At 30.9% G+C, this 288,358-nt stretch overlaps 6 protein-coding genes, 1 long non-coding RNA gene and 1 pseudogene across 10 annotated transcripts in view; 7 read left to right on the top strand and 1 right to left on the bottom strand.

Moving 5' to 3' along the window:
* LOC121127900 (solute carrier family 52, riboflavin transporter, member 3-B) overlaps positions 1–5,349 on the top strand; it is an 8,244-nt gene extending 2,895 nt beyond the window's left edge. The window contains exons 3-5 of the mRNA XM_040723473.2: positions 3,923–4,480; positions 4,522–4,904; positions 4,961–5,349. Coding sequence (XP_040579407.2) covers positions 3,923–4,480; positions 4,522–4,904; positions 4,961–5,164 — 1,145 coding nt within the window. The 3' untranslated portion in view covers positions 5,165–5,349. The remainder of the gene's footprint in view (positions 1–3,922; positions 4,481–4,521; positions 4,905–4,960) is intronic.
* Positions 5,350–12,941: 7,592 nt separating this feature from the next.
* LOC139906964 (uncharacterized) lies at positions 12,942–15,575 on the top strand. Its single transcript, XR_011783241.1, has 3 exons — positions 12,942–14,083; positions 14,139–14,779; positions 14,881–15,575. It is a non-coding gene; the product is annotated as an uncharacterized lncRNA (long non-coding RNA).
* Positions 15,576–25,236: 9,661 nt separating this feature from the next.
* On the top strand, positions 25,237–26,677 carry LOC121127606 (mediator of RNA polymerase II transcription subunit 29-like; annotated as a pseudogene).
* Positions 26,678–79,036: 52,359 nt separating this feature from the next.
* On the top strand, positions 79,037–214,201 carry Rbp6 (RNA-binding protein 6). Of its 2 annotated transcripts, XM_040723269.2 has the most exons (13): positions 79,037–79,593; positions 102,114–102,236; positions 114,386–114,470; positions 114,808–114,849; positions 134,374–134,466; positions 141,522–141,653; positions 155,633–155,741; positions 183,668–183,769; positions 203,400–203,444; positions 204,789–205,022; positions 205,767–206,005; positions 206,296–206,358; positions 213,446–214,201. In XM_040723269.2, exons 1-12 carry the CDS (start codon positions 79,505–79,507, stop codon positions 206,335–206,337), a joined length of 1,335 nt encoding a protein of 444 aa, XP_040579203.1. In that variant the 5' UTR covers positions 79,037–79,504; the 3' UTR covers positions 206,338–206,358; positions 213,446–214,201. The 2 variants fall into 2 exon arrangements, with proteins under 2 accessions (XP_040579203.1, XP_040579204.1); XM_040723270.2 differs by lacking the exon at positions 203,400–203,444.
* Positions 214,202–255,564: 41,363 nt separating this feature from the next.
* LOC121127655 (uncharacterized) lies at positions 255,565–257,261 on the top strand. Of its 2 annotated transcripts, none has more exons than XM_071892682.1 (4): positions 255,565–255,813; positions 255,967–256,064; positions 256,133–256,852; positions 256,923–257,261. In XM_071892682.1, exons 2-4 carry the CDS (start codon positions 255,993–255,995, stop codon positions 257,034–257,036), a joined length of 906 nt encoding a protein of 301 aa, XP_071748783.1. In that variant the 5' UTR covers positions 255,565–255,813; positions 255,967–255,992; the 3' UTR covers positions 257,037–257,261. The 2 variants fall into 2 exon arrangements, with proteins under 2 accessions (XP_071748783.1, XP_071748784.1); XM_071892683.1 differs by lacking the exon at positions 255,565–255,813 and adding an exon at positions 255,861–255,908.
* A 2,521-nt stretch (positions 257,262–259,782) lies between these two features.
* LOC121127654 (uncharacterized) lies at positions 259,783–262,198 on the top strand. The gene is made up of 2 exons (XM_040723075.2): positions 259,783–261,015; positions 261,626–262,198. Exons 1-2 carry the CDS (start codon positions 259,784–259,786, stop codon positions 262,080–262,082), a joined length of 1,689 nt encoding a protein of 562 aa, XP_040579009.1. The 5' UTR covers position 259,783; the 3' UTR covers positions 262,083–262,198.
* A 10,971-nt stretch (positions 262,199–273,169) lies between these two features.
* On the top strand, positions 273,170–285,308 carry Dnaaf3 (Dynein axonemal assembly factor 3). Of its 2 annotated transcripts, XM_071892848.1 has the most exons (5): positions 273,170–273,269; positions 275,473–275,761; positions 281,087–281,297; positions 283,384–283,729; positions 283,835–285,308. In XM_071892848.1, the coding sequence occupies exons 1-5, from the start codon at positions 273,179–273,181 to the stop codon at positions 284,038–284,040; spliced, it is 1,143 nt and encodes a 380-aa protein (XP_071748949.1). In that variant the 5' UTR covers positions 273,170–273,178; the 3' UTR covers positions 284,041–285,308. The 2 variants fall into 2 exon arrangements, with proteins under 2 accessions (XP_071748949.1, XP_040578960.1); XM_040723026.2 differs by having other exon boundaries at positions 283,384–285,308.
* LOC121128171 (solute carrier family 49 member A3) lies at positions 283,983–286,228 on the bottom strand. Its single transcript, XM_040723731.2, has 6 exons — positions 286,093–286,228; positions 285,611–286,021; positions 285,333–285,541; positions 285,035–285,253; positions 284,376–284,735; positions 283,983–284,311 (listed from the first exon to the last, which is right to left on the bottom strand). The coding sequence occupies exons 2-6, from the start codon at positions 285,928–285,930 to the stop codon at positions 284,061–284,063; spliced, it is 1,359 nt and encodes a 452-aa protein (XP_040579665.1). The 5' UTR covers positions 285,931–286,021; positions 286,093–286,228; the 3' UTR covers positions 283,983–284,060.
* Positions 286,229–288,358: the final 2,130 nt, after the last annotated feature.

Genomic DNA, 288,358 nt, shown 5'->3' with positions numbered 1-288,358 from the left:
AAGACGTTTGTTAGATCAGTTGCAATCAGTTGTGATAAGAGAAGAAAGAAAATAAGGATATAAACGAGTAAATTTTCTGGAATTAATCCAATGTCGATCCCCAATTCTACTCTGAACCCAAGATGGACTTACAATTAAAAGTTCGCAACTAATTCTCAGGGTTACGCTCCGTATTTTACGAGCACACACGAACGTTCAAACAGGTTTTCAATATTATTTAATATTTTTAGAAAATGATGTTCACTACTCAGGAAGTAAATAATAACAACTGCTAAGGGGGAAAAAATCCTTTTTTATACTACCAACTACAAATTAACGGACCAGCTTAAAAAATCACACTGGATTTACATCATTGTATATAATAATTAAATTATATATGTATATTTGAGTTCTGTTCCGCAATAAGAATACAAAATAATCTCTGACTTGTTGATTATGATCAGCTATAACTTTCGGAGCTGTATTCAAAGATACAAATTGAGATTTTAAATAACTATCCAATAGGTTAATAGTTTTTTAAACTATTTATGGAGTCTCAATTGCATTCTGAGATGGCATTTTCCCCGCTTACGTTTACAAGACCTATTAAGCGCTATTCGTTTTTCCTCTTGATCAATTTGTAAATGGAGTTAGAACTTGAAATAGGCTCTTAATTATCTGCTATGGAAACAAAGATTTCATTTATATATTTTTCATGTGAATGATCCACCCATATTTAGAAGTATATAATGAACATACTACAACCCATATGCTATTTAGTCAAGCTTAATAGAAATATAAGTGTAAAGGAGAAAAACGACTTTTCTATTTATAAATATTTTTGTTTTGTCAGATAAGAATAAAACTATTCTTGTAAAACGGAATTTGCCGCTTTCAGATTGAATTTGCAAAAAATGCAAAAAAAAAAAAAAAAAAAAATTATAATTAACAAAAAATAGAAAGTGTAGAAGATTTAGTTGAAGCTGTGGTCAAATTATCTACTAAATTTAATGTTATATCTTCGAAACAAAGTGAATTTTTTGACTAGTATTTTTGTCCTCCAGAATGAATAAAGCACTATCACCTATTCATGTTCAAATCTACTTTTCCAAGAGTTGTACACATAGAAAAATGGTTATGGCCTCTCTCAATTCCTAAAGAGTATATTCTAAAGGAAAAAACTCCGAGTAAAAAATGGAATATCTTAAGAAGAATGTACTTCCTTTATTTTCTTGTAATGAAAATAATCAACTTTTTCTTAAATCTATAAATAAATAAGAAACGAACTTCCCAAACAAATAATTAATCAATTTTCCTTTTCCAACATGACGATTGCTTGCTTACGTTCACTTCTTCTCCTTTATTTTTCAATTTATCCAAAGATTCTTTGTCATTTTTCTCTTCACTAGCTAATTATTTCGGAGAAGATATTCCTTCAACATTAGGTGTAATTTATTACAAGGTATTACGAGATTAAGTTGTTCAATTATATTAATTTGTAATCCACCCTTTTTCTATTATCGGACTATTTTGATTCTACAAGTAACTTATTTTTACCCAGAACAGGACTCTCACATGAACATCAAAATGATGTGTTTAAATCAGATGGGGAAAAAATGTGTTTTTCATGCAACGGGTGTGATTTGCACAGTCAATATTTGAAGAAGGATATTAAAAAATGAGGAATTTGTAAACATTGTAGGAAAATATATATCCAAAAAAATCTGGCTAAAGATTTACATGCACGAAGTACAACTGATCACCTCTAGATGGAATTTCGGTACATTGTAGATATTATGTAAATATGTTATTTTCTTATGGAACAAAATTTTTATTTATTTGCCATTTGAAAACTATTTGTAGGGAATTATTTTTACATTTCATATTTCCCAAAAATGACATTTATCCTTCTATATAAGTGCACTCGTTTTTTATTCTTCTTCTACGTATTCTATGTTGTATCTAACTAAGTTCAAAAATAATAAAATTTTTGTCTTGGTTACTGATATATTTTGATAGACTTTTATTGCTTTATATGAGGCAGTTTAGAATATTGAGATAGGACATAACCTAGTTATATTTAAATTATAAGAACATAGAAAATTACATCTAGATTTTCTTTTCACAACACCATGCAACATCATTTTTGTGCACAGACTTTATTATTTATATTAAAGCCGTAGAACACGAAAAAGACCGTTAAAACTTTCAACAGTTATAGGTTTGGCCTTTAAAGCCTTGAAAAAAAAATCAATTTTTTAACTTATAGCTACAATTCAGAGCCATATTTCTATATAGATGAAAATCAAAGTAAACAACAAAATTGATAAAAATATTCAGCATTTGAAAAATGAATTATTTATTATTTTAGCTTGCTTACAATTAATAAAAAATGTATATAAGCACTAAAAAATTGAGTAAAATGAAAGACCTCACATAGATGTGAATCTCTTTTTTATATGTTTTCCAGCCTTTATATATTAGCTAAAGCTATAGAATTTAAATTTAAATTTAAAAAAATACATCCTTAAAAAAGGGTGATTTTGCTTGTTTTTTGGTCATTTTAGTTTTAATATTTATTGAGGAATTTTCATAAAATAAGCTTGATAGGTTGCATGGAATACAGATAACATTAATATTCCGGGGAAAAATATTTGACCTCTTTATGAGTTTTTTTAAGTAATAATATATACTCATATGAAAAAATAATTTAAATGAAGGGGATTAAAATAGGTTTATAGATGCTTCATATTCCAAATAATTTATAAATAAACGATTTAATTTTTTTCTCGTAATATTTTTTTAATATATATTCATGCAGCCCAACTACCTTATTTAATTACATTTTCAAAAAAATTAAGAACCAAATTGAACAAAAACTAATCAAAATCAAACTTTTTTTAAAAGGAAATTTTATTTTAAATTGAAATATCAAGTCCAAAATTAATTAAATAGATTAATTAAAACTGGATTACAGTATAACATCACTAAAAGTAGATCAGAATATATAATATTATTATTTTTATAATAAACGATAAAATCATTCATTCCAGATATTCTCAAAGTCTCAAATAAAACATGTTCTGATTTCAAATACATGTTTATATAATAATATGACTTTGGTTAGTTAGTAAATTTATATTTAAAAAAGTAAAGCTATTATGAAACGGATACTATTCACGTTCATCTGTATCACATAGGGGCGAGGAAGAATTCACATTCTCCATTAGGCATCATTGAACAATATATGAAAACCAAAACAGAGAATATTCTCTATCCATTTTTTAGTAACGTGTTTGCTATGGAAAACTGCAGTCCTTATATAAATAGAACTGTACCTGATAGTTGTTTTTGTATGCCAAGCATTTCATATTTGGGACAATAGTATTTAAATTGAAATGTAGAATTTCTAGAATCTAGAATCACAATTTATGAAGACTGCTTAATACTTTTCTTGTTTTGGGTGCAAAAGATACAATGGTCAGAAATAGACTTAAAATATTTGCTATAATGCAACATTCTACTTAAATGATAGATTATCCGCGAGAGTTATGAAATCTCATTTTACATGGTCAATCGCTAATTATCTTGTGTAACCGTTCATCTAATCATAGTTGTGCAAATAAATGTTATCATTACTCTTTTACCACATGTTTATATCTAACATGACATTTACAAACACTTTAAGTATACTTCAGGTCATGTAAGGAAACACATCTAAATGTTCCTTGAAAAGTGAAATAAAAAAATTATTTTGAGAACTGTGAAGAGTAGATATAATTGGTGTAAACCTTTAGTAAATAACTTGTAGTAGCCTTGTGAAACAACCTCAAAATGTTGTTCGTACGCAATCGTAATATCCTGGTGGACTTACTTATGATTCTCTTTGGAATAAGTTCATGGATATCAATAAATGGACTATGGGTGGAACTTCCCTTAATAGTCAATGTCTTACCCGAAAATTGGAATTTACCCTCTTATCTCGTAGCTATTGTTCAACTTGCCAATTTGGGTCCAATAATCTACTCTATTCTTCGATGGAAGATAAATGTCAATAATGCCTATTGTATTTACTTTGTATTAGCTGTAGGAGTACTTGCCTCATTTATTATGATTTATATTTGGGACAAAACGGTCGATATTCTTGGAGCCGCTCATAGTTTAGGACTTTTTATCCCTATATTTTTGTTATCATTGGTGGACTGCACATCTTCAGTTTTATATTTTCCATACGTCGGTACTTTTAAATCAACTTACTTAAACTCTTATCTTACGGGAGAAGGATTGAGCGGATTCATTCCAAGTATTGTTGCTTTGTCGCAAGGAATTGGAAAAACTACATGTGAAAAATTTTATAATGAAACTTCGCAAGAATGGGCGACGAATATTGTGTATGAGCCTCCCAACTTTTCAGTCGAAGTATTTTTCTACTTTTTATTTGGAATGATGTTGGTCAGCCTTGCTTCCTTTATGGTGTTGGACTTGTCACCATTTGCTCGAAGTGAAAAAATATCAGAATCTGAATTGACAACTATTATTAAAAAACAGACTCTGATGAGAATCAGGAGACTTTACCAACCAAGTCTCCTACCAAGGAAAAGGGTGACAGGAGTTACAACAATACGGAAATATGGTTCTTACTTGGAGTTCAAGGATTTATCAATTTCTTTTCAAACGGTATACTGCCCTCAATTCAATCATACTCGTGCTTGCCTTATGGGAATCATATTTTCCATTTTGTGGTTACTGCCGGATCTGCATTGGGTCCCACAGTTGCATTTTTAGGGCATTTTTTTTCTTATAAAAGCCTTAAAATCATTGTTGGCTGTGTAACTTTTGGCACAATAATGATGGGACTCATTTTTGCAACTGCGATTAACAGTCCTTCCACCATGTTTGATCCATCTATTTCAGGACCATTAGTTGTAAGTTTGACCTGTTGTTATAAATTACTTATCTAACTCTTCATTACTATGTCTAGGTGATACTTTGGATATTGAATGGTATATTTTTTCATTTCTCTAAGATTGAAATCGCTGGTGTATGTAGAGATGTCAAAAGTTCTAAATATTTATTTTGGTATGGTGTTTTGACACAAGTTGGCTCTGCACTGGGTGCCTTAGTTTCTTTCTTAATAGTCAATGTATTTCAAGTTTTTACACCTGCAGAAGTTTCCGTTTGTTGAATAATTATAATACTTTTTGACTGGATTAAATTTTTACCTCAAACATAAGATTTATTAAAATAATTTATATGTGTGTCTGATGTACTTTCCGCTTAGAAAAACAATGATAAATTGCATTTATTTCAAAAACGGAGACAAATAAAGACTAATAAACATAAAATAAAAGTAGTTTTGAATTATGTGTTGCGTACTTTTTATAAAAAGTGCAGCAATTATTTGTTATTTTTTTACATAATTAATCATTTTAGAGAAAAACTATATGAAGACTTTTGAAAGATAAATTGTTTATCGAAAGTGGTTAATTTCTTTTAGATTGCTCTATTTGGGCTTGTTCTTAACTATTTGTAGGAAATACTTTAGGTAACCTTTAATCATTCATGAATAGGGAAGAAAATTTGTATTTCTTTATTTTTTACTAAAAACAAAAAAAAAATTTAAGAAGCAATCATATTTTATACATATATCTTTAAATAGCCATGTAGGTATGTATATTTTTATATTAATATAATCCATTGACATATATGTTCATAGAATATTTACTTATTTAAAAAAATTGAATTATTTTACATATTTATAAGTAGTGTAGATTCAAGTCATATTTTATAAACTTGGAAATTGATTATGAATACAAATAAGGCTCTACTCTTGTTCAAAAATGTATTAAGATTTGAATTTCCGTGCTCTTCTGTCATATAATAAACCCCAAGATTTATCAGAATCCTTCTTATTCCTTGGAATCTACATTTTATAGTCAATATTATTTTCTGTATGCTGCTGAAACATTAAATTTAATTCCCGGACCAGCAGCTATTATTTACCCATTTTAACACACAAAGTATTGAAGTCCATGGCAGAATCCTGGTTAAATTAGCAAATAAGTCTATTAAATATTAATTGAAACTCGAAGAGCATGTTTCAGTCAAATTATGCGCCCTCACAATTTATGGTAAGCTCCAGAGGATGGCGGAAGCTACTACAGACACTCTGGATGTACTTGGTGCTCCTGAAGGAGTGGGTTTTGTTGACGGTTGAGATCTTCAGGCGCAGATACAGTTATTGCGTATGGTTTATGGAAACTAAATATACCAGTCATTTGGATTTTAGACCGTGGCAATGCTTGTCGCATGGCCCTTGACAATTTATTGTTGATCCCTTTAAAAAAGGGCCAAAAAAACACACATTATTGTTTGTATTCTTTTGACTGTAGCTTTGCAATGGCGTATCCAATAGCATTGATATGGGTATCAAAACAAAGCCAATAAACTGTGCTTAATTTGTACATATGTATATGTTATTAACCCTTTAATTGTACACATGGGAAAATTTTACCCCAGATATTAAACATTCTTATTTTTTATATTTTTTTCCATTTATACGAGAAATACAATAAGTAAGACTAAGAATTTGTTGAAGAGTTATAAGTGTAAGTCCTTGTTAGACTCGAAGTATAATTGGGGATTGAAATTGGAGTAATTCCTGCCTAGAGCATTGCTACATAAGCAGTGGGACATGTGTTGATTTCATGATTCTTATAGCTGCTCAGAGGTAATTTATTGAAATACCATGACCGCTCAGCGACTATCCTCTAAAACATTCCTCAAACTGTCAGGGAGACATGGCTTATTTTCGGTTTCCTGTTTTAGCATACCAATAAATCCTATTCCTTTCAACTATGAGTATGAGGAAATATTGATACCTATAAAGAACAAATTCAACTAATTTGCTACCCCTTAATATTCCTCATTTATAAAGTGTTTTTTTTAATAGAGGCTAAATTTTCATTGGTCACCTTTTTCTACTTAAGTTCATAATTTTCTCAATTTGATGCCCCAAGAATATGCTGCTCTCATAAATATTTGTCACGGAAGAGGGATACGCCCCTTGCCAGACATCTCCTGTAAACATGTGACTGATTAATATAGAATGTTCCAGAGTCAATTGCTTTACATTTTATATATATTTAAAACAATTTCAAAATGGATGCTTTAACAATTTAAAACTCAATTTCCTAAAAAGCTCAATCTATTTTCCTCAATTTGTTGATATGCTGAGGAAATTACACTTTTTAACATTTTTTAATGGTTTTTTTGGTTATTCATCTTCCCTCTTTTTGTTTTCATATGGGTCTTTTATGTTTTAAAATATATTTTATAGTCCAAAAGCCTCATTTTATATAACATAAAAAAACTTCAAAGCAATCATATTTTCACAAAATGTTCATTTAAAAAGACAAACAAGAATGAAGAAAAAACTGTTCATTATATAAATGTGATAAAGTGTCAAGTCTCTTGGTGAAAAGCATTTTATTTGCAATTTATTTACTTATTTATTTTCAAACTTAATTGTTTTTTTTTTTTTTTTTTAAATCCTCACTTGGAAAATTAATACTGAGTGGAAAGTAACTACAATATATATTTTATTAAGTATTTTTATATTGTGATCCAATCCAGCCATAGTGTCCTTTCTCTCGATGGGTAGTAAGAAAATCTATCTTCCTTTAATAATTTTTTTTAACATATTTAATAAAATAGATATATATAACTATTGTTTTTTTTTTTATTATAAAAGTTGACTATGGAGTCACATGAGACGAGTCCTAAAGATCTAATTAAAAACTATTAATATTACGTGTTTGGTTGCTATGTGCGAGAAATTCCGCATCGAGGAGGACAACAGGTGTTGTATTACAAAGGAGATGTGGGAGAAAGAACTTGAAGAGGTAATGAGTGAATTAAAGCTGCTCCAGGACGAAAAAGAGAAGATGAGTGACAGATTTGAAAGATCTTTAGAGAACGGATTCTCGAGTAAAGATTTGGAAAATTATTTGGCAAATTTGAAGAAACAGTGTCGAGTCTCGCCACTTTGAAGACAAAGCTGATCGAGCACAGGGAAAAAGTTGAGATGTTGACTGTAGAAGAGCTAACCAAAGCACAAGAGGGGAACTTACTTGCTGTAAGAGAAGTAGAAGATTTGGAAGAGAGAGAATTATGATGACGAAGGTTAAAAATGTTGATTTGTAGTCTCAGAGAAGTCGTGGTCATAACTTAAAAGAGCTGAAAATTAAGCTTGAAATAGAAAAGATGAAGTTGGCAAGTGAGAAATTTGTGGAAGACAAAGTGAGTCAGCCTAATAACGATAAAGAAACGCCAAGAGAGGATACATGTTTGGAAATGGGGTCTATACTAACAGATGAAGAAACGGCCACTGATAAAAATAATATAGAGCTAATCGAAGAGAGAATGATAACCAAAGATGTACAACTGCTTGAAGAAGGTACTGACGATAATATTAGAGCTAATGATAATGATGGGGTTAGACTCAGAGAAGAAGCATATTAGTTTTTATTCAAATCATTTCCGTTTGGAAGAAGCGTTTGTGAAAAATATAGAACTCCTAAATCATATGGTAAAGGAATTAGTAGAAAAGAAAAGGGAATCAAAGAGTTTGGTACTTAAAATAGCTGGATATAAACCTGAAAAGTGGGATGAAGAAGAATTGTCATTTGTGGAAAACTTCGTTTTTAGAAACCTTAGAGGCAGCAAGTGGTACACATGAAACAACAAAGCGAGCATTATTGATTCAGGAATTGCCTAATTCTGATCACGAAGAGGTAAGAGTAAGCTCGACAATTAAAGAGGCGTTTGATAAATTTGAATGTACAATAACTGAACAGAATGTACTGAGAGAAATAAGGGCAGAGTTTCATATGATAAAAAGAATTGAAGATGGAAATAATGAAAAAATGAAGAGTTTGGCATTACCTATCGAGCGCTCTCGAGATCGGATGAGAAGAATTGGTCAAGCAGAATATGTTGTATTTTCATAGAAGATGTTATAAGTCATAAATTACCTCAGAGATGATCCAAATTATTTATAACAATAAAGAAGGGTTACAATGTAGATGAACTAGTCTTGTTTCTAAGGGAAAATGCGTATCCATGGAGGAAGATAAACGATTTGTGAACTCAACATCACTCACTATCGTCAATGTTCGATAAAAAGCCATGAAGATGGAATATAATTGTGGCTGTGACAATAACTGTTATGATCTAACGAAATGTAAGAAATTTGTTATATTATCTGTAAAAGAACGTCAGAATATCATAACTAAAAGAAGAGTTTGTTTTCAATGTCTGAAAGTTGGACATAAAATGTCTATGTGTCCCAATTTTTTAAAATGTAATCTTTGTAACAGAGACAACCATCACACTCTCCTTCATATACCAATCAAAAGACATAATGAGATGGAGAACACGAATTTTAATACCTTACAGGAAAGTAAAGTACGATTACCCGTTCTTATGATTGAAATTCAAGATCGGGATGGATTATGGATACAAGTTCGAGCTTTGATAGATTCTGGAAGTGATATAAGCTTTATCAGAAAAGATTTAGTGTCTCAATTAGGTTGAAATGGAATACCTAGTAAGAATTGTTTCAAGGCTGCAGGTGAAAGTTACTGAAGAAAAGACGAGGAAATATAATGGCATTGTTCGTCAAATAGAAAAGGCTTACAATCTGCGTTTGTTTTCTATAGGCAATAGATGTGGGAAATCGCCAGAATTAGAAACAAGCCCTTGAAACAGTTGATCTCGACGTTCCCATCTTTCTGGCAATGTCGGCAATGTACCTGTTGGGAGTCCTCTTGAACACTGCCTTTACTTGACTTGTTGAGACAGTGGGCTTCCTGCCAGCCCCAGGGGAATGCTTGAGATCACCCCCAGCCTCCAAGGGCTTGGAAACGTTATAAATTGTCTTCAACGAGGCCCCAACCTGTTCCTTAGTGTTGTTATGGGGCACTTTCGCTTGGAGGAGGGCTGCAATTTCGATCCTCTTTGTTTCCTGATTGGACCTGGTCTCACGTATGGAAGTTGTTACGCTCTCACAGAAGGATTTTTGTTTATTTTAACAGTAACAATACGAAACAATCAGATTAGTTGCCACCAAACCTCTTAAAAAGTATATTTACATCATCGGTAAATAGTTTTGCACGGCCCGGTAGATGAATTAGAGGAGAATGAATTTTTACAAGAAGTTTAACTGAAAGACAACGAAGAAGGTTTCTATTTAAGTATCCGAGGAGTCTTAAAGACAACAAGTGAATCAACTCCTTTCAGAATTGTTTGTAACTGAGCAAAAGAAGTTTGGCCGGGATTCACTGATAATGATTGTTTGGAGAAAGGACCTGATTTGACAAATAGAGTATTTGAAGTTCCCATAAGATTTAGGAGAGACAAAGTGGCTTTCCATGGTGATATTTCAAGAATGTTTCATCGTATTTTTGTTAAAGATGATGATAGAAAATATCAACGCATAGTATGGAGAAATTAAGATGAAAGAGCGAATCCGAAAACATACCAATGGACACGTCTGATATTTGAAGATAGACCTAGACTTATCTCAAAGCGCTGTTATATTTATTGCTGAAAAATATGCAAATGAGTACCCAGAAGCTAGAAGAGTCTTATTTGAAGATACTTATGTTGATGAAATTACTACGTCCGTGGAAAGTGATGAGGCGGCTAGTAAAATAATGATGGAGGTAGATCATGTTCTCTATTGTGGAAGTTTTAAAATAAAAAGATGGTATTCCAGTGCATTAAGCTCAGGAGAATCATGTGGGGAGATTCCTGTTCTCGGACATAATTGGTACTTGGAGTTGGATTATATATGAATAGGAGTAAGAGAATGGCCAAATTTAGACAAAGTAAACCAGAGAACGATTTTGTCAGCTAATGCTCGAATATGGGATCCCCTAGGATTAGTTGTTCCTGTTTTTGAGTATGGGAATAATTTTTCAATCGTTGTGGGCACGATGAATATATTGGGACACAGTTCTATAAGAAAAAGAAGCAGAAGTAGGGAATACAAAATTCAAATCACTGAACCTGTTGAAGGAAGTACAAATACATAATAAGATAATTACGTCCAAAAAATGTATTAGGAAAACCTGAAATTGATGGATCTGCTGATGGAGGAGAATTCACTTAGGGAGCTTGTGTGTTTGTTCGATGGAGACTGGGGGACATAAATTTTGAAGTCAGGCTTATAGCGGTGAAGTCTTACGTAACTCCTATTTGAATCAAAAGCATACCTAGAATTGAACTAAATGGATTAATGATCATGACAAGACTGATGAAGTCTATTATAAACGCGTTACAATGGGAAACAGAAAAGGTTTATATGTGGAATGATTCAAAGAAGGCATTAAACTGGATTCGAAATGATAAAGAATCTTGTAACTAAAGCTGTAGATCTTCTAGAAACCTAGATAAATAATAATATTGTTGATAGACTTTTTATTAGACCAAATTTCTTATTTTCATCAAAAAGCTGTAATGTGTACGAAATAGATTATATCAAAGCAAAAATACATTTTTTTTTCTTAAAAAAGATTGTAGAATTTCAGGGCGTTGAGCTATTTCGTAATCTTTTCAAAATAGTTCAAAATAAGTTAATTATATATATAGACTGAAAAGGAACATTTTAACAACCTAGCACTTGATATCTGCAACATTGTAAAAATAAGCTCCACCATACTAAGGATGCAGTTATATGATTGTATCTACAGTAATAATTTGTGTTGCAAGGCATATGATTCACAAATTTTGAATTTTTTTGTATATATACAGGGTTCGGAAGCAAAACGTGGACTGTTAAAAAATTCTAATAATGTATTTTAAATAAAGAGATTTTGTGATTTTTTCCTTAATATTCCGAATATCCTGTGTTTTCTGCACAAGTAAACAAAAATAAACATTTCTTAAATCGTTCATCACGTTAAGTGAGTAAGAAATAAAAAGGCAGAGGATCTCAGACCTACTGGATGGCAAAATTTAGGTGGCAGAGATTATGGGCATTGTAAAGTGTTCGATATATGAAAAAGGATGGAAAATACCTCTCAAGAAAAGAAAGAAGTGGGGGGCAGAACTTGAAAAGGGATTCTGAGTTTCTGGGGGACCTCAAGAAGAAGATCCAGGAGGACCCAACAAAATCCAAGAATTGACATCCCGACTATGATACAGAATGGGATTGGGTTTATTGCTCCTTCCTGTTATTGCAGCTTGTATTTCAACTACTGAAGCTTTTTTTCTTTTTCTTTTTTTTATTGTTGGTGCTTTTTACCAGGTGAAAGTACTTAGAATTTACAACTCTTGTTAAAAAATTTTAAAAATGTAAGTCGTAACTTGAGTGATTAAGTAAAATTGAAACCTTGTTCACAACTAATTGTTGACTTCTTTTAAGGGATTCTGTACGTAATTAAAGGATTGCCTGTCCAATAATAAGCATATTATTAATGTTAATTCCCATTATTTTCTTCACATATGTGTTTTTATATTTTTTACGTTGCGTCTATTCCCAAATGAATTAATTTCTATTATCACTAACAAACTTATTATTGAAAATAAATGGTATAGCCAATGTGTTTTGTTATTTGTATAATACAGGGTCCACCGAAAATCCTGTGAAATGACTTTAACATAATAAAATTATATGTAAGGCTGCAAGATATTGTGTTTACACTCTAGTTGGGTCGAAACTAGATCAAAATACACAGTTTTGAAGAAAATAACACATTTTGTAAAACACAATTGAACCAAAGATAGAGGCTATAATCAAGAAATACCTGAAGGGTAAATCTCGCCCAGCCATTTTGAGGAACGTGAAGAGCCTGGGGTTGAACCCCATGCACATTAAGAGCACCATTGACCATGATCAGGTAGGACAAGGTTAAAAAGGACGCCTAGAGTCGTCAAGACAATGATAGCAAGAAATCGCAGGAGTAACATCACCAAGATGCAAAGGATTTCATCACGGGTGCAACAAAAATGATAGACTTTATCCAAGATGACTTTGGAATGTATCCCTACAAATTGAACAGGCAGCAGTAACTGTCAAGCAATTTCAATGGTAAAATACTTAACCAATGCTATGAAACAATCTCATTCTTCAAAAGCTGATGACGGGTACGGTTCCCAACATTGTATTCAGTGATGGGAAGATTTTCACTGTGGAACTGGGTTTTTACCCCAAAAGGATCGGATTCTTATCAAAAAAGATGAGTTGTGTGATTATGGAGTCAACAGAGTGGAGAAACCAAAGTATGTCATGTTTTGCGCGGCTGTGACAGAGAAAAGGAAGTCCCCCGTGGTGTTGTCAAAAAAAAATTTCAAACTATGAAGTTAGAACTGTTATTTGTACTTTCATAAACATTTAAAAGAACTTTATGTGGACCAAGTATGTACACAGGGATGACATAATGTTATTAGATGGATTTATATTCTGTGTAAAACTACGACCCAGTGGTCCATTAAAATCTGAACAACTTTAATTCTTAACTTCAACAAGATATAATCAATTAATTAACAATAAAATTTCAACAAAATTAATACTATTAATTTAAGTGTGTCTGAGATATCTTAATCATTATTGTAGCCTCCCTTAGCGGCAATGATGTGTTCCAGGTGGTGGAAGGCCTGGCACTCTCTGCGAATGTAAATTCTATGTAAAGACTCCTGTAAGCAGGGCCTGGCAAGTGCATACATGAATACAAATACGCGTGTAACATGGGTCTATTGAAAAAAAGCAATGCAAAGTGTTTGGTAAGATAATCAGTAATAACTAATAAGTGAAATAACGATTAGTTACTTTGTGGACGCCATCTTTATTGTGTTTTGTAATTCCAATCATGCCCACGCCACAACAGTCTGGTGTTACGATCCATCTGTGGCCAAACTAAAAGAAAAACCCCGTACTTGATACTGCCTGGCTGAGAGTCGTTCCAAGAGAAACAGATTTGAAAAAGATAGGTTAGGCACCATCCAAAAGTACAAAGCTGTGTTCCCTGCATTTCAACGACTCTGACTTTATCTGTGAGTCTAAAAGAAGTCAGACCCTTGGCATGGCTCTAAAAAAGAGGTAAGACAGCAGCTCACTTTTGATGCGTATGGTAATAACTGTCCTTCTTTTACAGGTGCCTCAAACCAGATGTAGTACCATCCCTATCACCAAACTGTCCCAACTACCTTTCAACTTCTAAAGCGTCATCAAGGGCAACTCAAGCTGCAACCCCGTCATGTAGGGCTCAACAGTTCAATGAACTACAACAGCATGCTGTGTTTCAGGAATCTTCAATTGGAGCGCTTAAGTACTACTCCAAAGAAGACAACAGACTAGAGTTTAAAGACACATCCGAATTTTCAGATTTTGTCAGAACTATGTAGAATATCCTAGACGTCAAGACACCTGGAGTTGGCTACGAATAGAGAGATGAGTGTCGGGAACCAATCTCTGAGAAGAACAAACTTGGCTTCTCTTTCTTGAGAGATTGTGTCGACTTTCTCCTCGAGTGGCAAAACAGTAAAGCACCTGGCCTCACAGCAGAAGCCTTCCTAGCAACAAAGCAGACGTGCCTTGCCGCAGCAGATCTGGCAGAGTATCTTCTCCTAGATGAAGACTTCTCCTATGTACTCCTCGGCATGTTCCAGTCTGATCCCATCGAAAGAAGGTTCGGCTGGTACAGACAACTAAGAGGAGGTATCTACTACATCAGCGTGAGACAGATCCTGGAAGCAGAGAAAAAGATTCGTATTTTGAGTCTTGTCAAATTCTCAGGTAAATAAGATATTTGTAAATAGTGAGCTTCTTTATTTAGGTATTACTTATTTTACAATATCATAATATCATTACAATATTTTACTTTTTTAAATTTTCAGGTATGACTATTTCAGAAATTAAAGCTCTGCTGATAAAGACCTGGTAAAAGCTGAGCTTATTTTGACTAACTGGCAACTAGATGCCCTCCAGGAACTAGCTTCCAAGGGAGAGAGTAATGCTTTCTACATTGTTGCCGGGTATATTGGTTTTTTTTGAAGAAGATGATCAGCTGTACATCATGCCAAGAGTTAATGGTCATCAGAGACACACCTCCGGACTCAATAACCTTCGATAGCCCAAGCAATCAGCATATAGTCCTGAAAGAGTTCATCAACATAATGAGCAGAAGGGGGTTGTCCACTCCATCCAACCTTCTCTACCTCTCCTGTCTTTATGCTCACTCCATGTTCTCTTACATCACAGCTACTCCTGAAGAGAAAGACAGTTTATTTGGCAACCCAAATCCTAAAGCTTCATTTGCTGCCACATTCATTGACAGGATGCAAGACAGTTTAAACTCTGACATTATCGCCGTTGTGGAAGTAAAGTGCGAGGAAGTCAGCTTTTCTTCAAAGAATTTCATTCGCTTTATTTAATGTCATGGGTAAAAATTTAAGTGCTAAACTGAATCATGACATCCGATTTTTAATACAAAAGAAAATGGCAGCTAAGAATTCAGAAGCTAATAGAAAAAAGCTAAATTTCAAACAAAATCTTCGGACTTGTAGACTTGGACCAACTTTGTACTTTTTGATATTGCCTTTTCTTTTTTATATGTTTTAATGTTTATTTTGATTAAAGTACTAATAAAATACCACTTCTATTAGAAATATATAGTCTCATTTTTATTATTAGATGATTTTCCCTAGCAAAATACTTTTAAAAACTCTTTATTTTGTAGCTAAACACTTAAAGGGATACATTCCATATATGATATAGCTATAGAATAAGCAAAGACCCATATTGGAAACGCGTGACCGCAATGTCCTGTTCTATGTCATAACGGCCAAGTACTGGCTGACAGTGGTTTTGAGGACCTCAATGTTTCGATGAGGGACACATCAGGCCTTCCCCTCGACATGCACCCAAAAAGAAGTTGACATAAGGGCTGTAAAGGAGAAGGGAAGTGTCAAAAAAAGTTCAAAAGAGTCATGCAATAGAGGAGAAGGTTTCTTTCCTTGCTGGTGTCAAAAATGGCATCTCCATCCGTTTTTTCCTATCTTTTTGAACAAAAAATGGTGTGAACCCCATTGATCTCTTACATGGACCATCATGGACTGAAGGGGATTAGCTTGAGCTGTTTTATTAAACTCTTTCCGGTCCAGTTTAGCCCTATTGACTGAACCCTTCTTCCTCTCCAATTGTTAGACTGATGGCGCCATAGACGGTTGTCCAGAAGATGCTTAACTAATTGGAGTGCGCAAATGTATATTCGTCGAACACTTCCAAGTGTCATTTTCTCCATTTGTACGTAAACTAGAGAGCTCAGGATTGTTTTGTTTTGTAACTAAATGTTTATGCTTTAAAATATCGAAATATGAATTAGTTTCAATTCCTCAACTTTCATTACTTATTGAAGTAATAAGTGTGCAATGGACCACAAAGGTATATGTATACATTGATAAATTATTCCGTCCCTATATAAAATTAGAGCATTAAAATCTGTCGGATATATTTTAAAAGTATATAATTTCTTCATAAAAAAGTATTCAAATATATATTTAGATACAGTGTACCCGAGCCAATTATGTCCCTTTAACTGTACAGAAACGCACTAAAGAATGTTAATACAAAGAAAATTGACGTCAATTTGATTTGTATTCAATGGATATGCTTTTATTAAGACACTATGAAATTGAATAAAGATTTATTGTTTTACTATTTTTCTAAGTATTTTTAGTGTTCCAATATTTTTTTAAGATATTATTTATGAATTCCATAAAAGCAGTGCATTTACGTATCCGTTATTGTTTTATTTTTTTTGATATGATCTGGTTGAGAGTTGGCAACGAGGCATGAGAACCGCTTGAAGCTACAAAATTTGTTATTTCTTATGGTATTTTTTTAAAGGTCAATATTCATATTATACTCAAGGATTTTCCTATCCTTATTATCCAAACCTTCAGCAAATATAATACTTTGACAAATCCATTGACACCTTTGATGCCTATTAACTATATGAAGGCGAAATCTTCATTTTTAACCACCAAGGACTGGGATATTGATATTTTCTTTCAAATCTCATCAGGGTAAAGCAAAATGAGACTTATTATAATAAGGAATCAGAGTTTTGAAGAAGGTAATAAACAGTAACAATATCAAACTGCATTACTTGAATGTCTAAGTCTTAGAGATTTTGATGACCTTTGAAAAAGATCTCTTGAATTAATGCTATCTAATTATATACACACTTGATGTTGAGTTTAACTAAAACATTTAAAGAAAGTGGCGCGTTGAAGACAACCGATTAAAATTTGTTTGATAAAAAGTGAGCCTTGTTGTACATTTTCTCCGCTAGAGTCGTTGATGTCCTTACAAAAGACAAATATTTACAAGTAATTTGTGATGCATCATGAATATTCGATAATAATATTAAAAAGGTACAGACAAATTTGACTCATTCTGAAAATACTCATTTTCCAAAGAAATTATTTTTTTAAACTCGAGTGTTCATAACTTAATTACTACTCAAATCCAAAATTCGACTTTTTAACACATCACTAGTAATAATAATACTGTGAAACTGTTGGGTTTTCTCATCATTAGTTTCAAAGAATCATTTGATCTAAAAACAGTAAAATATCGGAGCACTGAGAAGGACACGTTTAAAAAAAGGGACTTCTAAAGAATTTGACTTCCCTGAATCCCTCTACAACGGTGTGTTTAGAAAACGTGTCAACTTCTATTCAGTGATCCGTTTCATCATATCTTCCTCATCTAATCTGTGTTTCGGGTCATTAGGAATCCATATTTCCGCCGTTAAAGTGACATATATTCGTATCATGGGTTATGCTCTAATCTAACATCTCTATCAATCTTCTTTCATTTCGATGAGTTAGGAGTCCCGAGTTCCTTTCCTCCAGGTCTCTCAAAACAATCTACGAAGAAAACTGTCTCATTTCACACAAATCCATTTGATAAATCAAATTGAAAGATTTTACTGTGTTAAATCTTTAGCCTTGTCATCATCAATTCTATCATTCAATCCAAGACAAAATATAGTCAATGTTTATGTACTGTAATTACTAATTAGTATTGAAAGTTATTTGTTAGGATGCCTATTAATTACCATAAGCATTCTACATCAAATAAAAAAAAGCTAAGAGTACGAATTTCTAGACTATGATGTCGTAGAGATTGTGATCCACAAAATGGGTATTCCATCTTATAGCATATCCCATATCAGCTCAGAAATGGGTCCAGGTAATGTAATCATTGGTTTTAAGGGCCAAATTAACATAGTTAAAAAGTTGAATAACATGGAAATTCCCTTTACTTAATATCAAATGTCTACAGGCAAGGAATTCTTAAACGACATAACAGGATTATAGTTTGCTCTTGGATGGAGCTCTTGGCTCAAGCTGAAGGTCGATGCCTTAAGATATATCATGAAGGCTTTTCAAGTAGAAATAGTTTCAAATCTGGAAATGTTATATTCAAAATACAAAATTTATCACTCCAGTTAGATCCAAAAAGCAAAGAAAAGCAATTATGGCTCATCATGCGTTCAAAGCTGAAGGTAGACATTGGGCTCGTTCAGCGTGCTCATTGAGGTTAAAGGTGATCCAAAAACCATTCTTTCACTTCTTCCCATTAGAGGTAAATAATCAAACTGGAATTTGAGAGGGCAAGGAAACAATGCTCTAAATGCTTCCAATTTGGTCATACCATGTCAAAAATGTGAAAACGAAAAAACATCTATCAATGCATATAAGGTTACTATATTGAATAAAAACGCTTCAAATTATGAGAAAACTATGACCAGATCTCCAACCTTTGACAACTTAAATCCAGACAAGTAGACAGTGCTACAAGATAACTTCCCCTTGATAGAAAATACAGTTGTTTTCAAAAAAGCAATAGAGAGAAAAGAGAGGGGGATAAGACTTCAATCATTGATGTAAAATTAGAAAGAATTGAACACGGTTAATAAGGAACTGAAATATCCCTGGAATAAAAAATTAAAAAAATGGGACACATAGACCTTTTATGTCCAACTTTCAGACATAGAAAACAAACTCTTCCTTTAGTTATGATATTCTGACGTTCTTTTACAGATATTTATATAACAAATTTCTTACATTTCGTTAGATCATAACAGTTATTGTCACAGCCACAATTATAATCCATCTTCACGGCTTCTTTATCGAACATAGATGATAGTGAGTGATGTTGAGTTCACACATCGTTTATCTTCCTCCATGGATACGCATTTTCCCTTAGAAACAAGACTATATCATCTACATTGTAACCCTTCTATATTGTTATAATTAATTCGTATCATCTCTGAGGTAATTTATCACTAACATGTATCCTCTCTTGGCGTTTCTTTATCGTTACAAGGCTGACTCACTTTGTCTTCCACAAATTTCTCACTTGCCAACTTCATCTTTTCTATTTCAAGCTTAATTTTCAGCTCTTTTAAGTTATGACCACGACTTCTCTGAGACTACAAATCAACATTTTTAACCTTCGTCATCATAATTCTCTCTCTTCCAAATCTTCTACTTCTCTTACAGCAAGTAAGTTCCCTCTTGTGCTTTGGTTAGCTCTTCTACAGTCAACATCTCAACTTTTTCCCTGTGCTCGATCAGCTTTGTCTTCAAAGTGGCGAGACTCGACACTGTTTCTTCAAATTTGCCAAATAATTTTCCAAATCTTTACTCGAGAATCCGTTCTCTAAACATCTTTCAAATCTGTCTCTCTGCTTCTCTTTTTCGTCCTGGAGCAGCTTTAATTCACTCATTACCTCTTCAAGTTCTTTCTCCCACATCTCCTTTGTAATACAACACCTGTTGTCCTCCTCGATGCGGAATTTCTCGCACATAGCAACCAAACACGTAATATCAATAGTTTTTAATTAGATCTTTAGGACTCGTCTCATGTGACTCCATAGTCAACTTTTATAATAAAAAAAACAATAGTTATATATATCTATTTTATTAAATTTGTTTAAAAAAAATTATTGAAGGAAGTAATTTTCTTACTACCCATTGAAAGAAAGGACACTATGGCTGGATTGGATCACAATATAAAAATACTTAATAAAATATATATTGTAGTTACTTTCCACTCAGTATTAATTTTCCAAGTGAGGATTTAAAAAAAACAAAAAAAAACAATTAAGTTTGAAAATAAATAAGTAAATAAATTGCAAATAAAATACTTTTCACCAAGAGACTTGACACTTTATCACATTTATATAATGAACAGTTTTTTCTTCATTCTTGTTTGTCTTTTTAAATGAACATTTTGTGAAAATATGATTGCTTTGAAGTTTTTTTATGTTATATAAAATGAGGCTTTTGGACTATAAAATATATTTTAAAACATAAAAGACCCATATGAAAACAAAAAGAGGGAAGATGAATAACCAAAAAAACCATTAAAAAATGTTAAAAAGTGTAATTTCCTCAGCATATCAACAAATTGAGGAAAATAGATTGAGCTTTTTAGGAAATTGAGTTTTAAATTGTTAAAACATCCATTTTGAAATTGTTTTAAATATATATAAAATGTAAAGCAATTGACTCTGGAACATTCTATATTAATCAGTCACATGTTTACAGGAGATGTCTGGCAAGGGGCATATCCCTCTTCCGTGACAAATATTTATGAGAGCAGCATATTCTTGGGGCATCAAATTGAGAAAATTATGAACTTAAGTAGAAAAAGGTGACCAATGAAAATTTAGCCTCTATTAAAAAAAAAACACTTTATAAATGAGGAATATTAAGGGGTAGCAAATTAGTTGAATTTGTTCTTTATAGGTATCAATATTTCCTCATACTCATAGTTGAAAGGAATAGGATTTATTGGTATGCTAAAACAGGAAACCGAAAATAAGCCATGTCTCCCTGACAGTTTGAGGAATGTTTTAGAGGATAGTCGCTGAGCGGTCATGGTATTTCAATAAATTACCTCTGAGCAGCTATAAGAAGCATGAAATCAACACATGTCCCACTGCTTATGTAGCAATGATCTAGGCAGGAATTACTCCAATTTCAATCCCCAATTATACTTCGAGTCTAACAAGGACTTACACTTATAATTCTTCAACAAATTCTTAGTCTTACTTATTGTATTTCACGCAATTGTGATTACTTTATATTGAGATATATTTTCAAGAACAATCATAAAAATGGAAAAAAATAAGAATGTTTAATATCTGGGGTAAAATTTTCCCATGTGCACAATTAAAGGGTTAATAACATATCTATACAAAGCACAGTTTATTGGGTTTGATTTGATATCCATATCAATGCTATTGGATACGCCATTGCAAAGCTATATTCAAAAGAATACAAACCATAACGTGTTTGGTTTTTTTTTGCCCTTTTTTAAAGGGATCAACAATAAATTGTCAAGGGCCATGCGACAAGCATTGCCACGGTCTAAAATCCAAATGACTGGTATATTTAGTTTCTATAAATCATACGCAATAACTGTATCCGCACCTGAAAATCTCAACCATCAACAAAACCCACTCCTTCATGAGCACCAAGTACATCCAGAGTGTCTGTAGTAGCTTCCGCCATCCTCTGGAGCTTACCATAAATTGTGAGGGCGCATAATTTGACTGAAACATGCTCTTCGAGTTTCAATTAATATTTAATAGACTTATTTGCTAATTTAACCAGGATTCTGCCATGGACTTCAATACTTTGTGTGTTAAAATGGGTAAATAATAGCTGCTGGTCCGGGAATTAAATTTAATGTTTCAGCAGCATACAGAAAATAATATTGACTATAAAATGTAGATTCCAAGGAATAAGAAGGATTCTGATAAATCTCGGGGTTTATTATATGACAGAAGAGCACGGAAATTCAAATCTTAATACATTTTTGAACAAGAGTAGAGCCTTATTTGTATTCATAATCAATTTCCAAGTTTATAAAATATGACTTGAATCTACACTACTTATAAATATGTAAAATAATTCAATTTTTTTAAATAAGTAAATATTCTATGAACATATATGTCAATGGATTATATTAATATAAAAATACACATAGCTATTTAAAGATATATACATATATGTATAAAATATGATTATACTATAACAATAAGCCACAATAGGTACATAGGATTGCTTATTATAGTTTTCGTCTAAAATGATTAATTACGTAAAAAAATACCAAATAATTGCTATACTTTTTATAAAAAGTGTTTTCTGAAAAAAAAAAAAAAATCTAACCCGTATTAATTCCTCTTTCAATCAAACCTATAGTAATTTGCTGTAGTAAGTGATATACTGAATATAAGTATAAACTTTTTATTTAAAAAATATTCTCTTTAAAGTAAAAGATTATTTTAACTATAAAGGATAAAAAGTGCTTGTTATACTCGGTAAAGCGTTATTTGGTTATTCATTTTTTGACAAGATACCATCACTTGATGAGAAAACTATTTGAACACTTATGAAAGATATTTCAATTAGCTTAAGTAGTTATTTGATTATATACCACTATATAGTGACTATTTTGAGGTTAAATTGCATTTTATTATATAGATAAACATCTAATATGTGGACCTAATCCTGAATCTTTGAACCATTGACAATTTTTTTGTCTTCTTGATATTTGGTCTTTCTAATTTCCATGACTTCTTTTAAACCAAAAAAAGAGTTTCAGTTGAATGGCTTTCATACTCCCATCTCTTACTCACCCTTACAGGTCTTGTGAGCAAAACTGGGCATTTTAACTGGCAATTTGAAGTAATATAATGTGCAGGAACTGTTAAATAGCTATCAGTTGCTTTGTATACATATTTTGAGTTGGACAAATTATCAGCCAGTGCTTTTTTGGCTAATATCCAACGCAATTGCTACGGTTTATTTACTTATGTACAATATATAAATCAAATTAAGAATGATTCAAAATTAAAAATCCAAGAAATTGTAATATCAAAATATTTAATAAGTGGTAATTTATTTACGTACCGTTTCGTGGTTAAAAAAGTACCCAACCATAAGGGTAGTACCAAACCGAACCGTAGTACAGCCCGTACCATTTCAGCCCTACTACATAGGCTTGTTTATATATACAAATACATAAGATGTTGATGACATTATGTAATACTCAGCAAAAAAAAAAAAGAAATAAAATGTTTATATATTATGTTGTACACAGAAATAAATTATGATTATATATAAAAAAAAATCAAGGGAAACTTTGTCAGCGAAAAATAAATACAATTTAATATATGTTTGTCCAATACATATATCACAATGATATCTTATTTGTATCACGCAACCTTTCCTTCAAAAAGAGAAAGTGATTTAGTGGATATTTCCCAACACTATCCATATTCTTCCTAGCTCAGATCTCATTTTACTTAGTCATCATTCAGAACACTAATAAGGGGGGATTACTATAAAAATTGATCGCTGAATAATAATACTATGTAATGTCTCATATTATATGTTAGGGGGATAGCGAATATCCCTGTGTATTTTGTGGAAGTTTATATTGAGTAAAATATTGATTTAAGAAAGTATGAACAAAGATATGATATTTCATTTCAATGTACACGGCTTTTTTTAGTTTTTGTGGCCTCGCAGGGCCTAACCCCGATCTGGGTATAAATATGAAAAAAAGTCATTTTTTTATAAAATAAAATGAATGGCTTTTTTTTAGTAATTTTTAGGCTATTTTTAAATCAAATTTTTGTCTTATTTGATTTTCCTTAGAAATAATGTTTTTTTGAATGTTTTCTAAAAGGAAAGGTCAAGCCTTCCTCTAACCTTTTTTAAAAAAATGTGAGGGCCAAGTCTTACTTCTTTTCTTGTCGCTTATTGCCTTGTGGAACTTCCGTTCGGACTGGCCGGTTAGCTTCCACTGGTCATAGATCCTGTAAGCCGTCGACCTGGGGTACAATATCGTCTTGGCAATATAGGGAGGTTTGTGTCTGTGCAAAACTTTTCCGCAACGGCAGACCTTTTCCCTTGCTCCATGTTGGTTCGTTTACCTATTTGAACGACACTTTTTGTATTTAAACTGGATACCCAACCTCACTTTTTTTTTTTTTTTTTTTTTTAAATCATGTTATTTCCAAGTTATAGCGCTTTAAAAGATGTCCCAATCTGCTTTTGTACGCCACATAACATTCTAAAGACCAGGCATAATCAAGCAGTATTATTTTCCCACATGAGGGCAGTATAAAAAAGAGTTTGGTTGAAACATAGGAAAAAAGGAGTAAACGTCATTTTTACTCAATTTCTTTAAAGGGAAAGCAAATGCTAAGCTTCATCCGTGATTATTCCATGGCCTCTCTCATCACATCAACTAATAAAGAAGAATCGAAAATTGCAAGTAAAAACAAAGGAATAACAACTCTTATGCAAAACCCAAAATTAAATTCACTAACCCCTGATGAAAAATTCCTTAGAAACGATTAAATTCTACAAGAGGCATTATGAATATATGTAAATTCTGATCTAATATTTGAGAAGCATACTAAAAAGTATTAAAGGTAGACTCAATGAAAAAGAAGTGTTTTTATAAATCTAGGGATGTATAATATCCCAGTTCACTAACGGTGGGTGTAAATTACATTTTTTTAATCAAGTGCAAGGCTTCTTGGAGATTGGGTACCCAATTTATGTTTTACATATATAGGTAATATGGAACCAATTCTCCATTACAGAAAAGGAGAATTTGGCTTTCAAGAACTCTTATCATTTCTAAAATTTTTCACAACAGTTAATTAAAGTAGATCAGATTATTATTTCGTTTTTGTTTCTTTAGAGATATGTAGTGTATGTATGTATGTATTCTAAGATATCAACATATGTAGGGTATGATGTTTCTACTTTTAATATTCTCCTCTTCTTGTTTTCAAGACAGAACAAAAGAGCTTGTGAAATAGGGTGGATCTGAATAAAGAGCACGCGCTATGAAACAACTTTTATTTTAATTAACCATTCAATATGTACCTAACTATTAAAAGGAATGCTTGAATTTTTTTGATAAGATGTTTAATATTCTGTCGACGATCGCATATACATACATACATATATCACTTTTAATAGATATATTTTTAATTAACCATATTTTATACCAGATAGTCCATTGAAATATTAATAGGAACTAATTCAATAATTAATTAAGTTTGTGTGATTGAAATTCAATCATATATTTAAGCTTAAACAATTAGTTGCAAGGATAAAAAAAAACTTATCTCTCTAGCTTACAAGCAAGTCGAGAAAAGGACACTTGAACATTATCTACTTATTTCCATCCGCGTACTCCAAGAAGTTGGTCGTCTCCAGGACCACCGTCTACGCCGTCGGTAAGTCTGAAACGTTGGAGAGGAAGAATTACTCTATCAAAAAGGCCAAATTGAATCCGGAGGAGATAAATAAAACAGCCTCGTCCAATCTCCTCAAGTCCATGAGGGCCCACACAAAAGATCTCGGGGTTTCACACCAGATTGTCCAGAGAGCTATCAAAAGAGTCGTGGAAAGATTCGTGTGAGGGTGGAGAGGCCACTCTGGACACCAACAATGAAAGACACCCATCTACTCCGTTACAAGACTCTTCTATGATACTTTTGACCCCTCTAAATCCATGATACCAACCCACTTGAGTACACCTTTTAGGTACATGTCGAGTGGAAGACCTGCAGTGTCCGTGGTCAAAACACCGAGGCCCTCAAAGCCACTGTCAGCCAGCACTGAGAAGCTAGGACAGAGGACTATAACCGCAGTGTGTGCCAGGTCTTCCGCCTGGAAGCCATCATTGCCTTTAAGGATGACTACATTAATGATCAAGAGAACATTTATTTATAGTATTAGTTTTGTTGAAATTCTATTGGTAATTCACAAATTATTTGTTGTTGTTGAATTTTTAAATTCAAAGTGTTCAGATTTACATTAACCACTCGGTATATAATTCCATTAATGGAAATTTCCCACCTACCCCTTAATTCATTTATTCTTTGTTTTGAAGATAAAAAGAAGACACAATTGAGGAGGGAAGAAGAGCTTGAAAAAAGGGATCAATAATACATGAATGTGTTTGTTTGAATAGACCAAGTAAGTAATACATTTCTCAGAAAAATAAAAGAGGATGAGTCAAATACATCGGGTTATGCCTCACCATATTCATATTGTACAACAAATGAATCTTTAAATGGGAATGCAGCCACAGATCATATAACATTAAATTATGCCTCCCAGTGCTCAAATGAGACAAGGAAGTACAATGTCTCCAAGTACGCAATTGCTTCAGCAAACTCAAATGCAGCAGATACATATTCCTCCTTTGCAGAGGTCACAACCTCAAGAAGATAAGTTGATTTCAAATTCACAAATTAGTTTATGGGCCACTCAAACATAAATGATTGCAATCTCTGCGGGAAGCAGCTCTTAGAATAGAGAACATGAATTAGGACTTCCAGGGACATTGAAAACAATTAGAAGACTTTCATGCTATTTGAGATCAAATCCAACTCGATTTAAAGTGTGCCATTCATTCTATGAATCAAAGCTCTGCTTCAAATCGATATATACCGATATATCCTCCAAATCTAAGTCAAACCGAATTGAGAATCATTATCTCACTTATCCTCAATACGTAAATACCTTTAAACAATAGATAAACTTTGCTGAAGATGTGAATGAGCTTATGTAAATAGGGGTATCTTCTTACCTTCGACTATGTAGTTCAATCTCTGTAGTAATAAATTTTATGTTGACTTAATTCAGTTAGAAATATAAAAGGTAAAAAACAAAACAACTAATGCTTTATAGGCGTTAAATGTATTTTATAGTTGTCAAAAGGTTTAATTTTGTTATTATTCGTCACATTAACCTCTTTTCTTTTGAAAAAAAAAAAAAAAAAAACACATTTTATACACTTAATTGTAACGCAAGTACTTATTAAGTACGTATTAACTATTATTTCCTTTTATATAAGTGGTCTCGCTTTGCAAATGCTTTATTCATGTAACTAAAACTCCACAATATTTACATTATGCAGGTATTTTGAATATCAGGTGTAAGTATATTGCATAAATTGAAGATATCATTCATTCAAGTTTTTATTATCGAAAAAGTATTTAGAATTGGAACTTTGTAGTAATTGTATGTATTTTCTTTAGTTAATTGAACCCTTCTAATAAATTATAAATGTCTAAGAAAAATTTATAGGATTTATAACTACAATTGTGAAAAAAATATGGACAAAAGTACATTAATAATAGGTGGGAGAGTTGAAAAATACTATAATTATACTTTCTCAATAAGATATTCTTTTTTTTTGCTTAAACGACATAGAAACAAAAGAATTTTATAAAATATAAAACAATTTTTTTTGTTTAAATAGATTAGAGTTTTGTTTTCATTACAAGATTCTTCATGACAAAAACCAAAATGTTCTTAATAAATAAATAAAAATATACCAAGTACTGAAAACCAGATATCGGTAAAATAAAGTTGAATCAGAGGAGCAAATTAGAATATAGTTCATTTTTCTGATATTTTCCTTTGTGAATTAAATATAATTATGTTTGTTTCTGACTTTAAAATCGGGATTTCTACACTTGAATAATAGTAATTAGTTATGACGGAGATGCTCATGGACATCAATTTCTGAAGGTCCACCTTGTTAAGACGCATCAAAAAGGCTAATAGTGTCTTCCTACATAATTGGATACACTCCTTTTACCCCCGCAGCTAATTATCGGTCGTCTAACGTAGAAGGTATGCTTATCGAACTTTCATGTGACCAAACCCAAAAAACAGATTTTTATTCTAAAAAACTTGAGGAATTTTGGATTTCTGTGATGAGTACCCACTTGTGGCTAAAGCAGCAATCAATTTACTTATACTATTTGGATCGACATATTTATTACCCTGGCTTAAGGTAAAGTATTATCTGTGCATCCAAAATTAACCCTAGAGTAGACCTGCATTGCTCCATGCACATCCGTCAAATTAAGTCCTTGATTAGTTTATAAACCTATCTGTACATCCACACTCCATAGACTGTCATGTTATTTGTTTGTAAGTCTCCATTTTGTTTGATTTTTATGTAAAAAAATCAAACAAAAAACAGATAAATGATTCCATGTTGAACATTCATTATTGATATTTTTATAAAATATTCGATTATTTCTTATTTTTTTCAATATATGGATAGTTAAAATGGTTATTTTTGATCAATATAGTTAAATAACTTATATTATTTTCCATTGGGTGAAAATTTATATGGGTTATATGGCCTTAAAGTCAACTATTTGCATAAAAGGCACTCTAAATTTTATATTCATCTCCCAGTGAGAGGTCAAAAAAGTTTGGGAACAACTGGATTATAGAATCAGGTGGCAAGTAGAGTCCTAGTCATGGAAAATCCAACACCCAAATGTTGAGGCCTTAAAAGACACTGTTAATGAGCAGTGGGCTGTCTTGTCAGAGGCCTACATAAAAATTCCCCCACCCCTGAAAATCGATATTACTGCCTATTCAAGATGTATTATCCTTAATATTCTTATTATAAATCATTTGAATAAAATTGTTTAGGATATTAAATGTATATAAAATTATTCATCGTTGTTTAATTCTTTTATTAGAATCTCAAAAATGTGAAGAGGTGAAAAACCCATTAGATACTATTCGCCTACGTACATTGTACACGTAGGAGTCTTCAAGAAACATACTGTACAACTACTATAAATTGATTAATAGGAAATGTTGATTGGGATTGGAATTATAAACGTGCTCATTATTATAAAAGTGGATTTTTCTTTAATTTTCTGTCTTACAATCTGGGAACGTGAGAAGTTATTAACAAAGGGAATAAACTAACGTGCCTAATGTCTTTATACGTATATAGGGCAAATCAAGCACAGTTACAACACTTTTGATTTTTGTTCAATTAATCTCGGAGCTAGTTTGACTTAAGCACGGCAAAACTTAATAACATATGCCTACATTTTTTAAGAAAAATAGGATCTTGTATAAAAAATCTGATCTTCTTCTAATTTAATGCACTTTTTAGAATATTTTTTGACTCTCCTAGAATAAGTCCATTTTTGACGTGTGTGTCCCTGGAAAAAATATTAAATCTTTTCCTTTGAAATTGTTTTTTGAAAATAAATTTAAATCAATTTTTTCGAAAAATACTTTCACTTTATTTTTTTCAAAATTATTCTGCATATTTCATTCAATGACCTTTTTCTTTTTCAAAGAAAAGGCTTACGTTTTCTATTATTTTTATGGCCTTTTCTTAAATTTATATCTTCATTTTTCTGGGATTACCTATTTTTTCTAATTAGGCGCCCCTTCAATATTTATTACTTGGGGCATGGCCCCCTTCCTCCTTCCACTCCAGCATTATTTACATATGTCTGCTATTGTTCAAGTTTATTTCCAGATGATACCATTCAATTTTTTTTCTAGTAATTGTAATTGAATGTAACCCGTCATCTGTTCCCATCTTCGGGGACAGTTCCAATAGGTAATAAATCCAATTTGAGCTAGAAATGAAGACTAAAGAATGGAGGGAGAGGGATTTGTTGACTAGCGAACAATAATCGAGTGGGCCAGGAATAAAGAAAAGTATTTGGAATATAAGATATTTAACAAGATAAACAACAAATGATCTATTGTTAATACATTCTTAAGTTTCTGAACATAGTTTATGTACTCGTAACCGAGAAATAACAAAACAAATATCCTCTCTCCACAACATTACTTTTTACTCTGATGACATTAACTATTCAAAAGACTAAGTAATCAACTAGCATGGCTAGTGGCTATCCTCTACCCACAATATTTTCTGTAATTGTGATTGTATGACCATATTTGAAATTTGTCAAGTAAAATTATAAATGAGGTAACTATCAAGGTAAATAAATTAATAGTACTTAAAACCTATAATTTATAACCATTCGGAAGAAAAAACAAAAAAAAAATTACAAACACTCAATGTCAGCCTTAACTTATAATCTGTGTACCCAGTGTCGGAGTCCGTACAAATTTTCAGACTCTGACTTCAACTCCGACGACGAGCCCTTGTTAAATGATTAACTTTTTTTTTTACCCGATACGAATATGATGTAGTATGTCAAATTGTTAAATGTTAACTAAGGTCCTTTTCATGTGCTAGGCTTTGGCGGCGGCAGAGAGAAGGTGAGCCATGTACTGAACATGGGAGGTGAGATCCAAGTTATGGACTTTGCAGGTAAGGTACAAGTATCTAACGGTCCTATTTACTCTAATTGTGCCTACAGAGCTATCCATGTCCAGTTGCGACATATTTTTTTGTTGGATTCGCTTCAATTGATCCCTTTAGCTCACGCATGAATATCTAGGTCCTTTTCTTGTCGCTTCGGAGGTTTTAGAGTTTCCTTGATTGGTAAAGGACTTTTAAAACATATTAGACGGTCGAAACTGGGGTATCTGATGGACTAAATGATAACCCTCGTCTGCAATACCCTCGTCAAGCTTTGTCAAGTATAGCCTATATAAGTTTTAAAGACGCGTCCAAATTGAACGCAAAAATGCCCATAGTATAATCTTTGCTAAATGACGGTATTTTAAATATCCCCCATCAATCAATCTTCACCAATTTGTAAATAAAAAATACTTTAATTTGTAGGCTCATAAAAGATAACCAGAGTTTTAATAAAGTAATTCAACTCTTAAATTGATGTACGTATTTTAAATTAATATTAATCAAAATTATACCTTGTAGTGCGGACTTTAAAAATGATACCAGGATGGGTCCGATTTTAAGTCCTATCTTAAGGACAGATACTACTTTACTTATAACCAATGTCAATAGAAATACAAGGTTAGACCATTATGTAATCGAGCTAGCTTGAAATTTCAATTTGATGTACCATACATATTGCTTGGTAAGACAGACTGATTTGACGTCATAGGGAATAACAACTGTATATTAATACCATAAAATAGTAATAATAGACATTATATGATTAGTAGTAATAGTATATACACTTTGACGTCACTAATGAAAAGCATGGCGGAAGTCAAAAATTGGTGGAAAAAGTATTATGGCATAACTTCATATTTCTATTAACCTTGCTTACAACTATAGATGAAAATTGTGTCTATATTGTGTATTTAAAAAAAAAAAAAACGAAAATGAACCGAGTGACCATAACAATTTGAAGAATATTTTGAAGACAGCAGCTAAAATATATATAAAATATAATATAAAAGGACATTGGCAAAAAAATAAACTCTGCAACAAATCCTCAAAGTTACTCTCTGTCTTTTATGAACACACACAAATGTTCAATTAAAATATACACACGATTTATATCACTGCTTATATCTTTATTTATATGAGCTAATTAAATCAATCATATTCACAAAGCCACCCCCTTACCACTCTAATGGTATGAACTAGACATATAATCTATTGTTTTAAATAATTTGGGTTTTTTAATATATTTATTATACGTGTTACATTGTTTCATATATGTCAAATCGAGTATTGCGTGAGTTTTTATAACATACTTTTTCCTGTTATAAATTTGTATGTGTACATCAAAGTTTGTTTATTTTACTGTAGAAGTTTTGATTTAATGATTTGTTATACACATTAAAAAAAAAAAAATAATACACATTTATATAATATGTATATAACTAAGCCCTATAAAAAGTGAAAAATATTTGGTGGTGTGTGTTGTCATTTAAGCTATCGATATAACTATTAAAAGTTACAAAATAGTATAAATTTATAAACCATTGGTCGAAGAATGCAAAAATTTTATTTCTAAAATATTGTAAAAGAATGGGGCTTCTTTTCAATTATAAGTTGTTAAAACAAACTCTTGTGTTTCTCTACACCAAACAATCCATGGCTCTAATTTGGAGACCCAGCCTCTCTGACATTTAAAAAAAACAAAAAAACTATATATATTTTCAGAGATGATATTTCGAGTAGGTGTATTCTTCAAGAATGAGGGTCTTTTATTTATTTATTTTTTATTTAACAGTGCCAGGCATAATTAAGTGTTGGTTAAAAGACAAATTAGGAGTTCAAATATATAAAAAATAACTCCCAAAGAAATCCTTAGTATTATTTCCATTTCATATGACGTGTTCTCTTCTCAAGAATGAAAGAATAATACCGGGGAAAAAAATGATGTGACTACTGATAAATATTTTAGTACTCTATAATTATTTTTTTTGAAAATATATCCCCTAATCGTTTTAAGTTAGGTATCAATAATTATAACAACCCTACCATCAATGATCTATAATAAAGGTCATTGAAATTTTCATTAACGAAGTATACAGGTCTATAATATGAGATATTTTGTATCAATTACAATCTAAGAATAACTGGGGGATAATCGATTGAGTGATATAAGATATCCATAAACCACTCACAATTCTCACACTTGAATATGTATATACCTATATATAAAGACCAGATCGTTCCGTTTACTGGCAATTATAATCTGAAAATAATCTCATTTTTAAATCAAAATTGGTCATTCTGAAACTTCTGAATATGATGATTACTGGGTGGTTCAGATAAATTGGGAAAATATTTAAAGGCTTATAACAAATGAACTATATGCTGGGTAGAACCATATATATATTTTTTTTCAGGCTGCATTTAATGATATTCAACTATTCATAATGAAATTTGTTTTTGTAGATAACATCGACCACATAACGACGGTAGTTTTGGCAGGTCTGGACAACTTGGTGTAGATCCACAATCCACCTTTGCGATTGTACGTGCTATGGTCTTCTTCATGGTCTCCACAGACGAACGATACTTAGCAAAGGTCTCCTGTTTGATCCTCCCCGGGAGATAGAAATTGAGTGCATTCAAGTCAAGGCTGTTTGCAGTACAAATATCCGTGCTTCAAAATGGAGAACATTTTGTGGCCAAGACATCTAGCACTTTTTGGGCCAAGTGAGCGGGTGTACACTGTCCTGTTGGAAGATGTTATTTCTTCCTTTGGCTACTCCACCCATCAAGGGAATGCAAATTAAAAGAGTAAAACCAGAATCATTACAATGACCAGGCTTGATAATATTTTTGAATGCGTGCGTGGAAAAATACCCTGGGTAAAATTGCCGTGGAAGATTGCCCTGTAGAAAATTTTCAGTTAGGAAAATTATCCAGAAAGAAATTCCATGTAATTGATTCAAACTTCAAGATGAATAATAAAACATTATAAATTCGCTTAATATTATTAATTAATTATCTATATATTTGTAAAAGATTAATAATATAATTGACCTCGATTTAAGGCCCTTAAAAATTATGATAAGAAACTTATTGTATTATTTTATGCAGGAGGAATTTATAAAATATAGATATTTCTTCAAACAAAATTATGATTTATAAATTTTATTCTATTTACCATTTAGTCACAAGATTAGATAAATTATTTCCAAAATAAATTATCCAGATACTTTAACCTTTCCAAAAAGAAGAAAAAAAAATAATTTAAAATTGATTGTAAAACAATTTAAATAGCGTAAAAACACAGAAAAAATGCGGGTTTCAATTTGCACACCGAGGACTTAACTATTTTTTAGTATTAGAGGTGTTCCTTGGATGTATGGGATGCTTTGGAGGTGGTTTTTCAAGGATGCAAGTTTCCCACGCAACGCGAGGGTTGGAAAACTATTTTTGTTATTAAAGGGTTTCCTTGGATGTATTGGATAAATTGGCGTCGATTTCTAGGAATCCCACACTACTCCGGGGCCAATCCGAGGTTGGGTTGGGGGGGGGATATTCAACCATATTTAGGAGGTCTTAAGCTATTTATTCTCTCCCCCCCCTCCTTACCAATCCTTACGATCCATTTCTTAGAAGATTGGATTGAATTTAAAAAAATGCAAGGAAATTGTAGTGTAATAATATATTAGTCCTGCAGTATAATTTCCTTGCAATTACAAGGAATTTTCTTAGGGACAATTTTCCTAACTGGAAATTTTCTCCAGGGCAATCTTCCAAAGGCAATTTTCCCCTGGGCAGTTTTCCTTGTAACTTTTAAAGGATTAACCGAATGCTTGAAAAATAAAAACTACATTTTTTTTACTCATACGGTAATATTTTTTTAATGTTACTTTAATTGGTCAGACGGGGATACATTGATTAACTATAAGAAAACATTATAGTATTACAATTACCCGTCTGACCGAGGAATTTTCTTACAAGTCCATATACATGAAGTATATGTCCTTCTTTATGAGTAACTGGGATTCGACGCCATACATACTAATTCAAGAGAATAATTTCTCTTGGTCGCATTGTCAATTGAGTTATGTCACTCCATTTTTGGGACGATGTAAGGAGCCTAAAAATGGTTTAATATACCTCAAAATTTGACAAATTTAGTTTTCTGATTGTGACCAGCATAAAAAAAGTTCCTGTGCGGACGGAGAAAATGTTTAGCCCAAAAATGGAACAGTAAAATGATACATTGTAAATAGATATCCCTGTAAGGCTGATGTATTTCTTATCAACTCTTAAGAATTGAAAGTGAACACTTTATCACTTTTATTGAATGGATAATACATTTATAAAATACTTTTCCTTCTATGAAATCATAACATTCAAACATTTTGTAATTATCCTAAAAAATAAATGAAGTTAATCTAGGACTACCGATTGGTCCATAAAAATCTGAACACTTTGAACTTTAAACTTCAACAAGAAATAATTTAGTAATTAACAATAGAATTTCGACTAAACTAATAATATAAATAAATGTGTGTCTGAGTTCTCTTAATCATTAATGTAATCACCCTTAGAGCAATTATGGCTTTCAGGAAACGACGTAATGCCTGACACCCGCTGCAGATGTAGTCCTCTGTCATGGCGTCCCAGTGCTGGCAGACAGTGGCTTTCAGGATCTCAGTTTTTGGATGATGTGTTTCCCCTCAGCCTGCACCCAAGAGGTATCGTTGGAGGGATTAAAATCAGGGCTGTAGTGGGGCTTGGTACCCGCTGCAGATGTATTCCTCTGTCATGGCGTACCAGTGGTGGCTGACAGTGGCTTTGAGGACCTCTGTGTTTGGATGACGGACATAGTAGGCCTTCCCCTTGATATGAACTGAAAAGGTATGGTCGAGGGACCACACCTTTTCAGTTCAATTAATCTTTTGAGTTCTTTGGAACACCAAAGAACTCAAAAGATTCATTTATGAGAGTCCTCTAACATGAGGAGATGGGATTTTTTTATTACTGGTATCAAAAGTAGCCTATCCATCATCACAACGTTCTTTCTGCCCACTTTTTTGATCCTTCTCTGGATAGTCTGGTATGAAACCCTGAGATCTATGATATGGGTTCATATATACTTGAAGGAATTTGCCTGGTGGGTTTTCTTGAACAGTTTTTCCTTTTTGGCAGAGCCCTTCTTCCTCTCCGACTTTTCGGACTTGCTGCGAGCGTAGACAGTTTGTTCTGGTAATGCGCAACTGCTTGAAGTGCACAAATGGGAATTCGTCGATCACGTTCAAGTGTTCTCCCCTAATACGTAACCATCGTAGCTCAGGTATGTTTCGTTTTAAATATATATAAATATGAATTAATTTGAATCACTACACCTTCTTTAATTATTAAATTAGGAAGTGTTCAGATTTCAATGAACCGTTTGTTATGATCATGAATAAGGAAGGAAGTCATAAATATGATAAAAAGATATTATCTTCCTAAAAAATAAATTATTTTTTTTTCGCAAATTTATGTTTAAATTGAAACAATATACCCCTTTTTTGTATTGGATAATCGTTTAATAATAAGTATGTTAATATTTCCTTGTTCCCTGATTTCTTGATTCATCGGATATATATTGGTTATTCCATATAATATGTAAGCCTTGTTATGTGTCCTTGAAAGAATATCGTTTTATGTCCTTTATTCTAAGCTCTACATTCAAAACAATTTATGCCTTTTTATCCATTTAGTCTTCCAAAGAATAACACAATATTCTAAATGTCTTCTTATACTAAGAACTAAGAAGTATTGTGGTGGGGGGGGGGCATAGACGTTTAGATTCTATTAGTAGACTAAAAAAGGTGTGAAAAATTTAAACCGATCAACGTGAATCGATTCCTTACAGCATCATATAAGTGTTGGAATGTTGAACTCCTGAATTTGAAATATCGAACGTATTCCTACTATTTAATGGAGAATAGTGTAAAAGTTGGAAAGTATGACGTAATTGGCTAGCTAGTTTTGTAGGTTTTCGAAATCTTAGAAATGGCCTGAGACCAGTAAAATATTAACTAATTTACTTTGGTATTGACCAGTACTTTACTAAAACTTTCTTTTATAAAAATTCAGTATTGATTCGGTCCCGCGAAATTTGAAAATGATAGTTTTTTGTATTACAAAAAAAACATTTAATATGTAATTATGTCGCAGTAACTACAAAAGAAACAAAAAAACAATTTCCTCCACGCTGTTATCAGTGCGGAAGATGCTGTATAGACTTCTTGATTTTGGCAGTACAGATGAATATTGGCATTTACATCCGTACTGCCTAAATAAAAAAGTCCCTACAGTCAAGAAGAACCAAAGCTTCTGTTGCAGCAATGTGGCTGGCTTCTGACCTGACTCCATGAGGCCCTACTCCAGACCAGACCTCAGCTCCCTGGACATTACAGTGTTTGAATGAGAAAAATATACGCACCACTTCTCATTCAAATTTAGATTCGCTCAGGGCTGCCATCATAATACTGTAGTACGCCATGGACATGAACTTCATCGCCAAGAGCTGTTAATCAGTTCACCAACGGTGTCGAGGCTGTTGTTCTTTCTGAAGCAGGACATTTTGAATAACAAATAAAGCTAATTATAGTATTTAAACATAGCACCAATTGGTTAACAGTGTTTATTCTTGATTCCTTAAAAATTTACGTTTTCGTAACTTAGTTATGGAACTGCAAGTTTTAGGTTACCCTCTGTATACTTCAAATCTCGTTTAAATTTCGGTCTACTATTTTAATTTCCGTTCAAAGATTCAATTCAGGGTCCATACCAAACTGAATGAAAAAAATAATCGGTCTAGGATCGAGTCTCAATACTACTAGCAATGATTCAATTTGACATTTTTGTTCTATTTTAGGAAAATATGTCCTTATTTGCTTTAAATAATTGACAATCTTGTTTTATTCTTTAAGGAATACATTCAATGTAAAAGAACATTTGCATCATATTACAGATTATTTAATAGGAAGGAGCGTTGGCAAAAATGTATATATATTTGATTTTGGAGTTTAAAAACTAAAAATAATTGAAAAAAAAAATTAAAAATCCAAAGCTGATCGCAAGAAATTTGAAAAAAAAAAAAATTTGGAATTTTTTTTTTGAAAAGCTAATTTTTTAGGAAAAATATATCAAAAAAGGAATTTTAAATAATAATTCACAAAAAACTCAAAAACCCATAGGTATCATCAAAAAATTCAATTTTTTCGAAAAAGACATTTTTAACTTCAATTTTCTTAGGAAAAATTTCAAAAATGAAATTTGAATTAATAAGTTATTTTTGAAAATTCTTAAAACATCCATATTTATAAACAAAAATTAAGTTTTTTCGAAACAAATTCAGAAATTCAAACCTGTTTCAAAAATTAAATTAAAAATATTAAATTTTTTGGGGGAAAAATCACAAATTCACACTTGTTTCAAAAATTAAATTAAAAAGAATAACTTTTTAGAAAAAAGTTTTAAAGATAGATTAGATATCTTTTTACAGAAAATAAATTTTCTTGTTAATTTTTTTGAAGAATTTAATTTTATAAAATCTTTTTTTTTTTTTTGGGGGAGGGGAGGGCAACAGCTTCTCCACCCACATCCTGCGGATGTCCCTGATAGGAGAACGGTAACCTTTAAACGATTGATCATTCACTCAGAAACTGAAACTATAAGAGGAAATAAAAATAATTTTCGTTTTTTATTTTGAACAAAGACAAATATATATTCTATATATAAACTTGCAACATCTTCTACCATCTGGAAGAAATCAAATTTCTTATTAGTTTAATAGTTTTTTTTTTATTTTCCTTTATTATATTAATGTAAGCACTTGTATTGTACATATATTTGTTATTTAGTATGTTTTTTTTTTGCTAGAGTTTTGCTTTTTGTTAACAAAGGCTCTAATTAGATACATTTATGTATATATGTGCAAGTATGTATATTGATGTTTCGTATGTATGTAGAATTAATTGATTACTAGATTCATTCTTTATTCATCCTCCTCCTCAACCCTCATTAAACCCTCGTTATTTGTCTCAAATTGTCTGTATGGACAGAACTTATTTATTCAAACCTATTTATCTCATTTGCTTGTAAGTCATACCCATAAAGAAAAGAAATAATTAGGTAAATCCGGACCATCTTTAACAGCATTCTGATCAATAAGGGAAGCAAATAGAGGTTTCAATTTTTATTTAAAAGTTCTAATAATAATAATAAAAAAATTAATGTGCCTGCTATCTTCGCTAATCATTCTCTCGATACGGGGCCTAAAGGATTTGCAGGCCTTCATAGCATCTGTAGGGAGACTTTGTTCCAGTGATTTATGATGGAGACCCTCAAGCAGTCGATGCTGTTGTGTTAACTGGCAGGGATCCTCCTAAAAGAAGTAACCCATGGGATTGATATCGGAGGAGTTAGAAGGCCATGGCGGGGTGTTCCAAAATGGTACCTTCTCTACTTTCAAGAAGTTTTGTGTCTTGCAAGCCTTGTGACAGGGGGCGGAGTCTTGTTGAAACAGGAGCTCAAAACCATTAGCCTCAGCTTTCATCCAAGAAATAACTTGGTCAGACTGGAGTTTACAGCACCTGTCCGCACCCACCCTGGGGAGTATGACATTACTTTTGGTCTGAAGGATCCTAAGGGTTTGATGTTGGCGGCAAAATTGGTTTTAAAGACGTGAAGGACATTAGTTGTCTCTGTAGCCAGCCATCTGTCCTTCTGAAGGTTGTGGGATCTTTCAAAAGTCCATTGTTTCTCGTCCGAACAAAAAATGATTTGGTTACCATGGGACTTCAAATTGTGCAGCAATTTTCTGAGTGTAACCTGGGTGGCCTTCATTTTGTCTGTAAGCATACGTCTTTTGTAGAAGTGGTATAACTTCTTCCTGAGGTTAGTGTTTATGCCTCTGTAGACTGCTACATTGCTTACTCGTCTCTTTTTAGCAAGAACGTTAATCAGTGTCTGAGGAGATGCATTTATGTACCGTTTCAGGCATACGAGAAGAGAAATCTGGGAGTGTGTTTTTTTATCTCTCCGGAACTTGTAACCTTTTCTTTTACATATATTCTCCCTCCAACTTCAAGCGATTTTAGGCTTTGTAGACTGTATTGTAGGTATACACGAGCATCTTCTTGATGTACACAGGGCTATGTCCCGTGCAAGTCAATTTGATGATGCTTCTCCTTTAGGTCTCCTACATCATCAATACTTGTATGGAATTAAAAGTTCTGCAATTAACTTAAAGCGAATGCGCAACCTCTCACTTTAAAATTAAATAACTGAGTTAAATGCTTTTCTTATTGTTCAGGATGTAGTTAAAGATGGTCTGGATTAGCCTGAACGACCTTGTACAAAAACAAAAGATTGGGAAATATCTTGAAATTGAAATACATTTCAGCTTTTCAAAAGAAGAAAAAAGGTGAGTAGGATCAGTTGCAAGGAGAGGCTCAGTTGTTGATTCTTACACCCATAAAGATAAAATACATAGAGTGATGATGTGAAGAAGTAGTTGACACTTTCAAAAAAGAAGAAATAGTTGATCAAAAGATTCAAATTGTAATATATATAATTAGGTAGAGGGCGGTTCAAATATTTTATTTATATAAATACTTATTTCAATATAATAATTTATTACCATAATTATATCCATTTAGAGATGTGAATGAGTAATATAGTATTTTAAACAGATTATTTTCTTTAATATTTAAATTTTAATTTAAAAATAATTTCCTTGAGTCTTTCAAAGTATTAATGATGGATCGGATAAATTATCCATACTATAATTTAATTTAAGCATCTATAACTAATTATTTATTCTTAAAAAAAAAAAAAACAGGCCCTTGAAATTCATTCAATTAAAGTTTTTTTAAAATATTTAATAATTTAAGAGTGATCATAGGCCTTCAGAATAGTAAATTTAAAAGCATATCTAAATTTCAATGTGTAATATTTTCTAATTTTATGGTTATAATTTCGTATTGTAATATATGGATTGATGAATAGATTCTGAATGTTACATGTAAACAGCAGTGATGTTGCTAGGCCCTTTTAAATTTGTTATCATAGATGTATTTAATAAACCTATTTATATAATGGTGTTGATAACTACTCATGAAAGCTAGCAACGCCCCTGATACACAGTATTTGTTCTTGAAGATAAGGGTTACTTTTTAGATTTTCAAGGTTATTCAAATATTTATAATCTATGTAAGATCTTTGTTAAATATAAAGGAAACATCAATGACGGCTGACCTAGAAAATAAAGAAAAAAATCGGTCGATAAATTAAGGACGATACAAAATTGGTCCAAGAAGTGAGATAATAAAATATTGGTCCATGTTCTGGACCAAGAAACTTGTCTGGAAAACATTGCTTACGACCAAAGCAAAAAATATAATAAAAAAATAGTGCTAGACCGTGTCTCAACACTTATTATTGTGATGTACCGTAAGATGGCAGCTCCATGCCCATTTGCAATGGTCATAAACTAAACTACGCAGCTTCTATTAAAACTTGTAATAGTTGTGAGAGAATATCCCTTTTCACGCAAATGTAGGACAGGAAGTCGAGAAAAATTCAGGAAGTCAGGATTAATTAAGGTGTATACTTATAATGAATAATGTTTAAATGAAGAATGACCCTTTAAATATAGTTATGAAGGACAATGCAGAACCATTTTGTATGAATGAGTTAGGCCAATAGCTTACGCTTTAAGAGAATGAGTTAAAAAGGAGTTGGATTCATTTGAAAAGAGCAAAATTGTTGAGAAAGTTACCAAACCAACAGAATGGGTTCAAGCCATTACCATTATTGAAAATAAAAGTGATAGAATTCGTTTGTGTGTGGACTTGAGGAATGAAAACGGATTTTTCGCGTATAAAAGAATGACTACATTCACCTTCAAATTTATCAATCTTTGACCTTCAGAAAGAAACTATACATACTTCTAACAGATGCAGCGAGAAATTATGGATTAAGATTTGTCTTACAATAAAAACATGGTAAAGATTGGAAGCTAATCAATGCAACTGATCAATATGCGATGGTCGGATTGGAGCTTCTTGGAGTTGTATTGGCAATGAAAACTCTCTAGCATTATTTCATATGCCAACATTTGATTTTAGATGTTGACCACCAACACCTTGACTCAAACACTTGATATTATAGAAAATCCTAGAATTATAAAACTAAAAGAGAAGACTACTCCTTTTGTATTTAAGACTTTGTTCAATAGAGGATCTACTCACTTTGTATCTGATGCATTTTCAAGATCCCGTATCGAGGCACGTACGGTGGAGTATTCAAACTAAGAAGAAGAGATGATGAAAGCAGCCTAGAGTGGGATGAATATATACATGGGAGTCACCAAGGAATTGTTCAGACCAGTCAAAGAACCCGTAAACCGTATATTGACCTAAAATCGATCAGGACATCGAAGAAAAAGGAAATTGCTGTGGAATACGACAAACACAAAGTAAGAAAGATGTTTTTAAATGAATCTAAAATAACTAATAGGACGTTTAAGGAGGTATCTCTAGACATCTTTCAGTATGAAAATAAATTGTATTTGATTAGGGCGGATCGGTACTCAAGATATCTATGTGTATATCAGTTTGATAGGTGGCCAACAATAAAGCAAGTGTTGCAAGTTATTTTACCAACATTTAGAATGTTTTGCATACCAAATAAATACCGATCAGATGGAGTACCCTAATTTAAATACAGTGAGACAAAGGAAATATTGAAGAATGGGAGCTGAAGGCATTGTTACGAGTCCATATCAACCGGAGAGCAATGGACAAGTAGAGGCTCGCGTAAAAACAATGAAAACACTTATGAAAAAGACTGGTAAATTAAGTGGGGGAAAATATATGAAGGGGATTGCTAGAGTGGAAAAATACTTTAAAAGATCATGTGAATAGTCCAGCTGAAAATATGTTCAACCACCAAATTAGATCTACGCTTTGTACACTATATAAAAATATACATAGTCAACTTTTAACATCATGGGAAGAGAGAAGGGATATGCAAATAGGCAGAAGGAATGAATATCATTATTTTAAAACTAAAAAATTGGAAGAAAAGGAAAAATAATACCAAAAATTCAAAAACAAGACGGGGTTTCGATGCTTTGCGCTCTGAATTCGACTATAACTGGCAGAGTTAATCCAAGAACTTAAAAAATTAAGGTCAGAGAATTGAAAAGTTCTGCTTAGAAACTGGAGATTTATTAAGCCTTGTAAATTAGTTCGGTTTGAATAGCTTGTAGGGTTCTCACAGAATTGGCGATACAATTTAGAAGGGGGGATATGTAGCACCATTACCCTTTGCCATGGTCATAAACTAAATATAAGTCTCTTTTCCTTCTTGATCAATACTACCAAAAGATTACCTGGGGTTGCTCGGGCCAAGGAGGGAGCAGGAAATCAAATTGACAATGTTCATAATAATTTAAAAAAATTATTCAGAAAATACTTTTATATATTTATTACATATATTGCTAAGAATACCATATCAATCCGGTAAAGTAAAGTAATCTTAAATATATTATCATAGCCCCCCCCCCTCAAATACTCTTCCTATTGGCTCTTGTAACCTTAGTACTATTATTATTATTTAAAAAAAAAAATCATTGTGTTATAAATTTCAAATAATATACCAACAAAAATCCATCAAAAAAATTGCTCTGTTAAAAAGTTGATTTTTTGTTTGAGTCAAAAAATTGTCGAATTGAAATTCGCTAAAAAAATGTAAAAAATTTTTGTACTAATATTGAAAAAAAGGGTAGTAAATATAATTTATTGGCATGGTAAAGAGAAATACAAACCTGACAATTTTTTTTCGTACTTGCAAAAATAAAAAAAGTTATGAAGAATAATGTTGTTAACAAAAGTATACTTGATTACCTGTTCCTTTTTGAAAATATTGCAAAAATTATGAAATAAAATGTTTTAGAAATTGAAAATACTTAATTATATTACTAAAGTATAAAATTATATGTCAAAAATGCATCGTTTAATAGAATTTCTTCTTTAAATTTGAAAATTGACGTTTGATAAAATAAAAAAGCGATTTTTTTTTTTTAAATTATTCAGAAAAAGACAAATATTTATGTTAAATATCCGTTTTTATGTGCCATAAATTTCCAGATACATTTCTACAAACTTTAATTTATTTAGAAATCCAATACTACCCTAGTCACTTTTTGACTTATAACTCAAGCACACATTTAGTCTTCTTGAGCTCCAAAAATGTTATTTGTATAAACCCCCTTATATGACCCCCAAAAAAAAAAAAAAAGAAGACAGCCTGACCAGGTTCAAAAGAGGCATCAATCCAAAGTTTCAACGTTCTAGATTCAACAGTTTGGGCATAAACTCTATTATATATATCCGCCCTTGGCATCTCGTGTGTATATGTCTCTGTTAATAAATTAATACGGAAAACATACAATTATATACAATTGTTAGGTAGAATCAGAAATGTAATATTGAAAATATTTTTGACTTTGAAAGTGCTCCAGGATTAAATTCTCTATGATTTATTTACATAAATAAATTGTGAAAAAAATAGATATATTCATCTGCAGTATATACAACAATGCAGTAGGATAAGCCTCAAAATGCAAAAAATAAAACAAATCTAGCTTTAAATAATGAACGATTTATCTTTTTAGGATCATGGCATGATCATTACTCAAATGATGCCTTGTTATACATATAATACGTATACATTTGTCGAAAGAAAAAAAAACACCTTGAAAGAAGAGGTTAATGACTTGTGTACAGTTTATGATTGCATACGACAAATAAAAATTGTAAATTTTTTTTATAGAGTCGAGCATAGGTTGTGTGAATTATTTATCTATAAATTGTTCCGCGATCTATTCCATTCATATTTAAATGGTTAAATATTATGAGGTCTTTTTAAAGAAAAAGAAAATGAATTACACTAATATTTTTATCCTTTAGAGATACCATTTTTCGTAAAAACTTCATTTCCAATAACTTTTAACTATTTAGCACGAAATATTCACAATAGAGCGGTTTGATTCCCAATTTTTTTTTTGAATTTCGATTACAGCTAGTGCGGAAACGTTGTCATATAGGATGAAAATTACCTATGTAAAATTGCAATGTCTTATAAGATCAGCCTTAGGTCGGACATCTCGATCAAATAATTACGAAAAGTTAAAACTATTTACTTAATAAATATAAATGCAAAGAAGATATTTTTAGTAATTTTGCATACAATTATTTGTATAGACATTCTTATAAACACTAAAAAGTGTATATATATATATATTTTTTTAATTGTACTATGGGACAAAAAAAAAAGACAAAAAGTTAGGAAAATTTGATGATCCACGTATAGCGTGCACCTTCTATTTTTTACATATTCATGGAGTAAAGTTCAAAATGTTCTTTTGTTATTCTCTTTTTTTGATTTTTAGGGTATCTTTAGAAAAAAACTTTATAAATATTTTTTATAGGTTAAAATAATATTTATCATTGTTAATAATTGTAAAATAATAATTAATGCTATATTTTAGTCTTTATTGATGAAATAAATAACTTTCGTCTCCTTATAATCTTTAATCGAGATGTGATACCTAAAGATGACGTCATAAAACAACAAAATTTTGCATAAGTTATTTTCTCGAAAAAAGTTGAAAGTAAACCATACTAAACCCCAAGTAAAAACACTAACTTTAAGCAATTTTTTTTCGCAATATAACTCTTTATTGCTCTATTTGAGTATGTATGCACCTCAAAGACTGAAATATCCTTCTAATATCTAAGAATTATCCTTTTGTCCCTCCTTCTATGCAAATTAATAATTTATCATATTTTTCAAAATTAATATTTTTTGTGATAACTTAGTTTCTGAGTTAATATCAGATTCGGTGATTACTATAAAGGTTTCACATGATGGATTTATTTCTTCATATTAGTATATTATATTATTTTTGAAATAATTCATCCTCAACAGTCTACTTAATTTAACATTATTTTCTTTAAATATTATTTTAGATTGTAAATTCAAAAGTACAAAATATAAAGGCAAAAAAGTATTCAATTTGTTCACTGATGCTTACCCTAATGGAACTCTGGCTAACTGGAATAAGGACGGCATTTTATTATACTTTATACAATGATATATCAGAGTAAAATAGAGCCTCAATCTGTTTTGCTTAAAATATCTAAAATGGAAGTATACAAAATTTAGCAAAAAATGTCTTTCTCACATTTAAAAACAAATTTAAAATATCAACAATTTTTTTAACTAAAATTTTTACTTACATATCTCATTAATTACCAGAGATATAGTTAAATATGTTAATCTGTTAATAATTACAAACGAAAAATATATCTAAATATAAATTTAAATACTAAGAACTAAAAGAGTACCATCGTTACCTTTATAATACTACACAACCTTTCTTCCAAAAAGAACATAAAAAAGGGTTGAAAGTATCTGGTAGTTTTGCAAATAAGTCAATCATACCAACTGCTATTTATTTTTTAAGTACTCCCAGACTAGCATTTTCATATTATCTATTCACAATTTTTAATATGTATTAAAATGTGTTAATATTTATTATTAATATATTTCATAATATTAAACTTCTACATAGTTTGTTTTTTTGATACTGTATTATAATATTGCTTATTAGTAATATTTTATTAAAAGCGTAGCTATACATTTTTATTTATATATGATAGCCAAAATTTCTAAATAATAATGATAATATCGTCAATATACATATTCCGAGTGGGCCTTTAAAATCTAAACATATTGAATTATAAACTTTACAAAATATAATTTATTAATTAACAATAGAATTTAATTAATTATTAATGTAGCCACGTTAGTGGCAATATCAGATTCCAGACGGTGAAGGAAGGACTATCCCCCACTGCGGATGTAGTTTTTGTCATGGTGTCCTAGTGTCCATAGTTGGTGTCAAACGTGCCCTCTTTACACTCAATGCTCTTTCCATCTCCTTTTTTGATAACTCTTTGGACAATCTAGTGTGAACCCCCGATATCTCTTTCATGGACCCTCATGGACTTTAGGGGATTGGCCTAGGCTGTTTATTTAACTCCCCCGAGTCCAGTTTGGCCTTTTTGACAGATCCTCTCTTCCGCTCCAACGTTTCAAACTTGATGACGACGGGGAAAGTAGTCCTGGAGACGCCCAACTGCTTGGAGTACGCGAATGGAAATTCGTCGATCACGTTCAAGTGTTCTTGACTTATACGTAACCTCCAGGGCTCAAGTTTGTTTTGTTTCGTGACTAATTGTTTATGCTTTAATATATCAGGATATGAATTAATTCCTATAACTTAATTTTGATTTAATTATTGAACTAGTACTTGTTCAGATTTCAATGGAAAACCCGGTATTAATACAGTTTATTAAAATACCGAAGGATAGTGGCACCATGTTTTTTTTTTTTTAATCTAATTGTTTATAGTTTAAAATATTGAAATATGAATTAATTTCAATCACTCAACCTTTATTAATTATTAAATTAGTTCGTATTCAGATTTAAATCTACCCTGCGATATAAACAGCTTTAAGATATAGGAAATAAACAAACATCCCACCTGTTTCATCCCAGAATATCTCGTAGACATGAATGATTTCCATGTCGATCATCGATTCTGCTCTGAGTCCAACAAAAACTTGCAATTATAACTCTCAAAAATATTCATAAGTGTTTTTCTCTCTCATTTATGGACTAGCACTTTTAGTAATGATAACTTTATCCGTATATATTTCATCTTGAATAATTAAATAATAATGGGAACAGCTTTAGAAAATAAGATTATAACACTCTTCGGATGCCAACTAAAAAATACTCGCACGTAGAAAATACTTAGAATTTACCTCTCTAGTTACAAAATAATCACAGAAAACAACACATTGAGTTAAAAAGGTAAATTAAATTTTTAAAGCCTGAAAGTAACGCCATTTTTTCTTCCTTCAAATTTAAACTACATTCGTACAATCTACATACATACATAAAATTATTGCACGGCTGTAAAAAACTATGTAGAATATATTTTATATTATGTGTGTATATAATTATGAGCAATATGATTAATGTTTGCAAAAAAAAAAAATGTAAAACAATACACTTGCTCCCGAGTGTTCACAAACGTATAAAAAGATTTCAAATTTTATAATTAATAATCCCAATTACAACCTTTAAAGACCATGAAAAATTCTTGATGAGTCAACATTAAATATATTTAGAAATGTACGTAGGTGTAATTATAATTTAGATAAACTTTTTTATGGACAATATTAGCATTATTATCATCATTAGTCTCATACATCCATGTACAATTATATTTAATACTATTTAATTATAAATATAGGTATATGTAATGCCATTCTCAGGAGACAATTCAAGTTCAAAAGGTATCATCTCATCAATTAAAACAATTGATTCCTTCCTACAAATGTCAAAGCAATGTCTACAAAACAAATAATCAAAAAATGCAGTGATGCCTTTTATTACCTACTTTGTCTTAGACGCCACATTAAGATGAAATTACATATATTATGTACCTCATATCCTTATCTTTACAGTATTTCACAACCTTTCCTCCAAAAAGAAACAGAAAAATGGCCGAAAAAAAGTTAATATTTAGTCAATTCTTAGACAAAACTAAAGAATGAGTACTTTCTATTTGTTGATAATTGTTCACAGTCAGAAACATCGCTACCTACATTTTGCAAAACGTGGACTCTCGAGCCTCCTGACCTTCATGACATATTTCAGAAGGTTGTGTGGGGTCTTCCTGTATGAAGACAATTCCATGTCACGCTTCGTAGCCCTCTCGATGGTCCTAGCAGCCACAGAGAAGTCGGTGACGAGCCAATTCATAAATTTGTTGGGGTTCTCCTTCATCTTCCTCTCTAAGCTAGAAATAAACTCCGGATCAATATTTGAATTTTGTCTTCCTCTTTCTGCTTTTGAGGAAAGATCTTCTCCATCATTCTTCATCTTGAGCACTTCAAACATCCATATTCCTAGACATCTCAACTTCAATATCTAGGAGATCTGAGATGCGCTGCCTTTTCGCTTATACTCGCTCATAATGACCATATGGCAAAATATTTATAACGTAGGCTGCTATATATATTTCTGGCCTAGGCTACACTAAGTGTTGCCAGGTGCAATTTGACATTTCCATTGGTAAGTTTGACATTTTTGTAGCAAAATCGTACTCAGAATGTTTTGACGTACCACCATCATTTGTGTTGGTTACAGTGACTTGAGTAAATTAATTTGGCAAAGTCGTGAACATTTTCGTGTGATCATTTTTCACAACTTTCCACGTGGATTATCACGATAAGAGTGTACTGATGAACTTAAATCTTTGTATAGCGATGAAGCACCATCCTTTAGCACTTTGAAAAACTGGTTTAATGAATTTTATCGTGGCCGACACTCCCTCAAAGACGAATTCCGTGAAGGTGGTCCAAAAACGGCCGTTGTGCCAGAGAACATTGATACCGTGCGTGAAGTGATAATGTAAGATCGTCATGTGACATACTGTGAGATAAAGGCATTCTTGAGCAGTTCTTCCACCACAATACATTCGATATTGCATGTACGCCTGGCCGTAAAAAAAGGTTTTTCCTCGTTGGATCAATTTGACAATTGTTCAAAAGATATTAATTGGTGCAAAGAAATATTGAAAAAATACTTTCGCGGTGCTTCAAAAGACGTTTATAAGATCGTCACAGGTGACGAATCATAGATCTATGCGTATGAACCCAAAACAAAACAACAATCGACTGTATGGGTCTTCGAAGGGGAACCAAATCCAACGAAAGTTGTTGTTGGAAAAAGCACTTCGAAGCAAGTGTCCCCTGTTTCTTTGTCAAAACTAGTCATGTGACAACTGTTTCACTTTAGCATCGTAGGACGGTCAATTCTGAGTGATACATGACAATTTGTTTGCCTAAAGTCTTTCCAGAAATTCGAAAAAAGAACAAGATAAAACGAATCATTGTTCAACATGACAATGCGAGCTCTCACGCATCCGCTCAAACCAGCGCCTTTTCGACCAGCCATAACGTCGAATGGATGTGTCATCCACCGTACAGCCCTGACTTGGTACCCAATGACTTCTTTTTATTCCCACACATCAAGAGCAAAATACATGGGCGTTGATTTTCGTCTCCAGAAGATATTTTTGAAGTGTTTGAAAACCATGTTTTGGGGGTGTCTCAATCGGAGTGGAAATAGAGTTTCCATAATTGGTTTGAGCGCATGCAAAAGTGTATAAATCATCTGGAGAATATTTTAAAAAACAATAAAACTATTTTCGATGATAAATGTTCGCATTTTCGTTATTAGGCCAGAAATATATATAGCAAGAATCTCATTAAAAGCTGGTGTTTTTTTTAATAACTCGCTCTTTATTTTCACTTTTCATGACGTATTTACCTGCACTAATAACGTACCTACATACATATATGTATTTATATTTACATGATATATAAAAGTTAATATCGTCATAAAAAATGACTTTAAAGGACAAAAAGTATGTGTCCTTCATTACACCCAAGAGAAGAATAATAGTCTTTCCAATTTTCTTTCTCTCCGTATAAATGTTTGTTTATTCTTTTTAAAATTCTCCAAAGGATATAACTTGCTTATTTACTGTCATTTCAAATATTATTTTTTGATCAGACACGTAAAGACTCAAGCAAGAATTAATAGTATGTGCAAAATACACTTTCAGGAGAGCACAAATTGTGAAGTAATGGTTCATTGTTTTTGTCTCATCTTGAGTCCTTTTACATAAATAAACCTTTATTATTGCTTCGTTGATATAATTACTTTAACTAAAAAACTATTCGAAATCTTCGATTAGTTAATAGATTTTCGGTCTTAGTACTTAATTCGAGTCCCCCCCCATTCAGATTTTGCATTCAACGGGCCTAAGGACCGATAGATTGATCCTTCAGTCCTGCGGTCCTTAGTATCTTTTTATTTTCTTCACACTTTCCTAAAATTGAAAAAGATAAAAACGAAGAAAATAAGAATGATTGCTGGAATGTTAAATACTTGACTCATATACGTTCTACCTGGTCACCTCCTGTGACTTAGTTAGTAAACTTTTAGCTGTTATAATTACCCTAAAATACCCATAAACTCAAGTCCTAGGATCAAAAATTCTTATTAAGGCGGGACTGATAGTATTGCAGTCTATAAGTTATTTTTAAACCAATACAATACTAGTTAATTAATATCTATATTAAGTCCAAATTGTCTTTTAATTAGATAATTTTTATTTAACTATTCTGTAGGTATTTAGTTACATCAAATACCATGCCCTTGATCACGCCCTGAAGATCGATAATGGTCGTTTTAATTCTCCTCGTCTCACTATCCATGTTCCTATATGTACAAGGAACATATATGTACAAACAATTTTTAATAAGGGATATATTTATATATTCAAATATTGTAATTTATGACAACTCCTTAGCATACATATATTTGCATATATGTATTGTATATTAAGGCCCTTAAATAATGCTCCACTCCCACTGAGGAAAGCATTGCCATTGTTAAATGGTTTCTTACTTACATTATCAGGGGCATTCGTAGAATTATATATATTTCTTTTTTGGGTGGGTGGTAGGGCTTGGTTTTTGGATTTTTTTGGACAAAAAAATTACAAAAATCCAAAGCTGGTCACAAAAAAATGAATTTTTACGTAAAAATATTTAATCTATTCAATTTTTTGGAGAAAAATCCAAAGCTGTTCACAAAAATTTAAATAATAGAAACAATTCAAAATCCGTAACTTTCTCAAAAAAAATAATTTTTATGAAATTTCAGAAAAACTATTAAAATTAAAAACAAAATTTTTTTTTTTAAAATTGAATTTGAAATATAAAATTTTGAATTTTTTTTTTCTAATATTAAATTTTTCAAATAAATTTTTTGAAAATTCATAGATATTCACGCACAATTAAATTTTTTTGAAAAAATTTGCAGATTTAATGAAATTTTTTTGAAAAAATTGCAGATTTAATGAAATTTTTGGAAAAAAAATTCAAATGTTATTTTTTTTATGAAGAAAATTCCAAAAATCTAAAACTGCTCACAAAAAATTTCCAATATTAAATTTTTCAAAGAAAAATTTCAAAAGTCCACAGTTATTCAAAAATGCAAAGCTGTTCAGGAAAGACAGTAATTTTTCTTAGAAAAAATTAGTAAAATTAAATTTATAAAATAAAATATTTCAGAAGAAAAAAAAAATTTAGAATTCAAATATTTAATTCTATGAAAAAAAGTTTAAATATTTAGAATGAAAAATTCCTTCATTATTATTAAATATTTAAACATATCACAAGCTTATCCGTGAGATGGCGTTTAAGTTGACTTTGATTCTTCAAAGCTACAAATAAATAAGTTCTATACATTTTTTAAAAGTAATTATTGATTTTAGAAAGGCTTTAAAAGCTTCTATCATATTCTGAAAGACTCCTCTTATTCACTTTTAGAAATGACCTAAGTTCTATCCTAAACAAAATAGATTATAGATTCACTTTATTCTTAGGGGTATATCATGTGCTATTCATTATATTAGCTTACTTTAAATTATATAAATAGTGTTCATATTTTGATAGTTTATAATTTTATGTACCTGCCATTATTGTATGATCTTACATTTGAAAATATAATTTAAAAAAATCGCTATGAACAATGACAAAGACAATTATAAAGTATGAGTACGAAAAAAATAAAGTTTCCGGATCAATATTTTATATAATAAAATAAATTCAATGCAGTTAAGATCATAATTTTTATTTTTGGTTTGGTTTTTAAATTAATAAATTTCTAGAGATGTCAGCCTTGTTATAACAACTATATTTGACACATTTTGCTTATGCTGCAGTTATATAAAAAAATAATGGAATTATAATAATAGATATATTTTACAATCATATTACGTCATATTTTTCCCTTCAATCTTAATATTTTTTATGATTTTCAAAAGGATTTTTAGTTAATCTGTGAACTAGGAATAAGTTTAGGGTAGGAACACTTTTCAAGATCCTAAAAGAACTAATTTTCCTAAATATTAGATCTCAAGAAATTAATTCTCTTAATAATTGATCTAGCTTTGGGTTAATTTTTGTTTCTCCTGTGTTTTACTGTTTCTATAATTTTGGAATAAAATGATAACTTAGGTTATTTGGGTAAGATTATTTACCGTGTCTCAAGTATTTTTGGGATAGGTGTCCCCAAAATAATTACTAATCCATTTTATTTTTTGTAAGCAACTGTGGATTTTCGAAATATTTTTTCAAAAAATTTAATATTTAGTATTAAATTATTGATTTTTTTCTAAAAATTTAATTTTTTGTGAGTAACTGTAGATTTTTGAAATTTAATTATTGAAATTTATATTTGAAATTTTTTTTTGAATTTTATTTCCTAAAAATTTAATTTTTTGTGAATAGCAGTGGATTTTTGCATATATCCATTTTTAGGGTGAAATTTTTTTTCTTTAGACCATTATAACTTAATTATAATACATAGTAATGAGAAATATCATTGCTTATATAATAGATAAATATCCAATGTATAATTTAAAAAAATATTTATTTAAAAAAATATGAATTTCCAAAGATTTTTGATCCATTTTTCATTTTTTAAATGACCCCATTTTTATATTTGACAAAAAAAAATATATATATAACTAAATTGGAAGAAAAAATAAAATCCAGTGTAAATTTTCCACGGAATTACTCACAAATATTTAATATGTGTATGAAAGCCAAAAATTAACTCACACCAAAAGCAGAACTAAAAGTTTTTTCCCTTGTTTTTCTTGATAAATGATTTCTAGCCCTAAGCAGTAAGTACAAACTTGATGTGAATACTTTGACAGATTGTTATTTATCCATCAGAGATGAATTTTATTCTCAAAATTCTTTGTTCTTTTTTATTATTATTTTATTTATCGTCATCCATTTTTTAACCCCTCTAATCCTACATTATCTCTTTGTATATTGACATCCATCAAATTGTAATCTTTTCTTTTCAAGTGATGAAAAAGTAGAAGAAAGACTAGGTCGGTTCAACATTGTCAGAGACTAATGAAATTGGTATTTTCCCTTCAAGGATTTAATTTCTTCAATCCTTACTCAAGCATATCATTCTATAAAATGTCATTTTATGTACCAAAGTGTTGGGTATCAAGTTTTGAGGTTAGGTGAATTGAGTCAATCATAAGTTTTATAAATTCATTTGATAAAAGCTTACTAGGATCTTTATTAATGCTCCAACATTTTAGGAATTCGTCAAAAACAATAAAAACAAAACTAAAAAATAAACTTCTATTCTCATCACGAATTTAACAGTATTTTTGTGCTGATGTCAAATCTGATTTTTTTTATGGACGTAGAATTTTCGAAATACAATGGTTTAAAATTCTGTCAATTTTTTAGATTGTAATATGACATAGATCCAATTTTATGCAAATGGTCTAATTTTGGGCACTCAAAACAATAATATACATATATATTTATATATATTATTAGAAGCGTTGTCTTCCTTTTATTTATTTTGCCTAGATTGTCACTATACACCATCCAAAAATTGTCACCCTTCCTGGTTTTATTACAAAATCGTTGGTACAGATTCCCCATTGTAATAATATATTGGTGAAACAGCTCTTTGTGTTTGTCACTCACGGCATCAAGGTTTTTGGGGGAAGAAATCTAAGTGGGAATGCACAAAGTACATTTCTAACGACATTCCGCCATCCTAGGTCTTGGTAAGCACCAACCAAGCTCTTGACTCCATGTTTATACGCAAGTGACTTTTTGTTTCCAAGGACATTTTAATATATATTCATTTCAAAGCCAACCTACACTTCAATTCTTGTAGAGGTAAGACTTTTAAAATTCAGAGTCATTCCAAAACTAGCTTATTTTTGGTCCAACAAAAATTCCTTCATTCAATTTTGCTCCACTGATCTTCGGAAATGTTATCGAAAGGTATTGGAATCCTTCGGAATTGACTTTACCTATTTCTTTTACAAAATTATTCATCTAACCAAGTTTAATGAGAAGAAATGGTAGACAGATTTTTTGGGACCCTCTAAAGAGAGGGACTAGACACTGTTTGCTCCTGGGACATATGCAGACCGAAGATGTCAGTTACTTTAGATGTAATGTTCGATAGTGGTACGTCTGTTCCACAGACATAAAAACAACTAAAATTTTATTAATCCTGATTACATACCCATGAGTATTCTTATAACTTTGAGATCTCCATAGATGTTCCATTGATGATTATCATATTTCATTGCTTTTTAAAGTATTTTTATATTGTCATATGTCCCTTTTAAATGGACAAAAAGAGAAATTTGAACTAATGGCATTCTATTACTACTAACATTTTTTTAAATATACTTATTTTTTATATTAACTATACTTTAAAAGAATAACAGGAGGATATGTACACATATTTTGAGACCCTTAAACTAATTTTTTATCACAAAAAAAATAAAAAAAATATTGTATTAATATAATAAGGCGTTATCAAATTTATTAATTTACCACCAATTGATCAAACGCCATTCTTCTGAAACACTATACGTTATAGAAGAAAATATAAAAACAGATTTAATATCAACGTAAATTTTTTTTTTAAGATTACTCAAAAATATATTTGATGAAAATTCTATGTGAACCTCTGTAATTAATGAACTAAATTCAACATGAAGACCAATATTTGAAATTAAATATTTTTTTTAATAAGAATAGGTTTATTTTGATATGGATAACTAAACTTTGTTATTTTTGAACTAAAATGTTCAAATACATATTTCTTGAAAACCAGATTTGATACGACAAATTTAATTACAAATTCATGATTAGCTTGTATATTATAATTATAACTAGATATGGAAGTAATAAAATATTTTTGTTGTTGACTTTCCCTATTACGATTTACTTTGCTACTTGCAGAAACATTTTTACACTATAAAATATGTAATATAATCTGAAATATTTAAAAATGAAAATATAGCTTACTGTTAAGTTTTCCACATATTTTTAGCAAATTTTTTGAAATTGGTGTAAAAAAATAATAAGAGGAAGGCCTGGAACCCACTGCGGTTGTAGTCCTCTGTCTTGGCGTCCCAGTTTGGCTGACAGTGGCTTGGAGAACCACAATGTTTGAATGACGGACACTGCATACCCTCCCCTAGACATGCTTCTAAAAGTGGGGCCAAATGTTTCAAAAAAAAGAGTTCATATATATTTTTTTCAATGCTGGTGTCAAAAGTGGCCTCTCCACCCTCACAAGGCTGTTTCTACGCACTTTTTTGATAGCTCTTTGGACAGTCTGGTGGAAAATCCTGAGATCTCTTACATGGGTCCCTTATGGACTTGAGGGGATTGGCCTGGGCTGTTTTCTTTAACTCCTCCGGGTCCAGTTTATCCTTTTTGACAGAGGCCTTCTTCCTCTCCAAAGCTTCGAAATTGAAGACTCCTAACAGCTTGGAGTGTGAGTATGGAAATTCGTTGATCACAATCAAGTATCATTTTTTCAACTTGTAAGTTAGCTAGAGGGCTTAGTTTATTTTGTTTTGTGAATAATTCTGTAAACTTTAATATATCGGAATACGAATTTGTCTCGATCACTTAACCTTCATTTATCATTGAATTAGTAAATGTTCAGATTTCAATGGACCTCGAACAGGAAACAAATTCAATTTTTTCTTTGTTTTTAAATATCAATGATTTAATTTCCTTAAGAATAGCAAAAAATGGTCAAATTATGAATCAGAGGTAGGCAGTAGGATGTATTTTGAATACATATAAGTGGACATTATAGAACTAAAATATAATTTTAGTTTATTTATTATGATTTATAATAAGTTGTTTTTTTAATAAATGAAGCACGGTCGTAAATGCAGAAAATCCAACGTTTGATTAATTTGGTTGGATATTCTTAACATTCTAGATAATAATTCTTGAAAGGGACAAAGTTCAATTTTGCCTAACTATTATTAACTATTACATTCAGAAATTTGTTAAGTAGTTTCTTTTTAAAATTTTTTTGTTTATTTAAATATTTAAAAAGGCAACAAAATTGTTTTTGAAAAAACTATTAGTTTTCAACATGATATTGGAAAAAAACCGTTATTATAATTGTATATTTTGTGGAATATCTAATTTTGGAATAATGTTGTTGAAATAAAATATCCATGAAAATATATTTAATTAGTTTCCAATTTGGTATTTATATTAGTTGTATGAACTAGAAATAGTCGGTAAATTATATCCCTAATAGCATAATGGACCTAGAGATGAATTATTTGATTTTTGTTTGCCTAATGTAGTCTAAATAAGTGGATTGACTATATATATTAAATAACATGACAAATACATTAGAGTTAATTATCTTTAATGCCTATAAGGAAAATATATGAAGAAACAAAATACGGCTATATAATGAGATATTTTGAGATCACCTGTCATTGCCAATGGAATGGATGTATCTAAAATGGACGATGATAACTGCATATCCTCTGATTGGTCCAACATTTTGTTCTAACGAAAGATAGAGTCATATTTTATAGACTGGGAATTTTAGATCTTGAAAAAGTTTGGCCCTCAATATCTTGACTACCTTGATATCTATGCTTAAGAAAGTGTGCTCATCTGATTTAGCTGATAAAATTGTATAAGAAAATAAAAAAAGTATTGAGATGTCATCTGAATACGAACACTTAAGCCTTAATTGTGTTTTTCCATGCCATGTGCACGCGCAAGGATGTCAACAACTCCATAGATAATAATGCTGGAGAGCTTAAGTTGATATGGTAGAATTTTAAATTGTTGAGGTTTGCCCAAATCAGGTAAATGTAACTGGATTTTTTTCGTAGAACCCATCTTTTTTAAGACCTGTATGTTTTGGCTAAGTAGAAGGTGGCCTCCAATCTGGACGGATCTGAACTCCATGGCCTACAATTTGTAATGTTAGAGTCGTGGAGAGTCAAATAAACGTACATATAACGCTATTGACTACTTGTGGGCCTCTGTTCTTAAAGTAATGACCAACAAGGAAAAGAAGTTCCTCTTCAATACTTGTATCAAGTTAAAGGCAGTTAGTTCAAGATGAAAGTGGTTTGTTCGAGTGATTGACTTCATTATGGACTTCTACATGTACGACGAAAAGATTCCTGAGTTGTTTGATTAATTTTGGTAAATATATTGTAATACGAGGGTCGTTTGAAAAGTCTGTGCAAAGTCCAAGAGATTGCACTTCTGGCGCGTATCCAGGTTATATTTAGTTAGTTGTATCTGTTGAAATAGCACATACCAACTTTCAGACAAATCGCTTTAATCTTTCTATTTGGCATTCGTTTGAATTAAGGAATCGGCTGGAAAGATTATAGAGACTGTCTTTTGAGTTTTCAAGGAATAATCCTCATTGAATATCTGGAAAACGGCAATACTACTACAGGTGCATATTATTCATTGTTATTGAACCGTTTAAATTGCGAACTGGAAGAAAAATACCCACGGTTGTCCGAAATATTCCTTTTCCATTACAACAATACACCAGCTCACATCTCATCAGTTGTGGTCGCGAAATTAATCGAAATTGGGTTCCAATTCCAGATGCCCACCTCACTAGCAATATAACACACCTTCACTCTTTCGTCATTCATCACCATATTATGGATTTAATTAATGATTTCCGGAGAATTAACTTAAACAGTGGGTACAGAACGTTCAGCATCACTTGTGCCAAAATGGTCACTCCCAAAATTTTGTAACCACTTATTAACTGTTCTAATCGAAACTGCAGAGTCCTGATAATAATTATCAAGCGTCCTTTTAGTCTCCTGTGCCTTTCATAAAATAATGTTTAATCAACACACGAAATTCTTTTTCGTCCAATTTTTGAAAATCCCTCCACTTCCTCGATTCAAACAAATGCAAAACAGAAAGAAATATACCCATCTGGCTGAATGTTGTTTGTTCTCTTTCAAGAGATGCTACTAACTAAAAATAACTTCGATGCGTACCATTAGTCACATCTCTTTGACTTTGTACGGACTTTTCAAACAATTATAGTATGCTTAATATTAGAGAGTTTGGAGAGAACGCCCATAAACTTGCACATAGCGCTATTGACTCATTGTGGGCTTCTATTCTCGAGGAAGTGGCAACATGGACAACAACTTCTTCCTCAAGAATTGTGCAAGGTTGAAGTCTGTTGTTAAAGCTGGAGATAGTTTGTTTGAGTGATTGATTCATAATGGACCCCTACATGTAATAACAAAATATTTGTGAGTTGTTGTATTCATTTTGGAAAATATATGCTAATATACGTTATCCTTAAATTTTCCAGATTTCAAATCCCCACCCTGTTTGAATATAATTCTACATCTTTCGTATAGATTCTTAGTTTTTTATACATTTTTGAAGCTCTTTAAGTAAAGTAGTACCTTTTTCTTGATGCAATCAGTAACAAATTTCACTATATTTCATCAATTACATACCTTCATCTCAATGCACTCTTTTTTATCTTTATCTATATCATATACATAACATCAAATTGCTAGGAGGAATTGGGTTTTATTAACATAAATAAGCATTTTAGCTTAAAATTAGTATTCCTACCCAACACTTAAAAACAGTTAAATATTACGACAATCAAAAAAATTATAAAAAACAATAACTCACTAAATAATATAACACCAGGAGCTTTGTTGCCCTTAACGTTACTTTTAATGTAGTTCAATTTCATTTCAGATAAAAAACAGGAGCCGTAGACTTCATACAATATTTAGGAAAACGAATGGAGAATTCACCCCATTGTGTCCTGAAAATCATGATCAACTATCCTTTTAGCTTTTGAGGGTTTTTGTGTTTCGTTTCATTTCATTCTTCTATTACATCGACTGACGTCTTATTCTAAACAAAATCAAGAAAATAAACACCCATTATTTATCCGTAGCTCCTCAATTGCTTAATTTATTTCCCAACTGATTGGGAACGAAAACGCTGGTACAAAAATTGCGGTTATCAATATTCATAAGATGCTTTGTTTTTTGTTTTTTTTTGCCATTATCTTTTCATTTGGGTCCTTAGAGCTGCTAATATCAACGTAGATTGCATTAATTCCTACGCAAATATTCGAAACTAAAATGATTTTTTATTACAATTTGTTTCTGTTGGAGTTGTATTTTTTGTAATTGTATCCTCTGTTTGGACAGTATAAGTATTTACTCGGTCATTTTCAGGAATATTTTGTTCATTCGTTGTATTTTTTATCTACCATCTGAATCTATAACATTATCTGTTTTATTCTTAGTCTCGTCAACAATGCTGGAACCATTATCCATATTTTTACTTTTTTTTATTATTATCCACAGCATGGTCTTCGGATAAAACTTCTTTCACTGACTTAAGATAATCTCCCACATTTCATTGATTGACCAATTTTTTGCAAAGTGACCTGTTTCGTAACCCATTGCACATGTTTTGACTGACCTGTATATTAATCCGAGTCTTTAAACAACTAAAACCTATAAGTCCTGGAATGTCACGCTTTGGTATCAATCCAAGAACAAAATTCCCGTTATTGAGGCCTTTTAATCTTCCATCAATTAAAAAAGTATCCTTTGCAGGTTTTACAATTTCGTCGAAATCTTTTAATGCATCATCTATCTCGCAGGGCTTAAGATGCTCATGGGGAGAGTGGATTGTTATTTTCTTTTCAAATACAATAGGATTTCCAGACTCGTCTTTACATTGGGCTCTTAACTCTTTTACAACTCCTTTAATTCCCCCATCCTTGTCATTTGCTCCACTTATTGAAAAGGTATCTTGTACGTGAGAAAAGGCAATACTAATATCCAATTCTTTTTTTCAGTATTTTAACACTATATGGAGAGATCCTAGGCAAATATGAATTCTTTGAAGACGGAGTGGAGTGTGTTTATATTCAGAGTACCAAAAACTAAGTTCTCAACTTCAGGAACAGTTCGCCGTTTAGGAATGCGACCTCCATCAATGCTTGTAATATCAATTATTTTCTTCTTTCTAATTGCTTTTGTAGCCAATTTTTTTTTTTCAGTTTGGCTTTAAAATAGCTATGTGGCCGTAGGATTTCTCCACTAGATGATTTGTTCATTATTTACACGAAAATTTATCGGAACTTTTTCTTATAGGAAGTGATAAACAAATATATGCAACCTCTTACCATCTGATCGATGTCAATAAGAATTTAAAGATGATATGCGAAAATTAGGTATGTATTACCTTTTTTTCTCACAACCATGCCCCACTGTAAGGCATGTATCTCACTTAAAATAGACAAAAGATATCTAGGGTCTCGCTTTTACACAAATTCAATGGAAAACTTCATTATAATTCTATTTTTGAACAATATAAATCAGAGCGTCAAAAAAAATATGACTTGTCACTTTTCTCTTTCTTCTTCAACCCTTTCTTTTTCATATTAATATAAATGGAGGTAAAATGAACTACACTAGATTTTTTACCTATATACATCTCTCAAAAATAAATGTCAATTAATTTAAGTATGTTGCTGAACTTATTTAACTTATTTGATTAATTATAATTTGTTGTTGTTACATGGAAAGTTCTAAGGATACAATTAATTTATAGCTGCAATCTTATATGTATAAGAATTAAATCATTATTTTCCCCCTCCTTACTTTTTCATATCAGATTGTTTTGTAATACCTATTCAACACTTTTAGTTACTAAATGAATATATCTATTTATATTTTTAAATTATATTCTAACATTTTCTCCAAATAAACGTATTTGTTGTTTGAGTTTCACAAAGCATATTTTAAAAAAGAGATGTAAACCTTCAAATATGCTCAAACGAAAATCAAAATGACTTATTATAATCAAGGCCTAGAAATCCTCAGTATTTTCAATAAGTGGCAAGGATTTTTATAATGTTCATGACATTTCATTAGATCAACTGCAATCTACTGTGACAAGGGAGGAAGGCGAAAAGGATATAAACAAGGGCATTTGATAGAATTACTCGGATGTCGATCCCCAATTCTACTCAGAGTCCAACAAAAACCTACAATTATAACTCTATAACAATCTTCAAGGTTCCTCTCCGTCTTTTATGAGTACAATTGAATCTTCCATCAGGTTTTGAATATAATTGAATCTATTTTAGGAAAAGAAGTTCACTACTCAGGAATTAAATAATAATAACAACTGCTTAGGAAAAGAAAATACATTTGTAACATTACCTATTGAAAGAGATGGCCAGCAAAAAAAAACACAGGATTTACATGACCGGATGTGAAGATTGGATAAATGCTTCTGAACATACATTTAAAATAAAGTATAAGTTGATAATCTGCAAGAAATCAGTGGTCTTAATATTAATGATTATTTGAAAATTCAAATGTATTAGCAATCAACTAGCACAATAGTTTTCATAATGATTGCTGTCGACTGTTTTGTCGCATATCAAAATGTATCCTTATCTTTTTGAATTACAGTCACGAGGGTTTAGACAACTTTTACATCCTTACTCGTTGACTCATAACTCATATAACGTTTGTTCGCGTAAATGTTTGTGAAGGTAGTTACTACAACTCAATTGTTACCATATTTCTATATGAATCATAATATGACATCTGAGGTTCAAGATGACGTCAGTTGCTTTAATTTTCTGTAAATAACTATTAATTTTTGTAATTTGTCAATAATAATTTTTTTTTTTGTGAATAATAAACCTGCGGACGTACCTGTTATGCCCATGAATGCGGTATGTTAGGACATAAACTGCCTTATTTATTCCTAATCTCACTAATTAAAAATCATTAATATGTGTGTTTGCTTTATTTTGCCATCTATCTACATTTAACGAATCCTCTCTCTCTCTCTCTTGTCCTTAATAATAAATTATTATTTTTTATTTCTTGAATTTTTTTAATCTTTTTTGGCAGTCTTTTGCAAAGTTGATTTATTGTACAGATAAAAATTATAAAAATTGGATAATATCTATATTTATATATGTATAAACAGAAAGAAAGAGAAACATACGTAAAAGTAAATGTATACAATCGCAAATAATATGTATCCAGTGTGTTTTTCATTTAGTCACCTTTATCGTATATTGCATCCTTTTTTTTTCAAAAAGAAACGATATTAAATTGTTAAATTGACAACTCTTTCAAAAAATTAAATTATAATTAGTGATAGGACGATTATTCGAAATCGGAGAATCGGGTGTTTTTTTCTGGAATCGGAAAAACAATTTTAAATTTGTGATTTTGATTATTATTTATTACTAGGATTTAACAATTTATTACTTTTCTAGGTTATGAAAAAAAAAAAAATAATAATATTAATAATAGCCTCACTCCCAATCAAGGAATTTTGCTACTTAATAGAAAATTTTATATTAGAAATTTAATTTTTGAAATAGCGAATAGCTATGAGTTAGTGAATTTGTTTTCCAAAAATTTTAATTTTTTGAGAATAGCAATAGGTTTTGAATTTTTTTCCAAAAAAAATAATATTTTGTGAATAAATATAAATTTTTGATAAAAATTAAATTTAAAATTGTATATTTCAAATTTATTTTCAAAATATTTTATATTTCAAATTTATTTTCAAAATATTTTATATTTCAAATTTATTTCCAAAATATTTTATATTTCAAATTTATTTTCAAAATATTTTATATTTCAAATTTATTTTCAAAATATTTTATATTTCAAATTTATTTTCAAAATATTTTATATTTCAAATTTATTTTCAAAACTGTTTATATTTGAAATCAGTATCAGCAGCGGGATTTTTTAAAATGAATCTTCACAAAACTAATTATAATTGAAAAGTTGTTAACAAGAAGTAATTCAAACTTAATTATTAATTAATATATTACGTTGCTATTTTTATTGTTTATTACAAATTTTCATCCCAAAAGAAACAAAGAAAAAAAGGGCAAAAATAAGTTGGTAGTTAGACAATTTTTCACAACTGTTGAATTATTAATGAATAATTGCTGAAAATTCAGAAAATTCAAAAGTTTCATTAAAGTTCATTTTCTCAAGTGATAAATAAGAACTAAATCCTTATTTTTGATTTTGAAGAAAAACAAATTTTAGCTCAACAAAATACTTCGGATACTCAAACGATCAGAACTTTTGTACTTTCCTCCGATTAGCAACATCCACAAATGTTTAAAACCAAAAATTAGTACTTAAAATGAAGGAATTTTTTTTTCTGGAATGCTTAAAAGATCCTTTTACATCTGAGAAGTTGGCTTAAGCAACCCCCCCCCATTGTTACCTTTATTGTATCAACCGATTGTAAACAAAAAAAGGACCTAAAATCAGTTGGTAGTTAGACAATTATTTCCAAGTGTCAAACAATGAAGAAATCATTTTTGGAAAATTATTTCAGCTTAACAATTGGTAATTCAAATTCAACCTATCGACGTCAAAAATAATAGTAGAAGAATAATCAATAGATATCATGTAGGTAGCCTTCATTGTATCTCAAAAACTTTTCTCCCAAAAAAATATTAGAAAAAAAGACCCCAAAATCAGTTGGTACGTCTCAACTATGATGTTATCATAAATTAATGGTTTGGAATTGTTCACAGCCTGACAGTAGTTAATTCGAACTCAACCCATCAAATATTGTTACATTTATTATATCAAACAACCTTTCTTCCAAAAAGAAACAAAAAAGGCCCAAAATCATCTGGAAGTTAGCCAAATAAGTAAATCATACCAACTGATCTTTATTTCATAATTATTCCTAGACTATCATTGGTTCTATTAATGTTAAATTAAAATAGAGTACTTTTTTCGAGACTAAATATAATATTGCTTCGTAATATTTTATTAGAAGAGTCGCTATACATTTGTTAATAGCCACAATGTATTCCTAGAAATAATTAAATGGCCAATACATATTTGTATACAACGAGGGATCAACAAGAAATCGTAATCCTGTCCTTTTGGAATCGGAGGATAAGTGTTACATAACTTCGTTATTTATCAGAAATAATAAATTATGAAATAGCCATGACATGTCAAGTCAGAGGAGAGAATCGACAACTAACAACAAAATATGTAGGAGATTTTAGTTTTAGTGGGATAACACCTCATAATACATTCTAAATTGAAGTAGCACCGTGATACTGTCCCTAAATAGAGTTCATTTCAACTACCTTCGAACAAACAAAAAGTACTTCCATTATTTTAAGAGAGAAATCTATTTCACTATTACGAACAGGATAAGAATCAAAGTTGATTAAAAAGCTCTCTCTTCCCCTTTCTATCAAAGAGGAGGGCTCATTTCCTTGAACGACTTTGTAGTACATAGATAAACTTGATTGAATACTCCCTGATCAATAAATAAAAATGTCAATTTTATAAGTATTTTTTTCTCTGTCTCTACAAAATGGTTTCAACGTAATGTCATTATTATCATCCTTTGGTACTAGATATTAGGTTGTTCCGAAATGATAGAGACTGCCCTAGTAAGACAAGAAATTTCACTCAAAATTTCAAAAAAGTACTCAATCATGTCACATAGTCTCCTCCGGATGGGATAACGTCGTGACAATGGTTCTCCAACTCCCACAACTGCCTGGAGAGTTCCTCTTCGTTCACTAACCTCATCATCTACTAAACGCCGTGAGTGAGGCCCTCATGGCTATCAAAATCGTAATCCCAGAGCAGGTGTTTCAGCTTAGAGAAGAATACAAACAGGCGGGACTCCTAAAACTGCTTCTCGTGGTCCTGGAAGAGCTTAATCAGAGCCCTATAGCACTTTACTCACTCTTCTTTATTAGCTTGAAAGAAAATGGGTACACACACGCTGAGGAAGTATTTGAAGCGGATAACATCAGTCACAATTCTAAAAATTCTGTGGGTGGTAAGGAAAGCTCCGCGGAGACCTCTCACACGCTCAATCGGGATTTTGGCTTTACAAAATCCTGGATTTGGGCAATGTTGTTGAGTGTCCTTCTCTCCCGGAAAAAGTGTCATCCCGGATCTCTCCATCCCACCGAAATATGCTTGCAATACCACGGCCGGAACCACAACAATCGATAGTGAGGTCGGCATGGATATCAGACACTGTTTTGCCCAAGTTTTTAGCGTTTCAAAAAGAATGAGCGAAAATTTTGATTCTCCATGTTCACTGACGAATGAAGAAACCATGAGCAGATACGGTATGCAGGCTCTGAATAACCATTGAACATTTTTCCACCATAAAATTCATAAGAAAATGGATGCTGATGGAATTTTGTAGCTAACTCTTCTCCTTTCCATTTTAATGAACCTGTCTCAATCATTTCGGAACACCCTAATACAATATACATTTAGTATCTAGGTATGTAGCTGTACAAAATAATAGTAAGTAATATCCAATAGAAAATACAGATAATATAAATAAATCAACATTGTTTTTATGGGGTTTAAAAAAAAGAAGACATGTCAATTGATTCACTGATTACGGTGGATTAAACTATCGAGTCCCCCATATCTGTTTTAGAATCTTAATATAATAAATGTTATCTAATTCCATTTAGTATATGTAGATGTTTTCAAATAAGTATTCAAAAAGTTCGATTATTTTAATAATTTTAGAATTCAATTAGAAGCTCTTGGGTATATAATATATGTAATTTATATTTAGGAAGACTTGAAGTACCAGGTCAACCTTTTTTATTGACTCTTATCTATTGTGCAAATTTTAATAAGTTCATGATGATTTTTTAACAATGTTCCGCTAAGCAATGTTGTAAAACATATAATTAGATGTCGATTGCTCAGAAAAACATTGTCCTAGTCGCCACAATGAGCATACAGTACGTGCAGAGGATTGAGATAGCAGGGCTCCTCCACACGGAATTGTCCAAGAGCGTTATCTGGGAGCAGACTGGGGCCTCAAGGGAGATAATTTACTATCTTTCCATGCGGTTGAAGTTCGGGGAAGACTTCAGACACTCTTCAGGTGCAGGCAGGAAGCCCTCTGTGTCTGTCAACCTCCTGAAGTCTGCCTTTAAGAAAAAAGCCAAATTCCTCCATTACTGACATGGCCAATAAGATGCAAAAGTCCCCATCAGTGATGCCCAGGCCTAAAGGTTGAAGGAAACAGGGAACCTGTGGACTCATTATGATCTTTTCTGATAAGAAGACCTTAACTATTTTCCTGTTCTCAACAAGAAGAATGATTGAATAATGAAATTAGGCTATGAAGCAGAGGAACATCTATCTATATGTCTTCACCACCAAAAAACCTGCTTCATTGTGGATGTTAGCACCGGTTACATCCAAAAGGAAGGCCATGAATGCTGTGTGGTTCCTTTTAGGATACAGACTGAAGGCTGATGAGTACGTCAAAATTTTGGAACCAATAATCTCCCATGGATAAAGTCCATCGTTAGCAATTATCCTTGGTGTTCCAGCAAGATGGAGACCATAACAAAAAGAAAAACCAAAAGTGGCTCCGGGACAACATGAACTAATGGCAAAACATTTCTTGCCACTGCAGATCCCAGACTTCAATCCCTTAACTATTCCCTCAAGTCGCACGTGGAGTCCAATGCCTACAGAAGACCCCCCTAACAGCAACCTTACATTATACTTCTGTCAACAAGGCTGGGCCTCCATGACTCCAGCGTACATCCAGAGTATCTGCAGCAACTTTCGCCACCCCTGGGAGCTCACTATCAATTCTGAGGGTGGATACATTCACTTAAACATACTCATTGTGGTTCAATTAATAATCAATAGGTAATAAACTTGTTTCCCAATGAATCCAAGATCCTGCCATGGACTTCAGTACTTTGTGTGTCAAAATTGATATATAATTACAGTTGGACTGGTATAGCAAGGCAAAACATTCACTCACTATTAACTTTCAAATATTTCTCAAATTCAAGTGAATGGACTTACGAGTTTCAATATATATAAAACGCACAAGGTTGCTGATTTTTGGGCTGCAGGAATAAATAAATATTCCGCACATAATTTTAGTTTTATACACAAAATGTCATCTCCATAAAAAAAAAGCAAAAAAAAACCCTGAGGGATCTTGGAAGCAAGAGTGCATTTTTGGACTCTGTCCTCACCTGATTGCAATTCCCTGGACTTTGAAATGTGGGGGAAGGTGCAGAAGGAAGATCAATTATGTCTTTAAGAGCAGCTAATGGTTATAATATCTTGGAGGATAAGGTACTTGCGAGTGATATTTAGAGTTTCTGACCGTGGTTTGGGCAAATGTTGGCCAAGTCAAATGGAATTTTAATATGTTTTATTATAAATATTTGTTATATGATTTAAAAAGGTTTCTTACTAAATGATGTGTTTAATTCATTCAGAACAATACTGTAGACTGTACATACACCATGTTCTACTATTCCAAAAGGGATAATAATCTTTTTTTCTTTTACACTTATTCTATTTTTTGTTTAACAAACGTACAATGGAGACATTTCTTGGCTCGAGTGTTGTTTAATTAATAAGATAGTATTAAGGGGAATGAGTGTGCCATGGAGGTTCATTTATCTTTATAAATACGAGTATGTATTTAAATCCTCATTGTTTTCAAATATGTTCCCTTTTCATTGGAAAGAGTCTTATTCTTTTTAGATTTAAAGGGGTAGAGATATCTTCTAGTCACCTCTAATGATTGTATCATCAAATACACTTTTAATCGTTGATTGGAAAGAAAATAGTTCTATGATATGACTGCTTTTCTAATTAATGAACGAAACATTATTTACCTTTTCCTTTTGTTCTGTTAATTCTAAGAAAAAATGAATTCACATAATTTATTATTATTAAATATTTTGAAAGGGAAAGAAAAATAATAATATTTTTAAGATCTAACAAGCAATAATTTTATATATTAGTTGTTAGAAAAATATATAGATATATATATATTTCATTAGAAAAAGTATGATTGATTGCAAGCAAAAAAATTTAGTGAAGGTCTTTTCTTCACTTTTTAATTTATGTTATCTTTTATTTCAATAAAAGAATAAAAAACTGCTGAAGAAATCAATCATGGATCTCGTATTTCCATCACTTTTAAACTTCCCTTTTCAACTTTGTCTCAAACGAATTATATTTTGAAGATAACTACATAAAAACTTTTATCCCCTGAAATATGAAGGATATTTAAGGCTATGAGGCAATATTCCAGAAAATTCTTGAGGCAGCTCTTTTATTGACGATACTCTAGAGTAATGGTTCTCAAATGAGGTATGTGTACCCCTTGGAGTACTTGGAGGCGCACTAAGGGGTACTTTAGATTTTGAAGGAATATTTTACACATGGAACATAACTCAGAGGCGTCCGGAGGGGGTGGAATGGAGGGGATGTAGCCCCCCCCCCAATAGTAGGGATTTTTTTGTTTTTTATTTGAAAATTTAATATTTGAATTTCTTTTTTTTTCCAAAAAAATTAATCTTTGAAGTTTAATTTCATTTTCAGTAAATAGCTATGAATTGTAAATTTTATAATTATAATTTTTTGTCAACAGATGTGGATTGGGAATTTATTTCCCAAAAAAAAAAAAAAAAAAATTCTTGTGAATAATAAAGAATTTTTTTAATTTTTTTTACGAAAAATTTAATTTTTAATGAAAAGTTATTGATTCTTTTTTTTCCAAATTAATTTAATTTTTTTACAATAAATTTGGATTTTTGAAAATTTAATTTTTTTTATTAACTAAGAATTTTTGAATATTTATTTTGTGAATAGCTGTTGATTTTCGAGGTTTTTTTTGAAAAAAAATATAATTTGTGTAATTTTTGTGCAATAAACTTTAATTTTTGGATTTCACTTTAAAAAAATTCCAAAAACCAAGTCCCCTTTCATCGGACATCCCTCTCATTAAAGCTGAAATACTTTGAACAGGTATGGAGTTAGTTTATAAATATGTTAATGTCACTTTGTTTTAAAAATTATTTCAAAACATATTCATAACTTTATTTTCAAATTTAAAAAAACTCATGCAACCTTTCTGGACCATTTATTTGGTATAAACATATTGTTATTTCATATAAATATCTTCCTAAATAACTCTTCAGATAATTTTTCCCCCTTTTGTCTCGTATATAAATCCTAATTAGTTTTTTATCTTAAATGATAATAGCCATAGGATTCTTTCTCCAACTTTTTTTCTACTTATAGTAAGGAAAAAAAAAGACAATACCTTTCTTTCTCTTCTCCTCGTTCAATTTTCCGTTAAATATAACAACTTTTTTATAATACTTTTTAAGGTATAATATATGATTATTTTTTTTCTTCATATTTTTATTTATTAATGGTGCCTATCATTACATCTTTGGCTTACTATTTTGCTGTTTTTATTTTTGATTCATATGGGATATCATAAAATAAATAGTTATAAAGATAATATAATTCCATTTAATGTCTGTGTATGTTTAAAAATATATTTTTTTAAATAACAGAGATAAAAAAGAAGATCAGTAGGTTTGATGTAGTAGGATACTCTTTATCTATATTCAGAATACGCAAGCTATCTATACTACCAGTTTAACGGACTCTCTTGGGCAAAAATGTGTATTTATGCAGATGATTATTTTCTTCCATACTTTGTTCAAATCTGCACCAGTTTGAAAATATAGGGAATCGATTTATGAATTCGTTGTTCCAAATATTTGAAAAAGGTACGGATCCCTCCTCAGAATCTGCCCTGGGAAAGACAACATATCAATTGCTCTAACTCTGGGGTTTAGTTAGATGTTTGTTCGCTAATGGAGGCCTCTAAATTGGATTTCGAGACCAAACGAGGACGAAAGTCCGAGCAGGATTTCACCACTTGGTAACTTGGATCCTGTAACTTTTTTTGTGTGTTAGGTGTGATCGAACAACTAACCAATCGAAGCCCTGCAATACCAAAGATGAACTTATCAGAGAGATCAAGAAGGAATCCCCGGATCTTCCAAGTTACCAAGTGGTGAAGGCCTGCTCAGACTTTCGGGCACCTTATCGAGACTTTAATTGAGGCTGGAGCTGATTTTATTGATTAAAATAAATCAGAATTCATCAAACTTTCAGAATCAGGTTTCATTTTTTTTATCTGATAACTCATGGCTGACATAATTGCGTTTGAGAAAAGAATAATTCGTGGCACAAATAGCTTGCACACCCTGAACAAGGTGGGGATTGTAAATCTGGAAAATTTAAGGATAATGTAATTTACTATTTAATTACCTAAATTAATCCAGCAATTCAAAAATCTTTTGCTTTAACATGTAAGGTTTCTATAATGAAGTCAATCACTCAACCCAACCACCTCCAGCTTTAACAAAAGCCTACAACCTGGCCCAAATCCTGGCAGAGGCCTTGATGAGGAACTCCTTGCCTATATTCCCCACTGCCTCGACCAGAGATATAATCATACAATATATAATCTGTTATTCGTATATTAAAAACATTTTATTATTGATAAATATATCGTTGAAATATTTATTAATTTAAACAAAACATTGGGAATCAAATTAGTACCCATCAGTTTTGATGACATAGTCTGAATTATATAAAATAATAGCTACAATATTATATTTTGGTAGGTACCGTTGTCACATCTTAGTCCTCATATGGGAAAAGAAAAATCCAAGAAATTTAGAGGAAAAAGAAAATCAATACTTTTAAGCAAAATAGTTAAGTAAACTACCTAAGCCTCTATTAAAAATTGTGAAATATACAAAAAATACTAAACAGGGCACTACTTTCGTGTAGCAAGGTTATGTCTAGTTAGTAGCATGTCTTGGAAGAATACACACCAACTTTGAGACAGATCGGTCGATTTCTTTCTGTTTGGTATACGTTTGAATCGAGGAATCGACCGGAAAGATTATGGCAACTGTCTTTTGGATTTACAAGGAATAATCCCGATCGACTATCTGAAAAAGGGCAATACTACTATAGGTGCATATTATTTATCGTTATTGAACTGTTTAAATTCCAAACTGCAAGAAAAACGCTCATGACTACCACCCGAAATATTCATTTCCATCACGACAATACACCAGCTCACACCTCAGCAGTTGTGGTCGCAAAATTAATGGAAATTGGGTTCCAACTCGAGATTTCTGGTATAGTAACCTCCATTGGGTGTCCAAAATGTTCAGCGTCACTTGTGCCCATATGACCCTCTGAAATTTTTGAAATTGTTCCAATCGAAGGTACAAGGTCCTTATAATGTTAATCAAGTTTCTTTTTTGTCTCCTGAGGCGTTTTACCTTTCAAAAAGTAATGTTTAATCAACACACTAAATTCTTTTTCATCCATTTTTGGAAAATCCTCCACTTCCTTGATTCAAACGAATGACAAACATAAATAAACTGACTGATCTTGCTGAAAGTTGGTTTGTGTTACTCAAACAGATATTACTAAATAAACATAACCTGGATACGCGCCAGTATCTCAGACTTTGCAGGTACTTTTCAGACATCCCTTGTAATCGGATTTATATTTTTTCAGGTGTATACTGAAAGTATGGATGATATTCAAATGAATAATTACCATTTTTATTAATCTAGGGGTGTGTAATATCCCAGTTCACTAACAGAGGATTAAAGATTTCAGCTTTCCTTCCAATTCTTTTAATTCAATCATTATTAGTTACAAGAGTTCATAGTCTCAAAGAATTTTTTCAATTCCGTACAAAAATTAATTATCAGTAAATTAATGGCATGCACATCACAAAACAAATTCAAACTAGGGAAAGGAGAGATAAAATAAAATAATTGTTGGAAAATTTTATAAAAAGTGGTAGTAAATCCAAATATTCTCATTTGCATGTCAAGTCTCGAGTCTTAGCATTCAAGTAAAAATCGAGTGAGAAGTCTCGAGTCCAAGCCCCTACCTCTGGAGTGTGATGTCAGTACCTAAATAGCTTGTGTAATTGGTAAATAACCGTTTAAGATTGTCATTACTACTAACTTAAATTCAATTTTGTATGTAAATATAGGACTAAAAGCATTTTCCCTTAAAACCCTTGCTCGACCATTTGGTGGAATACATTTTGAGTGACTTTATCCTTTTTTATTTCGTTCTTACTCTTAAATACCAAAACAGTTACGTAAAATATTATCATGAATAATTAAATTCGGTTTAAAATTTAAGCTTTTGGGTTAGATATCATCGATTTGTTACGAAAATAAACAAAAAATACGAACATAAAACGGATAAAATCAATACTATTGGAGATAAAAATACGTCATTCACAATGAAACTAAGATAATTTATAAAAATACTAAAAATAAGCCTCAAATTTAAATCTTAGATTGTCTTACAATCCTTTTGAAAGTCATTAAATGGTGTCTTGAAGTTGACGCAAGGTACTTAATTTCTTCTGCAGCCAAAGTCCACGAATGATTCTCCAGAGACGGAACTTTAATGGAAAGAGCCGCATATCTTCCTGTTGCAGTTTTAACAATTACTCTCAGCTTCTCAGGATGCAACACATCATTATTTGTTATTCTGTTAGGCATTAAGGTTTTAGCGTTTAGTAAAGTACAATCTAATGCCTTGGTTTCAAATGACACTCCTCTGTTCCTTTTGGAAATCCCGAACAAAACCATATCTTTGGTAATGTAAGCATTACATTTTCAAATCCTTTTATATTTAACTTAACAAGGACTTTAAAATACCCACGTGTCGCTAAAAAGTTTACCACAATCCTTACATGGCATAAAAAACTTTATTTTTCTTCTATTATGGCATTTTCACCAATAGTAGGAAATGCACTATATTTTTGATATATGGATAGAAATATATTTTAGTTAAGTTTAATGCATACGTTCTTCAAAATACACTTTTACCATGAAGCGACATCTGAACCGTTTGGTAGAGGCCAATAAAAAAAACTGTGGCGTCTGTTAAAAATTACAGCTGCATTACTGTTGTTATGGGTAGGGCATTAAAAGGTTAAAAGTAATTTTAAAAAACTCCCAACACATAGAATTTTGACTAACCACAGTATTACTCTACCTAACAAATATATAAATATAATAATATTTATTATGGTGTATTGCAAATTTCTGTATAATGCTCATAATTTATGTAGGGTAAGGGTTGGCAACCTGAAACTGACTTTTAATATACTACAATTTATCTTAATTTGGTCTAAAATTACAAAATCCAAAGAAAATTATTTCAAGAAAATACAATTTTGCATAAAATATATTTTTCTCTTTTAAGATTGGAAATTGGGACGTAAGTATGTACTTCCCCTTATTGTAGACTCTACAAATTTGTATAATCAACATAAATAAATAACACATACATATATTTACAATGGGGTTTTTCTATTAAAAAAGTTATAAAGGGTTAATACAATAATAATAGTTTACTTTTTTGCATCTAAATTTATTCTCATTTTGTCATCTACAACCTCAAATTACGTTTTGTATACATTCCCGTGAGTAAGACTAATTGCAAGAAACTTGTTTTGCCACTCCAATATTAAAAAATGTATTTTAGAATTATAAAACTTTATATCCATGTCTTGAGTAGTTGTTACATAGCGGGGGTTACAAGGGAATGAGAACTCTTTTCATACCCAGGGGTCCATTAAAATCTGAACACATTGAAATTTAAATTTCCTCAATATATAATTTATTTATTAACCATATAATTTCAAGAAAATTAATACTTTAAATAAATGTGTCTCTGAGCTCTCATAATCATTGATGTATCCGTCTTAAGTAGCAATGAAGGCTCACAAGGTCTTTTGTAGCCACTTTTTTGATAGATCTCTGGATATTCTGCTCCAAAAACCCGAGATCTCTTGAATGGAATAAATAGATTATTTGTTAAAATAAATAATACAGACTGTAAAATTTTAAGAATGATTTTTGCTGCATGTTGGTGTTGGTATGTATCTTTGCACCCTTTTTTATGTGGGAATAGAGTAGTAGGCCTGCCCGGCGTTGCCCGGAACACTAAGAAATTGAAATTAATTCATAACTTTTTTTTTTAAAAGGAGATTATAAGGGTTAAAGAAGAAAAAAATATTCCAAGTTGAACTATGGTTAACTCATCTTCTATATTTTTGTCTAAAATCCTTTGTCTTAATTCTTTCTTCTTTCTATTAAATCTCTAAACTTTATAATCTCCTTTAAAAAAAGTTTACAAAGATATATAGCAACAACATACAACAAGAAATATTCTCAAAATTGGACGTTCTTTATTTTTTTTTTTTACATGAAGTAGTCGTTTGTTAGTTAAAAAATCGTTTTTTAGAGTAATACCATTTAAAGGCCACCATGTCCTTGAAGGCCAAAAAAGGTTACCAGGATCGTTTTGAGCCTTAAGAATCTGGTTGTGATTCACTAATTCTTCTCACCTATGGAATGATTATTCAATAACTGATGGTAATTATTTACAGCTTAGCATGAGGAAGTTTTAATTCTAACAGTTAACGTCCTAAGCACTCAGGTACACCATGTATATGATTGACTATCCATACTTACATGTTGGGAATGTGACCAGATAATTAAGTTATTATTTGTACATTTCACTCGTCTAAGGAAATGACAATAAAAAGGAATGCGTTTTTAGAAAAACTCTTAGTCATACACATGTTTTCAGGGAGTTTTATTCAGAGAGAGCCAACAAAACCTCTTATGTTGAAAGGTTATAATGATTCATGTAAAAAAAAATTTGAATAATCTATATAAATAGGAATCCGTGTGTCTTCATAACAGTGTCACGGTTGTAGGTCACTTTGTAGAATGAAAAAATATATGTGCAATAGGTACTATGAAATTATCTATTAGAATTAATAGCTACTTTATCTATTTTATAAATTTTAATCTAAAATTTCAAAAAATTTAATATTTGGAATTTTATAGACAAAATTTAACTTTATTGTGACTAGGTCTAGATTTCCCATTTTTTTTTTTTAATTGATAATTATAAGTAAAATTTTGAAATTTTTGTCTACGAATAATATTTGAAATTTAATCAAAAAAAAAAAAATAATATTTTTTTGTGAATAAATATAGATTTTTTCCCAAAAACTCTAATTTTTGGAAACAGTTAGAATTTTTTAATTTTTTTTCAAAATATTCCTTTTTAATATAAATAACAAAAAATTTTGAAATTTTTTTCCAAAATATCAATATTTGACTTTTTTCTTAATTTTTTTTTTTTTTTTTTTGAAATTTTTGGCAATTTACTACGTATTTTCGATTTTATTTCAAAAAATTAAATTTTTTATGAATAATTTTGAATTTTAATTGAATTTCCCATATAATTAATATTTGAAATTTAATTTTTGACTTGTTTTTGAAATTTTGGTGAATAATTATGGATTTTTGATTTTTTTTTTTTTGAAATTTTGGTGAATAATTATGAATTTTTGATTTTTTTTTTCAAAAAAACTAATTTTTTTATAAATAACTTAAGATTTTAGAATTATTTTTGGAAAAAAAAATAATATTTGAAATTTAATTTTTGATTTTTATCTACCATTTTTTTTTAAGTTTTTGGTGAATAACTAGAGTTTTTTGAAATTTAAAAAAAAAATTAATTTAATGGATAGTTTTTGATTTTGGATTTCTTTTTCTAAAAAAATAATATTTGAAATTTTTTTTTTGAATTTTTTTTTTTATGAAAAAAAATACTAAACCAAGCCTCTCCCAAATATAAACCTGTGGACGCCTCGGATAAATGTTTATTCAAATATGACTTCTCCTATTTACAATACTTTGGAGTGTATGACTCAAAGCATCATTATAAGTGTTCGAACTAGTTACATAATACATAAATGTAGATATTGGTTTTCGACGTCACTTTATCTTCTCTTAATTGATTTGGGATGTATATTTCCACAATTTTTCTTTGATCTGCACTTAGAGTTTTATTCCTTTTTATTATCATTATTGTCTCCTCATTCCCTTTGATATATATAAACCTTATACATATATATATATTTTGAGCTGAAAATATCAGAATAAATGTTTCCAAAAAAAAAACTCGGGTTAACACTTTTTACATCGATGTATGTACGATAGGGAAAATTTCATTTTCCGCCATTTTTTATACATTTCTCCATTCATTCTTTTTGACATAATAAAAGTTTTACGCTAGATGGCGTTATACAGGTAAGATTTCGTACTTAAAAACTTTTTCGATAGTTTTGTGATTGTTTAACTCATTATTGATTGAGCGTGCATCAGAGAAACTACACCATATTGTACAGTTTTCTTTCGATAAAGGCAAATATGCAAGTCAGCTGGTGGAAAATATGATTTTTGGATTTAAAAAATAAGGCAAAAATCATTTTTTTTGGAAAAATAAATTTAAATATTAAATTCTTCGGAAAAAAATTCAAAAATCCACAGCTATTCTAATAAAATTAAATTTTTCGGAAAAAAAAATTCAAATATTAAAACTTTTCTTTGACAAAGGCAGAAACACTAGTCAGCTGGTGGAAAATATGAATAGCAGTCAACAGGATTATATGGGGGTAGGGATCCTTGATTTTTTGATTTAAAAATGCAAAAATCAACTTTTTTGGAAAAATAAATTTGTAAAATTAAATTTTTGGGGAAAAAACTAAATTTTTTTTTAAATATTAAATTTTTGGAAAACCATCCAAAGCTATTCTAAACAAAATTAAATTTAAGGAAAAAAAAAAAATACTAAAATTTAAAAAAAAAATCAAATATAAAAATTTTTTGGAAAAAAATTCAAAATCCACAGCTGTTTATAACAAATTTTATTTTTGGGAAAATAGTTACAATAATTAAATTCCACATATTACATTTTTTTATTAAACAAAGGTATTTGCAGACAATTAAATTCCCTTTCAGTGTTTATGAATACTTGAATAGTGTTTATGGTTTTAATACTATAACAGCCAATCACTTGCAATTTTGGTTTTGTCGATACCGTCCTGGTTGTATTGTTGCACCGCGCTCTGGTGGAAAATGTGGATAAAATAATGGGAATAGTCTAGTCTGACAATTACTGTAAGCAGTGGTTTGATTGCAAAAGAAAGAAATATTAATGGGAGAAAAAAATCATCTCAAAAAATGGTTTTATTTTTACTACACTTATTAAATAAACACATGCCACATAACTACTAATGAGCACCACGGGTTCAATAAAACCCATTACCTTGACCTGGGATAACAGATTGCTTTAAAAAAAGTAAAAGCATAGTTTAAAGGTATTTTCTCATCATTTTAATAGAGGGGGAGGAAAAAAGGTATAAAGGATATTTTTTATTATATCAGGGGCTTTGAAATGTGGGATTCTTCCTCTTGATGAAATGGTTAAAACTCTACTCTGTCTTTTCGTATATTTGTTTTTTTTTATGAGGAGAGCGAACTCTTAGGATCATCCTTTGAGAGAGTCTTTACCTTTGACCTTCATCACTAATTACAAATAAATTTAGGGGAGGCTTATCTTTATTTCCTTTTTTCCTTTTTTTTTTTTTTTTTTAGAAGAAGAAGAAAAGGAAAGCTTCAAAAAAGGAAGATATCGAAGGGACAACCCGTCTGCTAAGAAGAGGGGGAAGAGAAAAGAAGGGGGATGAAGGGAAAAGCATCATCCATCCTTATAGTAAGGGGGGAGAGGGCTCTTCAGTAACTTTACTCTGTGTGCTTTACTATAGATATACTACATACTACACTCTAAAAAGACCACCGAAAGTAGAGAACTCTCTACTGTGTGTATTTTTTGTCTTCTTTTTAAAAGAGATCCCGTGCCAGAATGCACCCTTATGCCTCTATATATATATATATACCTAAATATATCGGGTGCATAATTGAAAACTAGACATTTTGAATCTGGAGTTTACATAGTTTAATTTGTGTTATAAGAAGAGCTACATCAACTAAACTTTGTACAAATATTCAAAAATCTCCTGCTATTTTGAAGCTCTAATCCTCCATCGACTGTGATAATGCCCTTGATGCTCTGGTGTAATTGTGGCTCATAGATTTGCAATGTTCATCAATCTGTTTTCTTGAGTTCTTCGAGATTCGGCGTCTTTGCCCAGCAGACTCTGGCCTCGACATGTGGCTAGTAGAAAATGTCAAGAGTTTGGCATCTGGCGAGTATGACGGCCGATTTTTTCCCCTCTCAGAATGTAACGTTGGTCTCCAAAAAAGTACGTGTAAACTTTAATGTGTGTCCCGGTGCACACTCTTGTTGAAGTTTGTCCCAATACCCTCATTAATGGCCTTTTTGACTCTGTAATTTTTTTGCCTAATTGCCTAATTCAAGTTTTAGATCTTTGCAGTACAGTACGAAGTACAACAGAAATTTGGATTCTTTTTCCCCTTTGTCAGACCATTTTTTGATTGATTGTTTTTTGGGGGAAATGGGGTTGTCAACTGATGGGATAAATTATTACTTCCTCTCATTTTTTAAAATCTTATTCCACTCTTTTATAAGTATCCAAATTTTAATTACACACCCGGTGTATGGATACAAGGAGGGAGGATAGAAAAAGAGAGTTTTGCCCTTCCGTTTTCTCCCTACATTTCATTTAAATTTATAAATTTTTTTTTATATTCTCAACTGACAAATTATGTTTTTTGTTGTTTTATTTATAGTTGTATAAATCTTATGAGGAGAAGAAGAAGAAGAAGAGAGAGAGAAGAAATGAAAGGAGAGGACTTCTACCATAGAGTCTCTCTTAAGTAGAGGTCCCACATTAGAAAAAGAACAGAACGTAAATTGGTATATATATATATGTATATACATTTTTAAAAATTCTTCTTTTCTCTATATTCTTATAATATTCTTTTTTAGTCAGAAACTAGAGTCGTTCTAGGTCGGACGTCGTGTCATTCATTATTTATTCTTTAGTGTGTAGAAATTTTTTGTTATTTTTATTTTTCTTATTATTTTTGTTACGGTTTTTTTAGTTGTTTCTTCTCTAGTGAAATACAATTTAAAACAATAATTAGTAAAAAGTATTCGTCTTTAGTATACTTTAAGTACTAGCACAAACACTTAACTTCACGGGCGGCAATCATGCTCCTGGTGGAAACGGTCTCCTTCTTCTAGTCCCCCGTTGATTTCTTCAACCATTCTCTAAATAGCTATCCACCTCTTCGACGACACAATCAATCCACACATAGTGAATCGTTCATAAATATATCAATCAATCATAAACATTTACCCAATCCGTTATGGAGTCCATCGTAGCCTTAACACAACCTCAACAACAACCAATAACACAGCCGCAGCAGGTTACAGAAGATGTTCCAAATGATCCAGGGTAAGGTCATTTATAATATATTAGTAAAAAAATAATATCATTTCTTCCGCCAAAAGGATGTTGTACAACAGACCTTGGATAGAGAAAAAAAAATGTCATTATTATTTTAGTACTCTTTTTGTGGATCATTCATATCCAATCATCCTTGGAAGAGAGGGTGTTAGAAAAGTTACATATACATATACATAGTCTTTGACTTTTTTCTTATTTTTGACATATGTACCTATTAGAAAAATCTTTTTTTAAACCTACTTTTTTCCTTCTTGAACGTCAATTTACAAGTTCACAAAAAGTGAAAAATTCTTCTGAGTCAGCACATTTTTTTACTCCCTTCCTTCTAAGGCAATTTCCAATCTCTTCTTCTTCAAAAAATATGTTCATATCTTGTACACAACGAGACACCTACATTCTACTTTATTATAGTCATATTATGTGTCCATGTATTAGGAGAGGATAAGGCCGAATTGAGCACTGAACTAATAGCTACACATTTTGTATTATTCCATGTTATTCTAAGATACTCACGTAATACAGTATATGCTTGCAAAAATGTGTAATGAAGTCTTTAATCAAATAATTAATCAATGTAGAGAGGTTTTGTTAACGGAAAAGTATTTCATTTGTTACTTAATCCATACTTTAGACTCCTGTTTTTATTCCTTTTATTCTGTTAGTTAAAATTAATTGTTCTATTCGTATCTAAAAAAGAGCTTTAACCATATACGGGGAAATTAATTTTATATTTGTCAAATCACATTGCCGTATTCAGTAGATTTTACTTACAGTCATACCTTTGATTGCAAACAACATCATTGTCCTAAAAATTGCTTGTAGATAATCTAAAAAAACTTGTTCCTTAAATAAAAATGTACTTAGAACATGTACATATATTGTCAAAAAGCTGAATGTTTCTTGCTCTAATACCAGTGTTCGATGTTCCATCCATTTGAAAAAATAAGGAACAGAAAATAAATTACCTATTAATGTAGGATTTGTATCCAAATATACAGAATGAAAATAGACTTTTGGTCTCAAAAAAATTTGCAATATAGCGCTTTCATGACCATGTATTTGGATAATAGGATTTTTTTTAAAACAAAATAATAAAAAGCCTTTCATAATTCGGAATATCACGTAACATTTAGCACATTTCTATCTTTTAAGTGACAAACAAATATAATTTATGCTATAGACACAAATTTAACGAAATTTAATATTGTTAGTTGATTAAAAAACCATTCATTATATATGTCAAGAAGGAGTTTAAAAAAAAAAAGAATCGATCTTTGAACTATACCAACATCGGGCTAGCAATAATTCCCCCCCCTCTTTATACTTCTCTTTAAAAAATGACTCAGGAGACACATTATATTTAAAAAGTATGGATATGTGTATGTAGTTGTTATATATCCATAGATAGTTTGATATAAACTTTGTTTATACTTTTTTTCTCTGCAGACCGAAACTACTTTGATTAAATTGCTCTTGTTTTGAGATTTATCTTTTTGTATGTTTAACTACATACATAGTTGGTATAATTTAAATAAACACGGGCAAGAAAAGATTAGAAGTCAAACCCTGCTTCCAAAAGGGCATATTTCTCGTTTTAATGCCAATATGGATTGCCATCAAAAAGTGTCTTTGGAGCACATTCTCTCAAACGTATAATGAATTACATATATCAATGTAAATCCTTAAAAAATTGATACTTAGTTTTAATGTGTATGTAACCTTTTTATAAAAGTGTCCCTTGACACGATGTTGTCAGTTTGGTGGGCCTCATAGTCTTGCAATTTCATGTTATATACTACGATCAAAAACATTACATGTTAAAACGTATATATTATGTAAGAAAAGGGGATGCAATGAAATATTTTATTTACCTTTATTCCTATCTTGCCTGTGATTTTACCGATTTTCTAGAATTAAATATTTACTATATCAATCCGATCCAATAAAAACCCATTTATTCCTTATATTATTAAGGTGAATGTTATAAAATGGAGTAGAAAGGCAAACCAAAACGATAAAATAAATCATCAACCATAAATTTGGAACAAATGGATAATGGATACCGATTGACCATTCTAGTTCTATTAGTTTTAGCTTAGGTCTACAATGTGACCAAAACAAGACTAAGACCTTCAAAAATTGGCCTAAAGATCAAGACGGACTTTGAGAACTACGGTATTTGTCGCCATATTATGCCTAAAAGATGTACTAGTGTCAACTGTCTACAGACCTTAAAGATTTTTGTTGGTTTTATTCAAACTCAAATTAATATCAGAGCAGAAGACCTCCTTATGATAAATTATTGTTTGATAGATTATTACCATCTTCATCGATAATGGACTACTGAAATTATTCATCACAGTTACTTTAGTCTGTTAGCATCGAAAATTGTAATTTCTGATGATTAGTAATTGTAAATAAGTGTTATTTGGTATTCCAGGTAATAGTAGGTTCGGGAGAATTGAAATATTCAAAATGATACCTTACTAAATTTATATTTGAACAGTTTCTTCCAAGGATGAAGCGACCCCAAAAAAGTTGGGCTACAAAATTGTCATTTATAAAATTTAGTACGAATAAAAAACTGTTTTTATAACGTCATCAAATAGCCCCTCCCACCCATTCCTAACAAAAAATAAGTGGGCTGTTTTAGTCTAAAAGTATAGAAAATAAACTAAATACCGATACCAACACTTTTTTGTTATTGAAGCCGTTGCAAAAATATTGATATCATGACAGCAGTAACCTAAAGTATTGCTCAGATACGCAGTCAACAACCCAATCAGAGTCATACTACGGTAATAACTGAATTAAAATGAAATATGTAAGTACAAAGACATTGATTAGTTAAATTCTCATAATTTATATGAAATTAATTATGCATGTGGAGTAAATATGATTATCATAATGTTATTATCCTCAAAATAATAAGTATATGCTTCTGGAGTCTAGCACAATAAATAAATATAAAATTTGCCAAACTAAAATAATAATAAAGTTAAATAGTTTAATGAACCAAAAAAAGTTTAAAATGGTTTCTTTTATCATTTTATTTTCTGCACACAAAGCATCGGCATATGAATATATGTGTGGAGAGGGGGGGGTGAAAGGGGGCTCTCCATTTGAAATAATATATTATTCATTCATAAATACATAAATATGTAGAACAGAATGGGTTTTTTTTCAGTTTTTTTAAATTTCGATTATGTCTTGTGTTGAAAGTTGTCATGGGTAAGAAACTAACCTGCCCAAATTTGAATCGTCGCTCAAGATCATTTTTAGTTTGCACATATAGTTCAAAGTTTGAAAGGTGACAAAAGTTCTTTATTTCGTCAATTAAGATTATAATACACCATTTATCATTATTTTGCATTTATTAATTGTGGTAGACATCAATTCAAATTATAAAGTAGGAAATTTTTTTGGTATACAGACAAAAAATAAAAAAAATAAAAAAATTTAATCTTTATTTTTGGAAATTGTACAAAAAAATGATAAAGATCATCAAATTTTTCTAACTTTTCCAACTCTTTTTGTTCCATAGGACAATTTTAGCAAAAAAATCTTGCCTAAAACTTTTTATAGGCTAAATAAATGTCTATCAAATTTATTTTATGCGAAATAATAAAAATATCAGTATTTGTATTCACTAAGTAAAGACTTTTTACTTTTTTTCATAATTTATTCGAGATGTGCGACCTAAAGATGACCTTGTAGGACAATACAATTTTGCATAGGTCATTTTTATACCAGATGACAACTTTTTGACACTAAACGTAATCGAATTTCAAAAAAAAATAAAAATTGAAAAACAAACCGCTCTAATGTTAAAGTGTAGATGATTAAAAGTGATTATTAAAGTTCTAGTAACAATAAGGGAAGCTATGAGTATTGAGTAGGTTTCATTTTTTGCTGCAACATACAACTATAGCCATAGAAAGTTCAACAAAAACAAGTTGATGACACAGAGGGGAATAATCAGGGGGTAAAATTTTGTACAAATGAATTTAAGAAAATAATCGAATTTATGTATGAGCAGTCATCTAAATACTGAAATATATATATAGTAATTTGGGACTGTTATCGTTCAGATTAATTTTTTACCCTTAAAAAATTCCCAAATTAAAATTAGGCTTATTAAAGATGATGTAAAAGTATTTATATGACAACAAAGTGTTTTTATTGATTCTGTATCTTGTTCTGAACCTGCTATATTTCCAGTTTTAGGCTGAAAAAGGATGAAAACCCACATTCTTCTTTATACCCCTATAAGTTATTCATAATACATAGTGATGAAAAATATCATAGCTTATATTAGACAAAAATATTCAAGGATAATTTAAAAAAATATTTATATAAATAAGATGCATCTCCAAGGATTTTTGCTCCAAAATATCCCTTGTGTACTAGCAAATAATCAACATTATCATAATATTTTTTCCATGCCAATTTGAGTACGTCATGCTTTCATAAGGGAGTAGAGTGGACTTCTTCCTTGTGAATGAGATAACCAGGATCGAAATAATAAAGTGATCCATAAGTATATAATTGTAAAATTTCAAAATGGGATCACTAAAAAGATACAAAGAGGACCAAAAATCTTTGGAGATGTATATTTTTAAATACATCTTTTAAAAAAAATTATACATTGAATATTTCTCTATAATAGGTGCTATGATATTCCTCATCACTTTGTATTATGAATAAGTTATAAGGGTTTTTCATCATTTTTCACCCTAAAACTAAAAATATATAAAGTTCAGGACAAGATACAGAATCAATCAAAACATTTTGACTCTGAACGATAATAGTCCATAATTATTATAATTATCGATATTTCAGAGTTTAGATGACTGAAAGAAATTGAGATCAGTTTTGGATTACGCGCTCAAAGATAAATTCCGTTATTGGTTTGAATTCATTTTTGCAAAATGAGTGTTTCCCTGTATTATTTGTAAATCCACAAAATACCTATTCCATGGAATAACTCTTCATTAACAAAAAATTAATTGATTTTTCTTATAAAACGTTTTATGAATTCATATTTTTATAGCTATTTTATAAAAGCGTCTCCTGGATTCCTAAAGCACTAAAAAAATGATTAGATTAACTTACAAATGTTTATTTATGGTTCACCGGTTTTAAAGAAAAGATGCGTCGTAGCATAAGATTATTTCTGAAGTGATGGTACTTACCTAAGTATGCCATTGACCTGTGACACATTAACAAGGGATGAACTAACAAAAAAACAAACAAAGAAATACATTAGTCATCATAACAAAACATGACTACACACACTAAATAAATTTATTTGAAAAATTGGATACTTTGAAAACTTTTGGGGGAAATGAGATTAATTATAATAAGGTCGAAAAGGATTTGTACCAAATTAACACACATCAAATATATATTTACAACTATTGTAAATAAAATTAATCGAAAATATATTATTAATTAAAATTATACATATACTTTATAAACTAATTAATTATTTACAATGCACCATAGAATATTGAAATTTTTCTTTGATCAGGAGTAGAACCTTTTTTTAAAGTTCTTTCGTTTACTACACTGCCAAACACCACCTCCTTTTTCCTAAAACGAAATTTATCATAAATAAAACAGAGAGAATTAACCCAGCGATGATAATTGCTTTGTAACGGTAACTAAGACCAAATTTGTACAGAGTGCGACAGCGAAATTTTCCACTTCAATATTTTTTTTGTGCTAATTCAGGTCTAAGGTGACATCTCTAGCTATGTTTCCATACATGTGTTGTTTTTCTTACGCATTGTTTTAATATGATCAAAATTGGACATAAAATGAGTGAATAGGAAGCAAAAAGGCAAAGGGTTTCGGATATTCTCAATGCAGGTGTTGATCCAAAAATAATTTCAGACATTGTCGGCGTGACCGTGAGGACAGTCCGGAGGGTGGGTAAAGAAAATGGGAAAGGAGTCAAAAGAAATGCAGGAATTGGAGGAAATTGCTTGAAAAGAGATGAAATATTTCTGAAATCCCTGGAAGCCAAGATCAAGGAAGATCTAACAGCATCAATGCGCTGCTAGGCTGTCGAGTTCAACCTGGACGACATCGATATTAGGAGGCAGTTCATGATGGCTTTGGCCTTAAAAGCTTTATCAGGACTACAAGACATCTTTTGACCGACGGGATGATGGCCTTCAGCCTTGGGAGATGCAAAAAAATCCTTAATTACTTGAAGAGTCATCCGTCGAGAAGATCTTCACAGAACCGCAAAAAAGAAAATATTTATAGCAGCATCACCTGAGGAAGTCTAAGGCACATTCAGGACAAAATATCTGTCCTAAACAAAGTGCTTGGGAATCGTGACGTCTGATGTGAAGAAAATTGATCCCTTCTTTTTCAAGCCCAATGAGAAAATCCGGGCTGATGCCCACTATGAAGTCCGGAGTTAAAAATCTTCCCCTGGCTGAAAACTAACTATCCGGGGAACAACTATGTGTGGAACCAAGACGTGTGCCCCCAGCCATACAGCCTTGAAGACACTGAACTTCTGCTAGGATCACTTTTCTGACTTCTTGGATAAGAACTTCTCGCTCTCTTCCAGTCCTGATTTCAATCCCCTCGACTTCAGTGATTGGAGCATCTTAGAGAGCTAGATTCGGAGGACATCACACAGAAACATGCAGGAGCTCAAAACCAGCATCAAGAAGCAATAAAGATGAATTGCATTCCAAAATTAATTTTCGGAAAATATCGATAATTTCACATAAAAATCCTTCACATATAATATAAACTTTCTGATGGCGAAGACAAGTCACCTCTATTAAAAATTTTAAGGTGTTCAGAATTGGAAGTTTCTTAGTACTTGAAGGTTAAGTATAATTGGTCCCATTTTCCATAAAAGTGTACTAAAACTGTCGCCTATTTTTTTCAAAAATTAAATTGTAGGGCTTAATTAAAATTAAAAGCAAACCAGTTCTTTTAGGGTGTAAAATTTTAATAAATTGAGAGTGTATTCGTCGATTGTCTTCAAACTCGATGGCAGAAGGGTTTTGTGCCTCAATATTCATTATGTAAGGGTTTAACTCAATTAAAAGCCAAACAAACGAGAAAGAATAAACTCGAGTATCAAACGTGTGATATTTTGAAGTATCTCTCACGCAGTATGTCCCTCATGGTCATATCCAAGGAGCTCGACCATTGGATGGAGTTGTCTAACTGTTTATTGTGCCAGGGACATATTCACCGCTACCATGGTCTGGGGGTGTTGTGGCCAGCACAGTCGAAGTCTACCCTCCCCTTTTATTATGGAGCAGCTCAATACAGATGCTCAAATCGAACTTCTAGATAAGAAAGTGAGAAACAATTTTCCTGGCTTTTTGTCCCTCCATAAGTGGCTACACTCCTCTCTAGACGTACACCCACTGGACTACTCTATCTAAGTGCGTTTGGAGGAGAGGGTTTGTGCTACTTCTCACAGGAGTGTAAACTCTCTAGAGGCTTCCATGAAGACGGAGTGGACCAAGCTTGAGTATGACTACATAGTCAAGGCCTGAAAGAGATTTAAGCCTCGTATTAGGGCAATTATTGGAGCTGAGGGCTCACATATTGAATGAAAGTTGTGCCAAGCATTATTTTCTCCTCACAACACCTCTTGTTTTAATTTTACTCTTGCAAAATTGATATAAATATAATGTGTACTACCACACAAGATAAACCCTGTATATTAAGTTATATAATAGAGAAAGGGATTGTAATGAAGACTGATGTATAGCAAGCAGAAATTTTTTGGCTCTTGGTTTTATTTTTCTCTTGTGTAATCTACGAACATTGATCACGTTGTGACTTTAGTTGTATTTGTCAATCTTTCATCAACATAGAAACATAAAATGGCCCGAAACCAGCTGGTATTTAGACAATTTCTCCAAACTATGGACTTAGTGCTCAGTCAATAAGGTTTGGAATTACACAAAGCTTACAAGAACTCATTCAAATTCAACCAATTAACGCTCAAACCCCTCTTTAGGATAAAAGAAGCAGAATCATCGACAGCTAAGAATAGAATGCAATGTAAAATTTTTTGTTTATGAAATATAATGCACATTTAAATTAGGATTGAATAACAATTAAAAAGGATAATTTTTGACTAACTAATGTTTAATTTATTTCATATAGACATGATAGAGAAAATGGTCTTAATAAATATTTTTTTCTCTACTTACAAACGTCGCTGTTATATGTATATACTTTTTTTTGGAAAATTTGAGGGGGGGGAAGGAAATCACCGGAAATAAGTCATAACATACATTTAACTTCCGTTTTGGATATTTATTATGTATATATGTAAAATGATAATCATAAGAATCTTGGAGTATACATAAAGCCAAGGAACTTGGAAGAATATAAAATTCTATAATTAAGTATAAATCTCTACTTTAAAGAGTAACTTTTTTTTTATCAAAGATTTTGTTAAAACATTATTTCACTGGCTCTCAAGCCTTGTTACATTTAGAGTCAGTTCTTGGTCTACTAGATTAAATTTGTGTACTCAGACTAAATGTATGCAATTTACTACAAATAATTAGTTATATATAAAATATAATTTAATAAATATATAAACCACATTAAATGTGAACAAATTGGTAGTGTTTATAATCGATCGGAGACGAAATTTTCAACCGATACAGATTCGTTTTAGACCCATCAAACTCAGCACCAAAATTTAAATTATAGAACAAAATTTCTAAAGAATATTTTTTTTAAACAGGTAATTAATTATATTTTTGTTAAACTTTATTCCAGAACTGCTCAAAACCAATTTCTTTTTTTTTTTAACTTGGTAGTATCTTCCTTCCGTTCTTATTTCCGTATTTTCTTATTTTTTTTATCTTTGGGGAGTGACTAAAGCATCGAAACTATTTCGGTTCAAACCGCAGAACCGTTCACCAAAGTTTAATCTTTTTCGAATAGTGGACCAATTTTTTGTGACAATCTATGAGCCAATTCCCTTATCTTATCTTAAGAATATTATTTATACAACACTTTCAACTACAATTGACGTTATTGTTCCAAAGTTCACAATTTTGAAAAAGAACTGACGTCGTAAACCATTCATCCGTAGAATTATAAATATCTGAAACGATCTCCTACTCCTCCAAAATTCACTCTACTAAAAATTATATCTTTCATAGCGTCAGGAGATGAAGGCCTCCCTGTACTGGAAACTCCCAAGACAGTCAAAAATAGCGGAAACTGGCTGTCAAAGATTCACTCCTTCCTGCTTGCCTACGATTTACGATAACAATTCTAAAAAATTTCCTTGTTGATACAGGGGAAGAAATCAGTGTGATTCCCGCTAAAACGTCAATACATAAAACCATCCTTCTTTTTGAAAGCTGCTAACAGTTCATCCATTCCAGTGTACGAACGTGTTCAGCTGAAACTTTACATAAACGACCGTGTTTCTCCTTGAACATTTATCAAAGCAAAAGTTTTTTAACCGCTCGTTATTTATACAACACTTTCAGCTTCAATTGACGTTATTGTTCTGAAGTTCACAATTTTGAACCACAACAGACGTCCTCAACAATTCATCTATAGAATTATACCCATCAAGACCAAACTCATATAAGTATAAGACCGGTCTTTGATTTTCAGACCGAACCCCTACACTAATTATAATTAATGCAGTGGCAATAAGTGTTTTTTATTATTTATTTTGTAGGCAATAGACATTTTATTTCCATATTTCTTAATATTTAACAACTCATTAGAGCTTTTGAGAGCCTTTAACATTTATTAATGAAACATAATATTTGGATATGATCTATCGTATATATGACAATGTCATCATCATCCTTCCAGTCATGGTGATGCCTGTTGATGATCCTAGTGTGATTTTGAAGCATGCATAGGTAGAAATGTAGAAGAGTACGTCAACCTCAAGGTTCTTAGTACTCTCTATTAATTAATTCTCTCGCTCTGTTTCAACCTTTTAACTACCTTCCTTTAAGATCAGATAAATTATTCATATTCTTACTAGTATAATAAAGTCATGCATTGTTTGATTAAAAAATGCCTTTCCTACCTCCCCGCCTCATGTTTTTTTTTCTTCTTTCGTTTTTCGTTTTACCTGAAGGATTTGTTTCTTATCATCCATGCATTATCAGTAAGTTAGTAGTACATATTATTAGGTTGAATATTTTTCTTATTATTGTGACTGCATTACTTTTTGAAAAATATTATACATACATTCCTTTTAGATATAAGAACATATACGTCATTCATTTATGTAGAGTAAGTCAAACAAGGTATTTCTACAAGGGATTTGATAATGCTTTGGGATTATACATAACTATATGTATATGTATATTAGAGGGGTTTGATTTTTAACCTTTTTCAAAGTTCCTTTACGGCTTGTGCGGAAAAGTTATCATATTGTATTAAAATTACCTCTGCAAAATTGAATTGTACTACAAGATCATCTTTAGGTTGCAAATTTCTATGAAATTAAGAAAAAAGGAAAAAACTCTTTACTTAGTTCATACAAACACTTACATTCTTTTAGTTATTTAGCTTAAAATAACTTTGATTGACGTTTGTTTAAGTTTATAAGAAAGTATTTCACAAGATTTTTTTCTTCTTCTAAAATTGTCCTACGGAACAAAAATAGTGAAAAAAGTTACAAAATTTGATGATCTGCGTATAGCATGCATCATTTTTTATACAATTTTTGAACATAAAGATCAAAATTTCAAAATTTCTTGGCTGCAAATTCATAATTTTGATAGGTTAGAATAATATCTACCATAATTAATAAATGCAAACTACTGATTAACGCTGTATTTTAATCTTAATGATAAAAATAAATAACTTTTGTCTCCTTTCAAGTTTCCCCTAAAGATGATCTAGAAGGGCAATACAATTTTGCATAGGTTATTTTTATACCATATCCTGACTTTTCCAAACTACCCATCTTCGAAATTCAAAAAAAAAAAAAAAAAAAAAAAAAAAAAAAAAAAAAACCAGTCCTAATGTATTTATAAACTATTTGTTAATGAAATGATGTTCAAAATTAATAACTTATTTCTATCTCTTCTCATACATGTGTAGTTATGTCGGTTGTCTCATTTTTAACCCCATATTGTTGACTCATTTGGCACTGTTTCTTTGTTTTTTTAGTTTTCTACTTTAATACGTTTGTCAAAGTGTAACAAATAGTCAATTATGTATCAATAGGTTATGGTTAATACTATTGACAGATACATGTTGTATACAAGTTGTACACAAGTATAAGCAAATTATACAACTTCCTACCAAAAAATGAAATCAAGGATTAATAGTAAGAGAATAATTATAGTATTGATTATTCTATTGATTTTAATAACGTATTTTTTGGCTATTTTAATGTACGCTACTAAAATATAGTTATTATGTTACATATTATAAAGTCAAATGCCGACAGTTCTATGATCATAAATACATAATAACCACGTAAATATAACACATCAAAATGAATTGATAGTATTAATTAATTGTTGGTCATTAAAATTATATATAAGTTGTTTTTATAAAAAGTTGGACAATCGAACAAGTATTTGATCAAAAATAAGGGTAATCCAAAATATTATCTGCTACATATACTAAATTTATGTGAGTAATTTTGTTTTCTATCTGGATTCCGAGTACTTTTAGTGGGACTACGCCTATAAGAAACTCCCAGTAAATACTTCATTTAGATATTTCATAATATAAGTTTTATTTAGTTATACATGTATAATTAATAAAAATTAGTTTGTTCATCAATAACTATTTGATATATTTTTTAGCGGGTTAGATTGGATTACAGAAATAAAAAAATCTGAGTCTATGAACTCTAAAAAACCAACCCGTCAACAATTAGTGATAAGTATAAGTATTATGAGAATTTAGAGTGTATAAGTAGGACTGACTTAAAGTGTATTATTTGTTTTTAAAAAATAAAAGGAAATTCTGTATTTTCACATAATCTATTTTTTACTAACGGAATCACGATATTTTTCAGGATTCTGTAATTTCAATATTTGTCTCCTAGGGAATGAGAACCCCTAATAAGTACGATTTCCAGATTTTCTCCAAGACATTTTTGATACTCACTGGTTTAACTAATCATCATTTTATATGTCTCCGTACTGATTGAATGTTTTTATATGATGTGTAGTAATAAAAGTTTTAAATAAGAGAGTCATGAGCTCTATAAATGTAGATAACATAATTGTAACATGATGGTTCAACTATATTATATTGGGTAGGCCGGGGTCAAATGGGTCTATTTTAGTGTCCGTTTCAAAAATTATAAAATATTCCTCAAAATTTTTAAATGTAGCCCTTTGAATGGGGTGTCAAACTGTGTAAGTTTGATCAGGTATATACAACTGATTTTATGTTTTTGTGGGCAATATATGCTTCAAAAAATATTCACGTACAAAAGCCCCCAAATTAAATATCCTAAAACTCAAAGAAAAAAGAATATGTATAACATTTTATCATTCATTCGCTGTATTAAATCATAAAGTGTCAAACGCAATGAGAATATTTTTTCTTATCTTAATTTGATTTACTCAAAAAATCATTTTTTTAAACATGAGGTCAAACGGGGGTAATATAAGTCAAATGAAATATATGTCAATAATATGTCATGTGAATAAAAAAATATTTCAAGTCCTTCACTCTTTCTAATCTCCTTCCTCAGTTTACTCAATACAAACCCTCTTCCTCACGGGGTTTAATTGTTTCATCGGATTCCGATTTTTTTCATCGAGGAAAAATTTCACCCGGGAAATTCTTCATGCTACAGAAGGTCCCCACATAACTCGGTTTCTAACACGGCTGATTTCACATAACGCGTATGTAATTATTCTGAATCACCCTATAGTGTTGTATAAACCTCTCATATGTTTTTTTTAAATAAGATAATAAATTGTGAAAAACTATATGTTGTGCTAAACATTCTTTTTTGTAGAGTTGATGAGTTCTTTCATACTATACTAATATATTCATATAATATAATTTGCATAGGGAGTAGAGACAGAGCGTCCTGTAAGTATTTGATTTGATACCTAAACTTAAAACTTATGGTTATTACTTAACATACAAGCTTTCAAATAAAAAGGTTGGGAAAGAAATGTTAAAAAAGTTCCGATTATGATTAAATTTGACAATTTTTCAGGGGTTTCGACAGGGGATAGGCTGCAAGGCTGTAGCTCCCCTCGTAATGTAGGAAATTTTTGCTATTTAATAGATTTTTTTTTAGATCAGGATGAAAAAATTGCGAAAATAAGTGTACAAGTTGTTGAAAGATTTTTTTTTAAAAAAACAACCGTCATTTAGGTAATAATACAGCAGAGAAAAAAATTTAATTTTTGAATTTTTTGTGAGTATCTGTCTGTGTTTTTTGGAATTTTTTTATCAAAATAATTAGTTTATCCAAATTTACCTTTTATAAATAACAATATATTTTGGATTATTTTTGTGAATCAAATTAATATATAAAAATTTTTTCCAAAAAATTAAATATTCTCCACAGAATTTTTCAAAAAAAATTAAGTTTTGAAATTTTAAATGAATACCTAATGATTTTGGAATTTTTTTCAAGAAATGTCCATTTTTGATATAAATTTTCAAAAAGTTCTAAAAGCCCCCCAAAAAAAAAAAAAAAAAAATATATATATATATAAATAGATAATTTGGACTGAATTAACATTATTAACTTTGATTTCAAGATATAGGTTAAAGTCTATAAATAAAGATAAGCTATGAATTTTGTCTGATTTTTTTTTTGATTTTGCACGAAAAAGTCAAATACATCCGTTTGATTCTTTAATTAAAATTTTACACACTTTTTTCAATTACAAATTAATCTGTCTATCTAAAATTGATATCTAAGACATTTATGCCTTACATAAAGATTTAAAAGTTCACGTAATATTTCGTGACAAGCCTTTAATGCAAAAATACGCCCATTAGACCCCACTCTCTACAATACACGAAAAAAAATGTAATTTGTTGTGAATGTACGTACAGTACATAATATGTATTGACAGGAACAATTTCCATAATTCATCCATCGTTCCATTCTAAATAAGTACACATGTATGTATTGAGTTAAAAGCCCTTATGGTGTGTAAGGAGGGAGGATTTTAGTATAGAGTGACATCAAATATTTTCCTTCATTTTATGAATGAGGAGATGAGTGGTGAGGGAAGGAGGAAAATCTTCATTTAACATTTTTATTTCAAGAGGGAGAAATAAAAATAAAACAGACATTCAAACACCGGGTGGTCTTTTGAAATCTGAACACTTACTAATTCAATCATTGATAAAGGTTGAGTTATTTAAATTAATTCCTATTTCGATATATTAAAGTATAGGCAATAAGTTACCAATAGAAAGGAACTTGAGCTCTCTAGCTTACGTATAATTCTAGAAAACTACATTTGAACGTGATCGACGAATTACCATTTGTCTTCAGGATCACCGTCTGCGTCGTCATCCGGTCCGAAACGTTGGAGAGGAAGAAGGTCTCTGTCAATAAGGCCCAACTGAATCCACATAAGTTAAAGAAAATGTCCCAGGCCAATGCCCTTAAGTCTTTGAGGGCCCCCAATGCAAGATATCTTGGCGTTTCACACCAGACTATCTAGAGAGGTATAAAAAAATTGAGTAAAATTGGAGAGGCCAATTTTGACGCTAGCAATGAAATAAACCCATCTCTTCCATTGCAAGGCTCTTTTCAATAATTATTTTGATAATTACTTTTTTGGCACTCTTGAACCCCCACCCCTCAGCCATGATGCCAACCCCTTCAACAACATCTTTTAGTCCGCAGTGTCCATAATCCAAACACCAAGGGCCTCAAAGCCACTGTCATCCAGCACTGGGACCACAATTACAGAGGCCTACACCTGCAGTGGTTCCAGAGCTTCCAATGCCGCCTAGAAACCATCATTGCCGCTAAGGGTGGCTAAATTAATGATTAAGAGAGCTAACACACATCTATTTGTAGTATTAATTTTGTTTAAATTCTATAGTTAATTAATAAATTATATCTTGTTGAAGTTTAAATTTCAAAGTGTTTAGATTTTAATGGACCACTCAGTATTCTTTGGTAGGAAATCTTTATGTGTAGTTAGTGGTAGAATGACGCAGTTTTCGGTCTATTAAAAAATAAGCCAAAAGAAGAAAAGGAGGAGGAAGTAAAAGATTCTTTAACCATGATTAAATTGTTTTTCTTTTTTTCATTTTTTTATATGTTATATATAAGCATATGAACATGTCATTGAAGATTGAAAAAATTTGATCTATTCGAGGTAGCAGGATTATTTTGATTAATCAAATATAATTCAGGTGCGTCCACAGGGTGCAGGCTGGAGGGGTTTAGCTCGCCCCGCCCAAAAGGAATTTTTGCTTCTTACCACAAAATTTAATATTTTATTCAATTTTTCAATTTTATTTTTCAAAAATTTTATTTTTTTGTGAATAGCAGTGAATTTTTTAAATTCATTTCCGAAAAATTAATTTTTTGTGAACAACCTGTGGATTTTTGAAAATTCTTAAACAAAATTAATATTTGAAATTTTTTGAAAAATAAATAATAATTTTTCCAATTTTTTTCAAAATATTTTATTTTTGGATTTATCTTAAAAAAATTACAAAAAACCGGGTTATTTCAATTTCAAGAATGAATTAATGAAATAACAGATGGGCTGGAAATTGCATGGCTTTTCACATAGATGGCGCTATTTGAAAAGAAATGATAACATTTTCAATTAATATCAACTTTCAAAACAGTGCTCCCAATATTTTATGACAATATCTTCTTTGGTTTGTGAATTATTGTTTAAGTTCGACGTTACGTTTGTTATTTCTAAAACACTGAATCAAAAACGCTTTCTTGTCCTAATGTGACACTGCTTCTTGATGGGGAAAAATACCATTCAAGGTAAGAAATGGATTGAAAATTGTTATGAGGCCTCTTCTTCATAAAGCGAATAAAATAAAAATAACTATTATGAATAAAAACCCCTGTAGGAGATTTTGGAGTTTGACAACAGACTTTCCGCAGAGCCATAAAAAAAAGTGGATGGAAAGAGCTTTGTGAGGGCGGATACGCTACTTTTTACTCCAGTTATGAAAGAACCCCATCTTCTCCGTTACAAAACTTTTCTAAATGACCCTTTTGAGTTCTTTTGAACTCTTTTATGACATTTTTGTTCCCTAGAGCCTTGATGTCATCACTCCCAACTACACCTTTGGGATGTATGTCGAGGGGAAGAAGGCCTGAAGTGCCCCTCATCCAAACACTGCCACCCTCAAAACCACTGTCAGCCAGCACTGGTACTCTATGACGGAGGTCTACATCTGCTGAAGGTATTCTGCCGCCTGAAAGCCATCATTGCCGCTAAGGGTAGCTACATGTATGATTTAGCGAGCTCAGATACACATCCGTTCATATTAATTTTGTTGAAATAATTTTGTTAATTAATAAATTATTATATCTTTCTATAGTTTAAAATTGAATGTGTTCCTTTACCCTTTTAGGGGCTCCATTTTTTAATTAAATCCTACGAATAAGGGTACAAATATCAGTGTCAAATTACTTTATGCCTAAGGAAGAATAAAATACGATAATAGTTAAATCATCATGAGCGTCGTTACTAAAACAAAAAATAATCATGGAGATATCTATTGTTGAAACTAGTTTGAATACTGAGGTGAATTACCACTATTGGTACTAAATGAGCTAGATACAAGCCACCTTGCAATATCCCGACTATTTTTTACTAGCCACAGGCTAATGTGTCTTTCGCGCCCTGGTTTTAATATATTTGACAAAGTCGGGTGTTGTATGAAAATCTACTCTTTTTCACGATTTAAATAGGCACATAACTTTAAGCCCATACGTTCCAAAAAAGGTCATTCCATCAAACTAAAGGTTAAAAAATTTCATATCGAAAAATAATACGTGTATTATTCAATGTTTGGCATAGAAACCTGATGATGGGTTTAGTTTGTAGCTCCTTGTTTAAAACTTAAGACTCTTGGAAGGGGATATTTAATTTGTAAGATATACGAAATACAAAGTGCAGAAAATGCGTAGCTACTTAGTAATTAACGCACTGGTTATTTTTTATATTACGGGTTAAAAATACAACACCTGACCTGACCCTTGTGTTATCAGAGCATCACTAATATGTATCCATAGATTTCAATTCAAGGTAATTCATCCCTGAATGTAAATAAGTGACATACGGATGATCTCAGTCCAGTTCGGTCCCATGCAATCAAGTTCTAACAGACTTTTCGGTCTTTAAAGAAGGATTAATAAAAAATAAGGACCACTCCCAAGGACTGTGATGTCCCGAATGAATGATGGCCGACTCAACATTAATGTAAATACATAAAATAGATCACTTCACTTAATAAAGCAGTCTTTTCAGAAATGGTTTACAATTAGTTATATTGACTTGCTTGTAGTTGTGAAATATCTTTAAAAGTATGAAGCAATATGATAATGATCCAACTAAAAAAAAGCAAAAAATAAAAACCCAAATACTTCATACATTAAATGCTATCATAATTAAATAAGATGAAAGTAATGAGCATATATTTTTAAACAGATCTTTAGTCATAAAGTCAAGAAACCTTCTACTGGGATCAACCATTTACTTTCAGCCATAATTATCATCATTAATTATGATTGTTTTTGTCGTTATACGTACATACAACCATATTTTTTTTTTAATATGACTTTCTCATTTATCAAAATTTAAAATATATTTCTAACATGACTGAAGAACAAAGTCGGTATTCGTTATTTGGTGAAAGCAAAGGAGTAATGAAGGGAGAAAGACTGACTCACTTAATAATTAATCACTCTTTGCTTTATTTGCTCAATTTTATTTTACATAATTAACTTTCTTTTGATGTAAATGAATAAAGAAAATGTATATTTGCAAAATACATAACTTCAATTTATTTTAAAACTCTCTTTAAATGCAAGATTATTTTTAGGAATTTTTCACTTGTCATCTTTTTATGGTTTCCAAAGAAAAAAAAAATAATAAGCCTAAGCATTGTAGGCTTCAATATCTTGTACTACATGATGAAGCTTACACATTTGTGATGACTCAACTTCGAAAGAATTTTGAACAAAAGTAAAAAAAAAAAAGGAAAGAAGGAAAATGATATTTTTTACATCACATTTTATAATGAGTGGATATATTGGATAATTTAAGTATAGTTTCGATTATTTATTTGATAAATAACACATAATTTAGCCTCTGTATGACTATCCAAATATGACGAATCATTTTTATTATTTCATTGTGACGAATTTTTTTGTAGATTTTATTATCATTTGCAGGGTAAACACAAGGATTGATGATAGTAACTTTTTGATACAAAAATGACAATAATTTATTTAAAAAATAATACTCCCTAATCAATTTTGCGAAAAATTAATCAATTTTCTAAAAATGTTCAGAGGTAAATGTTGTTGCTGCGATGAAGGGTTTGCAATGCAATTTCCACAAATTAAATTGTGTTTGACATTCCTGCCACCTATTCTCCTCCCAAAATCAAGGATAATTTTCTTTTGATATTGTAATTACTTTCTGTTCACTTAATTAAATTGGAAAATGCATAGAAATATACAATTGTATACATTTCAAAAAGTACTTTAAAAAAGATTGGAGTCGTTTGAAGTTATTAAAAATGGCATAAAAGATTGATGGAGGATTTATGAGTTGTTAAAAGATGGAACGAAATTACCTTTATATAATAAAAATTTAAAATGTAATAAAGTTTAGAAATCCATTAAGTCCATGTATCTTACGATAGTTTTGTTCTGACCTTCAGGAGGAGGATGTCTTAATGATCTGGAGGCATCAATTATCGACAGAGTCTTTCATATTATTGTCTTCCCTTTAAAGTCACCTCTCATTGTACGGGTCAAAAAAACATTATTTTAAAGCCACTGTAAGCCTTTTAAAAGGTGTTGTGGGGACCCAGCTCTATAAAGCGAATAATTACTTTAAAAAAAACATATTTTATTGATTAAGGATGGGACTTTTCAGCCCATTTGTTAATTATTTGAGAGTTCACTCCATCACAATAATAAATTAAGTGGATTGATGATTCCACAGCTTATGGGTCATAGAATGTTTTTTAGACTTGTTGGTCAATATCGTCAGGTTAGTCCAGATCAATTATGAAAATATTTAAAGGCTTATAGACTGAAGAATAGATGGGGTAGAAATTTATTTTATTATTTGAAAGCTACAATTAAGTACATACATTCAATTATTCATAATGAGATCCACCTCTCTTTATAACCTGTGCCACACGGCGCAAGAAGCATTGGCAGGCCTGGACAACCTTGTGTGATCCAACTTTGCCATTTACTTGTTTTACACTTTAAATTTACATTCCATGAATGGATGGAGTATCCCAAGGAAGAATTTAAACCTTGCAACAAGACGGAACACCGGCCCACAAGGCCAAAAAAGTCCAGGACGCCTTGTTCACAAAATTTCGTTATTTTTGGAGCCAAGGTTTTTGTTCTGCAAACAACCCGGATCTGAACCTATAGGTTTTTAATCTCCAGGGGAGGTTCGAGCAATAGACCTGTACCAAATATCATACGTCTGAGAATGAATTGAAAAAGTGTATTACCTGTACAATGCAAAGTTGGCCGAGGCTATCAAGAGATGTGGATGTCACTATGATTTATAATGTTATTATTTTTGTTTTTCAATCATGATTTTTTGTTTTTGGTCATTCCTACTGAACATCATTACTCTCAAATGGGGAATTGGGTGGCCTTGTTGTGACAACGTAGCAGTACTAGTCAAGGAAGTGACCCCTGCATAAATCAGCAATGTTTCTTTTGTATCACACCTGTTGATGTTAGGTCATGCATTAATTCCAAAAATGGCTGATAAAAGAAAAGTGCATATTTTTTTTTTGCAAATGTAAAGCTCATTTTGCTAATGTACAAAACTTTTGTTCTAAGTTAGTAATTATGGGAAAGGGTAACCAACGATAATAGGAATGAAATAAAAAATATAGTAACGACCAACTTATGCACCTATAAATTATCATTATTAATATTATTAGAAGAACCAATTCTTGCTTCAATTTTTTCCCTCTCTATTTCTTCCTTCTCTTTTCTTCAGTTGAATGGTTTTTAAGAAAAGAAGTAAAGGGGGAAAAAAAAACTTTTTTTTTTTTTTGAAGATCTTTTTTATGACTATAAATCTCTTCATGTTTATTACAAAAAAGGTTTTTTTTCTTCTTATGCATCTACAAAATAAATTAAAGAACAACTGGTTTACGTATATATATAGTTGTTAATATATCACATATTTTATTTATGTATTAAAAACTAGGCAAAAAGTACCTTCTGTATTCATTTTTGTGAAATTTTACTTTTTTCTACAGTACAAAATAAAAGTCAATATATATTATACCAATAAACCATCATCGTTTTAAAAAAAGAAACATGGGAAAAAATCGATAAATTTGCAAATGTCACGAATTGAATATTTTATGTGATATAGGGCTAGAAGAAAGTCCTTTAACATGAACTGTATGCCTTGGTAGAGTATTCCTACTCTAAATAATATATTTTTAAACCAAATAAAATAACAGTCTGATAAACACACAGGGTTTTTTACTCCTCCAAACATTTTTTTATATGTTCTTTTAATTGGTCAGATTGAGTTGGACTGATCAAGTATGAGTAAACACTATAAAATTGTATTTACTCCAACTGACCTATGAATTGTCAATATACATAATGTATATTTCCTTATCTAGGAACGACGGAGGAACATTAAGTTCAAAAGAATAAATTCTACCGAGTACGTCGCTCTATATTTGGACTAAAGACTAGCCGCTCGACTTGATATTGCAAATTAAAGAATCGCGACTCGACTTGAACTCGAAATATAGTTAATACTAAACTAAAGGAAACTCTCAACAATATATACCCTACATCATAATTATGGTATTGTAATGTACTCAAAAGAGCTTTAAAGACTCAAACCAATATTCATGAACTTGGACTTGTCAACAAAAACTTGAGACTCGAATTTCCTTTTTTTATTGATACAAATGAGCACATTTGATGTATCTGCCTTTAGCATCAACAACTGACTCGATCCAGGCCCAGAAGGAGGAGCAGGCGTTAACAAAGTAGTTCCTTGGCATGTTGGTCTTTGTCTTCTTGATGGAAGCAATAAGAGAATCCTTTATGGTATGAGATGTTCGATTTGTTTGAAATTCAATTTAGCCCTAGACAAAATAATCCATCTGATTCAAGTACAGACTATTGAGGGTCCATATTTCCTTCCCGATGTTGTCGTAGCTGTGTTCACTCAGCCACTTCAGCAGCCTGTCTAAGACATGAAAAGGTGGAGAGTCTAACTCCGATCTCCAGCAATTTGTTGCATCCGAGGAGACCTCCCGATTTAAAATCTACATGTTATTGTGGATAAAAATAATCGTCACTGTGCAATGCCGTTCCTCTTCCGTAAATTCAACTTATTTATATCTTGAGCAGCGGTCTCCATGATGCCCAAAACAACAACGTTTCTGCCGGCAAAAAAAGAGAAGCCGTCAAATAGCCGTATCATATCAACATTTCCGGCTCACACTGACGCCAATTTGATCTAAATGTCTTGAATGATACCATCATATAAAATTTCTTTCCAGCATTCGCCATTTTTAAAAAAAACTAGTTTCGACTACAAGCGACAGACTGTCACACCACCTTGCAGATATAATTTTTTTTTTAGTTAGATCATACTTAATTGAATTTGGCATTAGTAAAGATTGTTCTACGGGGCGAATTTCAAGTACTACTTGGACACATTCATAAAACACCAAAATTTTAAGACCATTACAGAAAAACAAAAAGCTATCCATTTATTCAATGAGTTTGAGGTCATGATTTGACCTCAATGTGCTGTAAATTCCCATAAAAAAAGCCATGGATATAAATTTTAAATTTTATTTATATATTTCCTATTCCACTCCTCCTCCACTCGTTTAAATGGATCTACTTTCTTTATTCTTGAATGAATAGTGTATATTTTGATCTTGTTGTATATTTTATATACATACGAAATTCTTTTATTTCTAATATTTGGGTCTTGAGAAGTTGATGATGATGCATTAAAGAAAAATAACAACAAGGACAGTGATGGATAAGTAAAGAAATTACTTCTTTTTCGTTCTCTATAATATTTCTACAATAAAACTTTGTTGATTTACTCCTCCTAGTATTTTTGAAAAATTCCACAATACATAATTCATGTTCCATTATGCTCCCATCCCCTACAAAAAGTAAAAATAAATGAAGGATTTGGTGTAATACATATTGTAAATAAATATTGAATAAAGTAGTTATTAATCATTTTTAACAAAAAATGAAGGCAATTAAATATTTGCTCATTCTTTAACTTCTTTTTTCGTTGTAGGAAAATGTTTATCGGGGGTCTCTCATGGCAAACGACTCCCGAAGGACTTAAAGAATATTTTTGCAATTTTGGGGATATTGCAGAAGTGATGGTCATGAAGGATCCGACTACACGACGTTCTAGGTAAGAATTGTATTTTTCTAAATATATAGTTAGTTTTTTTGTTTATATATATATATAACAGTCTTTATTTGATTTAATAATTACCTAAAGGTGACTATTACTCGTACTTATAAACATATACAGACATTAGAGTTGTGTACATACCAATATATGTATGTATAATAAATATAATAAGTTACAATTTTATATAGCAATCTATCACTAATATCAAATCAGATTCGTGTTCAAGATAACAAATACAACACTTCCTTCATACTAGAAATAAAAAAATTCTAAAAAGAAAACCAAAAAAAAAGGTGGCGAGAAAATAAAACAAAAAAACCTCACCTATAAAACATAATTATAAATATAAAAAATAGCATCTGACAAATTAGTAAATAAATATCTAATTAAAAAATAATCACAGCACACATGATTAAAAGTGAAATTCATTAAGAGTAGGGTAGCCTATATTTTTGTATAGTTGAATGTTTTCATAATTGGATCTTGCAATCATGTTTTGCTTTTGCAATGTATAGTTACTGGATAATGTGTTTCTCAAATGAAAGACCAAAATAAGATGATGTTGTTTTCTTTATTGATGATTTGTCTCAAATCTAAATATAATTATGTCCGTGCCTCATTGTAATTTTTATTACACGGAAATTGATCAACATTGACTCTCTAATAATAAAAGAAAAGCAAAAAATACTAGTGTTAAATGGCTTAGAATCTATGTAATTGTTATATCTATAACAGATAGGTGAAAATGTTTTCTTTCTATTTTAAAAGACCAACAATTATATTTTTATTTCTTGAAACTTGTAGATTGTACATCTTTTCATGTATTCAAGAAATATCTATGACAGGCTGTTTGTTGGCATCTCATAACTTAGAGTGGCAATTACTTGATTCAGGATGGAAGATTTGTAAAAATCATACAAACGTATCAGTTAGGAAAATATCCTTCTTAATTCATAATTAACGTTCGTGTTAATTGAATATCGAGCTAGGTTTGTATATATTTCATTTAAAGTTTAGAGTACATCTAAGAATTTAATTGAATACCTTGCTGCACTTTAAATGACTGAATGTTCAATAAAAAATAATAAAAGGACAAAAATAAATATTTACTTCAATGAGGCAACATAATTTGGACACTTATACCTTAGCTCCGGTTTTTTTAGCCTTTTTTTTCTTCAGGAGTCTTGTTAGATGAAGGTATCTCATCATCACCACAACTGATGATTCCTCCAAACGTTTGCATAAATGGAAGATCAGGATTTCGCAATTTGGCGCTAAAGTATTTTTCTTTTATTAAAAGATTCAAGGAGGAGTATTCAACCGTCAATTTTGTAACAACTTTACCCTTTCATCTGTTTATCTGTTTTCATAATCATGCTCTCTAACATATCTGATCATATAATCATATGGGGGATTGTATCATAAACATATTTTTATCTCCAAAAAGAAAGCCTAATGAAGAAGAGCTTTTGCAGGTGGATTTTCCTTCTAAAATATCATGAAAGAATCATAAAATACTGTTGTGCAATCTAACCTCGTAGAACCCCAATTTTCTCTATTTATTTCATACCACTCTAGAAAAAACAATAATTATCTCTGAGCAAAGGACAAAATGCGCATTATTTTTTTTATGAAAAAAGTTCAGGTGAGCCATTTTTTGAGCGATTGCTCAAAAACCCTAATTCTACTTATTACTTGTCAATGGAAAATATTTATTTTATGTATAACGCTCATGTATTTGAACATATATTTCAATGTGATTAAAAAGTAGGTATAGAGCTTTCTCCCTTAATAAAATATTGATATTTATATATTATGCATTTATCAATTGATAGAAGGGATGTCAAAAATCTATCTCTTCTATTTGATCTCTTACCCTTTAAATAATTCAATCAATTAAATATGTGCGTGCTCAGAAAACATCGTTTTGATGAAATATGTTGAACATATTATGTTCTCAAATGCTAAAAAGTTTAAATTTATCTTCATATAATATTTTTTATTTAACTTTAGAAAGTAGTTGCCTCACAAAAAATCAATCAAATTTATATTGCTACTAAACCAAACCCTCTAGAGATAAACTCTTAAAAAAGGGAAACTTTAAATGAATTTTCTGAATAGATAAAGATTAAATGTAATATTTAATTCAAAATAAGATTCTTTCAAAATTTTATTTTGTTTAACATTCACATTTCTTTTCCAAGAGAAAAAATAAATTCACATGAAATATAAAACCCAATTTAAATTATCATTTACAGAAAATAAGTTTTATTATATATTTGTTAGTATTTCTGTAGATATTTTAGGACAAATACTGATTCAAAAATATGCATATAATAGGAAAAAAATACTGAAAAAATCACTTGAAAAAACAGCCCTTTCAAATAACTGGCAATACTTTGTGAAATAGATTAAGTAAAGTTGCAAATAACTATTAATTTTTTACTAGATCTATAGAGTTTGCATACAAAACGTTAATTTAACCAATCCTTTTTACTTAATTGAATTATCATAACTCTATTTAATATTCGATAAAGTATAATTAACGTTTGATAAAGCTCCAAGTTTATATTTTGAAAATTTTAATCCTAATTTTAATTCAGGATTTTAAATGTATGTCGGATCAGCAAGGAGTGTAACTGTCTCAAATTTTGACACCTTTTAGGTCCTATACGTCAGAATTGTACACAAAAGTAGTCCCATTTAATAATTTTTGCTCAATGACGTCAAAATCTATACATCATCCCGATATTTAAATGGTAAACGTCTATTATTTTGATAAATTGATAAACGTATAATGTATATCCATTCAGCCAAACATTCAATAATAATGATACTGAATGTATTCAATTGATAAACATACTTAACTTAAGACGGAATTTTAAAATTTGTGACATTTTTCTACGACCAATAACAAAGACGTGATATTCTTGTTTGTTCTATACCTCAAGGGAGTATCCTCATGTGTGAGTATATTATTGCAATCTTACTCCATGGCAATTTCCTCTAGGGCAATCTCCACGGGCAATTTTCCCCAAGGCAGTTTTCCTTGTACCATTATCTATATATTTATTTCAAGTAATATATTCATTCAGAGAATTGTATTATGGTGCCGCAAAACAGCAAGACTCTCGATCGTTTTGTAAACAAACTAATATAAGTAAGCAACCCTCAGATCCAATCGGTCAGTTTAATTTGCATCCATAAGTAAAAGTTGTGTTATATCAGTCCAAGTGTTGGACTCCTCCCCCCCTTTCAGTTTTCATTTTATCGGTCTGATCGGATCTGTTTTAAAGTTCAACTGTCCTAAGGACATATTAGTCGGTCCATGAGTCCTAAGGTCCTTAATAGGATTGAAGAATATAAAAACGAAGAAAATAGCAAATGAAAGCTAATTTTAAGGGTATTATACGTTTTATCCCTACTCCTCCTCCTATGACGCAGCTAGTAAACTACGTCATTTCAGCTAGTGTAGTTACTATTAAAGGCCGATAAGGACCGGCCCTAGGAATGAAATTTTTTATTAGGACTGGACTGATATTTTTAGGTCTATCCAATATTAAGTATAAATGAACATGGTAATATTGCGATTACTTTATCTGACATAGGAACTGTCATTCAAGTCAATATATATATACATAATTTCTCCGAGAGCGCGTTGTCCACTGTGCTCCTTGCAGTAAATTTTTAGTTTTTAAGTCAGAATCATTTTTAGATCTCTATTTTTTTAAATTATTTTTACTCAAACTCTAAATTTTTTCAAACAGTATTTTTTAGAATGATGTCATATAATTAAAATCTATATTATGTAAAATTAAATCTTACATTACAATATATCACAATTTGAATCAGCCAATTATAAAAAAAAGTATATATTTATTCTCAATATAATTTAGATATAATTATGCCTTGGGCAATCATTCTTTCAAGGGTAAATAATAGTCATTGTTTGATTTATTACTGCATTGTTAAAATTATATCAATACTAAAAGAGTCCTTTAAATAATTGTGGTAGTTATTATAAGTTTACAAGGACTATGGGGTATGGATTTGTTGGAGGTTCTAGTTATTGATTTAAAAATTATATCCTTTTCCATACAAAGTAAAACATCTTTCTACATATGTTTAACTAAATAGTGAATAATTTTTGCCTGAAAACCAAAAATATTATAAACTTGTGAAATAATTAAGTTATTCATAATTAATATGTAGACATATTTACATAACTCAATGAAGTATCGAAATTAATGTATACTTTTAATTTAAATACTCTTTTTATATATCTTTTGGAGGGGAAAAAATCAAAGCTTATGTAATTAAAAAAAGTTTTTTTCCTTTAATATTTTTTCATCTTAAAGAAATTTTATACTTTCTTTATATATATTTACATTTATTGTTTTTATGAAAATTCCACTTTGAATATTTGATTAAAAAGTTAAAAAACTGCTTAATTCTTTAATATGTAATTTTCAACATCTTCCCTTTAACATCTTAAGAAGAAGAATAAATTAGATTAAAAATATTTTATATATATATATTAGCGTGTTTCTGATTTTTTTTTTTGTGAAATGTTCAAGGTTCCGGACAAAAATCCGTTCCTTTTGATATAAAAATACAATTAGCAAAGTTTGAGCAACGTTCAACAATGTTTAGAGGTACCTTAACAGCCTCAAAGTTTTGAAAATTTCAATAAAAAAGTGACTTCAATCTAATAATGATTGATTTTTAAAGTCGTAGATTAACAGTTGGTTCTTTTTGAGTTTAAAAATACAATGTTATGTCAAATTGAGCTATGTTTAGAGATAACTCAACTCCTTCAAAAATTGATGATTATAAAAAAATATATATTTTATATTCAGTTATCATCAATAACGTTTTGTTCTACTCCCTGTGATACATATTTTATTAGTTTTATTATAAGATAATTTATATCATAAAAATAATAATATATATTCCATTAATCATATTAATAAATGGTTATCTTATTTTTTTTTCTTTGTATGTCCGAAATACGAATGTAGAATAGATTCATATTTTCTTTTCAAAGACAGAGTAAATCAATGAATTGCTATAAGAATTGAAATTGGGATTTGTCAGTTGTTAACGATACATTCTATTATTTAATGAGTGCCACTCCTCGTTATGCTTGCTTTAAAATCATCTATTATTTCAAAGGCCTTCTTATCATCATAGTTACTTAGGCACCATTTTGAATCGACTCTCAAAACTCTTCTGGGAGTTTCAGTATCTAAATGATTTTTTTTTGTCTTGCCATTTTTAAAGATACATTTTTCATATTATTTTGGAATTATTTTTCCCTATTTTTCATTTCATTTAATATTTTCCTTTGAATGCTAAACTGATCCCAATATCAAATGGAACTAAACCAACAAGATCTTCAGATAAATAATTACAAATTTTTTGATTTGCCGTTTTTTAAATTAGACTATTGCTTACAGAATAATTTTGCAGGGATTTTATTAAATTCATAATTCTATCAATGGAACATCTGAGGCTATAGAAACAAAGATTCATACCTTCAAATATATTTGCACGATCAAGATACACATATTCCACTATCCTCGTTCTTTTTTAGAAGTTCATTTAAACTGTAAGGAAACTACTAATTATTAAGTAATATTATTTTTTTTATAAATAGGCTTTAACTATTGTAATATGTGAATAGTTTTATAGCGAATGGATTTAAATCGTAAACAAAAGTACTATAAATGTGCATATTAGCATAGATGCGTCAAAGAGGGTAATTTGAAATTTGGAATATCTAAGAAGGACCAAACCACTTGGACTGATTTTACATGAAACATGAAGGACTGATAAAACCTAACAAATAATCTTGTTTTACAGAAGAAAAATGCAAAATATTCTTAGAATGCCATACATATTTATTAAAGTAAATTAAGTCATTTTAAAAAAATTTTATAAATATAAAAAGGTATATCGTGAACAGGTCTTGCAATAATCGAGGAAGAAGTCACTCTCTAAAAAAATTTAGCACTTTTCAAAACTTTGAGGCCTTTGAGCTACCTTTATATGTTTTTTCAATTTTACTCAAACTTTGGCAATTTCATTTTTTAATAAAAAGGAACGGATTTCGAGCCGGCCAATTCCATATTTCAACAAAATAAAAAAAACGAGAAACCCCTGAATTTTATCCGTTTATTTGTACAATATATTTAGTCCTTCCATATAATATTTAATAATTTAATATTAATTTTAAATATGTGCTTTGATTTCATATGCAAGCATCAAATCTTGAGAAGATACCATTTATAAGTTAAAAACCACCATATTTATATAGTTATGTTTCAAGAAAATAAAGATGGGTTACCACATATATCCTACATGTACATACTTATCAGTGTATAAATATGTATATACAACACTTATACGTGTACACTGTACATGCAAAGGAAATCATTCAATGTATGAGTAAATTACAATATTTACAAAGAAGTAATATTATTTGATTTTTTTTAAAATTCTAGTATAATGAGTACTGTCCTAGTAAATTTTGTCAGGATCGGTTATACCTTTTCAACATAAGCTCTTGCAAACAGAGCAAGACCTGAGATTATTATTAGACATTCTAGCTATCAATCATATTGCCTTCGTTTTTATAATATTCAAGGAGTTGACAAATCAAAAAGAGAGATAGGATAGTGCTGGGACTGAAGTACTGACTAATTGGTCCTTAAGCACGTCGTTACCTTTATTCTATCAACCAAACTTTATTCAAAAAAATTTTTAAAAAAAAGCCCCAAAAACATCTGCTAGTTAGCTAAATAAGCCAATCATACTACTGTTATTTATCTCTTATATACTTGCAAACTATCAATGTCATACTATTGTTTCACCATTTTTAAAATGAATTACATATTATTAAAATCTACATAGTATTTAATTCGATACTGTATTATAATATTGCTTAATAATATTTTATTAAAAGAGTAGTTATTATACTATTTCTATGAAGAAATTGCCAAAATTTCTTCATTTAAATAATAGAATGAACAATATATATTATAAAAACGACGAGGGATCAACAAGAAAATGCATTCATATTCTTTTGGAAATTGAGGATATGTATTGTCGTATTGGTCCGTATTTAGGACTGCGGTTCAGTCCAGTCCCATTTGCCGGTCCTTAAACAAGGAATAAACGATCACTTTTGACGTCAAGGGTGTATTTCCTTTGTTTTAAATTATTTCTTTATATAATATGTAAAATAAATCATATAACTAATTAACAATATTATAAATTCGTACTATATTGTATTTTAATGAAAAAAATAATATGTGTAATAATCTTAATACATATATTTCATATATGTTATTTGTCTTAATAAATCATCGATATTTTTATTAAAAGTTCCATGGGCCGACAGTTAAGGACTTGTCCCAAGGGCTGCACTGACCGAATAAATAAGGAATACAACACCACTAAGCATGTATATAGAATAACTTATTACTTTGTGTATTTATGAAAAAGAATCAATTATGAAATAGCCATGAACTATTTAGAGAGAAGACGGAATCGACAGGTGACAAAATGCATAGTTATTTTATTTTTGCGTTAGCGAGGTAACACCATGTAGGGCCGTTGAATGGTAATAAAGATCGAACCTATTTACAAAAATGACAGCAAGGGGAAAGAGGACTGATCAGGAAATCAATCTCAAGACCGATCCAACACTAATTACATTATATACAAAAATTAAAAAATAAATAAATTGGTAAACGGTGGGCTTTTATATGCCTATTATTTTATAAACCTTTTATTAATTATTTCCTCAATAAATGTCAATTCAAATACATATTGCAGCTGAACTAGAGAATCTAGAATAAAATAGGATTTTGTAACTGAAACCTAAAATTATTCATGCCGCAAATAAATTTACTTAGAGGAAAAGCTGTTCATAAATTAAGGCGTTATTCCTTTCAAACAAGAGTCCTTCAAAAAATTATTTTTTTACCTTTAAATAAACTTTTCTCAGGATTTGATGACTGCATATAAAATTTGTAAGTGAGAAGTTAACTTTTATGAGGATAATTGTTTTTTTCGTAGTCGAAAAGTGACCCAAACATAAAAAAAACTTAAAAAACTGATAAAATTCAAATTAAAAATTTCTCAAAAATCAAATGTGATACAAAAAAATAATTACAAATTAATAATAAATCTGTCAAGTACTATTGAATATAGAATTTAAAAGATAGATTTTTTTTAATGCTTGTTTTTTTATCAAGGTTTTGTGAGTTAAATCAAAGTATAATTTATCTTAAATAAAGAATGAGTATTTCTGTTTCAATTCGTATTAATTGGGTCTAGTCTAGTCTTATGAACGGTCCTTTTAGTCCTTGGGACCAGTCTTTAAGACTGTCGTTCCTTCGGACGATCAATACTAGAACCGATTAAAAAAAGAAATAGACTTCAGGGACTGTATTTTATTAGTTATAGGACTGACCTGCACTGGATAGAGACTAAACTGGACGGAAAATCAGTTTTATGTCCAAAATAAGGATCAACACAACACAAAGAGGGAGCAAAGATGAAAAAAGAGTAATTTACACGGATAAGCAATTTATCACAAAACCTCTTCATAAAAACCGATTTTTTTTTTTTTTTAATATACACTTTTCTACTATTTTGTTATATAGATATAAAAGATAAAATTTAAGAAACTTAAATAATATATATATTTATTTCATCAAAAAGAAACACATTCAAAGGCATTACAAATATGAAATTTACATCTGCTTTGCCTTCAAATCTGAAAAAAAAAAAACTGGTCTATCTCTTATTCCATGAAGGTTTCAGGATTTACTTCGGGTGGGTGCATTTTCACCAGATCCCTTAGAAGTTATGAACCATTCCCCTGTTCTCTGGATTCCACTGCTAACAGCCTTAACTTTGGGAACCAAGAAGTTCCTTTACACATTTGCGTTATCACAATTTTCAAAAATTTGATGTTGTGAGACTAAAAACTCCCAGAATAGTATTCATGTTAAAATTTTAAGAGAAAAAGGCAGATAATTAAAGAAATAACTATAAATTAAATATTCTACCGCTGACATTCTCCATAATATGGCTTCAGTATCTTAGACGAGTTCAAAAACAATTTTTCGTACTAATTAGCTCTTTACCTTTATATTTACATAGATACATATACCTATATATTCAGATTGTTTCATTCCTTGTTTTCGAAATATACACATTAATAAATTATTAATTTAATTTAAAAATAAAATAAAATACTATTTTTTCTCTCTCATAATCTTATTCATTTATCATATTTTTCGCTATTTTTTTTTTTTTCTTTGTTAGTATTCAAATACACAAAAATATTATTATTATTGCTAAGAGTTTGATAACCTCTGTTTTCTTTTCCTTCTGTCGGAAGGATTAAATTTTTTTTTTTAAAAGCAGCAAATTATTAAAATATTTGATAAAGTTGTCAATTTGATTTATCGCCTTTTTATTTTTTTACATTTAATTTAAATATATTGTTTTAATTAGCATCTACATTTTGATCTTTCCCCCTTCCTTTTGCTAAAAAGGTTTGAAGGCATAAATTTTCTAGTATTTATAAACCATAGGGTCTATAATGGCAGGATAAGGGTGCTCTCACTTTTAATATCTTCTTTAAAATATTTTGACAGCTTAAATAACATATTTCAATGTTATTTTGAGCGTCTATAAACTTATATATGCTTCCCCAATTTTTAGTACGTTTTGCGTGCCTTTCCCTTAGAAAAATGCTGGAGAAGCGTTCAAAAAAATAATATATGGTTGGAATGTTTGTTTTACTCCTTCCTGTTATTCAATTGATCACATTTCCTTTGTTTTATTCTCGCTCCTATTTTTTCCTGGCGCTCTACAAAAGAATCATCCCTACGTGTTTTCTAATATACACGTTTCCTGACAACTTTGAATCACAAAAAGTGAGAAAAACGTGTAAGAAAGGATTGTCGGAAAATGTTTATATTTTTTAAAATGCGTCTCTCGCTTTTTGGGTATACAAAAAATATATATTAAGTGCTTTAGGACTACTATGGGTAATGGAAATAAAAAAGTAATATCATTACTAATTATTTTAGTGTATAGGGTTTGTTTATAAAACATTCCTTACTCTTCAAAATTTGTCTTCACTTAAAAAGTGAAAAAAGATATAAAATTCACTTTTTCCGAATCTAAAAAATTATCTAAAATAGTTTAATTTTTCATATTGCAGTTAATATATAACTTATTTTTTTTATTTCTATTCAGTTCAAATTATTAATATACAGCCTTATATAGTAACTAAAATATTACAAATCACAAGTAATATCAAAATTGAAGTACATATTCTTAATATAAATCAGAGACAACTTGGATTCTTATCTTTTATTGGTTTATTAATTAAGGTGACATTAATTTTCCGTCAACAAAAGCTGTAGTAGAAAGTTTTTTGTGCTCGTATGTTACATTTTAACAAAGATTCGATAAGAATCGAAAAACTCAATACAAAAATTGGATGAAATATCCATAGGACACCCCCTTCCAAATGTTGACATAATTCTCCTTAACCTTCATCAATTTATTTGAAAATTTATATGTGATACATAAATTAATGATAATTTATATTTGTAATTTTCGACGAATAAACATATTTTTTTTTCAAGACAAATCGATGACAAATAAAGATTAAAATGTAACATTGAGCCATATTGGAATGCACTTACTCTTGAAGCTCTAGAAATTTAATTAGCTTGATGCAAAAAAAGTTTATGCATAGAAGTATTACATTAAAAGAGAATCAATGTAAATATAATTATTTGTTTCAACATTTATAAATAGGCATACTTTTGAACATGAGGACAACCCCCTTAAAAAACACGACTGAACTTCGTTTCCTTAAGAAACAAGAGTATGCAAATGAAAACTTGATTAATTGTAGATAATAGTTAAAAACTCGCAAAAACCTTCGAACTTAAGCAGGGGTAAGGAAGATGGTGCAGGTTGATCAATGAGCTTATCGATAAACAAAACAAAGATTCAATTTCCCCAAACTCGTTCAAACGAGGAAGTTATTTCGTGACAAATTTATCAAGGCTTGTAGAAATCCTGAACTTATTTGAAGGTGCAGAATAGAGAACAAGTAGTACTTTAGTAATAATGAGTTCGATTTTGTTTAATTTATTACCTATCTATCCGTCTTGGAGATTGATGTTTTAAACAAAACCTCAAAGAGTACCACAGTCATGTTGCTTACTTTCGAACATTCATAAAATAAAATGAAGCGAGGCTAAATTTGTCATTTTGGTACTACTGAGTGACAAAATCCTCCTATGATGTCAATTTTTATCAACAACTGGAAATTGGTTGTTTAACACCTTTAGTTTGACCTAAAGTCTGAGTTTGAATGGCAGCCATTTTGAATATTCAATTATCCTGGATATTATGGAATATAAAATCAGTTGATTATGGCTTTACATGAACTCTGCTCAACTTAGGGTGAATTTGATACATTATAGTCAATGTCTAAGAGTCTGATGGTTTGTTGAAAATGGCCATGTTTTCTCTCTTGTAAGTGTCCATTCTAGCCTTAAAACCCAAACATGTATTATAACTAGTTTATTATTATATACAAATTATCAAATAGATTATCTCCATTTCTATACGTACAAACAATTGTAAGAATCTTCTTCTCCAAATTTATTGAATATATTTACGTATTACATGCATACCTTGCATGCATTTACTGCCAGAACCCTCTTTCCAAAGGCTTTCCCCTCCTGTAAGTGACATTGGCGTATAGGCGTGTGTGTATGTGTCACGGATGAAACTAATAAATAAAAAGTATTAAATAAAATACTCACGTTTAATATGTGAATTTTTACATACTAATATTAAGAATATTAGGTACAGGTAGAATGATTGCCAAGAAGTGATATCTCTTTACTTTTAATGTTATGTGTCTATGTCAATTTTATTTATTACAATAATAATAAAAAAATAAAATATTTTAGACACGAAGAAATGAAAATTATGACTCTGTTTTTTTTATTTCGAAAAACACTAAAATAAACATAGAAACACATTTGAATTAATACAACAATAAAGATAGTAATGAACTGCTTTCTTTACAGAGGCTTTGGATTTGTGACTTTCTCTGATCCGAATAGTGTGGACAAAGTGCTCTCAAATGGATCACATGATCTAGATGGTAAAAAGGTGAGTTTTTCTAAATTATATGTACATAAATACAATATTTATGGCCCGAGGAATTAAAAATTATGTGGGTAGGACAAGTTTGTGCATTTTCAAGTCTGTTTTTGTCATATTTTTTAAATATTATAATATTTTAAAGCATATTTTAAATATATATCGGAGGATATGTGTCGTTTTCATTTGCAATAAATCAAAAAGATATCTTGCGCTAATTACATAGATTTCGTTTTCCCCTTTCTCTTAAATATTTATAAAAAGTATTTTGATACACTTTAAAGAAGTTAATTGATTTTATATATATTTTAAGTATATTAACTTTAAGCATTTCTACTCTTTACAGATTGATCCAAAGGTAGCTTTTCCTCGACGTGCTCACCCAAAGGTAAGATATATATTTAGCACCTTTATCAATATTTTCTCACTTTCTAACATTCACGGCCTTTTTATTTAAATTGATCAGTCTGAGGATCCCCCATTAATAACACAAGTCGACAAAAATGTATATTTTAAGTTCTATATTTAGTTATAATAATACTGTATGCGTGGATCACGTTAATACTCGTTTGAAATTGGGTGGTTAAAAAATTTCTATTTTCTTTTTTTTAGTATATGTACTCTTGGTATAAGTTTGATCCAACTTTTGAGTAGGAAAAATTTCAGTCACTCACAATGGAATGCATAAATCCATTCTCAATCCAATTTTCAATCAGGGCTTATGTTTTATGTGGGATCTCAAACTTTTACAAAAGTGTATAAATACTAAGAGGATTTCCTATTTTTCCTTTAAAGATTTACTTTATGTAATCCCTTCTCAAACTTATCAATTATGAAGGATTTAAATGAGTAATGATGGACCAAAATTGCACAAAAAATAATACTTTTTACTTATTGGAATCCGTGCTGGAAAAAGGGGATTTTGTTGAATAAAGTGGTGGGATTTTTTTCTGAAGTGAACTTAGGGGTTTTCATTCAATTCTTACTAGCATAAAATGACATAAAATGATCATTCGTGATTTATTATTATTGTTCTGTACGTTTAAAATTTTAGAGAAACGGACAAAAAAGTTTTAATAATTAATTTCAATAAAACAGTGTTTTCCAGTCTGTTTGTTTGTTGTCTCAGAAAAACTTATTTTTAAGAACGATTCTATGTAGCTAAAGCCTACAGCCTCATATTAAAAAGTTATAGATAAAATTTATTTAGGGTCATAAAACCTCAGCATTTTTTAGCGTGCTCATCATGCTGTTGGCTACCTGAACAATGTTCCTTTTTTCTCACTCTAACGCTTATCATTGTTCCTTCATTTTAGAGGAGATAAACATCTTTGTATTGAAGCACTGCATTAGTGTGAGTGATTTTATTCAAAACAGAGAGTTACTTTAAGGCTTTATCTTCTACCTTTATTCATAAAACAAATTTATATAATTGATTACAAAGTGTGTCTGTTTATCGATGCCTAATAACTCCGATCAATGCCTTGTACTACCGTGCCGCGCACTAGTAATTAATTATAAAAATATAAATTCCTATTTAAAAATTAACCTAAAAGTTTGGATATAACAATTACTAGAGTAGGTTTACCCTGCGTTGCCTGGGACGTTAAGAAATTAAAATTAATTATGAACTCTTCTGCTTACCATAAAACAAAAAATAAAGATCGTAAAATTTTACGAATTTGCTCATCTTGGTTTTATGAGTATACTAATATATAGGCATTATATAGGGACTCTTCTATCACATGATTACGAAGTGGTTGCTTTATTCTGGGTCAGACGCCGAACCCGCAGTCACTTCTCTGAGCAACAAGGAACCCTCATAGTATCCAAAAATACAGCCTGTGACTTAAATTATACAGGTGAAGTACTGGACCAAAATAAAGCTTACACTCTATCACTGCCGCGTTTCTAGGCACAAAAGAACCCTCCTAATATGCTTAAATATACCCCCACCCTTCTAATAGTGCTTTTTAAAGGCCAGCACGCCCTTAAAGACGAAAAATGTTAACAGAACTGTTTATGGAGCCTTAAAAATCTATATAAAAAAATTCACCAAAATCCATTAATTAATTTGGCCGTTATTAAAGGACAAACAAACATTCACCTTAAATATAAATATATTTGTATGTAGATTACTGATTTTTTCTTTATTTAAAAGTTGACTCAAATCGATAAAAGTGTCAAATTGCTCAAAAATGCCAAATATTTCTTCTTTTTTTTTTATTTGAATGAGATATGGAACTAACAAGTATGATTTTTTCAACAAATGTAATTTATTATGAAAAGGAGCTTCACGTTCCTTTTATTTTCTAGGTTGGATTGAAGACTTTAAAAACATGACAATGATTTGAAACGCAATCCCCAGCGTTTGGGAACCCTCGTCTTTAATGATCAAAAAGAAGGAAATGATTATTTATTCAAGTCATATTTTCTATTCTGTACAAGTGTATTTTCCTGACTTTGAAATATAAATGTAAAATAAACTTTGCCTACCTCCCTACATAAATATATTTCCAGGAAACTGAATTATAACTTGAATCATATCTCAAATATTGCGGCATACATTTGTGTATGTAGTAGTGATGGGACGATTAAAAAAAATAAAAATACTCATGCCCAACCCGATACAATTTTAGTTAAATTTACCGATGACGATTCCAATTTTTTAATATGTTAAACGATAGTTAAAAATACCATTTCATTAACAAGGGTATTCTCAGAATTACATATATATATATATATACTTTTTTTTTTTTTTGGGGGGCGAGGGGAGCCTGATTTCCTAAACTTTTGAAATTAAATTTTTCGAAAAAATATTTGAAAAATTAAGTTTGAAATATTAAATTTTTGAAAAAATGTAATATATTAGGATTATATGTTTGTTTTTGTTTTTTTGGAACAACCTTAGTTTTTGGAATTGTTAAAAAAAAAAAAAAATCAAAAATCTACAACTAATTATAAAAATAAATTACGAAATTAAAATTTCTAATTTAAAAAAAAATCAAATACTAAATTTTGTAGAATAATTTAAAAGTTAGATTTTTTCAAAAAATATTTGAAAAATTAAGTTTTAATTATTGGAAAAAAAAAAAATTCAGGTATTTAATTTTCTAGTGAAAAGCAAAATACCTTTAATTTGTGTTTTTTTTTTTTTTTTTTTCATAATTGAAAAGTAATTAATAGTTGAATACAAGTAATACATAAAAATAGGAAATTTTAATTAAATATTATTTTTTCTTGCCAATACCAATTCCAGCAAAAAAAAACAACAACGGATTCTCTTATTCCGATGAATCTTCCCATCACTTGTACATAGGTCTCCTTTTTCACTTCTTAAAATGTAGATTTGTCTATGGTGTCTTTCGTTTAGTTAGTCGAATATATTATTTTATTGGATTCTCTCTCTCTCTCTCTAACTTTAGTTTTCTTTTAACTTGGGTAAAGAGATTGAGAAAGAAAGATAAACCTCTTAGCACATATAACATTATATAATTTATGGCTTATACCGACAAAGAAAAAGAAAGCACACTCACACACACAAACTGTGGTTATCTGATCATAAATAATAGGAGCAAGTCTTGTGAAACCCCTGAAAAAGAATTTGCATAATTTACATATATACAGGGTGGGGATTTTAAATCCGGAACAAGTTTAGAAGGTTCAATATCTTGGCAATACTAAGATATATGTTTATGAAAGTCTGTTCATCAGATTTAACTATCAAAACGTTATAAGAAAAATGCAAAATACATTAGATGCCCTCCGAATACGAATGCCCTACAACCATTTTTGTGGGCCTCCGTGCCAGACACAGGCCAAAGAACACATGGACATTCCGTATCAATCCCTGTCTCAGGTTGGAGGTCATGTTTGAAGCTGGAGAGGGTTGTCTTAAGGGTCCTACATCTAAGATCAAACAAGTTTTTAATTGATGAATTAGTTATGGGAAATAAATTGTAATATTATCTTTAAATTTTCTGGATTTAAAATCATCACCCTGTATATATGTAAGAATACTTTTATGTAAGTATATAAAACGTAACAAATAGGACGGCATTCAACTGCTGATTCAAATGATTTGATTATAATTTTGTGTGTAGGAATTAAGCAGAATTATTTTTCGTCCTAACTTTAAAAAATACTAATACATGTTTTTAAAGGAAATAGTCCCTTTTTTTGGGGAAAGGGGTAAAAAACCAATAACCCACCAGTATCTTTTTCCTTCAAATAAAAGCATTTATTTTTATAAGAAATTTGCAAAAATATCCCCACTTTCTCTTCCCTTTGTCTTCCTCTTCTATAAAAGTATGTCCCATGTTTGTCATTGCTTAATAGCATTCAAAGCATTTATAAAGAGTGATTGTTGACATCCATGATAGCTAAAATATATATTATTGAGAGCTTTTTTTATCAGCTAAATATATATATTTATGTGATGTATATGTAAGTCCTATTTTTTTTTTTTTTTATAAGAGGGATTTATGATTTATACTCTTGTTATGATTCTCTATAAATCCATCTTATATATGAATGTATTTCCGAAAAAAAGGAAAGAAAGAGTTACTCATATTTAATGGACGACGCCATCTTCAATCAATGATTCATTTAATATTACAATATCCTTTTTATTATTGTTATTAAGGAAACGAGTAGGAAAAAATGATAAATCTTATTTATTTCTGTTAAAACAAGAGGCAAATAACAATAATGATAATAACATAACTAGAAAGAGGGGAAAACAAGGTATTTATCGATCTTCAATATGTTTTATATATTTCATTGCTTTAACGCAATGAAACACATAGAAAGGTGTATGGGAAAGAGAGAGGAACTACCATGAACGGTAAAAAATATCACAATTAAGAGCTTTTTAACAAAAAAAAGAAAAGAAAAATTAGTAGGACTGAAGAAAATAAATAAAATATGAAACCATGCAGTGATAGAAATAGGCGACTATTGTAGTATAAAAATATTACAGGTCTGATATTATCTAGTGTGGTACAAATTTTATTCTTTTTTTATTTTTCATGAGTAAAATGACAGGTTTTGTGTGGACATTTGCTTAACGAAATCATTTGAAAATAGTGATCGGCTCAGCTTTTATTCAATATGTGAGCCTTCAGCTCTAATAATTGGCTCTATGCTAGGCCTAAATCCCTTGTTGACCTTGACTATACTCTCAGACTCGTATTTTGCCCACTCCTTCTTGATGACAGCCTCTGTGAGGAGTAGCACACACCCTCTCCTTAGAGAAGACCAGGGGGTTTGCGTCAAGAGGAGAGCGGCCATAATGTGAGGTCCCAAAAGTACGTAAAATTGTCTGGCAGGACGGCTTGGATCTTAAGGGCGCGATGACACTGAGCTCTGTATCAAATGAAAACAAAGTCGTTCCCGAACTATTTTCTGCCCCAGGGTAGTGCTTTCTTATCCAGAAGTTCGATGTAAACTTTTGTATTGAGCAGCTCCGTCCTCTCCACAAAAATAAGAGGGCATAATTCGCCTTTGCTGGCCACTGATTTTTTTTTCATCGGAAAAGAGCAAAACTTTGTTCGAATTTTTGTTGGCCTTGAGACAGTTTAGAATCTTCTTTGCTTTTTACAACCGTCTGAGCTTGTTTTGTTCAGAGATTATTTTCCTCCTCATTGATTTTGCACCCATGTTATTTTGGATTGAAAATAATATTAATATGTGCACCACTAGATAAGATCAACCCTGTATATGAATATACCAATATATCAATAATACCATTTTACTATTAAATCAGCTTTCTAATTTCCCTATTTTCAATTTATATTGTTAAATACGTTACTTACTTACTAAAAAAAAATTAATCCATTGAAATTGGAATGACGGAAAATGTATGTATATATATATAAGTGAAATAAATTTTATTCAATTTAGTGTTAGTTAAATTAGTCTTGCTAATGTATTTAGCAATTTTTTACAACATCCCCCCCCCCTCTACGCTTTTTTGCATACTAGAAGTAAACATTCTCTTATTCACTATTCTCTTTCGTACTGAGTATATTTAGTTATTTAAAAATATATATATGAATGCACATTGTCTTATAATAATTTTTGCAATTGAAACATTGATACTTTATGCTTGTTCCAAACAAATTATTCAAAAAATTGCAAAGATATCAGAGAACGATATTTAATAAATGCTAAGATACATATATTGCACATTTCGTAAAGAACTATTTGACTCATTGAATAATATGAAATTGGAGAAATGCCAGACGCACCTGCGTACATATGTTTAATTATTATCTATGGCTTTCCAACCTCCCTCACTCACAAAATAAGATCGTTCTTGTATCTCTTGACCAATGGATCAAAATGAGACGGTCAAAAGACTCATTTTTTTTCTTAATAACTTCGCCATCAAAATAAAATAAAAGCAATCCGGAATCACAGTTAATTTAAAACGATAGAATATAACAAAATAACTACTGAGTCTGAGACATTGTTGGACGTTTTTTTGTGATGTAGCACCTGTTCTGCTTATTCACAGTGACTGTACGATAAAAATATTTCAATACAAAGCAGGTAATCTTTTCTCGAATTTTTGTTCACCTTGTGAAATTGAAGAAACTTCTTTTCTCTTTCTATCCATCTCAGCTTGCTCTGTTCAGAGTTAAGATATCTTGTTGTTTTTCTTCGTGATTTTGCACCAATTTCATTCCGGATTATATATATATATTTTTTTTTTTAGGGGGGCTTGGGTTTCAAAAATTATTCTTTTTTGGAAAAAAAAAAATTGAATTAAATTTAATAGTAAAAAGCAAAAATTTAATTATAATCCTGCGGGAACTCCTTGGAATTAAATTATTAGTATTTGTTTCAAAAGTAAACTATGTGTTCGATCCCATATTTATGTTTGGGATATTTTTTTAACATCAAGAAGGTTTTTTTTATTTGCATAAGGTACTTTTGAAATGGTCCTGTCATCAACATTTTATGAGGATTAATACTATTATTTTGATTACTTTGTTTGATAGTAATGCTATTGTCATAGAGAAGGCACAAGTTGCCTTAATATCATAAATCCATGGTACCTACTTATTTAACGAGTAAAGATACTATTTTGCAGTTTCATATATTATTACTTCTTCATAACATAAAAATATTATGTATAATTATATAAAACTATTTATTGAAACACGCATATAATTTATAAATGTTAATATTGTTTAAAAAATAATTTAAATACATACATAAAATATTTGATAATATTGTTAAAAAAACCGTTGCTTTTAATGGGTTGTTTGTTGAATGAGTTATGTCGCTATGCTATGTAAAAAACACATCATAAAAATACAATTATGAAATTAATTGTATTATAAATTTGCTATAATTTGAATGTATTTTTATAGTGTCTATGTAAGTCAAAGTTTACGATATAAAAAAGAAAATAGGAATTTTTCGCTGTGTTACAATTTAATGACGTAACTAGGGATGAAGGAAGGGTTGAATACAATATTTTTAATTGGATGGATTAGGAAAAAATTAGCGGAGTACTTTTGAGTTTATGACCATTTAAAAGGACTGAATTTTTTGTGTTAAGTTTGACTTCTTATTTATTTATATCACTCAATGTGTGTTACCATATTGATCATTCACGTGAAGGGGCGTCAGGGGTCTCACGTAACGTCCCTGGCGTCGGTGTCATTTTCAAAATGGATTGGAGGGGGAACGGAAGAAAGGCACAAAGAAGAATATTTGGTGTTGTTTGATTTTATCAATAATACAACTGATTCATATTTTACAAGGGGCGTCCGTGAGGGTAGGGCTGGAGGGTCGATAGCTCCCGCCCAAATTACGGATTTTTTGCTATTGTCAAAAAGAAAATAATCCCAAAAGTTCAATATTTGCAACTTTTTTAACAAAAAATGATTTTTTATTGTCAATAGATATGGATTTTTGAAATTTTATTTCAAAAAAATTCATATCCTTGTAATTAGTTGTGAATTTTTGTAATTAAAGTTCAAAAAATTTATATTAGAATTTTTTTTCCAAAAATTTTATGTTAGAATTTTTATTACAAAAATTTTATATTGGATTTTTTTTCCCAAAAATTGAATACATTGAAAATAACAATTGGTTTTTAAATTTTTTTGCCAAAAAATTTTGTATTTAAATTTTTTTATGAATAGTTGTGGATTTTTTGAACTTTTTTTCGAAAAAGTTAATATTCCAACTTTAATTTTTGAAATTATTTTCGAAAAAATTTAAATTTCTTGTAAATAGTTGTGGATATTTCAAATTTTATATTTGATTTTTTTTCCAAAAGTTTAATGCTTTGTAAATAACTATTGTTTTTTTAAAGTTTTTGGCGAAAAGTTTTATATTTGAAATTTTTTTCCACAACGTTTAACTTTTTGTTAATAGTTATTGATATTAAAATTTTGTTCAAAAAACATTAAATTATAAGTCTCATTTTTGAAATTTTTAGTTATAAATGTAATGTTTGGAACTTTTTTCCAAAAATTTTGAATTACAAATTTTTTTTTTGAAGTTGCTTCCCAAAAATTTTATACTTTGTAAATAACTATTGATTTTTGAAATGTTTGCCAAAAAATTTAATATTTGAAACTTTTATACACACATTTTTTTTTGTATGTAAATAGTTGGGGGTTTGGAAATTTTTTCCGAAAAAATTAATATTCAAAATGTAATTTTTGAAATATTTGTTTAAAAATTATATTACTCTGTAAATAACTATTGATTTTTAAAAAAAATCCAAAAATATAATATTTGAAGTTTATTTGTAAATAGCCTTCTTGATTCTTGATTTTTATTTTCTCAATAATACATTTTTGGGTTATTCTAGAAAAAATCGGAAAACCAAGCTCAAAAAAAAAAAAAAAATACATATATATATAATCAGGTTAATGCCCCAAAAAAGTTTAACTCTGAAAATTTTTCAAAACAATAGAGTTCCTCGTCAAATTGCGCATTTATAAAAAAAATCTGCACAAAAGCTTTTTTACCCCCTTAAAAATACATTCCAGCGTCGATGTGTGAATATTACAACATAACAAACTATACCGCCTCGATAAATTCCCCTTCTAAAAGGAAAAAAAAGTTGCATACATCATGAGGGAAAATAACAACAGCCCATAGATACAAAGCCTTCAACTATGACATCATAAAAAGGGACATCTATGGGTAAAAGGATACCAATATTAAGTTTAATTAGAAGTTCTGAGCATTTTTCGCTAGATGTCATTAGTGAGCTATTTTTCAAGATTAATAGATTCCATCAAAAAAGCTTCAACATTAAGCCTCCAATTAAAAAAGTTCATTTACAGTTTTGTGTGTTTGGGCAAGGCAGTTGTGTGTTAGAGCGTTCCAAAACGAAAGTAGAAGAAGAAAACAAAATTGATTCATTCTTCAGTATCACTAGGACCAAGGTGGAAAAGTGGAGTAGGCGGCAAAAAAAAAATGGTACTGTTTATGAAACCAAAGCAGTATCGAATGCAACAGCAAAGAAGTGGCTCCAATGATTCCGTTATGGTTGATATGGACGTCAAAAATGTTGATAAAATAATGGAAATCGTCGAGTTGGACCAGTATTTGAGCTCTTGTTCCATTGACGAGGAAGTGCAGATTAGGCAGAAAATTATTTGGAACCATCTGAATGGGATATTCCGAACTATGTTAATTTTATGTTACAATAACATAAAAAAGCGTAGATTACTTTTTACTTAATCTATTACTTAAAGGAATCTACTCAAGCTAACCGGAGAGTTTGTTGTATAGCTTTAGTACGGAGGGAAGAAAAATAATATTTCAGCTCTTATTTATTATTTCTCCTTTCTACAGTCTTGTTACATTACATTGTTATAAATTTTTGGACCCATTTTCACATTTCTTTGCTTTTTTCTCTCTCTTTTCAATGATGATTATGATGTCTCCATTTCTTTTTTTTCTTTTTTGACAGGTAAATTTTATCTTTTTTGTAAATGCCTATTCCCTCTCTTACTGTATCTCCTTCTATTCCCCTCTTTATCCAACCATTTACCTTCAGTTATAATAATTAATCATTACATAATGGAACGAATAAAATAAAATACAAAACCTGACGTTAAAGATATTCAATTTTTATATCATTTTTTTTATTAACTATAAACCACCAACCTATGGATTGATTCTGTGAATTAAATAATGAAATTGGAAGAAGAAAGCAAGGTCGTCTTATGGTATAACAATTATGTCAACTGTATTCCTAAATCTCCTCTTTCATCTACATATAGATACAGTTGTACCTTGAAACTACGAGCAACTTCCGTCTATGAAGATAGCTTTTTAATAAAAGTTGATCAGTGGTTCTTAACCTTTGGATCTACACTATCTAATTTCTCAATCTAAATCAACTGCATCTCAAATTTTTTGTTCAGAAATGCTTTTTTAATTTAACAAATAAGTCCATTTATTAAATGGCGTAAAGTTTACAAAATTAATTAACGCACAATTAATCACATTATAAATTCCAAAATGAAAGAAAACCCAATTATTGATTTGATATTGAAATAAAAATAATGTTATTTGGAGGTAACGTATCATTCATCTGAAAAAAGTGTTAAATGGAGTGCGTAAAAACACAGAAAAAATGCAGTTTTCAATTCGCAAACCTAGGGCTTAAACTATTTCTTTGGTATTAGAGGGGTTCCTTGGATTTATTACATGGATTGGCTGTGGTTTGTAGCTATGTCACACTACCCCTGAGCCAATCCGAGGTTAGAGAATATTCAACCTATATTTTAAGAGCGCCTAAGCTATTTATTTTTACCAATCCTCTCGATCCATTTCCTAGCAAATTGTATTGAATTTAAAAATTTTAAGGAAATTGTATTGGAATAATTTTACTCAGACTTGAAAGTACTCCCTTGAGGAATGATGCAAACAAATATGTTTAGATATTTTTCATAAATAACATTAACCAAATTTATAATGTGTTGTTATTCATCAAGAAGTTTGAACATAATACGGGCCATTTTCCTAACTGGCAATTTTCCTCCTGGGTAATTTTCTCTAGGCAATTTTCCACAGTCAATTTTCTACAGGGCATTTTTCCTAGTACCCCTATTTTTTACTAATAGTTATTACAATACAATAAAAGTATTTGCCTTCTACAACAGGGGTGGTGTAGATATCAAAAGAGGATATTTTATCTGGAGGTCATGAACTATGTCAGGATTTTCAACTAACCGGTCGCAAAGAACGTCTGTATTTTCATCTTTTTTCTATCATCAGTCGAAAAATATATATTTTATAAATTACATTTGTGCAGAATAACTAAAAGACTAATGAATGTCGATTTCATGAAATGAGACTATATTTTGGTAAAAATTATAAAATTTATCTCACTTATGATAAAAATAGATACAATGAATACCAAATGTTTTTTGACACAAGAAAGTTTTATTCTATATAGAAATTACAAAATAAGTTTAGTCATGTCCAACTAATGGATACATTTCTACAGTACGTGTTAATTGGATTTAAAAGTATGTTCCTATCAAGTTCATATATACAGAGTGGTCCATTAAAATCTGGAAACTTTGAATTTTAAACTTCAACTAAGATATGATTTATTATTCAACAATAAAATATCAATAAAGTTAGTATTATAAATAGCTGTCTATCTTAGCTCTCTTAACCATTAGTATAGCCACTCTTAGCGCCAATGATGGACTAAAAAGCGGAGGTCTGGTACCCACTGCAGATGTAGACCTGTGTCACGAGTTCCCATGGCTGGCTCAGTACTTTGACGTACATTGCAAGCCTTCCCTTCAACATGCACCCAAAGATAGATGTTTTTTTTGCATCATGGCTGTAGGGCGTCAAAAGTGACCTTTTTATCCTCATAAGGCTCTTCCCACCCACTTTTTTGATAGCTCTTTGGACAGTCTCCTGTAAAATCCAGATATCTCTTGCATCGGTCTACATCGACTTGAAAAGATTGGCCTGGGCTATTTTTTTAACTCGTCCGAGTCCACTTTGGCCTTTTTGATAGAGCCATTCTTCCTCTCTAACTTGCTAATGGCGTAGACCCGGCCCTATAGACGCCCAAATCCTTGGAGTGTTCGAATGGAAATTCGTGAATTAGGTTCAAGTTTAATTTCCTCTACTTGTACGTAAGTTAGATAGCTCAGGTTTTTTTTTTTTTTAAACTAGTTTACTAATTACTCTACCTCCATTAATTATTGAATTATTAAGCGTTCAGATTTCCATGTACCACCCGGTAAGATAAAAAAATGTATATATTCAATCACTGCATTATATTTATTTTTCATTTATTCCAGAGACATAAGTACATAAGTTAATTTTGTATATTGAATATCTCTCAAATTAAGAAAATCTTTTGCGAAAATTGATAAATATTTAGGGAGCATGACCATTCTCTCTCCTAATTTATCATAGTTATGTGATTGTACATATTGCTAGGGATGTGAGAAATATTGATATAGAGTTGATTTTATGGAAAGGAAGAAAAAGATGAGATGTTCCAAGTATCATTTTCATCAGTACAGTTCTATACTTATGTATATATATAAAAAAAGTAGATTATCTAATAAAACTGAGGAATCAGATATCAATTCCAGGTTACTCAGTGAGTCTAACAAAAGTCTCAATCCAAGATTCAAATAATATGAAATGCTGGTACATTAAAAAGAGACCAAAAATGAACATGGTAACCCTGATAATTTGATGAATATTTAGAAGGAGAGTAGCTTTAATGTATGATGTTTCATTAAATTAGCTGTGAACAGCTATGAGAAATATGAAAGCAACAACTACGTATGTATCAATGATATAGGCAGGAATTACTCATATGTCGATTCTTCTTTCAGTGCAACACCGACTCAACTTATAACTCCACAACAAATCCTCGGAGTTACTCTTTGTCTTTCTAGCATCAGTGATTACTTTTTATTTATTGCTCTCTCTCTCTCTCTCTCTTCAAGAATAATGATGAGAGTTTTGATTAATACAAAATTATTTCAAATACCAATTTTTTAAAAAACAGCTCTATATTAAAATGTCATCTTTTTTTAAGCTCTTGGACCCTACCCAATGATTACACAAGGTTTGAACCTTTTATCTTGCATAGTCACAAAATATAGCAAATATTTTATGTATCAAAATATGAGAAGCTTTGAAATCATGTTTATCTCTAGGATGATTTAAAAGAAACACTATGTGACGAATAAAAAGTTTGAAACAAGGCTATACACTCCATCCAGATCCGAAATTTTATCTATTTATTTTGACAAAGCCGTTCAATATGTATACATACATAAATATTAGCCTGTTCCGAAATTATTGAAACAGGTTCGTTTGAAGTGACAAGAGAAGAATTAGCCACAAAATTCAACCAAGATCGATTGTCACATGAGTTTATGTTAGAAAAACGTTCCATAGTTATTCGGAAACTGAATGGATAATGTCTACAATCCACATTTACACATGTTTCTTTATTCATGTGTCTGAACATAGAGACTCATAATTTTCGTTCGTACTTTTGATACGCTACAAACTGTATAAAATAGTGTCTGAGATCCACATCAACCTCAATATCGTTTACTCTGATGCCTGATTTAGTCGTGCAATCATCTTTCGATGGGATGGTTAGATCCAGGATGCCACTTTTAATCTTTAGAAAGGTGTTTCAGCAGGAGGTATCCGGGAGACAAGGACATCCAACAACATTGCCCTGTCAATGACCTTGTAAAGAACAAAACCTGATAGAGTGTTTGAGAGGTATCAATAGAGCTTTTCCTACACCTATCAGCGTTTTTTAGAGCATTCTCTGTCACATAGCTAACGACAAAAGACCGTTCTTAATTCAGAAAAAGGTGGACATGATCAAACAGAGACCCTACATCCCGGATCTCAATCTTTGTGACCGATTTCTACTCTGCAAGCTTAAGCACCTGCTCTGGAATTACGATTTTTGATAGCCATTATGACTTTCCACGTAGCGTTCAGCGGTTGATGAAGTTAGTGAACGAAGAGGAGCTCTCTTTAAGCAGCTGTTGGAGCTGGAAAACTATTGCCAGGACGTTATTTGAGCTGAAGGAGACTATGTGGCATGATTGAGTATTTTTGTAAACGTTTGATTGTAATTTCTTGGCTAAATGAAACAGTCTTAATTATTTGGGAACAACCTAATATGTACCTGCCAACCAAATAAAGACATAATAAGAACAGTATAAACTTCTTTTCTTCTCATTATTTTTACATGATAAGCCCTCATTTTTCAAGTAAAGTAAGAAAAGATATAAGAAAATTTATGAAAGGCAATATATTATGCCTTTATTTATACTTAGTTACACACTTATATATATATATCTATATACAATGTTCATACATATATTGATAATTTCTATTGGATACTAGAATATATATATATATTGATTGTACTAAAAATATGATAATAACATTTTGTAATAGGATCAAAAGTTGATCGAAAATACTAACTTGGAAACTTGACATTTATTCCTAAGTTCATCAAAAAAGCCAGAGATTAGAAACTATAGGATATAAAACGTTTTCATGTATACTTAGATACGAGTATACATGTGTTTGTGTAAATGATTTACGTGAAAGGGAAAAAGATAACTGTTTACCTCGATGTCATTTCTGGCAATAAAAGTAATAGGTTGTCTTAGTGGAAGAGAAAACGTATTAATAAATCTTGTCAAAACGAGTAAGAAAAAAGGGTTAGCGTAGGATATTATTTCATTCTTTTACTCGTTTGATTCCAATGGTAGATTATTTGAATAATTTTTTTGGCTATCTATAGTTCTAGGGCGTATGCAGGGGGTAGGCTGGAGGGAATGCAGCACCCCACAAATTAAAGAATTTTTGCTATTTACTTTATATATACATAGATGAAAAGTGTTCATATTATGCTACAGAGCAAAAAATTTAATAATTAACTTTTTGTGAGCATGTATGGATTTTTTAATTTTTTTTTTCCAAAAAAATTTATTTGAAATTTTATGTGAATAACTGTAGATTTTTGATTTTTTTTTTGGAAAAAAAAAATTAATTTTTCTAGAAAACTGTTGATTTTGGAAAAAAAATTCAAAAAAATCAATTATTCAAATATTTAAAATGAAATTTTTTTGTGAATTTTGTCAAGTTAAATTGTTTGCTTAACAATGGAGTTCATGACTAATTTATCAAATCAAAAAAATCTGGAAAATATAGTTGATTCTGGAGAGGAAAGGCAAAAAACTAAAAAAAACATGTGGACAACAAAGCAAACTATTAGAGGGGGAAATTTTGTACAAATATATATTCTGCAAAATCCAAAACTGATCTCAATTTTATGAAAAATTATATATTAGAAATTATGTCTTTGAAATTTTGGTCAATAACTGTGGATTTTCCAAATTTTTACCAAATAATGTAATTTCTCAGATCATTTAAAAAAAAACTACATATTTTGTGAATATTAGTGGATTCTTAAAATTTTTGTAAACAACCTTGGATTTTTTAATTTCTTTCCCCAAACAAATTAATATTTAAAAAAAATATATATAGTTTGAAATTTAATTTTTAAGATTTTTTTTTGAAAAATTTTATACACTGAATTTTTATTTTTTGTGAATAGCAATTAATTTTTTCAATAGCCTTAAATATTTTAATTTTATTTTTGTGAACATCTATGAATTTAAAAAAAAAAAAATTTTTTTATATAAATTTTGGAATTTTTTTCACAAAAACCAAGACTTACCTTCCTCCTCCCCCTCCCCCTCTTTCTCTAATATAACCATGCAAATGCCCCTTTACTTACTTTCTAATGTAAAAATAAAATCATCCTAAGTTACAACAAAGTAAAATTTGATCCTATTAACTTGAGGTATATATCCAATATCAATTAAAGAGAGAGAGAGAGAGAGCATACCAGAATGGAATATGATGAACCCTATCTGGGAATATAATGAATGAGCATATTCATCATTGCTTATTGAGGAAGTAAAAAAATATATTGGGGAAATAGCATAAATGAACAAAAGATAAATGTTTTATATCCATAAAAAAAGTTGTCCCAGTCATCACTCAAATGTCATTTTTATTAAAAGGATCCAGAAAGTCCTCTCATGAAGGAACGAACAAATTAGTGGAGGAGGGGGGGGAGCAGGGTAGTCATCTAAAGTACAATTTGATAATGATTGGTTGAATTAGAATGACATTTTTTAAACTGTGAACAATTATCCACAATTGGGCATTGAATAATACTATATATATTGTTGGAAAGAATAGACAAGCTACTAGCAACTGATTTTGGGTCCTTATTTAGGTTGTGAGATAAAATAAAGTTGATGTTAAGTATTTAATTAATTTTTTTTTGCCAAAATGTTTCTAATACTTCTTAAAATAAGAGCAATATATCCTTTTATTGATTTTTATAGTTTTCTGTCGAAATAATAAGTACCCTGTAGAAACGTTATTTTTCATTTTCATTGAGGTAAGATAATGGGAAATTTTATTATTTCTATTAGTATTATAATTCTGCCATTTGTTTGTAAGTAAAACCTATTACACAGGACTCATTTTGTACAAATGAATTCATACCCAAAAAAGGAATTTATATTTGAGTGCCGAATCCAAAATTGATGTCAGTTTTTTTCTCACTCATCTAAAATCTGAAATATCTGTTTTGATAGGAATTCGGGACTATTATCGTTCAAAGACATTTTTTACCCTTAAAGCAATCCCGAAATTAAAAGTAGGACTAATTAAACTTATACTTTAAATGTGTTTTATTGATTCTGTATCGTGTTTTGAATCGATATTTTTCCATTTTTAGGCTGAAAAGTTATGAATTTCGGACTGTTATTGTCCAGAGTCATTTTTACCCTAAAACAATCCCCAAAGTAAAAGTCAGATTAGTAAAACTTATGTATAGATGTTTTGTTATTGATTCTGTATCTTGTTCTGAAGTCGATTTATTTCCATTTGTCGGTTGAAAATTGAGGGAAAACAACACTCTTTATTAGACCCTGATAACTTATTAATGATACTTAGTGATGGAGAATATCGTAGTTTATGTTATAGAAAAATATTTGTTTTATAATTTTAAATATATGTTGTTGTTTTTTTAAAATATACATCGTCAAAAAATTTTATTCCGTTTCTGTATTTTTTAAATGATCCCATTTTAAAATGTTAAAATAATCTTATCATCGTGAATGGATTGTTTTATTGTTAGGATCCTGGTATCTCATTCACAAGGAAGGAGTCCACTTTACTCCTTTATGAGGTCTGTTAGTTTTCCCCCGATGAAATCTCCTCCCGTCATCTCTCGTGAAATTTGGAAAACGAATTAGAACATATCTTAAATGGACGATCAAGTTAAAAATATCTTCCTTTGATTACCTGGATCTTCCTTTTACGAGGCATGATATCATCAAATTGACGTTGAAATGGGGAAAAATATGATGATAGTGTTAACTATTTGCTAGAACAACCCCATAAAAAATGGAATCTCAACAAAATCGAATTAAAATCCATGGAGATGTATATTTTTAAATTCATCTTTCTTTAAATTATACATGTAATATATACTTATAATATTTATTATCACTATGTATTATAAATAAGTTATGAGGGTCTAAAGAAAAGTGATAAATTTTTCCTCCATTTATATTTCTATAAATAGAAATATATCGATTCAGAACAAGATACAGAATCAATAAAACACATTTACATAAATTTTATTAATCCTTCTATTAATTTCGGGATTGTATTTAGGGTAAAAAAAATAACTCTGAACTATAATAGTCCTGAATGACTATAATCCCAGATATTTTGGAATTCAGATGACTGAGAGAAAAATTGAGATCAGTTTTAGATTCTGCGCTGACTGATAAATTTAATGAGCACATAATATTTATATGTCCAAATTTCCCCCTCTAACAACTCGCTTTGTTATCAACATGTTTTTTTAGTTTTTGCCTTTCCTCTCCAGAATAAATGATAGATTTGTTTGCTTTGATAAATTAGTCATGAACTCTATTGTTTAGCAAACAATTTAAGTTGACTAAAATTAATTCAAAAATCTTTTGCAATGACAAAAATTGGTGGTTGTTCATATATGGATAATAAGTAATGCTGTGTCAATACTTATTTATTCGATCCAGTCCAGTCTTATCACCAGTCCTATCGGTCCTTAGGACCCTCAGTCCTGGGAATTTTTCATAAAAATATAGATGGTTTATTAAGGCAAATAAGGTGTATGCAATATGTATTAAGATTGTTGCACATTTCTTGCAAAAAGTGTTATATTTTTTACGGTAATACAATATAATACACAAATTTTATATTGTTGATTAGTTTTATAATTTATTTCATTATATAATGAAATAGTTAAAAGAAGAAAAACACACTGATTGACGTCACGAGGGATCGATTTTACATTTTTTAAGGTCCGACAAGTGGGACTGGATTGGATAGGACCGGACCGGACTGGGGCTCGGTCCTTTGCCTAGATAAGGACAGACACAACACTGAAATATAAGGCTTTACAAACAAAGGACAGAATTGTACACTGTACAGGGTGTTAGTTGGTATTGGCTTTATTTTTCCTTCGTTTTCCTCCACTCACTCCTTCTTTCTGTATATTGAACAAACAATTTTTTCTCTTCTTTTTCCAATATTTGACAAAATTTATTTTCGATAATCTATAATGTGTATATACAATGATTGTTACTTTTATATACAAGAGTACCACAGAAAAATCCTATCTATATCTATTATATATGAATATATGTAGGAACATTAAGTTGTTACCTTTATTGTATCACCCAACCTTTCCCCCGAATAATTTAAAAAAACGGGGGCAAAGGCCGAAAATCAGTTGGTAGTTAGTCAATTATTCTAAGCTAGAAAAGGATTGTTCAATGATCAGGGGCATCCGCAGGGGCTGGAATGGAAGGGGTCTGTCCCCTCCTCAAATTAAGGATTTTTTGTTTGGTAGAGATGACAAAAATTACAGGCTTTTAGTCGTAAATTTTTTTTTCCAAATATTTATTTTCTTAAAAAAAGGTAATTCGGCCAAATTATACAACAGACCAAAAAGTTTCATGTTTCCAAAAAATTAAATTTTTTGTGAATAGTTGTGGATATTTGAAATTTTTTCCAAAAATTTAATATTTGAAATATCTTCTACAAGAAACTTAATTTTGTGTGAGTAACTGTGGATTTTAATTTTTTTTTTTTTTCAAAAAGAATTAATGTTTTCTTACTCGCTTTAGATTTTTCGAAAAAATTTTCAAAAAATTTCTTTTTTGAAATTAAATCATTTAAATTCTTTTTTAAAATTAAATCATTTAAATTCTTTTTTAAAATTAAGTTATTTAAATTCTTTTTTGAAATTAAATTATTTAAATTCTTTTTTGAAATTAAATTCTTTTTCCAAAAAATTAAATTTTTGAATATATTTACTCAATGTAATTTTTTGTAAATAGCTATGGATTTTTAAAAAAGTTTAATTTTTTAAATATATATTTAGTTTTTTGTAAATAACAATAGATTTATCAAATTTTTTTCAAAAAACAAAGTAAACTGCAGACACTCCTCACGATTGTTGGGAATTGTTTGTAGATTTACAAGGCCTGCATAAAATTTAAGAAAAATAACTTGAAGAAAAAGAGACTAAGAGAAAGATAGACAGTTGACATCAAAATACACTTAATACTTTGTCTTAGTGAATTTAGGCCGATACATATGTATTTTGAAAGTTTACCTTCAAATAAAGTTATATCAGCAACGTTTAATAAATATTAAAAAATACATTACACACATTTTATACGGAGAGCTCTTTTTTGAGGCTTTTCTTTCTACATTCTCTCAAATGTTTAATTTATTTGTATGTCTATTTCAGATGGTCACACGAACCAAGAAGATATTTGTAGGCGGACTCTCTGCGCCCAGCACTCTCGAGGACGTCAAAAACTACTTTGAACAGTTTGGCCGAGTAAGTAGTACCACTTATCAGTTTGCATAGTGCTCCCTCATTTTTATCCTTAGCATTTACATTCTATTAGTAAAGTAATTAAAAATTAGTTCTTCATTTAATTGATGTGTGTTATACAGTTATGCCCTAAATTTAAGTGTATATGTATACTTTCTTTATCTTTGAAGAATGACCTTAAAAGGGGCGTCTGGAGGGGTTGTAGTTTCCACCCAATTAAGGAATATTTGCTTTTACTAGGAAATTTAATATTCCAGTTTTTTTGCCAAAAATTTAATTATCTGTTAATAGCTTTAGGTTCTTGAAATTTTGTAATAAACAGATCTGGCGGGAACTTGTTGTGTGTTCTTCCAAGAGATGCTACTAAATAAACATAACCTCGATACACGCCAGTAGTGCCATCTCTTGGAATTTGTACAGACTTTTTAAAAGACTCTCAGAATATAAAAAGAAAATAATATATAATACCTCTTGGAGCTCATAATAAGTGGAATAGGCTGTCTTATATCATGCAAGAGTCAACCTATGAAAATTAATCTTAATTAAAACAGATCAAAGGAAAATACACTACATTTCTATTTATTTCAAAAAGTTAGTTGTAGGGAAGAGGGATGAACTGATTAAGAAATCAGTTCAAGGACCGATCGATCAATAATAATTGATGAAAGAAAAGGATAGATGCTTGAGGAATATGATGTTGCTTAAGGTCACGTCAACTGTTGTACTTATTTTAATGTATAGGCTCTTTGAAAAGAAAAAAGAAAAGGAAGGATAAATAAATATTGCTATATTATTATAGACAACAGCTGAACTATTAACTAAAAGAGTTACTATTAAAAAAGTGTCTTACTCTCCAGATCCAAATTCCTGAATGGAAGGGCCAAGGAAAAAAAAAAAAAAGGAAAATTAAGTACTCTCTCCATAAATTAATTAATTAGCTAACTTCCTTCACGTCCAATTTTTTTTTTTTGGCGGCTACACGCTCACTTTAATCACCATTGGTAATCATATACTACAATACAAATTTACCTTTCGATCATCAAAATCAGTCGATAGCTTCATGATAATAAAATAGTAATTAACAAATAATCCCTTTCAAAGTCCTAAAATACAATCTTAATATAGGTAAAGTATCATCAAAGTTAACGTCTGTTGTAGAGCGCAATTTGTATATTATATACTGTGCCTTTTCTTAGGAGAAGTTAGATATTTATTTTTAATGGCTTTGATGCTTTGCTTTGGAGTTCTTGGGATTTTGCAACAGCTTAAATAAGTAATGAAAGGTGTAAGTGTATGTATTGTTAGACATCTTGATTTTAAAAGGAAATATTGGTCGCTGTGCTTTTAAAAAAAATGTCCTAAGACTGACATATAGAAGGAAAAAGACATCTGATTTACAAGATAATTTAACTCTTTTTAATCTGCGGCTACATCCAATGTAAAATCACCTGTATAATTTTAGCTAATACAATTTTTTAGAGGCATTTCCCATCCCACGGAGACTTCAAGTTTTTTGATTACTTCCCATGACCCATCACAAAATCCTTTGAGTCCAGCCTAGAATTCACCCAGTTTTTCAAAGACTTTGGAGATGCTCGAGTATGGGCAGTCGATGTATGTTAATCCTTTTGTAACTACAAAGTGGTTCAATTGGAGATTCCAAAAGTATTGTGTGCCCCATAATTTCCTGATACAATAAGAGTTGAATCATTTTCAAAATTTAGCAAATGATATTACGATTAAGTCACCCTATTTTATTGGATTGTGCATTCTTTGAGTTGATATATTTTTCTTCCTTAAGGTTTTAAGGAAAGAATCTTCAATTACATTCATCTTAGAAGCTATATTTGGACAGAATGGAGATATTCGTAACAAGTGAGTGATATTGGGCACAATGTACGTGTTCCATTCGCTTATTCTATCCCGTGTGCTTAAATTTAAGTAGGCGTTGTGGCTTAAAGCTATTTTTATCCTTCAGAGGATTTCTTTATAATTCATCAACATACAATTGGGGCCAACCCATATTCCTAATAATTTGAGGTTTTTTCCAAAACAAAATTGTGGCCACTCTTCGGATATTAGGGGGCATAAGGACATAAAAGTTCGGGTTTCTCTTCATTCACAAAAAAACTAGATTTGTCAGAAAAACTTTTAAGTATTTGTATAAATGTTTTAATTGATTTTAAAGTTTTGATAGGACTTCCTGAATACACCATAGTTAGGTCGTCTGTATAGCACAGACAGTTTAAAGTTCTGTCAGATAATTGAAGACCTTTTATCGTGGCTTCTGAGTGAACATTACGAATAAGTTTGTCTAAGCATATGATGAAAATTGTTGCAGACAGTGGATCTCCCTTGCAGACACCCGTTTTATTCTCAAAATAACTGCACTGGTTTTCATACCTTATGGCTGTTCTGTTTCTTGCTAAGGTTAAGCACACCATTCGAATGATATAGTCTCCAAAACCCTTTCTGTACAGAGTTTTGATAATATATTCGTGTGATAAAGTATCATAGGCCACAGCAAAATCAACAGCCATTAACGGCAGCTCTTGTTCACTTTCTATACACGTTTGTAGAGTGAAAGGAATGCAGTCCAATAGCTCATTTTTTAAGAAATTATACTAAGATCCATTTAAAATTTTATCCAAGACGTTGTTTATGCAATTTAAAATAATGTATGCAAAATCTTGTAAAGACAGTTTCGCATAGTAAGAGCAATTTTTTATAAGCTTTACATTTTTTTTAGGAATCAGTATGATATTTCCATCAGACGCATATTCAGGGAAATATCTGACGCTCATTATCTTTTCGTAAAATTGTAATAAAATATGAGCAATATAAAGTATATATTTTTTGTAAAATTCAAAACCAAAACTAGATGGTTCAGGAGTTTATTAGATTTAGCGTTTTCTCTCACAGCAGTTATGATTTCTTTTATCGTTAAATGTTTCTCAATGAAATTATTATCATCAGGAGGAATTGTGAAACTACATCTCCGTTCTTCGCAAAAGTATGCAGATTTATGGGTATATCTGGAACACTTCTTAAGTGCTATACAATCGAAACATTGATACAGCTAGGAGAAGAAGGTTTTTACTTCTTTACATATTTATGTAGGATCTTCAGATATTTTTCCACTTGCTAGCATGATTGACAAATCCTTGCTTTTGTTTCTTTTTTTCTCCATCATACTACATTGTAGCCATGATTTAGACTACTGAATATAAATAGGTCAATTCTTGAGGAAACGGATTTGGAGGATTTTTCAAAAGAAAAGAAAGTATGGCTATCATCTTTTACAGATTCAGCTGTGTCATAAAGATCATATAATTTAATGATGGAGCAATGTATTTTCTTTGCGAGGGTATTGGTTTTTCATTAGAGTTTGTAGAGTATCTGTTAGTGTCCAATTTTATATTAAAATCCCCACTCATAATTGTTGGCCTATGAGCCAAAATTGATAAAAGTTTTTACTATAAAAATCAGGGTTGTCCGAATTTGGCCCTAAATTCCCAGAATATCAAAAGTAATTCCCGAAGGGTTGCAGGATACCTTATAAGGTTCCCATCCGATTCTCGAAATTAAATTGTTGGTTTGAAATTCTTGTTGATCAGCAGTGTGACTCCACGTTTCGGATTTGAAATTTGCTTGTCCAAGGCACTGACAGTTAGATAAAAGTCCGGAACACAAAAATGGGTTTCCTAACAGCACATAGTACCGGATAGTGTTACAATGTCAGGTTAATCAAGATGTCGTAGAAGTCTGAATAAAGTGTACTTTATCTCCAATTTTATCAGTGAATTACAATTTAGGGTTAAAAAAGTTATCATATCTATTTTTTCATTGTATTAGAAGATCAATTTACATTTACTTTGTATATTTCCATGAAAACTAGACACCCCAAGTTTTGAAGACGAACTGATGGAAGACGATTGTGCAATGGACAATGACCTCTTTTGGATTGGATCCAGATCTAGACCTAAAGGGCAAAATATTTTTCTTAGAAAGAGCACCTGTAGAATTTGTTGGGTAGTCAGTTTCTGGCAGTCTTAAGATTTCTTTTTGGGACCGACCTTTCTGCCTCTTAGTCTCAGGGTTAAGATTCTGCTGTTCTCCGTCTACTCTTGTTACAGTATATTCCCCTTCCCTTGGCTCTTGTTCCACTTCAGAGGTGGACGATTTCTGTCCATCTGTTTTTTTAGAGATATAGTGTATTTGTTCTTCCACCATACCTTCCTCCCTCGTCTGTTGGGTTTTCTGCGCTCGAACGTACCTGATCAATAGGATGAAATGAGGTCATAAGTTTTATTCAATTTATTTTAGCTAATAATTTCTGATTTTTTCTTTTAGACCTTGTGTATATTTGCTTATTTGCAGTCTTTTTTAGGTGCAATTCAGCCAAGGATGACCAAATATTAAACATCTTTGGGACGTACTTTAACTCCAGGAAGTCGGAGATTAACAAGACTTTCATCCACAGGCATTATTTGGGGGATATTCAAAGAATCCCCTACTACCTCAAATATATAATTTGAGGACCTCCATTTCATTTTGTAATTCTTAAAGCATTCCTCCGCTTTTGAGTCTCCAAGATTTTGTTCTAGAACACAATCAACAAGGTCAACAAATTTACTAACAATTTATTTCAGTCTGCTTTCGTTGACTCTTTTAAAAGTATTCGCTACAGTAATCCTAAAGGTTTTTCTTCATATCTAGTTTAAAATTGTCAAGGTTTTAAATTTTCATATCATTGGTCACAATTTCACCCTTAGGTTCAGTTACATCGCTTTTGTAACATTTCTTTAATCTCTCCCGCCTTGGATTAATGACCATAGGGACCTTGGTGTAAAAGCAAGAATATCCAAAGCAATATCGGGCATGTGCACCAGCGATTTCGTCTTCTGTGAAACCATAATTTATAACTACCTTGTAGACGGGTAACTTCTTCATATTTACGTTGTTGAAAGCACGTTGCCTTTCTGACTCTATTAAGGCTATTACAAAAGTTTCCCAGTTCAATTTTGTTTCGTGCGTTTTTGACAGTTTCCTCTCTCTTAGAAAGGACTCTCGCATAAGACATGATCTTGCCCTTTTTAGACTCTGGAGGGCGGACATTAGAATTTTCTTCCATTTCAAAGGATATATTATATATGAATATAGATATTATACCTTTTTTGTGTAGATTGCCCTACTCGCAGGAATAAACACACTAATAGGTATAATATTTTTTTTGAAGAACAAGAGAAAAAGGAAAAATAAAAATCAGCAAGCGTAGAGTGAAAAGAATTAAATCTAAGAAAGACAGATGAGACGAAAGAAAAAAAAACGAATCAAGTAAGTCTTACATCAAGTCGAACGATGATACATCAAAAATGTATTTGTGACGTCAGCTTCAAAAGTTAAAGATCCCAGGAGTAGGATTCCTTGGAAGACAATTTCCTCGTGACAAAGCCAATAGGTCACTTTTCACTTTAAAATTTTCACTAGAGAGATCACTTGTGGTTTACAAAAATGAATTAAGCACTATTTCTTACAAACCATTTTTCTATCACTGCAAAAACTTTTTTTATGTAGAGCGACTAGACGCATGTCTCACACATCAATACATAAAATACATACTTTTCACTTTCAAATTGAAATTGGGAAGGCTGAGAAAAAAATCATTTGAATTGAATTTGAATCTATTAGGAAGAACAAGTCTTCAGTAGCTCACCCTCCACTCAGAGAAAAGAGTGTATCATTGAAGTTGTTATTATTTGGGTGCCGGATGGTGCAGGACTCAACATGCACCCAAAAAGTGAAGTCTAATGGATTGACATCTTGTAAGTAGGGGGACATTTTCTTTGCCTATAAAGGAAAGTTGTACTCCAACCACTTCTGGGCCTTTTTGGACGTGTTTGCAGGTGTACTATCCTGATCGAACACCACGTTCATGTCAGGGTAGTTGGTCTGGCTCCATGTTAACAACTGCTCCTCTGTTGGTGTTTTACCAGTGTCCAAAAGTGCGCAGACCAAAATTCGTTGGTCACGTCCAGAGAGCATTTTTTCGGCTTCTAAGACTCTTAAGAAGATCTTGTATTTTTGTTTATTTTTAGTATTTATCCAGAACAATTTTACCGAATTCAAAAAACCTTGATTTATGTTGTAAAAATGAAGTGTAAAGGTTTTTTCTCCGGACCCGGTATGCCTATAATTTCCAAAAGGAAATCCAACACTAATTTGTACGAATACACCAGAGGCACCGATACTGAGGTAGAGCTCGGACCAATTGTCCCTCCCTTTTCGGAAAATGATCGCAAGGAAAAGTTGTATAATTATTGTGTCAACATCATTTGCCATTTTTATTTGATGACAAGAAAAATATTTTAACTGGGGTGATTTGTTTATTAAACTTAATTTTCATTAGGCTACAGCTTTTTATGTACAACTTTTTTCTCCAGAAATGTTCTTGAATATGGATTGAAGTCCATATTCCTACATAAAATGGAGTTTATGATTGTATCTGCTACATACTCATGTAAGTATATTGCAGAGAGAGATCCCTTAAAGATTATTGCTATTCAAATACGGTTTTTTATATATATACGAACATATTCATGGCCATTTCCGGCTAATTAAAAAAAGATATGGAATAATATAATGATTACGATAGCATAGTAATTTTTTTGTATTTTTATGTGAAATAATGGTTTTTATTCCTTCAAAATTAACCGGAAAGGATTTTTGTTTAAAAAGAAGGAGAATAAAAATTAATAGCAATTATTTTTTTAAATATCTTGGGAATAGACAGCAATATAGTAATATATGTATATACAAACATACTGTACAAATGCTGTGCAGTAGTAGTTAATAGCATGAAAACATCACTGCAGTATGCGTGTGTGTACATATGTACGTATGCAAAGAAGCAAACATACCTATTTACTATGCGACACCTTCCTAATTTTTTCATCATTTAACTTTCTTTAATTAGATACCATTTTAATATAACAATATCATAATGGTTCTTAGTTTTTGTGTTGGGCACTTTTACAAATACTCCATTTACATTGCAGATCGAAGATGCCATGTTGATGTTTGACAAACAAACAAATCGTCATCGTGGTTTTGGCTTTGTAACATTTGAGAGTGAAGACGTTGTTGATAAAGTCTGTGAAATTCACTTTCACGAAATTAATAATAAAATGGTAAGTGAGTAATTTCTTTTTAATTCAAAGTTTTTCCTAATTCATTATTCTTATTTTGAAGAAAAAATGAGTCAATGTAATGATGGGGAAAAAAGTTATTTTTTTATGTAACTTAGTATTATTAAACTTGAACTAGGATTGTAAAAAAATAAAACTAATAAGTTTATATAAAGTGTAATTAGAAAAATATATAGGGGTAATAAATTGAAGTAAAAATATAAAAAGTTGTCAAACTAAATGGCTCCTAGGAATTAAAAAAAAATAAAATAAGAGTTTTTAAATTACATCACATAAAAAATGTTTGGAATTTTATTTAAATAACGATACAATTGTTGTAGCTGCATAAATTCATATACATACCTCAAGGCGATATTCAAAAATTTATTTTGGAAATGCAATTAATTGCCATAAAAAACATGTGTTTGCTGTCTAAAATAAATATTGGTAAAAAATGGAATATTTTATAAAATTAAACTATTTGCAATTTAGCTCCTGAGTTTTCTATAGTGGGATTCATGAAAATCATTTAACTTCTACAATTTTAATTATGCAAAAAAAAATGTTCAAAATAATTTTGATTATTTGAAGTTTGGAATTTTTTTTGAACCAATAGTTATTAATGCTAGAGGGCTAAAAGTAGAGCTATCAGATTTGATGTCATGAAGTGATTCGAAATTGCTGCAGTTTGGTCAAATCGAGTAATTGGAACAGGATTTATTTTTCTAAAATAATCACAATATTTTTAAGATCTTTTCTGAATCGCCCATAACATATTTAATCAAATAATCATCTACAAGTTTAATATGAAATAAATTGAGAATTATATTCTTCATCTTTGGGTATTACTTGGTATTTTTGTCCCTCTAAAAACCTCTAAATAAAAACTTATTTTTCTACGATGTCATCTTTAAGTAGCACATCTAGTTCAAAGTTTAAAAGGAGACAAACGCTTTTTATTTTGCCCATAAAGACTAAAATACTGCATTAATCATGATTTTACATTTGTTCATTATGATTCACATTATTCTAATCTGTAAAAAATATTTATAAAGTAGTTTTTTTAAAAGCTACCCTATGGAGCAAACAGAGCGAATAACATAAAATAGTTTTGATCTTTCCTTTGTAAAAATGTTAAAAGAAGAATGCACACTATGTGCGAATCATCAAAATTTTCCCAATTTTTGTATCTTTTCTTTTTTGTTTGGTAAAATGTATATAATAGTTATTTTATACAAAATAACTAAAAATGGCTTTTTAGCATCTATTTTCACTCAGTAAAGAGTGTTTGTTTCTTTTTTTAATAATTTGATCCACATGTGCGACCTAACGATGACCTCGTAGGTAGTGTTGAGAGAGTTTTATTTAGGACTGAATACAACAATCCCGTCCAGTTCAGTCTGTGTAAGGTCATTTCTACATATCAGTCCTAAAAATATTATATTATTCGGTTCTGGATGACGTTGCTCACCCTTTTATTTTTTTTTAAATCAGTTTTAGCACTCCGAGAGAATCCGAAGGAGTGATCCCAAAAACTTGACCCGAATAAATAAGGACGAGCACGTAGGATAACGCAATTTTGCATAGGTGATTTTCATAGCAAATGACAACTTTTCTGCACTATCCGTAATTGAAATTTGAAAAAAGATGGAAATCAAACTGCTCTAATATACATACGTGCTTACTACTCGTCGTCAAGCATATTTTGACTTACTTAAACACGCATGAATTTTGTTTTTTTCTGCATTAGTAAATTAAAGAGAGACTCTTCTTCTACAACCCAGTCCGTCAGTCAGGTTCCTTAATGGATTTAAGTCATGCTTTCTTCTCGTATAAATATATTCCTTTTTTATATAAATGTTAATTTTCTTCATTCCTTCAGATTTGCATTATTTTGTGCACTCTGTGTAGAATGACATTAGCCTTAATTTGTTAGGTTTGGCTATTGTGTATATGTACCTAATATTGTTATGTATGTAGAGTAGAGTTGATTCAAAACTATACCGTATCCATACTCATAAACTACAAACATCCCCTATTTCACAAATATGGGCCTAATATTGTAAGTGGTCGTTCCTTTGTTAACCCATTACTCTCTGTATGTATTTCAATGTCTCTTTTGAAATAAACAGGTCTAGCATTAAGTCTATATCTTTTACCTAATTGTCGTAAAAGCTAGTTTATGATCAATATAAGGAAAATGTTTTTGAAGGAAATTACATATATTTTTCTATGTGTGGAATATTTTACTATTTTTTATGAATTTCTAGGGGTATTATTTATAGTTATTCACGCAAATGTACTTTTAAAGCCATGGTTCATGGATATAAATATTTACTTTTTTTAAATAATATGACCATGAGGATCTCAAAGCTCTTTTAATATATTTTCCCTATTAAAAAATATGTTTGATGTTTTTTCATTTATATTATATCCTGATGCCTATAAAATTTTATACAAATGGGAACTTTAATTTTTAATTTTATTAGATACAATTAGCTCATAAAGGGTTATATTGGAGAGAGCTTAGCCTTTTGTTCCTGAAATCCTGTGAAGCCTAATAAAAAATTTAATAGCATAAAACAAATAACATTTACACACAAAAAAAAAAAAATTCTTTAACCGTATACCATTTAAAAAAATTTAGAACATAGGACTTTTTTAAATTTGATACATTTTGATAAAAGTTGCTTCATTTTTTTCTTCCATTATCACTCTTCTTGCCACGCTACTTCTGGTTGGTGCAGGTCAGTGCCTTGAAAGAGGAGAGTTTGGCTATCATATACGCCATCTAAAGAGAAAAATATTAACTAAGAACGTAAAAATCTTCCCTTATATAAATGAATAATTATTTGTAGCATAGAATAATTTCAATTATCTATTAATTTATAAAATACTACTTTTTAGTTGTTGTAATAATAATTCTACTTTTAAAAATAATAAAGCATAGGCTACTCGTTAAGAAGAATAGCGTAATTGGCCTATTGTAAAAATAATTTGTGAGAGTAATAAAAATTGTTGTATAAAATAAATACATATTTAAACAATTAATCACAAAACTTTCTATCTTTGTTAAGATTTTTGTTTTGTTTAATTATATCATGTTCCAACGAAAAATAAAAATAAACCACTTTACATGGCACACCTTAAACACTGGCTTTTTCATCGCTTCAGATCTAATTTTGAACAAATATTTGGATTTAAAAAGATTTATGATATTTTTTAAACATAAGACATCTCTTGCTAGCCTCGCAGTGCCGGGCTGGGAATCCCTGCTCTAATATAGCAGTACAATATATTATCTATTGCAAAATACTTTATTTAAAGAGTATTTTGCATAAATGTGTCCTTTTTTGACAAGCGAAAACGGGGATATATTTACAGACAGTCATATACGCAACAACAACTAACTAAGACGACAATGATTGTTATGTATATGGAAATAGGCTGCAAATGTACTGCAGTTGAGGCTGTCAAATAAAATATATGCGAACATAATTTAAAAGATATTATCTTACATTAAAAAAAAGTTTAATTTTTTTATTATATATATATAAAATATAATTTTTTTATTTTGCCTTGATATTATTATTTTTATTGTTCTTACACAAGTGCCAGGGCCAACAAGGCTGAAAAAGCGTTGTTGTTTATATTTGCATGAATATAAATAGTTTAAAAATACAGTATATATATATATATATATGCATATAAAATGTAAAATATATCACTTGAATGTTTGAGTATGTATGTTGTATTTTAGGTTTCATACATAAAGTGCTATTTTGGAAAAGTATCACTCCACAAATTTCACTACCTTACTCATGTCAGTAGAAATATACTTGTTTATTCTCTACTCTACACAATGGCTCAATAAAATCTGAGCACTTTGAATTTCAAACTTCAACAAGTTTATTTATTAAATATTGAATTTCTTCAAAATCATTACTATAAATAGATATGTGTCTCAGTTCTCTTAATCATTAATGTAGCCACCCTTAGCGGCAATGATGGCTTCCAGGCGGTGTAGGAAGACTTGGCACCTCCTACAGATGTAATCCTCTGTCATGGCGTCCAAGTGTTGGCTGACTGTAGCTTTGAGGGCTTCTGTGTTTGGATATAGGACACTGCAGGCTTTTTTCTCGACATGTACCCGAAAGATGTGTCGAGGGGGTTGGCTTCAGGTCTGATGAGGATATAAAAGTATCAAAAAAGAGTACAAAATAATCCAGCAATGGAGGACATATAATACTTTAAATTCTAGATTCAAAAGTAGCCTCTCCATCCTCACCAGGCTCTTTCCGCCCACTTTTTTTATAGCTCTCTGGATAGTCTGGTGTGAAATCCCGACATCTCTTGCAAGGGCCTCTCATTGACTTGAGGGGATTAGTAAGGGGTGTTTCTTTAAACTCCTCCGGGTCATGTTTGGCCCTTTTGACAGAGCCCTTATTCCTCTTCAACTTTAAGGACTTGCTGACGGCGTAGACAGTGGTACCTTAGACGCTCTGCGTCAAAGAGTGTACGAATTACACGTTCAAGTGTCATCTTCTTGACTTGTATGTAAGCTAGAGAGCTCCGGTTTCTCTGATTTGTAACTATTTTTTTAGGTCTTAATATAACGAAATATGAATTAATTTCAATCACTCAACCTTCATTAATTATTAAATTAATAATTGTTCAGATTTCAAAGGGTCCGAAAGTGTAAAAAAAAAGAGTTACCTTTGGCCCATTTACTATATACCTTTTGAGTGCATTTCATGGGTACGACCTACAATATCCGTCATCCAAAGACTGAGGCCTTCAAAGCTACCGTGAGCCAGCAATAGGACGCCATGACAGAGTACTACATTCGGAGTAAGTACCATGCCTTCTGATGCGATGCCACCTGGAAGACATCATTGCTGCCAAGGGTGTTGTCTATTTTAATAATTAAGAGAGCTCAGACACATATTGAAATATTAATTTTGTTGAAATTCTATTATTAATTAATAAATTATATATTGTTGAATTTTAAAATTCAATGTGATCTCATTTTAATGGGCCACTCCCTCCATCATTGTGATTTACACCAGATCTCAGCTCACCCAAAAAGTATATCAAAGTCCGGCTAAGAACCATTAATCTATTATTTGCCACAAACATAAGTTTGCAAGCAAGAAATGCACGGATAAAATGGGAGATAAACATTTCATTTACTTTGGTGCACCTCATAGAAATTTAAACATATTTATGTATGTTTTTATAAATATCAATCATATGCAAAATTGACTTTGATTTATTACTATCTTTTGATTATCGTAGATTTCAAGATAAAAAACCTCAAAAATAATGACAAATGAATGTAATGATTCTTCATAATAAAATTAATATTAATTTGAGGTTGATTAAATAAAAGAAGTCAATCAAATATTACCTTGATGAATATACAAAGACACAATAGCTTTATTCCTGATGAAATTATCAGTGAATAAAAAAATAGTATTATCAAGTGTGAATCGTGATACTGTATCAAAAGAACAAATAAAAATCAATATATTGAAACGGCATTCGAAATAGTTATTTTTTCTATGCTATAATCCTATTCAAAACCTAAAAAACTTTTCAATTAGAGGTTAGCATCACAAACAACTTATATTTTCATATTTTGATAGTCATGTCTGCTAATAAATACATTAATAAACAGGTAATTAGATAAAAATGTTTTTTGATATGTAAGTCCCTTGGGCCAGGGCATCTTTGAAACGTCACTAAAAACATTTTTTTTCAATATTGCCACTTTTGTAAATATTTATTTTAATCAAAAAATTTTGGTCTCATAGAATTAGGCCCTTGCCTAATTTGAATCACTAGGTTATATAATTATTTTTCACCGGAGAACAGAAATAGATCTGACAGTTGTTATCAAACTTTTTACATTTACAATACTATTAAAAATATTTAAATGAGCCTTTTTGGAAGGATTGAATTCCTTTTCATTCTTTAATATGCCACCTGGAAGGAGTTTGCCTACATAAGTATACCACAGTACATATGTAAATTGGTACATATACCACAGTTTGAGAACCCCTGATATAGAGGGTTATAAAAAATATATATAAAAGAAGGTTGTCTTATACATCATATATTACTGATTTTTTCTGTTCCAATTGCCGAGGCAACTATAACATCAAATATTTATTTTTGTTGCACATCACGAATTTTACAATAATACCAAGGGTACTTTCATAAATTAGGATAATAGCTGAATTTACAGAAGCCCCAAAGATTCCCCTATGCTATAGTAGATTTTAAAAAAGAAAAACACACCTCAAAACAAGATAACTTTTACACACTAATGCTGAAAAAAGTGATGTCGTACATACATTACTCAAGTCAGACCGGAAGGAAGTAGGGAAATTAATCTATATTATTAAAAATACTTCATTCTTCGTAAATTTACTTTAACTATAAACAACTTTAAAAGACCTACTTTTAAATCATATTTTTATATCCATTTTTTTTTTTTTTTTTTTTTGCTGACCCGACCCCATTGTTGATCAAACAAACTAAAATGAGTTTGATAGCATTATTCTAGTAATGTGTATACTGTAGCATGTGTTGCATGGCCACTCTTTTGAACTCTTATAACTCGACTTTGTGTGATCTAATTTCAAAGTTTGAAATTGCATCATCAGCTGCTGAGTTGTTGTTTTTTCCTGCATCGCACCTCACTCTTGCAATAAAAATAAGCTCCGAAAGAGACATTTAGATTAGGATCTCTGCATTTCTTTCGCCTTGAATAACTTCCGCCCATATTTCTGACCAGGTCAAGGTGGAATATTGTCCAAACTGTCAAGCAGCTCCTTCCCAGCAGTGAGAATGAAGATGAAGCTCTCTGACATAAAATTTGTAGTGGGTGTCAATAAAAAGTCTTCCGGTTCAAATCGATGTAGTTCCCTACAGCCCTGACATGAGTTTACTTGGATTTACGTTCTGGCTATACGTAAAGTCAATAGGCTATAACATCCGTCAACCGAGCATCGCTGACCTGAATGCCTCCATGAATGTGCATTTTGAGGGTTTGAGCAAGGGAACAATTGGCAACGTGTGTGTAGCCTTTAGATGCCATCTGTAAGCCATCATTTCCCTCAAGAGCGGTTGCATTGAGAAATCCAGGGTTGATCTTATCTAATGGTACACATTTTATTATTTTCAATCCGGAATGACATTGGTGCCAAATCACAGAGGAGGACCACGTGGCATCTTATCTATGAACAGAGCAAGTTGAGACGGTTGTTAAGAGCAAACAAGATTCTAAACTTTCTTAAGGCTAACAACAATTTCAGTAAAGTTTTGCTCTTTTCTGATGAAAGCAATTTCCCCGTTGATCCCACTATAATTTTTCAGCTTCAGTGAAACATGTCTTCAGGAGAAAAAAAAAGCCTCGAATTGAGGCAATTGTTAGAGCTGAGGGCTCACGTATTGAATAAAATTTGTCCCATTTTCAAATGATTTTTCAAAATAAATGTCCTCACAAAATCATTTGTTCAAATTTTACTTTTGAAAAATAGACTGAAATAAAAGGTATACCAGCAGATAAGATCATCCCTGTTATTCTTTTCAAAGAGTGTGTGAAGATCATTAACATAAATTAAGCTGTAGTTATTTGTTAATGAAATGATATTTGAAAGGTGTTTTAATTTCCAGACAACACCCAGTAAAAAAATATTCAATCCCTCTTCCTTTCTTATTTTCACACGAGGCTCTCCCAAGTTTAATATTATTTATGTACATACCACCTAGTGTTCCTAGGCCCTACCTTTTGCATCATACGCAGAAACATACACGATATATCGTGACACAGTGCAATGTTCTATCGGACCTTATAATATCCATGCATAGACTGTACGTTAATTGAATTGCTCGTCTCCACCCATTCACAATAAAACCAAGCCTACATACATAAAAAAAACCATAAATATCCTATATAATTATATTCAACATACATACAACATAGAAACCCTCATTTCAAAAACACACACAAACAACACTTGTGTCAACCATCAAAAACTCTACATATAAAAAGGCCCAACCCATTAAAGAAGAGGAAAATAAGAGAGATTAATGCTTTTAATACTATGTGTAATAAATATGTACATCTATACGAATCAATACTTTGCATAAGAAGATCCAATATGTATAACAATGAAATTTTATTATATATGTATGTAGTTTCTCCCATTTTTATAATAATATAATTCTAATATATGTATGTATTAAAATATGTACAATGTATATATGTGTGTGTATAAACAGGCGAAATAAATTTGTAATTTTTTATAGTATATGTACATATTTTTTCATATAATATATTTTACATAATGTTGAGCTTTACTTGTGTGTTGTTATTGTTTTTGAAGAGGGGGGTTGAAGAAATTGATGTATTATTATGTTAGTAGGGTTTATAAATTGTCTTACTTTTTTACCGCTGTTGGTATATCAAGGGGCGTCCGCAGGAATGTATATTTTTTTGAGGGGGGCGGGAGCTTCAAATTTGAAAAAATAAAAAGATCCCATTTTTTGAAAAATATTTCGAAATTTAATTGGTAAAATAAAAATTTTTGAAAAAAAAAATCAACTACTATTTTTTTTTGAAAATAAATTCCAATAATAGTTTTTTTTGGAAAAATATTCAAAAAACTATTTGTTCTAAATAAATTTGAAAAAATACTTTTTCTGGAAAAAAATTTCAAAAATTACTTGTTTTAGGAAAAAATTTTCAAAATTACTTTTTTCGGAAAAAAAAATCAAAATTTAATTTTTTTGGAAAAACAATTTATATAATACTTTTTTGGAGAAAAAAAATCGAATTTACATTTTGTCAGAAAAATTCCAAAAATTACTTTCTTTGGAAAACAAATTCAAAAATCGACAGTTGCTAACAAAAAATTAGATTTTTTGGAATTTATTTTTGCAATTTCAAATATAAAATTTTAGGAAAAAAAACAAAATTATAGCATATCACAAAAAATTAAATTTCTTCAAAAAGATATTCCAAAAATCACAGCCTTCACAAAAATTAATTTTTGAATTTAAAGAGAAAAAAAATTGTAAAAAAAGATTACTCCTATTTTTGAGTAAAATATTTTCATCCTGAGCAAAAAAAGTCTTAAGTAAAAAGTATTAAATCCTTAATGGGGGGGAGAGGCTACAGCGCTACAGCCATGTTGCATGAGTTTTAAAATAGAACACAAAATAGATTTATGTAATCAACTCCTACTATCAAAAACTATGAATTATTTATTTTAAAAAGCCAATCAATGCTATTTTTATGTGGAAAATTTTTAACTATGACTCATTCCTTCAAAAACATTCTACATACAAGTATATGTAAGTAATTTTTTTGTTACAGATAATGCATTATTCATATCAATGCCTTTCGGTAGATAAATCCTTTCAAATTATCGGTTAATTGGCTACTAATCTTATCTAGTTTTTAGTTTTTTGCTGCTATATAAATTGAATCATAAATTCAAAATGACATTAAGTTTATATTATCTTTTAAGACGCTGAGATGTTTTATTTAAAATTAGAAATAGATGAACTTCCATTGAGCTTATAACCAAATGTGTTTATTAAATGACATCTCATAAAGTTATTATAATTTCAAAGCAGTAAATTAAATTCACAATCTACCTAAATCTGTGTGTTTGGCTAGTTCGGATCTTGTAGAATATTCTCTATATTATTCACTGGATATGAGTACCATCATTCTGAATCACCTTCTTCACACGACCATGGAATACCTAGCATTCCTTGACGATATACTCGTGGGCATGGTGGTCCATTCCTGTCTGATGCGGACCTCCAAACTATCACAGATGAATTGAATCGGATTTTACAATACTATATATGTCCAGAGGCTAAAATTCAAGAGGTACGGATCGGGAGTGCAAGAAGGTCACATTTCTTTGGTCGATGACTCCCTTTCTCTCGTTAAACCTAATCTTAAAACTTGACCAGCCTCATCTTCTCCTTGCGTTAGTTTGTTAGCGTCTTCCATCTCATTGGATGAGAACGTGTAATTGTATTTCATGGAAACGTATCATAACTCCAAAGCCTTAAACTTGCCAAGGAAATTAGGAATTATCCATTGTTAATCTTAACTCAACTCCAATTAACGGCATTTTAATAGCATTGCAATGCAATCAAAGATTATACTTAATTATCAGTCGCATTTTTTATCAGACACGTTTTTTTATTTTTTGTTTTTTTAATCGTCAACCTGAAGAGTGAACTTTCTTTTTCAATGCTGCTGTCATTCATATTTAATTCTTGAGGAGTAAACTTCCTTTCCTTCTACATTCAAGTTATCATTGATATTTACGCAGGGGCAAGCGCGGGGCGTGGGCTGGAGGGGTTGTTGTCCTATTAAAATTGTATACAATTTTTTTTTTAAATAATTTAATTTTTCTTTTCCAAAAAATTAATTTTTTGTAAAAAGTCAAATTAGAATTTTCTTTCCAAAAATATTTTTTTTTTGAACATTTATAGATTTTTAAAGTCTTTTTCCTATAAAATTAATTTTGTGTGAACAACTATTAATTTTTGATATTTTTTAAAAAAATTTTAATATTTTAATTTTTTTCAAAAACTTATATTACAAATCTAACTTTTGAATTTTTCTTCCAAAAATTTAGTTTTTTTGTGAACAATTGTGGATGTTTGAAAAAAAATTACAAAAAATTTAATTTTTCAATTTTTTTTCAAAAATATTATTTTTTTGTGTCATAGCTGTGGATTTGTTGCCTATGTCCTTGTTAATTCAATTCCCCTCCTCGTCACACTACTTGTAGCTGATCTAATGAAACGTCATGACAGCAAAACAGCTCTCCTTTAAAACATTCTTCAAATCGTCAGGGTTACAATATTGAATTTCGAGTTCATTCCTTATTTTCCAAAAAAAAAAAAAATTGAAATAAAATTCCTTAAAAGTTTCAGTTTTTGTGAATAGCCATGGATTTTTCATTTATAATAAAAAAAAATATAATATTTGAAATTTTTTTCCAAAAAATTTAATTTTCTGTTAAAGGCTATCAATTTTTGAAATTTTTTATCAGAAAATTTTATACTTATGGATTTCTTAAAAAAATAAAATAATTCAAAAACGAAGCCCCCTCCCCCTCCCCTCTACAAATATCCTGAGATCTGATAGGTGATAGCATGAAGGAATAAACGAAGCATAAAAATGGATCTACACTATGTAATAATATTAGTTATGATATATAAGCCTCCCTTCCTATTTTATATGAATATAGAATGTACGAACATGGTTATAAAAACATAGTATCATTCCATTCTAGACAGTCCCCCTTAGTGTGTAATAAATAAACAATTTTTATTACTTCTTGACAGGATAAGAAGAAAACGAATAAGAAGAAAAATGAGGTGTTATTGATTCTTGACATAAATGCATATCTATCCTACAACAAATTCATAGTATCTATCAAAATGAGAGTTATTATCATGAATTTAGAAGATTCAAGGGGGTCCGAAATAGTTGGGCTAAAGGCCCTCCCCCCAATTAATTAAGAAATTTTTGCTCCTTACTAGAAATTTAATATATGATTTTTTTGATTTTTTTGTGAAAGGCTATATATTTTTGAATTTTTTCAAAAAAAAAAAAAAATTTTATCAATAACTGAGAATTTTAAATTTTTATTTTCAAAAAATTCAATATTTGAAATTTAAGTAATGAAATTATTTTATGAATTGATGTGTATTTTTAAATTTTTTAATAAAAATTTAAGTTAATGTAAACAGTTTTTGATTTTTGAATCTTTTTTCCAGAAAGTTCATTTTTCTTTTAATAACTATAGATTTCTGAAAATAAAAACTCCAAAAAATTTAATATTTGAAATTTAATTTTTGAAATTTTTCTACAAAAAATTTAATTTTATATGAAGAAGAATGTATGGATTTTGACATTTCTTGTAATATTTGAATTTTTTTCGCAAAAAATTTAATTTGCCGTGAATAGCAATATATTTTTAAAATTTTATTCCAAAAACTGAATATTTGAAATTTTTATTTTTTTAAATTAAGGAGAAGTTGGCTTAAGAGCCATACCCCCCCCTATTAAAAAGTTTTGTTTTTTACTAGATGATTTATTTTTTGAAATTTATTGGAATATTTTTGAAAAAAAATTCAAAAATTAAATTATTCTACAAAAAATTTAATTTTTCAAATTTCAATTACATTTAAAAAATGTATTACCAATTCCTCTCCAAAGAAATAATTATAATCCTACGGACGCCTTTGATGTATCTCTACAAAATATACTTTATAAATACAAAATTATATCATATGTACATAAAATGTAGAAACAAAAAATTTTCACTAAAAAAATTAATCATCACAGTATTATTGTACATAATAAAAGATCAATGATATTATAGTAATATTTCTGATTAATGAAGCACAACTTTTTATCACCATGTACACAGTAAATTGCTATTGCATTCATTAAAAAGTGATTATCTAATTGCTGGAAATTCTAATTTTTTTAATTCATATAATCATAACAAATGAGTTAAAGTTACTTTTGTACCCATACGTTAACTTTAAATAGACCCACATATTAAATTAACAGATTTTTTTAAGGTATAAAATAAATAGATTTATTGGATATATGGCTAGAAAAAAAGTTGTAGGGAAAGAATTGTATTTATTACAAATTTATATAATAATTCCTGGAATAAGTTATCTAATAATCCCTCAGAATATGATTACATTTTTATTGCCATTAGTTTTTTTATTCATTTGATGGTATAAACTACATACATAAATATTTTTTCTATATATTTTCCTTATTGATATTATCCGTTAAACCCATCTCCTCTGTCTCTCTTTCTCTCTCTCAAAAAAAAAAAACTACTTGAAGAAACGAAAATGAAATCAGATTTTCTTTTGAGTTATTCATATAAACCTGAATTGTATGACTGGTTAGGTATTATAAAAGTACTTTTACGTGGGTAGTTTGACACGTTAGCTATAGAAGATGTTTGTACTGTTTTTATTTAGCATGATGGGAACATTCGTTATCCGAATAGATTCATCAATTTCATTTCTCACAAATATATTCGTCATCTGTATTTTTTTAGCCACCCACTTTACAAATATAGTCGTCAACCGTTGGAAACAAAGAAATAAGTAATAATTTATTAGGATAAAAAATATCAATAATAGTCATCAAGCATTGTCCGACTCAGAAGTGTTTTCAAACTGCCTATAAGTACCCTATTTAATTGGCTATCCAAAATATTGATTACACTCTAATTTTTCATTAAGTGGCATATTTCACAATGTATAATATAACCTTAAAATATTAATATAAAAACACTTTATTTTAAGTTATATAGCAGAAATTAAAAAGGAAATACTTTTACATGGTTTTGAAACTTGATACATACCGGCTTACAATATGAATATAATTATTGTATCATAAAAATGCAATCCATACAAAAAAAATCTTTTTTTTAAAAAAAAGGTTGTTTATGCAGTTTGCTTCTATTTTATTTTTATTTTTATGTATATACTTTTAACTTTCCAAAAGGTTTTGAACGACATGGCAATTACATTTCGTGAAAGAAATGAACATACATACATGCATAAGAAAGCACACCTGCTCTAAAAATATACACGCATATACCTTTATATATAAGAGTGTATTATTAATTAGAGCTATTCGATTATATTGGTATATATTTGTATTTTTTAAATATATATGTACATAAAGCGTAGAGCATGCCAAATTTAATCAAAAAGAAACGAAGAAAAAAAAGAAAGATTTATGGATAATATTATGCCAAGCTCAGAGCCCCATACCTTGTTATTAATTGGAGGAGCTCTGGCTAGAATGTGCAATTACCATTTAAGTGTATAAATTATTTTAGCTGATGAACCTTTGAAAAGTAATCACTTTCTTTTCGTTTATTATCTTCCAGGTAGAGTGTAAAAAAGCCCAGCCAAAGGAGGTCATGATACCCACAACAATCGCAACCCGAACTCGTCCAGTCATACGAGGAACAAATGGAACAACGCCCAACAGTTACGGTGAGTCACATTTCGCACTTCCTTCATCAACGAACTCGAGTCAGCAGTCATCAATCCCAACACTCTCTTCCCCATCTCATCATATTCAACAACAATCACAACAGCATACCAACCACCTCCAACAACTCCAACACCCAACAGTAACAACCAGCGCCCTCTATCGTTATTCCCCTTACTTTATTCCATCTTCTACTCCATCTTCATGCTTCCTTCCACCTGAGCAGCATACTTTAATTCAACCTCCTTCTCTCAATTTTGCTAAGCCTGACTTGATGTACTCCTTAAATGATTTGCTCAGTTTGCAGCAGTCTCTACAGCTCGGATTTTAAAGATTTCCCTGCAAGCATATCCCTTGATTCTTAGGCACCCAAAAATGCATTCACTCTTCCTCTATCCTTGTATGATCAGATTGATTCATCAATCACTTCTAGTCAATTTCAAACACTCCCAAATTAATCAGTGCTCAACATCCATAAATACATCTCAATCGTCGTATTCATTCTTCTTGCACTTTCTTCCTCTTTTTGTGCAAACAAATAATGTTGTATGAGCGTTCTACAATCATTTTTGCGTGTTAAACAAGCATCAACTCACAGAAGTTAATTATACTTCATCTGCCATAATTTGATGATGCAGAGAAGGATTATAACATTTAGTTTGGCTATCAATTCATGCAAGAAAGTAATATTTCTCAGATATTTGATAGCCAAAGATAAGGGATACTATCACTATTCAACTACTTAGATGATCATACAACTCAAAAGCCTTTGGGGGGAAGGATAATTCCTTTTTTTAAGTAATGTACAAAGACAAAAAAGAATGAAATGCACTTAAATAAAATTATTTGTTCCAACTACTCTCATATTCATGATAAATACCATCTAGCTAGGGTGACCTACCGTACTCTTTTAAACACATGGCTTTTGTGGTTTAATTTGATAATTTGAATAAAACTCTAATTCAAAATATAGAATGAACAAAAAGATCTAAATTAAAGAAGACTCATAATTTACTGATATTTTGGATATCCATTTTACATTTTATTGGTTATGTCAATATCAAAGCACACTCAGGGCCACTTCTCCTCTCCCTTTTTTTTTTTTTTTTTCGGAAAACATAATAATGTAATTAATATGTTTTTACCTCTATAGTAGAACCTCTATTGAAAAATCATTAACAGCCATATTATACATGCAAATTGTTATTGATAGACCCAGGCTTCCAAAGTATCAGTACATCTTTTCAGGGGTGTCCGCAAGGAGTGGGCTGGAGGGGATTTAGCCCCCCCCATCCAAATGATCAAAAAATATAATTTTCTGTGAATATCTATAAATTTTTGAATTTTTTTTTCCTCAAAATTTAATATTTGAAATTTCACTTTGAAATTTTTTCTAAAAAAATCAATTTTTAGTGAGTAGCAATGAATTATTAAAATATCTTTCTAAAAATTTAATAGTCGAAATTTTTGGAAAAAATTTCGATTTTAATTGAATAGCCATGAACTTTAGAATATTTAAAATCAAATGGATCAAATTTGAAATTAATTTCCTACAAAAACGTAATTTTCTGTAAATAGCTGTAAATTTTTTCTAAAATTTTATATTTGAAATTCAATTTTTGCGATTGATTTGTGTAAAAATTAATTATTTTTTTTAACAGTTTCGAATTTTTGAGTTTTTTTATTCTCAAAAAACTCAATAGTTTGTGAATAACTACGGATCTTTGAAATTTTTTCAAAAAATTTGAAGTTATAAATATTTTGCGAATAGCTATCGATGTTATAAATTTTTTCATAAAAAATCCAAAAAATCAAATCCCCCAAAAAAAAAAAAATATATATATATATTTATAATCCTGCAGACGTCCCTGATCTTTATATACTTACATCCATTAATTATTATCGGGGATGTATTGAAGGGGCTGAATACATATGCAACTTTATACTCAAATAACTTTTCGCCCTAAAAACAAATTGATCAAATGTTTCTATACATAAACAAACTTACCACAAAGTTTTTTTTTTAATTAAAGAATGTACTCTACTTTGAGTTATTTTTCCCTATCACAACAACAGGATGAGAAGAAGAATAGGGATTTAGGATCATCAACAAAGTCGTCAGATAAAGAATTAAATTAAATATACATAATATGTAGAACGTAGGTACAAATACAATTCCGAAAGGATTGAGAAATGGCCTCTCATATATGTTATTATATTGTAGTACATACAATTGAAAAAGGCTTTTCCTACTTTTTCCCATTATTGTACAAAGGAATAAAGTAAATTATAATGTTTTTGAATGAAATTTCCATTATGAAATGTGTTGAATGTTGATACATTCTTTATTTTTGATAAAGAATACATTAGGTAGCAAACGTATGTAAATGTAAGCATATATCACATTGTAGTAAAGAGCCTCTTTTGTGAGACTACTTTATATGTATATTTGCAAGGGGCCCGCAGGCTTATTTAAATATATATATATATGCCTTTTTTGGGAGGAAGGGGAGGTGATTTTTGAAGAAAATAAAATCAAAAATCTTAAGTTGTTCATAAAAAATGATATTTTTGGAATTTTTAAAAAAATTCATAGCTATACACAGAAAATTACTTTTTTTTTAAATTTGAATTGTATTTTTGTAAAAAAAAAAAAAATCAACAATTTCACAGAAAATTAAATTTTCTGTGAAAATTATTTGAAAAAATCATTAGTCCTGAAAAATAGCTTAAATATTTATTTTTGTTTGAAAAAAATTTCAAAAATCCATACTTATTTACAGAAGATTAATTTCAAAAATTAAATTTTGATGAAAATAAATTAAAAAATAATTTTTTGAAAGAAAATTTCAAAAATTAAATTATTTCCAAAAATTTTAATTTAAGATTTATTTTCAAACAAAAATCCACAAGCCAAACCTCTAAAAATATACTCCTGCGGATGTCCATGTACATTTTTCATAATTTTATTGAGATGTGCAACTTAAAGATGACTTCATAGGAAATTGCAATTTTACAGGAGTAGTTTGCAAACCATATCCCACATAGATGTAAAAACTACAAAGATAATTTTTGTACATTTTCAAATATAAATGTTCATAATGCCATCATCAATAATGTGACGCAACCCTGACGTAAGTAGTGAATATGACGAGAGTTGGACCATTATTTATTTCTACATACTAGTCATTTCTCTCACTTGAATAAAGTGCAATCCTTTCCTATTTCAAACACTCGGACACAGACTTTCTTCATTTCTACAAATTCTTCTTATTAATTATTAGTCAGATTTCTTTCTTGCATGAATATTTTTTTTAAATAATAATATTGTAACATACTCGGAATAAATAATTAGTCATTAGTTAATGTACATTTTACATAGGTATATATATATACAATCTAAATAGAAGTAGTTGTCTTTTTTTTTCTCTTTTTTTTTCTGTTTATTTTTGTGATTTATTTATTTACTATTATTATAATAAACTTAGTGGATATCCCGTGTTACAGTCATTTGCCACATAAATTCATAAAATGATTTTAGACATGTACATTTAATGTGCAGACATAAACGTAAGAGGCTAAAAGCTTGTGCCAAAAAATATATTTGTTTACTTTTATTTTTGCAATATTTTTTGTTCAAAGGAATGATTGTAACACGCATTAATATACTTTTATATATATTTAAATACCTACAATGATTACTTATAAAGCAATAATCTTTAGAACACAACCACCCAAATCAATCAATCAATCTCATTGTCTCTTTTTCTTCAGGGAAACTGCACTAAATGAGATTATTTCCTTTTGGCAGTGGTCGGGGAACAGGGGTTATAAATTACTACATTTGGTGTAATTTATAACATTTTGAGGGTCATACGAGTACTAGTTCCAAGTGTTAAATTAAATAAACACATAAATAATATGCCACTTTGTGGCATCTGTAGGAAGTGGGCTGCAGGGGCTATAGCCTCTCCCCCCCCCCAAAAAAAGGAGGAATTTTTTTTTAATAGATTTTTTTTGGTCAGGATGAAAAAATTTTACGCAAAATTTGGAAATTTTTTTCTTTTGTGAATACCTTTTGACTTTTGAAATTTTTTTCCAATAAATGTAATATTTGAAATTTTTTGTGAGTAGCTATGGATATTATAAATTTTTTGTGAATAACAATGGATCTTTGAAATTTTTTTCCAAAAAATTTAATCAGTGAAATATTAATTTTTGATTTCTTTTTATAATAGCCATGGTTTTTTGAACTTTTCTCCAAAAAATTGATCATTTAAAATTTTTTACATGCTAAAATTAGTTTTTCAATTGGTCCTTCCGAAAAATTAATAAGTGAAATATCATATTATAAATTTTTCATGAATGCCATGGTTTTTTTATATTTATAAAAACATTGAAATGTGAAATTTTTTGCGAATATCATCGGATTTTTGAATTTTTTTTCCACAACAAAAAAAAAATTTGAAATTTTTTTCCAAAAAAATTAATCCGTGAAAGATTAATTTTTGATTTTTTTAATGAATATCTATGGTTTTATTAAATTAAAAAAAAAAAATTATTACTTTTATTTTTTTTTACAAAAAAAATTCCAAAAACTACCGCCCCCTAAAATATATATATATATAATCCTGGGGACGCCTCTCCACTAATTTGGAAAAAATTAATTTTACACGAAGTTCTTTTTGGGTTAAGCTAAAAAAAGTAACCTGACCACTGCCTTATAGTGATTGATTGTAATACTATTATAACTTGTCTTCCTTTTTACTGAGGGCCTTGGGGGTCCTTGACTCATATTTCTTTTGAGTGAAACAACTCCTATTGTTATTTAGAGGTGCTTTACAATTTTCAAAGTCATAGTTTTTTAGCTCACTTTCTTTCTTTCCTTCTATCTGTAAATACTCTCTTAATACATATACGTAGTATATAATAAATTCTTATCATTATGCTATTATTTAAAAATAATAAAAAAATTAGATTTTAATAAACATAAATTTAAAAGTTTCCCTGTTGTTTTTTTACATACTAAATATAATAATTTATTATTTTTCTGTGAACGCTTGTTTATTATTAGTTGAATTTAGTCATCGTACACATCTGCATATAATTATTGTATGGATAATGTTAGTTAGTTTGTTAGTTTAGTCTTAGTTCCTAGATGGGCCGAGCCCAACACTTGGGTACACACTACATACATAGATTTTAGCACAGTTTTTTATTTTAGCGCGTACATGTTAATTATATAGTTTTTGTTCAACACCTATTAGCACAATCTGACTCAAAAGTAAAATGGTTTATGCCAAGTATATTTACATATATATTTTACATCTCACTCATTTACTTACTTAGGGTACGTTGTATTAGTCTGCCTACATGTAATACTTTCTTTTTCTGTATCAAAAATCTATAGGTATCCTTAAAAAAATTAAATTTTATCAAATATACAATTTTCTAGTAACAAGCAAATAATTATCCATTTGGGTAGGGGCTACAGCCCCTCCAGCACACCCCCTGCGGACGCCCCTACTTAAGGTAACTTTTTTTCTATTGCATTTTATTTTCAAAGATTTGATTCTAGGACAGCTTGCCGAAAAATACGATAACTGATCGATTATGGGTTTAATTTTGTCAAATTTATATGATGCTTAACTTGTATACAGATCATTTTTAGACCCGCAAGAGCTAATTCTCACTTTAATATTATAGCTGTCATAGTATCATGCTTACATTAGAAATTGACTTTATATTTAAAGATTTTATCAATCCTCATTATCTTATAATGTATCTAAGAATGCCTTCAAGAGACACGATGTGAAAGACTATCAGATTTATTGATAAACTTATTCTTCCTTAGGAAAGTGTATTAGCTCCTAATAAAGTACTCTTGGTAGTACCTGGCATTGCTTTGAGTTATTCTGCATCGTCGAACATTGAAACTTTTCTTAAAAAATATAAAAGAAATACACACCGTTTTTTAAAAGCAAACTTTCAAGTAGATACTAAATACATAATTGTTCCCTCCTCAAGAAGGAAGGAATAATCATATCAGCTTTGGAACAAATAATAATAGGAAGTTCTGAATGATGAATAAACCAGGACTTTAGTCCCTAGATTGCTACCTCACTGAGCCTTAGCTGGAAATAATCGATGCTACATACAGAACGCCTGCTACATTTCATTCATATGAATACATTATTTTTTCATGAATCAAATTTTTTATATATGATATACATCAGGGATATATAGTGCACCCTGTATACATGCTCAATGCTACATGTAAAACGGCTGTGATTTTTCATATATTGTTATTTGTTATATATTAAAAGAGGGGGTTTCATTGAAATATATATTCATACTGCCAATGCTTGCTTTATCAACTATTCTAGTAAGTGGCTTTCCGTCTATCCGGGGATTAGCAAGTGGGTATTAGTATGTTCATAATAAAATAATTCGTAATAAAGGGAAAGAAGAGGATTATAGAGTTTCTCTTAGTATGGGCGTAATAAAATATATCATACATATACCCTAGTTGATATATGTCATTCTTTGATTAAATTTCATGGGTCCGTATCGACATTTATGGTAGTTACACATTATTTAAAAATAAATAAGAAAACTAAGGGCCTGAAATTTTAATGACTTATACCATCTTACTAGAAATATTTAATCAAGAAGCTAACTATTAAATGTGGGTAAACCAAGAGAAGTAGTTTAACCGGCAAGATTATTGGAGTATAACTATGTATGCATTAATATTTCTACATGAAAAATTTATTGACATTATTGGTGAATTAAATTAATTTAATTAAATAATTGTCTTTTTACAAGGCTCTACCTATACTTAATATATATTTTATGATAATGCCTCCTGAAATGCCAAGGAAGAGTAACAAGTCCCCATCTGCGGTGTCCAGAGCTCTAAAAAAAGGTAGGAAAAGAGTATCATTGCTGTATTCCGTGCCCTCTGTCTAGAGAATAGCAGAGAAAAATCATCCCTGATCAGAAGACCTTTACTCTTGACCCTGTCTTCAAGATATCAAATGATCGAGTAGTGACATTTAGGGATGATGTAGAGGAGCACTGATATGTCTCCAACACCAAACACCCTACTCCTGCGATGACGTTAGGCCTTGTTAAATCCAAAGGGAAGACCATGAATCCTGTGTGGTTCCCTTTAGGATACAGCTTGATGATTAAATCAAAATTTTAGACACTCAAGTTCTACCATTGATCAAATCCATCGTAGGCAATTCTCCCTGGGTGTCCAGCAAGATGGAGACACCTGCCCACGCCACAAAGAAAACCCAACATTGGCTCCAAGACAACATGCACATCTGGGCAGCAGACTTCTGACCGCTTCAGAGTCATGGCCTCCACCCCCTAGACTATTCTATCTAGGCATACGTGTATTCCAAGTCCTGCTGGAGACGCCACAGCAGCTTCCACCATTGCCTGGAGCTCACCACCAATTCCAAGAGTGGATATATTTTCTAAAACATGTTCTTTGGGTTTCCATTAATAATAAATAGTTACACTTTTTTTTCTAAATAACCCGGGATCCTGTTATGGACTTTAATACATTGTATGCTGACATAGGTAAAAAATAACGGTTGGTTTGGTAATTTATAAAACAGGGAAACTGCAAATCATAATTGGGAACGTACCAGTGCCCTCAAACTTTACCAAAATCAGTTATATATTATTCCCAGCAGAGGAGTTATGTGGGCAGGGGAAAAATACTATCCCCTGAAAAGGGGAAAATCTAATTTACTAACTAAATAAGATTATTTCTATAAATGTATCATAATGGGCATTTACAAAAAATATTAATGAAAGGTTTAGTGAGTTTACCTATTATATAGCATAATATTTAATAACTCTTGGAGGATTTAACGTATTTTTGAAAAAATAAGTTTTAATCGGCAGAAAAAAAACTTTCCTTTCTACATATATATTATAATATGGATTTAACCCCTTCTAGCTCATATAAAACTCCTTCAGAATATAAAGAATTTTATGCTATGTCAGCAATGGAGTCTTTAATACTAATTTTTTCGTTCCTCTTCTTTTTTCATACTTATTATATTGTTCTTGAAGTATTAAAAAAAGCAACCACATGAAAGCAGGAGGTAAGAGGGAAACAAACAATGTCTAGATAAATAGAAAGAGGTAATTTAAAAGTTTAAATTAATTTTTTATGATATAAGAAGTAGACATTTATTTGTAGCATAAGAAATTGTAGAATTTGGATAATGACTATACTTTGGAGAGTTGCTCATTCCCGTCTTTAAATAGACAAAGTTTTTGGTAAAGTTTTTTTCTTTTTTCATACGACAACCACCTACTTATTTCGTTAATAGCCCATTGTGATAGTATTTTGCCAGCATACACCTTTAATAGCCAAGCATACATATAATTGTTTGTGCATATACCGAGTGTTCCATTGAAATCGGAATATTTTGAATTTGAAACTTCAACAAAATTAATACTATGAAATGATCTGTCTCTCATAATCCTTAATGTAGCTGCCCTTAGCGGCTAGGATGCTTACAGGGGGAGCAGAAGCTTGGTACCCGCTGCAGATGTATCCTCTGTCATGGTGTCCCAGTGCTGGCTCACAGTAGCTTTGAGGGCCTCAGTGTTTGGATGACGGACACTGTAGGTCTTCCCCTTGACATGTACCTAAAAGATGTAGTCTAGGGGGTGGGTATAAGACCTGTATGGGGACCAATAGTGTCAAAATATAGTTCAGAAGAACTTAAACCCCTAATTCAGAAGTCTTGCAACAGAGGAGATGGGGTTCTTTCATTACTAATATCAAAAGTATCTCACAAGGCTATTTCCACCCAATTTGTTGTTAGCTCTCTGATAACTCCGTGGCCCATCATGGAATTGAGGGGTAAGTCTAATTTGACCTTTGTGACAGAGCCCTTCCTCATCTTCTACGTTTCAGACTTGCTGACAGCGTAGAAGGTGGTACTGGAGACGTTCAACTACTTGGAGTGCGCGAATAGAAATTCGTCGATCCCGTTGAAATGTCATTTTATGGACTTGAACGTAATCTAGAGAGCTCAAATTTGTTTTGTATTGTAACTAATTATTTATGCCTTAATATATCGAAATATGAATCAATTTCAATCACTCAACCCTCATTAATTATTGAATTAGTCAGTGCTCAGATTTCAATTGAACACCTGGTGCAGCAAACCATAAAAGCAAAGGCAGGAATAAGTATATACAATAAACATAGGGGCTCAAATCATGATGTAAAACAAAGACAAAAAATTATTGAAAAATTTAATTCTTTTTCAATATCATAGACAATTTATGAATGTGCTGTTCTTATCAATATTTTTCTCCATATTTTTTATGATCAGTGCAGCACTTTTTTAAATATCGTAGGACTCAGCAGTTTTTTAATTTATATACATATATCGATGGATATATTTTGTAATATTAATGTATATTTAATCCCTTACACGCACACGTCTTTTGGTCTTGTGACAAAGTTTTGATGAGGCAGCAGCTTAATTTTGAATTAGCTTTCTCTCAACATTATTATTAAATTTTATTTAAGGTATATTCATTCTATTGTGAATTTGATGAAGCAATTTTTATATATTAGTTATTATTGTTCTACCTATTGACTCCGGGATCCCTTATGGAATATTGATTTACTCATTACAGCTGATACGGGGCACGGATTTTATATCCAAAGCTCTCTATTGGTGTGGATAGACTTCCCCTAATTCAATTAAAAGAGGCCACGCTTGAAATCCATCCGTTCCTCCTTTATTTTAAAGGTGTAAAACCAATATATCGAGACTTGTTGAAAAGAACGAGTGTGAGACGTTTGAGAAATTTAGAAGGTCTCTTGTAAGGCTTTCTTAACAAAGAAAATACAAATATTTGGTTGTAAGTTTTTACAATTTTTCTCTTTCTCCTTTCGTTAGAGTTTTTTTTTTTGCTATGATTAATTGAAGCTATAATTATAGCAATTATGTCAGTGCAGAATGCTATTTTATTTTTCCTCCATTAAAAACTCTTTTGAAATATCCCTTTTATGCACAGTCTAAATATCGTTTTATGCATTTTTTTTTCTGCTCTACTGGTGCACATGCAAAGTTGATTTATATATGGTTTTAATCCTTGCTGGAGTTGCTTTTTTGTTTTTGGTATAGAAAAGTAAAGATAATAGGATATAATAGGCTTCTTTATAACATGCTTTTTGGTCAAATATTGGTTTGTGGAGAAGTAAATTAGATAAAAATACAATTTAAATCAATGTTCCCAAGGTGTGCAATATTTCTTTATTTTAAATCATTTCAGTACCTCAAAATATTTTTATTAAACTGTTTAGTTTTTGTTAATGATATTTTTATACGAAAAGAGACACTTTCGACCTTGACTTTTCCATCAAAAAAATATGAAGAATAAAATTGACAGAATAGATATATTATGTTGGAAAATCAAAAGCTTACCTAATATTTCATTAATGAAAATTGACTCTGAGTATGTTTCCTTTCCCCCAGTTAATTCTTTGATATCTTAGCAAGTATTTACCTCAAGTTAATTTACATGTTATCCATATCAATGTGCTAATATCATCATTGGCCCTCCAGAAGGACTTTAAATTAATGAGCTCAAATGAATAATGAATTAGGCTTTTTGTAAGGATAGGAACATTTTTTTTTTTACCTTTTATTTACAGGAGGTCTTATAAAAACCAGCTATTTATTCAATTACAATGTGATTCTCAATTCATTTTTTTTACTACATATGTTTGTACACATATGGTTCTCAACATTTGCATTGCTATGTCTTTTTAACATATATTAGACGTCCAATTCGGAATAAGTAAATAACCGGTTTTTTTTTATCAGTATATAATTTTGTTCATATTTATTTATATATTGTACAATGTACATGCAAGTACTTTGTTAACAAGTAACGTTAAATCAGATACATGTTATTTGAAATAGGTTGGAATCCTTTTGTTTGTTTGACGTAAACAATGTTTTTTTAACAAGGCAAAGGAATACATTTTTTTTAGAAAGACGATATTAAATACTCCGTTTTTTTTGGCACATATCAAACTAAAAACTTATCTATTTTCTTGCAAATGGGATATTATAATATACAATTCATATGTGGGGAAAAACAAATTATTTTATTACTTTTATAAAATAATAGTAACTTATTTTATATTCAAAACAAGGGTTAACACTTTCATTGAGTGCAATAAAGTTATTTTATTGCAATTTTCGGAAAATTTTAACCCTTCATTTTTGTTTCGTTTTGTAAACAACTATATAAATCAGCATGTTTAAATTTGAATTATTCTTGCTCTATTTTATAAAAGTTGTGTTATTTAAACAACACAAATTAATCTTTATAATTATTTTTTTTAATTTAAATTTTATTTTGTGCTATTGTATATTTGTAGGGACTGAAAAGTCCGGGTTTCATATATAGATGCACTATTTTTTTTAAATTAATTTCATTTTCAATTAGTACCAACTTTCAAAAAACAGCTCTTCAAATGTCATGGCAATCTATTCTTTAGATTGTTAGTTATTTGTTTAAGTGTGACGCTACGTTTGTTATTTCCAAAAAATGGATGAAAAACAATTTCATGGTTTAATATGACACTGCTTTATGATTGAAAAAAAATAACAACGTTCAGACTAGGTAATGAATTGCAAGGTCTTAAGGGAACTTTACTCCATGAAGTAAATAAAAAACAATAATACTAATGTTTAAAATGCCAATTTTGAACGGGGAAAAACGTGTTTTCTTTTGTTAAGGCCGGGACTTTTTATCCCGTATGTTACATATGTTTAATAGAAAGTACTTCAACATGGTTTAAAATTACAATGCTCTGCTGATTAGTTAGTCTAGTACCAATTATAATAAAGAAGATATGGATGAGTAAAGTTACATTGTCCATAATAAAAATCTCAATAAAACTGTTTTTATCTTTTGATTGTTTACTATAGAACATTGATTCCCGATTGTTTATTTTTTTTTTTTTTTTCATTGACGTCATAAAGATCCACTCATTTCTCTCTGTCTCCTTATACCTGCATAAAATGTTATGCTAAATAAATGTACGATATATATTATCTTTATTAAATGATAGAATCTCTTTTACATCCTAATTATTGGTCTATATTAGATTTCTTCCACTCCTTTCTTATACTTTAAGAAGAAAGCAAGTCAATTCATAATGAAAATCTAACATCGTTATTCATGAAAAATAACTTTATTTACTTCAAGAGCAAAAAGAAAACTAAGTTGCCTGGTTAAATTATAATATAAGAAACGAAAAAATTTTACGCAAAGTTAGGTTAATATTTTTTGTATACGACATTAAATATTTGTAATTTAATTTTTGATTTTTTTCGTGAATACTAAAGATTTTGAAAAAAAAATAATCCGAAAACCTAGACCTCTGCCGCCCTAAAAAAGGAGATAAATATGTATATATAAATAATCCTCCGGACACTCCTTCTATAAGTACTAGCCACACACATCCTACATTAACCTACAAGTATCTTGTCTCATAGAAAGAGGTTGAAGAGCTGAAACGACGGAATTTCAGCTCCTGTAGTTACCATAAAATCCGATCGGTCTTAGGACTGACAAATTTTATTAGGACTGCAGTTTTTTGAACGGCTCCGACACTAGTTAGATATTTAGCAGGTTGCGTGAATATATTGATAATCAGTGAAATGTTCTTAAATTGGAGTATGTAGGTACTTAATTTCGTTAAGTACCCATTTATATTCATAATTTATTAGAAGTACATTCTGAAGAGTATGATATCCTTTAAATGATTAAAGTGATCCATAAAAAGTAATAACATGTGGTATTTTTTCCTTCATGGTTCTGCACTAAATTTATGCATAACTTCTGCTCAATTTATTCTTAAGTATTCGATTCTACATAAATGTTACCTACCATATCTTTATGACTCTGTTTTAATCATGAGCTGACAAAGAATGTGATAAATGGTATAATTGTTTCATGGCAATTTATTTTACATTCTTTTATGGATACTGATTAGGCATTATTGTATTTAGGACTAAATTCATTGAATGTGCATTTTGAATAGAAATATATTTGTTATTTTTGCTTTTGATAAAAGTAATGTCTTGTTTTTGCAAAGTAATAAAGGAAAACTAATGATAAGAGTAGAAAAGTAATGATCTGGAATTTTTATCAAAATATCTGCTTCTTAAATTGGAGCAGAAAGCAATTACATTAAAGTTATTTTTTTCCTTGGCACACTTTTCTACAATTTCTAAGGTTCCTAGAAAATGTGTTGTGGAGTGAAGTAACTGGATGGATAATTGAAATTTCAATCATTTGAAAGAACTGAAATGAAATATACATGTACAATGCAAAAAACAAAAACATTATGACAATTATCCAAATATGAACATTGAAAATAGAATTAACTGCAGTCTAAACGTGGATTTTTATGAGACGCTAACATGCTAATTTACTACATATGTTCAAATATACTATAAATCCTACTCTTCATGTCCTTTGTCATAATTCCAAATCATCAACAAAATAAAAACATGTGAAAATTAACCGTATACCCCCCTCTTTGTCAAGGTAACATACATATTGCAGAGGTAGATAGAATATTAGATTAAATAATGTCCTGGAGAGTAACAACATATAGTCTGTGGGGGCCAAAAAACTTTAGTTGATTTAATTGCATTTTAATGTATTTTGAAGTGAGATTCCGTCATACATAAACTTTATTTGATGCCTTTTTTGTGTTGAATCGACACCAAATCAGTGAGTATGAGGCAAAAAAAGGTGTCATGTATCCAATTTGCATGATGCACATAAATACCAAAAAGACAACCCCGCCGGGATAAATGTGAGGACCGTCCAGAATATTTCATATGCCAAGAAAGTTGGCAAGGAGACGTCTAGAGTTTCAGGAAGTGGAGTTCTGGGCTCAAAACTTTGAAGATGTCTGGCCCAAAGACATGTGGCCCTGACTTGAATCCCTTAATTATTTTTGGTGGGGTACTATCGAGGAAATCAAAAATGTAACCAGAAACCAAAATGTGGATGACCTGAAGTCTAACATTTCCAAAATTTGAACCTGGAATTTTAAAAAGAAAAACGAGAAAACTTCAATTTTATTTTCCAGTTATTTTTACTTAGTAAGAAATTAATATAATCATTTTCATGGATAAAAAATTCCTCTTAATCGTCAAGTATATTTTTATTATGGGAAAACAATAAAATCGTAAAAAGTCTAAAGTTTTTGATAACCATCATTTTTATGAATTTTATAAATATAAAGGTGAGCAATTTGATGTTTAACATTATTACATTAAAATAGAATTCGGTCACTCAATTTAAATAAGTGAATCTCCAGTGGATATTCTTTCTTCCTTCAATTTTTAATAAGTCATTGAGAGTAGACCATTAGAAAAATTGCACATATATTTTTTTTTTATTATAATACAATATAATAAGAAGATATAAAATTGTTTGTTTAGCTCCTAGATACACCCCTCCACACCGGAACTCAATCCCGTATCAGGCAGTAGAGGTTCATCTACGAGTTTCTAACTTTATTATTACAAAAGAAATCATATTTACACAACATATTAAAAATCCTAAAAATTAGCTCCTCCATTGATATTTTCTTTTCACAGACTCCATAGCAAGTTCAGTCAATCCTGCATTGTACGAGCACAGTTATAGATAAGATGAAATGGCGTTCCCTCATCTTCTTCGCAGAGTCAACAGATCGGGCTCAGGGGGTTACCCTTTTTAAAAGATCTCAATGTATGACTCAATGATTAATTGCTTAGATTGGTGGCAGTTAGATAGTTCGCAACTCATTCAAAGTCACTTTTCTGAGAACTTTCTAAGCCTGACACAGAATTGGGGGCATAGACTGGCGTACCCCCTTCTGCACCCTCCTTAGCCAAAGCATCAGCAAACTCATTCCCTGTGCTATTATTATGACCCTTGATCCATCCAACTGTGATAACACTATTGGAATTCTGGAGGGGATTTTTACAGCAAGAAATTTCTTCACACTATATGCCCTGGTTTCATATTTAAACTGTATATAGCGGACAGGCTATCAGATAATATCCTCTTGCCATTCGTTTTGTAAATTTGCAAATTACTTGCTAGATTTCTTATAGCTTCAACTTCAGCTTGGAATACTGTGTGTGTATCATATAGTATTAATGAACATTACCCAATAACGGCGTCATGTCGTGTTAAGGCACAACCAGCACCTGTGTGACCATTTATTCTTGATCCGTCAGTACATCCAACTATATCATATTCTTCTTTATTCCATACCCTTGTCACTTCGTACCGTCGTCCATATGACCAAACCTGTGTACATCGGCTTGGGGTTGGGACTTAATACCTCGTTAAGTAGCCATAAAGGTATTGTAGATACCCTTTACGTGAATGAGCGAACCATTTAAGTGGGTTATCTATTTTTATTTGTAATCTTGTTCAGCAGACACGTTCAATTACATAAAGATGTAAGGAAATAAATCCATAAAAAACTTCCATGGTTGCTGTTGACGTTGACTGCATTGCCTCGGTGATTCCAATAGTTGTAGTTTACGAAGCTCAGTTTTCATTAACTCGCTAGATTGGAGTTTCCCTGAGAATGCAACGCTCTATAACTAACTACGGATCTAAAATAAGCTTCATAAATCCATCTGGACTTGAGTGGTCAAGGCCCATGAATACCTTCAAGGCAAGGAGCAAGGAGGTTTCTCTTCGCCTTTGCCATGATATATTTTAAATGTTCATTCCACTTTAGTCCATCATCTAACACGAGTCCAAGATACTTGAGGGTGTATCTCAGTCCTGTTCATGTAAAGGGTAAAATTGTAAACTTTTCTTCTTTTGGTAGTCAACATCCACTTGGTTTTGTTACCACTCAAAATAGTTTATCTGCCTTCAGCCCATCGTGAGAACTTATCGAGATGTTGGTAATGCCGATGCGCTCTCGCCACCATGCTGGGCCAAAATAGTTCTATTTTTTAGAAAATTACTATACAAGCGAGTTGTTCTTTCGTCAACGCTATGCTTGTGCATGGCATCAATAATATGACCAAAGTGGACTCTGTCAAAAAAACCTTCTATATCAGGAAGGCCACTAAGGTTTCTTCGTTACGATAAATATTACTTGTGCAGCAATCTATCGAACGGCTAATTGCAATGTCAGTAGATTTTCCTTTTGTAAAGGTATATTGTTTTTGCAAACATAGATTTCTCATAGATTCTACATTGTATCATACCTTCAAGAATTTTCAGAATCACATTTGTTAACACGATTGGTTGGAAGGCTTTTGTGTCAGAGTAGGCCTTTTTTCTTCCCTGTTTGGGAATTAATATTACTTTGTCTTCTCTCCAAGATCTCCTAAAATGCTAACTCGAAAGCATCCAGGTTTGCTCGTGCCTTCATTAACCTGGATATGTCTTTAGGACCTTCAAGTTTACTAATCCACTCTCTAAAGGCCTCCCACTTAGCCTTGAGTATCATGGTTTTGTGCAGTTGCTTTTTGGCTGGATATTTGACTATCACTTTTTTTTCGTTCAATACACTTCACTTTGCATCTTTGTTCTCTGAGTTTGTAATTCCAAAATTAGATTGTTACATAGTTATATAATTTATTCTATTTTATAACAGAATAAAAAATAAATGAAAAAATACACTGAACAACGTAACGAAGGGTCGATTTTATCTTCTTATCGGATCCACAAGTTAGATCGGATTTGTGGGGAAGGGACTACGGTCCTAAATAAGGAGTAATATAACACCAGCGACAGCTGTGCAATGAAATTATAAACATATTAAATTATAAACATACTTCTTTTTACTACAAATAATGAATTTGACTTTCAAACATAGATACCGTCATCAATATTTATATTATTAATGCGAATGTATGTGATAAATGATGGTAGAAACATCAAGGAGAGGATTGGATTATTATGAATTGAATTAGAAAGGGCTTAATATATGGAGCTTTGTAAATACACATAAGATAAATAACCTAAAGGGCTGTTCTAATTTTGTTAATGAAAATATATAAATTCTGCTGTTTTTTCATTTGATAAAAAGTAAATGCTTTCTAATCAAAGATCATGCTATAAGTCTTCCTTTTAACTTATGTACATACAATATATGTGTATAAACTATATTCGAATACACACAAAGAAGAAAATATTATTAATACATATGCGGGGGAGTGGTCGAGTCGTCTACACGGGGCACAGGGTGGGTTGGAGGAGCTAAAGACGTAACCCCCCAAAAAAAAAAAAAAAAAAAAAAACAAAGGATTTTTTGCTTTTTACTTAAAAATTTAATATTAAGAATTTAATTAAATTTTTCAAATTTAGTTTTTGGTGAAAAGCTGTGGATTTTTGAAATTTTTCTCAAAAAATTTAAACATTTGAAATTTTTTCTTAAAAAGTTTAAAATTTGAAATTTTTTGGAGAAAAATTTCAATTATTAAAGTATTGCTATTAAATTTTGGGTTTTTTTCTTTTTGTGAGGAGCTGTAGATTTTTTAATTTTTTTCTGAAAACTTTAATTTTTTTAGGAGTAATTGTGGATTTTTAAAAAAAATCTGATAAAGCTTTAATTTTTTGAGAATTGGTATTATACTTTCTTATTTTATTTTTTTTACAATAAATTTATTATTTGAAATTTTATTTTTTGTGAACAGTTTTGACATTTTTTTACAAATAATTTAACTTTTACGAGAGTATTCATGAGTTTTTGAATTTTTTTTCCAAAAAATTTAGTTTTTTGTGAATAAATGTGGGTTTAATATTTTTTTTCAAATAAATTTAATATTTGAAATTTGTATCCAAAAAATTTTAATTCCTAGATTTATTTTCAAAAAATTCCCTAAAACCAAGCGTCCTCCCAACCATATATAATATTGTGGAAGCCCCTGTTATAGTATTTGAATGTGCCAAAAAATGATAACATAATTAGTTTCTTAAAAAAGTACACACTTCATAGCACAGAAAAACAAAAGATTTGTTGGAAAGTGAGTATGTTCGTAGAACATGTAGCGTAATTTGCTTTGACTCTTTTCTTGCATCTATAACTTTCAAAGTGTTATATTTACCAGATAAATCTATTCATATATAATGTTAATCAGATGAGTTTAAATCTTCATCATTGTTACAATATATATTACACATTTTATCTAAAAAAATGGCATTTTTAAAACCCATGAGACAGGGTTTCCGATAACTTTTTCTAAAAAAGTAACTCTATCTACACTTTTGAAACCCAAAAACATGTAGAAAATGTACGAAAACATAGCAAAATATGTAAATATAATGACAGTTTAATGTACAAGATCGGCCACTAGGGCGCTTTCTATCCAATCAAAATCTATGAGGATCTCAAAATTGTAAAACTCAAAGGAAGTCGGAATTTCGGTTGAAAAATTCAAAATTATTCCGTGGTATCTGTCCAAAGTTTCATTCCAGATTGGCTGGGAAGCGGTGTAGGTTGTATTGTGTCGGTTTTTATTTGGAACTGAAGACTGCAGGCCCGTCTAAATCAGTCTTGATCCAGTCCAATTTAGCCCCGCATTCCAGTCCTAAAAATTTAAAAAGCTCAGTTCTTGATGTTTTGGCTTAATTTTATGCATTCTTTTATTAGTCAGTTCTAGATATACAGATATTCCTTAAGACTGCAATGTTAAGCCCACTCACAAGGACTAGTTCTACGACTTTATTAGAGTAGACAGAATATATAAGGACCGGCACAACACTATCTGTACTGGGCCCACCACTAATATTGACTTCTCACTATTACATACATTTCGAGAAGCTTAGACTCATTTTTTTACAATGTTCTGACGACTAATGTTGTAGAAAACATTCATTGCTTGTCGATTTCTAAGAAAAACATCGTCCTTACCGCATGCCATGATCACACAATACGAGAATAGGATTGAATTTACAGTGCTTCTCTGCATGGTATTGTCCCAGAAGGCCATCTGGGAGCAGACTACAGCCACGAGGAAGACGATTTACAATGTATTCATGTGGTTGAATGTCGGGGAGGACCTTAAACACACTCCAGAGGCAACCAAAAGAAACAGTCCATGTCCGTGAACTGCTTGAAGTTGGGCCTCATAAAGAAGCCAAATTCCTCAAAATTCATGACACCAAAGTTCTCCCATAGATCAAATCCATCGTTGGCAATTGTCTCTGGGGCTTCCAATAAGGTGGAGCACCTTCACATACCGCAAAGAAACCCCAAGAGTGGAGTTTGAGCTCCCCATCAATTCTGAGGGAGGATATATTGACTAAAAAATTTCTTTGGGTTTCAATGAATAGTGAATAAACATGTTTCCTAATTCACCAAAGATCCTTCCATGGACTTCAGTACTTTGTGTGCTAAAATGGGTAACTAATAACGGTTGGCCCGGTGGGTATTTTTCATCTACAATTTTTCATCAGCCTCACATCTATTATTAACAAACATGATTTCATACGAACTTTGTATATATGTTTATGAATAAGTTTTTTGTTCCTATTCCTTTCTTTTTGTATGTATGTGTATGGTTGTGATAGCAGACTGACATCAAATTTGTTTGAATGATATGATCACAGCATGATTCTCTATTCATTTAAACAATTTTCATTTTTTTATTTTGTTGATAACATTTCATTATGAATGATACAATGAAAAACATATAGAAGAAAAATAAAAGTGGAACATAAATTGAATAGAAAGCCTTCAATAATACTAACAATAAATGAGTGTCAAGTCCTTCTTTTATATTCATTCAAACATAGAGTTTATAGAATTACTCTACATTGAACAAACAAACAAAAAATCAAACCAAATCTTATGTTTAAATTCATAAGTACATTTTATATTTATGAACAATTTTTCTTTTTGAAAGGCATTTTCTGGAACTAACAAAAACATAGTAAAATACAAACAAATATTGATTTTATAAGTCAAATGAAATAAAAAAAATGTTTTATTCATTGTTCTACATATATGTAACTCATTTGTAACCAATAGATATTTGTACATATTTCTGGGTGTCTTTTCTATTTTTTGTATTGACAGTTTTGAATTTTGAAAAAAAGGTGCATCAAGAATACTTCATTTTACGAACGGACTATCATTTAAAAAAGTTTTATATATTAGAAAAGTTTTACTTTCATTTCAAATGATATTTTTTTTTCTTTTTAAATATATATTTATTTAAAAGTTTTACAGGAGTAGTTATAAAATTAATCAAATGCAAAATATAATGATCACCACCTCTTCTCATATATTTTGGGATCATTAAATGATTCATTGATTATTTTTTAACTATTCTGCAAAAAATCTTTAAAATGTTGGGTTTTCACGGGTTTTCATCATTTTTTGGTAATATATTTATTTTTGACAGCAAGCAGACGTTACTCTAATGCAATATAGTGACTGACTTTATTCATAAAAAAACAAAAAAACCTTTATAATCTTTATAAACACCCTCACCCCGTTACTATTACTACAGCCTGATTTTAATGGATGATAAAAAAGGTAGTTATTATGCCACACCCTGTATTCTGCAAACGCTCCTGAAAGTGTAGATCAATACCCTTATCGATATATTTACTGTGTGGTCCAATCAAATCAGAAAACTTACTAATTCAATAATTAATGAAGGTTGTGTGATTGATATTAATTCAAATTGCGATATATTAAAATATATACCATTAGTTACAAATCAAAACAAACTTGAGCTCTCTAGTTTACGTACAAGGCGAGAAATTGACACTTGAACGAAATCGAGAATTTCCATTTGTGCACTCCAAGCAGTTGGGAGGCTAAAAGCCAACTATATAAGCCATCAGCAAGTCTGAAACATTGGAAAGGAAATAGGGATCTATAAAAAAGGACCAACTGGACCCAGAGGAGTAAAATAAAACATACCAGGCCAATCCCCTCAAGTCCATGAGGGCCAATGCAAGGGTTCTCTGGATGCTATGCCCGACTGTCCAGAGAGTTATAAAAAAAAGTTAGTAGAAATAACCTTGTCAAGATGGAGAAGCCACTTTTGACACCTGCAATGGAAGAACCCACTTCCTGCCGTTGCAAGACTCTTTTGAACTATTGTTACCCTTTTGGCCTTCATACAACCCTGATGTTAACCCCCTTCACTACACCTTTTGGGTGCATGTCGAGGTAAAGGCTTGTAGTGTCCGTCATCCAAACACCGAGGCCCTCAAAGCCACCTTCAACAAGCACTGGGACTCCATGATAGAGGGCTATATTTGCAGAGGGTACCAGGCCTTCCTCCGCCGCCCAGAAGCCATCATAGCCGCTAAGGGGAGCTACATTAATTATTAAAAGAATTCAGACATACATAAATTTTATTGCAGGTGTATTGTTGATTAATATCTTGTTGAAGTTTAAAATTCAGTGTTCATATGTCAATGGACCACTCGGTATAGTATTTATAACATGTGAGGGGGCATCATAATATGTGCTTGAAAGGGACCCATGTAATAATTGTAACAAAGGGTTGTTCATTAACAGCGCTCCTTTTTTTTTTAAATAAAACGAAAACAGTTTGAGATATCGGCAATTTCTTTATTTGCCGTTAAACTAAATTCAAGTTAATTTATGAATGAAATACGATGTCGTTTAAATGACCACCACAGGCACGTTTTACGAGGTCCAATCGTTGAACCCAATTTTCTAATACTTTTCCGCATAAATTGGGTGAAACTGCAGCAATTTCGCGTTGAATATTTGTTCTGAGCTCTTCTAACGTCGGCGGATTATTGGTGTAGACCAGGGCTTTCACGTGACCCCACAGAAAATAGTATAGTGGCCTTAAATTGCACGAGCGAGGTGGTCAATTGACTGGTCCATTTCTGGAGATAAGACGCTCATCAGACTTACTTTTCAATAAATCGATGGTACCATTTGCTGTGTTTGAAGTGACACTTGAAGTTTTGTTGAAACCATATATCGTCCAAGTCCATATCTTCCAATTCAGGCCAAAAAAAAATCGGTTATCATGGCGCGGTAACGATTTCCATTCACAGTAACGTGGCAATTGTCATCGTCGACGAAAAAGTACGGCCCAATGATACCGCCAGCATGCAATCCACACCAAACAGTAATTTTTGGGGGATGTAATGGCGCCTCATGAATCACGTGTGGGTTTTTCCAGGCCCAATAGCGCATATTTTGCTTGTTAACAAAGCCATTGAGCCAAAAATATGCCTCACAGCTGAAGATGATTTTACGTTGAAAATCAGGATCATTTTCAAATTTTCCTTCAGCCCATTTTACGAATTCCCAACGTTTGAAGTGTTCAAGCGGCTTCAGTTCGTGTGTCAACTTGATCTTATACGGGTGTAGGCCAAGATCTTTTTGCAAAATTCGCCACAAGGATCTCACAGAGATGCCCAACAATTGAGAACGGCGCGTAAGAGACAAATTTGGGGTCATCTTGAATTGATGCGCTTGCGGAAGCAATATTTTTTTATAGTTCGTGCATTTCTTTGTCTCACTGTCACGGGAACATTATGTAGCGTGTATGTGGTCTCAAATTTTTTTCACCAAACGTTGAATTGTGGATTTTGCAGGTCGATTACGTTGACCATAAATTGGCGTTAACGCTCTTAAAGTTTGGATCAAAGACTCACCACTTTTGTAATAGATTTTAATAATTTACTCGAGTGTGTACTGCTCCATGATGAAACTACAATTATTTCTGAGCACAGTTGTCAAAGAAACAATAACAAATATGACGTCGTTTTCGAAGCCTATAAACGTAAAGTGTGAGCGTCCGTATTGAAAAACCCTTTAGCAAGCTGAAAGTGCCCTATGAAATGATTAGCCGTAGAAAGTGTAAGGAAACATGAAGAGATCAGTCATTTTTTGATTTTTTTAAAATGTGTTTTTATGAAGTGTATATCTAGGTGCATAACATCGTTTATCGCAAGTGTTTGCATTGTATTTTTTTAATGTGTGTTTTATACAAACATTTATCTATGTATTTTTGCGACCCTCTGGTGTTCCCTTTGAAGTGGAGAATGAATTATGCAAATTATCCTTAGAAAGCTCTCGGGTATTTGTTTATCTACCCGTCCATCTATTTATATACTCTATAGTACATACAGACATGCCAATATTGAAGACGAAGGCCCTACAAAACAACAACATCGTATTATTTTATTTATTTAGAGACGATATTACTTGGAGAAAAGAATGAGGGATTTCTACCAAAAAAAAGGTGCTTTGCCGAGTGGGAATTATTCATTTTCTTTCTTTTATTTTTTGCATAGATTAATGCAAATATTATATTGAAGTCTTAAGAAAGGTTTATTTTCTTATGTGACTTTATCTATTGATGAAATCTAGAGCCTTTCATTTACAAAAAGTGAAAGGAACTATGGATTAGTTTTTTCCAATCTTTTTTGCATTTTTTGATATTCCATTTTAAAATTTTAAAAAATCACATGAGCGTTGCTTACTGCTAAGTAGATTGTTTACATACTGGGGACATAGCGGCACCACCTAGCGTTTCCTATTGTTTATTAGTAGTGTGTATACTTACAGAAGCGTCCCCAGCATTATATATATATATATAGGATTTTAGGATTTTTTTGAAAAAAATTTCAAAATTAAATTTTATGTATTCATTTTTTAAAATATATAAAACACATAGCCATTAACAAAAAATTACATTTGTTCAAAAAAATTTCAAAAAATTTAGTTATAATCAAAAATTAGCATTTTGGAAAATAATTTTAAAAAACCATAGCTATTGAGAAAAATAAAAATTTTTAGAAAAAAATTAAAAAATAGATTTATTAGATAAAAAATCAACACCTATTACATAAATCTATTTCCATTGAGGAAAAATTAAAAAAATATATTTTGAATATAAAATTTTTTGCACAAAAATTGTAAATATTTAATTTTTCGTGTTAAAAATTTATAGACATTACTATACAAAAAAAAGTTATGAAAAAAAATTGAAAAATTAAATTATTTGCAAGCAAAATTTGAAAAATTAAATAAAATATCATTTATTAAAAAAACATTAAAATTTGAGATTTTATAGAAAAAAACAAAAATCCTTCATAGGAAAAACTTCCCTACAGATTCTCCTGACTTTTGTATTCTGTAATGTCTACATTAGTGTTGGCTTTCGGTGTAGTAAACGTCTGTTTTGACTTTCTCGTTGGCTTTGAAGAAGTAGAGAGGCATTTTGTTGCTGCCGGACGCCACGACCCATAAGACGCATGACCAGAGCTGGATGTTTGGTCCTCAAGGTTCCCTCGACCTCAGCTCTTGATTCATCTAAGAAGCGATCATTTCTCTTATACAAAACAGCGCCCGCTTGTCGATTTGTACACGGAGGAGTGCGCACACCCTCTACTGTTTTTCTTGTTCCTCGAACATTTTTGATCACACTAAAACAAAATGAACATCAAATTTTAGCTTTTTGTCATTTCTTTCGGATGGCCTAAAGTACAAAATTGTCAAGCTTATAAAACTGAGTCTAAACGGCTTTGAAGAGGACACTAATTTTTTTTAGTCTTCGCCCACTACGTATTGAGCATGAAAAAAAATCGGTCCACGATTTGAAAACGATAAAATTCAGTCTACCACCTGGATCAAAAAATTCGATCTTGGACTGAGTCTTAACACTAATCCACATCCTTTTACATATGTTGTCTTACTTTGATTTCTTGGTATACGTCCACCAATAAAAATAAATTAATTAAATAAGACCAAGGTATCCAGAGTCCATATTATACCAACAACATATGTTGTTATTATTATTTTTATCCACTAAAGTTTCTAAGGTTCATACGAACATATATATAAATAAAATCGAGGAAACTTCTTTCTCTGTTAGAAAAAGTTTTTTTTTAGTTTTTGTTGTTTGTACTTTCAACATAAATGGAAGTGTAGACTCATGAACCTTTTTGAACTTTTATTTTTCCTCTGATAGAGTTATTTTAAAGGTTTATATCTCGTATATACTTAAATTATGTATTTAGTCTATTATATCAAATTAAAAATAATGTCTACAAGGGGCGGGCGTCTGCAGGATAATATATATTTTTGGGTGGGGGGGCTTGTTTTGGAATTTATTTTTTTTAAATCCCAAAATTAAAACTTTTGTTGGAAAATTAAATTTTTTATAATTTTTTTTTAAATCCATCGTTATTCACAACAATTAATTTTTTTCCAAAATAAATTACATTTTCAATTTTTTGGAACAAATTTTAAAAATTTATATATTTCAAATATTGTATTTTTGGGAAAAAATAGCCATTCTCAAAAAAATGCATAGCTCTTCACATATATTAAATTTCTTGCAAAAAAATTTTGAAATTTTATTTCAAAAATCTATAGTTATTCATAGAAAATTATTTTTTTGGGGAAAAAATTAAATTAAATTTCACATAATATAATATCTAGTAAAAACCAAAAATTCCTTAATTTGACGGGGAGGGGGTCTAAAGCTCTTCCAGCCAATCCCCTGTGTATGCCCCTGTTTAGATTTCATATGTTTCTAAAGGAAAAAAAGAAAGGGAGGAGAAGATGGGAGTGAGACATATGGTACTCCTGAATTAAGACCCTTGTTATATGAAAGATAACATGAATTACGAATATAAAGAGCAGAACCTTCTACATTTGCAATATAATTAAAGCAGGGAAAATATCTGAATGATATTTGAATTCATATATTTGTTTTTATTAGCATTTTTTTTAAATACACCAAGGATAGGCAAGGGTGCTTACTTCACACGAACGAACAAAAAATAATGAAAAATAATAAGATAATGCACATACAATAAATAATTATGCTTCTTAAATTTTTAAAGGGTGTTTTTTCATAAAAAAACAGAGCAACTAGATGTTCTCGATGCCTACATATATCATTTTAATTTCGTTCGAAAATGGGCCATTCTACCATTTGTATATGTTATTTAACAACTTTAAGAGCATATATTTAGGTTTTTTTTTACTTATTCTCAATTAAAAAGAAGAACATACTCGTTAGCAATGAATACATAAATATGTTATGAATATTAGTAATAAAAACTCATAACCATAAACACCAAAATGATTAAGTTTTGTTTTTTTAAATTAATTCATTTTCATTAAGAGGGAAAATTTATCTCTCCTACACTTGTATAAAAGTAGGAAAAATTAATTAGTTCAATGTTAATTTCAGTTTGACAAGGTCCGATCTACATATATAAAAGTAAAATTAATTTGCTCTATACCATCAAAAATTGTTTATTCCATCATTTGTATATGTAATTCGATGGCATTCAGTGTATCCTTGTGGTTATTGTTGTAATATCTGAGTAATTTGATTTAAAATTCAAAAGGAATTATTGATACCTTTTACTATTATTCAAAATTATAATATTCAAATTACAACATTTCAAAATTAACAATATTTTTTTAAATCAAGATAATATTTTTTTTTTTACTTATTATTAATTAAAATGATTATAATTTATCTGATAAATATCTAAATAGTTAACTGTAGCATCTAAAATGACGCAACTATACAGATTATTTGTTGTTGTTTTTTCTGGCCTTTATTTTTGGCGATTATTTAATTACATTAAACTAAATAATAAATAGATTAAAATACATTTATATATTTAAATGACATCCGTAGACAAGGGTATAAAAAACAAGGCATAAGTCAGAAAGTTAGGGCATGAAAAATTCCTTACAAAAAAACACCATAAAATAATCTTCAAAATAAATACCTTTAAATACTTAATAAAACACGTATATAATGTTCCGTAATCGATACTATTCCATTAGTATCATTTTTTCCTTGCATTCTCATATTATATAGCACATACTGGGTTTTTGTCAAAATGGTATTGATCTTCACATCGCATGTCCCATTAAAAAAAGCTAAGAAATAATCCTTATCCAGCTTACATTCAAAGGTATTGACTGTCAAAATTTTAAATGTCATATATATGTCATTTAAAATCAAACATTGCCTCAAAAATTGGTCTATTGTTTCTAATGTTCTGCATAAAAGGCAGTCATTTCTATCAAATTTGCCTTCCACTTCAAGAGCTCCAGTAGGTTGTCTATATATGAACCATTTCTCTAGAGACGTTAATAAAGAATTGACACATCCACAAATTTCCTTCTTGATTCTCCGCCGCTATAATTTGTTTTATACACCCACATACGAGTATATCCAGGATAAAGTAATGGCCTCCCATAGCCTCCAAAATAGTTGATACTTTAGAACCAATTAGATGGTTGTAGAATACGATATATGAACTTTTTCCAAGGAGGAGGAGGGGTTCATAATAAATCAACTTGACATGGAAAATATACCTATAAACATTTATTTGTTTATATTTATATATTACAAAGATATTCTCGATAAATCTTCATAAACATAACTATTAGCTTGTGTCTCAGAAGTATGTAGTCCATATATAAAGAAGTTTTTTTTTGTTTTTGTAAATATGTATTTTCGTATGTATTGCATGATATAATCAAACGACCCAAAGAATCAAACCAGCAAAATAAGGCATTTATATACATAAAATTATACAAACATTCATATATATATATTCTCATATACATAATGTGTGTTCTCGTCAGGAAATTAGTAAATATAAATTTTGCCTTTCTCTTCCCCTGATATAATCGTGTTAAATTAGTAGTTTCTTAATATTATTCTATTTCTTTTTTTTTGTACCTATATGCTTTATTCTGCAAGGTCTTCGGATCCACAAGAGTGTGCCTGCTTCATCTACATACAACCTGACTCGAGTTCCATCCAACATTGACCCAATTACTATGATTCTAATTAATATTTATGTACTACTTATTTTGCAGGCTTCCACGCTGCAGCCGCTGCATATGCAGCCTATGCTGCAGGCAGAGGCTACTCAAACTATACAAACTTTGGAATAACGGGCGGGCTTACAAGTTATCCAGGTAAGGAAATTGTTTAATTCTCTTTTTGTATTGTCGTTGCTATTTGTCCATTCATTAAAGCCATCCTTGAGGTCTTGGTGAGCATGCCATGGATATGTAATAAAAGTATTTTGAGCGATAAAGTCCTAGGAGTTGAATAATACGGGATAGTTGTATGAACTATAATAAAAAGTTATAATACTATTTTTATGGACTTCTCCGTTATAAACACCATACAGTAACACCGGGTATTATACATATATTACGTTGGGGAAAAAGTAATTTTGTATTCCTCGGACCTTTTTTGAACTATGTTTACCTTGTTCAAAATTCGTCACATCAGATCATACGATATTGCATTGTAAAGAATTGATTGTATATGTACTGCAAATGACATTATTACGCTTGGCCGGTTTACTCGTAAATTATCGTGGGTCGAGTATGGAGGTCTCAAAGGAAAAAAATTCGCCATACTATTCATTTGTACTATTTGAATGAGAAGAATACGTCGAAAGCAACAAAGAAATTTGCTATGTATAAGGGGCTGATACTCTTTCGGTTCGTGTTACCAAATAGGAGTTCGAGCAATCTATGATCGATTCTTCTCTCTACAGTGAACAACTCGGCTGTTTGAAGCAGGCAATAGAACGGAATTTTTGAATATGAAACAAAAAGAAATTATCAAGACAACGCCAGGTGGCACATATCTTTAATAACGCACCAGAAGCTCCATGAGCTCGGATGGGAGGTTTCTTATGCATCCACTCTACAGTCCAGTCCAGGAAATAAGTGACTACAATCTGTTCCTGTCTATAGTAAACGTGTTTTGGGGGTACAAATGTGACATCAATTGATGCCTGTGACAATTGGTTGTTCAATTTTTTGCCAATAGGTACAAGGGCTTCTACGAAAAGGTCATTATGATTCTCGTTGGCAACAAGTAATCGAACAGAAATAGGCATACCTGCCTTAAATCGGATGATTGTATCATTTATTTATAAAGTATTGAAAGATAGGGAAAAATGATAAATTTATTTTCCCCTACAAATTATATACTCGACATGAAAATTGAAAAATGCAGAACTTTCTCTCTTCTTATTCCCTTTCAATAATTAATTACGTACAAAAAAACAAAAAGAAAACTAATTAAATATTGTAATTAAAAAAGATTTTTTAATTATATTTGTTTTGTTATTTTAAATCCGAGTAATTAATGATGTTTTAGTTTAATTTCGTAGAGAAGAAAAAACAAAAACTTATTGTTTTTGTTTACTTTTTGCGCAGGTATACATATTGCATTACACTATTCTGTCCCTCTAACCCTACAAAAAGCCCCATACTTTCATATTAAAGTCTCTGTACAAAACGGAATATGAGTCTTTAATGCATGGAACTGAATATTTTAATTCCCACACCATTAGTATATTTTATGGGTTTTATTGAATTTCTTCTTCCATGGGTTTTTGTTGAGTATTTTATATATACAAACAAATGTAAAATATATTAATAATAATTGAATAAAACACCATCAATTTTAGAATTTGTATAATTTTGCTTATTATTATTTTATATGTGTAATGGTAATACGATTACTATAAATGTACCCTAAATAAGCATTGTATTTAAATTTTCTCAAGTTTCTTCTCCTTTCAAAATATAAACTCAATTGAAAATATTTATTATTCAATAAGCTTCAATTACATGGGGGTTCATCACTTGACTGATTACTTAGGATTTCTAATTTATACTCATTATTAATAATTTATGCCTTGAATTCAAAGCAGTATTGTTCATATTTTAAAAGGTAAGTTATATTCCTTTACTAGCGTGTAAAATGTTTGTAATTTGTCTTATCTTCCAAAGCTGTCATTATTATTAAATAATTTTAGAGGACCATAACATATAAAGAGAAAAGAGGCTAAAAAAGAATTGGCAAAACTTGAAACTCCAGAGGCGTCAGCAAAATTTAATTTTTTTGCAAATAAAAAAATTCAAAAAATTTAATATTTGAAATTTATTTTTTGTAATTTTTTATCAAAAAATTACAAATTGTGATGACTATGAATTTTAAAAAAATTCCCAGGCTACGTGAAATGCACCTAGCAGATAATAAATTTGTGGCGTAGCCAATTATACTATAACTTTTTTTAAGCCCAATAGGCATATAAACATTTTAACTTTATATAATCCAATCCCAGCACATGTCTCACAAGAGTAAAAGAAAAAAACAATAACAAGAAAACGACACTAAAAATATTTTTTTTTTTTTTTCATTTTTTAATACCAAGACCTAAAAGTCCGCATTAACGGCCCTTGTGAGAGAAAATTGATAAAATGTCGAGTTCCTTATCAATTACACATCCAAAGTTGTTGGAACGGACTTGCTGCTACATCTGAAAAATAAATTATCCCCTGCACTTTACTGATGATGTCCTCCACCTCAAAAGCCCTATGAAGATTCTGATCCGTGACTACTACTCAAACAAGTTTGACGTCGAGACTTGTAGATTTGATTTAATTTTTAGTTTGCACATTTGTACCAATGAGCTTATCTTATCACACACATAGAGAGTGTGTTATCGACGTTTCTATTTTCTAACTAGAGAATATGCAATTAATACCTTTATCCTCATTATTAGATTTATTCGTATAAATTGATGAGGCAGGGATTTGGTAGCGGAGCCCTTTCTGCTTAGATGAAGTATAAGGATTTTTAAGAGTTTTTTTTTTTGTTTTTTTTGTATCTATGTCAGACCTAGTTTGTCCAACGTTTGGTTTTTCCGCTGAGGGTTTCCCCTACCTAGAATTTCCGTTCTTATTTTGAACAAGTGAAGTTTTCCTCATGTGAGTTATAAAGTTTGAAAGATCAATTCCTTGTTTATTCCAAGCCTGCATTCTCCAGCCGTGGTAATATAGAGAAAAGAATAGTATTCATTTCTTGTATCCAGTCTTGGGTTGTAGTTCAATGGTTCTTCATGGCCTAGGATCTTACAGACTACTAGAACAATTATTGATTCCATGGCGTATGTTTTGTCACTTAATTGATAGAGCCTTTTTCACTGAGGTCATAAGTTGCATCATAATTGATATAGACGTAATTTTAGGTCCTCAAAATTGATATTTTTTATTACATAAAATGGACAAATTTCCGTACAAATCTTCATGTAACTTCATCAAATGACTTTCAGAATAAGAAAAGCGTCTAAGTTCGCCTTAAATACAAGTTGACGCAAATTTGTAACACTGATATTTGAATTAAATAAAAGTAATATGAACTAAATATCCCTAAAATTGATATATTAATCTTCTTTTTTTGCTTTCTTTTTTGATAGATTAATGAACAGAAAAGTAAGATAATTAGTTGAAAATATATTTTTCTTTGCATAGTTATGATTTATTTTTATCTATGCAAATAAGAATGTAAAACGATGTAGTAACATATTTTTATTATATTTTAGGGTCCGATTTATTATAAAACTAGGCAAAATAGGGATAAACATTTTGTATACAATTAGGTTTAAGGCCTTTTATTTGTTAGTCCAATTTAGACATCCAATAGTTGACAATTTTCCTTAAAGTGAATGAAAAATAATATTTAATATTGTAAAACTTTGTTGTTTAGACCCCTAAAATAGCAAACATCAGCAACGTTGAAAAGGCTTTATATTTTTAGTAAATATACGTAAAATATCCACGAAAAAAGTTTCAAAATATTTAATTTTTTGTAAATAAAAATTTAAAAATCCACTGTTAATCACAAAAACGTTAATTTTTGGGAAAAAATTTCAAAAATTAAATTATGTTTTTAAAAACAACTTCGAAAATCCACAGGTCTTCACAAAAATTATATTTTTGAGAACGAAATCAAAAATAACAATCTATATATTAAATTGCTAGAAAAAAAAATTCTTATTTGAGCTACATACCCTCCAGCCCAACCACTGCGGATCCCGTGACTCTAAATATGTCTTTTTTAGATACAGAATTAGATTTGTGTTTAATTTCCTCTCATATTTATTCTTGTAGCTAACCTAATAAAACGTCAACTATGTTAAAGCCGCTCCTCTGTAAAATATTCTTAAAATGGTCAAGGCTAACATGTCAATTTCGATTTTCTTTTTTTACTGTACATATATTTTACAACACTATTCATATGTGCATCTAGTCTGTTTCTTTTGTCCATTAGTACAATGTATTATTTGCATATATAGAATGGATTGTCAATAATATCAAATTAAAGTCAATCTCAAATAGAATTTCTAATATTTGTCTTTATGTCAAAGAGACATGCATCTTAGGGGAAGATATGCATTGATATACTTTTCTATATTTTAGTGTACCCCTATGATTTAATTTTCTGTTACATTACATATAAAAAAATCACAAAAAAAAGTGAGAAATTCAACTGAACCTCAAGAGTAGTAACCTTTGTGTTCCCTTAGTATGTTCATCAAATATTACAGGTTTTTTTCAGGAACTGAACAAATATATCTAGATTATTCATTTACCGAAGTAATTTATTATATAAAAATTTTATAAATTAACGTTAATTGTTCTTAGTCATTTGTTAGTTCAGGTTCTACTATTTTTTGTCTATACAAAATAATACGATTTTTCCTAACAAAATGGAGTAATAAAAATTAATTACTCCCATCAATTTCATCGAGGAGGCGTGCAATATACCTATTAAATAGTTGCTTATGTTAAATTGGTAGAAACGCAAACGCCTCACATTGAAAAAGTAAAAACAAAAGAACTACCTATACGCAAATAAATTATTCAATTTCATTCAACCTTGATTAGAAATTGCAAAATATACGAATATTTCTTTTAGAAGATAGTGTTATAGAACCAAAGAAGTTGCGTGTATTATATTTAATTTCAAAATCTTTTTATTTAATCCAATTACATTTGAAAAGAATGATATAGTATAAATTCGAGGCCCTGATAGTCTCAAATAGTCAAGCTTAAATACTTCCCTATATCCAAAGTACCAATTACTCAGAATGATTTTATTAGTTCATGAATGAATGCCACAAATAATAAAATAGCTTTTGAGGAAACTATTTTTCTCTGATAAATAAAATATATCCGGAACGTTGAAATATCTGCATTCATAATATTTATAAATTATACTCAAATAATTAATCACTAAAAAGTCAAATTTAATTGTATTCCGTGTATTTTACGTCGATGTAAAACTTAACCAATGAAATAGGGTGTGAATGAATAAACTACCTGGTTTTGATGCATCAAGGATTTTTACCAAAATGGGTGTTGTTTTTTGGTCTCTTGAAACGTGAGAAAATGATGTTATGGAATATCATTTTTTTTAATTTTGTACACTGGAATTAAATGTTATCCCAAAAAATAAAAAAATGTTATTAAATTATACACAACCTACATTTTTTCAAGGTTACAATATTCGTACTGATTTCTTCACTATTACTTCGATTTTGCACTCGTAAATATAAATTAAAATTATAAAAATACATAAATGAGTTCAAAACATTAATTAGATATTAATATCTTAGATATAATAACATCGGTACTCTATGTATATAGAATTCAAAGACATGCCCTATGTCAGATAAAGTAAATGTAATACCATAATGTTTATTTTAATCAGAGCAACTCCATCTGACTTATAAAGGAATATGAATTCATTTATAAATTAATATTAACCACACTAGTATGTTATATATAACGAATTTGAGATAACAAATAAGTACTCATCAATTTCATGGAGGTTGCATGTGAGCTTATATTACATTAGTAGCAACGCAAACGACACTCATTGAAAAAGAGAGGAAGACATAACAAAAGAACGACTTAAAAGCAAATACATAATTTAAATTCACTCAACCTTGGTTAAAATTGTAAAATATACGAATAGTTATTAGGAAATATATTTTTATAGACGTAAAAAAGTTACATATTATATGACTGAACGTTTCAAGACTCTACTAAAAAGTTATGCAGATAATCCCAGTTCACTAAGGAAGGTTGAAAGAGTTTATATGATCTGTCAGATACATAAAAAATATATAGTCAACTGAGAGTGACAATGTTATAAAAGGAATTGTATTTTTGATCAAATGCTTTAGGGAGTGTATGCTTTATAGAATACAAAAACTAATAGCAAATAAACAACTCTTTGTAAGAAAAAGTATATTTTTCTTTACTGCAGATAGAAAATCAATCAAATCAAGATTTATGGAATGATAAGAGCTGTTGGCAAATCTATTGTACTCATAATGATATATTTGAGAAAGGTATGTTGTGTATAAAGACAGAATTGAGCCTTTTCATTCAACAAGAAGGATCAAATAGCTTGATAATATTATTTCAACAACAAAATAATAAAGAAAAAGGTGATATTGGGAACATTTCATTGAGTATTATTATATTTAAAAAATACAAAAACTTCTCACAGTAATGAATGAAATGAAATTAGGACCATAATAAATAAATTGAATCAGAATAACTATGATGGTTGTAGAGTGGTTTTGATTCAATTTGTGTAGGTAGGTTCCCTCATTTACTGATTTTGTCTACCTATGTATTATTATTTGATAGATACATACAGGGTGTTCCAGGATTTGTTGAACATAAAAATGTGCCTTTAGTGAGTCAAAAACAAATCTTTTTTAAGCATCATAATAATATACAGGGTTAATCTTACCTAATGGTGGACATTTTATTATTCTTAACTTTTTAATAATAAAATTTAAACAAAAGGTTTTGTGAGGACATTTATTTCACAAAATCTTCTAAAAACAGTGCTTGACACAACTTTTATTTACTATGTCAGCCCTCAGCTCTAATACAATGCCTTAATACAATGCATGAATCCCTTGCAGACATTGATTATATAGTCAGAGTCGAGCTTGGTCACTCCTTCTTGATGGAAGCCTCTAGAGACTAGAGATTCCTGTGAAGAGTAGCACATACTCTTTCCTGTCCTAGTCTAGATAGAATAGTCCAAAGAATTCGCGTAGGGAGAGTAAGGCAGCACTTTTGCCTCAAATAACTTTAAATAGGTACGTTGGTTAATTTTAAGGCTATCAAGATTTATAAAAAATAGGATTTATTTTTCATTTGAAGCAGTGGCTCCCAGGGTTGTTACAAAGTTGGATTTCTGGGTTTCATTTACGTACCTCTGAACTTGAAAAAAATGCTTGAAACATTTTTGGATAGTACCCTATTATTGTGAGCATCAAATTTTTCGAAGCTTCGCCAAGCTTTTTTTCAGAAGAATCACAATCACCTCCAGGGATACCAACTGAGAATCCCCTTAGCTTGATTGACTCTTTTGAGCTTCAGAGGACATGTGTTTGAGTTCATTTTTCATTAATATCATATTGATTTTCTGCTCACTTGGTACTCTTTAGCTAGCTCCCTAATGGATCGTCCTCAATTTCGTCTTATTTTCCCTCGTACGAACTAAAAAAATTTTTTTCATTTTTCCTCGTGACGAACTCCTAGAAAACGTCCGTAGAAAAAAAAATCACTCGGAAAACGAGTCTTCTAGCAACCCAATAACAGACATGAAGACATACAATGTCTTTACTCTTTTGAGTAGGTTGCTGATGGGGACACGTATATACATACTCTTGGTCCATTAAGTAGGAAATATATATTTTTATTCCCGTGCGATATTTTTTATAGTTGCAACCTGTGTTTTTATTTTTATTTTCCAAAGCTGATATTATTATTCTTTAACTCTTGAAGAGGGAACATCTAAGAATAAAATGTGTGTGCGTATTAAAGATATGGAGTAGGGGAGTCATTAGAGTAAGTCCTTGTTGAAAAAAAAGTATAATCAAGGATTGAGAACGGAGTAATTCATCCCTATATCCATGTATTATATAATGCTGGGATATATATTATTTAATCCTTTGATTTATCCTTTTTTTGAATATACCACCAAAGAGAAAAAGAGTTTCCTATTAAACATTTATGATTTATTAATTTTTATTACAATAATTAATTCTATAATTTAAGATACAACTTGGACTCGAGTTGGACTTGAGCCCATATTTTGAAGAAGATCTCACAATCAAAGACTTGACTCTGTTCTCCATAGCTGAGTTTTGCTAAGCCACTAGTATATTGTGGACTCAAGAAAAGCCTTAACACTATGGCCCCTATATTATTACGCAGTTATCGATTTGAAATGAGCTTAAATGAAATATGAGGACGCGATGAAAATATTCATGTACTTGTAGATTACTTGAGATTCGTCGTGGACTTGTAGTATAAGAACCTCTTCCCTACTTTGATTAATATTGTGTAGTAAGCTAGAGTTGTGGAACCAGCACGCCAACATCTTTGGAGAATATAGATTAAAGATATCCGTAGAAAGGATTAGACAACTACTCTAAAAAAAAATCAAATATGGAATAATTACATTAATGAATAAGAACATGGAAGACGACCTATCGGATAAATAATCCTGTTATGTACATGTCATGCCTTATAAAAAGAAGAAAACTAAAATAAATATAGTTTCATCAATATTTGTACCCATTGCACACTTCCTAATCTTGCAAAAGATGAATACGAATGAGACGTAGAACGTATAATTATTTATTTTAAGCTATTCTCCTCCAATTGTTTGTTTTTTTACACAGCAGCAGTACTAAGAATTTACCATTCTACATAAGGAACTTCATCTTTCTGTCTGTAATAGTATTGTTTATTAGTAATTATTTGTTCCTATTTTGAAAATTCAAGCGTATTAGCGAGCAAAGAGTTCATAAGCCTATGGGATGTCTGCCAGTAGATAGATCGTCCTGCAAGGTAAGAAACATAGAACAACATAGGATCTATTTTTTCTTTACGCTCACGAAGATTTCGACAACTGTCACATCTTTATTTTTCAGTGAAAGTAGTCCGTGTTGGACTTTGAGGAAGACATTGGAGATAACAGAGTTGGGATTGGCTTTTTTTTCACAGCTGCTTGCAGCTGATCTAATAAAACGTCATGACAGTTAAGCTCCTCTCCCCACACAAAAAAAAATTTCATTAAATTGGGAGGATTACCATATCACTTCCCTGTTTATTTTTTACACACTATCAAGGCATAACATTTAGAGCTCCACGTATGTATTATAAAGTTATAGTTGGAGTTTCTCTATATAAATATATTTATATACATATATTTTGATTGGTAATTTTATGAAGGTATTTATGCGTATAGTCGGAAAAGTATAGTGGGAAGGTGAAATACATTGCTCATTTCCTTCCATATTACCTTTATCATAATGCGGCAGTAGAAGTCGTCTACTACTATGTACTGCTACAAGCCCCTTCACTCCTAAGTTACACATAAATGACTTCGTCTATCTCTATGCCAAATTCATTTCAATAAAACGTATTTCTAGGGTGTTGCGAGTGTTTTTGACAATTCGTAAAAGACTCAACATCAAAGAGCTCTAATAGAAGATAAATGAATGAATGGCATAAAAATGTTCTAAATATGTGTTTTTAAAGTAAATTCAGACACTTGAACACTTTGTTGAAACTGATACGCTTATTGTTCTGCAAGATATAATATGTATGAAAATGTATTTCAATTTAAACAAAATCCATATATTTTGACAGACTTAATCATTTTCCTTTGTATCTGAATTGGAGCCCTAAAGAAAGTATAAGCGTAACAGAAGTCATTTTAAGGATTGATAAAGGGTTTTCAAATATCAGCAAGGGATGTGATTAGAAAGTCGGGTTTTTTTTTGTTGTATATTTGATGATATTGATATCAAATAAATATATGTATGTTTAGATATATTTATACATAGAAAAACATTCCCCAGATAATTTATATAAAAGTAAAGTAAAGAAAAGAAAAACAAACATATCGATAAAGAAAGCAGTTTCCAGAAACGATGAACAACTCTTTCTTTCTTTCTCTCTCTATCTCTTTCTCCCTCCCACTCACACATAGACACACACACACACCAAGACAACCAAATAGATAATCCAATAGAGTTCAATCTATTTAGCATTGCCAAAAACAAAACATATGTATTGTACTCACATATAGCAGAAATGTAGGGTCTTTTCTAACCCAGTGATATCCTCTACCAATCATAGAGCTTTCTCTTATTTTTCAATATTTAAGTACTCATTCCCATTGAGAAAAAGTTCGGATGATGTACCACTGGGCCTGTTTGTAGTGGATATGATTTCATATGCTTCAACAGACCCCATTTTTTCCATATTTAAAAAAATCACGAAACCTTTCCACTGTTTTTTCATTCTTATCAAACATATGTACAAATTACGATTTTGTACCTTTTACAAACTGCATAAGCAAAAATAAGATGAATAGTTTTTAGGGCAATAACTGAATATTCCACAAATTTTGACAATTTTAATATGATGACTAAAATACAGGATTTTTGTGACACATAAGAAAGTCAAATTCGGGCAGTATTAATACTCATAAATACATAATAACCATGTAATTTGAATAAATCGAAATGAAATGAAAGTTTGAATTAATACTTTGTAATTAGAATAAATATATACCTATGTAAATTTTCAACCTAGGCAACAAAAAAGCTTCTTCTTTTTTTTTCTTTTTATACGAAAAAATTATTTTACAAGACAAATATATATATAAATTTGACAGATTTTTTATTCATCTAAAATATTTTATTATTATCAAAACCTATATTTGATTAATATGAACTATTTTAGAGTTATATTTTCTCCATGAAATTAACAACTTTCAGGAAGTGGAGCATTGATCAATATGGTTGAAACTTTAAATAATGTCATCATTTTTGGACTATATCCAAACCTATATTTCGAGAAAAAAAAAGAGAGGAATTTAAGAAGCAGTTTAAATATCCATATATTTACATGATCACTTACTCCCCCCACACCTCTCCATTTTTTTCGGTCCTTATCTATTATTTTTTCTTCTTTTTGAATATTTTCTCTCTTTTCCTTGTTAGCAGAAGAGTTGCAGTACGATAGGATTAATAATAAAAAGAGAAATAGTCTCTATCTTTTCTTTTTTTTTTTAACCTACCATTTTCAATCTGAACAAAATAATAAGATTTTTTTTTTGTTAAACATACTATTATTTCTGTTTCTTTCCACCTACCCCAACACACGCACACACACACACACACACTAACTCTCTTTCTCAAAAAGTAAAAGCAAAGGATATACATATTGTGTAGAGAGGGAAGAATATTAATCGATGGATAGAATAATGAAAAAGGATAGAAATTATAAGATTAAAGACAGGATTAGCATATTTTTCCGTCCTTTCTAAAGTGTCCACTTCTTTTTCACGTTATTTGAAAGGGATTTACTCATTTAAAAGAAGAAAAAGATTTGAATGACTCATGTATCATCATTCTCTTAGTAGAGTTGAAATGATTATTCAAATGACGGTCGTTTGAATATATTTTGTATGATTTTTTTTTTTTTTGGGGGGATTTTGAATCCGGATGAAGCAAAGTCCTGAATATCTTGGTAGCCCGGAGATCTATGTTTATGAAAGTATGCAAAACTGTATAAGATAAAATATAAAAGCCTTTAGATGTAATCTGAAAACGAACGCCGAGCCATCTACAAGCCTAATGAGATTATGGAGTTTACAAAGCTACCCAAATGTACTGTTTACAATGTTCCCAAGGATTTCAAGGAGTCTGAACGGTTGGGAATACCTGCAAGGAAGATTCATTATCATTTTGGGATAATAACTGATAATACATTAATGGAATATAAAAAGAAAATGAATGGACATGTAGCCACAATCTCGCTGGGTCGGAACCCCTTGGACTACTATGGGTGGGACATCTTGGAGACATACTCAAATAAACATGTTCATAACACTATGCAGGATTCAATTCTTGGTTTAAGTGATTATTTTTTGTAAATAAATTGTAATATACATTATCCATAAGTTTTCTGGATTTTAGATCCCCAGTCTCTATAATGTATAATCATTGGATGTAAGACTGATGGGTCATAGTGTAAAAATTTTAATTGTATTTTTCTTATCATTGATTGGTTGCATTAAAATTATCTTCTGTTAACCTCTAAACAATCCCCAACAAAAGACCATGGGCATATATCACCTGTAAGGTGCTCTGACAGTTTGATGTATGGAGGCGTAACATATATTTTTCAATGTGCCCTCTATGTGAGATACATAACAATATTTTATATGAATTAATAGTATCATTCAGGTAGCGTTATTATTTTTCTACAAGACAGGGCTTCTCTCTGAGCCTTTGTTTACAAACTATTATAAGTAAATAATGCTCATACCCCATATTGAATAATAAATCCATAATTTGGAAAGAATTGAGAAACAACACACTTATTTTTAACCTTTTTTCCTTTATTCTTTTTGGAGGGAAAGTTGCATAGAATAAAAATTATAACCAGAAGCAGTTATAATTTAAATGATCAAGGTTATGCCTGGTTCAGATTCAGCGGTTCTATCTGTCTTAGTCTCCATTTTTTCATTTTTAACGCCTTCGGTCTCGATCTTGGTTCAGTTTTATTGGTCTTAGTTCCGATCTTCGGTCTTAGTTCCAGTCTTTGGTATCAGTTCTTTTTTATACATGCTCAGTTTGGTAACAGGCACTTAAAATTACATACAAACAGTCCTGCAGCTAGCTTATACACAGAGTGCGTTGTTCCCAAAGTTCTTGCAGAAGCTCTGAAAACTAAGGTTGCTTAAGGCAATGTTTTTCAATCTAAGGGCTGTGAGGGGATGCTAGGGGCGCAGGAAGATGGAGAATTAAGGATTACTTTCAGTCTGCATACATAGTATACATGTATTGTATAAAAGGGGGCCTCAGCTAAAAATATATTAGTGTAAAGGGCATTGGCATAGTAAAGTTTTGGAAAAACTGCCTTTATATATATTTTATTTTATTAAAATATTCTATAAAGGAACAAAAGCACAAGAACCAAGACCAGTAACAATATATTGCAGTTTCGGCTCGAGTTCTTGCAGTTCAAGAACCGGAACCATTTGAACAGCTAGACCGATAAGGGCACAACCTTGCAAATGATTACCATTTCAGGAATTTTTTGTCTTGTTTTTTATCATTTCGATTTGACAAACTTTCTAATGTTAATATTTATATTTGAGATATTTTGACCTTAATGAAAAAATAATGTATGTTGTTGATGCATAATTTAATACTCGATGACAGTAAAAGAGATACATTATATTCTATTCATTTGTAAGTATATATCCACCCACCCACTGTCTTTTCATCAATTTTATACAGAGACAATGTTTTTATCTCTTTTTTATGCGTTTGCCAAAAAAAACTCGCATTATCTATAAGAGTAAAGGAGTATTGGCTATCTTCCATATCCTATCCAATATTTTCATTCTTTCCTATAGCTTATATATATACTCACTCTGCTTAGTCTTCTTCTTCTTCTTTTTTTTTTTTTTTTTTGATGGGATATATTTCTGTATAAGGGCATCTTAATGACTTTGAGAATTAAAAGAAAAAGTAGAAAGCTGAATATGTCATTTGACAGACTTTTGAAAGGTTAAAAGTTGATATGACTTAAATGTAACAAAAAATACAACATGATATGAAAAACTATTATATATTTTTTAAGCAAACCAAGGTGATACATTATTTGTAAAGTATCGAAAGTACAACCATTATTTTAGTTGTTATTTTCCGAAATTTCATTCGTTTTTTTCTAATTTTTGGAGTTAGGAGTCTTTGTGGTCTACATAAAAGCTTCAGTGATACTGCAAGCCTTCTGTGTGATTTTTAACAAGCTAAGTGTGACGGATTTTTCCGTCAAAGGGAATTGGGTCGACGTGATTGGACTTTCAATGTCGTTTTCGGAAGCATGACTGGTTCCATCCATGTAGTTGTTTGGTAGAGGTCAATGGTGGTATCTTTACTTAAGAAATAATTCAAAATGCATAGCTTTACGCAAAAAGATAAATTTTTTGGAATTTTTTTTTTTTTTTAATTTCATTAAAAAAAAATTATTTTTGCAAAAAAAGTTTCAAGGAAAAAAATTAAATTTTATCCCGTGCTGCATCATTTCCCTGAATGAACTTTTTTTAGAAAATAAATCTTTCGAAAAAAAAAATCTACCCCTTTCCTTGAGTAAAAGTTTTAATCCTGACCCAAAAAAAATCTTGTTAAAGTCAAAAATTCCTTAATTGGGGAAAGGAGATACAGCCCTACCCTGCGTAATCCCAGCCTTTGTTTAATATGGATCCAACAACGACTGATTTTCCCTAAGAATATTTTTGTCCTTCTGTGTAATTTAATATTAAAATAAAATAGTCCCTTTATAGAAACACATAAGTTTTCTTAAATACTCAAATAACTTCGTCCCATGAAGACTTATGTTTCCTGCTCAAAACAGTAGCATATTTTTTACACATTCCTAAAGATTAAAAACCCCAATTTTGTATATTGCTACAAACCCTGAACAAATGGGATTCCCCGTTTGATTCATTTTTATATGAATCAAAAGATTATAGCTGATAAATTGTAGATTAATATATCATTCATTAATTAGAACTTATGTATACATATTATTATATCAATTCGATAAAGCTGATTTCGTCTATAGCGGAAATGTTTTCCTGGTCCCTTAAGATTTGGTTCCAGTAGGTTCCGTCGTACATGCGTATAGAATGTTGTTACTCTAACAATACATGCATCATCAATCTTATTTATTAACAAGGTAAATGCTTTCTAATGTCGTTGTTTTTTTGAGGGGCATCATTTGACAAGATTGGAAAAGTTGTTTCATAGTTGATACTACTCATTCGTTGAAATACACAATACCATTTCTTTTCACTGTTCAGATAACAATAATTCATAGTCCTTCTAGGGCCGTCTACAAGGGGTGAGCTGGAGGGGCTGTAGCCCTTCCCATATTAAGGATTTTTTTGCTTGTTAGTAAAATTTTCTTTGGTCAAGAAAAAAAAAAATTACGCAAAAATAGGGGTTAATATTTTTTTACAGATTTATTTTCTTACAACAAAAGGTTATTTGGGCAAATTATCCAGCAAAGGAAAAAATTTAGTTGACTGTGAATAGCGATGAATTTTTCCAGAAATTCAAAAAATTACATTTTTCTGTATAGCTGGGGATTTTTGAAAAAAAATTGCAATACGTGAAATTTCATACATTTAATTTTTTCACAGAAAATTACTTATTTTTTAAATATTCTTGAAAAAAAGTTACTAATTTTTTTAATTTTTATATGACCTATATATGCTCAGATATAAGTTTTGAAATGAAATAGTAGATAAAAAGACGTTTAGACCCAATGAGTATGAATCAAAGTGACTTGGCCTCCAATAATATAATTTAATATTTTTTTTTATTTCTACAAATATTTGCCAAAACTCTTTTTCAAATAATCTTTTGTATTATAACTTTTTATTATATAATGTAAGTAAAGTTTCTGATACTCGTTTCAAATTTGTATCAACTTTTTACCGAGTTCTTTTATGAACTTGCTCTTACATGGAAAATAAAGAAATCAATATATTCTACTATAAAAGCAAGTAAATAAAGTAGGGCTTAAACAAAATATACGTATCAAACTTGATCTTTCATACCAAGAATTAATATGTTATATATATATTCGAACCTTTTCTTACAATCCGAAGTTATGTAAACAATCCAGATAATAGATAATTCTATATTTTGGAAACTGGATCTCACAACAGATGGGATTAATATGAGTTAGAGATGGGGTTTTTTTTTTGTAAGAGCGCACGGAAAAAGTAGGAGAAATACATTCAATGACGAAAATCTAGTGTCGAACGAGCATTTTAAAAAAAACTGCAAATCAACATGGTAACCCTGTCAATTTGAGGAATGTTTTGGAGGAGAGAAAGAATAATGCTTATGACGTTTCATTAGATCAGCTACAATCAACATTGACAAGGGAGGAAGGAGAAAAGGATATAAACAAGGACGTTTGCAGATTTACTCGGATGTTGATCCCCAATTCTAGTCTGAGTCAAACAATTTTAAGTCCGCAACAAATCCTCAGTGTTACGTTCTTTATTTTATGAGTACATACAAATGTTTAATCAGGTTTTTAATATAATTGCATCTATTTATGATAGGATGTTCACTACTCAGGAATTAAATAATAATGACAACTGCTGAGGAAAAGAAAATTCCTTCTTTATATAACTAATTACAAATTAACGCGGGTCAGCTAAAAACATATTGGATTTACATAATTACATATGGTATTCCGTCTTAATATTAGCTGCCTGTTATATGATTTTTGTATTGTGTGTGTGTGGGGGGCTTATGGAGAAAATGAAATACTTCTATAAAGAGTAAAACTTTTCTGTGAATAATTCTGAATTTTTGAAATTTTTATCAGTAAAATTAATATATGAAATTTTTTTTTCCAAAAAATTAAAATTTGAAAACTTTTTGCAAAAAAATATATCATTTTTTGTAAATAGCTATGAATTTTTGAATTTCTTTTTTGAAATTTAATATTTTCAATTTTTTAATTTTATTAGCAAAAAAAATTCGAAAAACCAAGCTCCCCCCCCCCAATGCTAGATACATTATATAGTGTATCCAACCGTAGAGCTGATATATCGTCTTGTCAAGACAACTCTGCCAGAGTTGACTATCAGCTCTACGGTTGGATACACTATATAATGTATCTAGCATTGGCATATGAATAGATAATGGACTTCACCCCCGGTTGGCCATTCATTAAAAACATGTACATAATGCCTTATCAAATTACACTTTGTCCTCCCCTACTTTCCTAATGAACTTTGATCACATAACAACAATTTCTTATCAAGGACGCCCTCACTTAAAATATAAATAGTTGTCGGTTGGTCTCTACATATTCAATTAATCAATGGACTTTTGTATATGCAACAATACAGATCTCTTCTGTATAAATTGTGTTTGCTCTTGTTATAGATACGACAATGACATCTGCCCTGCCTGCACTATCGATTACAACCTCGTCATGTCCAACCCTACCACTCCTACCCAACAAACTCCACGTGAGACTATCCCCGAAGCTGTACCTGGTCCGTCTAACGAACGGAGTCACAGCCTGTCATAATTTAAGTACGTCCTTGAAGGAAATTGCAGATCTGGGACATCTTCATTTCCTGGAACCCCTGAACGACCATTATCCACAAGAGATGGGGCAAATACAGACGAAGAATCACGTATATGCTGTACTGAATGGAGTCACGAGCCGTCCAGCACGAACTCAATTCGTCAAGGCGTTACAAAGTGTATCATACGATCAAACCACAGTAGTCCCCAACGGGAATCTTCATTGGACAAACACATACGAAACAACAACAGAAGCGGATCTCCACAAAGCGATTCTGGGGATTCGAGACGAAGTGGACACTCTATCTACAGCCTCTACCACTCCAACACTAGACGATCTCGATCACCCAGTATACCAAAAAATAATACAGTGGAAAGCCAACGACGCTCGCGCTCGCCTTCCCAATCACCCGGACCATCAAGGAGGTCCCCCATTGCCAGCTCAGAAGAGAAAATTAAATCCTTTCTTGATAGCAGCAAAGCAAAAAAAATCTACACTGGGTACTTCAAATGCAGCGAGTTCATCAGACCGACCAAATATGAGAAGTGCAGCAATTGACCTTATAGAATCTCATAGTACATATCCCTATACTTTAGACGACATTGTAAATAATATAGACGACGCAGAACATACATGGCTTTATGAAACATTTGGATTATCTTGGAAGTCACATATCAACGACTTCATACAAAACATGAAGAATAGATATAAAAAAGAAAATCAACTTCCATTGGCTCAATTTCACAGTAAATTAATAGAAGATTATACACCTTCAACTATAATAATGAATTGGCTATCACATTTCTTCATTTCACAAGATATAGACAAAAACGAATTTTACACCCGTCTATGTATGATTGGAAATAAAGAATTACCAAAGGTAAATGCTTTCATATTACATGGACCAACTAATTGTTTCAAATCGACAATATTCCGACTACTATTTGAAGGATTAAATATAACGCCGATGACAAGAACTGCTGGAAATAACAACTTTTATTTACAATCTTGTTTGAATAAAGACTATATCATATGGGAAGAACCAATGCTAACAATGGCCGACATCAATGAATGGAAATTACTCTTAGAAGGTGCACCAGTTAAAGCTTATATTAAAAACAGACCCGACTCCATCCTTACAAGAACACCATTCTTCATTACAACTAATCATAGCCTCTCTAAATGGATAAGTTCCGATGACGCCGCTGCAATCAAAGAACGTGTCTTCACATATGAATTAAAATACAAAGTTTCTAGTCACACCGGTACCACCAGTATACCTCAGGCACCCAGAGAAATAACACAAAAAGATCTCTGCTACTTCTTCTTAAAAAATGAATAGTGAAACACCCAGACCACCGACAAAACGACAAAAAATGGACGTTGATAACGAAGAATCAGGAGAACATTCAACAGTTGCTTCAACAAGTCACAACGGATTAGTCTTTTATAAAACATTAAATCATAAACATCATTTAGATTTAACTATTACAATAACAACACCAATAACATTAGCCAACCTTGGTGCTATATATATATACTATGTAAATTATTTGAATTTAATAAATATAATATTTACAGATGATCATGCATTCTTTCTACCTATTCATGCTCTTGATTGGTGGTTCACAGAGCCTTCCACCACAACCGACTTACACCCCCAATACAATGAAATATATTCCCGAGCCATGTTTTTCAGCAGCCATGTTAAACGGCACAAAAGAGGTGATTTTTGGGGTTGGTTTAGTCCATTACGTGGGTCTATTCGTATTGGTAATCTCATGTTCTTTAATGATGACATTACTCAAGGCACTGCTGCGGCAGTGCCTACTACGTATGGGAATGACACCGGCTATCTTATTGCCTACGATAACTACCTCGGAGGAAACAATACGATTGATTTGACACCCAGTGGGTCGATCGGACATGACATATTCAACAAACGTAGTTTACCCAAGGTACCATTCCACCACAGAGACTGCAACTACGGACAGAATCTACATACCATCAAACAAGGGGGAGAATACTACAAAGAATTTAAGTTTCACCACAATCTCCCTCAGCACACTATGTTCCGACGGCCCATACGAGGAAATATAACACAAGATAAAGCTTGTTTTACATGGTTACCCATGACGCTTCTCGGGTGGAACAAAAACGTTTGAGGGCACTATTTTCGACTAAAGAAACGTAGGAATATGTTGTTATGAAATATAATTACGTCATTAGTGTATGGATCTTATTGCCCTACTTATTGAATACAAGATATGCTCCATGCTCCCACAGATTCTTTCAAGGATGGCTATTCTGCCTATGTTTACCAATGTCATGGCTAGGCGAAATCCTCTTTATTCACGATAATTATTATATGTATATGTCCTACTCGTAATTAGTAATTACAAAGTTAGAATTGTAAAATATTAACTCAATGCATAAATGGTGTTTACCCCACTTCATCTATTCACTGAGCGTTTGCAAACACACAGAGTCGATGTACCAGCATTAATCCTTTATCTTTTTCTACTCCCAATTTGTTCTTTTATAGATTCACTTCGGATTCATTTTGAGCACTTCAACTTATATAAACCAAGTATATTTCTATTCCTTTTGCATTCAATTTATAATCTTTTCTTTCAATTATTAATTATTATACGTCCATGATTTGTAGTTTGCTAGTAAAAAAACATACATATATGTACGAGGTGTTTTCAAAAACTAAGGTCACTTTTCAAATTTAGCAGGCAACGTATATTTGGTATACTAGATTTTTTTTATGTTAGTACATTCGAAAAAGAACATAGATTTATTGTTTGAAGCTATATAATATATTTAGTTTGTTTTTGAGAGGCATAATGGTTCGAAGTAACTTTTTGATAGATGTCCTTTCATAGCTTTCTTTAGTTTTCTTTAGTTTTTTTCTTACCCATTTGACCATGTCACCAGTTATGAACCCTTTGAGCAAATCAGGATCATCATTGACGTCTGTCAACAGCACATTGGCGATGTTCATGCAACAATTACTCATCGTATGATACTGTCAACATTTCAAGTGTTTTGGAGCACTTAATTTCTTTTTAACAGTAAGTTTCACGCAAATTCTTCGATCCGTGGATCCATCGTTTTTCCATAGCAAATAATCGCCAAACTCACAAAAACTCCTAACCATTATCCCTCACACAAAAAAATAAATAAACATATTATAAATATTAAAATAATAAATACATGTTCTTTTTCTAAGGTACTAACATACAAAAATCTAGATTACCAAATATACGTTCCCCGCGAATTTTCAAAGTCACTTTACCGTTTGAACGTACCTTCTATATATTTTGCGATTTTTGAAACTCTATGAAAAATGTACGAGCCTTCACACTCATCAATCACACAATGTACGAATAAGGATTCCTTCTCAAAAGTCGAATAATTTTTTTGCTTGTATATACTCATACATAGAGTAGCATTATATTGATACATTGATATAAATATTTTCAATAGCAATCCAAAAATACCTAATAATTTACACGTTCCCTCTCTTTCACTCGTTTGTATTTCTTTTCTTTTTTTCTTTTTCTACATAATATTAATATATATGTATGTACTAAATATATAAATAACTTCTTATAGTAATATATACTTTCATATTAGTAATAATGGGTCTCCTCTTGCACATACAAAGGTATAGTCCTATTATGTTTGTGTCGAAGGAGGTGGCAAAAAATGTAGAGTCCTGATTTTGTAAATGATTTATTATGAGCTTTGCATGGAAAAGTATAATAAACGCACGCCTGCCTATTACAGCCACTCATTTGATTCCTACCAAATATATTTAATTAAAATATAAGTCTATTTCAAAATCACAAATTACAATATTAATTTAAAGCAATGCATATTTTATTTCATACCTATTTTCAATCTTCTTCATTTCTCCTCTCAGGTTTTGCCAGCTATGGTTACTTTCCAACAGTGACAGCTCCAGTCACCTCAACTACAAGTCTCATTCCTAATCCAGATCGTTCAAACGGTACCTATGATCCAACACACACAGCGTTTGCAATTACTACGACAAGTAGACCTTCTTCTGACGTTGTGACGACCAATTCCCTTCGGACTAATGATTTATCTGGAGCACAAAATGGAACTCCTGCTCTTGTGGCGCAGGCTTTGTCTGGTAAATAATAATAATGTTTTCGTCATTCATTTCTGTAAATACATTCTACCGGTTGGTAATTGAAATTTGAACCCTTACTAATTTATAATTTTTAATGTTGAGTGATTGAAATTAATTTATATTTTGATATATTAAAGCATAAAAAATTAGTTACAAAACAAAGAAAACAAATTTGAGCTCTCTAGATTACGTAAAAGTCCAGAAAATGGCACTTGAGCATGATCGACAAATTTTCATTCGCACACTCAAAGTAGTTGGGTGTCTTCAAGACCATTGACTACACCCTTAGCAAGTCCGAAACTTTGGAGAGGAAGAAAGTCAAATAGGCTAAACTGGAACCAGGAGGAGTTACAGAAAACATGCCAGTCCAATCCTCTCAAGTCAATGATAGACCATGCAAGATATATCCGCGTTTCACATCAGACTATCCAGAGAACTATCAAGAAAGTGGCTGCGATCCAAACTCCAAGGCCCTGAAAGCCTCTGTCAGCCAGTAATGGGACGCCATAACAGAGGACTATAGCCCCAGTGGGAGCCAGGCCTACCATCGTCCCCTAGAAGCCATCATTACTGCTAAGGGCGGCTACATTCATAACTAAGAGAGCTCATCTATTTAAAGTATTAATTTTGTTGCAATTCTATTGTTAATTAATAAGTTATATATGTTGAAGTTTAAAACTCAAAGTGTTCAGATTTTAATGAACCCCTCGGTATCTCCTTTAATAATGATCTTCCTATTTCCAGCAATGACACTCAAAGACACGTGTTCAATATTACCCTTAATCAACAATTATCCAGCAGCAAATGGCCCCTTTGCAACAGCTCCAAGATTTGCACAAACGAATTCTCCAGGTCCTACAGAAGTGCAAACAGGGGGTCAAGGAGCAACACAGATATATGGATCACCACAAGACGCGACAACATACGTACAACAAACCTCGAGTCCACAGCCCGCCGGGTTTCAAGCCTTGGCAATGAGTCGAGTAAGTGATCAATACTATTCGAGATATATTCTACATATATTTTGAATGTTCATCCATATTATATGTATGTAAATATAGAGCTGAATTTCTTAACTCAAATAAAGAAATTAGAAAATATAAAGTTTTATTTCGTGCTCGTAAAGATAACAAATGACTTTGTTAAGAAGACTCATAAATTTTATTATTTTAATTATATAGTATCATTATCCTCTTTAGTAATAAAATGCTACATTAATTCACTTTTTGACAAGTTTTGATGATTGTTATTTTTGTTTGTTCTTTTCAATTAGGGAGCAATGATTCCTGCAGCATTTACCAATGGGTATCACTGAATCATCAGTCGGGATCTGAAGGTAATTTATTAAATAATGTAAGTACAAGGGCGTTTGCAGGATTATATTGGGAGGAGGGGCTTAATTTTTGGAATTTTTTGGAAAAAATTCTACAATTAAAATATTGAAAATTAAATTTTTTGAAAAAAAAATTTAAAATATCCACAGCTGTTCACAAAAAAAAAAATTTCAAACATTCATTTTTTCTAAAAAAAATTCAAAAATCCATAGCTGTTTACAGAATATTAACCTTTTTGGGAATAAAAATTTCAAAAATTCATAACTATTATCAAAAAAATTAAACTTTTGGTGAAAATTTTCAAAAATTAATTTCCAGATATTAAATTTTTTCGATGAAATTTTAAAAATCTTTAGTTATTCACAGAAAATTGATTTTTTTGTGGAAAAATTAGATTAAATTTCATATATATCATTTTTTGGGAAAAAATTTCAAATATTTAACTTTCTAGTAATAAGCAAAAATTCTTTAATTTGGGGAGGGCGGGATCAGCCCTCCTGCCAACGCCCTGCAGACGCATGTAAAGTATGTAAATAGTTGATGATGAAATAATTAAGTGCTCATGATGTAAAATCATTTTCTGAGTAGAAATATTATTAATTGGAAAGAATGCCTGAGTGTATCATGATACGATGATGAATCAGTCTCTATATATTACAAGGAAAACTTAAGGATATCATGTATTGTGCATAAAGCATCAGAAAGTTTAATAAAACTTTCTTGTGTTTTTGTTCCGTTCAATCAAAGTCACTGAAAAGTTATTTTAAATCCTTTTACAATATTTTGTCCTACATAAACGAATTATAAAAATTTATAGGGATATGCATTCTGAAATCATATTAAATCTTCTTCTTAACTGTAGTTCTATGTAACTACAAATATAACTACGACCATCAAGAATATTACGGTAATTGTGTACAAATTTATGGATTTTTTCCTTTTTACAAGAAAATGTTTCATTTTTTTTTTCTAAAAGAATTAGTTTTTCTAATTTTTTTTACAAAAAATTCCAAGAAACCAGCCCCCAGCCCCTAAGTATAATCCTACAGACGACCCTGCAATTCAAATCCATCGGGCAAAAGCCGAAAGTAATGTATATCTCCTTTATTTAAGAAGCCACATAAATCCTTTAATTTTACGTATGCTTGATAAGGCAAATTAATTTGTGTTATAGTTTATTTTACTTTGTTTTTGTTCACCTTACATATGATCATAGTTTATGATGCCTTTGGTGAATAATGCATAGATGAGAGTGGGGCTACTTGTATTTGTAAGGGGGGCTACCTTATATGGTGGTTACGTCCTAGGAACGTTTTATATTGCAATTTTAGTGTAAAACTATTACACTTAGTCTAAAAAATTGGGAACTTTGATAAAATGTAAATTAAACTTGTATTTAATGTAATAGCTATTCTTTAAATAGTAATTAACAGTTGGCAATAAAAAAATTACAGAAGGCTATCTACCATATGTTATTGTTGTTGTTTTTTCAAATTTGTCCTTCACTTATATGACAATCGGGGTTATGAGTGGATAAAAAGCTACTCCTGTAGAAAAGAGAACAGTAATTTTTACGATGATATTTTTTCATGACGTCACGGGTATAAGAAGCTGGGAATATCCAAATATATATTTTTTTAATTTTCTAGTATTATCCGGATAATAATTGCAGATAATTGTAATTACCTACCGCAAAATAATATTTTCCTTAAAACGTTTCTTGCCAATATTCAGCAAAAAAATTAATAAAGCTCTAGTATTAAGTAATTTTTGACCCTAGAATTACACATATACCTACAAAAGGGAAGTTGGAAAGGACTAACACATACATACAAATGATTTACATTACAAAATGTACATAAAGTTAGTTATTTCAATATCCTATTGATGCCAAAGTTGACTTCATTCCTAAGATACAAATTATTTGGAACGTAAAGTGATTGATGATTATTAAACAACTTTAGTTAAGGATGGAAGAGTAAAGTTCAATTTACAGAAACTGTACTGCTTGGCGGTCCAGATAAATTGGCAAAATCTTTAAAGGGATATAATGAACGAAATACTCGTAGAAGAGGTAGAAACAAGGCTAATAGAAATACTCGGTTATACCATAACCCGTGTACAACTGATGTTTGACTTCCACCACGCTTTTAATATTGACGTCATAGTGTATGAGTGGTTGCGTGTTTTGTCAAAATCTGTTTTCTTGCCAGCTGTAGGTACGGTACATTAAATTGAAAATTATATCAATAGTGACGTCATAGACTACTATGAGTGGTTGCTTGTTTTGTCAAAATCTACCTGTCTTGCCAAGCAGTCGATACAATACATCAGATTGAAAATTCTAGCAATCCCGATTACCTGTGGGTCTAACCTTGTATTTCTATTAACTTTGGGGTAGGAACATATTTTTTATTATTATTTAAAACTACATTCAATGACACTTATTTATTTATAATGAGATCCACCTCCCTTGAAAAGATCGGCCACACGGTGCAAGAAGCTTTGGCAGGCCCGGACGACCTCGTGTGATCCAGCTTGGCCATTATACTGGTTCTGCTTTTTCACTTATAATTTACATTCCCTGGTTGGATGGAGTGGATCAAGAAAGAAATTACATCTTCGAACAAAACAATGCACCGACACACAAGGCCAAAAAAGGACAAAAAGGATAAAAAAAAAAGGATAAAAAAGGACAGTATTTATGGGCCATAAAATTTCCTCACTTTGGAGACTGTATTTTGGGCCTTTAAGCCGCCCAAAACTGATATCATGCGACATCTATCTCTTAGAGAGGATCGATGCCTGTACAAATTATCATTCGTCTGTGGAGGTCCTGAAGAAGTTCTTTACTTGTACAATCGCAAAGCTGTATTTGCACGGGGTCACCCGGGCCTGCCAATGCTTCTTGCACCGCTTAGAAGAGGTTATCAAGAGAGGTGGATTTCTATATAAATAATTGAATATCATTATATGTAGCTTTCAAGTAATAATACAAAATAGGGGGTCGTTCTTTATAAGCCTTTATTGATTTTCAGAATTTATCTGGACTATTGTTGTAAAAACATTGGACTTTTTTTTTCCTTTTTTGACCAACTACGAGCGATATTTTCTTTTCCTCTAAGTGTATTATAATATTTATGAAATGACTGAGGGAGTTGAATTAAAACAATTGTGTCATAAATGTCTTAATTAATTATTATAAAAGTGTTTTTTTTTTATTATTTCAATGACACAAAATAAATAAATCAACCAAAAAAATATATTTTAATTCTTTCTAACGCTCATTACAGGATTTGTTAGTTCCATTCACTCTCCCATTTAATTATTTTTTTACTTTAAAATTCAGCCCTGAATTTGACCTACTAAGGATGTAGAAAGGAAGTGAGTCTTTCGTTAAACATTCCCCATGATAGAGTCAATACATAAATATGTACCATAGATTGTTCCTTTTCTAAAAACAAAAATAAAAGGAAAGGTTGAGCTTTCATCAGCTTAAAATATGAATAACGGTAATAAAACGGAACAACTTTTAAAGATATTAGAGTTCACCTCTCAATTCTGTTAAAGTTTTGAAAATCGATAGGGTTTTTCTTTTTTTTCGAAAACTTTGTCTTCTTCCTATATTATTTTCCCACAACAAGCAGATATGACTAAATTTCTGAGTAACCTTTTTTAAATATGTAAATTACTTACCTAAAAAATATTTATAAAATTATTTTCTTAAATAGTTTTCATAGAATTTAATTGGAATATCAGATTAAAAAAAAAAAAATAAGCTACTGCTCAAAGTGTACATTACTATTTTTATTTTTCTAATTAAACAGCAATATTGCCAAATCTTTATAGGGGAAAAAATGCTCAATAACATTCAAAAGCCTTTGATACTTCATTAATGATTTGTTTAATAAGATTAATTAGCTTCTTCTTCTTTTTTTTCTGTTAAAGTAAGTTATCGAATTTCTTTGAAAAATGCAAAAGTGTATTGTCTTAAATAATCTTCTTATTTTTTTTTTTTTTTTTTAAATGACACAAAAAATGGGTAGATCCTATAAATTTGCTGTGGCTAAACGTTATCTTTCTATCTCGAAATTGGGGACTGTATAAGCAGAAAGTTGAAATTCAATTATAGCTCTCCTTTTAATGCCAAGGAAGTATCAACACAAAGTTAGGCAGTGCATAAATATAGAAATATAAAGAAAATGTTCTTTTCTTTTTATTGCATATAAAAATTAAACATGTTTTGAGATTCTAAAGTTGTAGTTTTTAATTATATTTTGGTAAATATGTACAGGAGAAAACTGTCTTAGATGAATTGCTAATATTTGAAGGCAATTTCCCTTGTACCAACTCAATTTATATAGCTTTATTACAATTTTGCTTAGTTAGTAGCGTCTCTTGAAAGAACACACACTAACTTTCAGCCAGATCGGTCTATTTCTGTATGTTTGACATTCGCTTGAATCAAGGAATCGGCCGGAAAGGTTATGGCGACTGTTTTTTTGGTTTTGCAAGGAATAATCCCCATCGACTATTTGGAAAAGGGTTAAAGGTCCATATTATTCATATTTATTGGACTGCTTGAAAACCAAGCTGCAAGAAAAATGTCCAATTAGTCCACAAAATAGTCCTTTGCCATCTCGACAATATACATGCTCACACCTCAGCAATAATTGTTGCAAAATTAATGGAAATAAGGTTCCAACTCAAGATACCTACAGCACTAGCAATCTCACGCATCTCTGCTATCATCCATCTCCTTAACATGGATTTTATCAATAATTTCTAGAGTAGTAACCTGAACAGGGTATCCAGAACATTCAGCGTCCCTTGTGCATATAAAACCACTTCGAAAATTTTGAAACCACTTATAAACTATTCTTATTGAAGGTGCAGAGTCCCCTTAATGTTCATCAAGCTTCTTTTTAGTCTCCTGAGGTAGTTTGCCTTTCATAAAGTAATGTTTGATCAACATAAAAAAAAAAAAATCTACCCTTTGTTTGAAAATCACTATATTTTCTGGATTCAAACGAATGCCAAACAGATAGAACTAGACCTATCTGGCTGAAAGTTGGTATTTGCGTTCTTCCAAGAGATGCCACCAACTAAATATAACTTTGATACGTGCCAGAAATTTCATCTCTCGGACTTTGCACTGACTTTTCAGACGATCCTCGTTTAGAAGCTTCAGCGTTTGTGATCCATTCTGAAGGATTGCTTATTGAACCCTACATATATGATATACATTAGTACATAAAGATTAAAATTGATTTAATATAAATAATTTGTACAAATGAAATGGCTTTATTCACATTACTTTAATGTTAATCGTATGCATTTTTCAACTTCTTATACTCATTTCACTTGCTTTCTCACGTTGGTGAAGAGAAATCTCATTATTTTCTATATCTTTTATTAATAATTAAATCAAATAATGACTATAATTAGATGAATGAATAAATGAGATCTAAAATAGTAAGATGCAAAGCTTTGTAGACTCTTTTAATTGACTAAATATGTAAATACAAAATAATTAGTATTTGAGTAAATAATGGTAGGCACTCAGTCACGTACAACACATGTCTAGAATCCATTTATTAAATACACCTTCTTGTTCTACAACTCTTTTAAATTTATAAAGATTCGTTCCCAACTGCAAAATATTTTCTTTCTTAGTAGGCTATATCAAATTTGTTTTAAAGACCTTTGACCATACTGAAAATGTCCTGATCTGGAAGTATCACAAATATTAATTCAACAAAAAAGTATGGCAGTTGGTTAAAATTAGTAGTATTATTCGCAAATCATTGTATTTTTTTAACAAAAATAAAAGTGTTTTATAATTAATTTAAACAAATACTAAAAGATTAATATGATTTAGTACATTCAGAAAATGTGTTATAAATCAGGATTGGGTGTACTTACCACAACAATCTAAGGGCTGTAACTAATGCAATGGCTATTTTACGAAAGTTAAGAAGCCAACTTGTAGATATTTCCTAGAAATTGAAGAATGCCAACTAGCCCGTTCTCCCTCTAAGTGGGGAAAATAAATGTTTTAGAATCATAGATGAAATTATATTTATTGAGGATTATTTTTCCCAATAAGTATACCAAGATAGATTTACTAAAGCTCCAATAGCCACTAATATAAGAACGGCATGATACTGAAACCGGTGCTCGATACTTTTACCTTAAACTATTGGGCTGCATAACATTTTATTCGTAACCATTTTATCTTCAAGGCATCTTGTCTCAAGAATATTTTCTCTTAATATATAAATAAATGAAGATTATATATGGTTATTGTTTATTTTTGGTAAAAATTGATGTTACATTTGATTTTTTTTAACTAAAATATGTAACGTTTGTTACTACAAAACGCATGGAATGTTTTTTTTTTCTGTTGAATAATAAATTAAATTATGTTTTTGTATCATATATTACTTCTTAGTCAATCCATTACTCTTTTTTAATATGAATAAATTATCATGTATATTCATAATTGATAACGGGATTAACACTTCTTCGTTTCGATTCGTTCTGATGTTTCCTTATTTTTTCTAATAGTATTACTTATTCAAATGGTTCGAACTCATTACGAGTACAGTGTGAAATTCTAATAGTATGTATGAATTGAAATTTTGAGGCATAATTACATCACTTTTCCATGAGAAAACAACTATTCAATGTAGTTTTGTAGTCATTCACATTACATATATATTTACAAATATCCTTGAAGCAAAATGGCTTTAAGTGTAATTGTCCTACGGCAAAATGGCTTATGGTAACATGTCCTGAGGCAGAGCGTACTTAGTTCCATTAAAACCTATGCTTAAGTCAAACATTTTGATCTTATTGGATTAGTTTTTATCAGTCTTAGAGTATTAAGTAGTACGTAATTTACTCATTATGATTTATCTTAGCAACATTTTATCACTCGAAAAAGATATAGAGACTGGCTCGAGACTGTAAGCTAGTTAATAATGACTTTCATACTATAAGAATCATAAATAGTTGGAGTGGGGGGCCTTTGATTTTGAAAAGTCGAGTCATTTTATTAATTAATTATTTTTGTGTTCTTACCAGGTTACTTTTTTGCGGACGTCGTCGTCTGGCTGTGGATTTTCACGTCAAGAAGTACAAAGATCTTGATCCAACGGAGATATTATGTAATTCATTATTGTTCTACTCTACAACTGCTCCCTAACTTATTTCATATGTACAATGCAATATTGCTGCGTGTTACTATTTTCTACAATATTTATTATTATAATTCATATTATTAGTAGTACGTATATAAATTAACAGTATGATATTTTCTTTTTCCCAGTATTATATAATAAATACACTTAAATATAGGCTCTTTAAAAAAAAATGGAAATAAGGGCTTTTCTTTTGGAGCTCTTCTTTTTATCCTTTTGGCCTTGATTTCCTTACGTGATATATTGTAAAAAAAAAAATAATAATAATAACTCAAAGATTCCCCATAGCAAAACGTAAAGGATTCATTTTCTTTTTGTTATATTATTTAAAACACACAAAGATCTCATTAGCACATTGGATAGGTCGTACCATTGTTGGATGACTCTGAGTATAGTGCTTCTCAAACTTTGTAACTTCTCTACCCTCATTCCTCTACAACAAAGGGATTTTTCAAATTTTTATTTACATGCACCCTTGTTGAAAATCATTTTATTCCCCACTCTAGAGTTGCTAGAGGCCTTTCCTTGATAGGGCCACCTAATAATAATTTGAGAAGGTCTTTTCTAGGTCATGGTGAAGGAGATCTCTGCAAATCAAATCCCTTTTCGCACCTCCTTTGCAAAATCACTAAAAAATAAATATGCAATAAAAACACAAGTCCCCCACCCCTCGCCCCAAATCTACTGATATGTGTGTATACAGCAGCAATAAAAGTTTCCAACGGAGAAAAAAAATTAATTTAATTCATACTTTTTTTTTTTTATGAGTGGGCGTGATATGATGGAAAAAAGTTTTCTTATTAAATTATTTTAAAGAAAAATATTAACAATCACAAATAAAAATAATTATTATTTCTATCATCTGTGTTAATAGTTCAAATTATAAAAGCATCGTCACCAAGTTTTTTTTTCTCTCTTTATTTGTAATCTCTTTATCCCAATATTTATATATATGTCCATTTAAAGAAGTGAATTAAAAAAGCACTGAAATAAAAATTGGCCCTCTTGCCTAAAAATATATATATAAGAAAATAATATATTAGCCTTAATTTATTAATGAATTAATTATTATTAATGAAATCAGCTCCTTGATTAATATACGTACTTTTGTAGGGGTGGAATATTTACATGAATATACCTATATTATTTTGATGGATTTTTTTTTGTAAAAAATGTCCAACTTTTAGCTCTCATTTTATCTTGTATGGTTGTAAAAAAAATTCTTTATTAATAATAATGATTATATTATACTATTATATGTAATTCTTAATCAATCCATATTAATTTATTATGATAAAAATATATTATTTGAATATGATAATAATATTAAGTCAAATTTTTATACTTGTACTCAACTTTGATTAAAGAAAAATAAATATATGTATATCTATACTGTAAGGATTTCCATTCTAAAAATATCTAGCCGGCTCTTTATTTCATAAAATTAGTAATCATATTATATGGGGCGTCCGCAGGATCTAAAAAATAAATTCCTTGATGAACTTTTTTTTGTAGAAAAAAGTCCTTTTTTTTTTTTTTTACTACAATGATCTTTTATTTACTGTTATTTTATGATCAGCACATATATGAATATAATATTGTCCACCCGTATATTCAATAATAAAGTTAACCTGGCAATTAGAAAAAGGATTTGGAGGAGAGCATCTTAGCTGTCATGACATTTCATTAAATTAGCCGCGAACAGCTTTGAGATGAAGGAAGAAAAGACAATCCCTACTCCATATCTAGCAATGATATAGGCAAGAATTACTCCGATTTCGAACCTGTTTTTTACTCTGACTCCAACTAGAACTTAGAATAATAACTTTGTGTGTATCATGCATGAGTGATTATTTTGTACTTTTATGTTTGCTCTCCAAGAATATATCAGTAATGATAATAATTTTGCATAATAAAAAATATATATTCAGGTAGCTGAAACTTTGAATGGATATCTCTTTTGAACCTGATCATGAGAATATGGGGGTGCTGCTATTTGGGGGGGATCTATAAGGAGACTTTTTATATATTTTTATAAGAAACAAAAATTGGAACTCAAGGAGGCTTGATAGGGGGTTGAGTTATAAATGAACAAGGTGGCGACTGGCGTCTCATTAAACAACTATACGAATATAAGAACTTTGTCTAAATTTATTACAATCAAAAAAGTTATGATCAAAAAAACAAAAATTGTCAAAAATTCAACTTTTGTTTTTTAGATGCAAAAAATGGCCTTTCCAATGGATTATTGTATTAGGAGATAAAATAAAGCTTTGAAAAATTTGTCTGGAGATTCATTTGCATAGAAATTCATTTTAACCAAATTACTTTTTATTTTCTTAATAATTTTTGTATATTTTTCCCCTTTCTTTTCATCAAAAACATTAATTTTCCATTTTTAAAAAGAATTGATACTAAACGATGCATTTTGGATATAAAAACCTAATATTAGAACACAGTATCTTCGATTTACCAAACATTTTATTAAATTGTTATGGGCAATATTTGTAAAAATGTTATTGAGGTTTATTTTTCCGACGAGATTATTATCCATATTTTTATTTTTTTTACAACTATACATATACATTATACAGATTATAAATAGTAATAAATACTCATATATTACGATAACCACATTTTCATTGGTCATTCTAAGTTTTGGCATCTTCCTCGAAACGGCAGACATATTCTATTTTCTTTATATTCTGAAATATAATTGGTCACTTTTTCTAAATATCATAATAAGGACACTATTGAGTGGAAACTCAAATTGTTCTTATTCCCTATGGAATTATGTACAAATTAAACAGTAAGGTTTATGTAGGAACTTAAATAACTATTTAAGTTCCTACTTAAAACGTACTGTTTAATTCTGTCAATTCTTTTAATACTGATAAATTCACTAGTAAGAGTTATACCGCAGATGCATCCTTATTTAAAGCTCCATGGACACAAAAGGACTCGTTACAGACCCTTAGTGAGTGAAGGATTCCAAAAGACGCTGAACCAAGGGAGTCCTCGAAGAAAATCCTACTAATCAGGGCAGTTGAGCAGGGATTTCGTTACCAGAAATTATATCCCACACATGCACTCTTCTCCATTGATGATCACCGATCCCGAATTCGGGATTCTACTCTCAGGGGGATTACTTTTCATATTTTTAATTTATTCTCCCTCCATTTTGTTTTTTTCTCTCTCTCTCTTTTCTTCTGTCTCTTATTCTCTTCTAGCTGGTGTAGGAAAATATATGGACTTTTCTTTTAAGAATAATTTAAATAATTTTAACCCTTGAAATGTTTTAGTAGCTTCAGCTCAAATCATATATGATAACTTTTTGAATATATTCGTCCTGAAGCGACGAGCCTCTGAATAAAAAGCACCAATTTTCCACTTTAAAAAAATATAACTCAAGTTATAAACGTCACGCAGACATTTTAAAAATGGTTTTAGAATTTTTTAACAATTGGCTTTAAAATATATTAAAATAATGTATCCCTATTTTCATCAGGGAGGGCTTAAAACAACTTTGAACCTTAAAAATAAACAAAAATCCATCACCTTTTTATCAAGGCTACGAGGCAAAAAGAGAAAAAATAAGCCTATATTTGGAATCAGGTATATAACTCTACTAAGTTGAGTATGAGCTATTTTAGTGCATAAAAAACAAGTGGGATTTTGTTGGATAGTGTAATATGTGAAATAAACAATTCTGAGCGTTTTTTCACTTTACTTTGATAACTTAGTTAGGATTATGTCATTGATATGGTTCCCAACGGCTTTTTGGATAATCTTCAGTCCCTGGTCAATGGAATAAGTGCTCACATGACGGTCCAACTCGACATTTTTATTATTTTATCTACATTTTCGACGTCCATATTACCAGAAAGTAATATATGGAGCCAGGGATTTGCTGTTGCATTTGATACTATATTGGGTCCATAAACAGTACACATTGTTTCCCCGCCTGATGCATTTTTTAATCTTGGTTGTTTCGATGCCGAAGAATGCATCAAATTTTCTCTTTTTTTACTTCCATTTTGGAACACCGTAACACATCATTGGCTTCACCAAACACAAAACTGTAAATGAGCTTTTTTTTAAGTTTACACTTAAACATTAAGTATACTTAAAGATTTTTTTTGATGCAATGTATTAATCGTTAGATATAGCTCACTAAAGACATCTACTGAAAAACCCAAAGAAAACTTTTAACTTATTCTAGGGATGGATAAATGTCAAGATTGAACACAGTTGCTTGTTAACATTTGAGTTAGTCAGCAAATGATTCAACTGCTTTGACAGATAAATATTTAAAAGTACCACAGCAAGTAATTGAAGCTTTCATTCATAAATCAATACTAAATACTTTTCTAATCAATAATTTGAGTAGTTTAAGATCAATATTAAGGAGTTTAATAGTTTAATTAGATTTAATCATCCAGAACCAGGCAACATAAATGGGCATTAGTGAAGAGGAAAAAATAAATAGAATTGGAATATTCTAATAAGTGGAAGTTCAGGGGATAGTTCATGGGGGACACAGAAGGTTCTAGTGGGAGGGGGGAGTGTTGGTTCTAAAAATCATATTCAATTTTAGCCTTACTTTTCAGATATAAGAGCATCTTTTAAGCACTGGAGTTTAAATCAAGATAAAGATCCTTTGATGATTAAGAAGACTTTTACTTGGGATAAAGTCATCAACCTATCACTATTCTAATGTCATGCACAATTAACACATATCCAACAATAACAATAGAACACACAAACAAACAAAAACATAATACTTAAAAAATAAAGAGCTGATATATCAAATTAAAATATTTTAAAATGTAATTAGACTTGAATTCCTTAAAAAATATATTTTATTTATGAAATTCAAATATACATTTAGTTTTTGATTAAATAGTCATTATATATTTGTTAATCCAAAGATGTGTTCTGAAATATTAACTAATGTTCGCCAGCTTCTTTTGACCACGAGTCCTTGTTTTGTTGAAAGTCTTTTGACTACGATTCCGAGTAAAAAAATATAGACTTAAGATCGGTTCAATGATGGGTACAAATAAGTTTCCGTATCTCCTCTTTTTGTTGTCTACGGTTTTTCCCAGGAGAATTTTTGTGTATATTTAACGTAACCTTTTAATTTTTATGTTCACTGGAGACATCCCAATATTTTTTGTTCGATTGTATTAATATAATTAGTATAATGGACCAGGTGATTGAGATTTTCTTTTTCAATTTTAAATTGAATCTTGCAAATAAATATTTTTGTTATTCTTACACAGGCCATATCAAGTGGAAATAAATTACATAACTGCAAAAGTATAACTTCTGTTAAATAAATTTAGATGCACAAGAACATCGTTGCCTAAGAATTTTACTATAACACTGCAGAATATTATATTTAAATCGTTCAAAAATTAAAATTGATTTTTTGTTAAATTATAAATTGAAATATAGTTGTACCGAGGTACAAAAAAAAAAAAAAGAATGCTAAATATGTATGTATTAAGTCCTCAGATAAACAATTTTCTTCATTTTATAAAAATAAATAGTTGTTAGTTATTTATAATATTTATTTGTCCAATGTTGGGTTATGAAATACTAACTATTTTTTGACACATTTTGTTTTAAACACGAGTCTTGATTGTGTTTGAAATAGGGCTGCAGAATCAGTACATAAAATGCCAGACTCCCACTCCAGAATTTTGAATGTCACCGACTTCGACTCCAACACAAAATTTGTTAATAATATATTTTATAGCCTATATAAATATTATTGAAGCGTTTGAGTCTAGATAATATAAATATAGATTTAATTCACATTTATAGCTAACATTAGTTTTTGTAGTAAATAATTGTGCCAGGTATAAAGAAAATATTTTGAAAATGTGATATTTAACAAGATGAACAATAAATAAAGTGAATCAAAATTTATGTATTGCCAAGCCATTCATAATTTTCTGAGCATAATTTATGGACTCCTAACCAAAGAACGACAATCCACACAACCTCTCACGGAAACGTCTACACTTTACTCTGATGAATTTGACTATTCACATGATTAAGTAATGAACTAGCATGGCTAGTAGCTAAGCTCTACACAACATAATAATTTAGACTTTAGAGATGTTCGGAGAATTGTGATTGTATAGACTATGGAGCACGTTTGAAATTAGTTAAGTATATTTATAAATTAGTTAACTTTCAAGTTTCAATAATTAATAGTACTTAATATTAAAATTAGAATTTAAAACCATTTACAAAAAAACTTTATAAATACTCATTGTAAGCCTTAGATTATAAATAGGCTTTATTTACTTAAATTATAATAATTTTTGTAATCGGAGTCCGTACGAATTATTTCCACTCCTGACTCTGACTCCACCAAAAAAAGGTACCAACTCCAACTCTGAAGTCCTGGGTCTTGATTACGAATCTGAGTCCCCAATTGTTGTAGTTTAAGAGGAAATTAAAATTTGAAACAAGGAAGATACTAACAGTGTTTGAACATCTACCCCCACATGAATTGTTCTTTCTATTTAAAGTTGATCAACTATTTTAATAGTAATTGAGACTTAAAGAGCCACAAGGTCCCTTATAAAAGAAACAAGGATATAATGTATGTTATCCTCTCACCCCAATAAGAAAGGGATTTATACACCACTGAAAATAATTTTGAATCTGGTAAGCGATTAAAATAATAAATTATTACAAGCATTCACACGTCGTATATATATTAATAAATGACTATGATAAATACTTGAATTTCAAACAACATCTTATTTTATATGGATATCATGGATCATGGATCCTTAAAATGATTAATTATTAAACATAATCAGATCATATAAATGGTTAAACATTGGAATATTCAATAAGAAATAAACCAAAGTCGGTTTCTGATACATAGTTATTTATAACCATTCCAATCTCATTTTGGTTATTGCAAAACACTGATCCATCACAAATCTTATTGAAATCTAAATAATACAGCAGTATGTCATTTTCACAATATAAGAACAATGTTGCCAAATAGTTACTAGATTGTATGAATTTTGTCAAAAATACAAAAAAATTAATGATACATCCATTCATTTTTCTTAGCTGTCGATTGTTGAGAAAAACATTGTCTGCGTCGCCTGGACGACATTGTAAATCATATGACGCCCTAGTCTGCTCCACCATGCCCTTCTGGGACAATCCCGTGCGGAGGAGCACTGCTATATTTATCCTCTTCTCGTACAGGGTGCTCATAGAGACGACTAGGACAATGCTTTTCTTAGCAATCGACAGCTTTCTATGTGTTCGACAATATTGTTCATCGTAACATTGTAAAAAAATGACTCTTAACCTCTCAAAATTTGCATAATATAGATGACTAAATAATAAACGTTGGCCTGGTATATACAGGGTGTCCACAATAAATTGGAACTATCTTCAAATTCAACCTGCTTGATAAAAATGGAATTTGCATACCCTGATGACTTCCGCAGAATCGACAGCATTCCACTCCCTCGTAATGGAGCCCTTCAAGGCCACGATGCTCTCGTGGCTGACCTTGCACACCTCCCTCTCCAACTTCCCCTACCAGTAGTAATCACACAGATTGAGGTTGGGTGAGTTGGAGGGCCAGGTGTCCTAGAAAGTGATGTCGTGGGAGTTGAAGAGGTTAGTGGTCCTCATGGCGATATGTGCGAGCGCTGAGTCTTGTTGGAATATGAACTCCCTCCCAGCGGCCGTATCCTTCATCCAGGGGATGACGAACTCCTCCATAACTTCGCAGCACTTTATCGCGTTAACCCTTTCCTTGGGATAGAAGAAGAAAGGAGGCATCACCCCACCGGTGCTGCAGATGACACCCAGGGTCATCACGGAGGCCGGGAACTTTGTGGTGGAAACCGCAGGGACCTTTTCTCTCTCCTTGGCAAGTCACCTGTCATTCTGGACATTGTAGCTTCTGTCAACAGTCCAGTTCTTCTCGTCGGAGAAGAAGATGATTCTTCCTCCATGGCACTTCAGGTCATTGAGGAAACGCTTACCGTTGGTGATGCTCGTGGCCTTCATGGATGCCGTGAGGATGTGCTGTTTGGCCATTCGGTATGACCTGTACCCGAGGTCCTCATTCACAGCCTTGGAGACCAGCTGCTTGCTCACTCCACTGTTCTTGGCCAACCTGGACAAGGAAGTCCCCGGCGAAGCCTTGATGGACTTCCGGAGGTCTTCAAGGAAGCGGGGAGTGCGGATTCGGTCACTTCTCATGTTGTGGGCCTTGCAGCAGAACTTCCCCTCGACCTCCCAGGCATTGAATACCCGGTACACCTTGGTCTTGGGGTAGTTAAGAAGCTTATAGATAGCAGAGGGCTTGTGTCCCGCGCGAGCCAATTCGAGGATGGCGTCTCTCCTTGCTTGTTCCATGATGACTATTGCTTTTTGTCAAAACAATTGTGGTGGAAATTATAGAGTATTGCCCACGCAACCTTTTATATTTGTATGATTTAACCCCGAATATCCACATTATGGATCTGGATGAAGTTTAAAGTAGTTCCAATTTATTTTGGACACCCTCTATTTCTATACTTTCGTCAGTGAAGTGATTCTTACTTCAGGAATTTTCAGTTAACCTTTTTTTGTGTGACATATTTACATTTTGGGATTTTTTCTTTCTGCAGTTTTTTTTTACCTCACATGTTAGTAATGATAAGATTAATATTTAATTGAAGCTTACTATAAGTTGACCATTATAAGCTTTGACAATTGTCACCGGTTGAAATAAAATAATTATGCTATTCTATATTCGATAACTTCATTAAGTTCACAGGATATAATTTGATGCTGAACGAAAACAATGACATTTCAGTTAAATGAAAGAGCTGAAAATCCCTGTAGATTATATATATTTCTGTCCTTAATTATGTTCCGGATGAATTAGGAACCTGAAAAATATAATAATCAGACAAAAATAATTATCTAACCATTACTAAAGTAATAAATAATTTGTTATCTACACAAAATAAATGTGTAAAATATATTCACTAGATATAAAGAAGAAATATATTTTAGGTAGACGATAAAAGATTAAGTCCTTAATATGTTTGTCAGTTCTGTCATGACAATAAAATATAGGGCAATAAGTATTCATCGTTTTACTTAATCAAATGGAAAGAAGAGTATTTACTCTTCCTATTTTTTATGCATAAAATAATGGTATTCTCTGACTTATGCCTCCAAAATGGCCAAATTTACAAAATGACGAGTGAAAAGGCTCCATAGGGACTGTTTAACATCCACACGACTTGTCTACAGATGCCATCGTGGCAAAACTAAATAGAATTTTGAGTGATAAAATACGGGAACACTCATTTTGTACAAATGAATTCAAGCCAAAAAATGAATTTATCTTTGAACGTAGTATTTATCTTGTGCCCACAATATTAATCGATATAGGGTTCCAACTTGGGATGCAACGTCACGCACCTTCACTCTTCTGTCATCCATCACCATATCATGGATTTTATCAATGATCTGGAGTAGTAACTTAAACAGGGCGTCAAGAAAATTCAGCGTCAATTGTGCCTATATGGACACTCCAAAAATTTTGAAACAACTTATAAACTCTTTTAATCGAAGGTACAGAATCCCATAATATTTATCAAGCTATTTATAGTCTCCTGAGGCATTTTGTCTTTCATAAGGTAATGTTTAATCGAAACACGCAATTATTTTGCGTCCAGGCTTGAAAATCACTCAACTTCCTCCCTTAAAACGAATGCCAAACCAAGATAAATATACAGGTCTGGCTGAAAATTGTTGTGTATTCTTCCAAGAGATGTTACTAACTAAACATAACCACGATACGCACCAGTCTCTTGGACTTTGCCCAGACTATTCAAACGACACTCGTATTACAATTCGAACGTTTAGGTCAACTATATCTTTATTTTTGAAAGGGCCAACTACTTATTAACATCATCACTCTATGTAATTATCTCTATGGTATGATCCAAGATCATCAACAAAAAGGAAAAACTCAGTAACACTAACAATTTATTCTACGTTTATGAAGTTTTCTTTGAGGTTTATTTGTCATACATTGAAAATCATCACATTAAAAAGAGAATCTTTATTACATACAAATCTAATTAAGCATTAAATATGCTATTTTTAGTGCAAAAAGCGGGCATCTTTATATTTATTACCAAATGATTTCCATACAATTTATTTTTCAATTTGATGAATGATGTGGTTAGACTGTATTGAAGAAATAGGAACCATTTATTTCAACCTTATCCTTCTGTTGTTACCAATCTTTTAATACAGACTAAAGAAATTTAAGAAATAGTAGATTAGATTAATAGAAGTATTTTTGAAATGTGTCTTAACTCATAATCTGTTTCACTAATTTCATAGTCCCTTTAATTTTTTCCTTAAATTAGTGTAGGAAAATAATGTACAGCAATTACACTAATAATATCAACTTTGTTTGTCATGGAGCTCTCTAGGTGATTCAATGTTGCAAAAAATCAATCTTTGAATAGCTTCTTCTTCCGCATGAATTTAGTAGGAAGTTATTTTGTAGCAAGCATTCTTTTCTTTTGATATAAATTTGAAATTGATATGGGATTTTTCACATTTAATTAATTTTTCATCCATAATTATCGTTTCAAATTCTTTGAAGGACGTGATACAAGCGCTGTGCATCTACAGACAAGTTTAATTCAATACAACTACAATTAGTTCAAAACTCTTTGACAATTACTTCTTTGATATATTTTGCATTTTATATTTGCTTAATTTTACGTAACTTTTATATAATATAATATTCTCGCAACCTATATCTAAAACAAAGACAAATAAAGGTTAACTTTCCCAGGGAGTAGCTTACCCTGATTTACCATATCTATTGCGCGTGTACACGTATAATTAAGTGTATACTTTAATATATGTGTAAATATAAATGCTATCGGGAGCAGAGTTGTTTATTTATCCTGGGAATGTCCCAAATATATTATAGAGATAAAATACATAGAGTGATGATACTGGGCAATAGCAACGGAAATTATTTGACGCCGCGACAGCAGAGAAAAGAAAATTGATAGTTGACCAAAATATTCGAAAATATAGTATTTCCCGCTAAGATCCAACATTTTTTTTTTTTTTTAAATAAAAGCATAATTTGCATCTTTTAAGTCATTACATCAGTACGTTTACAAAAATCTGCCATCACCACTTTCTCTTTCTAATTATTCTTCCTTTTTTCTCTCTCTCTTTCTATACCAAGAACTATTTTTCCCTAGACTCAACTAGATATGAATCCTAAAGAAACCTAATATATAAAAATGCATCATACAATACATTATCATAATAATAATCTGAATCCTTCAAAGTACACCAACGGTCATTACTATACTCATAATTCCCCATAGTCTCATTTTATTCGTGAATTTAGTAGAGGAAACATGCGTGGAGATGTTTTCAATGCTCTTGCATCCCAAAAAGCTGTGATTGAGTGGCTTCAAGCCCGAGGACTCCTTCCATCATTCGTGACTTTTTTGTGTGGCAGGAATTGTATGGAAGTATTGCGTGCAGGTATTCTCTGGTATTGGTGTTCTTGGGCATCTTCTAGCAAAATATATTCAATTTAAAAAAGAAACTCTTTTTGAAAAAACTCACATTTCTTTTAAACATTCATTTACCATTGGTCAAAATTATCAACGGTTTCTAATACTGCAGACCAACCCGGCCTTTTTAACCATACAGATGTAGATTGGTATATTTTTTTACGTGAAATTTGTAAAAAATATTATGAAACCCATCCTGTAAGATTAGGTGTGCCTGGGCGCGTTTTTGAGATCGACAAGTCCAAGCTCGGAAAGACAAAGTATCATAGAGATCATAGAGTCAGTGGGGATTGTTTCATGGTTGAGTTTGAAGACCGAACAGCGGCTACTCTGTTGCCACTCATTGCAAAGTTCATCGAACTCGGAACTACTGTCATGTCCGAGGATTGGTGTCCTATAGGTGGTTACAATCCTTAGGTATGCAACACTTTACTATGGTGTATAAGAGATATTGTGTGGATTCCTTGACCGAAGCTCATACTCAGACTATTGAGTCTTTGGCGAGTCGAGTCAAGGGCATGATGCGTAAGATAGGTGTTTTCTAGACTTCGAGAGATCTCTTTCCCACCTATCTCCCAGAACATATGTAACGAAAGAAATTCTCAAAAGATAAAGTTTTTGATCACATTTTGGATCATATTATTGAGCTATACCCACTATAAGTCTCTGTACGAGTAAAGTGATTGAAGAGAAAACACAGATTAGTAACTATTGCTTCTCTGAATCTCTGATAATCAGACAAAAAAAATAAGGAGTTTAATACTGGATAATTAAAAGGTAAGAATAAATCATGTTAATGCTTTTACAAAGTTTTTTTTTTTTTTTTTCAAAATGTGAAGTATATTGAATGTTTATCGGAAGTGTACTTAAGGATATTATAGAAGAAATCTGTTTGTTACTAAGGATATATATTTTACTATATATATAACTTACTTTATTTATTTAATTTAAATATTACCATAATATAAAACTTTAATATATAAATCAAAAGTTGTTATTTTATTTATATCAGGGTGGTGGAAGTGGTCGTTAAAAATATCTTGGGTTTATCTTGAAAACATATAAATCAGTATAATTCATTCTTAGCTACTTCATTGATTCATACTAATTCAATTTCAAGTTACAAAGATAAAAATTTGTAGTATCTAATTCATTAATTTCCTATGATTTTTTTATGTTTCAGTATATTTAATGTCCAGTCGAGTCTAGGGAAAAAAGTTCTTGGTATAGGAAGAGAGATAGAAAAAAAAGGAAGAATAATTAAAAAGAGAAAGTGGTCATGGTAGACTTTAGTAAACGTGTCCGAAATTTATATGCACAACTTAAATGTGTGCTCATGATTGATGAATGAGGCAGCTACACATTTTGTTCGAAGTTATCATCAATAAAACCAACATAGTACAATCAATATAAAGAACCAAATATTAATATTTATTTTAATATTATACTCTGATGTATAATTTTACTCATAATTCTCAATAATTATTTTGCATCTTCATTATAGAGCCTCCCCATATTTCATCAATAGTAATATAGTAAATACCAACTAATTATAATTAAAGAAGAGAATAAAGATCCATTACATCCTCTATTCAGAGCAGTATTTGAGTCCACCTTTTTCACTCTAATAACCAAAATACTCGAAAAAATAGTATTTCCCACAACCAGCTCTAACAGTTTGAAAATATTAGTATAATTGTTATAAAAAATATTGGTTGTAAGAAAAATAATTAGGCCTTCCAATCTATTAATGATCATGCCTTTGATTAATATCCAGACTCAAACTATTTATTCACATTAAAAAAAAATTATTTCATAATGCTTTGCAGGCATAAAATTACATCATTTGGCAAAACGTAAAAATTACATTATTCAAAGAACCAAAGCTTGGAGCATTCTCACGAATCTTATTCAATTTAAGAATCAATATTTATTGATTCTCAAATTAAATTATAGTCAGAATTATATTCCAAATCCATATTTAAAATTTTAAAAGACTAAAAAAAAATGTATTTGAATTTAAAAATTAGAAAATATATTAATATACTTCATAAAATGATCTGTTTCAAAATGAAAATATTTGAAGATCCCTTCTTTATTTTTAACATAACTATTACAATTCAAATATTTCGGGCAACTATTTCTTGAATTTCTAGGATTGAATATCATTGATTTGAAAACTATTAGTTTATTCAATTTTCATAAGGTATTAATAAACTTGGAGTTAGAGTGTAAAATATTTAACGTATGCTTAAAGATCCAAGCTACATCGCAGTTCTGCAAATTAATCAACTTCGTGAGTTATAACTTCATTATTTAGTTGCTAATATTCTGTCTATAAATTCTTGTTTCCAAGAGGTTTTATATTTTTTCACTAACAAGTCTCTCTTTTTGATTTAAGTAATATTTTAACACATCTCAGGTATACTTTACTCTTTTATCTATTAAGTGGGCAAATTTTATCCTTATAAACTTAATAGTAATGATCATCCATTCAAGTGAAGGACTAGGAGATGTTACAAGCAGGGCTCTGGAGTATGAGTCGTGGAGTCGGAAAATTTATACCGACTCAGGCAACAGAAATTAGAAAAACAGTGCATTCATGAACTCCTGCATGATTTGAAACATAAAATATGATTTCTTTAGAATATAAGCTTATATTTTATTAGTGTACAAAATGAACAATGCATCATTTGCAACAAAAAACCACTATGTCAAAAAAGCAAACATGAATATTCAGTGAATATTTCCTGCAAATCAATATATCTTTTAATGTTGGCTTTCAGAAACAAGTTCAGAAATGTGTGGCTTCACCTTTGCAAGTGCCACTCTCAAATCCTTTTCGCAACAGTCAGTTCCTTTTCTTCGTTTTTATGTCGACAATCCTTGAAAAGGATTTCTCAAAAAGATATGATGTTACAAACGGTATGAGTATGTCCAGGGCTTTCATTGCAATAAGAAGGTATGGTACGATTTGGTGACACCAAAACGTTGACAGCGTTGTAGTTCTGAAGAGTTGGTGTTGAAGCAACAGTCAGTTCCTTTTCTTCGTTTTTATGTCGACAATCCTCGAAAAGGATTTCTCAAAAATATATGTTGTTACAAACGGTATGAGTATCTCCAGGGCTTTCCTTCACCTTTGCAAGTGCTACTCTCAAATCCTTTTCACAACAGTCAGTTCCTTTTTTTCGTTTTAATGTCGACAATCCTCCAAAAGGATTTCCCAAAAAGATATGTTGTGACAAACTGTATGAGTATCTCCAGGGATTTCATTGCAATAAGAAGGTATGGTAAGATTTGGTGACACCAAAGCGTTGTTGTTCTGAAGAGTTGCTCTTGAAGCTGGTTCTGCAAAAGGTTATTGATTTCATAGAAATATTTCTCGTTAACGTCTGCTGCCACAACACAAAATCTGAAAGGGTGTCTCACCCGTGCTGGATATGAACCTGTGGAGGGAAAGTATCCCTCGAGAGACTTTGCAAGTTTTTTTTAAGGACATGTCAATTGATTGATTCAGCTCTCCAGCTACAGAAATGTGTCCAATTCTAGCCACGTCTTCCATTTTACTAACACAGTCGCCTGACAGAGAAAGTTTGCGAAGTTATCATTCTCTGCTCGTCGTTTCCATATATGGAGTTTTTTTTAACTCCTTCCTGATTTTCTTCGGCTACAAAGACGTTGACTCAACCATGCTGGGTATCTGTCGAGTGAGATGGTTGAGAGTATCCAAAATATCTGTCATATACGCCAAAGCGAGAATCGAGTAATCTGCGTGACAATGTCCGTACTATCGCAAAATCAGGGTTAATTCCACACGCATGGCAAATAAGCGATTTAACACCTTTCTCCTGGATAACCATCGAACGTTTAGTACTGAAGTACAATCAATTTCTTTAAACAGCTCTTTGTTGTTTCATAGCACTATTTTTCACATACTTCACTTATTAAAAATAATTTTTAATACTTGTGCCAGTTTTGGAGGCAAGGGTTTTGTTGCCACGAATGCTTGTCCAGAAGACAGTGCGTAATAATGATGTGTGTTGCATAATATTTCAACAACGCTCCACAACCAAACTGTAGTCCCAGCATGACTGGTGCTCCGTCCGAACCAACTACAGAAATCATATTCCATGAAAGATTGTTGTCTCTGGAGAAGTAATCCAGGAGTTTCTTCACATCGACTGCCTTGGTTGTTGTTGTAAGAGGCATACAAAATAAAAATCTTCATTTATCACGCCTTCTTTCATATAGCTAATAGCGCACAAGTAGAACAAGCTGGCTTAGATTGGAAATATCAGTGGTCTCATTTAGTTGGATGCTGAATTTTGCAGGGCTTGACATCAGGTATATAATTACTACAGTCAAGATGGCATTGCTAATGTTGTCTATTCTGCTGCTGATAGTGTCATTTGAAAAAAGAGTTTGATATAACTTATCTTCAGCAGCTTTTCCCAGCATGATATTTTCCATCTTCAATACAGCTGATTTTCCAAGTGTTTCACTAATGGTGTGTGGTTTGCCCTTCATTGGGATGAGGTAGGTAACTTCGTACGATGCTGTGAGGATTAGTTTTTCGATTGGTACAAAACTGAGAATAGGCAGATTATCCTTTTCATCAAATCCGGCTCTTTTAACCTTGAATTCATCAAGTGTTCTGTTCTTGTATTTCCCATCTACATGAAGCTTTAGGAAGTGTTCCTTCAGTTTTTCCGGTGCTAGACTAGAATTCCTCAATTTCCATCACGTGCCTTTATACCCGTGAATTCATATTATACATTCTTGTCAGACAACTCTTTTTTTTTTTTTTGTTTCGACATAGTTAGTAAGAAGGGATTGAAATAACAAATGACGTACAATCACAACACACAAAAGTTGACTACTGAGCACACCAAGTTCCCTGCATCACTTATATAAAACCTTAGCAATGTGGACAGAGTATCTGAAGCTAATGATGGACAATTTGAGCGTAACATCACAAATAACACGAATGAGCTGTATTTATTTTGTGTCACTCATTTTTACATTTGCAAAATGCCCAATTTTCTACATTGCCCGTAACATTTAAAGTCAGTCATGGAGGAAGTGAGGAAACGAAGAGCTGTCGAAGAATTTAGTTTAAAATTGATCAAACTATATATAAATGAAGATACAAGATTCCAAATTACAAATAAAATCCCTGCTTCAAATACTTAAATGATTTTTCGATTTTGTGAAGTAAATTTGATGGAGAAATTAACACCAGTAGAAAGAGCTTTTCCTAATGTTTTAAATATATTTAGCTTTTAATAAATTAATTGTATCCTATTTTGGGTGGAACACTGCGGATTGGCCTGAACCCCAAACATTGCAGCCCTACTTAGCCCCATCCACCTCGAATTAGCAATTACTCTTTAAGTCCATAAACAGTAAGTATATTTCTTTCTCAAGAAAGACCGAGACACAAATTTACGCTGATTGACCTCAACAGAATAATTTCTTTCAAACACGTTATCCATTGAGCTACTTAGTTCTATTTAGATAAATTAAAAAATAATGAATGTGACTTTAAATTAGGTTTAGCAACGAGCTAAACGCAGACAAGGAGTACTCTAGATAATAAAGTACTTCAAGGCTACTGACGTCATATTTTTTTTCTCAAGCTCTCATTATTATTTAATTTTTGAGGAGGGAACATATAAGTAATGAGTAAGTAAGTGTGAGTGTGCTCGTGAAAAACGATGAGTAACAATGGAGATTTCCAGCGGAATTGTACTCTATAGTATTAAAACAAAGTTTTCCTGTTCTTTGACGCCTCATAACTTTGGTCAATGCCAAGAAGATAATGTGTATGTATTTGACTAATTAACTTTTAATTTACCATTGATCGTTTTTATTGTAATTAGTTTTTTGTGAACATGAACATAATTAATATTATTTGAAAGGTCTTCTTTCGATCCTACATGTAAAATCTCAATTACTGTTACATGAGGAAAATGAATTAAAAAATCAAAAGAACAAAAATAAGTTCAAGGAAATAATTAATTATTGTTGTTATCTTTCTTTGTGAATGTACATACCGGGTGGTCCATTGAAATCTGAGCAACTTACTAAATCAATAATTAATTCAGCTTATGTAATTGAAATTAATTCATATTCAGATATATTAAAGCATGAACAATTAGTAAAAAAACAAAGAAAGAAACCTGTTCTCTCTCTAGCTTGAGTTCAAGTCGACAAAAAAACATTTGAATATGATCGACAAATTTCCATTAGTCTACTCCTTGACGCTTGGCGTCTCCTGGACCATCGTCTACGGCGTCAGAAAGTCTAAAGCAATGGAGAGGAAGAATGGCTATGTCAAAAATGCCAAACTGGACCCGGAAGAGTTAAAGAAAACAAGCCGAGTAATCCCCTCAAATCCACGAGGGTCCTATGCTATAAATCTCTGGGTTTCACACATGACTGTCCAAAGAGCTATAAAAAAGTGGGCGGTAAAAGCCTTGTGAGGTTGGAGATGCAACTTTCGACACTAGTAATGAAAGGAACCCCTCTCCTCAGTTGCAAGACTCTTTTGAATGAGTCTAGAGAGTTCTTTTGAATTCTTTTTCGACACTTTTGGGCCCCTTACATCCCTGATGCCAACTCCCTTGACTGCATCTTTTGGGCACATGTCGAGAAATGCATGGAGTGTCCTTATTCCAAACACCGAGGACCTCAAAGCCACTGTCAGACAGTGCTGGGACGACATGACAAATGACTACACATGCAGTGGTTACTAGGCTTCCACCATCACTTGGAAGCCATCATTGAAGCTAAGGCCGGCTACATTAATGATTACGAGAGCTCAGGCACACATGTATTTAAAGCATTAAATTTGTTGAAATTTAATTATGAATTAATAAGTTATATCTTGTTGAAGTTTAAAATTCAAAATGTTTATATTTCAGTGTATCACTTGGTATTGTTTTTGCCAAGCATTAAATCACTTCAATTAGCTCAGCTAATATTAAAGAACCAATGAGTTAGGTTAACGTTGAATAATACAAACTTGTTCTTCAAACAAAGGATCTTACTTTTCAATGTGTTTATACACTCTTTTTATAGCAGCTTAACCGTTTAATGAATAAGAATAGCTACTAGGGCGCCCTATATCCAATAAAAACCTGACATTCTCTCAAATTTTAAACACTAAAACAAGGTCAAATTAATGTCAAAAATTTCAAACTACTCCGTAGTATCATTTTCTCGTGATGTTAACTTTGTTTTGAGCTTGGGTTTTTACATTTCCTAATGTTTTAGTCATAATTATTATTGTTTATAATGCTATTTAGTTTTTAAAGGATATTAGCGCTCTGCCTTTGCAGACAACTCTTTCCAGATTTCAAAGAGATCCTATATAAAAGCTTGATTTTCAAAAAGACGTGTACCTCACACAACAAACTGCCATACAAAATAACTCATTGTCTCTATCGCTGAATTGTGATTTGACGGTTTGGTTTTGACAGGAGAGGTTTCCATTATTATTATTATTTGCACTATTTTTATTCTCATATTTTACAATATATCGGGTAAACTGTACATCTTCAGAGTCTGGTGTAAAAACTCCAAGATCTCTTGCATGGGTCCTTATGGACTTGAGAATATTGGCATAGGCTGTTTTCTTTAACTCCTTCGGGCACAGTTTGGCGTTTTTGACAGAGCCCTTCTTCCTATTCAGACTTTTTAAATTGCTGACGGCAAAGACGGGAGTCCTGAAGACATCCAACTACTTGGAGTGCGCAAATGGAAATTTGTCAGTCACGTTCAAGTGTAATTTTATCGACTTGAACGTAAACTAGAGAGCTCAGGTTTATTTTATTTTGTAATTAATTGTTTATGTTTACATATATCAAAATTTGAATTAATTTCAATCACTCAATCTTAATGTATAATTGAATTAGTAAGTGACTTCAATGGATCACACGGTACCAATGTTTGGCTTATTCAATGGGGGACGTGACCCTTCTTTTAAAAGTATGTAAAAAACTTTAAATGTGTACTATCATTATAAAACAAGAATAAAACTTTTAAAAATTATAAAACATGTTTCATTGCCTTTTTGAGAAAGGAAGTTGTGCTGTCGCACCCTGTACGATATTATCGTGAGGACTTATGGATGATGTATGCATTCGTAGACATTAATGCATTTGTTCCCTCTCAATAGAAAGTATTCGGATATATATTTTGTTTGAATTCATTTTATACTCCTCAATAACATATGCTCAACTTACATCTGGTGTAAGTTATATTTAAAGATGTTTTTTTCTTTTTTCATTGAATAAAGTCTTTTTTGTTATATGTAAGTATGTAGACAGAATGTGTTTTTTTTATATATATTTGAACCTTTTAAATTTTAATTAAAATTAACAAAAAAAAATATTATATCAAATATTTTTCGCAAGTAATTATTTATATTCGAAAAAATAGGCCAATCCCTCCATATTTCTTCGTTCCTACGAATTACGGATTGGTCAATTAAAATATGAACAACAGTTTGAATTTTAAACTTCAATCAGATATAATTTATAAATTAACAATAGAATTTCAACAAAATTAATACTTTAAATAGATGGGTCTCTGGGATCTCTTAATCATTAATGTAGCCCCCCTTCCCGTATTGATGACTTCCAGGCTGCGACGGAAGGTCTGGCATCCGCCACGGATGTAGCCCTATGCCATGGCGTCCCAGTGCAGGCTGACAGGGGATTTGAGGGGCTCGGTGTTTGGAAGACGGACACTCTATGCATTCCTCTATATGTACCCAAAAAATACAGTCGAGGGTGTTGGCATCAGGGATATAGGCGTTCCAAAAGTGGCAAAACATAATTCTTCTTCCTCTCCAATGTTTTAGACTTTCTGATGCCGTAGACGGTGGTCCAGGAGACGCCCAGCGTCAAGGAGTAGACGGATGGAAATTCGTCGATCACATTCAAGTGTATTTTTCTTGACTTGAAGTCAAGCTAGAGAAAGCTTTATGCTTTAATATATTGAAATATAAATTAATTTCAATCACTCAATCTTCATTATTTATTTAATTAGTAAATGTTCAGATTTCAGTGGACAACTCCGTATCACAATAGGAATATGAAAATTAACTCCTTATCGGGTTTATTAACTTGTTTACGGGGCTGTCTTCTCTTATCTAATTCTGTTCTTTGTCTGTACCTTTTCAATTACATCCTTCTTTGTCAACAGATGAAATTTAGATCAACCTTCCACTTTATATTTATTTTTCTATCACTCTTATATGTGAATTAGTGTTGGGTTTTAGTCCAGATATACTTAAGTGCCTATTGTCATTTCTGTTGGATCAAATTAATTCGGTCCTGATGCATCTCATTTAAAATTCGGTCAACACCAATTTTGTAGATGAATTGTTGATAATGGCATGTGTGCTTCTAAATGGTCGAGCTTTTTATCCACTGGACACTTCAACTCACAAAATTGAAAGGGAAAATTTGGAAAAACATATAGTAGTTAGCCTTCTGTATTTTTCATATGGACAACTATTATGAGCGAATTTATTATTTAGATAATATCATAGAAATCGAAATATTTATTTATCTATAAATATTTAATACAATATAGTTTCTTCGTTATAAAAAGTTAATCGTTAGAATGAGAACCAAAAAAAAACGGTCAACAATTTAAGACAATTAAACTTCGGTTTACGGTCTGAGACCGTAGTTTTGGCCGTAATATCATTCTACAACAGTCCACTACAATTGGAACAAATGTACACGTCATCCAGGTCTGTATGAACAAATCACAGCCGAGTGTTTCATGCTCATACAAGAGGTTAGGTAACTTATAACATAAATTTGCTTTTGATTTTATTTTAAGTCAGTTGTTGAAGTAAAGAAGCTTAGACGAAAAACGATCACCAAGTTATTCCCAAGGCCCACGAAGCAAAAGGCATCGCCAAAATTACTGGCTAAGCTCAACCCCCAGCCTAGAGGGTCCTTTAGAAGCTGGATATCTCCAGCAGCATCAACACCAATGCAGGGACCTTCATAACTTTGCTTGCAAAAAAACGTTCCGGATTGGTACTCATACAAGAGGGTCAAGGCCCACCTGTTGACATCGGCCTTGAAGAAAATAAGGTTGAAGAGGTGCAGGAGGATCCGGAAAAACTAGAAGCCGGTGTCAACACCGGCCCTCATATTCTTGAGTAATTTTTTATTGCTGATCGATCCATGAATTGTTAAAATGACTGTTGGCTGGCCAACAAGAAAGTAGATTTCTCATCCACTTTCAGGACAAAAAATTCGACCTCCATCATGGTCCTGGGCATCAGCAGTAGCAAGGGTGACACCCTGAATGAATGAAAAGGCCAAAGGAAGTCCCTTTCTGAACCAACAGGATTCTCCACCAGCTTACAAGGCTAAGAAGGTACAAGCTTGGCTGAAAGATAATCTGGAAGCGTTTTGTGAACCCCCTTGCCCTGAAACCCTTGGACTATATTGTCTAGGGGAAGTTGGAGAGGCACACCTTCCTCGACTTCACAAAACAGCTTGAAGTCCCTCAAGGCTGTCATCAAGTGCGTGGCTACAAAGCTTCCCAATACGGAAATCATCAAAGCCTTCCAGCATTTAGTTGAAGAATTGAGGCAGTGACCAATGGAGATCATATTGAAAATTTATATTATATTAAATAAAACCAAAAGGGTTGTCACAATGCATTTGTTGAGGATCTGGATGAGGTAAAAGTTTGCTTCAATTGTAGTGCACGACCCTGTATGAAAAATCGCTTTAAGACCCAATTGGAAAGAGAGGGTGAAATCGATGTAGCCAACCTCCACCCCCAAAGACATCCATATTTTTTGGTAGGCCTGGTAATGCCCCAAATATTTGTCAAATGAAAGATACTAACGGTATTTTTTTGTTTTAGTAACTATCACATAATAGTTTACAAGTTTTATAAAGTATAAATTATATTATATATCCTATTGTTTAGTTCATTATTATTCATTGGACTAGGTCTATGCCTTTGATAACTCTTACGTTTTTGAATAGATACATATTCTTAATTGACGTTACTTGAAGACTCTATCAAGGTAAAAGTTTTAAAAAACACATGCATATGCTTCCATATGAATCATGTTTTTATTTTTGTGAATAAGAAATTTCTTTCAAGAAGAATTTGTAGTAAAATATTGTAGTAATAAAATCAATACACAGTTTATGTAAAAAAATAAAAACCTTTAAAAATATCATTATTAAATTAAGAGAAAACAAATATGTACTACAGGGTTGATCCTATCTAGTGGTACACATATCATTATCTTCGATCCAGCATGACATTGGTGCTAAATCATGGAGGAGAATAACGAGACTTCTTATCTCTGAAGAGAACAAGCTAAGACGGTTGAAAAGAGCAAAGAAGATTCATTATTTTCTAAAGGCTAACAAAAGTTAGAGGAAAGTTTTGCTCTTTTCTGATGAAACAAAAAATCTACCAGGAACTATGGTCTTGGGCGTCGTGGAGTCTGTTCCATAGACGTATCGGAGCTCTGACATTAAGGAGGTCAAAGCTTAATTTTAAGTCCGATAATAGATATACCAGGTGATAAAAAACAAGTTTTTAATCACCGGGTATATGCGTGTGAGTGTATGTGTTCAAATTATTGAAAAGAATAACTCCACTTTTTACTCATTTTTTTCTTTTTTTCTTTCTTTTTACGCCCCGTTTTTACTTTGTGAAATGAACCCGACGCCACGGACGTCACGAGAGGTTCCAGACGTCCTTTTCGATACGTCTATTGTTTGCCCTCCCATTTTTGTGGAGAGGAAGGAACGGCTCAATGCAGATGCTTTCATCGCACCGCTAATACCTAAGCCTTCCTGAGATACAACTTTCCAGACTTTTGGGACCTCAATATGTGTCCACCCTCTACTCCAGCTACAAGCCCCTTGTACTACTCTATCTAGGAGCGTCTGAAGGAGAGGGTATGTGCTACTCCTTACAGGAGTGCCCAGTCGCAAGAGGCTTCTATCGAGAAGGAGTGGACCAAGCTTAAGTATGACTCCATCGTCAAGGTCCCCAAGGGATTTAGACCTCTTATTGAGGCCATAATTAGAGCTGAGGGTTTGTATATTAAACAAAAGTTGTTCCAAGCATTATTTTCAGATGATTTTGTTAAATAAATGTGATTAGAAGAACCTTTTATTTTAATTTTACTCTTGAAAAATTGAAAATAATAAAATGTTCACCCCCCTAGATAAGATCAACCCTGTACATAGATTTTTTTTGTAATCCACCCAGTATGGAATCATATAAAATAAGTAGGTATATATTTTGCCAAATGATGAGGATTAAATGCGGAATAATGTAAACTTTGGTATTCGTGGTTAAAAGACAATTTAAGGATTGACCATTAATTAAAACGGAATAAGTTATGAATCCACAAAAATTTTATATTTGGTTAAGGATTGCACCGATTAAAGTTTCATAACATTTTAGGTAGGAGCATTTTGTGTGTTCTACCACAAAACCTCAGTATGTTATGAATTATGTTACATTTTTTATTGGTTTATGCTTAAATGAGATAATTTGTTTTTGCCAAATGGATGAGTCCCTTTAATCATATTTTTATTATTTTTTTTTGCAATAGGAACTACAGGTAATTGCACATCTTAAAGCTAACGTGAACAATAAATATCCATAATTGAAGTATATAACATTCACGGAAGAAGATTGTCTAAAAGTATTACACAGTATTCAAATTACGTTCAACTAAGAATTCTAGCCAGGTAATATGCAGTTTGTTGAGGCTTAGTTAGTAGAAATCGAGTACTAATCCCGAATTCTCACGCTCTGATTGAGACCTCATTCATCATGAGTATTCTTTAAATTGAACTATGTAACCTGTCGTTACCTTTATTTTATCACGTAACCTTTCCTCTGAAAAGAAACTGGGAAAAGATACAAAATCAGTTTCTTTTTAGCCAATTTCTCTTTGCAACTATATAATTATTATTCAATAATTGTTGACTCCTGAAAAAGAGTTTATTATAAATCAACTAATTAACGTTCAGAGCATCGATTGAGAGAAAAGAAAAAGAAACATTCACAGCTGACGACAAACTCCACTGCATATTTTTGTGTTAGAGAGTTAACTTTGTTATAAAATAATAATACTTTGAAATACATTCAAAAAAATTAGCATAGATATAAAAATTAATTAGTATTTGTTTATTGTAAAAACATAGCAAAAATAAAATTTTATATATTTTATTAATCCAAAGTTTTCAAAAGCAATTAGTAATTGAATAGAAAGATGAGATTAATAACTTTTTGTTATTAAATATTACCTCAACAAATCTATAGTAACTAAAAAAGTTGAAAAACTCAATCAAAAATTTGATATTTCAGATTAACTAGTTAAAAAATTATGTTTGCTGACAGATTTGAACCAATATTTTGGTCAATTTTGTGATTTTAGACCGTAGAACAAAATCTAATCATTTCAAATCGTTGAACAATTTTTTTCAGTCCCAATCCATATACCGATTTTTCCCCTTTATTTCCTGATTTTGGAGTTGTAAAAATATCAATCATTTAACTTCATATGAAGTTGTTGTGCCCATGTTCATAATTTTAAAACACAAATCACGGCATCATCAATTCATGAATAAAATCGGTCAAGGCCAAATTTTAAATGAGACCGATCCAGACTGAGATAAAATACACAGAGTGCTAACGCTGAGGAAAAGCAAGGGATTCTATTTATTTTTTTAAGCCAAAAATTAGTTGATCAAAACAATGGAAAGTAAAGTTTTTTATTCATCAATCACTCCAGATTTTATATGGAATCATCATATACTTAAATAAAAACAAAAGAGTTCCATAAGAATAAATATAATTAAATGCAAATACAGTGAGGAGGATCGAATATAAAAATATTTGAACCACCCTCTCTATGTTGTTAAAATATCTATTTATTATTACAACAGTTTGAATATTTTGGTCAACAAACAAATATTCACTATTTTTTGTTGTCATATTTATATTTCTTTTCTGAGTGTTCTGAACGTTGATGGATTGAATTAAGTTATCTCCTTTTAAGCTGAAGATAATTGGCTACCTACGGATTTTTGGTATTTTTTCTGTTTATTTTTTTAGGAAAGGTTGCTTGATAAGATAAAGTACTTGAACTACGATGGCGTCAACTTCTTCTTAACATCATCACTCCATATTTTTATCTCTATGATACCAATCCAAATCAAACTTTTTTAATGGACCGAATAAGTTCATTTCATTACAAATCAGAACAGTCCCAGACCGAAACCCAACACCAAAAACTACAAATGAGGGTGTTCTGAAAAGTTTCCAACATAACATAGATACATGATATTTTTTCTGAATTTTTATTTTATTTTTCAACATAGTCTCTTTGTAATTCTACAAACTTCTCCTAGCGATACAGATCCGTATCGAATATAATACCATCCAGGATTTTAATATTATGAATATATACCAAGTGATATAATTTATTAATTAAGAATAGAATTTCAACAAAATTAATACTATAAATATATGTGTTTATAAACTCTCTCAATGTAACCGTCCTTAGCAGGAATTTGGGCTCCCAGGCGGCCTTCAAAAAGTACAAGGCGTTTTTTTCTGCAAAATAATTGTTCATGAAAGACTTTTTTGTTTTTGGCACAGATACTCCGAGTTGGATTGACTTAGACGTATCAAACTTTAACACAGCAAGCCTTTATATATCACCTATTGTTTGAATCTATTGAAAGGTGACATTTTCAAAAACAAATATATAATAACAGCTTTTGTCCATCTTCACAAAAACACTGACATCAAATCACTGAAACGACTTGTACATAGCAACAGTGCATCCAAAATAGCTTAATCTTTGCTGAGTAATAGTGGACAGATGCTAGATAGATGAGACTAAAGGACTCTAGGCAAAAAACGCGGTCAAGGGAAAAATAAACAATTCAATCTAAAACACAGGGAAGAATATGTTTGCTCCTATTAACGTAGTCACCCATATTCTTCTCTTTTCACCGCTAGGGGAAGACTCACTCCTTCATACACACACACACCCCACACACCAACAGGATGCTTGCCTAACTGTAGGAACATATAGCAGCTTTTAATTTTAAGCCAATCAGAACTGAGAACAACTAACCCATACCTTCCTCTCTTGAGTGTCCACTTTTTGACTTTTTCCTTTAGATGTGACTAGCTTTTAATTTTTAATCACGAGTGATACCATCTTCACTTTGAGGTTGGAAACCTTTCAAGACCCCCCTCTTGTATATATCAAGAAGAGAAGTTCATGCATGGGCAATAATAACAATAGCAAGAAGGAAAACGTTGCAAATAATGATAAAAATGCATTTACGTCTTGTATATAAGTCACACACATGATTATAGGACCATCGTAAAATCCTATATTAGATGCTTCCTTTAGAGAGAGACAGAAGACGCGTCATGTGCTTGACTGATTGGGGGAAGAGCATATATAAGAAAAAGTGAAAGATATGTAGCATTATAGCTTATTACATATATATGAATGTGTAAGATAATGAAACCATCCCCCTCTCTGTTCATATGTTGTTGGTTTAATACATATTTTTATGGTTACATTTTTTGTTCTCGTTTTTAATTTATTCTTCTTCATTGGAATCAATTTTATGTATTGGATAATCTATATATATTCATTTATAGACGAGAAAATCTCTTTTTTATAGTATGTAAAGTTTCACTTTCAATTTAACTTTTATTTTTTACACATATTTACATCGAACTAAGTCTATTGGAGATTTACAGTATTGTTATTTAATATGTGTTGTACAAACAAAATATTTGTTCATTATGTTCCTGCGCTGATTCGCATAAAAAGACATTAAAAGATATGTTGTTCAAATGCAAAAGTGATACATATATCATATACTTTAAGTTCTTTTTATGTGTTGACTATAGAGCGTTACTAATTCATGTTCAAAAGTTTGTAAAACGAGAAATAAAGGAATATAAATTTAAAGAAAAGAATATACAATTGTCATTATATTGATAAAAATGACGTTTAAAAGCCTATACATAAATAATTTTAAATTAATAAGTATTCAATCTACCAATTGTCGAAAAATTCTGAGGTAAGCATAGAGCTGATATTTAAGTTATTTATACATTCTGTATCACTTTTCCTTTAAGACTATGAGTCAACCCCGATTATATTAAGCTTTCCTTTTTAGTAAATGTACAAACTTTGCTATGGAATGCACTCTTTTGGAATCGCCAATAATTACTCTGAATTATCTGTATCTTCTTCCAAAAGAGCATTAAAGACTTTTGGATAAATACCCCTCAAAATCTTATAAAACATATAATTGACAACAATAAATTAGAAATCTTAATAGTGGTTATTCCATAATAAAATAGTCAAAAGCTATTATAAGTAGGAGGAATTTAGAATTTTTATAAAAGATTAAAAATATCATAAAATTGATACTTTTCATAGCATATCAAATAGTCAAATCAATGATACACTCCCGATATCTAAATATAAGAGTAATAACAAGATATTACTACTATAATCATTCGATGATCAAGGGATGGATATAGTTTAATGATAATTTACTGATTGTAGTAAGATTATGTAGAATATTTCAACTTCTATCCCCCTTTGAGAAGAAGTCTGACATTAGTCCCAGAAGTATAATATCTTCTATCATTTTATCACTAAAACTATGACTTTACTGCAACTATACCTAAGAATCAACCATGATGCATGGTCATTAAATTAATTTATTATCACATCTTTTTTCCACTTATTTTATTTCTCTGATCGAGTAAGACTTCTATTGTTGGTGGTAGATAATATAATTACCGATAGGTTTAGCATAACTCTAAACGCGTCAGACTGGCTCATTGCTATTAAATTGAGAGAAAAGAAGGATTTTAAAGTCAAAGTAATTGTTGCAAAGACACTCGCGATTATTTAAGCTCGTGGGACAAAAAGGACTCCTCTTCCTGCAGCTCTAAGCAAAACAATCGGAAGATATATTGGAACACGGGACTTTCAAACAATGTCCAAATTTTATATTATAATACTTTAATTTATTAAGGGGATTGTTAACCCATCCTTTTAATAACTTTAATAACTCTTTTTTATTATTGATTTGTTTTTATAATTTAAATTATTGATATTTAGGGGGAATTTTGTACATATGAAAGGATAATAATAAAAAGTTATAATAATAAAATTATTTTATTATCTCTACGTGTCTAATTGAGTGCTTCATCAAAACACAAAATTATTTTTTATCTATTTTTTTAACAGTAACAAAGGTTGCTTCACTCACAATGCTATATCTCACAAACCAATTGTGTGACATCCGAAAAACTTGTGCACGTATCAATATTTAAAATTAATTCATTTGCTCTACTTTGATCGTTAACTTTAGTTAATCTACTAATATTTTTGTTATATATTAAATTATAAGAAATATGAAATTCATTTCCTTTACTTTTAATCTTTTGAGTGTCACAATTTACAAGCAAGATTTGAGTGTGACATCCTTTGATTTTACTATCCAAGTTTGATATATCTTTATTTTCGTCACAAAATATTTATAGTCAACTCGTTTCTACAATATTTAACATATTTTTTATTTGTTTCTTAAACGATTGTTGGTATTTACCACAAAGAAAATATTGATTATTTAAAGAATGCCTTCACATATAAAAGACATTTACATCAAGAATCCTAAGACCCCCAAAAAGATCCTTCAAATCTTTGTTTATCTCTCAATTAGATATGTTAATACAATGAATTATAATGTATAATTAACAGCTGAAACCTTCGAGACTCCCCTTCATAAAATCTTGTATATCTGTGGTATTAGATATAATATATCAAATCCGTTGGAAACAAAAAAAACTCGGACAAACGGATTGATATTTTTTGTTTGTTTGTATTATTAGTTGCTAAACAATTCAAGTGGTTTGATCCTATTTCCAAGGATAAGAGTTAATGAAAAAGATCAATAAGAGGTGTCACAGAGGAAGTTTATGCTGATTTTGTTGTTCATCAGCTTATCAAAAGGTGACAACGTAGTAATTTTCTTCATTGAGAATTATAAAATAAGACATTTTCGTTTGGTAATACATTGTTCCAGAAAATTCTTGTCAGAGATGAGAAAAAGTCATTATACAGTAAGTCCCAGTCAAATCTCAAGCCTTTGCTCACAAGTCCATGCCAAATACCAATCCTTGAATGTTTTCATCGAGTCCAGTTTGAGTCCTTGGATTTAATTATAGAGTCCACATATTTATTTACCGTTCATTTCAATTCCAATTATCCAGTGAATGCTTATAGCATTTTCAGATGAAAATAATTGGTAGCCCTAACAATTTGAAGAATCTTTTGGAAGAGAGGAGCTAGGCTGTCGTGACGTTTCATTAGATAGGCTATAATCAGCTGTGACAGGGGAGGAGGAGGAGAAAGAAATAATTAAGAATATTGCCAAGAAATAGTACAATATCGATCTATAATTCTACTCTGAATTTAGGCAGTTTAATTAGTAAAAGACAATTCCCTCTTCAGGTTGGCAATTCCAAAAAAAACGGGCCAGCTAAAAATGCAACTGATTAGTCTCACTGATTATAAGTAGATATGGGATTTTGTAAGTGCATGAAGAGAAGATGGGAGCGAGACGTACGGCATTACTGAATTAAGGCCCTTATTAATATCAGCTTCCTGTTATATGACTTTGGCGGGAGAAAATGAATTACTGTTATAAAAAGGAAAACCATCTACATTTAAATTAGCATTAGTACAGGGGAAAAATTAGGATTATATTTGAGTTAATATATATGTATTTTACATTTTTAAATCAATTTATGCTTGTCATGTAATATGACAAAAAAAAAAGAGGAGACGCATTGACCAGTTTTTTTTTTTTTTTTCTAAGCCTTTAATGAGTTTTTTTACTTTACACAGATCCCTTTTTTAATTATGAGTTATAACGCAAGATGGGATGTTTGAAAAGAAAAAACTAAGAGTAGAAAAGGAAAAACGGTTGAATGTATGATCTTTCTTCTTTTTTTCTCCGTTATTTAATAATTTGGTGTGGTTTGTTAACATCTCCCTTTAAGAGAAGAATTCTCGCCTATTATTGGTGTAAATTGTTTTTCAAACGCTTAATAAAATAAATATATATATATTTAAATATAATTATGATATTTTCTATAGACCAATGTCATTTGAAATGTGTCGAAGGTTCTCTTCTCTATAGCAGTAATTCATTTTCTCCCCCCTCATTTAACAAGCAGCTGATATTAACTCATTAATATCTTATGTCTTGCTCCCGTCTTCTCCTCGTGTTCTTAGAGAAATCCTATATCTTGTATTAGCAGAGGGTATATAATACTGATGTCAATTGTGTAAATTTTTTTGCTGACCTTTTTTTTTGAGTTGGTCGTCTGAAGAATGAATTATCTTTTCCTTAGGAGTTGTCATTATTATTTAATTCTTGAGTAGTGAATATGATTTCCTAAATAGATTCAATTATATTCTAAACCTGATTTAACATTCGTGTGTTCTCATAAAAGGCGGAGACTACGCCTTATGATTTGTCGTGGAGTTATAATTGTAAGTCCTTCTTTGGACTCGGAGTAGAATTGGGGATCGACATCGGAGTAATTCTTGTCAATGTCCTTGTTTATTTCTCCTTTATTTTCATACAAAAATCTATTCATACTGACAGGGTTACTATGTATACTATGAGTAAAAACTAGTTATTAAGTTTCCTGTCGAATTGCGAGTGTTTGATTGTGAGATTAAATAGATTTTATTAACACTATCGTTTTTTCTTAAGCTCGATAAATTTTGATAACTTCAGGGTCCTAAGCAAATTTATTACTTCCTTCTAATAGTTTTAATGATATGCAAGGAACCAAATATATATATATATACCTATACATAAATATTGTATTTAGGTAATATATAATACTTAGGTTAGTAATTACTTAAAGGTGTTATTAGGCATTAATGTAATTATTGATTTATACATATTAATACCACATGTGGTGTATTTTTTAACATTTAATTTTTCAAAATTGTATCATATTATATTTTACTCCTTAATAAATTAATTCAAGTTACACTATATCTTATCGTTATATACATAAGTGATATCTAATTTATTTTTCAAGTCATAATTATAGATTAGATTACATAACAAAATGTGTGCTGGAATAATTAACTAGCTTATACTAAGTTAACTGCATTTATTAATCAACTACCAGTAGTACTTGGCATTTCCTGAAGTTATTAAGCATCGATACAAATACAAATTTGGCTTTCATAATAGAGAAGATGACCCCCAACAAATCCTTCATTTTACCTTCCATTTTTCATGGACATACTTACACGTAGCTTTTAGGGCTATCCGTAGGGGGTGAGCTGGAGGGGCTATAGTTCCACCCAATTAAGGATTTTTTTTTTCTTTTTAATAGAATTTTTTTCGTCAGAATGAAAAAAAAATACGGGAAAAAGTTTAACATTTATATTTTTTTCGACAAACATTGACTTTCTGTAAATAGCTATAGATTTTTTTTAAAAAATCCAAAAATTAGGTATTTAAAATTTAATTTTTGTGAGCAGTTGTGGAGTTTTGAACTTTTTTTTTTCAAAAATTAAATTTTTGTAAATAGTTTGTAAATTTTTGAAAAGAAATTTTCAAAAAAAATATAAAAGGTTTTTTTTTGGAAACGGAGCATAATTATAGAAGAAGTTATTCTTTGTTAATTATACAAAAAGAATAGCCATGACGTATCAAACAAGATGAGGGAATCGACAGCTAGCAACAAAATACTTAGGTTATTTTGTTGTTAGCGAGGTAACGCCATGAAAATATCATTTTACCCTCTAATTACAGTAAAGTATTTCCATAAAGTACTTTCCTCAAATAAAACTTTATCAGGGTGACCATGTTGATTATTGGTTTCTTATTTTTAACACTCCCAATTTGTTGTTAGTTAACACAACTATTTATGAGTTGTGATTTAGGGAATCATTTGAATCCTTTATCTTTTTTGAAGTCAAAATATCATCTTAGTATTTTTGTTCTCTTAAGACTGACAGGAAATTTGTTAATAAACTTTCATTGAACTTTTCCAAAAGCTTCTTGTTATCTTTGTTTCATTTCTTAAGACTTTTTTAAGGAAAATATATGTTTAGTCTATACATAAATATGAACGTAGATATACACCCTTGATCTTTATAATTTTTGATTGATTAATGCATTTGTTTAAAAATAGAATGTTACATAAGTATTTTGATGATAAATGATCAATGATTATAGTAGTGGCAATATACAAACTACTTTTATTTGATTTTGAAGTAAGCAATAACGTTGTACAGAAGGATATGCGTACAAGGGCAAAATAGTTGAAAATATAAGATATTGCTGTAAATATCTCATTTTATAATTACAACCTGGAACTTAAACTTAAATAAACAATTATTTGAAATATGGACATCTATCTACACGGATCATGAATTGGTCAAGTTATGCAATTGGAAACAAATTATTTGCCGTAATGTGATCTGTGTTTAGTTAGATAATCACATTTCAACTGGAGATGCTACATTTTTACTCTCGGATACTTCCTTCCCATTCCTAATACAAATACTTCCCTGGGATGTTTAGCCAGCATTAAAATGGATATTTTAGCAATATAAAACTTTATCTGCAGATAAAGTTAGTATGATGCCATATACAAGCCGGGCCAACCGTTATTATTAACCTATATAAACAAACAGGATCTATGGCAGGATCCTGATTGAATTAGGCAACAAGTTTATCAAGTATTAATTATATATGGAAACCCAAAGGACATGTTTTATTCTACGTATACGCTCCCATAACTTATGGTGAGCTCTCCAGGCGGTGGTAGAAACTGCTTCAGATCCTCTGGACAAATAGAAGCTATGGCAAATAAAAAATCCTGCTCATATTGCCAAATAGAAAAGGCTGCTCCCAATTTCTAGGACATATTTTATAGACCTCTGCTTCTCACTCCCCTTTTATCTACCATTTTCATATTGATGATTGCTGGGAATGATAAATAATAGGAACACATACAACACACTCTTTGAAACCTCTATATAATTTGATAATAACTAAGAACCAAATGAAGTAACACACTCTTAATAATTTGATATTATTAAGAGTATGGGCTATAATAATTTTTATAGTCCGACCCAACAAGGAACAACACCTCAGTTCGAACAAAAAAAATATCTTATGCAAAATACATGAAAATTAGATTTCTTTTAAACATATACAATTAGTGTAATTAACTAATTTAATTCACCTTGATACACATTTAATCCACAGAATAAGTAAGTGGCGCTGCTAGTACATTTTTGCCTCACAAAATTGAAGAAATATTTATTTCTCGTAACATCTTTCTCAACTTTTTTAATCAGCATAAACATTTCCTTCAATTTCTTTTTTTTCAAATTAGCTCCTACTAAATTTTCGTTGCAATTTTTTTTTTTTTTTTTTTTTTGTTAGATAACAATGTTTAACTATTTTATAACACTTGGATATTTAAATGTTTTTCCTCAAAAGAGGTCATAAAATAGATCATCAAGGTAGAGGTCATCAAAAGGCAAAATAGGCAAAAAGGCTACATTTTATTTAAATATTTTTATCGTTCTTTTAGACACGTCAAAAATGATTTATCATAAACATTTATAAAAAAACTTTTGATGGAAGTTCATCTGCCTTTAATTGGTTACTCCAACTAACAAACTGGAATGTGTTGTATACGAATAACATTAAAACAAAATCATATTTTTTCCAAAAATATGTAAAATTTCAAAACTTTAGGGCCGTTCAGCTACCACTAAATATTCATAGAAAATTGTTCAAACTTTGTGAATCGTATTTTTTTATCAAAAGGAACACATTTGAACCTTCATTTTTTTTTACTTTTTCCCAAAAAATGATTTAACTGTCACCCTAATATGGAGAAGTCCATTACGTTGAGATCTGGGGAAGAAGGGGCCATATGTCCTTGTTCCAAAAATGACTCGAAAGGAGTTTGGCACCACTCTTGCAAAGACTTTGAAGTATGTGAAGCTACTTTGACATACTGGAAGCATTAAGGACCTTCTCAGTGCTGTTCCTGGGTCCAGGAAAGTACTTGAGACTGTAACATGTCCAGATAAGCATGTTGATTGACCTTCACAACCTAGGGAAGGAAGATCATGGACGTCTTTATCCTTCAGGAGGTGACACCCGCCCAGACCATCACCGAGGCAGATTTTTGGCCCCTGACCACGCTGCACTTTTTTAGCGGAATATCCTCGATACTCCAACACAGTACCCGGTCGTTGTGGCAGTTGTAAACCAGCTCCACGATGAAGATCTTCTCGTCAGTTCAAATGATTGAAACGTCCCTAAAAGAATTGAGACATTTCAGAAGCCCCTTCGCCTGGGTCAGCCTCTTGGTCATTATGGCTTCCCTGAGAAGCTACCACTTTTGTAGATGATACGGCCTCATCCTAAGGTCCTCCTTGACCCCCCTACACATGGTTTTTCGACCCTCATGGCCCATCTTTCTCATGAATTGTTTTTTTTTGTGTGTGTGGTTGATCATCGACCTCGTTCCCTCGATCAACCTGGGTGTCCTCATGGACCTCGGGCGATCACTCTTGGGCCTTTCATCGACCCTCCTGGTCTTTTTTTTACCTCTTGATCATGTCGTGGACCGATAACTTGGACACATTGAGGTCTTTCAGGGCCTTAGTAATCCCCCTACAGCTCTTCTCTTCCATATGAAGTGAAATTATGGCGTGCTTCGGGTTCATGATATCGTCGTTAGAGTCTCAAAAACAGGTTTTAGAAAAAAGTTTGTTGAATAACAAACAAAGATGGAGGTTGCATGAATCGTATGCAATAAACAAAAACAAAGAAATATAAACTTGTCTGGGAGAAATATTAAATTGAAGTGCTGTCCAAAGACTTATGAGTTACCCTGTACCTAAAATAATTCTATTTTTATTACGTTGTTGATCATTGATGTATCTAGCAACGCCCCTGGAATAATTTTGTTTTTGATAATTATGATACTATTTTCTTTGCCGAACTGGGTGTTTTTATAGGACCTGCGGTACGAGCAGGAAAGGCAATAAAGGCATCCTTGAAATAAAGATACTTTGGCATTAAAAGCTGCTCTTATCTTCGGATTGTATTATTAAATGTTGCTCTTATCAATAGTCTTAATGAAGTTGCCTTTTAACGGTATTTGGTTGAGTTTATAATCAAATAATGCAACTCATTCGACTGGGTAGAATAGGTTATTAGAATATAGATATATATTTGTTATTAAATCAACATATGTTATCATGAAAGCAGAAAAAGAGAATTTATTTCTTATTCAAAATCTTGTCATTTAAATTATAAAGAAGGTGTTTAATATAAGACTATACTATAAAATATGCAGAAATTCAAATAATATAAAATGTCAGTAAGTTACAAAGAAAGAAAACGAAAATGAACATGGTAATCCAATCAATTTGAATTATGCAAGAAATGAATGAATTTTTGTCTTGCAACAAGGAAAATTTTCGCTTTGGAAGAAAAAAAATAATAAGAAAACAGAGGAAATTTTTTTTTTTTTTTTTAAGAATGTATTTTCATAAAACAAGTCATTCGATCAAATTATGCAGCAACCCGCTTCTTCAATAGAATAAAAAAAGAACTTACACTTATAACTACAAAACAAATCGTCAGAGTTACTCTCATCTTTCCTGCAGACACCCTGTTTGAAAGGATTTGTCTTAGCTGCCATAGTTGTTGTTTTTTAAATAGCTGATAACAGCTATGAGATTAAGGAAATAACCTCACCACAGTCTCAATTCTACTCCGAGTCCAGCAAAGACTTACAATTTCAACTCCACAACGAATCCTCAGAGTTACTATTCGTCTTTAACGCTCTAGGGATTACTTTATATTTAGTATTCTCTCATCAAGAGTAATGATGATAGCTTATGTAAATAAAAATTAGTGAAGGTAGTAATTACAAAAAAGAGTTCAATCTTAAAATGTCATATATTTTCAAGCCCTTAAAATATGAATTGAAGACTCATTTTTAACAACGAACTCAAGCTCATATTAAAAAATAAAATAACTGAGAAGTACATACATTATAAAATAAGAAATGATTAATTGGACTCTAGATAAGGTATAGCTTAAGCTCAGTCCGAAACTACTACTTTAATCTCTAAACAAAAGTACTTCCTGGCTCAGCGCATCATTTAAAAAAAAAATCTGAAGCTGTTAATACTATTATTCTTGAGGTGAGAACATCCAAGTATTGAATAACTTCTTGTTAGTGATGACTTAGCTTCAGATATTATGAAATTCAAAGACATATGTGAATAAATGTTACGCCTGGAATACTCTTTACCTCTCTACTTCCTCAAATGCAATTCAATTAATTAATCATGATAAATAATTGTATGTGTAACTGAACTAGGGGGGTCCACCACATCTGCCTTTTTCATTTCATTATGACTACGGATTTTTGTATAAAATCATTCATTGTCCGATTTATTGAGGACAAATAGGACCTGCTGAAGATCTACTTAAATAGAAAGGAAATGTAAATCCAAAATTAAAGATCTAACAAATTTTCTTTTGTTTTTTAGACAAAAAATGGTCCTCCTCATTGAACAGCAAAAAAAAAGAAAGATCTGTAAGTTCAGATTAAAAATTTAAATAATTAATTAAAATTTATTTGAGCCTCCTCGTATTCTGGTCTCAAATCTTGTGTAAGCAAACCGACTTCAAATATTCAGCTACGATACGAAAAGCATTGTAAAATAATTGATCTTTAGACAAGCATTACAAAGGCATTAGGTATTAGTAACATTATCAAATTGAATATAAAAAGGATCTCACAAAACTTGCTTCACCTTGCCCGTCACTTTTAAATACTTAGATGTGATGTTAATCATTATAAATTGAATGTCCAACTGTTTAAAAAGTATCATCCTATCTCCTAAAATAAAGCTAAGTAGAAGTTGACTAAACTATAAATAGTTTGTCGATGATCATGCTAGGATTCAAAATGGTTTGTTTTTTCGCATCAATGAATATTAAATACTTTTAAAAGACCTTCGCATACAATATACTTCAATATGATCATATATTACGTTTAGTGGTGTAAGAGATCAGCAGCAAATAAACATAAGTATATTGTCAAATAATACACATTGTGTTCAAAAAAAAATAATTCGGAGCCCCTATTTAAAAAAATCAAACGCAGGGCTGGGCCAAGTGATGTCAATACACCTTTCCCTAAAAACCTATCACTGACTTTGGGATTTCCTTACTTTCAGAATGTAGATGTATTCATATATTAATTTAAAGTGGTACTAAATACTTAAATATAACCATTACGTAGTCAGTAGCGTAACTGAAAATCCTGGGCTCGTACACTAATTTACCAGAGGCTCTATAGAAATTTTATATTTGCATTAAATAGTTTGGCTCCTTACGCTTTGAGCTCGGCCCCAGCTGTTCTGCAGTCATAGGGGTCACTGTTACTCCCCCAATTTTTTGAAATTTGTATGATTAAGGTCATATAAAATTGCCAACATAAAAAAACAAATTTACATGTAAATATTTCCAATTTGTCTTTTCAAAAAAAAAAGGTTATTCGTTTTTATTGAACCTCTTAAAAAAATCGTCAAAAAGACCACCTCATCCTGTGAGCACCCCTGATGACGTCACCATTATATACTTTGGTCCTCGCTTGCAAATAAATTCCGACGCCGATGGTGAGTCCTTGCTATAGACTAAAATTGTGGACCCAGAATAACCAAATACAAGCAACTTAGTACGGCAAAAAAGTTTACCTCCATACATGCGCTGTTGATTTCTTCCAAATGTTCCATATTTTCTCAATCTTAAATTGGAATTGATGTAGCTCATGGACAACTCTCTCAGGAGAAATTATTCTCTTCAACTCAATGTGCGAGGGTTAGCGCCCTGGTCATTCCTGGAAAAAGAATAATACTTTATGATTATGGAAATCACACAAAATTCCTAGGTTAGATGGAGTAAATGTAATACTATAATTTTTTTTTGTACTCAGAGCATTAGTCTGCTCAATAAATCCAGAGCGAGCTCCCGCTCGTTTTTTAAATCATTGAGCACGCTCTCGCTCAATTAAAAATAAGTGGTGCTCTTTTTTCGCTCTTATACGCGTATTTGAATTTGACAACTCTTTATGATTGTAATTAATTTCCTAAAATTTATATATATTATTTTTTGGGAAAAAAATAAAGAGAAATAAGGCACAAAAATAAATCAAACTTAAGAATCGAAAATTTTATTTGAAATTAAAAAAATCCATCAAATCTAATCAAATGTTTTAAATATTAAATATTTGATTCATTGATTTAAAAAAACCAAAGTTTTCAACTTTTAAGCTCTGACATCTATTCTTAAATAGTAGGATAGATGGTATACCTACTTATTCGACGACTTAAATTCTTATAAATGTTTTCTTTATTCTTAAAAATATGACAAATGGTTGTCAATATTGACCTTTTCTACTTATTTTATGTATTTGGAATAATTTCACAGTTCTTTTACTAGTTTTGTAGGGCGTGCACTACGCCAACCGAAATCTTGTATTAATATTATATGCAGTGATGAAAATGTTGTGTATTTTTTAGCCGGCCTATTTTTTGGAATTGGTGGTCGGAAGAATGAATTTTCTTTTCCTTAGCATTTGTCATTATTATTTAATATCCTTTCCTAAATAGATTCAATTATATTCAAAACCTGATTGAACATTCGTGCGTTCTCATAAAAGACGGAGCATAACCCTGAGGATTTGTCGTGGAGTTATAATTGCAACTCCTTTTTGGACTCAACGTAGGATTGGGGAAATAGCAAATGCCCCTGTTTATTTCCTTCACTCCTTCCTCCCTTGTCACAGTTGATTTTAGCTGATCTATTGAAACTTCTTTATCTTCTTTAAAACATTTTTCAAATTCTCAGGCTTACCATGTTGTTTTTTGGGTTTTTTTTTTTAAATACCCAATCGACAATGGATTTTTATTATTAATTATATTATTCCTACGACGACAACATTCATAGCCCATTGACACAGTTATCCTGAACTTATTATACAAACAAACTTTGTAATCTTTTTTATATTACGGTTACACTTGAACAATTTTTATTACCTTACTTTATTCAGTTTTTGGGTAGTTCTACCGGCATAATTATAATTAAAAAACGACTCTTTGAACCAATTTGGCTGAAGGTATACCTAAGTGGGCCAACCGTTCTCTTTTTACATCCTTACTGAAGCGTCCAAGTACTTTTTTTTTATAAATTCATATGCCCCGTTTTATTAGAACAAACGGCCCAGGATACAAATCGACTTCAATAGAACAAATAATTTAAAATTAAGAAAGAGAAAACTCCAAAATATTTATATATAAAAAAAAAAACCAAGTTTCAAAATATATTTATTATTGATTAACACAAAAACGACGAGGGTATCATATTTGTTACCCATTTGGGATTCAATTAAATCTTGTGATAAACTTCTTAGTTGTATGTTTTTATAAGTTATTGAATTTTCATAATTCATTTGATTAGCCAAAAAATTCAAAATTAAATTTAATAATTATTTGGTAAATATAGTGAAGACTACCCGGACAAAAGTGGGTATCATATTTGATATCCAATTATTTCAAAAAATATTTTTGTTTTACAATTGTGTATGAACAGGCTCAAGCAAGTTGAGACATGAATTAATAACTCAAGAAAAGAATCGTGTACCTTCCTTGTATAAATATAAACATAGATTTTGCTGAACTAGCCATTCTGATTCCAGCTTTTTTTGGATATCAAAGAAAAAATTATCCAGTTAAGAAATAGGACATTATCTGGTGTCCACATCGTACTCCGATTCAGAAGGTGATGATTTCGAATTGGATCAACATGATGAATATGTCTTACCACTTCAATCAAGCTTTTCATATTCTATGGACTATCTTGAAGTTATTGACAAGTCTGTTGGTAACTAATTTTATTAAATACCATTAATTCTTTTGGTAGAGTCTACATGTATTTATTTACAACAAATGGGTATATTTAACATTTCAAAAAATGTCCGGATGACTCAAGTAACTCACTTCCCACCTTCTAAGAAACATAAATCAACCGACTTATTACGGAAGTGAATGTATGTCAGTCAGGATAACACAATCTGGCACAAACAAATAGGAAATAGAGAGATAGTTCGGTCTGTTTTAGCCGAGAAAACATATTGAATCAAGTCCCAGGTCCATCACTATTTGCAAAACTTATCATCATTACAAATACAAATATTAAATAATAAATGCTTATCATTTTTGATGTCCACCGTCGTTTAAGAGGCGTCGTTACCAACCGTCGGTCTAGTGTTAAAAAACAGTAAACAAGAATCAATTCTAATTACTCCCTCCAAATATTCTTAAACGTATCAATTTCAAAATATTTACTCCCTAAGTCAAGTGTTTTGTTTTTTTAAATCAAAATATGGTCATCCTGACCAGGTATATCGACATAACTTTCCTGATATTAAATATTTTATCATATAAAGATTTACAAAGTGGATTAATTCAAAACTTACAACCCTCAAAAAGAAGCAAAATCCAATTCAAAAGTGCTAGGATTAATCATGACCATGAGATTTAAGTACAATATTCATGAAGATTAATGCTTCTTCTCAGATATAATCGCAGAATCCTCTGTATATTGTATATTTTCGGACTTTTGTATGTTAATAAAAATAATAATATTAATAAATAATAATAAAAACATTGGATGATAAGACAATTGACTAAATATTATTATTAACAATCGTATAAACTATTATGTACGTATTTAATATCGTACTTGTGAAGGAGATTTGTTACCTTCAAATATTGTTTATAATTAAATGGATTCTGATCTCTATTACATACATGTTGTGTAAAAATTTAAGTAGACAACTTTTTCTGTTTTTTGCCTTCGTGTTTATTACTATGCATCTAAGATTCTTTCTATGTTGTAACATTAATCCTGATAAGATAACTTCTTTTTTTTTAATTTAATTTCTTCTTCACCTCTATTATTTTACTTCAAGTCCTAATTGAACTTTCATTCATAAAAATAGTTTGCCTATTTCACTACAAGTGCATGAAATCTCTGCACGTAAGTGCGTGAGTTTATTAGCTACAGTGAAAAATCACAAATAAATAAATAAAAGGATCTTTTACATCATAAAATGACGCAGAACCCCTTTCTTAAACATACGGTGTTGCCCTCTGGTTGCCAAATTCACATCTTACATAACATATGACTATTATTTAAAAGATTTTATGTAATAATATATTGCATAAGTAAAGTTTTATACAAAAATTCTATGTTATATCCTTTAGTTGAGTCGTCAATTATTTAGGACTAGAAAGGAATAAATCTTTGTGTTTGTTGCAAGGAATTAGGAAGCATAATATTACATTTCATAATAGAACGTACTTGCACGTCCAACCAGCTGATTCATTTTATAGAAGGTAAAAAAGAAAAGGAAAAGTAGGGTATAGAGAGAGGAGAATGAGAAACAGATAGAAAAAGAGAGAGAAACGTCATTCAATTTTTTATTAAATTAGTTACTTATTTTATTTACGTAGATCAGTCTTTTAACGTAATTACTAATTTCATTTTAGTTTAAACTTCTACCTTAAATAAACAAATGATGAACGGAGCTCTTCGAAGTACATCCAAATTGTTGTTGTCCAATGCGAGTCCTCTTCATAATGTTGGCGTGAGTTTTAACATCTTGTATTTTTTGGATGAATGACGGAAATATCCAATATTATATTTACTCTTTAGCTGAGAGGCGCTGCCCAAGCCGCTACTTCCCAGGAAGGAGTAACTGGCCTAAGGACGGACAAAGTAAAAACCTTTGCCATTTACCGATGGAACCCTGATAACCCTGGAGAGAAGCCCAAGGTGCAAGAATACAAGGTGAATCTAAGTGACTGTGGCCCCATGGTTCTTGATGCTCTCATTAAAATAAAAAACGAAATTGACCCAACCCTCACATTTCGTCGCTCTTGTCGTGAAGGGATTTGTGGTTCCTGCTCCATGAACATTGGTGGTGTCAACACCCTTGCCTGTATTACCAAAATTGATCCCAATCCGGCTAAAGCCATCAAAATCTACCCTTTGCCTCATATGTACGTTGTTAAAGACCTCGTTCCTGATATGAACAACTTCTACGAACAGTATCGTTCCATTCAACCCTGGCTCCAACGTGAGGATGAGAGCTCTACTTCAGAGGGAAATCTTCAAATACTTCAATCTGTTGAAGACAGAGCCAAGCTTGATGGTCTTTACGAATGCATTCTTTGTGCATGTTGTTCCACGTCTTGTCCATCTTACTGGTGGAATGGAGATCGCTACTTGGGACCTGCTGTTCTTATGCAAGCTTACAGGTGGATGATTGATTCAAGAGATAGTGCAACCCATGAGAGAATGGACAAACTCAGAGATCCTTTCTCGGTCTACAGATGCCATACCATTATGAATTGCACTAAGACGTGTCCTAAGGTGCGTAATTATCTTCATTACTAGCTTCTTAAGCCTTAAAATTAATGCATACTTTTTATTCATTACTTAGGGATTAAATCCCGGTAAGGCCATTGCTGAAATTAAAAAGCTCCTTGGAGGTGTTGCAGATAAAGGAAAACCTGGATTGGATGGAACTGCACCAATTACGCAAGCCAGTAGCTAATTATTCGTGTTTTTAATATCTTATTTATCTTAAGTTATAGAAAAGCATTATTGTGACTACATTTAATTATAAATTCTTTGTCTGCATTGGGCATAATTTATAATCAAACTGGACTTTTTTTCTTAATGAGTTTAATAAATTAAAAAAAAATTGAAGGAAGTAGTTTAATAGTCTATATTTAAACCTTTTTAACCTATATATTGAAATAAATAATTATCGTCGTAACGTTTTGATGTATACTTTTGTCAACTCCAAGTGAGGTTAGTTGTTTTTAAATGAAGTAGTTTAATCAATTGAACTATCAAATCTATATATGTTGGATTTGATTTTAAAAGTTGCAGACTAGATTGCTATAAGTCTGATGTATAACCTTTGAAACAAATAGCTCATATGACTATAAAATTTCTGTAAAAGTCAGAAACCAATTTATTCACTCATTTTATGGAACTCATCATATCCTTTGTGTTTTTTATGATGTTCATATATAATTGAAATATGAATCCAGGAATGTTTCCATTATGAATTTATACTCTTTTAAATGACAGAAGGAATTATTATTTTATAAGAGGAAACGAATATGTAACACTCTACTCTCCAATAAGTCAAATGATCAACATACTTAGTCTTATTTTGATAATTTTATATGTGAATTAACTATTTAAGCGAAGATATAGAAATATACATATATATAATGTATGTACATAATTACAAATATTATTCTTCTTTACCATATGTTAATGGGGTCTTCAAAATGCCCACTTTCATCATCAGGAGTATTTGCACACACAGAATGAACTGCATACTATGGATGAAATTTAAAAAAAATGAATATCATGAAAGTTTTTTTTAGTTGGTCTATTCTTGAACATAAACACATCCTCTGATGAAATAATTACATTATTAAATTTGTATGTGGAATTAATTATTGTAGTTAATGGAGTACAAGACTAATGAAACAATTTCAAGAATTTATCTCCATATGAAGAAAGAGAAAGTAGTACAATGTAGTCAGTTGTAGAGGAGGGAAAGATGGACACAGTACACTTTCGTTCGTAGAAGCATATGTTGTGGCCTCAATAGTCTTTTTGTAGAGTATTATTTTTTCTTCTTCTAATGTCATCCCTTATAAATTATAATATACATAAGTTTGTTTGCCTCAAGGTAAAACGAACTCCACTGTGCGGAGAAAACCACGACGGTTTACTTAAAAAAGCGGCACAATACGATTAGGAATATTATTCTTGAAAAAATATTACACAAATTACGTGCGCTTAAGATTTTTTTTTAATAATCGTAGACTGTTCATAAGAAAATAACCAACTGTCACTATCTAATATAATTAACCGAAAGAAGTCTTCTGGACACGCATTCGTGTGTATTTTTTTCTCTCAAAGTCAGAAAATGTATAAGCATTTATCATTACTATTCAGTGCTTCAGACTAAATATGTGTTTGTCGTTGTTACCATGATATATTTATGATTTAATTCTATTGATATGGAGCAACCAACATCCCTAGCAAGTATCTACCAGGCTCGCAAAAAGGCTGAAGGAGACTCCTCTACTACAGTTGAAGTGTTAAAGAAGCAATATCAAGATCAGATTGAAAGAATTATTCATGATAAGAATGGACAGGTACAATCTATTACCAAGTCCTATATTCCATCTTCAAATGAACGGGAAGTTCGTAATTTTAAAAAATTGGAACGTGAAAAGTCCTTTGATGAGGCCCGAAATGCGGTTCAATCTCAAATAGAAAAAATATTCGAGAAGGCTAAAAATAATTCTAATAAGCCTCTTTCCCCAAAACTAAATATTATTAAGTATGGTCTCCCCACTCCTTTAACACTTATTCGACCTCCTATTCAAAGTTATCCGGAAGAGGAAGAATATGATTTGGAGAACAATGAGAGACATGACTTTCAAAGCCCAGAACATCTTCGTATGCCTGTTCCATCCTCTCTTAATCAACGTATGCTTCAAAAAAGTAATATGTCTTCAACTTCACCAATAGAACCAAGAAGTAAAAGATCCAGTTCTGTTGAGTCTGGAATACTTCCGCCTCCTCCACCTCCATTGCTCATTAGTTCGACTAGTACTGACAATGTACACTTTTCAAGCCCAGATATTATTCAGAAAGAGTCTGTTCCAGAGGAGCCCGAAGAACTCCCACCACCTCCTCTTGAAATTGTTAACAAAAGTCCTCCAAGAACAACAACTTTTATCAAAATGAACGGTCATCAAAGACGACCATCTGTGCATCAGCCTCTTCATAGAGAGAGACATTTGCCAAAAAGTTTTTCTAGTATGTCGCAATTGGATCAGCTCAAGAAAGATAAGGAATTTATTCCTTTGATAGTTCCTCCAAAAAAAAGGCGATCCTCAACTAGTAGTAGTAGCAGCAGCAGTTCAACCTGTTCTTGTGAAGAAGTCATCCGCAAAAAGCCTGTCAAAAAGCCGCCTCCAAGGCCCAAACCTAAACCATTTCCACGTAGAAAGAAAAATAGAGCACCAGCTCCGGTTGTCAAACCGAAACCACCCATAAAAAAAAGATCAGGATACTCAGGATCAATCAGTAAATAACGTCGAATACTTAGGTGCTTTACCCCTCTCTGAAAAAGCATCAGATTTGGGATCACTACAAGTGCCTCTTAAAGTACTTTATTTCAAGTACTTGGACAAAGTGTTAAAAAATTCGAATCATAAAAAGCGACAGCAAAAGTGTTTCCTCGATATAGATTCAAATGGGATGAAAATTACATTTCCTGGAAAGGACGCTGAATTTACTTATAACCCATTTCCTACGATTGCTGTCTGGGCTGCTATTCGTTTTATTCATCGTCAAAAGCCTGATGCAAAACATAATGCCTTTGCATTTTTGCCACTTATCTCAGATCCCAGTGACAAGGAAAAGAACACACTTTTCCATGATTTGTCAATAGATGAATTAGTTTATACTCAAAAGAATGTATATCACCCTCCACTATTTGCTTGTATCATGAGACAGCACGGAGTTTCACGTAAATTGGAATGTCATGGCTTTGTCTGTGACACAAAAGAAGATGCAATTTCCATCGCAGCGGATCTTTTCAAGTGTTTGATGAGCTCTGTGGAAATTCAAACTAAAAAACCAAAACGAAGAAACTCCACGGTTTCATCAAAGTCCTCATCGATTTCCGTGGTTTCCTCCCGACTAAGGAAAAATCGATCATTGAGACAATCAAAACGCATTAACAACTCCATTGCACGACGTAAGCTTCAAGAAAAGGAATCTGGGATCAAAGGTGATATTTATACAAAAGTGGCAATGCCTCGCAGTCGAAGTTTTATGAATGTGAATGGACAGTACAATCTACAAGACTTATTCAAAGAGCTCCGAGATAAAGAAGGAATAGAGAGTGTAGATGATGTTCTTCGACTCGTCATTAGTCCCCATGGAATGTCGTTTAACAAAATACCCCCCATGTACAGGGATTTACTCATGAAACTCGTCATGTCCATGTCCAAAGATGAAATATTCATTCGTTCAAAAAATATCATGATGGAGGAATTGAAAAAGTCTAAAAAGAAGAAAAAAGGATTCCTTCTCGGAAAACGCAAGAAATCTACATCCATTAAAGCCAAGGATTTGGATAAAGAGTTGAAGAAACTCACAATTGGAAATCCAGTTCCCATCGACTTGGATCAAATACAAAAGTTTCCCCCCTCAAAAGCCATAGACTTGAACCTTATCAAAAAAACTCAGGAACGCTCTGTTTTTATCAACGCCAAGCCCATTCAATCCTCATCCAACTCCTCTTCCAGTTCCACTAAAAAAATGTCCAGCACCAATAATAAGCTATCCTTATCAAACTCTCGTAGAATATCCTCTGGAGAATCAGAATATAAATCTTGTAGTGAGTGTGGATATACCAGTGTATGTGGAACTCTTTGCTCCTGCTCAAGCATGGAAGAATCCTCCTCACTTCCATCTGCATCAAGGTAACAGTATTTAAGACATCTAATTCATTTTAATTAGTTATAAGTTATATTGCGTCATCAGAGTACCATTACTACCAGTACATACTACATGAATAGATGTGGAATCATCTTAAATCCTTAATTGGCCCATTATTATCATGATATTTGAAAATGAATTTGATTAAAATCCTTGGCCTTTAATTGTATATGTGACTTAATCTTTCTACACATATTATATGCAGTATGTAGGTATATATAAACTTATTTTGAAGATGAAGAAAACCTTGGTTAATAGTAATCAGAGTAATCATACATTACATTATTTTAAAAAAAATAAAAATTAGAACAAGAAATTGTAATAATGAAATAGAAAGTTATTAATTTTTCTACCAAATGTTTTTGTTTTTTTTCAAAAATAATAAAAATAATTTTCTTTAGCAATATTGTACATTCTACACATACATGCTTGGATATATGTATACCTATATGTTATATAGTAAATAAACTGATGTATGGTTTTCTAATATGTGTTTTTGAAAAATAAAAGTGTATTTAATTGGTCTTTTGAAACGTATTTATGTATGTATTGACTCATCCCTTTCTCATCCTTACTTTCTTTCGACCCCTTTAGAAAATCAAATTCAAATCCATCATCAAACTGTACATGCAAGGATTGTGATGAGAGTTTATCGATATATTGTTCATCCTGCACATCCGTTCACTCTGATGATGAGGAGGATGATGAAAAAATGTCAATGGACTCCGTAGTCGATAAGGACTGGTCTAAGAAGAAACTCTCTTCTAGCTCGAACGCCTCTTCCTCCTCATCTCCCGGTAAAAGTGACGAACTATTTGTTAACTCTTCCACTTATACAGAGTTTGAAACTGAGGATTCCCACGGTAAAACCATGTCCTCCGACAGCCTCTCATCCTCTTCTTCCTCCTACTCCTCCAGCCACTGCGACTCTCTCTCTGGGGAGCATCCACAGAAATTACATCGAAAGAGTGATGGTTCTGTCATTTATAAAGGCCCCAGACCTGCATATTCGGAGAGCAATATGCAAAACTCATTGGGGTATCTGCCATAAATGGATCATCTTCGCGCACTTTTTGGTTATATATAATGTAATTGGGAGATCAAATATATATGTATGTACTATCTGTTTATATATGATAATTTTACATCAATGTGCTTTAATCTAAATGTTTATGTGTGTACTTTGGGAGAAAGGGCATCATCATTTTGTAGTTCTGATAATTCAATCTTAAAATAACATGAGGGCTCACTCCATGATTTAATCCTTTTGAATGATTTAAAACTAATATTTATATATTATTTGCAGTCAACTATGAGGTCTTATAAAAAAATAGGTACAATAATTCTGTAAAGCTTTACAAATCATTTAAATAATTATGTAAGTAAAATACACATATTTATTGACAGATACCTAAGTAACTAAACCTTGTTAGGATCTCATGAGCATTTTTTTCCTTCCTCAACAACTATCAAATATGGAAGTAAAATCATCAAATTTTCATATTATCATAATGTACTTGAAAAAAAAAAAAATACATAATACAATAAATATTTGTTTATATCTATGTAGATCATGTTAAAACTACAAGGGTGTCAAGTCTTTTTTAATCCTTTAGTTAAAACACCCCAAGTACTTCTTGCCACATATTGTTGTTTTTTTCAATTACTTTTTTGACTATTTTGATCGATATGATCGAATATTTGTGATGAGTGTACACATAAACAATTTGGAATAGAAATCAAGAAAAGGGGACATTCTTTTTTTTTGTGACTGTGTTATCTCGTAATTGGTAAAATGGAGTTGCACTGATTAAGTTTAAATACACATTATAGTACATTATTTACTCCCATCTAATCAAGGAATCTTCTTTCAAGTTGTTACACAGATGATCTTATCTAGTGGTACACATTTTTTTTTTATTATTTTCGATTTTTCAAGAGTAAAATGTAAAGAAGAGGTTTTGTGACCCTCAACTCTAATAATTGTCTCAATACCAGACCTAAATACCTTGCAGAACTGACTATGTTGTCAGAATCGAGCTTGGTCCACTCCTTCTTGATGGAAGCCTCCAGAAACTGGACTCTCCTGTGAGGAGTAAAACACACACTCTCCTCTAGACGCGTCTAGATAGAATAGTCCCAAAGGTTCGCGTCAGGAGAGGAGGGTGGCCACATCTTGAGGTCCCAAAATTCCGGAAAGTCTTAGCGGCTCGAGGAAAAGGAGCTCAATTGAGAGTGAAAACAAAATTGCCCCTTAACTTTTTTCTGGCCCACGGTAGCACTTTCTTATACAGAAGTTCGATGTTTGCTTTTGCTGGCCAATATATTTTTTTGTTCTAAAGATATGTCTCACTGAAGCTGAGACATTGGGAAGATTTTTGATTGTGATGTAGCGGCTGTTCTGCTTATTCACCGTGGAATCAACGGTGAAAATATTTTCATTAGAAAAGACAAAACTTTTGCCAAATTTTTGTTGTCCTTCAGAAAATTCAGAATCTTCTTTCCCCTTTCCAACCGTCTCAGCTTGCTCTGTTCAGAGATAAAATGTCTAATTTCCTCCACCATGATTTTGTACCAACGTCATTCCGGATTGAAAATAACAATATGTGTACCTTTAGATAATATCAACAATGAATACATTAAGTAAATTTCCATCTATCGGAACGTACTTAAGCACATTTTTCGTTCAAGATAATAATTTTCCGGAGCCCGTTGTCCCTTCTGCTACGTCGATTAATTTAATAAACATAATATGGCCAATTATGGCCTTTATATTCCATTTATGAAACTTTATTCGGCCCCAATATTGTCTTTAATATATATTTTTTTTTAAATTATGATCAGGAATTTTTGGAACCTTTAATTTGAGGTGCCACCAGAGGATTAATCAACGTGTTTTAATAACAGAAAAAGAAGATAAATAGATGAAAAATACAAACGTAATAAATACAGGAGGGGGCTATGCAGGATTATATTTGTGGGGGCTTGGTTTTGGAAAAAAAAATACAAATTTTTTGGAAAATAAATTCAAAAATCAAAAGCTTTTCACAAAATATTTCAAATATTAAATTTTTTGATTCTGATAAAAAAATTTCTAGTAAAAAGCAAAAATTCCTTAATTTAGGGAGGGCTACAACCTCTCCAGCCCACCCTCTGCAGACGCCCCTGTACATAGTCAATTTTGAGATAAATTGGCTTCTTTATTGACAGGCTAATTTTGTACTTGAGGAAACACGAGTATTCTGAATAATTTAAGTAATAAATAAGTATTGGTCTATACATACGCATACATACAAATAACTATACTATATACTTTGATGCCTATATATTTCAATGAATACTCAATCTGATTTTGTGAGATACACTAATCATCAAATAAATGTATGAGTGATGTCCTTCAAATTTATCATGAGAAAGAGCTCAGAGTTTAGTGATGCATAAAAGTAAAAACAATAAAAAAACGTAAAATTTCATTTTTAATATTAACCTTCTAATGATTTTTTTGAGAAGCAAATTCCCTCTGGAAGGAGACACATCATTTTATGTAATAGGTTGTTCCAAAATGATTGAGACAGGTTCGTTTGAAGGGAAAAGATAAGAGTTAGCTTAAAAATTCACCCAACATCGATTTTCTCATTAATTTTATGGTAGAAAAATATTCCATAGTTATTCAGAGGCTAAATAGCTATTATCTACATACCACATTTGCACAAGTTTCTTCATTCGTCGCTGAACTTGTAGTCTCACAATGTTCGCTTGTACTTTTGATACGCTACAAAGTGGGCAAAACAGTGTCTGAGATCCACACCGACCTCACTATCGTTTACCCTGATGCCTGACCTAGTCGTGCAATCATCTTTCGATGTAATGGTGATATTCGGGATGGTACTTTTAAGCTTTAGAAAGGTATCTCATCAGGAAGCCTCCGGGAGACAAGGACACTCAACAACATCGTCCAAATCAAGGACCTGGTAGAGAACAAACCCGATTGAGCGTTTTGAAAGGTCTCGGCGGAAGTTTCCCTACCACCCACAGCGATTTTTTGGAATCCTGACTGATCATCTGCGTTTCAAAAACCTCCTCTGCGTTTGGGTACAACGCACGTCCACGCATAGCCAACGACACCAGACAGTTCTTAACGCAGAGAAAGGTGGACACGATCAAACAGAGTCCCTACAGTCCGAATATACATCTCTGTGACCGATTTATCTTCCGTAAACTGAAGCACCTGCTCCAGGATTGCGATTTTGATAGGCATGAATACCTCACACGCGGCGTTCAGTGGGTAATGAAGTTAGTGAACGAAAAGGTGCTTTCCAGGAGTTGTGGGAGTTGGAGAATCTTTGCCACCGGGTTATCTGAGCTGGAGGAGACTATGTGGTATGATTGAGTATATTTTGTAAACTTGCAAATATAATTTATTGTCTCACTGGGGTAGTCTCAATCATTTTGAAACAACCTAATATTATTTACATGGTGTATTTAACTCATGATGTCTTAATCATTAATTATAAAGACAATAAAAAAATAATGACCTAAATCAATTGGTAGCTTGGACTGTTGTTTATTTTTTAACTTTTCACTAACACAAAAATATAGAGGGGTTTTTGTAGTCAGCAATGTTTCTGATTATTTTCCCCTAATGTATGTTCTGAAACTTTTAGATTGGTTGAATTATAACTAGTTTTTCTTAAGCTGTGAACACTTTTATTTATTATTGAATAATAATAACTCTATAGGTTGGAATAATTGGCTAACTACCAATTTTAACTACTTTGAGGTCTTTTTGTATGAAATGTTGCCTGATACACTAAAGGTTACGCCGTATTAATAGTAAAAAAAAATATTTTCATATCTTAACAAGAGCTGATTGAAGTGAATCATTCAATCATCAGAATAATTAATAAGGATAAATACTAGAAGAAATATCGACAGTTGAAAACGAAAATATATCATATTTCTATAATATATATAAATATTAATTGATTAATTAGGTTTTTAATGAATCGAAAGACATAATGATTTAAAAAACAACAATCCCATATTGTCTTCCCTACAAATATAATTTTATATACCTACAATATGGATAAATATTAGTGATATCAGGTTAGCTTTTTTTAGTCCACGGGTCCTGCATCTTTTGAATAATGTGACCCCACTCGACCCGCAACATTTTATCTATTTTGACTACCAACTAAAATTTGAAAAAAACAACAACACATTACCGTTTGCCTATAAACCTTTTCACTCATAATGAAATTTCCAAGATTATGCCCATATATTGCTTATCAGTCTCGGTTGCTTTTGTTCCTAGGTATATAGAATAGTTCCTATAAAGGAAATACAATATCTATTATACAAATTGATTAGCTTTAATCAATAAGTCAATTTTCTGAGGTTTCTTGTTCAATTGCAGCGTTGTCCAATGATTTTTTTTTAATGTTGCCAGGATAACAAAGTTGTTCCTGAGTTCCAATTAGCTAAGGGCTTCTAATGGATATGGAAAATTACTTTTAGGCACCAGAAGGTGTAAATAAAAGAGGGAAGGGGTGGGGTAGGTTATGGATCCAGGTCCGTTACTAAGCCTGTTAGGGCCCTATAATATTTCTTAATCCAGCATTTTCTGAACTTTACTATAGCAAGGCCCCGAACACTAATAATTTTTTAGCTGAGGCCCCCTTATACGAAACAGTTGGACTTTGTATGTCTAGAATAAAAGGAATCCTCAATTTTCCAACTGTTATGGGGAAACTAAGAAAATTAATATTGAAAGGGTTAAAAAAAAAAACTTAACTACTAAGTAATAAACGTGCTGATTTTGGTAGAAAATACATTAACCTATCCCAACTTGCGGTTAACTTGACGGTACTGCGGCTTAATGTCAACCTGCACAGATGTCATTTTAATTATCAAATATGAGTTGAAGTTCGTCCGTAATATTCGGAATATTTTCCAAAAAAAAATTTATGAACAGCTTTGAATTTAAAAAAATTACTATTTGTAAACAGTTGTAGATTTTGAATTTTTTTTCCAAATATTTTTTGTTAACAGTTTTGAATTTTTTTGCAAAAATGTAGTATTTGAAATTTTTTCAGAAAAATGTAACTCTTTGGGAACAGCTCTGAATATTTAAAATTATTTTACAAAAAATATAGTATTTGAAATTTAATTTTTGCAATTTTTTTCCAAAAAATTTAATTCTTTGGGAACAACTGTGAATATTTAAAATTATTTTCCAAAAAATGTATTTAAAATTTAATTTTTGCAATTTTTTGTGAACAGCTAGCTTTTTTTTTCAAAGAATTCCTAAAACCGACCCGTCTCCTCCCTCCCCCGCCCCTAAAAATCCTGCAGACGCCACTGTTTACACATGTTTTTTTGATGAGATAGACATCTACATCAAAAATTATCCAAATCGGTGATGGTGACAGCAAAAGGGTGTGTACATTTGACATGGAAAAAAATACAAGGTTTTTTGGCTAGAAATTTACGGGATTTATCATGATGGAAGAATGCTAAATGTTTCAAAACTGAATTGGTTTTTAGTTCAATTCAATTTTTTACTAAACTATTAAATTTGAATTGTTAATTATGGTAATGATTTTTTCGTTTGCAAAAGAAACCGACCATTTCAAATAAAAAAAAGATGAAAAAAAAAAAAAAAATCTTAATGCACCATGATTGAAAAGATATAAGTAATTTGTTAGAATAAAAATTAATTATCGTATTTATGGATTCCTTAGCAATACAAAATTTATGTGAAATGCACTTAGGCATAAATACTTAAGTAGATACATAATATGCAATCACAACTTATTAACTAAATTTTTACAATGGGCATACATATTCATGTATGTATAACTACTTAAAACCATTGATGTAAACTCAACTTTCCATAATGGGTCTAACTTTCACATATTTGTTCAATCAAGTATAATTTTATATGTGGCTCTAGACAGACAAGTCATTGAAAAGAGCTTTGCTCGATCCATCATCATGGGTATCCTTTGTACTTGATGGTAATTCCAATGTTTCTTCACATTTTAATTATGATTCTCTTTTGATTAGAAGATTTGCCTGGAGGCTTATATATTTTTCATACATTAATGGAATACAAAACAAACAAGTGTTTGTCTCAAATGTTGATGAGGGACTCTCACTTTAAAGGACATAACGTATTAGGTTACATAAAAAATTATGAGCGTTTTTCGCTAGATGTTTTTAGTGAGCTAAATCTCACGATTAATAAATTGCATCAAAAAATAAGCTTACAAGTTAAGCATAAACCTTAAAAAAGCTCATACACAGTTTTGTGTTTGGTAAAGCAAATTGTGTGAGATAGATTTCCAAAATATGAATAAAAAAAGAGAAAATTAGATACGTTCTTCAGTATCACTACGATCAAGGTGAAAAAGAGGAGTAGGCAGCCACAAAAATGCTGTTTATGGACTAATACAGTATCGAATGGAACAAAAAAGCAGTGGTTCCAAGGATTCCGTTCTGGTGATATGGACGTCAAAGATGAGGCACGCTCTCATAGGCCAATCATCGAAAATGACGAGTTGGACCAGAATGTGACCCTTATTTCATAGCCCACGAACTGAAGATTGTGCAGAAAACTGCAAGGAATCATTGCATAAGGCTGGTGTTATGGAGAATCTCGATGCTTGACACAAAAGAACCTTTTGAATTGAATTCATGTTTGCGACTCTTTACTGAAATGTAACGAAATTGATTCATTTTTGTAGCGTATGGTGACTAGCTATGAAAAAATAAGTCAGGAACGAGAACTATAGGTAAAAAAATCATGGTCAAAGGACATCGAAACGGCTCAAACGATTACCAAATATGGATAAAGGAACAAGAAGGTTGTGCTTTGTGTTTGGTAGGATTGGAAAGGAATCATCCACTATGAGCTGCTTCCATCGGGCAAAACACTCAATTTGACTTATGTTATCAACAACTGAGCAGATTGACTTAGGCAATCGACCAGAAGCAGCCAGCATTTGCAAATAGAAAAGGTGTTGTATTCCATCAAAACAAGGACAGGCCACAAACATCTTTAATAACGCGCCTGAAGAGCTGATGGGAGGTTCTATTGCACCTGCCGTATAGTCAAGACAAAGTACAGGGCAATTATTACCCTTTCAAGTGTTTATAATATTTTCTTGATAGTGCAAAACTGGCCTCAAAGAGGCCTGTGAAAATGAACTGGTCAAGTTTTTTTACCAATAAGGACGAAAATTTCTTCAATTGGAAAAATATGAAATTGCCTTCAAAATTTATCCAACAATATGTTGCATATTTGATCTAAATCCGATTATCCTAGCTATTTTATTGTCAAAATAAAGCGAAAAAACGCTAGGAACTTTTTACTTCACCTATTATACATTTTTTTGCAAATATTGAGTTTTATCTGATAAATATAAAGTCCATCAGGGTCATTTCGAATTATAATCACACTTTTTTTTACTTTTTGTAATGGAGTAGTAAATACTTTGAATAGTTCAATCTTCACCTTGAATCTCATTATGCGGATAATTAAGATTTAAGGGATAAAAAAGGCATAACGTGCATGAAGGGCTATTTTATGACTGTTGAATAGCTCACGTTGTTCATTATACATGTACAATGTATAGATAATCATGTACATTGTAAATGTATATATAGGGAGCGAGGATCAAATTGTCGCCAACTTTAAACCTTGATAACTTGAAGACGACATTATCAAATAAAAACCGGTCACCAAATAGGAAAGCTATTCTCGTCAGCTGACGATACGTAGTTCAGTTAGCATCATGCCGTCATCATAGGAGGAGATAAAGAGCTATAAGTGGAACGAGGAGCTTTCGATGTCCGCCGTAGTCATGGCATTGGTTAATAATGGAGGTGAAATCTTCAATTCAACGATTGCTTCAACCTTAGGAGTTAATTTACGGACTGTTCAGCGTATCTGTAAGAAGCTAGAGAACACCTGGGATGTTGATGCCACAATAAAGAGGGCACCCAAGGAGGAGGGCGCTGACAGGAAGGTCAGGGACACCGACTTTGTCAACAAGGTGAAGAAGATGATTGACGATGACCCTACCAGGCCCATGAAGGCCGGAGACAGGCCTTGGGTGTGGCAACAGGACTCTGCACCCTGCCATATGACCAAAATCTCAATGCAGTGGTTAACCGAGAACTGTTATGACGTCATAACCAAGGATTTGTGGCCTCCTAACTCTCCCGACCTTAATCCTTTGGACTATTTTGTCTGGGGCTATGTCGAGAGACATACCAACAGACATCCCCATAGCACCAAGGCCAGCCTGATGGACTCCATCAAGGAGGTATTCGGCAACCTGAGATGGTCAGAAGACCCTGCGGCTGGTTCAGAGGCCGTATTGAGGCTGTTATTGATGCCAACGGTGATTATATCGAATGAATGGCTACTCTATACCTATATGCTCGTCATAGTTTTGATTTTCAATAAAAAAGTTAAAAAATGTATATTTTATGTTGTTTTTTGTAGAAAAATATTTTGGCGACAATTTGATCCCCGCTCCATTTATGTATATGAGGTGACAAATAGATTTTTTTTAAACTGTCATAATTATCACAATTTAAAAGATAATTCGACACCCAGGCAACATGACATAGGTAGTTACCTAAGACAAATAATTTCAGCGTATTTTTGATGTAGTGCAATAATTAATAACCATTTTTGGTGTTTTCGAAACTAACCAAAGGTAGGATACTTGACACACCAAGAGGAGACATGATAGGTACAAGGTAGGAGGAGACATGGTACAGGGTAGAATTAGACATGGTACAACAGGAGGAAACATGAAAAAACTCCCATTTGTTATATTCAAGCATTTATTTTACTTTTTATAACAGTTTGTCAGCAAAAAACTAAATACTTATAATTACATATATTTATAAGATACACAAATAAAACATTTACAGAAATAAAGCATAGTTAACAATTTACTGAGATTGATAATTAGTGTATAACATGAAGTTACACAAAAAACAAAACATAATTAAATATAATCTATTTACTATATATATAATAAAAAGCGCGTGTACCAAGTCTCCTTCATAGTGTTGGAATCAGAGTAGATGATGTGAACTGAATATTGAAACTAATAATATATTACAAGCATGTTAATTAATTGAATAACATGCTAGACTATGACATTTAATGAAATAAAATTAAAATCTGATGTTTTATAATAGAAATATATTTCAACAATCACTTACCTATAATGTTTACTTTTTGTGTCAAAAATTTCAATGTCAAAATTCTCTATAATTGTATTCATTAGGCAAACAGAATTTCATGTTGATTTGATAAACAAAGGAAGACATTTAATTGTATAAGAAGAGGGTGGTTAGATAACTTTATATTTCAAAGTTATTGGCAGTGTAACATGTCTCCTGCGTAAGAAATATCCTCCTCCCCTATCTAATAATATTACTTAGGCTACCCACTGACTGAAATCTTTTTGTCAAATTTGTCGAAAAGACTGTGACCATTTTTTTTCGTCAATGCCGACCTATTCATAAAGGAAGGAGTAAATGGGTATAAATGATCCGGTGCTGAATGAGCAGGGTTGAACTATACAATTAAGTCAAACAATTCGAAAAATGAAAGAAAGTTTGTCACAATTTGAAATTAATAACATTAATTGTTGTCAATTTTTGTCATTTTTAAAATTGGTTTTATTTTTCTTTTTTAAATATATAACTATATTAATTTAACAATTTTTTTGTACTTTCATAAAATTCTGTCTAAACCCCTTGATGTTCTCCCCCAACTTACCTCCAATTTCGTTTACCCTCTTCTTCCCCGGACGTCTAATAAATGTACGACTAGAGTTGTAAAAAATATATACTGAGATGAGCACAAAATTTTTGTAATACAATTTGAACAGTATTTTTTATTTTCCACAGCTGTTGTTATCATTCTTTCATTCTTGAGGAGGGGAAGTACAAGTATAAAGTGTCTGTGCTCATGAAAAACGAAGGATTTGTTGGAAAGTTATAAGAGTGCAATTGTTGAATTCAGAGTAGAATTGAAGATCGACGTCGGAGTAAATCCTTCCTTTGTTCCATAGGGAGTGGAATTTGTGTTTATTCTCATACTTACTCGCAGCTAATCTAATACAACGTCATGACGGCTATGCGGCTCTTTTCCTAAACACTCTTCAAATAAAAATCAGGGTGATCACGTTGATATTCGGTTTCTTTTTTTTAATATACTGGACTGTCATATTTTTTAGAACAACTTTTATGTATGACCCCTATCATTTCCATAAATTGTAGTACCAAGTGGTCGATTAAAATCTTACCACTTTGAATTTTCAATTTGAACGATATTTAAATTTATTATTATATAAATACATGTGTTTCTGAAGTCTTTTAATCTATAATGTAGCCACCCTTAGTGGCAATGATGGCTTTCAGGCAGCGGTGGAAGACCTTACATCCACTGCAGATGTAATGTTCTGTTATGGAGTCCCAGTTTTGACTGACAGTGGCTTTGAGGGTCTCGGAGTTTGGATGAGGAACACTGCAGGCCTTTCCCTCTACATGCACCCAATGTCATTTTCTCACCTTGTACGTAAGCTAGAGTACTCAGATTTTATTTTTTTATCTTTTTTTTGTAACTAATTGTTTACGCTGTAATATATCGAAATATGTATTAATTTCAATCGCTCAACCTTAATTAATTATTGAATTAGTGAGTGCTCAGATTTCAAAGGACCACCCGGTATATCTCAGTTTAGTTGATTAGTTATTTTGTGATGAAGGCTGTGCCTAGGATTTTCTTTTCTTTTAGAAAATAGGAGAAGGAAACTTTTATTCCAATTTTGAAATAAATTGATACCTCTTTTTTTCTAAAAGGCTATGTGTCCATTTTTTACTTAATAAAAGGTATATTTTAGGATTAACTTTAGGAATAAATGAAATCATTTTATGATAATAAATCTCGAGACTAAAGAGGGTGGTCTGTCCCCGAGTCTTCCCATAAAGTTGTGACATCTTAACTTAAATACATTCATTCTATTGAATCCCCCTTCCTCTATGTTATAACCAAACATTACTTGTATATGTATATCGATTAAACATCAGCTTATTTTCACTCCCATAAAACAAATGGATCGACAAAAAGTACAATTGGAGCTCGAGTATGGGCACATATCATGGTGGGGTTTTAGTCCTGCAGTGGACTTGGTCAAATCTGAAGGTAAGAATGCATTTGTTCTTGTTCAAATTTTGGTGTCAAATTTGAAATGCTTTTGCTGTCAAAATGTTTACCTTTTCTCATTATATACAATTTTATTTTATCCTATTTTATTTTCCCCATAATTATACAATAACTCTTTGTAATATCAAGACTCCAGGGGTCCCAAGATTTGAAATGCAAATTTAACTCTTAACTATTCTCCACATACATCATTATAAAATCAATAAGACGGTAGAATGTATGGCCAGTTCTAAAATATATTCATATTATCAAAAAGGAATAATTATAACCTTAAGCTTTAATTAAAATGGTCTATTTTGGAAAATTAGAGTAATTTGTTTTAATTTTCATAAATTAGGTAATTATCGCTCTAGTTTTTCAATGGTAGTATATAATTGATAATTCATGTTTGTCATAGGATTGAGTTTGAATCTAGTCGTATGAGTGTCTCCTTATTAATTATATATTATTTGCATAAGGACACCAGCATTGCCAATTACGATAAAGAAAAAAAAATAGGCACATTCTTGTAGGCTAAGATAAAATTTTAAAAAAATGACTATAAAATCCAATAAAAACGGTTCACTTAAAACTAAATTTCTTGAATTTTTTTCAAAAATTCGCCAATATTTACAAAAAATTATTTTTTTCGAAAAAAAATTTAAAAAATTCATAGGTATTCACAAAAAAATTAAATTTGTATGTTTATAATTTCAAAATTTAAATTTCAAATATTAAATTTTTTGAAAAAAACAATTCAAAAATCCTCACTTATTTACAAAAAATTAAATGTTTGGAAAAAAAAACTTTGAAAATTCTATTCATGACAAATTTAATAAGAATTTTTTTTAAATATAACATTTTTTGCTCTGCTGCATAATTCGAGGGCTTAAAAAGTAGATGATTAATCGTCAATACATGAAATTTTTTTTCTTTTTTTCGAGTACATATTGATCTTTTCCACAGGTAGAAATGTGTTGACTTTTCTTCAATGTGTACTCATTATCCGAGTTCTTTTAAAAAATAATCTTTGTATGATTTTTTAAAGACTAGCGGGAGTACTTGATATTGCTTGGAATTACTTAGCCGTCTAAAAACTTTTATTTTTCTATATATTATCGCTAATATGCATTCATATTAATAAGCCTCAGTGCAACTAAAACATATTTGTTACAAGTTTTAACCAGACTATAGTAAAATATTGAATTATTGATCATATAAACAGTTGAATTACGCTTATGACCACGATTGAAATAAGTTAAATTAATGTTTAGACTAATTTGTGGAACATAAATTACGATAACTATTTTGTGTGGTCATCAGTACCTTATATTAAATATATTTTAGTCCTTCTGGTATACTAGTATTATTGTTCTAATAAGATCTTTTGATAATTACTTACATATTCAATTACAAATACAGAGTCCTTTAGACTCTACACATGTTTTTAAATGATAAGTTTCAATAATTTATTAAACAATATGATTTTTTGGTTGACGAGTTTTCTAAGGAGGAAAATTTTTTAGGGTGATTATGTTAGTGGTCAGGCAAGTAACGAGTATTCTAGTGAGTTCCGGGTATTTAGGTGAGTTACGAGTATTCAAGCGAGTAGCAAGTAAAGTTCGTAATCCCTCGACTATTTTTTTTTTAGAAACTCAAAAATACCCATGTAGTAAAATTCAGCTCCCGGCACATCACTAGTTGCGCCCAAAAACAAGCGTTATCTAGTTACCAAAGTCTTGTTGGAATGCAAGGATGATAGTGTTCCCGTTACTTTACTCGTATGTGAAGGTCTGCAACAGTTTATTGGACTAATTGAATATGTTTTTCGGTGAACAGTAAAAATCACTTTTAAAGAAGGTTTTCTTCATTTTGAGGGATACATGATAAATATATATTTTTGAAATTTATTAATAATTATACCTTATAACGCAAAGGGACACTGGTTCCCCAAAAATGAAAAGGGCTATAGATTGTTTTACATAATAATCACTTTAGAAGGTTATATTCAGCATAGAAATGATCTTTTCAACTTGTTCCAACTTCTCAGTTCCTTATAGAGGTCAAAGGGCGAATGTTGTCACATTATGCCTTTTATAAAAAAGGTCAATCCTTAAGGAAAAATCCTGGTCACTTCCCTTATATTAAGGTTAATTATGTCGTTATTAATATTTAAACACATTATTTTCTTATTCCTATACAGATGTTTCTCCAAACGTTTTACTCATTGGAGCCTCGGATCCTAGACACATTATCGCACTATCCTCACAGAACACAAGTCCCAGCTTTTATATTTCTGAATCCAATATCGTTCTATATGCTCGTCATATCCTTCTACTTTCAATACTTTTTGAGAAAAATGACGCTGCCACAAATTATTTTAAATGCAAGCGTTTCCTTCTGATTTATGGTAACTCCCTTATAGATGAAGAGACTGGAATTTTTTTAAGGGAAAGGTGCAAAGAATTGAGTGAATCTGTCATCAAGTCAAGGTATCATACATATATTTTTTAGTCTATATTGTACGCATGTACTTATGAATAGAATAATTGTCATTATTAAATCAATCCGCTTGGATGACTTCATATTGTGTTCGTTTTAGACACTTATGAAACTATAACTATCTGCCTAGTTCTTGATTTTCATAGCATTGATTCATTTGAAATATAATTATAATATAACTCTTTGAAAATTGTATGAAACAAATTGTTGATATCTAGTTACTTTATTTAGTAAAGCTACACATATATTTTTTAACACAAAGGAAAATGACATATAATCATGCACTTTGATACTATCTCTCATTAAAATTAAACTATTTCCTGTTTGAAAATACATATGTATATTATAAGGATATCTTTATAATTCTAAAGGTTAAAAGATGAATATCTTAATAATATAGACTAAACCTTTAAAAACCAATGGTTCTTCATCTTTTTACTCCTCCATATGTTCTACTTGTCTAAGATAGGATAATATGTACATTATGTCAAAAATTTTTTCAAACACACACAAATAGAATAAATTTTGCATTGTGGCATAATTTTATTTCCCAATATATCCCTCCTTAAGTTTTATACATTTTTTAATGCGTTCGGGCATACAAGCAATTAAATTATCAAAAGTATCATCTGAAATTTGAGACCAGATTTTTTTTATATTTTGGACGATAGTTTCTTCATTGGTTGCAGGTGGTAAATTATTGATCTTATTTTGGACAATGGCTCATAGATTTTCTATCGGAGACAAGTCCGAACTGTGACTATGCCAAGTGCCATTTCTCCAAAAATGAGTCCAAGTTAGCCTAAAGCCATGCTTGAGCCACGTGAGAGCTATAAGCTTTCTGGAAAATGGCTCTTGACATGTTTAGTAACATTTTCCGCGTCAAAACCGATCCGTATTCTCGACACTGATGCATCACATTGATGAGACACTTCTTGAGTATGGTTTCCACATAGTATGATCATGTCATAGTTTGTTATCGATGTATAAAAGGAAGCTGACTTAGAGCCCAGTAGCTCAAAAGACCCCAGACGTGAATTTTCAAGGGAAACTTCACTTTCGGAGTCGGTACAACATCTTCCTTCTTGCGAGCCCAAACGTAATCAGTTTGACAATTGGGATGGTGAAACAGTTCAAAGGTGGACTCGTCAGAGAAAAGAACTCTTTTCCAGTCATTTATTGACCATTTTTTCCTCTAACGACAAAAGATAAGTCGATGTTTCTTCTGAATCTCCATGAGTGGTTACATGTATGGTTATTTTCAATGATGTAAATCCGGAGTGTTTTTTAGCTGTCCCGTTCATTTGTAATTAGTAGTATCAAGAATGCGTTTTCTTTTCCTTAGCAGTTGCCGTTATTATTTAATTCCTGAGTAGTGAACATTCTTTCCTCAATAGATTAAATTATATTCAAAAACCTATTTCATTGTTGGACTCAGAGTAGAATTGGAGATCGACCGTAGAGTAAATGTCCATGTTTACATCATTTTCTTCTTACTTTCTTGTCAATGCTGATTGTAGCTGATCTAATGAAACGCCATGAACATTATTAATTCTCTCCTCCAAAACATTTTTCAAATTGTCAGGGTTACCATGTTGATTTTCGGTTTCTTTTTTTTTTAACATGTCCATTCTAAACTGGATTTGCATCTTTGGTTATCTTCCATATTATGAAAGGAAACTTTGTATGTTCATTGGCGCCTAATAACTCCTCGCAATGTTGTGTACTACCGCTAGTTTGATAATATTCTGACAGTTGCAATTGAAAGGGATTTATGTAAAAGCTTTATAAATTGATTATTTAAGAGAAAGATACGAGTCACTTGGCCATTTTTGATCGTCAATGTATTTTATTTTATTTATATATATGCTAGAGTTTTTCAATTCCTCGGAAATTGTCCTTCAGTAAAATCCCAGGAAACCAATTTTTGAATTTAGGGATTCTGAGAAATTTCTGGATTAAATAGTAAATAATAATAACTGTGTAATTCAAGTAATTTATTGTATAGTTTAGAAAGATAAAATATAAGTTGAACTATTCCTAAAAGATCCAAAATTAATCATTGTGTCCTAATGAGAAGGTGAAGTTATAATTAAACATTGATTTGTTGGCTTAACTATATATTAAGTGAATAAAAGCTTATAAAATTAAAAGTATATGTTGTGTTAAATATTTATTTGAGGCATTCAAATTTCATAAAATATATATTTTTTTAAAGTTTTGTGTATCTTTTTTCTTATTCCTAGAGTTGATATTTTTGTAAGGAAAGAAAGAGCGTGAAGAGAAGGCGGGAGCGAGGCATGTGGTTACTACTAAACTAAAACTTTATTAATATCAGCTGCCTTGTATATGTTTTTGGGGAGAAAACATGCGTTACTGCTATTAAGAGGAGAACCTTCTTCATTTTAAATCTTATTAGTGCAGGGGAAAAATCATAATTATATTTAAATTAAGATGTATATTTTATAAATCATTTTTAAAACAATTTACACCGGAGATAGGCAATAATGCAGAGGGAAAAATTAACACATCAACGTCCTATTAGATAATTAACAAAAAAAAAAAAAAAAGGATCAAATGCAACAACTGTTTTTCCTTTTCTAATTTCCAGACATAGTTTTTTACAGCAAAAATATCAACTTTACTTATTCCTTAAACTCGCTTCAAAAGTTTTGGAACATGGGTTTTCCGCACTCATCAATAATTATTTTCAAACTTTATATTTGTACCTTGGATTCATTCGCAAAATTTAATGTATATTGGTGTTGTGCCTTGTCATTTGAGAGTTTCGAGAGGCATTGATCTTTCAAGCTTATATTCCTTAAGGACAATAAGTTGAAAAGTTTGAACTTGACCAATATAATGGATCTCATCTTGATGATATATTATGACTCTAAAATTAGAAAATATTCATAGATTCTCTTTGAAGACAGGGTCGTCGGATTAGGTGGTAAATGGGGCATTTGACCATCCCATAGTACTAATATGTTCATTTGAAGGTACAAAATTGACTATATATAAGATTCTATGGTCATTAAAATTAGCCACTAGTCAACAGGTTCAATTTTTTTTTCTATCACTGTGAAAAATTTAAAAGCCCAGAATACCATAAAATATATACTACCTACGTACTTGGTATATTTATATTGAGATATTTGATTGGCTTAGATTCCAAGGGGAAACTCCTATTCAATACCGTTTTGACAATAAGAAACACAGACACGAATTGCTTTACGTAATATGTTAAATAGATCGGTTGGTTCTAAAATTGAAATTGTGGTCCGCAGTTAGAAATAACAGTTTAAAAAACAAACATTTCCGAGTTCCTCCCCTCTCATCCTCCATTAGTTATCTAACATTTCCGATTTGTACATAGGAGACGATCCGAGTGTTGAAGTCCTTGAAAATAGTTGTAGGGCGATTTCTTACAAAGCCATTTCAATGACAGTTTATCTACTTGACTGTTTCATTCATATTTTTTGCTTCCTGAAGTATAATCGTCTAAAATAGTATACAAAAGCCTTGATTCTTATAACTTAGAAAAAAAAGGAGTATTTCTAGGTTTTTCTCATTGTTTTAATTGAAAAAAGTTTGGATATACATACGTATCTGCATACTCTTTAAGAAAATTCAGTTCATAGGTTATAAAATAAATCATTTGATTATAAGTATCTGTGTTACATTTATGTTATAATACTGCCATTGGCCTTGAATATTTATAATAAACGGTTAATAAAGGGATAATATTAGTCGAAGAAAATGTATTCTGGTACATGGATAATTCAGTTGAAGTAGGTGCCATTAAGTGTTATGCTCCAATGAGTTTACATATATCTACGAAGGTATACATACATATTTATGTTCAGTTATGTATATTTTATAATGTATATGAAACCCAACTATTATTCTCTAAATCAATAAATATTCCATTTTGTAAAAGTTGTACTATAATAAGTGACGTAATGTAGTACTTCCTCTAATCATTGTTTTCCTAGAATTTTAAATGATTAAAATGACCGCGAATATATTTTATCATATGATTAAAAGATACTAAAAGATTTTAACTTTGATTCAATTTTTATCTCAGTTCTAAGCTAGTTAATACATATTGCACCACTGATTAATATCATACTTACAAATTTCATTATGTCACTAAACAATTTAAAAAAAATAATTGCCATATCATGATGAAATAGTGTGGAATTAAATCCCAATCACTCCAGCATAAAGCGTAAGAAGAAATTGCTTTAATTTTGTGTTTATTGTTAACAAAATATTGTTTGTGAGAATAAATTTTATTTAACCACGTATATACATATATTATGTATAGGTGACCAGGAGATTTCATCAGTGGGGAATATATCAAATTCACACAGGCATCTGTTAATTTGAAATCTGAAAGAGTTTACATGTACAATCATTTTACTATGTATCAGTGTGAAAATTTAAATTGCACATCAAGAGTGTTTAACAGATTCACATTATGATCGTGTATAAATAACTGTACATTTTCTTGGATAATTTTTGAAGGGGGTTTGATACATTTGATTTAAGACGTGGGTAAATGAGTCAAAACGAAGTTTCTTTATATTCATCTGTCTTTGGATGAGTGGAGTAAGATACAAAATAGTCAATGATTTTGCTAATTAATTGAATCATTTCTTTTAAAATGATGGCGTGGTTACCCCGAATGATCTGTAGACCTATCCGTATCAATAAATACAAACTTGTTATATTCCAAAATTGGTTATTTTAATACATAATTTGTCTTCCATTTCTGCAATATTTAACTAGTGAGACAATTAACCACAAATAGATAAAACCTCTTTATTCTATGAATATACATACTTAAAATGTGCTCACTGATTCAAATTATGTAATTTTGGTTAAAGGACTTCTTAGAAACAACTCCTTCTTATCTATCCTTTTTTCCTTTTCTTTTCATATGTATTTATGTGTATGCAAAAATTAATGGTCAGTCTGGCCTTTTCAAATGCAATTTTTAACAATCATTTTTATGTATAACTAATTGAGCCGTTTAATGGTATGATTTTATTCTACATCTTTGTATTGAGAGTGAATAGCACAAAAAGTAATTACTAACTGTTTCTTCAAAGAAAAAAATAATAGTTCTAAACTCACATTTAAAGACTCACGTTTTTATATAATATGTGTTCATGTAGATATATTAAATAATCACGTAGTTTATTTTGCAAATTAGTGTTATGTTCATACTAGCAACTGTTAAGCAATTCTTTTTGATTATACAAACCTCCAATTAAAATTAATTATTCGGTTTTTCTTCGATTGTATAGAAACATGGCACACAACCATCCTGACTACTCAAAAATATTTCTTAGAGAGGAAGTTATTTTGGATTTATCAAGACTCAAATATCGAGAAATTGATGCTTTAGAAATGGTTTTTAAAAACTGGAGTACGGTAGCCGCTAAGAAAAATAATAAAATGATTTCCTTCTGGGATTTAAGGAACAGAAGCCTTTTAGGGATACGACATGGCTCCAGGGTAAGCTTCTACTCATTCTAAATTGTATCTATATATATATATATATTACATGGATTCATGTCGGTGTGAAAATAAATAGATAAAAACTTAAATGACTCATGTTATGGGTATTTATAAGTAATTTGATGGTGGAAGGTTCATACTTGTGTACATTTGATACGATTTTATTTTGGCTAAGTTTTTGATTTGTAAACAAATTACTCTCTTAATTCCTTTTTAAAAGTATGATTTTCTCGCTTGAAGAAGAATAAATTTTGAGGGTCAGCTGTTTGAAATCTGAACACTTACTACTTCAATAATTGATGGAAATTAATTCATATTTCGATATATTAAAGAATAAACAATTAGTTACAAAACAAACTTGAGCTCTATAGATTACATACAAGTCGAGAAAATGACACTTGAACGTGATTTACAAATTTCCAATTGCGCACTCCAAGGAGTTGGGGCGTCGTCAGGACAACTGTCTATGGAATCAGAAAGTACGAAACGTTGCAGAAGAAGAAGGCTCTGTCATAAAGATCAAACTGAAGCCAGAGGAGTTGAAGAAAACAGCCCAGGCCAATCCCCTCAAGTCCATGAGGGCCCATGCAAGAGATCTTGGGGCTTCACACCAGAATATCCAGAGAGCTATAAAAAAAAGTGGGTGGTAAGAGCCCTGTGAGGGTAGAGAAGCTACTTTTGACACCAGCAATGAAAGAAACCCATCTTCTCCGTTGCAAGTCTCTTTTGAGTTCTTTTTTGAAACTTTTGGCCCTCCTACAGCCATGATACTAACCCCTCGACTTAAACCTTTTTGGGTGCATGTCGAGGAGAAGGCCTGAAGTGTCTGTCTTTCATACACTGAGGCTTTCAAATCCACTATTAGCCATCACTGGGATGCCAAGACAGATGACTACATTCTCATCGAGTGACAGACCTTCTGCTACCGCCTGGAAGCCATCATTGTCGCTAAGGGCGGCTACATTAATGATTAAGAGAGATCCGACAAACATATATTTATTGTATTAATTTTGTTGAAATTATATAGTAAATGAATAAATTATAGAATTGTTGAAGTTTAAAACTTTAGTCTTCAGATTTTAATGGACCACTCGCTATTTAGCCAAAGAATTTATCAGATCTTAGAAACTTCAATAAATATACATATAGTTTAAATTTTTAATCATACGAATTACATTTAATCAATATGTCATCTGTCGTGCATAGGTGCAGTTGGGAGAGGGGGAGCATGTCGCCACATAGGTGGAGTTTGAAATTTATTATATGGCGGACAATTTGTATTTATTTACATACTAAGCAAATAAGGCATCATTTAATCAATCCTAAGTGTTAAGGTGGACTTCCCTCCCTCAAACTCCGCCTATGCCCCTTCTTCTCCGATATTAACAACCTTTATGTAAAGACACCCTTGAATAATGTCCTTCCAGTTCAGAAATCCTAGATGTGCCCCTAGTGTCGTGCAATAAATCTTTTACTAGATAGAGAGAGGTAAAAAACAGAAATCATTATCATTTAAATCTGCTCAAAGGATATTATTTTATTTGAACCTCTCTCAAACATTTTATGAAAACATATATAAGTGAAATCTCTAATTCTTAAAATAAAAATAATCTCTCTTATGTTTTCCCTTAAGAGCACTCAATTGGAGCGTATATTCAATTGTAAACTCATTCGATATATCTAAGAATAAAGACTGTTCCGTATTAGTAATTCCATACATTAATTTTAATTAGCATTTTAAAATTACTTTTTTATGATAAGGTACAAAAACCTTGTCATATTGTTTTTAAATATGATAAACAATCAAGTAAAATGCTATTCCAATTAGAGAAATTAAAAGTTAGTTATATACAATATATAAATAATTTTAAAAAACTGCAATAGTCATCCTCTTAAATCTCTAAATACATTTGATAAGAAATAAAGGTACAGAGTCTTTATTTTCCTTAAGTATGCAAAAAACCACAATGATATGAATGGCGGCTTTGAAGAATCTTTTCCGCCTAGGTTTTGTGAATAACATGAGTTACAATGTTCCGCATTTATTAATTAATACTTAAGTATGTACTTATTTTCATTTCAGGATGGAGTATATGATTTGGATTATGAAATGCGTTTTAAGGAAACAGTACTAGGAATAACATCCAAAGAGTATAAAAAGTGGAGATTAAACGGTATTGCTTTCAATTGTGGATATGAGGAAATGGATGATCAAAAGTTAGTTGATAATGTAACTTTGGTTTCTCCTAATATTATCAAGAATAGAGTGGGGAATAAAGTTGCTATTGAAGGATATTGGGGAGATGTTGTGTCTGGAAGTCCTTTCATACCTTTTGGAATAAACTCCGAGATGAAAATAAGTTTAGAAGATTCTAAATTGAAATCAATGGGCTCTGATTCTTCAATAAGTTACTTGACAAAATTGTTAGGTAATACTACTTCTCGAAAAGTGATTTTTCTTCCAATATCCTTTATTGAGGATGACTGTGATTTTTTAAAGCACAAGCTTCCTAAATTCAATAGCATTTTTATAGGAAATTCCAAGTCGCATTTACTATCAAAAGTCAAGGGATATAGTGATCACTTAATCGTAGAATCACTCATTGGTTTAATATCGTTGAGTAAAGGGATTCACATTGGCTTTCAAGATAAAATTAAAACTCTTTTTTCGGACTCTTCATATCATATAAAGACCTTTAATCCATTAAAAGACTTTTATTTGCATCTTGAGACTTTATAAACTATTTATTTTGTTCGTTGCTAAACCACTCTTCTATCTTCATTTTGTCGGTTCATGGTAGGATTTACAAAAAGGAATACTCCAATGGACAACAAGACCTGAAGTCCACTCAATGAATAGAAAAAAGGAGTGTAGTCCCTTGCAATAACGCCGATCTCATTATTTGAACATGATTGGGCCGATCCAGCGGGAAGTTCCCAGTAAATAACATTGCCTACCATAACGTAAATAATACCCAAGATTTGTCCAACCATATGAATGCATGCCTCACCTATAAAATTAAGCCAGTGCATAAAGTATGTGTTAAATCAACAACTAAGAAATATATGTACAACCTATAATTGGATCAATGGGGTAAGTTTCCTCAACAGCAAGTTCTAGTGCTACAGCAAAAATGCTACAGCCGATGAAAAAGTTCAAAACCCCTAATATAACTATCCAATGGTAAGCATCTTGAAGAGTCAAGGAAAATAGAAATATTGCAAACACCAGTGTTAGGATATAATAACTGATCTTGAAATACATTTTCTGAATGTTTAAACGTTTTACAATTTGTCCAACAACAAAAGCTCCTATTATACCAGATAATATCCCAATTACAACAACAAGACTAGACTGTTCCGTTGAGTAATTCCTGGCACACATGTATTGGTTTAGTTGAGTTAAAATCAATAAAGTGCCTCCAATTGTTGAACCTGTAGAATGAAGAGAAGAAATGTTGAAGTTAATTTCTTATTATGTAAGTATCTAAATATGTAAATACTAAATATCTATATAATGACTATTCAGCGTGAAAAATGACTCTCTAAAAATAAATTTAAGTTTAGAATATAAGCGTCAACCATAGTTTTTTGGACCACTATTTATAGTCATCAATGGAAATGTAACTATGTATTTGTCAACACGAAAAATTTAGAAACTTTTCTTTGTATAACATAAGCAAATACTATAGTTGGACTTTAAAGAAATGAAAACTATTGTAAGGACTATTTACCTTGACCAATGGCAAGCATTCTAGCTGTAGCATTACTTAATACACACTTAACATCCTTCCATACTCCGGACAATGTTCTAACTTCTTCGGTTTCAATTAAAAACTGAGCACTTCGACTTGGAGGAGTGATTGGAGAATTATTTTTGAGTATCAAATAGCAAATTATACAAGAGACAAGAATGGGCATTGGTAATAATAAATTGAGCATTGGAATGTTTTCTGTTAATATTATGTTTGTATATAGATAATAGATTTAAAAAAAAATGCAATTCAAGCATGCAGAAGGAAAATAACTTACTTGGATCATCCCTTACAATAAGTGTAGACATTCCTTGTCCAATAAGTGCTCCAACCATTTGAGACATGGCCATGAGTGCTGTAGATATGGGCCTTTCCTTTTCTGAAAACCAAACCTGGCTTACTTTGGTTGTCATTATAGTACAAATAGGATAACCCATCGATATTGTAATTTGACCCATAAATGTGAGCCAAAATTTCAATTCCGAGCTTTTAGAAAGAACATATTTTTAATGTGTTGATGACGAAAAGAATATATTCATGAACATAAATACTTACTTTAGACTTTTTTCCCATAGAGGAAAGGTTGAGCCAGCACGAATGAAACATCCTAGAACAGATATACCTGATGCAAGTCTCAGGGACTTGATGAGCTCCAGTTTCTCTATTAAGAATATTCCAATCCAAATTCCAGGAATGGAAACTAAATTCTGTGAGATAGAAATGATATCAATTTTATCTCCAGAGACCTCATAGTACTTTGCAGCTGATGTTGATACGGCAGCCAGAGAAACGTTGAGTAAATAGCAGCCCATGTTCATAAGAACAACTGCCTTGAGGACAAACCATCTTGTAGAATACGTCACGAATTCTCCCATGATAATATCCTCTAACAAAGCTTACTCAACCCTGAATACAACTTGATCAACTAAGAATCATGTTTCTTGAGATAAAAACATATAATTGTCCCTTCATTCAAAAAAAAAAAAAAAAGCTATTACAAGATAAATGAATAGCAAATAAGATTAAATTTGTAATACTGAAGAAGTCTTAAGTCATGATCAATGACGTAACGGAAAATATGGGGAAGGATTCACCAGGCATCCCCATAATACCAATAAGGACGAGATTTGAAAATAAAACAATTATGTGCTTTATCGTTACTTCTACCCTTATGTGAGTTATTCAAAGACTCATATCATTAATATCTTTAATTCATACAAAAAGTCAACATTAAAATCTTTAAGCGACAACAAGTCACATCTAATTAGTATGACGTGTTCAGTGTTTACGTTTTACTAACTATAAAATGATAAAACTGTATTATTATTTATTACTCAGTACTTACATAGTTCATATTTGTACAGATATTACTTGTAACTTGTAAGTATTTTTAAACTATCGTATACAAAAATAAAAATAAAATAATTGATCTGTTGATTTGTTATCAGGGGCGTGCGTCCGCAAGGGGTAGGTTGGAGGAGCTGTAAACCTCCTAAATTAAGGAGTTCTGTTTGTCTTTTTTTAAAGTAAAATAAAAAAAAAAAAATTATATATATTTGTTTTTGAATAGATTTGGATTTTTGAAAAAATTTCGGAAAATTTTAGTTTCTTATAAACAGTTGTAATTTTTGAAATTTTTTCACAATAGATATAGATTTTTTATTTATAAAAATTTCATATTTGATCTTAAATTCTCGAAATTTTTGTTCAGAAATATTTAATTTTTTGATCTTTTTTCAAAAATATTTATATTTGAAATTTTTACCAAAAATTTATTCTTTTATGAATTGCTATGGATTTTTGAATTTTTTTTCCAAGAAAGTTAATTTTTGAAATAACTTTATGGTAATAGCGATTGATTTTTTAATTTTTGTTCCACAAAAAAATTATATTTTTTTTTAGAAAAATATTTTTTGGATTTCTTTCAAAATTTCTTTGCAAGTCCAGAAATTGGGTAATACATTCAAAATTATTTGCTTGTATTTTGTGTGGTATCCATATATACAGTGATCTTACATAGTCAATTTTTTGAACTACATAGGTAAACTTTTTGCATACCTTATCAATCTGGTATGAGGTATCTTTGATAGTAGTCGCAAATGAAATATTGGATATCTGTGGGGCGGAAGGTTCGAAGGGGAAATGGCTCTACATATTAAAATTATAAAATTGGATAATGGAGATGAAAAGGCTAAGAATGGCTGCTCTGAAAAAATATTTAAAGAACTCCATCCTACTTTTGTAGTAAATTTGTTTGAAAAATTTAAAATCCTAAAGTCCATTAAAATCTGAACCCTTTGAATTTTAACCTTCAACAAGATATAATTTATTAATTAACAATAGAATTTCAACAAAGTTAATACTATAAATACCAAAATATGTGTCTGAGTTCTCTTAATTCTTAATGCAGCCATCCTTAGCGGTAAATATGGATTCTAGGTGCCGGTAGAAGGCCTGACACCTGCTGCGGATGTATTCTTCTGTCATGGCGTCACAGTGCTGGCTGACAGTAGCATTGTGGACCTCGCTGTTTGGATAACAGACACTGTGGAGCTTCCCCTCGATATGCACCCAAAAGTTGTACTTAAGGGAGTTGGTATTAAGATTGTGAAGGGGTTAAAAGTGTTGAAAATGAGTTTAGAAGACTCATTCAAAGAGTCTTGCAACGGAGAAGATGTGCTTCTTCCATTGCTGGTGTCAAAATGGGCCTCTCTCCCCTCACAAAGCTCCGAAGGAATATTTTGCCGATTGGATATTTTTTTTTATATCTGGTATATGTAAGTTAGCGTTAACGTTTTAATTGTTGAAATAGTCACAAGACCCTCATTTCTATATCAAAACAATTTATAAATAAATTTCTAATTATTTGACAAAATAATTGAACAATAATAGAGGTGATGATTTAACTGGAGACTTGCGATACGACTTGACCTCACAATCAATGATTGGCGATTTTTAAATACTATGGACCAATGATGCTTATTGTTTGTATTTTTTAGCTACCCCGTATTTTTAGATTTGACAACCTGTAGAGTGAATTTTCTTTTCCTAAGATGCCATAATTATTATTTCATTCCTGAGGACTGTACTTACTTTAGTTACTGCATACATGCTATGATTGATGTATACGAAACCCGATTAAACATTTACGTGTGCTCATAAAAAAACAGAGAGTAACCTTGAGGGGTTGTTGCCGAGTAATAATTGTAATTCCTTGTCGGACTCAGAGAGAATTGATGATCTATGTCGGAGTCATTCTTGACAATGTCCTTGTTTATTTTCTTCTCCCCCATGTCACAGCAG

The sequence above is a fragment of the Lepeophtheirus salmonis genome, chromosome 13 (genome assembly GCF_016086655.4).
Source record: "Lepeophtheirus salmonis chromosome 13, UVic_Lsal_1.4, whole genome shotgun sequence".
Classification (NCBI taxonomy): domain Eukaryota; kingdom Metazoa; phylum Arthropoda; class Copepoda; order Siphonostomatoida; family Caligidae; genus Lepeophtheirus; species Lepeophtheirus salmonis.
The sequence above is the reverse complement of the archived record's forward strand: the minus strand, read 5'-3'. Positions and strand labels throughout refer to the sequence as shown.

Excerpts from the sequence above, each read along its gene's own strand:
- Rbp6 (XM_040723269.2), top strand. The coding sequence starts at position 79,505 with ATGGAGTCCATCGTAGCCTTAACACAACCTCAACAACAACCAATAACA. Across the intron at positions 134,467-141,521 it reads ACTTTGAACAGTTTGGCCGA|ATCGAAGATGCCATGTTGAT; the intron begins GTAAGTAGTACC and ends TTTACATTGCAG. Across the intron at positions 205,023-205,766 it reads TGTGGCGCAGGCTTTGTCTG|CAATGACACTCAAAGACACG; the intron begins GTAAATAATAAT and ends TCCTATTTCCAG.
- Dnaaf3 (XM_040723026.2), top strand. The coding sequence starts at position 273,179 with ATGGATCGACAAAAAGTACAATTGGAGCTCGAGTATGGGCACATATCA. Across the intron at positions 273,270-275,472 it reads GGACTTGGTCAAATCTGAAG|ATGTTTCTCCAAACGTTTTA; the intron begins GTAAGAATGCAT and ends ATTCCTATACAG. Across the intron at positions 281,298-283,383 it reads GGATACGACATGGCTCCAGG|GATGGAGTATATGATTTGGA; the intron begins GTAAGCTTCTAC and ends TTTTCATTTCAG.
- LOC121128171 (XM_040723731.2), bottom strand. The coding sequence starts at position 285,930 with ATGGGAGAATTCGTGACGTATTCTACAAGATGGTTTGTCCTCAAGGCA. Across the intron at positions 285,542-285,610 it reads CTATGGGAAAAAAGTCTAAA|CTCGGAATTGAAATTTTGGC; the intron begins GTAAGTATTTAT and ends TCTTTCTAAAAG. Across the intron at positions 285,254-285,332 it reads TATTGTAAGGGATGATCCAA|AAAACATTCCAATGCTCAAT; the intron begins GTAAGTTATTTT and ends TAATATTAACAG.
- LOC121127654 (XM_040723075.2), top strand. The coding sequence starts at position 259,784 with ATGAAAATTACATTTCCTGGAAAGGACGCTGAATTTACTTATAACCCA. Across the intron at positions 261,016-261,625 it reads TCACTTCCATCTGCATCAAG|AAAATCAAATTCAAATCCAT; the intron begins GTAACAGTATTT and ends CGACCCCTTTAG.
- LOC121127655 (XM_071892682.1), top strand. The coding sequence starts at position 255,993 with ATGATGAACGGAGCTCTTCGAAGTACATCCAAATTGTTGTTGTCCAAT. Across the intron at positions 256,065-256,132 it reads GTCCTCTTCATAATGTTGGC|CTGAGAGGCGCTGCCCAAGC; the intron begins GTGAGTTTTAAC and ends TTTACTCTTTAG. Across the intron at positions 256,853-256,922 it reads GCACTAAGACGTGTCCTAAG|GGATTAAATCCCGGTAAGGC; the intron begins GTGCGTAATTAT and ends TTCATTACTTAG.